Here is a 257,080-nt window from a genome sequence, read left to right as displayed (position 1 = left end):
TTTTGGCTGGATTTTACCCTTTGAATATTCGTTAATGACATCTTGAATCTCTCCAACATACTCTGCTTCTGGTATTATTTTTCAGCTGCATTAGAATACATTTATATGAAAAGGATTGTGCAATGCGCCATTAATTGAATTAAATTAAACATGTTTCATTGTCTTATTAGATCTCAAAAGGATTGGTCAGTAAGTTTTACCAACCTATGAGTGACCTTTCCCGGAAAACAGAATATACACTTATACATTAGCAATACTCACATGAGTACACATTAAAATAAGAGATACATAAAGATTAGAGACATATTTCATCATAGTTTGTGCTATATTTAGCTTGACTAAGTATAAATCATAAATTCAATCAAATGTATACATTTATCACGTGAATGCCTTCTTATTCAGCGAATATAACAATGTAATATTTCTGCGTATTACAGATGTGTAATATCTTATTATAACGTCACTTTAGATAATAAAATGACATCACAAATTCACAGATTGCGTTGTGACATCAAAATAGAAATCGTAGATATAGAGCCAAAATGATTTCGTTTGTCATGAAAATACTATATTGTTTGCCTAATGTGCAATGAATTTCGTTTCCATTTAATATTTGTGATTTATGAAACTCGTAACAATAGACATTATGAAAGCCTTTCAAGTGTTAAATCCTACTTCTAAAAATATCGCTGACGATACATCCGCTTGTTACTTACTTCAACGAAACTTATGTGTTCCATAACTTGAGCCCAATGCATATATGTATATATATATCAAGAAAAAAACCAAAATGGTTTATGTAGCATAATATGAGTATTTTTTAATCATTACATAAGACATTTGTGATAAATTATGGAAAACGCGTTGTTGAGGATCCGCTCCTTAACGAAGAAAATTTATCACCTAAAAAGTCAAAAGACTTAAATTTCATGCTCGAAAGAAATACCGTTTCAAAGAACACGAGCGATATTAAACAATTTACTTATATTTTAACGATAGACTTTTTGTATAAGAATTAAAAACCTAATTTGGGCCCCGTTATAAACATACTTCATTACTATCTGAAATAGCGCTATTATATTCTGGTTTATTATTTTTCATATTTCATATAAAAAATCTCAAACGACTGTGACTTATGTATGTATGTGTGTATTTGAGATTTATAAAAAAAAGAGTGTAAATTACAACGGTCTGTCAATCATTCTGATCTCCCAGAGTTACTGTCCTTTATCTCACACTGCGACAAGCTTGACCTCAGGAACCTGGTTCGAATTCCTAACCCACGGCCCATATATAATGTATTTCCACTGATTTAGAAAAATATAGTCCATGTATTATGTCACTATAATACATGGACAGTGCAGGTTGGCAATTCTGCCTAGACTATGTAAACTAATGGCGACCGAGAATGACTGTTCGGGAGGTCAATCTTTTGTACGATGTAGATAGCATATTAAAGAACTATCATTATAGATAACGTATTTATACCGCAACTCTCCCTGCAATAATGGCGAAAGGGGTATTATAATACGAATTGGTCATACTACTCACGTAAAAGAACTAGAATAGAGATGAAAATTGCGAAGAAAATAAGTTAATAAAGATATCTTACTTCAGATTTCTAAAGTAAGTACTTGTTACAATTCAGAAACACCTCTAGAATGACAGGGAATCATTTCAAAATGGTGTTTGTCTATGATTAAATAAAACACGTTCACGAAATACATATTGAACGTGCAAATCATTTATAGACGAATTCGTCATCAAAGATGCAGAATATAAATCTACACGGGCAGTATAAAAGCTTTTCCCATAGGCTGATTTAATGCAAGTTGGCTTACATTCATAATATTTCAATAAATGGGGAAAGTGTGGGAAACGATGAAACAACACAACTAGTTAAATAGGTAGTCCAATCACGAACTTAAAGATCACATATCTAAGTTCATGGTACTATTCTTTTCAAGAAATTTCTCGGCATAAATGCTATGTATTTCTTATGCGTACTTCAAGTAATGATAATTCACAATGTTAGAAATATATATGATATGGTCCATGCGATAAGCTTTTTCACTCGTTTACAATTAAGATTTAGATTAATCGAACGACAATTTAATATCTTGTTCTTCATATCTACATTTACCACGATAAAACTGAGATAACAATAGCGTGACATGCACTCCTCTTTCCCGATATCTACGATAAAAATACCAGAAAATGCCGTCAAAATTTCTTTTTCTTAGGAGTCCACGATCAGATCAATCGCATGTATTCCCGCGTTCTGTCATTCACACACACACACACACACACACACAACACACACACACACAAACAAACACAAAAATATTCATAAGCTTACATGCGTTTTTCATAATTTACTTTTCTTCACGAATGTTGGATATTATTTTCCGATGGTCCATCCACGTGTTCAGCACATAACGGTGTGTGTTGAACGACTAATCACATGTGAGCATCTGATCGATCTCGTGCGATCAATCTATCAGCAACAAATGAGACTTTGACGTTTCACCGCATGGGTGATCTGACTCCGCCCCTTTTCGGCCCCACAGCTGTATAGAGAAAATTTAGTTTCGAGATCCCCAAGACAAGAAATAATATTAAAACAAAAAAATAAACATCATGTGTTGGTAGAAAAATGACAAATTTATTGAGAATAAAATATGCTGCATTTCTTCATTCAATTTCTTGATTGAAAGTATGAAATAAAAGGTATTCTTAGCAGAGGTAATTTGCATATGGTGATCTCGAAACTTCTTCGCCATAACGGAAATGGAGCACTGGGAAAGTAAACGCAGTTGTGCAGTGCAGTAACATCGATAGCAGACGTGGCGCAGGAGATCGAGAGAACACGGTGAAACACCCCCAATATTCAGCTGGAACCATTTCTCTCTGATGGGGGATTACGGAATAGCTGTATCCGCCAATATTGGAGGTTTAACGTCTTTGAATAGCAAACATATTTTACAGAGCAAAGGTATATTTACATCCGATACATCGCCAACTCGTACCATGCAAGATGACATTTTACTCGAAAAATCGACCAGTAAACAGACGCAGCAACTCCAAGTGAATTCTGAAAATGGAACTGATCAAAATGGCGAGAACTTTGCTAAGAACGGGAAAATTGACACTAATGCGCAGTTGGATGATAGACGGCCTGATTTACTCGGAAATGTGAGTACAAGTTCCATGAATGCTGGCGAGGTCACTAACGGTACGACAACAGCTGTCATCTCAATGTCGTCTGCCGCTCCGGCATTTTGGTCAAACGCAGCAACAGATGACAGTTTCGTCCAAGGATTCCCTTCTGTTAATGGTACTGTTGCATTCCAACAGTTTCCTCCTACAGCAAATAACATGTTTAATGCTGCACTGGCATCCCATATGGGGATGAACGTTCCCCCTCAGCAACAGCCACCCCCACGAAGGGCGATAACAGCACATCACAACTTTCCACAACGACAGGGTATGATGATGAATAACAATTCTAAATCCTATCCTAACTGGAGTAACGCCCCCCAGCCAGCATCATGGTCACAACAAACACAATCGTTCTCTACGGGATGGGCAAATGTACCACAGCAAAGAAGATCTATGCCCAGTATGAATCCAGTTTTAAAGAAACCCAGTATTAACAACCAGTACCATCGTGTTGGTCAGTCTACACCATTGATATCACCGTCCAAGTTTCGTCGAAGTACATCTTTCCCAGGACAGATGCACCAGACTGCCCTGCTTAAACCAAATCTCGACTTACATAGCCTTGATGACTCCCAAAGAGATGCAGTTCTAACCTATCAGGTATGTAACCCATGTTAATATTTATGGATCTTGAATTTGACAGCAATTGCACATGTATATTCATTCGTTATGCAGCTGTATAAATTTGTTCCATATGCAGAGATGCAGTGGTAACCTTATGAACATTCCAAGCATGCCATCGTTCTGGTTAGGTCCAACCGCATCAATAGATACATATCATGGCTGTGCCTATACACTATTAGAGTATATTACTACATACAGTGAAAATGCTTGTTCTTATCCATTTAAAAATGGTGTTATTAATTGAACAATAAAAATTATAAACTTTTCCAGTAACATTACCTTCATAGATAGAAATTAGTTTTCATTTAACCAGAATTTCTGACATATTCCCTTGGGGTTTTGATTTTGAATAGGAGTGTCATGATCACTTCCATATGGAAATCGTCAGAACAAGGTAGTGAATCGAATAATATTTTGCTCTATTTTTGTTATCCTTTAATGTATGTCATTATCGGGTTAGCTTTTCATTGGGGCAATGGAAACAAAGGTCATTGTCCGGTAGAGGCTAGTATCACAACAATGACCAGTCTCTCTCAATACAACCAAATCAATAATTCATGTGGGTCCACAGATGCAACTGACACAGGGATTTCTGATACAGGAGTGTGATTGCCACCTACACAAGCTGTTGTAGGTTAAATTGATTATGTGACAGATGCAATTGTAATCAACATAGTCCATGAAAATAAAGGATGGCGAGATACATACAAGTACCAATCCATATCAAAGCTAGGAAATTACTGATGTATGGAATTAAAAGTGCAGGTACATGTTCTGATACTGACATGGCTAATAATACTACACATGGCTTAAAACAGGGTAATCATTGTTACACCTTCAGTTTTTATAGGAAAAATCCAATTCCTTCTATTAATATAAGTATAAAATTTGATAATATTGACCAGTGTTATGGGTAATCTTTAGCAAATATATATTTCCACCCCGTCTCATCTTTTAAAATTTTGTTTGTTGCAAACTGGCAACTACATGTAGCAGTGTTTAGAGTCTGGAGTTGAAACAATAAATGTTTCTAGCCCTGAAAAGTTACCCCAGAGCATAAAACAATAACATACAAGGGTTATTTTACTTTGGACTTGGACATAAAATACATTTGACATCTTTAAACGGATTGAAACATGGCTTATATTCGGTTATAACCAAATTTTATCCATGATACACTTCTAATGAACTGGTTCATTTAAGCATTTTATAAGTGTATAGTTGTTTTGATTAGAATTATCATGGCAAGACTAAAGGGATATGCTGGGTAAAACACAGCCACAGGGTTATGTGTCATGAACTTCCATCATGATACGATATGCCTAGTTTGCGTAAGTTTCTTCTAGCAATTTGCAGATCAGCCATTTTGAATTGCTCTGCCTCTGATTGGGAGTCAAGTAGTGTTGAGAATCGGTTGATACATCATGTTTGGTTAAATAAAATTTCTTACAAAACCAGAATCAATTTATCGTAGATCACCTTGATAATGCAAATGATTTGTTTATATACCTTAGATATTCATTTGGATTGACTAAGATTTACGTGGTGGGTGTCATAAATGACAGCGGAAAATGCTTACTCTTCTGGAGCACCTGGTCTTGTTCTCCTTTCCTTGTATATTTTCAGAACATTCAGTGTAGATCTTTTTTTTTCATCTTGTTTTATTGAATTTGGATTGTGATTATATGTGTTGAAATTGGTACTGTCTTGTTGTTTGGTTTTTTTTCAACTGATTTCTTTAAAGCTTGTCTTCAATGAACAAGTACAACATGATAGTTCAGTGCTAGGAATGATTTTCAAGATATTGAATAGATTATATCTAATGATTCCACCACATGACAAATGTTTGGCTTACTGTCACACAGACTAATTTAGTAATGATTCTAAAATGTAATGTCTGTTTATTCATGTTTTCTTATTACTATTCATTAATATTTGACAGATCATATCAATGTTTTCATCTTTTTTTTTTGTCAAAAAAGTATATTGGAATAAGTTAGATGTTTGACCACAAAAGAATTTGTTGAAAGCTTTAAGGGTAACTCTGATAAAACAATATGGAAGACTTTTCAGGAAAACATATAAAGTTGATGAAAAATTTCAAAATCTGTAATTAGTATTTTGAAAATTTCATTATTGATTGTGAACTCTTTTTTCACATTTGATGAGTTGTCAACTATAATCAATCACTGGGTTGGCCCAACTTGAGTACAGTGAATTTACACTTTTGTTGTATAGTTGAAATACAAAGCACTTTACTTACCAGGAAAACATTGCACATTTGATTTTATACCTACACTAGTACCATAAGTTGGATTTCCAATGACAGATAACCAGTCTGTATCTCCATACGTAGGGTATGAAATTAGTAGCTGATCATTATGAAAACCAATATACTAATATATTGTGACACTACTTGTCTGAAGAATTTAATCAAACTTTCTGTAAAAAAGATTTTATTTCTTTTACTTGGCTCTTTTGTAGCATACTGTGGGTGAAAGAAGGAATGTTTTGTTGAGATTTGAATAAAAATTATTTGTTTATGAATTTGACAGTAACAAACTATATATATAAATAGACACTTCTGTAAATGTATTTAGTGTGAATGATAATTGTATAATGACATAATGTTAAACAAAATTGATACAGTTTTTGTTGTGGGCCAGAACCTTTGCCACATTCTTTGTCCTATTAGTCTACTGCCTGGGATACATATTCATATATCCTCAAGTTGAAACCTGCTTGTGTTCATTAATAACTAGCTTGTAGATTCTAACCAGATGCCAGAAGTAATGATACAATGCTATCCCATTAGTGCCGAAGTGGAGTTATGATTGATGCACTTAGAATCTTGAAAGCATTTAGTTTTACTAAAGATCGGAATAATAGACAAGTGTATACTTTCTTTGGATATAATTTATCTCCATTTAATGTGTAGTATACCTGCCTAGTATATCATCTGGACAATTTTATTATGAAATGTTGTAGCTGCTTGGTGTTTCAACATGCCATAGGTTACACAATTAAAGCAGGTCTGAAAACTTTTCAACATTTAGACTAACATAAATGATAAACTATCATTAATAACATGCATGCACAGATCAATTATAAAAGTTCCTTGTATTAAAAGTACATAAATTGTATTTGTGTGCATGTTTACATGCAAGATAAATTTGTAAATTTTTTTAATATTGCAAAGTGAGCTGAAAGATTACTTCTAATGGTGACAGCTTTTTTGCTCTAAATGATTTTTTAGCAAGGAGATGATAAAACATTTCACAACAACACATTCTTAATTGCAAACGACACAGCATTCTTAATCGTAAATGACACAGCATTCTTAATCGTAAACGACACAGCATTCTTAATTGTAAACAACACAGCATTCTTAATTGTAAACAACACAGCATTATTTGTTGTAAACGACACAGCATTCTTAATTGTAAATGATGCATACAATTTGTGGACATAATAAATATTTCCATATCTTGTTATGTCCTTTAGATGTTTTACAAGTTTACTTTTTTTCACTTTGAAATAAAATAGTATCTTGGTACTGTATTGTAAACTTCAAGTGAATGTTTATATGTGTACATATGGAGCTAGATGCATAACACTGATGACTATTTAACACACTTAGAAAAATTGGCAACAGGTTTCAACATATGTTACTTGTAAAAATAATAGATGTGAAGTAAATGTATAGTGAAGATGTAATTTAATGCATATTACAAGCAGCTCCGGATTCAAGTGTTTCCTTTTATTTGTGCACTGTGGGATGAAATTTTGTGTTGGCACAGAAACAAGTATGTTGTTTTGGAGGATTGGTGAACTAGAAATATATGGAAAACAGGAATTCCTTGTATACTAGGATTTCTTATCTGCACGGGACTGGTTGTGAAAGGCATAACAAGGTCTTTGTGGTGCTGCTTATTAAACTCCCAATATCAATTTGTGTTATCGGAAAGTGTATAATAATCATCCATTGTATTGACTAGGAATAAATTACCTGTGTGTTGTACATACCTGCTGAAATTAAATGGAACGTATACAGATTATTATACTGTTTAAATGATCTGGTAAGACATGCCATGTACAGTAAAGATAAAGTTTCCTTTATAGTATTTAAAGGTTTGTTTACAGTAATCGGACATGGATTCAAAAATAAACATGCAAACAAGACTAGTGTTAATAAGCAGTGGTATGAATTTATTACTTGTATATATACAAGTAAGGCAAGAGATCAGAACAGAAGTTTTAAATATGAAATTCTGTATACAATTGTATGAAGCAACAACTGAAAAACAAGAATTATCATTTTTTTCCCCATCATATGATCTGAATCCATGAACTGATAATCATGTTTTTCAGGATAGGGATATTCTGGATCACTCTGAGGTGAAATTTGTGGATTTTTACCCATGGTTTGCTGAAAATTTTAATTGAAATCTTGGAATGTGCATTATAATGAAGTAAATTCCTAATAACTTTTCCAAAATCTTGAAATCCTCTCATACTAAGGTCTCAGAACTATCCCAGAGGTATCATTATGAGATAACAACAAGAATTTACATGACCATGATTATGGTGTTTATCCTTTATCATGTGTTACTAATTCATTGTTTTCCAAAGAAATAAAAAAAAGAAGACATTTTCAGGAGTTGTACCTATAAATAGAAGTGAAATGAAGTGGAAAGTAAGTTATACTTGTATAAATGCATATATTAATGTGCAAATTTTCGAACTGCTGTTGAAATTTAAGGAGATTTCATCAGCACATGATCTAATATAGCTAAGTATGGCACACAGTTATCACTTAGCATTCCACACATAGAATCTTGGTTCCATCCCAGAAGTCATTTGTGGAATGGAATTTTCAGAGAGAGTGTTTTCTGTTGCACCAACACTTATAAGAAATCTGTGGGGGGAGTATTTTAAAAACATATCTAGGATGGGGAAAACTTAAAAAAAACTTCAACTTTGATTTAATAGCAATTTTGAATCAGGCATTGTTCAATTGCATCACAGTTAGGGTTGTAATTTCATCAGTAGAATATTATATTAAGATTATCTTATTTGATGTAACTTTAATTAGTTGATATATAATTCACAATTACAAAAGTAATTCGATGACTGAACAAATGCAGACATTAAATTTTAACAACAATCAAACTTGTTATTGATATGCAAAATGATGTAGATCAGGAACTTCCATGATTATGGGTAGGTTCAGTATTTAGTTTCCTTTATCATGATGAGAAGGAAGTAAGTGCTAAAATGCTGGATTTCACAGTAATGTTTAATCTACTTAAGGTTGGCAAAATATAAGATAAAAAGGAGAACAAGTCTGTTAAAATTGATTCTTTCAATTAGAATTAATTCATTCCTTTACTCCCACAAAACCTCGCACATTATTTGTTTGTGCATCGATAACATTAAATATGTGTACTTGATAGTTCAACTGATAACAGTTGATGGTAAAATGACCTGTGCATGTCTGTAAAATATATACACTATTATCTGTACAAAAATATAAAACATTATGATATATCACTAACTACAATTATTGTAAACTGTGTATATAATAATGTACTGTTACTTATTTAGGTCAATAGTATATTTTTTTTGCAACAATGTGTGCACAAATAATTTCATATACATATTAAACAATATATCCATTTTGTTAAAAGATATGAGAGTCAAAGAAACATGTAAGATGAACCACCTACATATCTATAACTTTAGAAATGTCACATTAAACAAATCTTTAGTTGAAGAAGATAAGTTGCTAATTAGTCTGATACAAAAATAGGCAAGCATTGAAAATACAAGCCAGATAATTAGTGAGAGCAACAGCTGTTACATGGTAAGGTCTTTCAAGTAAATGAAACATATACATACATGTACATGTTCCTTTGAGTTTTGGGGATCTTCAATGTAATAAAGCTGTTAACTACTCAGTAATGAAAATCAAGACTGGATATATTCCTATTCCAAATTAAACATTGATACAAGGATCAGACCATAAACATTTATTAATGCTATGCATACATTATTTATGGCAGATATGAAAGGATTTTTCCTTATATGCCTTGTACGTCATTATGATTTGCTATAATTGGGCACAGGAACACCGAATAATTCTAAAGGAAAACAATCTCCATTTAACTGTTCTAATTCTGGCTTCATATGTTTAACAGTGTCAAAACAAGATAACCAAAATAAAGAGATGGATGCTCACTATTGATCTGCATGCAGAGGTTGTGGAGCTGCAGAATTACAGCTATTATTTTCTTTGACTCTCCTTGAAATGACTTTCCCTTCATGATTCCAGGGTTCTAGTATTATCAGAGAATCCCAAGTGTCCTCTCATGTGCTATTGATTTTACTTATGTATTTTTTTTCTAGGATCGGAGTGGTTCTTATGATAGCATGAGATTTTCATCATTCGAGACCCAGCTACTAGATATCATGAGGTCTACTGGAGATCCTAATGAAACCCTCAAAGGTTTGTAAATTAAAGTTAATGTACCTGTAGTCTGAAAGCCTAATACTTCCTAGCTCTCATTAGACATACTGCCCATATCTTCTTGTCAATGTTATCTGTCACTTGGACGAGTCCCTATCCTTTAATTTGTAATTATTATCAGATGAAATATATAGATATCAAAGATTAAAATGCTAATGAGATGTTTAAAAGTACAATTACACATTTTACTTGATTTAAACACTTACAATAATGATTTGGTATTGGAAGAATTTGAACTTTGTATACATCTATACACCAAGTGAAATATGATTTAGTAGATACATTAGTTGTCTGCTTTTTTTTTTTAGGAAAACCTACTTTTGGATTTGGAGAAGGACTAGATGAGGACAGTTTAGACCAGTCTGGAGGGTCATTTCATGGGGGGTCCCAAGGCTCTCCTGGCTCCCAGGGAGAACGTATAGAGAGATTCTCAAGGAAAGTCTTTGTTGGGGGTCTACCACCTGACATTGATGAAGGTAAAGAATTTCTGATGAGTATACTTAGAGGCAGTAATATTACTTTTTAGAATAAACATAGAGTATTTTAAGCAAATGAAAAAAATAGAAAGCATTAAAGAAACTGTTGTATTATGCAACAGATCAATGAAAAAAAATCCAAACAAACAGAAATATATTTTGCTTGGAAGGACTTATAAAGGCAAATTTGCTTCTCTACTTCCCTATATTTACATCTTATGAAAAACTATTTGAAATTAGAGGAAACACACATACCTATCTTCTAGATCCTATGATTGAGTGAGGAACTGATTTCAAGCTAAGTGAAGTAGGGGAAAATATGCACAAACTTTAAATGTATTAAATGTGTGAAAGACTTCAACTGTACACATGTAAAACCGCTGTGATGTTATGTGTATACTATTGTAGCAAGTAATAATTGTGGGATTTATGTTGAAATAACTCACGTCCAACATGTTAACATATCATTATGACAAGGGTTATTAACTACAATAATACTAGGTTGAGTGTGAAGAACATACCCCAACAATTTCACTCTGGAGTGTCAATCATTTCTTACGAGGAAAATTTACTATACATAGTTATCGTTGTATTTCACACTAGGTCAAACTGCGAGGTTTATAGTCCTAGAAACATTGCATATTAAGCTTCCTTGTATGTTATGTTAATGTTTATTAGTAAAGTTAACCATGTATAGGCATTTGGAATCAGGAAATTCTACCCAAGGGTCAGGTACTTTGGTCTGAACTGAGGCTTTGTCACATTTCATACCCACATATGGTGGACTATTTTTCTTCTCTCTCTTCAATTTCTTCATAGCAAACAGGTGTATTAATATTTTGTTTATGAGATGGAGTTAGTTGTCGTTTCCAAGATCATCATGAGCAGGCATGCAATGTTTTGACAGGCTTTCCATTATGACATTGTAATGTTGTGTAATAGTAGTAAAGGTCACTAAGTGCACCCATGTTGGATAGAGTTATCCCACATGATGTTTTCACACAGGATGCCTAATCATTTGTGTTTATGTACATGTACATTATTTAAGTATTGTGTGCTTTGTCACTATCTCTGATCTCTGATTTTGGCCAAAAGTCAGTTTTATACTACATTAAATTGGTTTATTCAGCATAACTTGTGTTATACCCTAACATGTTATCCTGCCATAAGCCCATGGGACAACTGAATATTTTAGACTTGAAGTTGTGGGCATATTGCAGGGCAGTGAAGTTGTAATTCACTTCCCTCTTCTCAAAGTTTTAGTTAGGATTTTACTAATTTTGACCAGGATTTGTTTCAGAAATTTGAACCATTGTCTTTTCTTTCTGGACTAAAGCTATGAATGGTTGATCACATGAAGCTGAAAGTGATGAAAAGTGATAAAGTGAATTTTGTATAAGTAAATTTTGTGGAAAAAATGTATATTTCCAAAATGCTATAATGGACCTACAGTACAGCAATTATGTTTGTATATGAAATATAGACATGTATTGCTTAGTATATCACTCAAAGTTGTTTTTATATATGTATTTCAGAGGAAATAACTGCAGCTTTTAGAAGATTTGGTGCCCTGGTTGTTGACTGGCCCCATAAGGCAGAGAGCAAATCCTATTTTCCTCCAAAAGGTTAGTTGAAATACTTAGTCAGTAATACAGCGTCATTCATTAGGTCATACTGGACTGACCTTTGTCATGGAGTTAAATATCATGTTTATACCACAAATACCAGTTTGCTGGTGTTGGAATTAGTTGAAAATTATAATCAAATAAATCATGATAAGTTATTTAACTGTTTAGGATTAATATTGAGTAAATGTTATGAGTCAGGAATTCACATTTGTTTACCTTAAAACATATGTATCAATGGACAGAAATGAAATTATTCTTCAAAATAATTTTCTGCATATACAAGTAATTAAAGTTACTTAAAAATTAAACGAAATTGACAATATAAGGCAATTTGAGGACATCACGTATAGACCACTGTTATAATTATCTTCCATACTGTATTTTGTATAGATAATAGAAATTACTCCCTGTTAATGTCCATCAAGAGTTATTTATTTACAATGAAAACTCAATTGTCTTCATAAAAACATGAGAGAATAGTTTGAGAAATAGGTCCGTTGTTGTTATTTTAGGGAGAAAATTATCAAGAATCTGAAAACATGTTATTACCTTAAATCTGATTTGTAAGCAAAAAGGCGTCCGTAATATATCGCATTCAATGCAATATGAATTTTGATGTTTATCATTTGTATATGAGAATACATGAGATAGCTATGAAAAAAATTAGCTGCTCTGCTGACGACTGTAGAATAAAATTGGAATTAACCATGAAGGTCACTGGACGTAGCATTGGTTACGACTTAACAGTTATGTTGTGTGACATATACTAAAGCATATTTCACAAAGCACTGTATGTCCAATAAATGAAATTGGTATATAACAAGGGAAGTGTACTGTCACTGTCTGTATTTTATCACTGATTTTACTCTATTAAGATCTCTGTGGTTGTAATATTTTCAGAGACTTATTAAAGTTTGTTTATCTCATCTTCCACAACACCAAGGTGAAATAGTAGTAGCATGCATTTGAATTGTACACAAATGATGATACTCCGTTTGCTTGAATAAGTATGATGTAGTATTATTGGAGCATATTTGTGAAACTGTTTTGACAATGTTGAATTTTACTTTCACTGTGAAAGTCTCCTACTATAGGACTGTTTGGTGTTGAATTTGTTAATTCTAGTTATTGGAAAACTTCAGAAGTAAATTGGTATTGAAAATTTCCATCCATACAATGACAAAAAATATACTGTATCAGAAGGGATACAGCTGTGTGCAAAGTTACACTACTAGGTAAAACGGGCAGTAGATGTACCATGAATTATTGATGCACAATGTATGCATGTGGAGAATCACTATGTGAAGTACCATCTACAGATGTTACAACAGTACTGGAAAAATTTGGAAATTGATTTATCCAATGAGACCCTCTTTGAAAATATCTGTCAGTCTTTTTCCCTTAGTTAATGATTGAATTAATGATTTGATAATTACTGTCATATAATACATTGATTTAAAGGATTCAGTTTTATTAATTGCTGTGTGCTATTTGACTGGTGAGTTATGGAAGGGTATATGATTGGTAGCATCTGGTGAAATAGGAGCCTAGTGGTGGTTACCTCTGTGTGCTAGCTATATTGATTGTGGCCCTATTGATTGGTTCCTATTCACTCCTGGAGATCTAGAGACTACATCTGTACATGGAGATCTTGTGGCTTCAGCACCCCATAAATCCTGCAAGACAAGCAGCTTGGTCAGGTCCAAAGTACATAATCTTGGTCATGTACCTTCATCATAATACAAATTGTAATACCTCAGCTGATTACCAGGTGTAACATGTTTGAAATCGCTATCAAAAGGTCTTTTGAATCTAGTGAAGACTCATTCACAAAATCATTATACATGATATAGGTAACATAGAAAGTATCCACTTATGCAAATATTGTATGTTATTCCCTTGTTTCTCAACTAGCAACAAATATCTCAATATTTCACACAGTGATTTTTGAAGGTTTAGTGAGTCCAGAACACCCAATTCCAAAATACTTAGAGAAACAGTGTTTTCTTAAAATTCGAGTGAGTCCCACAATAAAAGCAGGAGTCCAGGACTCAAATATCTGAGTCCCAAAAATCACTGTTACATTTATTCTAATAACTCAAACTCCACTATTCAAAAGTCTTTTGAGCAAATGTAGACCTCAGATTTTTAAGGAGAGTCTAGTTCATGACCAGGCTTCTGCAACAAAATTTAATTCAACTCTGACATGGGGCGATTTTAAGCACTTATTTATGTGATACCCTAACAGTAATGTACACATGATTGAATATCCAGAACAGTTTGGAGATAAACACCCAGTAGCTAATTAAAGTCACAGGGAAATAAACTCTGTGTTATTATATTACTGAAGACAAGGTATGATTTTGAAAGTTGAAGAATGCACAAAGTGTGATTACTTGAATTTAAAATATGGATGAGATACAATACACATTTCTTTCTCTTACACAAAATGATAATGATTATTATATGATTTTTAACTGTTGCAGTTTGTTCCATTACTTCACTTATCAAAGATATATATAATATATATATTAGTTATGCTCAGGAAAAAGAAGGACGCAAAAAGTTGTTCTTATTTGGTCAAACTTAAATCAAATTGCAATATATTTGAAACCAGGTACATTCTTAAATGACTCTGGCTGTTATATGACTTAAAACTACAATAAGCAAACATGTGTCACAGTTCAGGCCTTGTAATAAGCCCACACATATATTTAAAGCTGTTGAGTAACACTAATGTTGTTAATGGTGTTTCATTGTCCTGTAATAAGCCCACTGGTGACTCGGAGTCAGAGCTAATTTTGTCCCCCTGGGTGTATATATTGCAGGATATATATGGTTTATTCATGATCATGTTCTCTAGTGACAGAAGAGTTCATTCTAGATGTATATATGTACAAATTTCTCCCTTGAAATTAATACCCTACAAAATTATTACTTACAAAAAAATATCTAAATATGTATGATTATATGTGTAGCTATATGCGTTAAACTGACAAAGTTCAAATTAATACAAGTATCTGATTCATTATTGATTATAGAATTTTCTGAAATAGCAGCACCACTAAATGGATTTATCCATCAATACAAATTTTATCAAGCATATCGAGAACAGGTATATCACGGTATCTGTTAAGTCATCATTTTAATTTCCCGAGGGAGCCATTTTACAGAGAATAACTGTTATGAATGGATATGATGCATACACAGTAATTATTATGTACCTGTAATGGATTGTAAGTTAGCGGAGGTTTCTGGCAGGAATGTGCCTAGAAGGACCTCCACCTCATTGATTGCCATTATCCTGTACATTGTGGTATTGATGAGAATTGCCTTTGGTGACTTTTGATGGCCTTATTATGTGTATGTAATGCCGCCATGGTGTGGACAATACTGGCCTTGATTACAAGCCCCACCAGTTTCCTTTATTCCTTGTAGGATAACATCTGTTTCCCTATGTAAAACTTATCTGGTGTTTGATGTAAAAATAGATTTTGAGCATCTAACAACATTCCTCTGCTTGCTTCAGGTTTATTTTTAGCACTGCTAATCCATACTCTCACTATCTAATGAAGCACTTCCTCCCTAGAACCAAATCTGAATGAGATTCTTAAGTAAATTGCTTTGTCAAACTTTAGAGATGGTGAATTTCCTGCCATTGTACCAAAGCTTTCTAATGAATGTGAATATAAGGGAAATATTTTGGACTTTATTTAAGTATATTCATGCATAATATATCTGCAGTGCTGTATATATGGTAACTTAGGTATTGTTCATTTTTAGGGTCTTCTCATATTCAGATAGTAAAATTATAAGATTTTGAAAGTAGAAGTGTATTAACTTTGTTGATAATCAGGTTTATCAGCTGTGTGGTCAGTGGAAATGTATCTCAATGAATAGCAGTGATGTATGTATATATGTACTATACTATACTCCCAGCTATGATAATACACCTTTAAGGACGTGTGATTCATAGAGATATCAACTCACTGTTTCACATATGACAGATCATGTATGATAAATGTTTCTATTTTACATGATTAACTGTGCTTCATCAGTGTAAATTAATAAGTTTATTGTCATTGCCGTGGGCTCAAATTCATTCATTAAAAAGGATCTGTATGTTACAAGCTATAGGCTTGCAATATCATGAATACTTCAATCACTCTCTTCCGTTTCAGTGACGTTAGTCATATTCAAAAAGATACAATTCCCAAATCAAGAACTAATGAATTTAATTATTCATCGACATAGTGGTGCCTAAAGATAGAAAAATGTCTGGCTTATTCTGTTCAGAAAATCTGTACTTCAATAATCTGACAGGCTTCCAATATATATATACTGTATATGATGCAATGTATTATAGTTTATTGATATTTTTGGCAATTGTAACACAATGTACTGTAGAACCTTTGATTATGTACGGCAGAGCCTGTATGTGATTATGTACAGGAACCTGTATGCAATTAGGTACAGCAGGACTTGTATATAATATGTACAGCAGAACCTGTATATGATTATGTACAGTAGATTCTGTGTGTGGTTATGTACAGCAGGACTTGTATATGATTATGTACAGGAACCTGTATGTGATTATGTACAGCAAAACATGTATATGATTATGTACAGGAACCTGTATATGATTATGTACAGCAGGACTTGTATATGATTATGCACAGCAGAACTTGTATATGATTATGCACAGCAGGACTTGTATATGATTATGTACAGCAGAACCTGTATATGATTATGTACAGCAGAACCTGTATATGATTATGTACAGCAGGACTTGTATATGATTATGTACAGGAACCTGTATATGATTATGTACAGCAGGACTTGTATATGATTATGTACAGCAGAACCTGTATATGATTATGTACAGCAGGACTTGTATATGATTATGTACAGCAGGACCTGTATATGATTATGTACAGGAACCTGTATATGATTATGTACGGCAGGACTTGTATATGATTATGTACAGCAGAACCTGTATATGATTATGTACAGCAGGACTTGTATATGATTATGTACAGCAGGACTTGTATATGATTATGTACAGCAGGACTTGCATATGATTATGTATAGCAGATTCTGTATGTGATTATGTACAGCAGAACCTGTATATGATTATGTACAGCAGGACTTGTATATGATTATGTACAGCAGGACTTGTATATGATTATGTACAGCAGAACTTGTATATGATTATGTACAGCAGAACCTGTATATGATTATGTACAACAGGACTTGTATATGATTATGTACATCAGAACCTGTATATGATAATGTACAGCAGGACTTGTATATGATTATGTACAGGAACTTGTATATGATTATGTACAGCAGAACCTGTATATGATTATGTACAGCAGGACTTGTATATGATTATGTACAGCAGAACCTGTATATGATTATGTACAGCAGAACCTGTATATGATTATATACAGCAGGACTTGTATATGATTATGTACAGGAACCTGTATATGATTATGTACAGCAGGACTTGTATATGATTATGTACAGCAGGACTTGTATATGATCATGTACAGGAACCTGTATATGATTATGTACAGCAGGACTTGTATATGATTATGTACAGGAACTTGTATATGATTATGTACAGCAGAACCTGTATATGATTATGTACAGCAGGACTTGTATATGATTATGTACAGCAGGACTTGTATATGATTATGTATAGCAGAACCTGTATATGATTATGTACAGCAGAACCTGTATATGATTATATACAGCAGAACTTGTATATGATTATGCACAGCAGGACTTGTATATGATTATGTACAGCAGGACTTGTATATGATTATGTACAGGAACCTGTATATGATTATGTACAGCAGGACTTGTATATGATTATGTACAGCAGAACTTGTATATGATTATGCACAGCAGGACTTGTATATGATTATATACAGCAGGACTTGTATATGATTATGTACAGCTGATTCTGTATATGATTATGTACAGCAGGACTTGTATATGATTATGTACAGGAACCTGTATATGATTATGTACAGCAAGACTTGTATATGATTATGTACAGCAGAACCTGTATATGATTATATACAGCAGGACTTGTATATGATTATGTACAGGAACCTGTATATGATTATGTACAGCAGGACTTGTATGCGATTATGTACAGCAGGACTTGTATATGATTATGTACAGCGGGACTTGCATATGATTATGTACAGCAGGACTTGCATATGATTATGTACAGCAGAACTTGTATATGATTATGTACAGCAGAACCTGTATATGATTATATACAGCAGGACTTGTATATGATTATGTACAGGAACCTGTATATGATTATGTACAGCAGGACATACATGTGGTTACATACAGCAGATTCTGTATGTGGTTATGTACTGTAGAACCTGTATGTGATTATGTACAATAGAACTTGTATGAGATTTTGTACAGTAGAACCTGTATATTATGATACATAGAAGATTTTACAGTGCCAATGTAAATAGAATTCATTAAATGAGTTCATTAATTTGATCTGTCACATGTATTTGAGTCAGGGACTCAATAAATTGTTTAACCAATTTAATAGATTCCTTATGTCAATGGTATGAGTCGTAAGATTTTATTAGGTCACCTGACCAGTGGTTATGGTGACCCTTAGCAATTGTTCTTCGTCTGTTATCTTACGTTGTGCATTAACCTTTTTGTTGTGAACACAGCAACTTGATAAAATATGTAGGCATTTTAATGAAACCTTATGTTAATAAGATCTTGTAATTGGACAAATTAGACATTGGGATCAATTCATTCAATATTTACAGAGGTAATGCCCTGTCCAGTTCTTTTTTCATTGGACATTGTGAACAAGATAACTTGAGTTAATATGAACAGATACTGATGAAACGTGTTATGCAGCCTGACATAATTAACATCTTGCTTGAGTTTGACAATGGTACTGATTTGATAATAATATACAGAGTATTGGTTCTTTTGAGTTTTAGTTAGAGTTTCATTGCCAATTTTGTGAACATGATAACCTGAGTAAATATAAACAGAAATTTTAAATGCAACTTGGTGTGCAGCCTTATATCAATACAATTTCAGAGGAGTCTGACAATGGGACAGATTTGATAATATTTTTTACAGAGTTATGACCCTTTTGAATTGTATTACCATTGGACATTGTGAACATGGTAATTTGAATAAATCAGGACAAATTTTGATGAAAACTTGGCATGCAGCCTTATATTAATAAGATGTGGAGTGAATGACTATAGAATTGATTTGATCACTGTTTGCAGAGTTATAAGACTTTCATAATTTTATTACCTTGGACCTTGTAGACATTATAGCATAGTAAATATTAACAAATTTCAATGAAACTTTGTTTACAACCTTACATTAATAAGATCTCAGATGGGATTCACAAAGGGACCAATTTGATTGTAACTTGCGAAGTTATGGCTCTTTGCATTTTAAGCTCACTAGTCAGGTGACACTGTTCAGACACCCATGGACTTTGTTCATCATGTAAACCATATTTAAAAAAGAAAAAGAAGAAGAAAATTCCGATATTAATTTCACTATAAGATCAACTTATTTCAATAAAAGCAGTTTGTTTTTCACTATTGAGACAATTATGTGATGTCATTAAGTTGTGACTTATTTATGACATCATACATGTGTTTTATGATATCAATGACATGACAGTATGACATATATTACACAATAGGCCAGTTAAATACATATGATCAATTAGAATCTGTACAAGATGATGTTGAATATAGCCATGGTGGATATATACTGTAGAATCTAATGTGGTTATGTCTGTCTGTAGTAAAACCTGTATGTAATTATGTACAGCAGAACGCCATTGGTGGATTTTATTTAGATTTTCTGCCTACTTTAAATACAATGTATTACAATGTCTATACTTTCAAATTCCTTGCATAGTAATTCTAATGAACCAAGATTGAATAATATTCAATGATTACAAAAGACGTCACACATTTAGGCACATACAACAAACTAGTTAAAACATGCGTTCTACATGAACTAATTGAGTGTCTACAATTTGCATATAATTAGTATCAATGAGATGTCATTATTGGAACCGTGAATGTGGCAGGCAATTATTTGGATGATCTTACTCTGTGTTATATGCATAAATTACCCCTCCATGTAATATTTAACATTTACAGTTTGTATAAAGCAATCTATTGTCTTATATATCATGGTACAGCATACCATTTGCCTGTATATACATGTGTATTATCTTTACACTCGGCTGTGTGTAGCCTCATACATTTGACTAAATGTATGTGTATTATTATGACGTGTGGCTGTAATCCAGAGTTTTCTCAGTATCAGTAACACAGTCAACCAGGGATATATATTCCTACATGTTACATGCATAATGGTTGAATTCCCTAGCCACTCCCCAATACTGAAGTGTTCACTGGCCAGCTGTTATGATGTGATCAATAACTTGTGTTTGTGTTGACGATTCACTTCAATTTGAACAAAGCTTCAGTGTGGACAGAGGAAGCAAGCATTGATTCTAGGCCCAAAGGATCAGGGCTTCAATATACAGCTAAACACTGCAATTTGGTAGATCAATATACTGTGATCCAGGAGTCATTTCACATTACATCTATACTGCCAGGTCAAGGTCATCTCTGAAGGACAGAGGCAGGATAAAGGTGCTATATATTGAATATCTGTAGGAAATAGATGATATAGGCATCCTGAGTTTAATGTTATAACTTTTGCTGGCCATATAGGGTCACTTTAGCATCCCCAAATTGACTATGTATTATGTATTTAATATCTTTGAATTGAATTATTAATCATCAGCTCATCTCTATCAAAGTTGTTATGAGATTACATGAGGCCTCAGTGTCTGTTTCGTTCATGACTCCTTTTTAAATTCCATAAAGCATATAAACCCTGTGTTTTATAGCAAATATTGATACCTAGCCTGCAGCTTATATGTGAATGAAGCAACTTTATGGGAGCTGGATGATCATTATATTCCAGTGCTGAATTTGATCTTCATTCAGTATGACGATCAGAGATATGTGATGCACAAGTGTACCAACATTGTCTGTAGACATCATGTTTCAGCACACACTTGGGTATATATATAAGTTTGCAGTTTCAGTGACAAACATTAGTTATTGACTTTGTTGGTTGAGAATAAATGTAGTTCCTGTTGTTCAAAATTATTTATGTGTAATGCTCTGCAGGTAGGGCATAAGAATGGTACCTACAGCCCCTCATTGTATAGTCTTAATTTTTCTCTTCTCTCTAAACGTTTTCCTGATACTGCCTTACCTTTGGCCTCTAGTTGAGCATAAGTCTCTTTGAGAAAGACACTGGGCTCTGTCCCCTGGGCAAGGCATACCAGAATCTTTCCAAATGGTGGTTACATTTCTCTTCCTAACACCCAGCATTAAGGATTTTAACAACTAGTTTTACTGTTATATGACAATATAATCAAGTGATTGTTTGGCATCTCCTGCTGGTTTTATTTGACACCCTAATTCTTTATTATGGTAGCATTATTAAGTTTGGCTTCAGTTCCACACTATCATAAGGAGGCTTTCACAAACGTGTTGTAGCCTCCCACAAGCATTCACACTAGTAACACATGCTCTCATCCCTCATAAGTTGGGCTGTTCTTTCATGGTCAAAGATGTTGATAGGAGGTAAAACCAAAACCAAACATTCCTTTATGTAATGTTGAGATTTTGTCCAGCGTTGTGCCTCGTGTGTTGTACATTGTAAACTTTTAACATTTTCAACATGCTGATATTAGGTCTGCAGCATGCTGGGATGAAAGGCTAACAACTTTGTTAAAATGAATGACTTTGAACCACTTTCAAGGTCACAAGGGCCAAACGTGTTGAAATAAGTTCTTGTCAATAACCGAAAGGCTCAGGGTGCTGATATTGTGCCTGTTGTATTCTGGCATGCAAGGCTACCAAGATGTTCATATTGTTGACCTTGACCCACTTTCAAGGTCACATGTATTGAATATGTCCAAATCTTAAACAATATTTTCTCAATAAGCAAAAGGCCCAGGGTCAAGATATTGGGCCAGTAGCCTGCTGGGATGAAGGGCTATCATGCTTGTTCAGATGAATTATCTTTACCCTCATTCAAGGTCACAGGGGTCAGTCAAATATGCTAAACTACAACAGAGAGTGTTATCAGTTCTGTTTCATTGAAAGTTCAGCCTTCACACTTAGAAACGATAAAAACTTTGTAAGTATGCATATATCAGTTATGTCCTGTCTACCCAAATGCTGGAACTGATGGACAGGTTCTAAAACTTTTCAAAGACCTGAAGACCTCAGGTCACTGTCAAGGCCCATGGACCTCCTGATTGAAATTATGTATTTTTATTGGAAATAGTTCAGACATGGTTAGAATTATATGTTTAAGATGATAATTTGATGAGATGCACATATTGACCTCAGCTGACCCTTGCGGGCTATTTGGCAGTATCAAAAATGGGTCAAATTGACTGAAATTTAAAGAAAATTCTTCTCAATACCCAGATAATGTAGAATCAAATACTCTTCATGGATGGAAGTGTCTTACCAAAATTGTAAATTTCATGATGCCAGGGTCTCGCATTTCCCCTTGGAGGAGGGTAGAATTTACTATAGTTTATATAAGAATGTAATATTTTTGAGTATAATTTATTTAATTCTTTCAGAAATAGTTCAAACTTAATTAGAACTATTAGTATAAGCTGACAATTTGATGAGATGCACATGATGACCTCAGCTGACTCTCCAGGGGCTGAGGTGTGGGGCCAAAAATGGGTTAAATTGACTGTAGTTTCAAAAATCTTTTTTCATTACCCAGATAAAGTAGAACCAAACAATCCTCATGAGTGGAAGTGTGTTATGGTGCTTTAGCAAAATGGTAAATTTCAAGACCCTAGGGTTTCACTTTTTTTCCCTGGGGAGGAGGTAAAATTTATAGGAAAATTACATTTTTTAGCATATTTTATTTATTTTCTTTTAGTTCAAACTTGGTTAGAATTATTAGTATAAGCTGACAGTGTGATGAGATACACATACTAACTATGACAGACCCCCAGGACTGATAAGCAGAGCCAAAAATGGGTCATATTGACTGAAATTTCAAAGATCTTTTATTGTTCCTTGATGGATTTTGTTATATATTTCTGTATATTTTCTGTAAATTCAAACTTGGTTAGAAGCCTTGGCATGGAACAGCAGTTAATGTTATGCACAATTTACATTTGGATTATGTGTACCATGTAGTTGAAGTTATCTTTTTTTTTTAACAAAATCATTTCTATGACATGCTACAAGAAGCATTGTGACTCAGGTGACCATTAAGGCCTTTGGGCCTCTCGTATTTAATTGCTGTACATGTAGATACCGTGAGGTGAAAGAAATTCCTTTGGGTGGGAGGAAGTAGAATAGGTAGGTCAGGGAAGCTGATGAAAGCTCCTGAAAGTTTAGTTCACATGTTGAACAACAGCTCAGAGGCCCTCAGTGAGAACCTGTGATAGTTTAGTGCATATTTACAACAAAAACTCAGAGGCCCTGAGTCAGAGCCCCAGGTAGGATTAGTTTACTCCTTTTGCAATATCATGTGAAATGAAGACAAAATCAAATTTCTGTTATTCAAAATTCATTAATTACAGGTTGAGTTATCTTTCACAATTTCTTATTTACACAATACTGCAGTGTTTTGTAGGGCAAATGATCAAAGAAAGGAAGAAGGATGCAAGCTAAAATATTGATAACATGTTACATAAATTATGTTACAAATAAATATTTGAAACAGTTTACGGTAGAAAATTGCTTCGCAATATAGCATTACTAAATTAAATATTTCAAGTATAGATATCGCATTTTAATCTTAACATATATTTTTGAAAGAAATGTCTCTGTTTTCACCCAGCGAAACAGATCAATTTTATGCTCTTTAACATAGATTTCTTTTGTGTATTTGCAGGTTACTGCTTTTTACTTTTTCAAGATGAGATGTCAGTCCAAGCTTTGATTGAATCCTGTATCGTGGATGATGACAAATTGTACTGGTGTGTTTCCAGTCCTACGATGAAAGATAAACCTGTAAGTACAATATGCAATCCACATTTTCTAAGGTCGTGACAAATTCTAAATCACCATTTTTAGTAAGAGTCATCTAGCCACAAATATGTCAGTTTTCAGGAAAGAATATGGATGTAGAAATGACTACCTGTCAAAATGGGTAAATGTCTGTCTCAAGCATTTTTGATAAAGTTTCAGTGTACCAGTCATGTTTGTTCTGCTTCTACTTCACTACTTTGCTTTGAATAAAATTCTTTCACCAGATTGAGATGGCAAAGAAATGTTTTGAGATATTGGACAGTAAGTCTTGGTAAAATGATATGGCTACAAAAGATGATGGAGGACTTGGACCTTACATCAATTTCTTTTGCTGGTACCAATAAAACATAAGTAACAGATCTAGAGAATGAAAAAAAAAAGAAAAAAAGGACATCCAGCATTGGGCTGATACCGTATTTTCCGGGTTATAAGTAGCACCGGTATATAAGCCACAGAGCCAATTTAAAAAAAAAAATTCGATTTGATCCACATATTAGCTACACAGGAATATAAGTTTTTAAATTCTTGAACTTGTTTCACTTGGGAGCTTCCAAAGACTGTCTATGCACAGATGTAGGGCCTGATGTTACATACAGTTTACTTAACAATATCTCTATCAGTGTTTATACTGTTAAATATAAGTGAAGGCTCTTGTATGCTGACAAAATTCTTATAGTCCCACATCATTTCTTGTAAGTTACACAAAGCCATTCTTATCGTAAACAAGCACAGCAGTTGTTCTAGAATTTGACCTATAACCTGATGACCTATCAATCCCAGGATGCAACAGGCTATTTTAAATTTCTGCTATGGCTTCTGAAGCTACCACTAAAGTTCAGAAGATATTAAATCTAGCAAAGTCATGAAGATTTTGCCTTAATCTTGTTCCCTTTATTCAATATAAAGTCCTTTTCTCTTCCACAAAAATACAGCATCTCTATCAAGTTTTAATGTTTTATGCAGCATTATAAAATTATTTCGCTGTGATTTTGTAAATTAATAGTGATATGGATGTTGTTTTAGGATGTAAACTCAAACTTTGCCACTGTGTTGCAGGTTCAGATCCGGCCATGGAACTTAAGTGATTCTGACTTTGTGATGGATGGGTCCCAGCCACTTGACCCAAGAAAAACTATTTTTGTTGGAGGAGTTCCTAGACCTCTGAGAGCAGGTGTGTTAAAATGAAAAAAATATTTTTGTATTTCCTGATGATAAAACCTGAATAAAGGAAAGAATATCTTCCACAGGATGGAAGTATCATATTACCATTTGACAGGTATTGGTCAGTCTCGAGAATTGGAGAATTTTTCAGAACTTAATGTCATTATTCTATGAAATAATGTCAATGACAACAAAATTATCTTTTGGCTTAATGCCGATATTGAAAAAGGTTCAGTAAAAATGTGTTTTGATCAGTTTATTTTAGGATACAGTACAATTTCTCATTGCTTCAATCACAAGTAATACAGTTAACAATAAATGTACTATTGCTCATGTCAGTAATATCTGATTTCAAGACATTTCCATTACAGGTCATTGACTAATATTTTCATTCCTGTAATTTGATCCCAACTGGGAGTGGTTTGTATTTCTTAGGAAGCTGAGATCACAGACCTTCCTGTGTTATCAAAGCTGTGTCCATGGGCATGACACTTTACCCATCTGCTCTGGGATGGCATGTGACTGGCCTCCCATATGTTGTTCAGTGATGTTACCACCTATTACATGGAAACCCTGTATCAAAATGATTTAAGCTATTCACACATCAGTGAACCAAAATGAACTTTGTTGTAAGCAAAAAGCTTGTAAAAGCATGCAGTCTATTCAAATTGCTTGGAATTGCATGTTATGACATGAACTTCATAGTGTTTGTAGAATTAGCCTTGCCATACTCCCTTAATACAAAAGGATTGATCTGTTACAGTGGAGCTGGCTATGATAATGGATAGGTTATACGGCGGTGTATGCTATGCAGGGATTGACACCGACCCAGAATTGAAGTACCCAAAGGGGGCAGGAAGAGTGGCATTTTCCAATCAACAGAGCTACATTGCTGCTATCAGTGCAAGATTTGTCCAGCTACAGCATGGGGAAATAGATAAAAGGGTAAAAAGCAAAATGTTTTTCTTGTCAAAGTTGTGATATTGATCTTGTGTCTTTAGTTCCTATTAATGCCACCATGGATAGCACACTCTCTTTTCACCAGATAGTTGGGTTTAATTCCTTGATCAGAAGTGAAAAGATATGAAGCCAAGATATTGATTGTTTTTACCATACAAGACCCTCTGCTTCCTTTTAGGTCTAAAAGATTGATGTATATAAGATAATGATGTTCAGAATTAAAGCAAAATGTCCATTTGGTGGCACATATTCATTATATGTACACTGAAATGTCCAAAGAAAAATCAGTTTGACAAGTTACAAATTTTGGGTAAGCTTAAATTAGTATCTGTTGAAAGTCTGTTGTGTAACATTGGAGTCTTTCTACAGGTGGAGGTGAAACCCTATGTATTGGATGACCAAATGTGTGATGAGTGCCAAGGTGCCAGATGTGGAGGAAAGTTTGCACCATTCTTCTGTGCAAATGTCACTTGCTTGCAGTATTATTGTGAGCACTGTTGGGCCCAGATCCACTCTCGGCCAGGAAGAGAATTTCATAAGCCACTGGTAAAGGAAGGAGCTGATCGACCCAGAGCTGTACCATTTCGATGGTGTTAAGGCTTGGTCAGGAATGTGAAAAGCTGCCTCGTTCAGATATTCAGAGTCGCCTGGTGAAGCTAATTTATAATTTTTAAAGGAAAGAAGATGAGACAGATTAGATTTTGAAATGTGAAGTATTTATGAGATCATTTGATACAAACAACATTTATATATTTATCTGTAGATATTCTGTTATCCATATTTTTTATTTTAGTCAGAATTTAGAGTTAATATATTTATTACAAATATTGTATTGTGATTTCGTCAGTGCTGCACTGCCACAACATTATGTGGATATAGTTATTTGATATTTATGCAGTCTCCTTGCAAAACTGTGATTGTGTCTGGCAAATTGACAGGACCACAAGTATTTACTTGTAGTCACAGGGTGAGAAGCTTTGCCCTAATCTCCTAGCAGAGGTATGGTTATAGATGTTTAGTGCTCTCGTAATACTGTGTGTTGTCTGGTTCAGAACAGCAGTATTGCCAAAAGCTGTTCAGCTTATGTTCAGGACAACATCACAGCCTGTACAACTATGTTGTGAACTGTTTTCATCAGGTTTTAAGGTTTCTGTCAATCTTTACCATGGTTTATGGGATTTTGAACTATTTTATTTGCCTTGTAGCATATTTATTCAACAGTAGCTTATTTAGTAGAGTGTATTTTTATTTGAAAATTATATTCTGTCACTTTTTGAATTGTCAGTATAAAGAGCAAGTGCACACATCTATAAACATACTTTTGCAGGTGGTTGAAAACAGTCAGTTTCAACTGATATGCTATTAGATAGGTATGCTGTGGTTCAGATTTTTTGTATGTTTTTTGTGGATAACATATCCACACCAATATGGTTAGCACTATACTTACTAAATGACAACTTGTCTCGCACAGCCAGTCCAGACACACCTGGACATGGCCATCTGTACAGAGGAACATGTTCTAGGGCTGGAGACAATCTGTCAGAAAATCACAGCTTATGTGAAACATGCAGTCGTTCAGTCTGCACACTGTATAAGGGTTGGTTACTCTGTAGAGGGGATGCTTTTCATTATGGATGGGTTGACTTGCTCAAAGGGTTTAGTCTTCTTCTTACTTACAAAAAAGGTTTACCCTTTTTGTGCAAAGAGTTAAACTACTACTTCTAGCTGTATGTACTAAAAGATCTTTACTTTCCAAGATGGGATATGTTTACCCATACATTCAGGAGAGGACAAAACATTGGTGGAACGATCCACTGGATGACAGAAAGTATACCCATTATACAAGAGGGTTTAGCTCACTTTACACTGGAGATGTTGGCGTTCCAGTATTCAATATAGGTGTAACTACCTCTGCATTAAGGAGAAATTGAATTTACCCATAATACAAGAGGAAAGACCTGTCCTTTGCAGCATACCATAAGTGTAGAGATATGTTAGAGGAACTATCCTGTCCAAAATGTGGTTATTTTCAACTCTTACAATTATGAGGGGTTGTGTATCTTAACATGCAAGAACATTTCCCGCAGAGAGTTAATGAGTACTATCTAGTCATAATGAAGTGTTTCACTTTCGACAGTGGGCATACATTTTCTGGTCATTTTAATGTTTTTTTTACCGGATTGTACTACATAGAAATTGTGACTATGTAGAAATGTTGCAGGGAATTTTCTTATGATGGAACATGTTCTTGATAGATTTCAGCATTTTAAATTTTGTATTTAAAGGTTTATATAGGCATTTTTATACTTTTGTGCAAATTTAAGATTTTAAAAAGTTATTGCATGCAAAGTTATATGTTAATTAGTTTCCTAATTACTGTTTTACACATCTTTTGTCATGTTCAACAGATTTCTACTGTGATTTTGTCCAGTTTGTATGGTTCATTGTTTCATGTTCATTGTTTTTGCAGGCCAGTGTGTTTGTGTGTGTGAAGTAAATGCAAAGTGAAACAATCTTTGATATTTTTTCTCCACTTCATATTCAATAACATTTTATAACAAAAGATGATGAGGTTTTTAAACATGAATACACTTGATTAAGTGAGAGAGCTGCCAAATTCTCTGTAGATTCATAAATTATTTTATATTTGTGATAGATCAAGGTTTGTCATTGATGTCCTAACTTTAAGATACCTCATTCTGTCACATTGGTGATTCATGTTTCACACAGAGACTTTTGTATAATTCTGATTTATCATAAATTTGCTGATACTTTACGAGTACAAAATTTCTTCTGTCATTTACAACTCCAGTCCTTGAAACTTGATTTATGCAATACAGTAATCTAATTTTGATTAAACATTTTTGGTTTTTGTATTTGTTAATAATAGGAATTAGGAACATATTTGGAAGCTAATCCAGTGTATATACTAAATATTATTTATTTGATAAAGCATATAAGATTGACTTTAATTGACTAGCAGAGTACCGACTTGGATACTATATCTAGTTAACAATAGATTGTTGCTATAGGGAAAAAGCTCAAAAAGTATTTCAGATAGAAGCAAATTAGAAAAATTTGATACATATTTGATTATTAAGGAAATGAAAATCCAGAATGTGAATTTTATAGTTGAACTGTAGTGCTAGATTGTTTGTATATTTTGATCTTTTTATTATTGAAATGTGTGAGTGTAATTTATTAAATATTTAAATACCATCAGGGGGTGAGTATTTTTACTTCTCTTTATATGTTATGTGTGAAAGGAACTGTAAACGTCCTGTTAAAAAACTTGGGTTGTGGAAAACAGGAGATAACTTCATTTGTAGTGAATAGGTATTCATAGTTTTCATTTGCTCAAAAAATTTAATAGATTATGTAGTTTGTTACACCTTTCATAAGTTATCCCCCTTAGTCCAGATCCCATACCAGTATATTATAACCTATTTATAAACATTAAGATTTTTATTAAATGGTGTATTCCAGATATTTTCACATATCATACATTTTCTGCATGCTTAAAACATTATCCCTAAGTGATCATCCCTAGCTTTTTATGTGTGTAGAGGCAATCCCTTTAACTCGCATCTGTCTTGGAATGCCAAACACTTTAGTTTGGTGTAATGTAGATGTTGTTGTATACTGTGTAATTTGTCCAATGGATGGAATTGGGTTCATGAATTATAAATATCTGTATGGATAATGTTATATGTCACTTCCAGTTTGAAACACTATACCCGTCTGTAATTATGATGTTATCAATTATGATAAAAGAAGAAAGCCTTTTTATTTTTATTCTCAACATTTTTTATACGTAAACAAGTAATTATTTCATCTGTAATCTGCCAAATATAATTTCAGTAAATAAAGAATGAATCATATTTTTGTTACTATTGCATAAGGGAAATCATTTTAAAATCAAACTTGATGTTGTCCAATATTGTATATTAGCAGAAATAGCGAAAATTGTACACATATTTCATTGTTACAAGTGTTATAAAGCATGTATCTTTCTATTTCCACTTTGTAATATTCCAGGTTTTGTACTACACTTCATAAAAATGTGTAAATAGTGGATGCAAAATGATAAAAAAAAAATGTAAATGGTAGACTTATTTTTGTTTAAGGTGCTATTGTTTTGTATGAAGAAAAGGAAAGCTTAATTTATATTTTTTAATTTCTTTGTTGATATGTTATTGTATTTTGTACTTTTAAATTGATTAACCATCTGTCTATTATCTGTGTTGATACAAGCAATGTCGTACTCCTGTGATTCTCCACTGCCGGTTTATATGTGTGTAGATCTGTAGGGAAATGCTGTCTACAACTGCCATTATTCTCCGGTCAGATGTTTCTTTAGTTCAGTTAATTTATGTTTATCTAGTAATACAAAAATGGACAGATTATTTTTTTTTTTTATCAAAATTTTCGTGGAAAGAAGAGTAAAAGAAAGAATTATATTCTAGGTGTTTTTTTTTTTTTTAGCTCTATTCATGGAATTTGTTATACAAAAGAATATAAATCAATGTTCAAATATAGATTATTTAGTGGCTGTTGTTAATATGTAGAATTCCCCCACCTTGCATTCCAGAATGATTATACCAAACAAAATTGTAATGTACAGTAAAAATAAAGATACTAACATTTAACTTAATATATATTTAAGTCCTGAAGTAACTATCTTATTTTTGTTATTATTATTTTTTTTTATGCTTCATTTGATATTCAGTGTTTGTTAAAAAAAAAAAAAGAAGTAAATGCAGTCGCTTGATTAATAAAAAAAAGAAGCCTCTGGTAATTAAGTGTTTTGTAGAATATCATTACTAATTGACATTTCTACATGTATGATGTCCAACGGAGCCGAGATTGGCTGATATGTATACCTTATGGAAAGGGTGTTTTAGCATGTCTGTGATTAATGAAAACATGCGGTGTATTACTGACCACTTCTGATCAGTAACAGAAGAGCAGATTGGTGAGTTGGCTTTTAGGAGAACCATCTAAGTGTACCGCGGGACAAATGAAGTCAGTGACAGCTAATTTTGGAAGTATTTGAAATAATCTTTGTGTCACACAAGGCTCATTATTAGGTGTTAGTGCCTTTTGTTGATGAATGACAAGTAGATATTTATTTACTGATACCACAACTTGTAGTAAATTATGTATTTGTACAGTATATGTTTTTTATATTACTTTTGACAGTTTTGTTTCGCCTAATTTGCCTTTTTTATATGAAGTTTTCTTGGTTGTTTTCAAGACAGCGTCACTTAAATTTTGTGATAGAGAATGTCAGTTCTGATCCATTAAAGATTTTATTTTTTGTTGTGAACTATTGGAGATGTTCATTCAAAATGAAAGATTAAATTTCTTCGTCACTTACATAAGGTGATTCTAGATCTAATTTCAGTCTAAAAACAATTAACGGTATTGTTCAATATCATTAACCACCAAAACAGTTTAGGCGAGGATTACACTACCTCATATTGGAAAAATACTGGTTGAGTGTTAATTTATTATTATACCTCACACCTTTTGCCTTTTATAGGTTGGTACTCCCAAACTATATGGGATTCTCAAGGGGAAAAATCAGTACCTTATAAAAAATGTGATGAGCAAGATAACTTACCTAACCCTGATGAGTTCTACTAAAAGCCAACATGGTACATTTGTATATAGGTAAACCAATTAAAACTGGCTATTTTGAAATGGTCTCAACCAGGAAGTAGAACTGATGATATTTTGGTAGTTTAATTTTAGTTTAGAATGTTGAATTATCTAATATGTTTATCTACTTACAAGTACATAGTTATGTAGATAAAATGGTTAAAAGGTAAAATGGTTTAAATGGTAAATGTAGATCCTATTCCATAACGTAACTAAGTTCAATTAAGGAATATATATAGTACAAGCCTGTTAAGAAAAAAAATCAGTGTTTTTGATTTAATATTCAGATTGAACATTGTCTTCCGACATTTATAAATGATCTTAATTGGATATTCTAAATAATTTCATGAGGTAAGGTGTTGACATTTTTTGTTTGTTGGAATATATTTTTGGGAGAAGTTATGCAGATTGCAGGGATTACTGTAAAAAAAAAAAGTACTGCTACATGGTTTATATATATATATCTTGAAATGTAGGGCACTACTTGTAAATTGAATTTGTATTTTCCGTTTTGATATGAGTTGATTAATGTTTATTTATTAATTAGATTTATTTTTTCATACTTTTTATGTGGTTTCAATTTAACATGAACTTGCGATACCATGTAGTATAGTCTACAACAATTCCAGTACTATGATAAGGAAGGATTCAGAATCAATACATCATAGCCATGCAAGTTCTCCATGGGAAGTTATGAGAAATTACATTTCAATTTCTTTTTAATCTTCTGATTTCTTTTGTTATTGTTATCTACAAGTGGTGATGAGTTCCTCAGTGCAGGACTGTGTGTTGTGTGTATTACCTTGCCACTTTCAGGCATTACATTGTGACGTGTGACAGTAGAAAGGTGATGTTTAAACCTAGATGTTTATCTGGGATTGATTTTTTTAAAACAAATGATTAGAAGATTTTATTTTTCACTGATATTCATGTATGCACAAACATGTTTAAAAAAAAAAAAAAAAAAAAACTATTGCCTTGCATGCTAGGTTTTGATAACTCTACTTACTGCAACCGTTAGCAAATGGATTGATGAAAGTCAGATCTTTATACTTTTATATTTATAAATTTTACTAAAATGCAGAATAAAGAAGAAAAATTCTTTTGAACATGATGAGATAAAATTAATAGTCCAGATATTCATTCTATGTCCATTCAGCTACCCTATTGAACCTCAGTGAACTTCAGTGAGAAATATTAAACCGGGTTTATTGACTTTGCCTTGATGTTTTAGGGCAACATTGCTGATGGGTTTTACTTGGCCTCCTATGGGATTACTCTGAAACTTATGTAGAATTACTGTATGCTAACCTATAGAAAATCATTGGACCTCCTCAAGAAATGCTATGTATGATTTTTTCCCCAGATCTCCCAGAGAATTGCATACACTTGTCTATGAAGTTTTTACTGGACTTTCCAAGGAAATACTACATATATAATTTTCCTGGGCCTCTCAAAGAAATGCATGTACATGTATCTTGTACGGAATTTTCCTGGGCCTCCAGGACAAATTATACACAGGGGATTTTCCAAGACCTCATAGAGAAATACATGTATTATAAATAAAATGTTCCTGACCTGTCCCTTTATAGGTCTATGAATGGTACTGTATTTTGGTCAATAGTATTTCACTGAGCCTTCCAAAGCAATGTATGTTGGCCTATGGACACATAGAAGACAACTGTCTATTCATAATTTGGAAAGTGTTGTATGCTAACCTATAGGAGGCTTGTTAGTCTATAGATATCCCTGGGCTTCACAGAGAAAAAGATCAATTTTTTTATTATCAAACATGATTTGCCAAACAGTGTACAATTTTTTGTATGAATTTTGGATTATGTGCAACTTTGCCAAAGACATACTTGCCAGAATTTAGTCAAGCTGCAAAGGGACAAACTCTGTTTTATATCCAAGTTTGTCAAAGGAAACTTTGCTAGCTAATACCGTATATATATCTGCATCAGTCAACAAGCAACATATAGCCCAATGGATGTCAATGATGACACACCATTGTTAGTCACATGAAGAGCAGAATACCAGTGTTTGAAGTTGGCAATTTTTAAGGTTATTCTTTGTAAAACAGAGGACCAGTATAGGATTTGTAAGGTTTGGTGTTGTGTAGTATGAAGGTTTGTTGTCAGAGAGAATAGGGTCTCATGTTATGGGTGTGGTATCTGCTCTTCCTGTTCCCAACAGTGTTCGCACTAATGGGAACATTATCCACAAGTGCAATATCTACAGTTACACTTTATTTTCGTTATTGATTTGTTTTGTACATGTATCATGTTATATAGAGCTATGTATAGCAGTACACTTGCCTTCTTATTTTCTTTGTTTATGCTTAGTTTCATAGTTAAAGGAAATTATAAGAGTGACTATATATTTATTTTTAATTTATACAGCTTTTGTTATTTTAGAGCACAGAATTTTTTGATTTAGATTTTTTTATCATTACGTCATTTTAGTGATAATTATTTATTAAATCAGTACAAAAAGTTGTTTTATCTTTTGCAATACCTGTACTATTTTTAATACTTCAGTTTACAACACAAGAAGGTGTATATCATAGCTTCATCAACAACTGACATGCAGTATTATTGGTTAAACAATTTGCATAAAATTTTTAGTTCAAATATTGTATAAAAATGCCGCCTTCTGTAAAATACTGGTGGTTGTTGTTAATTATTTTTTTACCTTTATTTGTACAATGATATAGCCTTCCATAGAAAGCCTGTGGTGTAGTCATTCATACCATACCTATCATCATCTGGTGTCAGTTCACCTCCATGTTTTTTTTAATTCAATATATATATCTAGATATATATATATTTCGAGGGTATTGCATGCATCTGTATTCCTGACCAATTTCTCATGGATGTTGTGTTTGTATATGGGAAGTTTTCAAATTTATTTTTTTGTTGAATGCAGAGTTACAAAGTGTCCTGATGTTTCTATGTTTTTAATAAAGCTAAGTCATTCTTTTATAATCACAAAGCAAATCTGGTGTTGTTGAAAGCTTATTTCAATTACAATAGTTTTGTATTTAATTTTGATAAAACACACACACAAAAAATGTATCGCACCAGGCATTAATAGTGTTATCAGTTACATTTTATGGATTGGTCACATGGTTTTGCTGCCTTGATATTTGAAATACTTTTTTTTTCTGATTTTTAAAAATATCTTTCTAACACTTAACACTTTGTGTAAGAAATTCTTCAGCAAATAAAGACTTTCAGTAGTAATCCTTGTACTAATTATTTACTAATTATATGATCTTTATAAGATTCTGAACTAATTATTTGATTTGATGGTTTTCTTTTGGTTACGACAACACTGTCAAACAAATATGCCCATTACTGTATTTATGTGGCAATAAGTCCATGCTTGGTATTAAGCCCATCCACATCTATTGCTGTGTCAATTGAAAACAGATGATATACCATTGTCCAGTAATACGGCTGATCTTACTTTGAATCAGAAGTTGTTTGTTGGCCCTTGAACTTATTGCAGGTTAAATACAGTATACTTGGTAAGATGTAACAACAGGTCTCAAAAATACAGTAAACAAGGCAAGCCAACCTGAATAACTTCATCAACACTAATCAAGGGCCACAACTCTATACCATGGTGAGGCATACAAGTTCATTTCAATATGTATATCCCCAGTGATACTTAATCCATAAACAGTTATGAATTGTAGCTGATATGTACATTTTTGCTTCAAAAATGATGTGCAGGGAACCTAGTTGCAGATAATGTAGAGTAAGAAAAACTACCAAAGGTTTCTAACCTACACAACAGTAGTAGTGTTCTAACCTATACAACAATAGTAGTGTTCTAACCTATACAACAGTAGTAGTGTTCTAACCTATACATCAGTAGTAGTGTTCTAACCTATACAACAGTAGTAGTGTTCTAACCTATACAACAGTAGTAGTGTTCTAACCTATACAACAGTAGTAGTGTTCTAACCTATACAACAGTAGTAGTGTTCTAACCTATACAACAGTAGTAGTGTTCTAACCTATACAACAGTAGTAGTGTTCTAACCTATACAACAGTAGTAGTGTTCTAACCTATACAACAGTAGTAGTGTTCTAACCTATACAACAGTAAGAGTTCTAACCTATACAACAGTAGTAGTGTTCTAACCTATACAACAGTAGTAGTGTTCTAACCTATACAACAGTAGTAGTGTTCTAACCTATACATCAGTAGTAGTGTTCTAACCTATACAACAGTAGTAGTGTTCTAACCTATACAACAGTAGTAGTGTTCTAACCTATACAACAATAGTAGTGTTCTAACCTATACAACAGTAGTAGTGTTCTAACCTATACATCAGTAGTAGTGTTCTAACCTATACAACAGTAGTAGTGTTCTAACCTATACAACAATAGTAGTGTTCTAACCTATACAACAATAGTAGTGTTCTAACCTATACAACAGTAGTAGTGTTCTAACCTATACAACAGTAGTAGTGTTCTAACCTATACAACAATAGTAGTGTTCTAACCTACACAACAGTAGTAGTGTTCTAACCTATACAACAATAGTAGTGTTCTAACCTATACAACAGTAGCAGTGTTCTAACCTATACAACAATAGTAGTGTTCTAACCTATACAACAGTAGTAGTGTTCTAACCTATACAACAGTAGTAGTGTTCTAACCTACACAACAGTAGCAGTGTTCTAACCTATACAACAGTAGTAGTGTTCTAACCTATACAACAGTAGTAGTGTTCTAACCTATACATCAGTAGTAGTGTTCTAACCTATACAACAATAGTAGTGTTCTAACCTATACAACAGTAAGAGTTCTAACCTATACAACAGTAGTAGTGTTCTAACCTATACAACAGTAGCAGTGTTCTAACCTATACAACAGTAAGAGTTCTAACCTATACATCAGTAGTAGTGTTCTAACCTACACAACAGTAGTAGAGTTCTAACCTACACAACAGTAGTAGTGTTCTAACCTATACAACAGTAGCAGTGTTCTAACCTATACAACAGTAGTAGTGTTCTAACCTATACAACAGTAAGAGTTCTAACCTATACAACAGTAGTAGTGTTCTAACCTATACAACAGTAGTAGTGTTCTAACCTATACAACAGTAGCAGTGTTCTAACCTATACAACAGTAGCAGTGTTCTAACCTATACATCAGTAGTAGTGTTCTAACCTATACAACAGTAGTAGTGTTCTAACCTATACAACAGTAGTAGTGTTCTAACCTACACAACAGTAAGAGTTCTAACCTATACAACAGTAGTAGTGTTCTAACCTATACAACAGTAGCAGTGTTCTAACCTATACAACAGTAGTAGTGTTCTAACCTATACATCAGTAGTAGTGTTCTAACCTATACAACAGTAGTAGTGTTCTAACCTATACAACAATAGTAGTGTTCTAACCTACACAACAGTAGTAGTGTTCTAACCTATACAACAATAGTAGTGTTCTAACCTACACAACAGTAGTAGAGTTCTAACCTACACAACAATAGTAGTGTTCTAACCTACACAACAGTAGTAGAGTTCTAACCTATACATCAGTAGTAGTGTTCTAACCTATACAACAATAGTAGTGTTCTAACCCATACAACAGTAGTAGTGTTCTAACCTATACATCAGTAGTAGTGTTCTAACCTACACAACAGTAGTAGAGTTCTAACCTATACAACAGTAGTAGTGTTCTAACCTATACAACAGTAGCAGTGTTCTAACCTACACAACAGTAGCAGTGTTCTAACCTATACAACAGTAGCAGTGTTCTAACCTACACAACAGTAGCAGTGTTCTAACCTATACAACAGTAGCAGTGTTCTAACCTACACAACAGTAGCAGTGTTCTAACCTATACAACAGTAGTAGTGTTCTAACCTATACAACAGTAGCAGTGTTCTAACCTACACAACAGTAGCAGTGTTCTAACCTACACAACAGTAGTAGTGTTCTAACCTATACAACAGTAGCAGTGTTCTAACCTACACAACAGTAGCAGTGTTTAACCTATACAACAGTAGCAGTGTTCTAACCTACACAACAGTAGCAGTGTTCTAACCTATACAACAGTAGTAGTGTTCTAACCTATACAACAGTAGTAGTGTTCTAACCTATACATCAGTAGTAGTGTTCTAACCTATACAACAGTAGTAGTGTTCTAACCTATACAACAGTAGTAGTGTTCTAACCTATACATCAGTAAGAGTTCTAACCTATACAACAGTAGTAGTGTTCTAACCTATACAACAGTAGTAGTGTTCTAACCTATACAACAGTAGTAGTGTTCTAACCTATACAACAGTAGTAGAGTTCTAACCTATACAACAGTAGTAGTGTTCTAACCTATACAACAGTAGTAGTGTTCTAACCTATACATCAGTAGTAGTGTTCTAACCTATACAACAGTAGTAGTGTTCTAACCTATACAACAGTAGTAGTGTTCTAACCTATACAACAGTAGTAGTGTTCTAACCTATACATCAGTAGTAGTGTTCTAACCTATACATCAGTAAGAGTTCTAACCTATATAACAGTAGTAGTGTTCTAACCTATACAACAGTAGTAGTGTTCTAACCTATACAACAGTAAGAGTTCTAACCTATACAACAGTATTAGTGTTCTAACCTATACAACAGTAGTAGAGTTCTAACCTATACAACAGTAGTAGAGTTCTAACCTATACAACAGTAGTAGAGTTCTAACCTATACATCAGTAGTAGTGTTCTAACCTATACAACAGTAGTAGTGTTCTAACCTATACAACAGTAGTAGTGTTCTAACCTATACAACAGTAGTAGTGTTCTAACCTATACAACAGTAGTAGTGTTCTAACCTATACATCAGTAGTAGTGTTCTAACCTATACAACAGTAGTAGTGTTCTAACCTATACAACAGTAGTAGTGTTCTAACCTATACATCAGTAGTAGTGTTCTAACCTATACAACAGTAGTAGTGTTCTAACCTATACAACAGTAGTAGTGTTCTAACCTATACAACAGTAGTAGTGTTCTAACCTATACATCAGTAGTAGTGTTCTAACCTATACAACAGTAAGAGTTCTAACCTATACAACAGTAGTAGTGTTCTAACCTATACATCAGTAGTAGTGTTCTAACCTATACAACAGTAGTAGTGTTCTAACCTATACAACAGTAGTAGTGTTCTAACCTATACAACAGTAGTAGTGTTCTAACCTATACAACAGTAGTAGTGTTCTAACCTATACAACAGTAAGAGTTCTAACCTATACAACAGTAGTAGTGTTCTAACCTATACAACAGTAAGAGTTCTAACCTATACAACAGTATTAGTGTTCTAACCTATACAACAGTAGTAGAGTTCTAACCTATACAACAGTAAGAGTTCTAACCTATACAACAGTATTAGTGTTCTAACCTATACAACAGTAGTAGAGTTCTAACCTATACAACAGTAGTAGAGTTCTAACCTATACAACAGTAGCAGTGTTCTAACCTATACAACAGTAAGAGTTCTAACCTATACAACAGTAGTAGTGTTCTAACCTATACAACAGTAGTAGAGTTCTAACCTATACAACAGTAGTAGAGTTCTAACCTATACAACAGTAGCAGTGTTCTAACCTATACAACAGTAAGAGTTCTAACCTATACAACAGTAGTAGTGTTCTAACCTATACAACAGTAGTAGTGTTCTAACCTATACAACAGTAGTAGTGTTCTAACCTATACATCAGTAGTAGTGTTCTAACCTATACAACAGTAAGAGTTCTAACCTATACAACAGTAGTAGAGTTCTAACCTATACAACAGTAGCAGTGTTCTAACCTATACAACAGTAAGAGTTCTAACCTATACAACAGTAGTAGTGTTCTAACCTATACATCAGTAGTAGTGTTCTAACCTATACAACAGTAAGAGTTCTAACCTATACAACAGTAGTAGTGTTCTAACCTATACAACAGTAGTAGTGTTCTAACCTATACAACAGTAGTAGAGTTCTAACCTATACATCAGTAGTAGTGTTCTAACCTATACAACAGTAAGAGTTCTAACCTATACAACAGTAGTAGTGTTCTAACCTATACAACAGTAGCAGTGTTCTAACCTATACAACAGTAAGAGTTCTAACCTATACAACAGTAGTAGAGTTCCCACCTACACATATTGACAGCAGTAGAGTTCCCACCTACACATATTGACAGCAGTAGAGTTCCCACCTACACATATTGACAGCAGTAGAGTTCCCACCTACACACATTGACAGTAGTAGAGTTCTAACCTACACATATTGACAGCAGTAGAGTTCTAACCTACACATATTGACAGCAGTAGAGTTCCCACCTACACACATTGACAGTAGTAGAGTTCTAACCTACACATATTGACAGCAGTAGAGTTCCCACCTACACATATTGACAGCAGTAGAGTTCCCACCTACACACATTGACAGCAGTAGAGTTCCCACCTACACACATTGACAGTAGTAGAGTTCTAACCTAGTAGAGTTCTAACCTACACATATTGACAGTAGTAGAGTTCTAACCTACACATATTGACAGTAGTAGAGTTCTAACCTACACATATTGACAGCAGTAGAGTTCCCACCTACACATATTGACAGCAGTAGAGTTCCCACCTACACATATTGACAGCAGTAGAGTTCTAACCTACACATATTGACAGCAGTAGAGTTCCCACCTACACATATTGACAGCAGTAGAGTTCCCACCTACACATATTGACAGCAGTAGAGTTCCCACCTACACATATTGACAGCAGTAGAGTTCCCACCTACACACATTGACAGTAGTAGAGTTCTAACCTACACATATTGACAGCAGTAGAGTTCCCACCTACACATATTGACAGCAGTAGAGTTCCCACCTACACACATTGACAGTAGTAGAGTTCTAACCTACACATATTGACAGCAGTAGAGTTCCCACCTACACACATTGACAGCAGTAGAGTTCCCACCAACACATATTGACAGTAGTAGAGTTCTAACCTACACATATTGAGAGTAGTAGAGTTCTAACCTACACATATTGACAGTAGTAGAGTTATATCCTACACACATTGACAGCAGTAGAGTTCTAACCTACACACATTGACAGCAGTAGAGTTCCCACCTACACATATTGACAGCAGTAGAGTTCCCACCTACACATATTGACAGTAGTAGAGTTCCCACCTACACACATTGACAGTAGTAGAGTTCTAACCTACACATGTTGACAGTAGTAGAGTTCCCACCTACACATATTGACAGTAGTAGAGTTCCCACCTACACATATTGACAGTAGTAGAGTTCCCACCTACACACATTGACAGCAGTAGAGTTCCCACCTACACATATTGACAGCAGTAGAGTTCCCACCTACACATATTGACAGTAGTAGAGTTCCCACCTACACACATTGACAGTAGTAGAGTTCTAACCTACACATATTGACAGACAGCAGTAGAGTTCCCACCTACACATATTGACAGTAGTAGAGTTCCCACCTACACATATTGACAGCAGTAGAGTTCCCACCTACACACATTGACAGCAGTAGAGTTCCCACCTACATATATTGAGAGTAGTAGAGTTCCCACCTACACATATTGACAGTAGTAGAGTTCCCACCTACACATATTGACAGCAGTAGAGTTCCCACCTACACATATTGACAGCAGTAGAGTTCCCACCTACACACATTGACAGTAGTAGAGTTCTAACCTACACATATTGACAGCAGTAGAGTTCCCACCTACACACATTGACAGCAGTAGAGTTCCCACCTACACATATTGACAGTAGTAGAGTTCTAACCTACACATGTTGACAGTAGTAGAGTTCTAACCTACACACATTGACAGCAGTAGAGTTCCCACCTACACATATTGACAGCAGTAGAGTTCCCACCTACACACATTGACAGTAGTAGAGTTCTAACCTACACATATTGACAGCAGTAGAGTTCCCACCTACACACATTGACAGCAGTAGAGTTCCCACCTACACATATTGATTGACAGCAGTAGAGTTCTAACCTACACACATTGACAGCAGTAGAGTTCTAACCTACACACATTGACAGCAGTAGAGTTCCCACCTACATATATTGAGAGTAGTAGAGTTCCCACCTACACATATTGACAGTAGTAGAGTTCCCACCTACACATATTGACAGCAGTAGAGTTCCCACCTACACATATTGACAGTAGTAGAGTTCTAACCTACACATGTTGACAGTAGTAGAGTTCTAACCTACACACATTGACAGCAGTAGAGTTCTAACCTACACATATTGACAGCAGTAGAGTTCTAACCTACACATTGACAGCAGTAGAGTTCTAACCTACACACATTGACATTAGTAGAATTCTAACCTACACATATTGACAGTAGTAGAATTCTAACCTACACACATTGACAGTAGTAGAGTTCTAACCTACACATATTGACAGCAGTAGAGTTCCCACCTACACATATTGACAGTAGTAGAATTCTAACCTACACACATTGACAGTAGTAGAGTTCTAACCAACACATATTGACAGTAGTAGAATTCTAACCTACACACATTGACAGTAGTAGAGTTCTAACCTACACATATTGACAGTAGTAGAATTCTAACCTACACATGTTGAGAGTAGTAGAGTTCCCACCTACACATATTGACAGTAGTGGTGTTCTAACCTACACACATTGACAGCAGTAGAATTCTAACCTACACATATTGACAGTAGTAGAGTTCCCACCTACACATATTGACAGCAGTAGAGTTCTAACCTACACACATTGACAGTAGTAGAGTTCTAACCTACACATTGACAGCAGTAGAGTTCTAACCTACACATGTTGAGAGTAGTAGAGTTCTAACCTACACACATTGACATTAGTAGAATTCTAACCTACACATATTGACAGTAGTAGAATTCTAACCTACACACATTGACAGTAGTAGAGTTCTAACCTACACATATTGACAGCAGTAGAGTTCCCACCTACACATATTGACAGTAGTAGAATTCTAACCTACACACATTGACAGTAGTAGAGTTCTAACCAACACATATTGACAGTAGTAGAATTCTAACCTACACACATTGACAGCAGTAGAGTTCCCACCTACACATATTGACAGCAGTAGAGTTCCCACCTACACATATTGACAGTAGTAGAGTTCTAACCTACACATATTGACAGTAGTAGAATTCTAACCTACACATGTTGAGAGTAGTAGAGTTCTAACCTACACATATTGACAGCAGTAGAGTTCTAACCTACACACATTGACATTAGTAGAATTCTAACCTACACATATTGACATTGACAGTAGTAGAGTTCTAACCTACACATATTGACAGCAGTAGAGTTCTAACCTACACACATTGACATTAGTAGAATTCTAACCTACACATATTGACAGTAGTAGAATTCTAACCTACACATATTGACAGTAGTAGAATTCTAACCTACACACATTGACAGTAGTAGAATTCTAACCTACACACATTGACAGCAGTAGAGTTCCCACCTACACATATTGACAGTAGTAGTGTTCTAACCTATTGACAGGAGTAGATAAAATGACAGATCATCGGACAGAACAGTGGAAACATATTCATGACCATGTGGTACAAGCATGCTGGGTCCTCCAGGAGTTTGCTAACTATTGCTCTGCACCTCTAGGAGAATTCATGGCATAAGTGAAAGCACATGCCAAGTAATTTGATTGGTCTAAAGCAGATTTCAGAAGAAAAACACCTGACCAAGCACAGGCTGATAAACTACTTTGAAGATCACAAAGGAGTGACGCTCTGCTTCAAAGCCATTACATAATACATCCATTATGCGACCCTGAGATTTGTTTGATCTACATCAAAGGATCAAACTAGTCTTCTCATCTTGTCCACAAGATGTCACACACAGAACCTTCAATTTTGACATTAAATGTTCAAGGGGTGCACTGAGCAAATGTAATCGAAACCCCTGGAGTATCAAGGATTGTGGTACAAGTAGTGTTATTGATGGAAATAAGAGTACATAGCATTTTGTATTAATACTACTAGGTAAGTTGTCATGGATGATTCTTTCCTTTCAAGGACACAGAGCGGAAGTATCCATTAGCCTGTCAATGCAATTTGTTTATGTGTTGTTTTCCATCTGAAAGAAGGATAATGTCTTGGAACCTGATATATGAGCATTATGTAGGCATGACCTTGAACTTTGTTACAAAAGTCTAATGTAACACTTCAATATTCTTTAACTCACAAATTCCTGAAGCCTGTATTAGTGATATTTTTGTCAAGGTAACATTTGGTGATTTTGATTAGATGGCAAAAGCTAATTTTTGCAGTTATACAATCATAAATCTGGTGGCCTGATATGATGGTTACAGACTGGTCTCAAAATCAGACAATGCACAACATGGAAACAACAGGAAGTCATGATGTATCCATTATTTCTCAAAAAACAGCAATAACAAATACTGTCAAAATCCCCCTGCTGGTTATTTTGTTTTTTCAAACCAGTTCCGAAATTGCCCAATGCATAACAAGGAACCAACATATGATATGGAGATTCCTCCAGTACTCCCAAGAAATAGCAATAACAAGAATTGATGAAGGACAGATGCATGGACAATGGACCACAAATGAAGGGTGATTTAAATAGATAGTGGGCTTAAAATATATTTGAGCACACTGAAATGCCTTGTATCAATTCTTCACTAAAGATTGATAATAATCAATGGTTGACTGATGATCCAGTGTTGTTTACTCAAACCTGTAGCGAGACTGCTGACTCCTCCCATTCTATTAACAGGAGAGCTAAAAAAATCACCAAAATAGTTTGAAAGAGTTTGAAGAGATTGTTTGAAAACTGTGAAAATTCCAGGGGGTGTAACTTGGGGGGAAAAATGTTTAAAAAAAATGCTATTCAAGAAAATACAACTTAGCCATTTTGATTAAAACTATTAGAATAACTTCTGGAATAACAAATTAGTACCAAGTAAGTTCTGTGAAAAAATTTGGCAGGTATATAAAAATACAATAGAATGTTGAAGCAGATATATACATGTACATAAAACCAGTCAGAGAGTTGGCAGTTCTTTCGATTAAAAATGAATAGCATGAGTCTGGGACACATACGGGGGTTCAAATTAAAATTGTTAATCCATTCAAAATTTGAATTGTTTTCACTCTAATGATTCAAATGTAAGAAAGACCAGCAATTAAACTTGGAAAGTAAATAAAGGTCAAGTAATGTTGAATCTTCAAACACTCTCTTATGGAGATGTATACTGTAGTGTGTGGAATCGGGTTACCTAATCAAGTAGTAAATGTACTAGTTTTTCAGTCTTACTTCGTGTTCAAAACAAAAACACATTTAGCCCTGTTGTTTTACTTAAAACATTACCTTCTCATCGGAGCAAGTTAGCAATCAAGTTAGATTTCATGAAGCTTATACATTTTCTACTCATATTACACAGAAGATGTTTTGAATATAATTGCAAAATGATAACAAGAGGCCCAAAGGGCCTTAACGGTCACCTGAGGAATATATGTTAATAATCTGGGGATTTTAAAATGTTGCAAAAATGTAACAACACTTGTGCAGGACCGTGTGTAAAACATCTGTACCAAGTTTGAACATGATCCACCCAGTGGTTCTTGAGAGGAAGTCCCAAAATGTCTTAGCCAAACAGAGGCCAGGGTTGCACATTTATATAAAGCAAATCATGTTTTCATTTACAAGTTGAAATATAGCTTAGTAGATACATGTATAGCTAAAGTATACAAAAAATCAGATCAATTTCAAGTCTATACACAATCTTTTCCTTGCCTTATACAATAAGGCATCCAACTAAAAAAACTCACATAAAACAATGTGAAAAAATCTTGTGGTACTTCTGAGACAGGAATATATATGTATCAAGGCTGAGAAATGTAGTGTTACCACATGTATTGAACCATATTATACATGTAGCTCAGAACATAGAAGGTTCAGCGAGTAATAAGATCCGGGTTTGATGAAAGATCTGACTACACATTTGTTCTCGCCTATATGGTTGTCATAAACACACAACATGTCTTTATTAAAGATTAATATGTAACAAATATCAGAAGGGCTAATTTTTGACCAGATATTTTTAGTCTCACAAACTTTGCAGTCCTTTCCCTAAAGATCATCTATATGAAGTTACACTTTTGGTTCAGGACAACAAGATTTGCTAAGATTTAACAAATTCTACCCCTTTCTGCCCCTTAAATATGCCCCCATTGAGGCCACACCTTTTTCTATTGTAAACTTAAAGAAGCTTACTTTACCTAATTTTACTCCTTTTTTATCCCCACCTGGGGCCCCTATTGCAGCCATTACTTTTTTTCCTCCCAAACTAAATGTGTCTTATTACACAGATGCTTTGTGCTTAGTGTGGTTGTAACCCAAAAACATGGTCAATGCCATTAGAACCCATTTAAAAAAAAATATATAATTGACCCCTTTCTGCCCCCCATGAGGCCCCAGAACCCCTCAGACACTTTTTTTCAACTCAAAGTCACATGTTCTTCACTAGGGGACCCTATATACTAAATTTGGTTGAAATCCATCAACTTTGAATTTTGACCCCTTTTTAGTGCCCCCTGGAGGGCCTGTTTATGACCCAATTCGCAAACTTTGTAGACCTTGCTCTAAGAATCATTAAGTTTGAATTTTAGGAAGATCTTATACTTGGTTCATAAGAAGATTTTTAAAGATTTACCTAATTTTACCTCTTTTTGCCCCCTCCTGTAGCCCCTATTGGAGCCACACCCTTTTCTTTTGCAAACTTGATGCATTTTACTATAGGGATACTTTGTGCCAAGTTTGGTTGAAATCCATCCAGTGGTTCTTGAGAAGAAGTCGAAAATGTGAAAAGTTAACGACGCATGACGACAGACAAATCATGATGGCAATAGGTCACCATGAGCCTTTGGCTCAGGTGACCTAAAAAGTTAATGATGCACAACGCAGGAACTTAATCTGACTGTTGGTTTATGCAAAGAAGATTTTTAAACATTTACCTTATTTTACCTCTTTTCCCCCCTCCTTGGGCCCCTATTGGGGCTATGCCCTTTTTCTTCGCAAACTTGAAGCAGCTTCCCATGGGGATGCTTTGCGCCAAGTTTGGTCAAAATCCATTCAGTGGTTCTTGAGAAGAAGTCAAATATGTGAAAAGTTAACAATGCATGACGGACGACGACAGACAAATCATGATGGAAATAGGTCACCATGAGCCTGCTCAGGTGACCTAAAAAACATTTCTCATTGATAAATGCAACATTATTTCTGACCCTGTATTTTTTGCTTGTTAATTAGTATGACCCATAAAAGTCTAGAAATTACAAAATAATGCAGTTTTGTGACAGAAAAATGCCATCTCTATTAATACATGCCTTCATGAGAGACAACTTACATTTGTAAGAACACTACATGTACATTTTAATGTAAATACAAATGAAGGCTAGATGATTACAAGAATATTATTCTTTATTTATTATAGCAAAGTACATAACACAGAACTCGTTACAAAATATTTACATGTTGGTGATTATAAAAAATAGTAATCAAGTGTAATTGATATATAACTACCAAACGAACATATCACAGAAATACTGAGAATGGAATGCAACACATGTAGTACCAGGTTTTAATATAGTTACACAACACAAACGTAATGAAAGTGATGTGACAGGTTCCAATTACCACCACTGCTATCTAAAAGGATGCGATATAATGAGGAAATACAGATATCTTAAAAAAATCATGAAAACTATAATTTATGCCACGGCTTCTATGCAAAACAAATATTTGCTTAAGTGTTTGGTGGAACCATGAAAATTTTAACCATTGAAAAAAAATAAACACAACCTTTACAGTTAACCCTCCTAACTAAGAGGGAGACTTAATTTATGACCCAAATATTTTTATATCATAGATTACAAATCCAATTTGTCCACTACAAAAGACAAATGAAGCATGTTGTTCTAAGTTGTAAAAGTCTGCTTTCAGAAGTTCTTTTATGAAGTTCATAGAATTTCAAAAGTTGGCAAGTATGCATATATCAATATCAATCATTAAGATTGGATCAGTTTCAAAATACATAGGGAAACTATCCTCAAAATATCATTTATTAATATTCAAATGAAATGTTCGCACAAAGTGTTGTTTCCTTAACATTTTGGTTAAAGTAAGACTGGAATTCACACACTGATCATATGCACACATTTAATCAAAATCACTTGATAAATGGCTCACAGGTGACTTTCACTACGACAGCGATAACTCTTGCTTGTGATATGGTTTGTTTCAGATTTTGTTACATTGATAAAATATGAAATCAACACCAGTACAAAGACATCTTATCACAGACATGTAAACTTTATTAGGAGTAAGATGTATTTTCACTCCTGAAGTTAATGGTCCCTTTGACAAATACAGTATATAATAGCAATTTGTCAAAAGAAAAAACATAATTTCTCTGTCAAGGAGAAATTCCTATGTAATTGTACAGATCATCAAACTTAACGGCAAAATTGATCCCTAGTTCTAGATAATAATACAATTTCAAATTGGTATCTACTTAAAACTGATCAGAAGTTATATTTTGGTTTCAATAATTGATGAAATGACATCCCTTACAAATACCTCTAATCTCTAACATAGATTACAGCTATTATGAACTAATAACACCATTTCTGACCTCCCCCTCCTCCTTTCTACTCTCACATAATCTTATAGAGTGAAAACAAGGGAAGTAACCCTGGTAGATCCGCTTATAACATAACCGGAAGAAACACTTCTCATTGTTTAGATCTCCAGATATTGAGCACCTTTAAATAAATACTTTAGGACTGTTCTGTAACATACATCATACATTTACATTGTTGCTTCAATTGATAAAAGTCAACATTACAAATAAAAACGAGTATTTGATCACAATTTCTGAGAATATAGGACACACTATGACATCTATTTAAAAATCACAATAAGTTAGATTTCGATTATATCATCAATATTTTAGCATAAGAAACAAACACTGTAAGATGACTCACTGGTATATAGGTGTTATAACTACAATTTTACGAAAATTTTGTTCAATAAAATAAACGATCTATAACACTTCCAAATATTGATGAAATACCTACTAAGAATGTCACCTCTAATAAAATATGTCTCCTTAAAAAGTCCTCACTACTTAAAATATAACATCTAAACTCTTCTATAAGAAAGGTCATCTTGGTTACTGAAATTTTCACTTTCAACAAAAACATATTTACAAAGCATTTGAAATGTCGCATCAAAAATCAACAACAGAATCTCAAGAGAAATCTTACATGATACAAAATTGTCATTGAATCAATTTCTAGTACCACATTTATAAATAACTAAATGATACCTACACAAATATAAATAGTTATCACAAACCCTGTTCATTATAACACAAAGGACCTTTGCCAAGTTTCCATTTCATAGCAAATAAAGGTAACATTTTCAAGATTTTTTTTCATTTTAATGAGCTTCTTGCAAGGAAAAGGGAAAAACTTTGTGAGGAGTTTCAGAAATTTCATGAAATGATAACAAATGTATATTTCCATTTACTACATACATGTAGATAAACTTACATGCGTTCTGAAAACATTGTCTTTTCAGCAGTTATAAAACCTAAATTTGGAATAATCTCGCTCATATACCTCCTTTGGTTGATGTCATCCCTCTTTTGAATGAAGTCAGCATGCTTTTGAATGAAGTCAGCATGTATCCAGTGTAAGATTCCTTTAAGTTATGACATCACATTTGAAAAAATAAGAGTCTTCAAATAATTACAGCTCAACAGACATATGCTGTGATACTTTCCAAAAAGTATAAACTTAAACTAAGGTTTTATTATTAAACAAATAGCATTGGTAAAAAGGAGGGAGCATCAACACCACGGATTCCGTAGTTGTTTGAATTGATTTATGTTGACATGGCTATCCGTCATCAGAACAAAGTAAAACCTAATGGTCTATGGAGCTGTATTAGGATACCTCAGTATCCACCTTGGGTTCCTCTACTTATACATGTACCAACCATACCCATTGGACATCGGACCACTCCACCTTTTTTGTATTTTTTCCATTAGTGTTATAGAACAACTTCCACATTGATCTAGTTTTGATAATCAGATCGAGCAACTACTAACTAACTAACAATACAACAGAATAGAAATTCACAGACAAATGATGTTATGAAAATATTTCATGAATAACCTTCAGGAATCATTTTCTCTGGAGTTGTGTATTATGGATGTCGTAGATCAAAAACCTTGAATTGTAACCAACACCTCCTTTGGATTTCCTAATACACAGATGGACAGTTAGACAATAATGGTTTATTCTATAGAAAACTCTTATTCTGACCAAATATATTATGACTGCTGTAAATTATTCATGATCCAAATCAAGGTTCCAGTTGCACAAAGCTTAGTTAAAGTTAATCAGTGATTAAAGAAAATTTTCAAATATGAATGAAACAAAATTGCAAAATTTCTTTGTCATTTCACAACTGTTGATTTGTAGAGACCAGTTACAGTGACATTTTTTTTGAGTGTCAGTTTGCCTTCTAAAGTCCAAGTTTTCTCACTAACTACTGGTTAACTCTAACCATGCTTTAAGCAAGTCAAGACAGCAATCCTGTTCTTAATCAAAATGTCACAGATATAGTATTATCTTTTGGCTGTTTAGCTTTTATACAAAATTATTACATGTATTACCATACATGTAGATCATCTATCTAAAACTATGTGTACATCAAATATAAATATCACATTTTTGCATTTGAAAATTATCTTAAGACAAGAATTTTATCCTAAATTTTCAAACACAAGCTTCATCAAAGGAACAAAGACCATATAGATTTAGAAGACTGGTTGATTTTACTATATTACAGATATTTCATAATGTGCTGAATTTATGTTCCTTTCAAGGAAAACCTTAGAGTAGTATCTATCTGGATGGCTATAAAGTATATATTAGTATGTATATATATGTATATTAACACCTTGAGCAAATTACCTGTTTCCCTAAAACAATACTGATTGTATCGCTGGAGGTTGGCTGATGGTGATAAGAGCTTTGTCTTTTTGTCTTTCTAAATGTCAAGGAATCATTGCAATAAACACAACAAAACCCATAAACAATGTAAACAGGATGACAGGTGTGAAGAAACTCCAAACAGGCCACAAGCCGACTGTAACGCTGAAATATAATCAATACAATGAGATAATAAAATCAGTAACCATTATCTTAACATTACACCAATGAAACACCACATTTACATGGAATACAATTGCAGAGGTAAACCTAGTTTCTGATAAATCTTCCATTCATCAGAAAATTTTATCTAAATGGCTCATTGCAGAAAACAAATCACTCATTATAAGTGTCTCTTGCTATGGTGCCATGTATACAAGATGAAGGATATCACTTACCACAAACCATCTATTATAAGTACTGCCTATTGCTATGGATACAAGATGAAAGATATTACTTACCACATACCACCCATTATAAAAGCTCCTGTTGCTATTGGTATAAGAGTTGGATAGAGTTTTTCCCAGTCGTCCACATCAATCTTCTTTATGGCAGATAGGTACACAATGAAAAAAAGTGCTATACACACATTGATCACAATGAGGATAGCTCCAATATTGAACCAATTTCTGCAAGGAAAGATCAACTTTTTGAACCGTTTCATTAATTGTTTCCTTTTTGTACAAGAGACACAAATTCTAGGAATATATTCACCTGACAATGTTTGGCTGTAAATGCCTTTTCCAATTCATTATTCAAATAATTCAAATAAAGAGTTGGAATAAACAAACCAAGAAATTCAGTGTTTAATACATTAAGATTTTAATAAAAAACATGGTATAATACTCCTTGATCTTGGATTAACCCCAAAGTAGTGAAGTTTGCAATGATTCTTTGTGGATTAAGAAGCTTTACAAAAACCTTAACTAACAAGAGTATCTGTGAAACTGATGAATACAGCTTTGATGGAAACAAATTTTAACAAAGTGCAATAATTCTCTTAGTATGGAACTGCAAGACACGACTTTTCAGTATCCTAGTTTAAATGCAAGTAAAGTTTTGCTCTGGGCATCCTAATAAATGGCAATAACTCTGTAATCAAAAGGTTGTGGGCCCTGGGGTTCATTATCATAGTTTAAATGCAAGTAAAGTTATGATCTTGACACGAAAATAATTAAAAAAGGGCAATAACACTGTAACTAAGAGGTTTTGGTCCCTGACTTTGGTACTTTGCAAATTGTCTTAGTATGACCAATGTGTACACAAAGTTTTATCATCCTAATATAAATGTAAGCAATTCAGTGCTATGCTCCAGACACAAAAAGCTGCATGGAAAGATGGATGGACAAAGCAGTTACTTAACATTCAACAAAAAATTTTCAAAAAGCATAAAACATTCCTTCATGATGAGTTTCAATACCAAAAGGTTGAGCTCTAAAGATTGCATTTTTTAAATGCATAAAATACATATGTACATATCAATAACAGAAAGGCTTCTGGATATGTACTTTATTTTCAAGTTTTGAGGTGGGACACGTAACATATCTGTACACAGGTGGACTGATATTAATGTACCTGTTGACTCTTGGATCATATCTACAGGCAATGTAAAAGTCAGTGTAGTAGAATATTGCTATCGATCCTATAAACCACAAGACATTCTGTAGGTTGTACTTGGACCCTTTCTTTTTCCTGTATTTCCCAAACCTTTCCTCAAACTCCTGTCTGGTCTCTTCATCAAAATGTGTACTGAGTTTGGAATGATCTGGAACTTCTTTTTCACTCTCAGGTATCATTGCATCTGTCAGAAGTAAGAAAAAAAAATCATATAGAATAAGGGGCAGCTATTCTCAGTAAAGATTTTGATAGTCAATTTTTCTTTATTTATTTACCCTGGTATTTATTTTTTTAATGAAAGTATCTACGTTAACAGTACCATAGTATGTCATAGGTGTGTCACAGGAATAAGTGAAATATTTCTATATAAAGCATACTACTATTGCGTAACACATACATACTGAAGACTTCTCATATGAATCTATGACACTAAATGTAAAATGAGCTCTGAACACACATAACAGAGAGCACGGTCAGCTATCTGTGCACTCATGAAACAGCTACTGACTCTAATTTTAATCCTAGCACTTCATGTTACTCTTGATAATCTAAGCACAAAAAGCTATTCTATTGCTAAACTTAGCACAAAAAGCTACTCTGTTACTAATCTTAGCACATAAAGCTACTCTGTTGCTAATCTTAGCAAATAAACCTATTCTGTTGCTAATCTTAGCACATAAAGCTACTCTGTTGCTAACCTTAGCACATAAAGCTACTTCATTGCTAATCTTAGCACATAAAGCACTCTACTTTGTTAAAGGGGAGGAAATTTTGTAAACAGCATGCTGTTTAAACTATCTTGACATTGCAGACAATACTGGACATGGATAAAATGTAAGATGGTGTGGTCATATGTTTACATGATAATGTAATCATACTTGCAATAAACACGTCCTACTTCTGACCAATCATTTAAAGTGTGCAAGTTTAGAAATCCAATAGAATAAATAACAGTCCTGGGGTTTAAACATGATTACATTTTAACCTGTTCAATGTTTTCACTTTATGTTGAAGTTGCCCCTAAAACTTATCTTTCTGTTTTAACATCAAACTTGGCCTATCATGTTTTAGAAAAAAGGGAAACAATTAAACAGCTGCAAAAATCTCCCAGTATACATTATGAAATATTCAGTGAGAGTATCACAATTACACCAGCATCAGAGTAGGTTTCTAAATTTATTCAGTCACTGATGATCAGTTTTGCTGTTACCGAGCTTCTTCAAGACAACTAACTTGATTTTCCACATCTGAAGTACACATAGATCTTTTTTTAAACTCAAAGAAATGTGTGTCTTTTTCAATGATGACAAGATGGTATTTTCTGAGGTATCAGAGTAAATGACAGACAATTTTTTCATCAGATAGAAAAAAAATAATGACAACTATCTTATTATAACATTACACTACTCATTACTATGTTTATATGTATATCACTCCTCAGAAAACATTGTATGGAAGATGTATGAATGTAATCACACAATCCATTGTTTATACATTATGTGCATAAAATTGTCCGAGTCCATCATCAATACTATACTGCAGTCTGGCTCCATGATTATATATATATTTTACTGATCTTTTTTCAGTATATCAAATTTTGTTTTGATTGGGTTTCCATTTTCTTTTATCATCGACAATTCAGCGTTTAGCATTTGCATTTTCCATTTATCATTGATCGTTTTGTGCATGCATTTATAATCATTTGTGTTTTTCCAATCATTTTCTGTTTCATTTGTGTTTGAGTGAGAATGTTAAACAGTCGAAGGTCTGTAATTGGGCATAGGAAAACATATCAACCAATCCAGTGAACAGATACCTGTATACAGCTCATGACTGATGGCACGGAAGTAAATCAAACACAAAGCCTGTCATTTAATTTTTAACACAACCACAAATCTTTCAATAAAACTTAAGTGAAAAATTCATGAAATTCGTGAAATTTTCATGTGAATTCAGTACATATTTTAACATTTAACAAGGATTTGGTAATTGACAGATAATGTCCATCAATTACATTTTGAATCCAATCATAGAAGTTGTTAACTTAAAGGCATGAAAAGGTAAGGCAAGTATCAATACTTGAATCATTGAAATTGAAATATAAAAATATATATTACAATACATATATTTTCACCTGTATTTTTGCATATACAAATGATACACAGATTTACATTAAGACTTAGGCAACCACATCATGTGGTCCACATGATATGCATGTACAGTATGTATTAATGCTGTATCACCTTTAAGCACAGCCAAATGTGATATATCAATTTAACTCAGCACAGATTGTTGAAAATTTTAGCGTTATTTATCATATTTGGATATATCTGGGTAGTTTCAGGTAAGTTTTGTGTATTTTAGGGTAAGTTTTGAGGATATTTTGGTGGTTTATGGGTAATTTTGGGTATTTTGCCACACTGGCTGTGATATAGTGACAGATAACTTTCATTTTTTTATCTCATCCCAAGTCACAAGCTGAACTCCTAGAGGTTTAATATGATATAATACATAACCTGCATTTCCGAAAAGTATCGAATGATAATAACAAAATTACAAAAGATACTTGGTGTGACCAATTATTTCTCTAAAACGGTTAAAGCATCCAAATTTTGGAGCGTACGATTTTATGTACTTTGAGTTACACATGAAACTTAACAATGATAGGTCTACAAAACAGTAAATATATTGTACATGAATACGCCTATCCATATATGTCTGATGCATACGTACATCAGTTATAAGATATAATCCTATTAAATTCTTACTTCTGTAAATACCATTAGAAATCACGACACTGGCAATACTAGGACATTGATCCGTCAAAACGTGATTCGACACATCCGATCCAAACCGATAAAATACAGAAATACATATTTAAGTCAATCAAAAACCTGTTTAAAATCAAGTTACCAGGATCCAAAACTTCAAGGTATTTCTCTGCGATCTTGTGTTGAACTCGGCGGCGGATTTTTTCCATTTCCTCTTCGCTAGAAATAAGAAGTGGCTCATTTTCGTGTTCGGATGCCATCATTGTTGACGATTGTTTCTACATCTCTCGAGCGTTTGGCACAAACGTCATTAAAAAATGGTAAATATCAACGTCGATTACAATTTCACTTTACACACGCTTACCAACAAATCTAAGCGAACCAAATGTCAAAGAAACAACATGTACATTTTAAAAGGGTTTGGCCACGATTTTTCATGTCACATTATTTCAACCTAAAATGGTGCAATAATATTTATAGTCCGCGATATCCCGTCTCGCGTGCTTCGTCCCCATTTTCTGGTGGATATGCATGAATTACAGACTTTCCAGTTCCCCTCCCCAACTGTTATTCACTACGCCTATTTTCAAAACTATTTCGGGTTAAAATGGCAAAAATGTCATCCAAAATTTCCATATCGAAAAAAAAACAACAACAAAAAACATAGCCCCAACAGGGACGTCTCTGGCCCCAAACGCCATATCGCCCGGAACCACTTCGCCTGAAAAGTTATAACGCCTCAAAAACTTACTCGCCCGAAAAGATAAAAATAAGAATTTTATGGTGCACACTTGTAAGCTCATTTAATTCAATGATGGCATATCCAGTTCGTTTTAATAATTATGGCAATGAGTACATGGACTACGCAATGATTCCGTATTAAATAAGCCTTCATATGATAACAAAAGACACAGGGGAGGTAACTCTTCCATATTTGTTGCAAGAGTTCTCGTTTTCATCAAGATTCAACTGGCACTTTGATTTCGTTAGATTTGAAAATTTCATTTTGGATTTCCTAATTTGTTTGACTAAAGAGATAGAATTTTTGGTCGTAATATAATGAAGACTGATACTCGGTTCGTCTCCACACTGTCAAATCAACATTAGCTTGATGTGCACAAGTAGATCAAACTGAAGCTACTTCAAAGTTCTATCCGCTAACATGACAAAATAAAAATAAATAAACAAATAAATAAACTAATAAACACAGAAGAGCTATATAGTTAAGAAATCACCTATCCGTTAGGTTACGACCTCCCGAGTTACCAGGGCCATGCCCAGAATTGGTATCAAAGACCAAAAAGAAAATTTAAAACATGAAGCTATAGTAAAACCAAGTAAAAATGTAAAACATGTAGGCAATGTTAAAGTAAAAAGATAATGTAAAAAGAAGAGAGATGATGAGTAAAAACAAGAAAATCATGTAAAAAAGAAGAAGATGAAAAAAAGAAGAAAATGTTAAGTAGAAAGAAGAAATGAAAAAAAAAAAAAAAAAAACCAGGAAAATAGAGTACAAAGAATTGAATGTAAATTAAAGATGATGTTAAAACAAGAAAAAAAATATAAATTTATAAAAGCTGAGGATAAAAAAGAAGAGGATAAAAAAGGAGATAATAAAAAATAAGAATATAAAATAAAGATGAAGGAAATGAAAACAAAACAAGTGGAAAATATAGAGCAAGAAGATAACGTTAAAGGAGAGACGAATTCGGATAAATCATTTTGAGTTGTACAAATAATACTACTATCGAAACGAAATATCTTTAATGATGTGTCGTGTTTTTTTTTTTTTTTTTTTTTGTTTTGTTTTACATATCCTCTTGAGCAATATGCACCCGAAACATCTTTCTCCGCCTCAAATGCATTTTTGACACACAGCGCACGAATGTGCGATTCTGTCGTGGTTCATATAAATTCAGGAATGACTTATGAATAAGTGTGGGATAGGATTTATTTTCAAATATACTATATCACGGATCCGTAACAATAACTGAAAATTGTGTTTCCCGGTCCAAACTTACACTCTGTTGTAAAACATTTGATTCTGAATTATTAAATGTACATTTGAACATTTCTGAGATAAATAGTGTTATATCTGGATCACTACCTACAATGCATCTTTATACCTTTCCACATTGTTAATATTCCTGCGAGAATATTTCTATTATTTGTCATCTTGTGTTGTCTTATATTTCTTATCTCAATTTCAGTGATTTGGGATCGGTCTTTCTCGCCATATCTTTCTAAACAACGTCAAACTTTTATGATAGATTACAAGTATATTGCACCTGATAGGTAAATTGACAGATAGTAAAATACAAAATGCTAAAATATAAGGACTCTGGGGAGTTTTGCTTTCTTATATTGAAGTAATTAGAACTGAAGAGCGTAGGCTTGCCCAAAGTAGGATATAAGTATACCACGGTCTTGAATCTGTCCATGTCGCAAATTCAATGTTTCTTGTTTCGAGTCAAATGTTTTATTTGCTTTCAAATATTATGCTAAAACATTCAAACATCAAATTTTCGCTGAGATGGATGATGTTTATTGATCATATACCCATTCTAGTAATACACACCCAACGAACAATTATTTATTATCATCCAGTACTAATATTAGACCATGCTGTCGATATTACTTACTAGATTTTATATATATATATGTCCCAGTTGCTTTCGTATCATATTTATGAATTGCAAGTAGTAAGATGACAACGGAATGTAATTAAATTGATGTGAAGGTTTTGGAATATAAACTCGGGGTACTTTATGTGTTATGTTGATCAAAGCATCGACCAGTTTACAGACAGTTACTGTACTCTCTTAAGTTATGTATTTCTAAACCCGTGATTCTTATAATCACCTTCAGATTAATAAAAACAATATCAACTATAATAAAATAAAAACTATAAAGATTGCATTTAAACTTTTAAAACATGAATAAAATATATATAATTTCAGGTAATGCTAAATTTCATTTTCATTATCATTCTGTATATACACTGTATAATGAAAAACACAACTTTCTCAGAAATAGATCAACACTTCCAATGTCAATGAATTGCAATTCAGATATTGTAGTCCGTGTATTACCTGTTGGTGATCTTCGTGTTCCGATAGGTGAACCTTTTGCCTGGAGTCGTCGACGATGTGTGGCACCAGTAGCTGTTGTACTTACGTGTTGTGTCCTGATCTGGTAACTAAAGTTTTTTAGTTCCTACGCTATTTAATTTTTAAATCTTTATGTATGTGGAAATCGATGATTTTTTTAAAGATCTATTTATGTCCGTAATTACAGTATCTGTTTAGACACGTGGTTAAAACAGATATCAAGTAAGATGGGATGATTTTATTATGAACTGGGATAAATGAGAGGGTATTTAAAAGACAAATATTATTTCATGTACACGTTGATATTTTGGACATTGTAATACAATTAACGAAGGAGACAATTTTTTACTTTTTCGTAATTGTACCCAAGTATTATGTTATATTAAAATGCACGTTTATCTACTGCTCAAATGTCGGTAAGCGGCTGGTTTTTCTTAACGGGTAATATTCATATCATATGAAGAAGATAACGTTAAAGCAGATACGTTCGTGACGTTTGAAGTGTTATTGTATGTTACCGCTGTATAAGACCTAAATTTGACCAACAATGTATAATAATTTCTCTACTTCGACTAATTCGGATAAATCATTTTGAGTTGTACAAATAATACTACTATCGAAACGAAATATCTTTAATGATGTGTCGTGTTTTTTGTTTTTGTTTTTTGTTTTGTTTTAAATATCGTCTTGAGCAATATGCACTCGAAACATCTTTCTCCGCTTCAAATGCATTCTTGACACACAGCGCACGAATGTGCGATTCTGTCGTGGTTCATATAAATTCAGGAATGACTTATGAATAAGTGTGGGATAGGATTTATTTTCAAATATACTATATCACGGATCCGTAACAATAACTGAAAATTGTGTTTCCCGGTCCAAACTTACACTCTGTTGTAAAACATTTGATTCTGAATTATTAAATGTACATTTGAACATTTCTGAGATAAATAGTGTTATATCTGGATCACTACCTACAATGCATCTTTATACCTTTCCACATTGTTAATATTCCTGCGAGAATATTTCTATTATTTGTCATCTTGTGTTGTCTTATATTTCTTATCTCAATTTCAGTGATTTGGGATCGGTCTTTCTCGCCATATCTTTCTAAACAACGTCAAACTTTTATGATAGATTACAAGTATATTGCACCTGATAGGTAAATTGACAGATAGTAAAATACAAAATGCTAAAATATAAGGACTCTGGGGAGTTTTGCTTTCTTATATTGAAGTAATTAGAACTGAAGAGCGTAGGCTTGCCCAAAGTAGGATATAAGTATACCACGGTCTTGAATCTGTCCATGTCGCAAATTCAATGTTTCTTGTTTCGAGTCAAATGTTTTATTTGCTTTCAAATATTATGCTAAAACATTCAAACATCAAATTTTCGCTGAGATGGATGATGTTTATTGATCATATACCCATTCTAGTAATACACACCCAACGAACAATTATTTATTATCATCCAGTACTAATATTAGACCATGCTGTCGATATTACTTACTAGATTATATATATATATGTCCCAGTTGCTTTCGTATCATATTTATGAATTGCAAGTAGTAAGATGACAACGGAATGTAATTAAATTGATGTGAAGGTTTTGGAATATAAACTCGGGGTACTTTATGTGTTATGTTGATCAAAGCATCGACCAGTTTACAGACAGTTACTGTACTCTCTTAAGTTATGTATTTCTAAACCCGTGATTCTTATAATCACCTTCAGATTAATAAAAACAATATCAACTATAAAGATTGCATTTAAACTTTTAAAACATGAATAAAATATATATAATTTCAGGTAATGCTAAATTTCATTGTATTACAATTAACGAAGGAGACCATTTTTGACTCGTGCCTTGTCCGGGCCTCGAACCCGAGATAATGTTGGTGTTGTTGGAGTATGAATTAACACAATGTATCATATATAGTTTTGTTGTTGGTCCGAAGGTTCCAGATTTGAATTACCTGTTGTAATTGTACCCTAGTTTTATACGTATATGAAAATGTACGTTTAATACTGTTCAAATGTCGGAAAGCGTCTGATTTTCTTAATGAGTAATATTCATATAATATTCTCGGTTTTTACGAACCGAATATGATGCATACAAGTGTGTTATACCAATCTCTCACATTGAACAGACACCGAAGGGCATGGAATGATGACATAATGTCAAAGAACAACTTTATACTTTCGAAACTGACGAGCCGAAATTATGGAAAGTCTTGAACTATATTCTATGTTATATACAGAAATGATAAAGAAACAAAACCTTACCTAATCCAGGAAAAGATATCAAAAAACCGTTATCCGTGAAAAAAAAGAAGAAATTCCGGTGCGCATAATATACCAATATACCGTAACTAGAAATGCAAGCGTTTTTTACCATTCCAACTAGTGTCAACAGATGTGGATTTATCCTATGGAAACGTTTGATTACTCAATACAAACGTTGATTTACCCAATACAAACGTTGATTTACCCAATACAAACGTTGAATTACCCAATATAACCGTTGAATTACCCAATACAACCGTTGAATTACCCAATACAACCGTTGAGTTACCCAATACAGCCTTTGAGTTACCCAATACAACCGTTGATTTACCCAATACAACCGTTGAATTACCCAATACAACCGTTGAGTTACCCAATACAACCGTTGAATTACCCAATACAACCGTTGATTTACCCAATACAACCGTTGAATTACCCAATACAGCCTTTGAGTTACCCAATACAACCGTTGAATTACCCAATACAGCCTTTGAGTTACCCAATATAACCGTTGAATTACCCAATACAGCCTTTGAGTTACCCAATATAACCGTTGAATTACAATTGTCAGTACAACCGTTGAATTACACAATACAGCCTTTCATATTTACTGCATACCAGCCAAGATAACCGTTATTTAAACAATACAAGTAATGATGATGTAACTATCATACAGAAGCATGTACAGTATTTTTTTACTTTAACAAAATATAATATATTGTTATTTCACTAATGACCCAATACAACCGTTGAATTACCCAATTCAAATTATAATTTATTGAATAAGTGTCTGTTTCTAATTACCCATAAGCCTTTTTCTAGTCTACCATTTTCAATATAACCGTTGAATTACCCAATACAACCGTTGAATTACCCAATACAGCCTTTGAGTTACCCAATATAACCGTTGAATTACCCAATACAACCGTTGAATTACCCAATACAACCGTTGAATTACCCAATACAGCCTTTGAGTTACCCAATACAACCGTTGAATTACCCAATACAGCCTTTGAGTTACCCAATACAACCGTTGAATTACCCAATACAGCCTTTGAGTTACCCAATATAACCGTTGAATTACCCAATACAACCGTTGAATTACCCAATACAGCCTTTGAGTTACCCAATATAACCGTTGAATTACCCAATACAACCGTTGAATTACCCAATACAGCCTTTGAGTTACCCAATATAACCGTTGAATTACCCAATACAACCGTTGAATTACCCAATACAACCGTTGAATTACCCAATACAACCGTTGAATTACCCAATACAGCCTTTGAGTTACCCAATATAACCGTTGAATTACCCAATACAACCGTTGAATTACCCAATACAGCCTTTGAGTTACCCAATATAACCGTTGAATTACCCAATACAATATAACCGTTGAATTACCCAATACAGCCTTTGAGTTACCCAATATAACCGTCGATGCAATCAGTACAATTGTCAGTTTACAAAATATTAACGAATACTACACAATACAAGTATCATATTTACTGCATACCAGCCAAGATAGAGTCTATTTAAACAATACAAGTAATGATGATGTAACTATCATACAGAAGCATGTACAGTATTTTTTTCTTTAACAAAATATAATATATTGTTATTTCACTAATGACCCACGCAGAAAATGTACCCGTATACATCTTAACGAATTAATTCAAATTATAATTTATTGAAATAAGTGTCTGTTTCTAATGTCTTGTCATAAGTGTCTTTTTCTAATGTCTTGTCATTGCATTTTCAGAATTAAATTAACCATTTGGATGAAAATAACCCTTTATTGTTTCCACATGTTTCTTTCCCAAAAAAAAAAAAAAAAAAAATACCCCTATTTTCCTAGACTAACTCTCAATAACTTGAGTGAATATTATTTATATTAAGAACTACCTATAATTTATAACTGAAATATATAATTACTAAGATGCTAATTGTCAATAAAGCTCTAAGTAGATAATATTAATATCTATGTGTATATGTAAAAAAATGTTTGTTTAAAGGTTAGGTGTCTACCAGATATATAAAATTACTAAGATGTAATTGTCATCATCCCAAGGTCTAGGTGTCCAGATTCATAGATATCTACTGTAAGTATAACATCCCAATGTTAGGTGTCCAGATTCATCAGATATCTACTGTAAGTATAACATCCCAAGGTTAGGTGTCCAGATTCATCAGATATCTACTGTAAGTATGACATCCCAAGGTTAGGTGTCCAGATTCATCAGATATCTACTGTAAGTATAACATCCCAAGGTTAGGTGTCCAGATTCATTAGATATCTACCAGTAAGTATAACATCCCAAGGTTAGGTGTCCAGATTCATTAGATATCTACCAGTAAGTGTAACATCCCAAGGTTAGGTGTCCAGATTCATTAGATATCTACTGTAAGTGTAACATCCCAAGGTTAGGTGTCCAGATTCATCAGATATCTACTGTAAGTGTAACATCCCAAGGTTAGGTGTCCAGATTCATCAGATATCTACTGTAAGTGTAACATCCCAAGGTTAGGTGTCCAGATTCATTAGATATCTACTGTAAGTGTAACATCCCAAGGTTAGGTGTCCAGATTCATTAGATATCTACTGTAAGTATAACATCCCAAGGTTAGGTGTCCAGATTCATTAGATATCTACAGTAAGTATAACATCCCAAGGTTAGGTGTCCAGATTCATCAGATATCTACTGTAAGTATAACATCCCAATGTTAGGTGTCCAGATTCATTAGATATCTACCAGTAAGTGTAACATCCCAAGGTTAGGTGTCCATTAACATCCCAAGGTTAGGTGTCCAGATTCATCAGATATCTACTGTAAGTGTAACATCCCAAGGTTAGGTGTCCAGATTCATTAGATATCTACTGTAAGTGTAACATCCCAAGGTTAGGTGTCCAGATTCATCAGATATCTATCAGTAAGTATAACATCCCAAGGTTAGGTGTCCAGATTCATTAGATATCTACCAGTAAGTGTAACATCCCAAGGTTAGGTGTCCAGATTCATTAGATATCTACCAGTAAGTGTAACATCCCAAGGTTAGGTGTCCAGATTCATTAGATATCTACTGTAAGTGTAACATCCCAAGGTCAGGTGTCCAGATTCATTAGAAATCTACCAGTAAGTGTAACATCCCAAGGTTAGGTGTCCAGATTCATTAGATATCTACTGTAAGTGTAACATCCCAAGGTTAGGTGTCCAGATTCATTAGATATCTACTGTAAGTAACATCCCAAGTTAGGTGTCCAGATTCATTAGATATCATCCCAGGTGTCCAGATTCATCAGATATCTACTGTAAGTGTAACATCCCAAGGTTAGGTGTCCAGATTCATTAGATATCTATCAGTAAGTATAACATCCCAATGTTAGGTGTCCAGATTCATTAGATATCTACTGTAAGTGTAACATCCCATGGTTTGGTGTCCAGATTCATTAGATATCTACTGTAAGTGTAACGTCCCATGGTTAGGTGTCCAGATTCATCAGATATCATTAGATATCTAAGTGTAACATCCCAAGGTTAGGTGTCCAGATTCATTAGTAAGTATAACATCCCAAGGTTAGGTGTCCAGATTCATTAGATATCTACTGTAAGTGTAACATCCCAAGGTTAGGTGTCCAGATTCATTAGATATCTACCAGTAAGTATAACATCCCAAGGTTAGGTGTCCAGATTCATTAGATATCTATCAGTAAGTATAACATCCCAAGGTTAGGTGTCCAGATTCATTAGATATCTATCAGTAAGTATAACATCCCAAGGTTAGGTGTCCAGATTCATTAGATATCTATCAGTAAGTATAACATCCCAAGGTTAGGTGTCCAGATTCATTAGATATCTATCAGTAAGTATAACATCCCAAGGTTAGGTGTCCAGATTCATTAGATATCTACAGTAAGTATAACATCCCAAGGTTAGGTGTCCAGATTCATTAGATATCTATCAGTAAGTATAACATCCCAAGGTTAGGTGTCCAGATTCATTAGATATCTACTGTAAGTGTAACATCCCAAGGTTAGGTGTCCAGATTCATTAGATATCTACTGTAAGTGTAACATCCCAAGGTTAGGTGTCCAGATTCATTAGATAACTACTGTAAGTGTAACATCCCAAGGTTAGGTGTCCAGATTCATTAGATATCTATCAGTAAGTATAACATCCCAAGGTTAGGTGTCCAGATTCATTAGATATCTACTGTAAGTATAACATCCCAAGGTTAGGTGTCCAGATTCATTAGATATCTATCAGTAAGTATAACATCCCAAGGTTAGGTGTCCAGATTCATCAGATATCTACTGTAAGTATGACATCCCAAGGTTAGGTGTCCAGATTCATCAGATATCTACTTTAAGTGTAACATCCCAAGGTTAGGTGTCCAGATTCATTAGATATCTATCAGTAAGTGTAACATCCCAAGGTTAGGTGTCCAGATTCATTAGATATCTAAGGTTAGGTGTCCAGATTCATTAGTAAGTAAGTAACATCCCAAGGTTAGGTGTCCAGATTCATTAGATATCTATCAGTAAGTATAACATCCCAAGGTTAGGTGTCCAGATTCATTAGATATCTATCAGTAAGTATAACATCCCAAGGTTAGGTGTCCAGATTCAATAGAGATTGGTGGGATAATTCTACTGTACAGCAATAGAGATTGGTGGGATAATTCTACTGTACAGCAATAGAGATTGGTGGGATTGGTAGAGGGTGGATAATTCTACTGTACAGCAATAGAGATTGGTGGGATAATTCTACTGTACAGGATAATTCTACTGTACAGCAATAGAGATTGGTGGGATAATTGAAAATAGATAATGGTGGGATAATTCTACTGTACAGCAATAGATAATGGTGGGATAATTCTACTGAACAGCAATAGAGATTGGTGGGATAATTCTACTGTACAGCGATAGATATTGGTGGGATAATTGTACTGTACAGCAATAGAGATTGGTGTAATAATTCTACTGTACAGCGATAGAGATTGGTGGGATAATTCTACTGTACAGCAATAGATATTGGTGGAATAATTCTACTGTACAGCAATAGAGACAGATTGGTGGAATAGAATATTGGTGGAATAATTCTACTGCAATAGAGATTGGTGGAATAATTCTACTGTACAGCAATAGAGATTGGTGGAATAATTCTACTGTACAGAGATAGAGATTGGTGGGATAATTCTACTGTACAGCAATAGAGATTGGTGGAATAATTCTACTGTACAGCAATAGAGATTGGTGGACAGCAATAATTGGTACTGTACAGCAATAGAGATTGGTGGGAATAGATTGGTGGGATAATTCTACTGTACAGCAATAGATATTGGTGGGATAATTCTACTGTACAGCAATAGAGATTGGTGGGATAATTCTACTGTACAGCAATAGAGATTGGTGGGATAATTCTACTGTACAGCAATAGATATTGGTGGGATAATTCTACTGTACAGCAATAGAGATTGGTGGGATAATTCTACTGTACAGCAATAGAGATTGGTGGGATAATTCTACTGTACAGCAATAGAGATTGGTGGAATAATTCTACTGTACAGCAATAGAGATTGGTGGGATAATTCTACTGTACAGCAATAGAGATTGGTGGGATAATTCTACTGTACAGCAATAAAGATTGGTGTAATAATTCTACTGTACAGCAAATAGAGATTGGTGGGATAATTCTACTGTACAGCAAATAGATATTGGTGGAATTCTACTGAACAGCAATAGAGATTGGTGGAATTCTACTGAACAGCAATAGGGATTGGTGGAATAATTCTACTGTACAGCAAATAGATATTGGTGGGATAATTCTACTGTACAGCAATAGAGATTGGTGGGATAATTCTACTGTACAGCAATAGAGATTGGTGGGATAATTCTACTGTACAGCAATAGAGATTGGTGGGATAATTCTACTGTACAGCAATACAGTCTGGTGGGATAATTCTACTGTACAGCAATAAAGATTGGTGGGATAATCCTACTGTACAGCAATAAAGATTGGTGGAATAATTCTACTGTACAGAGATAGAGATTGGTGGGATAATTCTACTGTACAGCAATAGAGATTGGTGGAATAATTCTACTGTACAGCAATAGAGATTGGTGGGATAATTCTACTGTACAGCAATAGAGATTGGTGGGATAATTCTACTGTACAGCAATAGAGATTGGTGGAATAATTCTACTGTACAGAGATAGAGATTGGTGGAATAATTCTACTGTACAGAGATAGAGATTGGTGGAATAATTCTACTGTACAGCAAATAGATATTGGTGAGATAATTCTACTGTACAGCAATAGATAATGGTGGGATAATTCTACTGTACAGCAATAGAGATTGGTGGGATAATTCTACTGTACAGCAATAGAGATTGGTGGAATAATTCAGCGATAGATATTGGTGGGATAATTCTACTGTACAGCAATAGAGATTGGTGGAATAATTCTACTGTACAGCAATAGAGATTGGTGGAATAATTCTACTGTACAGAAATAGAGATTGGTGGAATAATTCTACTGTACAGAGATAGAGATTGGTGGAATAATTCTACTGTACAGAGATAGAGATTGGTGGGATAATTCTACTGTACAGAAATAGAGATTGGTGGAATAATTCTACTGTACAGAGATAGAGATTGGTGGAATAATTCTACTGTACAGAGATAGAGATTGGTGGAATAATTCTACTGTACAGAGATAGAGATTGGTGGGATAATTCTACTGTACAGCAATAGAGATTGGTGTAACAATTCTACTGTACAGCAAATAGATATTGGTGGAATTCTACTGAACAGCAATAAAGATTGGTGGAATAATTCTTCTGTACAGCAAATAGATATTGGTGTAATAATTCTACTGTACTGCGATAGATATTGGTGGGATAATTGTACTGTACAGCAATAGATAATGGTGGGATTATTCTACTGTACAGCGATAGATATTGGTGGGATAATTCTACTGTACAGCAATAAATATTGGTGGAATAATTCTACTGTACAGCAATAGAGATTGGTGGAATAATTCTACTGTACAGCAATAGATATTGGTGGGATAATTCTACTGTACAGCAATAGATATTGGTGGAATAATTCTACTGTACAGCAATAGATATTGGTGGGATAATTCTACTGTACAGCAATAGAGATTGGTGGGATAATTCTACTGTACAGCAATAGAGATTGGTGGGATAATTCTACTGTACAGCAATAGAGATTGGTGGGATAATTCTACTGTACAGCAATAAAGTCTGGTGGAATAATTCTACTGTACAGCAAATAGAGATTGGTGGGATAATTCTACTGTACAGCAATAGAGATTGGTGGAATAATTCTACTGTACAGCAAATAGATATTGGTGGGATAATTCTACTGTACAGCAATAGAGATTGGTGGGATAATTCTACTGTACAGCAATAGAGATTGGTGGAATAATTCTACTGTACAGCAATAGATTGGTGGGATAATTCTATTGGTTGGTGAATAATTCTACTGTACAGCAATAGATTGGATTGGTGGGATAATTCTACTGTAGATATTGGTGGGAATAATTCTACTGTACAGCAATAGAGATTGGTGGGATAATTCTACTGTACAGCAATAGAGATTGGTGGGATAATTCTACTGTACAGCAATAGAGATTGGTGGGATAATTCTACTGTACAGCAATAGAGATTGAGCAATAGATTATATTGGTGGGATTATTTTATGTACAGTGGGATAATTGGCTACTGACTAAAACTGTACAGCGATAGATATTGGTGGGATAATTCTACTGTACAGCAATAAATATTGGTGGAATAATTCTACTGTACAGCAAATAGATAATGGTGGGATAATTCTACTGTACAGCAATAGATAATGGTGGGATAATTCTACTGAACAGCAATAGAGATTGGTGGGATAATTCTACTGTACAGCAAATAGAGATTGGTGGGATAATTCTACTGTACAGCAATAGAGATTGGTGGGATAATTCTACTGTACAGCAATACAGTCTGGTGGGATAATTCTACTGTACAGCAATAGAGATTGGTGGGATAATTCTACTGTACAGCAATAGAGATTGGTGGGATAATTCTACTGACAGCAATAATTGTGAGCAATAGAGATCTGGTGGAATAATTCTAATGACTAGTAGGTATTTGTAGGTAATACTGACAGACCACAGATGGATGACTGGTGACAGACAAATGATGCCAAAGCAGACCAGGTAAGCTAAAATTTAGGACGGATGGATAGATTGATGACATACTAAATAAGTACTATCATAATTTGGTGAATTTTCAGAATATACAAAAATCATTGCAGAAGGATCTTGGTGCTATCATTGTTTGGTCTTTATTTGTTAATCAAAAGTTGGATCTTTTTTCTTATTTTTTCTTCTTTCCACTGTTTTTGCTCTTCATGGCAAGGAATGTGAAAAACTCCTCTCAAGAAATAGCAAAAATAATTTTTAACTGTTGCCTGTCAGTCTTTGTGTTTTTCTGATCAGTCCCAATATCATATAGGCACAACAAGGGAGAAAGAGTAACCCTACATATGAAATTGGAGAAAAATCTTCCCTGCTTTTCTCAAGAAATAGCGATAACAAACTATCAATGTAAAAGTTCAAGATGGCTGCCTGTCAGCCATTTTGTTTTTCTGATAAGTACCTAAATCAAAAAGGCACAACATGATTTATAAGACTAACTTATAATACCTGGCAAGTCGCTGCTTTTGATTCTCAACATCCTTGTGAATGATTTGTCTATCTTCCTCCTTGTCTTGCTCAAAGCCTAGTGTTTCCAACTCCTTAGGAATGAGAAAATGACCATAAAAACTTCATGTTTATATAGAAATAAATAGAAAGTCCTGTTACAAATACATTTACATCATATTTTAATTACAATAACATATATTATATATCAATTTATTACATTTTACTTTTTTTGTTATACAATGTAACATCTTGTATGTATATTGTATTTATCATGTTTCATTACTTAAACACTATGATGTTTTATTCTGCGTCTGAACAAAAGAAATACAAAGAATAGATATTTATTAAAGAAATATGCAAATTGTGTTTTGGAATCATATTTGTCAAGTTGATCACTGTTTCACTTTTGCAATAAGCCATAATTAAAACTACAACATTTCCATCCATGGTTAGCATTTCATTGAATATTTATAAATTGTGAACACAGAGAGATAATTACAGGAAATGTGGGAAGTCAAGGGATCAACAGGCTTTGTTTAGAAATGAAAATCACAATACTAGTACATAATAAATAAAGGGTGATCCAACATTCCTTGTGTGGAACTTAGTGTCCTTGGGTGGATCTAGTACATTTATTATTGGTTAATTCACATATTTTCACTAGATATTTAACACTAATACATTTGTAACACTGTGACTTGAAAAAACGAAATTGATTGAAATGTTTATGTACATTAAAGCATCACATCATCCTTATGTTATCTCATTTTATTTGAAAACTAAAAAAAGACAAAATGAACACCTCAATCTTTTTTCGAAGTTTGTTAACTTTTCCTCTGGCCTCAACATTTATGTCTTCAAGCACCTCTTTCGTATCAGCACATTCCCTGATGTCCTGTAACAGATAAACTACACACCTTGAGTTTTCACTAGCTCAAATCATTATACAACACATAATTACAAAGTTCTACTATTGTAAGGTAATTGGTATACTAAACATTGCGTGTGAAATTAATAATGGAATAGTGAACTGATCAGAAAATTAGGAAAAGAAGCCAATCTAGAATTGATCACAAGCATCAATATTTCTGCAGTGATAAATCTACACACAAGTCCTGCGTCCTGTATTCGTAGAAGTTGTAGGGGACTCATAGAATTTCTGGAAAGACTTGAATTTCATATTGTGGGACCCATTGATTTTAGCAATAAAGGTGAAAAGGTGAAAATAAATGGTAGGTTTATCTCTATTTCTGGTGTGATTTTTTAAAATTTTCATATACAGAACCATACCTAGATGCTATTTAAAGGATTATATGATGGTAAGCAAATGATTTTTCAGGGTCAGGGTTCCTCCTAAATAATGTTCCTGTATAGAATCCTGGTGATGGGTGTCAGATACAAAAAAAAGAACAGCATTACAATAATTATCACAATATATGACAAGGCCTATGTCAATGCACTATCATTTTTAAACAGTACAGTATCCCTTGGCCATTTATGTGTAGCAAGATTTGGCTCAGTGATAACCAGTGACATAAACTACAGCTGATTTGGTTAGAGAATCCAGAATTTGCAGGTCATGAGGTTAAATTCCCAGTCTGGTACTTCTGCTTTCCGTCTCAGCCTTTGACTGACCATTCATTGTTGATGAGGAAGTTTAAAGAACATGTCGTCTTACATGACTTGGCTAGTAGAAATATCCTTTCAGTCAAGCAATAAAGTGTTCATCTAGAGAGCAAAGGTCGCTAGTTCAAACCCAATCAGTGGCAAGGTAATTTTCGTAACTCCTTCCTAACAGAAATTTGGTGCTGTATACCACACCAAGGTTAGAAGTTATAGGATAATGAGACGCTATCTTGGAGAGATCAAATCATTCAAGACAGTTGCAAAATGCAAAAACCTGTCTCAACTCTCGAAGGGAGTTGAATGTCTGATAAATTGTCAAAGGGAAAAACTCAATTATTTACTTGAGTATGTAGGCCAACACATTTTTTCAAAACCAAAAAGGCTGGGGAAAACATTAAAATGGAACAAAAGTATATTCTCCTTCAAAACAGTATATGATATGACTGAACATGATCTGCTATCAGAGAAAAGAAGGAAATCACTGGCATATGTATTTAAAATGTACCCGAATAACAAAATTTGTCCGTTATATATTTTTACTTGGGTACATCCAGATACATTGTACATGCGCCTGAGAGAAAATCAGCAGGGCACCTATTCTTAGTTATCTCTAACATAACTTTGATTTGTCCATCAGACATCTCACATTAGTAATTCACTTTACTGGAGTAGTACTAGTGTGAAAGTCTGATATGACAAAAACACTTTTGCAAAACTATTATTACCGAGGTAGATGGAAATCTATTCACTAGCGACATATTACCTGAATCAGTGCCTTAACTTCAAGGTCTAACCTAACGATTTCCTGTAAACACAATCGCACGTGGATGTCTTCTGCAGCCATGTCACTTTTGCAACATCAAAATGAAAATGAAACCGGAAGTGAAGTTCCGGAACTCGAATTCATCACCTATTAGCATATTAGATATCAATATTGTCTTTCCGGTGAAGAACGATTCCGATGGATTCCGCCTTGAATTCCGTAATTATTTAAATTAACGCTATATGTATACTGCTATTATCATTGCGTGGCATGTCAAAATCATCTTACTGATACAGGGCATTCGAGCAGAGACGTATAACCCATGTTTTTTTGTTTATCTACTCTATGTTTGCCTTCCTTCACAAAGTCTTTGACCACAAAAATGACTATAAAACCCATGGCTGCAGTAACTAAGTATGCAGACACAGGTTACAAGCTAAGAGGACTTTAAACTCAGCCTAGAAAAGACTCACTTCTCTCTATAAGCATATACCTGGTATAAAGTATAGTTGTTCACTGAATGGCAAAGTTTCCTCTTAGCAGTGGTTTTGTATCTATTTAGTAGATAACTTAGCTTATTGTGATTCATTGCTGTGATGTCTTTCTTTCATGATGATCATTATTATAATTTATTTTTATGACACCATAGGCACACCAACAAGGCAGGAAGGCTGACATGATGCTAAAGTCAGGGAAACCAGAGGAAGCAATCTTCTGTCACAGGAGAGCTGCAGGTAATTATAACATAAGAAGTATTAATAAATGGTTTAGATTAGGCATGCAGCTTGAACAAGTATGATTGATGAAAAGGAAGAAACTAGTGTATGTTAGAAAAATCATTCATTACTAGTTTTTATTCTAAATAAATGATTTTGCAAATGCACTCTTTACAAAGAAGAATGACAAAATACAATAGCACCTCAGTTGAAATTGATAATTACAAATATATAACAATTAATCAGTGTTTTAATATAGATTAGTAAAAGTGTTTGCTTTTGTTTTAAATCTCTTCAGAAATATTGAAATAGCAGAAGTAGATTGATAATATGGAGTTAGGTTATATGAGCTGTCTACAACTTTGAAGTCACAGTGCACTGCCATCCATATTTCTTCTCTAATTACACTCACGTACAAAATTTTGTAGATTTTTTTTTATCATTATTGTTATGATACAGACCCATTTATAAATCAATTTAGACACAAGAGTATCAACCTAGAGACAATAATACAGAAACTGAAATGCAGAAATTAATTCCATTAAACATCACAAATTTTGGTATACAGCAATTTTTTTCTGAGGCATTGACAACACATACTTAAAGGATGAGGAATTTCAATTGTCAAAATCTAAAACTGAACGTTCATTAATTACTGTTAACATGAAATGAGTACTGGGTATGTAGGTTGTTACACAAAGTCTTACAAAGTATATATCATCTTATCTTTTGTTTATACACCAGTCTGGAAATGTGTACATGTGATCATGGCTGTTTTGTAATAATTTTATAGAGTATCTTCTACAAGCAATGCAGTTATCCACTTGTATGAAAGCCAAAGATTCTATATCTCTCCAACATCAATTCCATCTCCGGCAGCAGGATCTTCTTCAGGAACGCCTTGGCAAGTTACAATCACTACAGGTATGTATCTGGAGTCTTCTCTCCAAGAAAACAAGGCTTGAAACATAGTAGTTATTAATACAGCCTTATAAATCCAATCTGCTTCTTGTCAAATTAAACTTTTTTGACCACAAAATGTAATTGTTTAAGATGAAAAATTAATCATATCATACAGTAAGTAAAGTCATAGCTCTTCAATAATTTTGAAATGGTACATTAAACAAAGTTGCCTCCCTTCCCATATGTGTCACTAATGGTATACCTTATGGTCCTTAAACCTGAAAGAGTAATCCAGTGAGAAATAGCCTTGTTCATTGCACCTCAGTGCCTTTTGGCCCCCTCCCACAAGGGTCTCACATTTTGCCATAGGGAGTGGGGGTGGGGGGTTGGGGGTTGGTGGGGCGTTAAGTTTACTATAGTTCATATAGGCAATGTAGATTTTTGAGCAGAATATGTTTAATTTCCATCGTAAATATTTCCAACTTGGTTAGAATTATGAGTGAAGAATGATAGCTTAATGGTATGCCCATATTGATTCTGGCTGACCCCAACAGGGTTGATGGGCAGGCTCAGAAAGGGTCAAATTCTCTTAAATTTCAAATTTCTTCTTCTCAACACCCAGGAGTGGTAGAATTAAATGCTTGGTATGAATGGAAGCTTGGAAGGTGCTTTAATTACCAAAATGGGTCTCACATTTCTTCCTGGGAAGGATGTTTTTATGCCCCCGCCATTTATGGCCTGGGGCATATAGCGTTGCCCATGTCCGTCCGTCCCGTCCCGTTGCTCCCGTCCCGTCCCGTCCCGTCCCAAATCAGTATATACCACCTAACAACTTCATTCGGACCTTTCACTATTATTTCACATGGGGGGGGGGGGGGGGGGGGGGGGGTCTTACAGATATTTTCTAGTTTTTTTTAATTTTACTGTAGTTTTCGTAGAAAAATTGCATTTTGAGCATAATGTTGGTTATTTCCCAATTAGGTATTATTAGTATAGGATGACAGTTTTGATGATTTACTTGTAATGACACTGGCTTACGATATTCATTGATACTATTTCTTTTTCATCACACTTGAAAGCTACCTTTTAACCTTTATATTCAATATTGCTTACCTCAGGTGACTGTCAAGGTTTCTGTTACCATTGAAACATAGCCAAAAAACACAAAATTAATGGTAACTTTTCTCTGTCTACAACTTCAAAAACCATTCCACTCAACTCCACAAAACTTTCTGTATATATTTGGATAGTGCCCTAGTTGTGCCTTTTTTTATTGCAGATATTTATTATTTATCTTTTTTTCTGTTACATCAGATTTTTTTTATTTCTTGTGACTTCTTGTATTACTCCAGAGTTTATAGGGTGTTTAATAAATTTGTTAATTGACAATATCAAGCTCTATTCAAATATCCCAGAGGCTTTTTCAATGACAGGTCAGAGGTCAAATCTTAGAATATTATTTGCACCTGAAGAGTCTTATACACTTCTCTATATTGATGAGATGTTGATATTTTGCATTCCAACTTTGTAACTGACAAAATCAATGCTGTGATATAAAATTAGAAGATAATTTTTTTCTTTCCAATCGTGACATGCAAGTTTTCTTTCAGAGTGGGAAAAGGGAAATAATGACTCACAAACGTATTACTAGTTGAATCTTGGTCTGTATAATCTAGTATTTATGGATTTGATGTCAGTTTCACAAAATTTTACTTGTAACAGGCAAAGAAATCTAACAGGAAAGATTTAACACAAAGTCAAGGAACACAGACAGACCTTTTAAACCTTGATGGTTCACTGAACAGTGTTGATGCTGCATCACAAGCCCTGTCTGACACAGACTCTGTACTGGAATACCTCATCAACCGAGAGAAACAGGAACGAGGGCCTTTATCACCTCAACAGCTTCCAGAAAAGCACAAAATAGTACAGAAAGTTCCACGAGATGATAAATCAATTATTGAAGAATTGACTATTCAAAATGCTGAGCTACGGAAACATGTACATATACTTATAAAGGACTTGGATGAATGTAAGGGAGATAATGAGTTCCTACTTCAAAGAGTACTGACTGCTGACAGGCCTGATCGAGGCTCTGATAATAAAGACTTATTTGGTCGGGTAATTGAAGATGAGAAATCACCAAACTTTGAGTTACCTCCTCTAGAACAGCCTCATTTCGACTTTGACTCAATTGGCATTCCAGTAGAAGCCTTAGACAATAGTGTTGAGGAAAAAAGTATTTTTTTCAGTGATTAATATCCGGAAAATAATTGTAATTATTGATGGAAGTTACCATTTTTATGACAATTTGTTTTGTATATTATGTTGGGCTGTCACCTATGATATTACATTTCATCTTCAAGTGCTAACCTTTTGGTATCAGGGAGTTTTGCACAACATGCTTACCAGGGATATAAACAGAAATATCCATAGTGGAATTAGGTAGAGTACTATTATCATTATTTGAAGCTTTGTTGATTGTTGTTAAATCTATCATCCAAATGCTCCCCTTTTTCTAAGGCAAATTGGTGATTCTATGGTGTAGCAGGCTGGCAGTCAGCAATATTTTGTCAGGAGCCTAGCTACCCTTGTCAATAAGTTAATTGCAAATGGACTAGGTCCAGAGTCCTTCTACCTACATGTACATAAGTTACAGCTTTTTGTTCATATTTGATTCCTAAGCAGAGTGAACCTACCTTTATGAGATCTCATACCTAACAATACATAATCATAACACATTATTTAAGTAATTTACATTTACTTGCTCTCGTATTGGTGGGGCTGCAATTTGTGTTTCTCAGGAGATATTAAACAGTCCTATACTGTTGTGATGATAAAGCATCTTTTCATGCAACATTTTTACTGGCCTTCACATGATGTTCAGTGAGAAAGACACCAGTTACTACAAAGAAGCCCAGCCTGAAAATGACCTATCTGGGGGTGGTTAATGGGGTGATAATCTCAGCCATCAATTACTACCAGGACGTCTAGCCTGAAAATGACCTATCTAGGGGTGGTTAATGGGGTGATAATCTCAGCCATCAATTACTACCAGGACGTCTAGCCTGAAAATGACCTATCTGGGGGTGGTTAATGGGACGATAATCTCAGCCATCAATTACTACCAGGACGTCTAGCCTGAAAATGACCTATCTGGGGGTGGTTAATGGGACGATAATCTCAGCCATCAATTACTACCAGGACGTCTAGCCTGAAAATGACCTATCTGGGGGTGGTTAATGGGGCGATAATCCCAGCCATCAATTACTACCAGGACGTCTAGCCTGAAAATTGAACCATCTAGGGGAATGGGGCGATAATCCTAGCACATATCTACCTTGTATATCTCTATATTCAGTTCTGCTATTGCTCAATTTATGTATTTATCTGTGAAACAAGTTATAAACTGTGCTAATCTTGGAAGTAAAGTTCATGTATTTTCCCCACTTTCACCAAAACTAAATATTTATCTTTAAGTCAATATTTCCTTTCTTTTCACATGGCATGAAATACAAAGACTTTGTCAGGAACATCTATTGTATACAATATTACTAGAAGAGTGTGTACATATAATTTGAATGTTGTTATATATTATAAGGTGTCTTGGGAACTACAGTATGAATCCTGTGCTGGTAATTTGGAATTAACATGTTGGGAACTGCCTCAAAAGATTGTTTTTATTTTTGTGATACTTCCTTTCGTATTTCTGGAATTAGAGTTCCCAATAAAAAACACAATTTAGGAATTCATTATTTTGATATTCACATTACATTTTTTTGTCAGTATCAACAAAATTTTTTTGGTTGAGTTTTAAAATGATTTTTATTGTTTTTGAACATTTGAACTTTTTAAGAATGAAGTTATAAAAATGAAACCTGCTTAAATAACACTTTTTTATAGCAACCAAATTTTTTTAATTCCAAAATTTTCAACATTCTGAGTTTTTAACCTTTTTAACATAAACAAATAAATATTTGGGACTATACACACTTTCATTTGTCATTGTTATGAGGAGGGACCAATATTTTTACAAGTCTTATATTTTATTATATCATAAATGCTCAATAGAATTGTAATGCCACGAGTACAGGTGTACTAATCGTGATGTTGTGATTTATATGTTTACAAATTATTGATGATAACAAGTTAATGATGGAGCAGATAAATAATTATATGAAGAATATTAAATCTTTTATTTCAGTCTATGGCAATGAAATGGTGTGCAGGGTTTTTAATTTATTTTCTAATAAATTCTTATTTTGAAAACTCGCTTCAAGTGTTTTATTTGAAATTGTTGAAAGGAGTACCGAAAACAATGACCTGCTTCTACTGGGATTTGAATAAGGGATCTCTAACTTCCAATGCTACAATCCTTGTGGTTTCAAATAGTCTTTGCCACCAAAGACAACCGCAACACAGACCCTTAAGCTACAACTCCATTGAAGCCTCCTCATACAACACAGGCCCTTAAGCTACAACTCCATTGAAGCCTCCTTATACAACACAGACCCTTAAGCTACAACTCCATTGAAGACTCCTCATACAACACAGACCCTTAAGCTACAACTCCATTGAAGCCTCCTCATACAACACAGATCCTTAAGCTACAACTCCATTGAAGCCTCTCAAACAACACAGACCCTTAAGCTAAAACTCTATTGAAGTTCTTCCTCTCAAACAACACAGACCCTTAAGCTACAACTCCATTGAAGACTCCTTATACAACACAGACCCTTAAGCTACAACTCCATTGAAGCCTCCTCATACAACACAGACCCTTAAGCTACAATTCCATTGAAGCCTCTCAAACAACACAGACCCTTAAGCTACAACTCCATTGAAGCCTCCTCATACAACACAGACCCTTAAGCCACAATTCCATTGAAGCCTCTCAAACAACACAGACCCTTAAGCTACAACTCCATTGAAGCCTCCTTATACAACACAGACTCTTAAGCTACAACTCCATTTAAGCCTCCTTATACAATACACACCCTTAAGCTACAACTCCATTGAAGCCTCCTCATACAACACAGACCCTTAAGCCACAATTCTATTGAAGCCTCCTTATACAACACAGACCCTTAAGCTACAACTCCATTGAAGCCTCCCTATACAACACAGACCCTTAAGCCACAATTCCATTGAAGCCTCCTTATACAACACAGACCCTTAAGCTACAACTCCTTTGAAGCCTCCTCATACAACACAGACCCTTAAGCTACAACTCCATTGAAGCCTCCTCATACAACACAGACCCTTAAGCTACAACTCCATTGAAGCCTCCTCATACAACACACACCCTTAAGCCACAATTCCATTGAAGCCTCTCAAACAACACAGACCCTTAAGCTACAACTCCATTTAAGCCTCCTTATACAACACAGACCCTTAAGCTACAACTCTATTGAAGCTTCCTTATACAACACAGATCCTTAAGCTACAACTCCATTGAAGCCTCTCAAACAACACAGATTCTTCATAAACCTCCTCTCACATGCACATATGTAGATCACATTTGTGCATTGTTATATTAATTGATTAGATCAGTATTGCAAAATGGACAGTAAACAGCCATCTTGAACGTGGAAAATGAAAGATTGTTTTCAATATTTCTAAATCTATTGCACTTTAAAGAATTGTTTAAGACAAGCAAACCACAAATGAAAGGTGATTATAACAGTCCAACATGTAGTGATAGTTTGCTAATATTGTTGTCTCACCTGCCCAAAGAGCAAATGACCTTATGCCATAGTGCTATGTCTGTCTAGCATCAACAAAAACTTCCCTTCAGCTGAGTTCTTAATAACCAAAAGGGCATTGATGTTGAGCCTGAAACATGTTGGGATGAAGGTCTAACAAGTTTGTTCAAGTGAATGGCCTTGGCCAAGGATGATAAGACCAGGTGTTCAGGAAGGGTGTTCAGGTGGTTTGATTCCTGGATCAGACATCAAAAGGTACGGGGTCACCTGCCAAACCATGTGGGTTTTCCTTGATTACTCCGGTTTCCTTCCACAGTAAGATCCCTCCCAAGCTTACATCTTGGCAAACAAGAGTGATTAATAGAAGTTGAAATAACTTATTTTGTAATTTTTGTAAAATAAACGAAATTTATATTCTTGTTATATGGTAAGAGTCTTTGTTTTCATTGACCTACATCTCTTGAAGCCCTGTGTTGTGAGTTTGACTGTCAGTTGCTGACACTTTGCATGAAAAATGTTGTGATATTGGCAACAAGTCATTGAATATTGAATCAACTGTGACATGTAAACATCACAGGTTGAGGATGCAGTAATAATGTTATCCTGAAATGGAAAATTCACACTTGAGAAATTAAAGCCATCATCCTAATTGTAGACCTTGTTGGAAAACTTCCTTCTGAGAATGAGGTAAGTCCCAATGTTAAAGAGTCTGCTGTGTCCTTGATTTCCAATTCAGGTGGGTATATATATGATGGAAATGGTCAATAAATTTCTTGTCATTTAAAGACAAGATGTCATCAATATAAATGTGAAATTGAAGGAGTTCACAAGGTCTTTGTCATGTTTTGATAAGCTCTTCCCTAAATTCAGCCTTGTATAAAAACATAAACAAGTAATCCAATAAAGGGGCATAGTTTGTTCCAATAGGTATACCAACAACCTTTTGGACAATTTTTCTACATCATACAAATTCTTCCCAATTTAACCCTGGATGAGGGCATCTTGTCGCTACTGTAAACGGTAATTGGCAGTGACACGAGGAACACTTACTGGCCTGTATTTTTCTTTCATTTTGTCATTGGTGTGTTTTCGATGTAAAGAACGACAACTATGGTTGAGGTTGATATTAGGTATGTATAAACTATTTCAATAGAAATAGACTTCCAATTTTTCAAAATTGAGATATTACCCGATTGATCTGAAATTTGTATAACAGTCTTCATATAGGGAATGGCAAATACATTTTTTCCATTAATCTACTGTTGGAATTTCAATCTTTTGAGGGAGAAATGAAAACGGTTATCAGTCATCCCTCCTGATGACAATTCTAGTTCATGACTGTAGGCCACCTTCATACCAATCCAATCTGTCTATAAAGACCAATCCTTTGGTTCCCTATGTAATGCAATTCATAGTAATTGAACATCTATATAAAGGCCATCTGTGTACAAAGGCCACATTTCCCCATTCCAAGTGAGTCACCTTTATCGACAGGTTTGACTCTTGTTGCCAATAACAGTACTGCTATTTCAGTACTTTAGTCTTTGAAGTCAGAAAACGGAATGGCTCCAGGTTCATAATTGAAACTGCATACTCATGTTCCAACTAACAGTTAGGCAAAAAATTGACAAATTTTTTGCTTGCAATTTTCTTATTAATACTCCGAATACAAACATGAGGCACATAGGTCCTGTATCTCTCACCTGGCAAGATTGATTACTCTTCACCCAAACCAAATTTGGTGATAATCTAATCATTCCTACAGGAGTAGGATTTTAAAGAATTTGCTCATTTACGTCTATTGGGCCCAGCCCCCCTGCCCCTGGAGGCTAAGACCTATCATTCATACATAATGCTTCAGATCAAATCTGGGCAATAATTTTTATATGAGGATAGAATTTTCATGGATTTGCTCTGTTTCCCCTTTCAGGCCCTCCATCTCCAATCCCAATGAGCTGAGACCCACTGTTATACAACACTGATTCCCCTTTACATAACAAGAGGGTCATGGCCCATAACAGTCATCTGTCAATTGAGGAATGGATGGACAAACCACAGAATTTGCTGATGGTGGTCTGACAAATCTGATGAATTCAAATTTTGAACATTCCTTGAAAGTATCAGAAACTGACAAATGGTAGGTTCCTTGCAAGAAAAACAGTTGCACAATCATGTTACAAAATAACTACTGTGGTTACCATGTTGAAATTTTGATCGGACTAAAAAGTAACAACAAATCAGCTCTCCTTTTCTTCAAAAACATTGAACTCCAATATTTTTCTTCTTGGTGTGAATAAAACATGAGAAGACGTCCAGACTATTTATTTTTTCTATGAGTTGTGTTGGATTTTGGACCAAAGCATAAAAACAAGATTTGGTCAGGACAATCTCAGGATCATTTTCTTCATATTTGATATCATTGTCACTCCCTGATAATGTTCCAAGCCAATTTGGTTGAAATCTATGAAGGCATAATGAAGGAAGAGCGCTCTGAAGCAAAAAAATTGTCCAACTTCCCCTTTGGAGCCCCACCCCTACGTTCCTAGGGGTTGAATCTACTTGCTGAATTTAAGATATGATTCTCCACCCACAATGATCTTTTTTATCACATTTGGTTTAAATCCATTAAAGCCTTCAGGAAGAGAAGGGTTTTGAAGCAAAATTATTGGTTGATTTTCCCATTTGGTCCCTAGGGGTCGAATCAACTTTCTGAATTGAAGAAATGATTCTCCACCCACAATGATCTTTTTTATCACATTTGGTTTAAATCCATTAAAGTTTTCAGGAAGAGTAGCATTTTGAAGCAAAATTATTAACTAATTTTTCCATTTGGTCCCTAGGGGACAAATCAGTTTTCTGAATTTAAGAAATGATTCCCCACTCTCAATGATGTTTCAGACCAAATTTTGTTGATATCCATTCAAGCAATAATAAAGATTAGATTAATAAATATTAGCATTTCGAAGCAAAATATTGTCTAATTCCCCCTTTTGGGGCCTTGCCCTCAAGTCCCTACAGGTCAAATCAAATTTCTGAATTATTTGCAAACCCCTTCTGATGTTACAGACAAAATTTGAATGAAATCCATTCAAGCATTAAGGAAGAGTAGCATTTTGAAGCAAATTATTGTCTTACTACCCTTTTTGAGCCCCATTCCACTGTCACTAGGGGTCAAAATTAAAATTTCTTAATTTCAAGAAAATGATCCTCTACCCTCAATGATGTTTTAGACCAAATTCAGTTGAAGTCCACCTAAGCAGGAGTATTGTTTTACAGCGAACGGGGCACAACAACGGACGATGCAAAATAGTAATAGATCATCTTGATCCTATGGGTCAGATGACTTTGTAAATGCTTCAGATCAAATCTGGGCAAATTCCAATAACTTCTACAGGAGTAGGATTTTAAAGAATTTTCTCTTCTTCCCTTATTATACCCCACCCCTCTTGGGGCCAAGACCAAAGGTTTATATAAAAATTGTTCCTCTTCCCTCAAGGATGCTTCTGACAAAATTTGGTTATTATCAGCTTTGTTGTTCTTGACTAGCAGCAATTTGTAGAAAAAGTTGACAGATGGACAAACAGACAACGGATGCTGCAGTATGCCAATAGCTCTATTTCCCCTAGGAGGTAAAAACACATTATTTATACAAAATTGATCCCCTTTCACCTAAGAATGCTTCAGACCAAATATGGGCAAAATCCAATCATTCTGACAGGAGTGGGATTTTAAAATTTGCTCTTTTGGGCCCCACCCCTGAGGCCTCAGTGGGAAAAACCAACCATTTAAACAAAATTTGTTCAACTTACCTAAGGGATGCATCTGACCAAATTTGGTCAAAACCACATTTGTTGTTTACGATTTGTCACATTTTTTAGGAGAAAGGTTTGCAGGCAGACAGAAGGATTGACAGACACTGGACGACATGGTAAGCCATGAGCTCATTTGGCCCAACCACTTGTATTAAAAATATTCCAAACTTTTTCAGATTTTCATTTGCCCCAAGTCAGACAGCCTGTTAAAATTTTTTTATCATTTTGATATATGCATATATATATACACACACACTGTATATCAATGTGGTCTATGTACTTCGTGGATGAAGCTAAATTCGCTTTCAAAAAGAAAATCTATCTCTCAGTTAAATATGCAACTGATGGTTTTTTCGAAAGCTTTTTTCAGATCAAAGATAAGTTCATCAAGTGTAATAAAACAGCAAAAATTGGATTTCCTTAAATAACTTTTTTTTTCCTGAAACATGGTGTAATTTATTGTATGATTAATAGAACCCATATCAATAAAGCTTGGGAAATAATTACCAGCCCTTCTGTCAAGAAGTCATAAAGAACACCATTGTTTATCATGTAAGTGAAGTGTTGATATGTGTCCATGCCTTTAGAGGAATTCAAGACATTTATTGAACTAACATTGCCATATACCAGTAACCTTGATTATCTTCAACATGAATTCATAAAAGGTTATATGCTTTACAAGATCTCAGGAAAATACTCCTTTAATAGAAATCCTTTCCGTAACAGTGAATGTTGAATTTGCATAAGGACGTCTATTCACACTCTATATCTGCTCAGAAGACAACAGGTGGGTTTTACAATACATAACTACCAACAATGAACTATTGCAACACATTTATTAACGGAAAAAGCATGTGTATGTTAGTAAAACCATATTAAATATATTTCATGGCATGTTCTACATGTAAAATTCAGATATAACATGGATTTATAAAATGATATCCAAACAAAGTAAACATTTATAAATAAATGAGTGAAAAATAATGAATGAAATATTAAACAAAAACACAAGCATAATCAACAAGCAGTTACATCAAGCTGTGTGATATTACACTGTTTATACACAATACAATGTATCAACTTAAGTATGGCCACCAAGCTGTGTGATAATACACTGTTTATACACAATACAATGTATCAACTTAAGTATGGCCACCAAGCTGTGTGATAATACACTGTTTATACACAATACAATGTATCAACTTAAGTATGGCCACCAAGCTGTGTGATAATACACTGTTTATACACAATACAATGTATCAACTTAAGTATGGCCACCAAGCTGTGTGATAATACACTGTTTATACACAGTACAATGTATCAACTTAAGTATGGCCACCAAGCTGTGTGATAATACACTGTTTATACACAATACAATGTATCAACTTAAGTATGGCCACCAAGCTGTGTGATAATACACTGTTTATACACAATACAATTATGGAATTCTTCATCAGTTTTCAAGGTCAATGATGACTTTGCCATGCATTCATCCCCTTCCAAATATGCAAGTTAAACACAAAATTCCATTGATAATAGCACTTAAGTACAAACTATGACAACTAAATTTTTTTTTTTTACAAAAAGTATGCATTTTTAATTTTTTGGACTCATATCTATAGATATTCAGAATTTGTTTATTAAAATCAAATGTCAATTTTGGGAACATGAAATTTGAGATCAGGCATAAATGATTATTGCTCAGGTTGAATGTTAACAGTTTTCATTACATCACTTAAAATACTAAAAATATGATAATTTAAGATAATCTTTCTCTTTCAATAGGACTGAAAAAAAACAAGCCATTAAATTGTGAAATCCCTTACACAAATGTCAGATCTAAGAAGTAAATGATATACTGAAACATTTGATACTTTTTAATATTATTAATGATTTTCACATCCTGAACAGGTACAATACATAACATTATTTCAAATGTCTGGTCCGTTTCCTCATTTTGGTTTCATTACAGAATGGAAGAGTCATTGTAAATTTGATTAAATTGTTTGTCTGTTGGGTATCATCACCCCATAAAACAACCAAAGTCATCTCCTTGAAGTAGCTGCTACCTCACTGAGTAACTTATTGGAGGCTTGCTGTATGCCCTCCTGAGCAATTGCAGTAAAGTGTCTTGTCCATGGACACAAGCAAGACTGCACAAACCAGTCGGCTTCTCAGCTTCCTGAGAAACAAACCTGCTACATGTACTGAAGGAAGTGTCAAACCATGCATCTTTGATATACACCTGATGTTGCTTTGAGCAATGCTCTACCAACTGAACTATCGTAGCCTCCTTCAAATTGAAATAACTGAATTTGACTTACAATGACAAAATCTCAAAGCCTTAACATACAAGTGGATATGACTGGAATCTAAAAAATATTCCATTACAAAAAACAACCTGTGAATTTTGAAGTTTTGATTAAACTTATAATTAACTAATACAGTGAAAAAATGTCTTTGCAAAACAAAACAAAAAAAACCCACTGTTTTATATGGTCCCTCCTTCATGTACAAGTATAAAAGTATATACAGAATAAACCACTAAAGGATTATGATGGTTATACAAACAAAACCAACGTCTATTTAAATGAAGAAAAGCACTGTCAAATTTCACCATGATCAATACTTGCCACAACCAACCAAATCTGTAAGCTTCACATCTTAGTTCAAATAATGCCCCATGGGCCTGAATACCTATCCTGGTATTCAATGCTTTTCAAAGATACATTAACATTTCATCTCTTTTCTTGATTGAAGTCAATTGAAATTTTAACAAATCTGACCCATGTAATCTTGATAACAGGTCAGTCATTTTCAGGAAACTACCAGCCAAAATAGCATCATTAAGCAGAAGAAGTTGCTTGACGTTTTCTTAGCATGTATAAATATACAAATATTTGTCACCTCTCCCTTGGTAGTTTAAGTGTATATGTACGGTAGGATATTTCATATTGATATACAAATATGTTCATAATTTACACATTGTGCATGTGTACACAATATATTTGATATCATGATAACAATGTACATCTGTGTACACAATACTTTTATATCATGATTACAATGTACATCTGTGTACACAATACTTTTATATCATGATTACAATGCACATCTGTGTACACAATACTTTTATATCATGATTACAATGTACATCTGTGTACACAATACTTTTATATCATGATTACAATGTACATCTGTGTACACAATACTTTTATATCATGATTACAATGTACATCTGTGTACACAATACTTTTATATCATGATTACAATGTACATCTGTGTACACAATACTTTTGGTACATCTGTGTGAACCTATCTCTGTTTTGAATACTTTCTTGATCATAATTGCTATGACACTTTTTAAAATTTTTTAACCATTTTTGACAATAAAAATCTGTGGAAGAGAGTAAGTTTTAATGTAACTATTGATTAAATTGAAAGATAATCAATGATAATCATATTATAAAAAGTAATCATTTTTCAACCTATATGTATGTGTGTGGAATGATTTAAGATGACATATCCAGCAAGTTATAAAGTAAGATACCATATTCGTAGTAAAAGAATTATTATTGTCCAATCTCTCTACCCTGTATATACAGCTACTTCAGATAACTGTTGTAGGGACAAGGATTCTGTGTATTGAATAGTATAACAATCCTGTTATATCTAGCTACTTCAGATAACTGTTGTAGGGACAAGGATTCTATGTATTGAATAGTATAACAATCCTGTTATATCTAGCTACTTCAGATAACTGTTGTAGGGACAAGGATTCTATGTATTGAATAGTATAACAATCCTGTTATATCTAGCTACTTCAGATAACTGTTGTAGGGAGAAGGATTTTATGTACTGAATATGTGCAACCAAACAAAAATATCTGTACCAATTACTGGCTATAATAGAGAGATTTCTTCATTTTCTATTTCAAACCAAGTCAGGCACAGCAAGAAACCATAGAGTGATTTCATTATTCATCATTGAATAATCTGTAATACCTGTAGATTTTCATCACTTTGATTTTTCTCTTATTTTCTCTTCTTTCCAATAGGTCTCAAAGATGGCCATCTGTCAGCTATCTTGATATTCCAATCTATCCCAAAGTGGACTATGCACAACTAGGGACCAAAGTGTTAATTTACATCATATATTGTAGAACGATCCATCCCATGCTTTCCAAGAATTAGCCTTAACAATAGCTGTTTACTGACTGACTGACCACTGATGAAGTGAGAAAGAAAAGGTACCAACCTTATTTGAATGCCTTTTATGGCCCAAGACTGAACCATCAGGCATAAAACTCTATGGCCCGATATTGCACATCACAATGTCAAACTTCAGCATTTTTTCCCCACTCAATTTAGAGGTAAATGTGACACCTGACCCTTTCTCCTTAACCACTGATTATAAGAATCTGATCAAATATACATAGCTGGATGTTATGATATATGATGAAAGTGATGTCTGACAAAAATGTCTATCAATGTTTAAAGTTTGTTTGGTTGGTTACAGGTTTTCCGTCTAAGTGTTATCTCAATGACAAACATCAGTGTTCTTGCAACGTTACACAAGCATTTGTAACTTCTAATAACATCTAAGTACAGGTATATATGGGTAAATAGGAAGAAGATATCATATACAAAGCTTGCTTATGATGGATGTCGCACGACATGCATGAATGAATACACAAAACTAATCTCTTCCCTATATCTAGTAATGGCATATCTAAGTCTTTCCATCCCAGGCGAGATAAAATTACTCCCTCATAGTTTTCTGATTCTGATAACTTATATGAATTTGACAACAAGTTTGTATCATACATGACATTTTCAGAGGGACAAGGAATCAAGGTTGTATTGATGTAAATAGCAGAGTATTTTCTGAGAAATAATACTGAGAAGTCTTAATCTAAACATTAATTTCATGTATTCCATCAGTCCCAAATGACATCTGTTTATCAAAGAGCAACTTACACAAGTATTATTAGAGAAAGATTACACTAGTACTTTTTTGAGAAATACGATTAGCATGACTGTAAGACCTAGTAATGGTAGGATCAAACAGTCAATTATCATTCAAAGCATTCACCTACATAATTTCAGTTCCCAACCCCCACCAGGCTTCTTGTGTTTTAGTTTTTCAAAATCAATGCTTGAAGGTTTGAACATCATATTTCATAACAACTTTACATATTTCTTCAATAAAACATAATGAGATTTTGAAAATTTACTTGAAGTCATTTAGAAAAATAGATGTGTCAACTCTTGTTTCTATTCTTGGTGAAGATGAACTGACTGCGTCTGTATGTAAGATGGCCCGCGACAAATTGGACAGGATTGGTTATCTTTATAAAGCCAAGTAAGGATACAGTTATGGTGGAAACAATGACCACAGGGAAGCCCACACAGTACTGCATCTGCCACATATTCTTCAATACAGATGCCACATTGAATTTCTACCAGCATCCCTTCAGGAGCCCCACACAGCATCCCATTTAGCTTCATGTCATCATCACAGATAGGCTTTGGATTTGAGTTTACTACTAGCTCTGAGTTAGCATCTTTAGCATTATCAGACCTTTGCATGGATTTCTCATCACTTGTCTCCATATCATCTTCTTTCTTATTAATCTGCATATCAGACTTTGATTGTGGTATCTCCTCCCTGCCATCTACAGAACAAGTACTGTTACTCTGTTTTTCATTTTGGTTAACTTGACAATCTGTTGAGATGACTTTATTTTCACTGATGTCTGAATCACCGTGGGCTGACATCCTCCGAGAACTTCCATTCCTATAGCTGATAATAGGAAGTGGTCTGTGATTCCAAACAGGAAGATTGCGGATGTATTCCATCGAAAAGGTAGATGAAGCTTCATCATCAGCACCATTTTCATAATGAACAAATCTGCTTCTCTCAGATGCCAACAGACGTGTAGTTGGAAAAAACAAATGTTGCAATGTTTGAAATTCAGAAAAGTTCCACTCATTTGGATTAAGTTGCTCAGTTTCGTGATCTTTGAATCTGTAAGCCAAAAATCCCACAATGGAAGCATACATCACAAATGAAAACCCGCCAAAATATTTATGAGCGGTGTAAAAACAATAAGCTTGTCTTATGTATGAACCAAGTTCTGAAAGTCCAAGAATCCGTATGCATTTCAATCCATATTCTATCATAAATGAGATTGTATGGAGTTGGAAAACTGTCAACAATATTATCCAAGTCAACAAAAGAACAATGTTATTTTTTAAGATACAACAAATAAACTTAAAAAATCTTTTTAACACTGATCCTTGCACAAGAAATGGTTCAAAAAGACTTGTCAAATTACAAAGTGCTAAACTCAAAACAAAAATATCATTCAAACTTGGGTATAGAGTCTTCAAAAAAAAATCCATGGATTTGTATGTTTTGTTTTCTATTGGTTTATTACCATATACAGCCACTTTTTCTACTGTAACAATGATGTATTTAGGTGGAATACCCCAGTCAAACTCTTTCAATATGTCTTTCTTAAGCAGGGATTTATTGTTCATAAGACCAAACTTCACTCTCCCAGGAAATTTGATGCTTACCGCTGAGAAAAACAGCGGTGGACTCATGATATCGGAAATCATAACCATCCGAATCTCAGCAGTTGAATCAGTGTCATTAAATTTTAACCATTCACTCTTTAGTTCTTCATATGAGCGGATCTGAAAGACCTTTTTAGACATTGTCTCTTTTATCCAATTGAATATATTCTGTTGACGATACTGGCCATCATAACTGTACAACTTAACAACTGCTTTCGTTTTGAATTCTTGAGGAAGACCAAGAATGAGGTGAGAATCATGCCACTTTTTCTTGGAGCAAAATCTGAAATTATTGAAAAGAATTATAGTAAAGGGAAATTTAAAAAGAACATTTATGCAATCCCAATACCTGGGTATACAAAAATTCACAACAGGTAGTAATTTACACATAAATTTATAATGAGAAATGAAACAAAATCTTTATAAAGCAATCAGCAGGCCCTGGTTGTTCAAAGGCAGGTAAGAGATAACCAATGGATAGTAAAAAATATAATTATGAACAAGAGATCCCAGAGGGATCTTGGCGCCCACCATTTGAGGATCTGTTTTCAGTTCTTGAAGATTTGTTTATTTTTTTTTGTTTGTTACAGGTGTTGTAAATGTTCATGAACTGGTCTTCATTGAATGCACTCAATGATGGCACAAGATATTTTTATTAAGCACCTATTAGCAAATATCATTTGAAAAAGATCCCAAAGTATTATTAGATAGCAGTCAGTTACAGGTGGATAATGGACAATATGCTTGTGCTGTATTACTGTCGACATCCAAGATGGCTGCCTGTGGGCCACCTTGATTTCAAATCAGTCCAAAAAAGGTACAATGCACAACTAGGGACCAAGGGAAACCAATATCTATGAAATATCAGAAGGATCCAACCAGTACTTCCTCAAATATAGCAGTAACAAGATTTTACTCTCAAAATCCAAGATGGCTACCTGTCAGCCATCTTGATTTCGGATCAGTCCAAAAAGGTATAATGCACAACTTGGAACCAAAGGGAACCTGCATATGAAATTTGAGAAAGATCCATCCAGTTCTTTCCAGAAATAGCAGTAACAAACTCTTACAATCAAACTCCAAGATGGCCACCTGTCTGCCATCTTGAATGCGAATCAGTTCAAGAAAGGTACAATGCACAACTAGGGACCAAGGGGAAACGGCGTATAAAATTTGAGAAAGATCCATCCAGTACTTTTCCAGAAATAGCGGTAACAAACTTTTACTTCCAAAATACAAGATGGCCACCTGTCGCCCATCTTGAATGCAAATCAGTTCAAAAAAGGTACAATGCACAACTAGGGGCCAAGGGGAACCTGCATATGAAATTTGAGAAAGATCCATCCAGTACTTTTCCAGAAATAGCGGTAACAAGAATTGTTTACGGACGGACGACGGACCACGGATTCAGGGTGATTTGAATAACCCACCATCTATTAGATGGTGGGCTAATAAATAAAAAAACTGGGGGCACTATTTATGGCTTCAAAGCTGTAGATTTGTTGAAACAGGTCTGATTAATCTACTTTATATGTTAAATCTGCTTTCAACATTCTTGTATTTTCAATGGCAACAATTTGAATTTTTCACTAATCACTTGCTACCAAATTGGGTGAAAACCAAACAAAAGTGCAACTTTGTACTTGTAGCCAGTGTAGTGGGCAAACCAAAAGAACGTTGGAATACTTTACCATACCATGACACGGATGAACTGTTTTTTACTCATATTTACTTTTCATCATCAACATTTATTGACACTGCCATCCCAATGACGGCTAGCCTAGCTGGTCACAACACATTGATGATACCTTTAGAACTTCCAATTTACATTTGAAAACCGAACATTTCAATTACTTTATAAACAGCATTGTTGTACCACTTTTGTATCTCATATAATCTATAGCAAACATTACAACAAGTTTAATTTCTATTTCTTATCTTAAATTGTTCCATACAAAGTGTTGAAATGGAGAACTTCTACAAGAGTATTAGCTTGATACCTGTATAAAGTTTTGATTACCGGGTAGTTACCTTGAATGGTTTAAGAGAACTAGTCTGAAAAACCTGAACTTTGTGATTTGGCCTTTTTCCATTGTAACAGAGAAAATATTTAAATAGAGAACTTCACCATGGAAAAAAATACTACTAGCTTAATAAGAGTAAAAAGTTTTGAGCAATTATCTTGAATAATTTCAGAGCACTGGTCCAGGAAAAGTGAAATTTGTGTTGAGGGTTATCCGTTTCCATGGTAACAGAAACAATTTTTTAACTAGGGCACCAACCTAATATTTTTTTAAAGTTTTGTGGAGTTGAGTGGAATGGTTTGGAATTGTAGTTCCAATAGGAAAGTTAACACCAATTTTTAAAGGCTTGACTAGGGCACTAACCTAATTATTATGCTGTAAATAAATACAGCAAGATTTGTGAAGTTGAGTTGAAAGGTTTTTGAAGTTACCTGGTATAGCCTGGAAAAGCCTTGGACAGATGGACACATGCATGGACAGACAGAGCCCAAATTAATATCCCCTGCAAATGTGTTTCACCGGGGATAATAAGACAATTTAAAGGAATGGTTTGCAAAGTAGCTTAGCAGTTTAAACACTAACAACCCACGAATTATGACCAGCAAGTGACTGGCCTCTTCTGTGATGGGAATTGACCAGAATGTGTATTTCAGTCTATTTTATTCTTAACAGAAGATAAAACTTACCTTTTATCTAAACGACAGTCAAACATTCCTACATTGACTCCAAATCTCGACATCTTTTTTCGAAATTCTAGCCAGTTTGTATCAGAGATAGCACTGATTTGGCGACCTTTGTTGAGAACTTCCACCAGCCACACACTGTCTTTTGAGTCTTCTACTTGTTCCAAGAAATGGGCTTCCCCTGTGAAGTTGGTCACACTGGTATTTTCCTCTAGGACTGCCTCTGAGTTTGTTTCTTCCATGACAGTACCTGAGAAACATATAAACATCATACAGTTATAAAACTCCCTTAAATTCAAAGCAAGTATGCATCTGCTTCACAGCATTTTTTTCTGCAGGATTGAGCAAAACAAGACAGAAATAAAACAATAAATTATGATTAACTTTTCAAAATGATGATCAACATTTCACAATTTGAGATCTTTTCACACTCTCTTCCCAAATTCGAAGTCATGGGCTTCATTCCCAAAGCAGTGAAAAAAGTCCGGGTTTTTAAACATCCATCATGACGATTCTTATGACACTTGAGAATGCACTCAACACTCAAAATTCTCTGAAATTTGCATCTGAATCTTAATGCATGTACAATCAGACTGCTATCTGATGGTAATATTAAAGAAGTTAGAAACATTTACTGAAAAAAAAATCAAAATATTCCTAGAAGCATTATTTTCCCAAATAAGCTGCAGTAAATTTTACTGCCTCTCCAGAAGGAAACAGGGACCCTTTCCTTCATGGACTATAGGAGTTTCTGATTCTACAGTATTGAGGAGAATTTTGAAATATAAGCAAATTTGATTCAATCCTTTGTGATCTGCTTTCAGGACCATGGAGCAGAATCCATTATTCATATTATGAACTGCGATCTGATCAATATAATTCCTAACAAAATTGGGAAAACTTAATTATTTCTCTATGAAAATGACAAAAATATACCCAAAAGTGTTATTTTCACTATATATAAACCATGGTAAAATTTATCCCCTTCCTAGCAAGAAAATGGGGTCACAGGGCCATACATAAAGTTTCTATCCATGAAGAGTTTTTGATTCTCTATTATCTCAGTTTGGATTAAAGGATTTTTTCAATATAAGCAATTTTCTCCCCTCCAGCCCTACCCTTTTGGCCCCAGTGGCAAGATCCGCATCATTTTTCATTGTATTACATTAAAATTGAACCTACTCCCTAAAGGAAAACCAGGAACCTGGAGGTTATGAAATTTACAATTTTGACAAAACATCTTCTGCCCTTTGATTTCTATCCACAGCATGTGTTTTTGATTTTACATGATCTAGATCTGGAGAAGATTTCTATTATCTCATAATAGGCAAACTTTACCCATTCTTCAGGCCCCTGCAGAGTTGGAATTATACAATTTAAAATAATTTTAATTCGTTAGTGCTTTAACCTTGAAACTTTTTCGCAAACATTGATTGAAATTAATGAAGCAGTTTTCCAGAAATGGGAACAAAGTAACAGACAATGGATAACGAGCGATCAGAAAAAGACCATTATGAGATTTGATATGTCAACAAAATCTAATTCACACTCAAATTTGATAAAATGAGTAAAGCACAAACCAAAGAAATATTCATGTGGAGAGCCTTGAAAAATTACAAATAGTATAAGACTTAAGCCAGGTAATACTGAACATTTTCGTCAGGTTGGAAAGTAAGTATTATGTAAAGATTCTTTATACACAACCAGGAATTTTAATATGTGACGTTTCGGTGACCAGTACGATCCGTACGCTGTCACCTTCCTCAGACAAATGACCAGTAAAGCATGTACACAAGGTGTGATATGTGTTTTAATGCTTTACTGGTCATTTGTCTGAGGAAGGTGACAGCGTACGGATCGTACTGGTCACCGAAACGTCACATATTAAAATTCCTGGTTGTGTATAAAGAATCTTTACATAATACTTAAGCCAGGTGTTCTAGAAAGGTGTCTCTTCCTTAGCTGATGCCAACCACCATGAACATCTTGCTTAATCCATGTAAGTGAAGTCACATTCTCAAATGAGAACAAGGATATTAATGACAATGGCACCACTAGGCTTAATTTACCAGTATGCTGACAAAAGCTTCTCTTACACTTAGTCAGAATATTGGATTTTCTCTACAATATACAGAGGAAAGTGTGTAACATAACAAGATGAAGCATGTTTTAATCTTAAATAGGAATATGGTTGCCTCTATGTTAGTATAGAGGACCAATAAGCCTGTAGTAATAGGTTTGATCCTTAGTGGAAGCACATTACTCATATGCTGACCATTAAAGCCATGAAAGCAAGAAGAAACAGAGGAGCTTGATTGGAATAGATAATCTGGGTTGATGTGGTGTTTGGGGCAACATTAGAATGGGGAAGTAGCTTTGAAGGTTTTAAACCTGGTCCGGATTGACCTTTTAGTTTGTGGCAACAGGCCAGGACAATGTTTGAAAAGTACAAGAAATGGTACAATGTATGTGTCTTTGCTGACTGAAGCAAAGACTTTCATTTCAGAACATTGTTGATTGGTTATGCAGCTGCCTAACATTAAGAGAACACTGAATTGGCGGGTGGTGACTTCCAAGACAAGCAATTACAATCAGTAATCTAGGTAGGTAATCAGCACAAATATAAATCTATTGCAATATATTCCGAATCTACTGCAAATAAAACAATACTTATGTACTGTGTGATTTGTATGGATGGTTTTTCCTTTGTTTTCTTATCATAAATTGCACATCATACAAGAGGCATGCCCATTTTATGTCCAGAGAAAAGTAAAAATTGAGATGTTTTGTCGATGGTAAGTATATTTTCACTAATTCAAACTGGCATACACATACTTACATCAAAAATGTATTATATGTTCCAGCTTACAATAAATAAAAAATCAGAAAAAAACATGGTTTTAAAATTATGATAATCCTCAGCTCTACAAACTAAGCTATACAAGATAACACAGAATGTAACATTATCCCGTGCCCCAATGTTTAAAAGACACACAAATCATATACATATATTTCTGATTTGACTCATCTATTTCCATGAAAATAGAAAAAGCATTTAAAAGGAGAACTTCCCCATAGCAACATAGCAAAAAGCACTATTATAGTACTAGCTTAATGACTGTAAAAAGTTTTGAGTAATTATCTTGAATGGTTTTAAATGAACCACATTTCTTGGCAAAATTCGTTTTTACAACACAAGCAATTCAAATCAAATTAATTTTTCATCTGTCAGTCTACAGTTTGCTAGTTCATTGAAATCAGAAATGGGTTATCAAAAGTGATTATTCAAAAATCACTTTTCCAATAAAAGACTTGCATGTTTGGACTTTCGTAGTCAAAAAACTGCAAGAATGCATGGCTTATTATTCCTGATTGATTTGAATTCACTTGACAGACAACAAAACATTGGCATCCAAGGATAGATTGATTATTTCATCATATCTGGGAGGATGTAAAAATGTGGATTAAGAAAAAATACAAATTTGCCAACGAAAAATTTACTTAGAATATGTTATGGTGAATGATTTTCATAATTATTTCTTATTCTTTCTAAAAACATGACATGTTACATGTATGGCAACCAAAATTATCAGGGTGCATGGTCATGTAGTTCAATAGGGCCGATATGCTTAAAGATGGACATTCAAATATGACACGAGTATGAAGATCTTCAACATTCAATCCTTAAACTGTGATCAGTTTTACCTACACTACATTAAGTTTACAGCTTATAATCCTCCCATTTTCATGATAGGACCATTGTTTTTTCACATTGTCGTAATAGTGAAACTGACCTGTGGACTCTACAAGGTCGGATAGCTCCCTTTTTTCCACTGCACCCTCATAACTAATTCCCCTATGCTCGAGCAGAGCCTTCAACTGAAGTACTGACATCGCCATTGGATCCAAAAGTCGACGGGATATGTTACCAGACTCTATCCAGGTCACAGTCTCGAGGATACGAGCCAGAAAGAACAAAACCATCACATAAATGATTACAAGCACGAGCTTTAGCCACATTGCTGTTGTTTTGGTTGAAGGCTAAATGAAATGTCTTGAGCACTGTTTGAACAATGAAAAAATGTGCTACTACGGTAAGCCGTGTTCTTTACAATGCATGCGTCGTGTTGTGAACTCCATTAGAAAAAACTATCTGGTCTTGCCGGTTGCATCTGACGTGTCAACATGAATGGGCGCGCCAACTGTCAAACATAAAATGTCCGAAAGTGCACATTTGAAATCAAACTGCGCGATACAACCGATAGTTTCCGCCAGAAATAACACATTTAACACACATTTTACTGATGTAGACCCATGTCCTTTCCTAATAATGACATTCTGATGTAATTTCCCTCCGGACCGTCAACTTTGGTTCTAAATATGGCGACTGTCAAAACAGATCACGTGATTCCATTCCTGCACGATTTTAAACTCGATCGACGGAAAAATATTCCGGAATTTCAAATTGGATAAATGAAAGTATAGTAAACCAAGTTGTCATTTATTTGTGGGTCAATGTTGATCCAGTACTTATCCAAATATTATTAATTAAATGATACAATATATATGAATTACTTAATTAGAATATACTGAAGTAGATATCTGCGGATTTACTAAATTAGATAGATATATTTTCATTATCTCTAAATTATGAATCTTATAAATTAAAAAATAAATGCTTTTCTAATTAAACAAATTTATTCAGTTCGGTACTTTTTAGTATGGATCAAAATACAGATAAGCATTATTACGCCTATTAAAAGGGCGGTAAATGATTGGAACTCTCTATCAGAAGATATAGTACAGGCGCCAACTTTTAACTCATTTGAAAACAGGCTTGATAAATATTGGAAAAGTGTGTATAGAACATATAATATCTTTATTCCAACCAGAAGTGACAATGAATTGGGTCAAGGTTTCGGATCTGAACATAGAGGCATAAGGCCTACGTTCAGTAACTACTAAGCTATACTAAGCTAAGCTATAACGTAACTTAGTAATGATCACGTGTATTCTGTCAAAGACGTATATGTCTCTGATTATGTAAATTAGATATTTTAAAGAAAAAACTGAATTGCATTATTCAATTAATTTAATATATCGTTTCGTAAATTACGTTTTGGTCAAATTATTGACGTATATCATTCAGTTGTATACGTCTCTGGTCAACTACTGGATCAACTTTGCTCTGTCAATAAACAGAATCTTGGCAACAAACTGGTATACTGAAACAATCTAGGTGTTGTCGAAGAGTCCACCGGTCTAATGAAATCTGCTGTTTTGTTTGTCCGACAGACGACAGAGCCTGTGATTGGAGACCAAGAAATTGAAATACGGCATACCATGAGAATCACAGTCTGACGCCCATCAACATTAGTGGCGGCAGTGTTACTGTTTGGGGTTGCTTTTAAAGGGATGTCCATCCATAAGTACCGTGATCAGATCCTTTAGTTCTTACACATCGGGATGTCCATCCATAAGTACCGTGATCAGATCCTTTAGTGATCTCCTTTAGTTCCATCCATAACACATCGGGATGTCCACATAAGTACCGTGATCAGATCCTTTACTTACACATCGGGATGTCCATCCATAAGTACCGTGATCAGATCCTTTAGTTCTTACACATCGGGATGTCCATCCATAAGTACCGTGATCAGATCCTTTAGTTCTTACACATCGGGATGTCCATCCATAAGTACCGTGATCAGATCCTTTAGTTCTTACACATCGGGATGTCCATCCATAAGTACCGTGATCAGATCCTTTAGTTCTTACACATCGGGATGTCCATCCATAAGTACCGTGATCAGATCCTTTAGTTCTTACACATCGGGATGTCCATCCATAAGTACCGTGATCAGATCCTTTAGTTCTTACACATCGGGATGTCCATGCATAAGTACCGTGATCAGATCCTTTAGTTCTTACACATCGGGATGTCCATCCATAAGTACCGTGATCAGATCCTTTAGTTCTTACACATCGGGATGTCCATCCATAAGTACCGTGATCAGATCCTTTAGTTCTTACACATCGGGATGTCCATCCATAAGTACCGTGATCAGATCCTTTAGTTCTTACACATCGGGATGTCCATCCATAAGTACCGTGATCAGATCCTTTAGTTCTTACACATCGGGATGTCCATCCGTGATCAGATCCTTTAGTTCTTACACATCGGGATGTCCATCCATAAGTACCGTGATCAGATCCTTTAGTTCTTACACATCGGGATGTCCATCCATAAGTACCGTGATCAGATCCTTTAACTTTAGTTCTTACACATCGGGATGTCCATCCATAAGTACCGTGATCAGATCCTTTAGTTCTTACACATCGGGATGTCCATCCATAAGTACCGTGATCAGATCCTTTAGTTCTTACACATCGGGATGTCCATCCATAAGTACCGTGATCAGATCCTTTAGTTCTTACACATCGGGATGTCCATCCATAAGTACCGTGATCAGATCCTTTAGTTCTTACACATCGGGATGTCCATCCATAAGTACCGTGATCAGATCCTTTAGTTCTTACACATCGGGATGTCCATCCATAAGTACCGTGATCAGATCCTTTAGTTCTTACACATCGGGATGTCCATCCATAAGTACCGTGATCAGATCCTTTAGTTCTTACACATCGGGATGTCCATCCATAAGTACCGTGATCAGATCCTTTAGTTCTTACACATCGGGATGTCCATCCATAAGTACCGTGATCAGATCCTTTAGTTCTTACACATCCTTTAGTTCAGATTACACACATCGGGATGTCCATCCATAAGTACCGTGATCAGATCCTTTAGTTCTTACACATCGGGATGTCCATCCATAAGTACCGTGATCAGATCCTTTAACTTTAGTTCTTACACATCGGGATGTCCATCCATAAGTACCGTGATCAGATCCTTTAGTTCTTACACATCGGGATGTCCATCCATAAGTACCGTGATCAGATCCTTTAGTTCTTACACGTCCATCCATTGGCAGATCGACCAATGCTAATGGTTGACAGATTCTTCCATGACCCGCAATGTCACCACAAATGAACCTAATTGAACACGTCTGGGACAAAAAGTCAATCACTGTGGGACTCAAAATGCCAAATAATTGGAGAATTACATTGATTCGGGAGTGGCAGAGGTTTCCACGGAACAAGCTTCGCCTTCTGGTAAACGAACTCAATGATTAGTTGAGTCGAGTAACATGTTTGGGTGATTTGATGACGTATCTCTTCATGAGAGAAGTTAAAGTCAAACTCTTTTTAAAGTTATATAGTACTTCCGGTTCTGTAAATGTCTTTTCCTATCAACTGCGTAATGTTTGATATCTAAAAACATTCATTTTTTACCTGTTTTGTTGTCATTCAATAATGTTTTTAAACACAGCGAACAAATTTAACTAACTTATGGCAAAGTGATTATATGAAACAGGAATAAAGTGGTCAGCGTGGTACATCAATATTTATAGTTAATCATCCTATCCATATACCACATTAACATGTGGATGTGACAACAGTCTTCGATACAAACGGTATCTCTTTCTCTCAATTTGTTTTAAATGATTCACGGAAATCATCTTTAAATGAAAGGTGCCACTCATTTGTGTACATTTTGATATCGCCACGGTATTCGTGTTATTGTCAACCCTATCTTCGATTTGATTACGGATGTCACCAACCTATACCTCGATAGATTTTGTCATGTGTTTACATTCTGAGGAATTCCACTCTTAGATAAACTTGATTTATTTTACAATTGCTAAAGAAGCTATCACCTGATATCAATTACTCTTGTTGCTTCTAATGTAATAACGTCACGGTAAAACCGTACATTGACTGGATCACGATAGATGGCGTAAGAAACCCACCAAAACCAGTTAAATCCTGTGTCATAACTACAAAAGCGTATATAACACAAAAACTTATCTTAACTATGAGAAATTACCATGAAATATGACGATTGCTGTGCCAACACATGTAAAAATATCCAGGCTTCAGAAATTTCCTGATATTTGTACTGTCATGCTTTTGTTGTATTGAATTTTAATACTTGTCGATTCAATTACTTGAAGCACTTTTGTCACTAGGCAAAGATGAAAGGGTTACAATGTCTCGGATCATATCAATATATCGTCGTCTGTAAGGCACCTCCTTCTGTGGAGAAGCTCTCTGTCAGGATATTTTACATGATTAAGAGTTTCCGATGTTTCAATCACTTCCCCAGATGAAATGAAAGGCCATGTTCGACATCAGACAGTTAATAATCACTTGTTTATTGAATGTCTGCCTAAAAACCGCGCTCGCTCGACCTGAACTTGGTAAAACATTGTAGATAACGTAATTTGTCGTTATCAAGGACTTATCTCCCTTGGACCGTTTTTCTTCCCTTAACTTCACCCTGTCGACATTAACTGATATCTTTCAATCTACTTTCGATTCATACCTTATTTTACCACATCAACAAAGTGACGTTTGAAATGGAATCTCAGAGAAAAAATATGGTGAGTGAATAAATTAGACCATTGATAACGATTTGGCATCTGCCACAGTCAGTCAAGAAGAAAGTTCACTTTTCGTCATTCCCATGTTTGAAAAAAAATATATATCGAAGACATTTATTTAACAGGCCATAGGTCACACTTCAGGATTTGTGAGGACCATCTGGCAAAATTTAAGACTTCATGTGTGACCTTGTGGACAAGACGAAAAGACCAATTTGATCAAACGAATCTCAAGGACGTACAACAGTATATTGTAATGGTTTTGAAGTTGAATATCGCTCCTTTGTAATTTTCAAAGGGAGCGGCGTATCAGCCTGCGCCTAGTCAGATTTTTCCTCCTGGATCAATCAAATACCTTCTCTTGTGCCTTCAATTTTAAAGTGACATGTTCCAGGGATGCCCCTGGAGTATCGAGCATGCTCCCTTCTAGATTTTGACTTTTCTTTCGATCACTTTGGATTTTACTTAGTCACCTCACAGGCTTCACTAGTTAGGCCCTTAGTATCACTGACGAGTCCTAGGAGGACGAAACAGCTATATGATGTAGTATCACTGACGAGTCCTAGGAGGACGAAACAGCTATATGATGTAGTATCACTGACGAGTCCTAGGAGGACGAAACAGCTATATGATGTAGTATCACTGACGAGTCCTAGAAGAACGAAACAGCTGTATGATGTACTATCACTGACGAGTCTTTGAATGACGAAACAGCTGTATGATCTAATATCACTGACGAGTCTTTGAATGACGAAACAGCTGTATGATGTAACATCACTGACGAGTCCTAGAAGGACGAAACAGCTGTATGATCTAGTATCACTGACGAGTCTTTGAATGACATAACAGCTGTATGATATAGCATCACTGACGAGTCTTTGAAGGACGATACAGCTGTATGATGTAGCATCACTGACGAGTCCTAGAAGAACGAAACAGCTGTATGATGTAGTATCACTGACGAGTCTTTGAATGACGAAGCAGCTGTATGATGTAGTATCACTGATGAGTCTTTGAAAGACGAAACAGCTGTATGATGTAGTTTGATCCATTGATTTCATTGTATCTTATCTAAATTTATATGAAAAGGTACTTATCACTCGTGTGTCTTTTGGACAATATAGTTACCTGTTTAGCGATATGTTTATCTTTATCTCAGTTAGGTCATTAAACACATGTCGATATTTCCATGGCATTCCGGCACCACGTTAATGACTGTCTTCTATTATGATACTTCATACTATTGAGGAACTTCTTTTATTGTTTTCTGGATCTGTAACCAAGGTATCCTTTAAATAGATAATAAATGCAATAACCAATCAAAGGGTTGAAAGCAATATGAAACCCATAACATAACAAAAAACAACCTTTTACAAATAAGCACAATTGTTGATCTCGGGGTTTTTGAAATATTTCATATGCCTACTAATTAACGATGTGTAAACACTTTTGTTGATATATTAGACTGAGTGAAGTGAACTTGTCTCCATCATTTACCTTTATGAACTAATCGATTTATGAATTTTTGCGCATGCCTAATGACGCGTGTAGCGTGTTACCCGGAGACAGGCGCCACTCCAGCCTTATATCATGGAGCGTAGATACAATGTCACGTTTTCACTTTCGGGACTGTAAGTAACTTGCAGAACTATGCCAGCAGTAGGATATGGTACCGAGTTGTTAGGGATACTCATTTACGGTAAGTGGATTTTAAACGCATTTTTATCAGATATTTTTTAATGAATTTTATAATAATTTGGTAAAATAGATTTTTCCGTGTGCAGTATAAAATGACATCACTTGGCTTCCGTTTAAGTGAATGTGCAGCATGACATCATCACTTAGCGCTCAGTTTAAGTGGATGTGCAGTATAAATGTTGTTCAGTTTTTTTTAAAGAAAATGACCGATAACGTCAATATTTCCTTTTTTTTATATATATATTTTCTCTTATTTTCTTATATGTGAAGCCTTCGATTTGTAAACTGAACACCGATACTACAGTTCCACTTTTCTATTTTGACAAAAGCTTGATACCGAATGGATAGATTTTTCACGGAAGTCTTGGAACAGTTTTACTCAAGGTTTATTGCCTTTTATAATTTTATTCTTTGAAAACAGTAATTAAAAAAAAATAGACCACAACAACTGTTACGGCAGACAAAGGGCTCCAGATTCGACAAACACTGCTGTAATGGGGAATAAGTTGAATTTTTTTATGTTTCCCAGTATAAAAGAAGTTTTTCGTTAAAATCCTACCGCGTACTACAAATGGAAGTTACTGTTACCTTCTCAAAGCATACGTATTGATATGGTCAATTCTTTGATCGGTAGAGATGAGGAAATTGAAATTCCTATTTCACATAAATATCAACCCAATGTTTCAACGTGAAAGTAATCCTGTTGAAGATATTGTTCCTTACGACATTGTCATTGACTGTAAAGTCTTCTTACACACGTACTAAACATTTCTTATTCGGAACAGTGAATGACCTTATTGTTTATACAAATAGTTATACTGATTTGGATTGTCAATGTCAGGATGTTAAGAGTAACAAGCGGATGACAGAATCCGTCAATGTCATGATGTTAAGAGTATCAAGCGGATGACAGAATCCGTCAATGTCATGATGTTAAGAGTATCAAGCGGATGACAGAATCCGTCAATGTCATGATGTTAAGAGTATCAAGCGGATGACAGAATCCGTCAATGTCATGATGTTAAGAGTATCAAGCGGATGACAGAATCCCCTAATGTCATGATGTTAAGAGTAACAAGCGGATGACAGGATCCGTCAATGTCAGGTTGATAAAAGTAACAAGCGGATGACAGGATCCGTCAATGTCAGGTTGATAAAAGTAACAAGCGGATGACAGGATCCGTCAATGAAACAGTGCCAAAGTTAGTAGTGCATTTCAATCCCTTTCTTGGATGGACGAAAATTTGTACCACAAGTGTCGTTGATGGAGAAGATAACCATTTTGAACACCTCTGAGATGTTCAATTCGGAAAATTTTCCACTAGCCGAAGGGCTAATGAACCATCTTTTTTCTACAAGAAGCGGACTTTATCAATAGTTCGTAACCTGATAACTACCATCTGTGTAAACTAAATATAGATCATCTTCTCAAAATATCATTTATGTCACCTACGTTATACGTACGGAATGAACTTGGTGATGATGTAAAATCTCATGACCTCATCGTCTGCATTTAAAACAAAGATATCGTCAGTACCTCCCGTTTTGCATAGATACTTGAAAACTGTTAAATGTTACCTTTCAGACCTTATAAGGCCAATAAGACATAATTGTACTGGCCCCACTTGTATAAAATATCTCAATTTCAGATTTCCTCAAGCCCAGATTTTCCTCAGCTAATATCTCCTTGAAAATATTTGTATGAAAATTCCTCAAGGAATTTCAGGACATCCTAGCCGGGGACTTCCTCCTGTTTCTTGAGAAAATTTTATACAAGCCGTTTTTGAGGAGATGTCAGCAGAGGAAAATCTCGACTTGAGGAAATATCAAGTTGAGATGTTTTATACAAGTGGGGCCAGGTCTTTAAAGTGATTTAAGTATGTAAGTACTTGTCTGTTAACCATCTGGCAATGTGATGAAGGTAATAAAGATCCCTAATATTATTAATTTTTTTTTTGCTCACAATATGTCAATTGAGAAACGTGTTATCCAATGCTCCTGTGAATATAGGTCTTTCGCCGGAGATTTATCTCGATTTTATGGGGAGATGGGGAACATTTGAAACCAATATCACATCATACAGTCTAAAGCCGTTTCATAAAAACAACTTCAAGGTTTGAATTTAATTATCTACTGCTACCAGAACATCCCCTCCACTGCCTATCAGTACTTCTCTAGCCTCTTATTTCATCCTGTTTCCCCACCAGTATCTGCTTTTGATTCTGACGTCTGTCATTACGTGTTGTCTGTAGTATTATATATTGTATTTTCCAGAGAAGGCCTAGAAAGTTGTAAGAATTTGTGTCCAATCCAATTGATACAATGAAATATATTCTAATGAAAAGCATAAAACTGCAGTTCTAAATGCATGGCATTCATGTATTTTATATTTTTAACAAAAGTTCTGTTTAGTTTCATCAGCAGCTGGTAGCGAACAAAATGTAAAGAAGAAATAATTTGACTTAGTAACAACACTGCTATGTGTCTCGGGAGTTACCAGTAATAATGTTGTCAGTTTTGTGTCAGGGGAATAGTAATTATAAAATCTATATATACATAGAAGGGTAATCAGCGGCATGAACAAAATGTGCATACTTAATAATGATAATAGGACTAATGAAAAAGTACTGTTACATGTTTTTTTGTAAACTATGGTGTCTTTCTAATGATATCAATGTTTTCATTAACCTCAATATCTGGTCAATTTATATTCAAGCAGTTAACATAATTATCCGTTTAAGTTTTCTCCAAGGAAATCAATATTCATAGCTTAAGACCTCATGCAAAATAGAGCGACTTCTACTTGCACCAGAAGACATGACGATTGATTAAAAATATATTATTGAAACCATAATACCGTTGTGATTGAAACTTCAGCAATGAACCGTCACCCGTTGACAGGGCATTGTCGATATGCTATAAATTGTATTTATATCGAATAATAACATCTGGTGAAAGTTCAATACTATCTACATTCTTATGTAATTTTCGAAATCTGAATCAAAGATTGCGTTTAAACTTCCAACTTAACCAAATACAGATATCAGCAATTTCAAATCCATTTCATCTCAGTCATTTCTGTTAAGCGTATTCAAAACACTACATATTGTCTTCGATTTGTGCCTTAAGTTTTCTCACAGACGAGGTTTTCAGTGTACTGATAAACCCACACCTTAAATTCCCACCCGGTGTCAGATGCTCTGCAATGACGCTACTATAGCTGATTTGATTCGCAAGTTGCCGTCTCTAGATGTATTCTTTACCAAGTATGGGAAACTCGTCATCAACATCATCTCCTATGTCATTTTGCTTACACTGCCAAACATTGATTGCTATGGCCTTTGTTTGAGGTAGCGCGTATAACATTTTCCACATTTAATACCTTTTTTCCCTGATGTATTGATATTCCCAGCAGCCAGTTTGTGCTGGTGCCAATTATCCCGAGATTAAATATGCATGTGGTACGAGCTGTGAACCATTGAAGTATATCCGGTATGCACCAACGACCTATGAACAGCTACCACGCGTATAGTTAAGGTGAAAACAGATCAGTAGTAGATTGAATATCAAATATACATGTAAGTGGTCTTTCTGAAAATGGTATAATTATCATACCTATACATGCTTTATAAAAAATATCTGTTTGAGACAAGATCTCAACCTATAGCAAACCTTCAGAGGATGGTTACTTCTGTAAAATGCATATTTGTGAGTTATTACTGCTGCACAACTTAATATTAATAACTTATTACTTAGAGTAAGTATGATTAAAAATAGAAATTGTATTGGTATTTACAGTAAAATATAATGTAAAAAAATCTTCATAATTATGGAATATTGTGCAGGTTTGGCTAAAAAGGATTTTACCGGTTTTGATATTACATAAAAATAATGCTGTAGACATCATATAATATAGAATATATGTAACGAGTATAAAACATAGACTGTAATTGCAACTATACATTATGAAATAAAGTTGATATGTTGGGTATATATATTCTAATTAAAAGTATCGCTAAGCTTACCTCATGTATGCCTCTATGACATATTTAGTATCAAAATAACACTTATGTTATACACTGTTATATTTCATTTTCAAAATTACATTCCTCCGTGGCAATTATCTGTGATTTTGTAAGGACATCCCCGTCACCCAATGTTATGTTAGGAGGTCTATTACTAACATCAGTAGTAATAATGACTTATCATTTATGCAGTTTGGGTTTATTTTTTATATATCTTTGTCGAAAGTATCTGGAAATGGGGGCCAAATATTGACACCACTTTTAACTTATCTTTCTATCTACTTATATATTTATTTATTTATTGCATACAAGTGTAAACGTATCGCAAAATTACTTACAGTTTTTTGCTTTTTGTTAATTTAAGCCGTTTATTACGAATTAACACCTTAATACAGAAGTGATTCGGCGCATGCGTGTCGTGAACACTCCGGTCAATGAGTAATTACAAGAACATTATATTTTAATATGTTCCACATGTGGATTTTCAGATCGGCGTTTAATAGACGACGTTTACAAACTTTGTAATCTGGTATGTTATGACGCTGTTTTTGACAATATATTTGTTCTGTGATCATCTCATTAAGCTGCTTTATGTTTTATTTGTGAAAACCTTAGACTGAAGTCTTACAACTTCGGTGATGGACAGTTTCTTTTTGTTTCCCTGTGTTCCTGCACAGTTCAAATGACTGTAAATTGTATGTAACACAAAATGTTAACATAATTTAATATCCCAACACAAAATAGAATCACTTAACAACGCTGATTTACACCCTGTCTCCTATTACTTCATACCGTACTAATATGTCTTATGTTTATTCGATATTATTTACGAATGAGTACTGTCATACCTTTATTTGATTAACTACGGACTCCAGGAAACGGTTTATATCAAGTCAATGACTTGTTTCCAAATCCTATTCCAGTATGATATGACTTTTATTTATTGCCTTGTATATATCACATGATGGAATGAAATAAAGTTAATTATAATGATTTACCTAGTACGTGATAACGGTTTCTGTATGGACAGCCTTACAAAGTTGAAGATCATTATCAACTTGATGAAATTTTCCTTCCAAAACTCAATTTGAAGAGATGCCATCTGTAGTTTTACGTAGAATGAACATAAACCGTTTTTGTGATAGTATGTCACATTGATTGTATATCAGAGCAAATATCGTTTTGAAATATGTTTTATTGAAACTTTCAAAAATGTTAGTAGTGTAGGAAATAAAACAGGGGAGCTGGAATAGACTTGGGATAACAGGTAGAAATATATTGGTTTGGTATTGTAATTATGATAGATGTAGAAGTTGTCACTAAATTTGATTTTCTATGTACGTTTAATTGTAACGTAAAATCAGGTCGACTGAACAACTTCTAGCTGTAAAGGGAACGAAACTTAGTTAAAATAATAAATCTATCACTTTAGCACTAAACAGTATGTTCAGTATTTGGTACTTCTATAGGTAGATTGTTCGGGTATACAAGTGAAATATGGAGATTTCGTAGAATGTGAGGGATTGAAAGAAGTACATACACATTTTTGTAAATGGATGTGAAGATAAAACCTGTGATGACCTTGTATATAACAAACTGATGTTAAATGATATGTTGACAGTGTTTACATATAGCACTAGAAAATATTAGGTAATGACGATCGGATTATTAAATATACAATCAGATATGGAAAAATCGCCACAAGGAATATGTATATAAGTAAATAGAACAAAAACATAAAACATGATGATTATGCAAGAGATATTTTCTGATAAGCAGAACTCCTTTAAAGGAAATGTTTTCGAAAATATTTGGAAAAAATTCTCAGTGCTATCAAAAGCTATAAGCTTAACGTTGACTGTTAATAAACCAGAATATTGCTAGAACAAATAGACCTTGTACATTATGCGATACTCATGATATCATGGTTGGATTTTATTTCCTCTTTAAGTGTCCATTTTATACTAATTCACGGGTTATATATAATAAACTATTTGATTTTCGTCACACAGGTCAAGTTACTTTGGGTAACTAATGTATAACAGCTGTGTAATCTTCGTTAATACCTCTGATTCCGTATGCAGGAAACAGACTTGAAGAAGCGTTTCCGTTCTTTACAGTGATATATGTTACGTTGTATTTTGCATAAGCCGTAAAGGGCACAAAAGCAAATTGAGTTGAAGTTGTAAAGTAACAATAAATCAATTATAAGAAGCGAGAGTGTAACAAAGAAGGTGCTATCAATTGTTTACGTATGTGATCAACTAAACATTAGCCCTGGTAAGTAAACAATACGAATAAAGACTTGACTATATGTAAATCGACTGTCCACGTGTTTCGTGCTTTGTCGTAAGGAAGATTATGTACGAGTGAAAAAGGCAAAAATCATTATAATTGATTTTGTTATGCTCATATAGAACGTAACTAAATGTGAAAGACTCACGCCTCACATTTAACATGTACTTATTTGATAATATAATCTTTACCGGACACTAGTGCTTAAAATTGAACCATGAAAACATCAAAATGTAATTAAAAAATTGATATATATATAGCAAAGACCTATGTAGGATTTTACGAAGTCACACAAGTAACTAACATTTAACGTCAGAATAAGATTCAGTTGATCCTAATCATGAAGCAAACTGCGCTATTCAGCTGTTTCGGTCTTCAAAGAATTCGTCAGTGATGTTACATCACAAAGCTGTTTCGGCCTTCGAGGATTCTTCGGTGATGCTAGGGGCCTAAAGTGTTAAAACTAGGGGTTGGATAGAAAAAAATACCAAACAAACAAAACAAAACAAGAAGGGGAAAAAAAAAAAAACCCAAAAAACAAGAAAATACCAACATGTCAACATAATCATAATTCAAACTAAAATTCAATAAAACTAGGGCAAAATATGAACAAATGAAAAAATTGCACGGAAACTCCTGCAAACGTAAAAGGAGACTAAGACCAGGTGTTCCAGAAGAGTTAGAGTGGTATTTGCATTGTAGATTATGTTATGAAATAGTAATGGAATAATTCAATACAGTAATATTGTACATTGTTTTTTCCACAATTCTGGCGCTGTTGTAATTTCTTTATAGAAATAACAATCATGCTTCACCGTTACACAGTGTTTACATGTCGCAGTCAATAGTGCCATTCCAATGAGAAGATGCCAAAAACTGATAGATCAGTTTTGTTGTTGCTGTCACGATATCTCAATTGAGGTTTATTTTTTATTCCCATGAAGGTGAGTTCGATGCTCACGTGGTGGTTTTTGGGAATGCAATTTTATTTACTTTGATCGGCAAATATCTACAGGGCGGTCATCGCCGATGAAGCAGAAAATGCTTACTCTTACGGAATATCTGATCTTCAAGGGTTTCCAACTTAATGTCTTTTGTCTAATTTTGCTCTCAGATAGGGACTTGTAAACAGTCATAATTCCAAGCGACAGATCTCCACTATAAGACCGGATCATCAGGATCTCTTCAAGAACACCCGATGTTCATGAAAGGTTTCTGTCTTCTCTTTCGTCAAAGATATTTATCCGGTAAATCTAGGTCAGTCCAAGTGATATCGTACATGAGATGAGTAAGGCGACTCTGAAGTAATAAGATATAAAAACTGAGCAAGACTAAATGTCATCAATATAGAAGAGATGAAAATTTAGCCTTTTTTAAGAAGAAATTACCTGTGTTATTCCCTGTGATTTGGTCCACTATGGTGATAATTTTGTTTACCATGATGTGGTTTTCTTTCATGAATGGTTTTTAGCATAACTATTCGAAGAGTAGAGAAGTAATGTCGGTGTCGGTGGTGATGTTGGCTATCAAATAGTGAAAGGCTTGATATGCACTATTATCAATACGCCGAACCATTTTTCTGATGTGGAGTCAAAAACGGGATTAGAATTCGGTAAAATTTCAGTCCAACGTTTTATGTAATTATTCATTATCAAAGTTAGGAGTTCTTTGATTATTACAACAGTTAAGCTTTAATATGAACTATTGGTTATGTAGGAAACGATATTTCGCATATTCATTGGGCAAAAAGGGGTTAATTGATCCTAGTTAATTTCAACATATTCATCATTCTCGGTACAAAATTTCTCTATCATAAAGTTAGTTTTTATTGTTGTTCATATTGTTGTAAATTCAAATAGGTAAGCAGGACTTACTAAAACTATAACTGAAATTCACTATTATCAACAATATTTCTATTGAGTTTTACCATTGTATTTATTGACTTGTGAACAAAGGTAAAAAAAATAATGATTTAGCACAGTGCAGTGTAGCAGTGTGCAGTTTTTGTTGTTTTTTTTCATGAAGTATGTACTTTTGTACAATAGTTCTTGTCAATCAATTTTGATCAATTATTAAACATTTTCAGTGTTAAGCACAATGTGTCATTTCTACGTCAAACACTGCACACATGATGTACCGAATCATCGCAAATAGGACCGTAAAATATCAGTATTACTTTGCAGTTAAAGCACACTACAGGTGGAAAGCAGTTCATAACAATCAATGCTAAAGATATCGAACCAGTATGAGAGTATTTACTCTATTTTCGATGATCTGTTAACGTAACAATATTTTGACATGAAAACAATTCTACCGTTGTTTTTTTTATCCATGGTACTCAAAAGTCATATTTGAAGAAATAAAGTAATCGAAGAACCATGGTCTAGTAGCAATCTACTGGATAATCGCCGAATTATCTATGCAGACAGGGGCGTGGTTTGAATTGTTGGTACCGGTTACTTCATAAAATACCAATCGATCACATTTGTCGTTGCCTGCTTCAGACACACTTAGGAACAACTTGTATCTGACTGGTAACTAAGGATTGATTCTGTAAGGGGAGAAAACCTCAGATACCCGATTTACTAACACAAGTAATGGTGTTATCTCTCAGACGTTAATATTTGCTCCAGTATAAATAAACATGTATACTGCACTTTTTTTCACCGTTATTGATTATCATGGAGCATAAAAAGAACATACTGACAACAGAATCTGAATTTTAACTCTATTTCGATGAAATTATGGCAAAATAGCAATATAAGACTTCCTGCAAAAATACGAAGACAGTACGACCATATTTTCATACTTAATGCTGTGATTCTCAAGAACACGTTAAATTTATAAAATTTTCCTGTTTCTTGAAGTCATAAATATGGTCGCAAAAATTATACACCGTTAGACAAAGTTCATTAATAACAAACAACAACAGCACGAAGCCAGTGAAATTCATATTGAAGTTCCTGGGATAATAGGGTCGTGATTTCCGAAACTCCTAAAACATTTCTTCTCTAAATAAAACCATTTGCTATTTCCTCTCTGTTCACCAACATACCCATTCTAAACTGAGCAATGCCTTCGTTCTCTTGTTAGAGAGCTTTTTATTTCCAAGAAAGGTACGCGGCTTTACAAATATATGGATGTGAACTATACTGAAGTCTATAACATAAAAATACGTCCTAATGGAAGAAGAAATATACAAAAGACGAAGTCATAAAAAATATTGCGTTTCTGGTTTATAAGATGTTTGCCGAGTTTTGCAGAATAATCTTCCAACAGACAGACCATTGGCATACATATGGGAAATGATAATTCCTCTCTGTTGTCAGAGTTGTTTTGGTTTTCATATGAGGCTTACCAAAACAGGTCACAAATACCATGCGCTCCTTCCATTTCACTTTCAGGTACATTTACGATGTCTTGAGATTGATTGAATATTGCACAAAAGACACACAAGTGATTAACACTGTTTAAATGAATTAAAACGTGACATACACGTTATGGCAAACCGCAGGGACTAATAATTCACCAGCACTCAGTGACACAACCAAATGTTTCCGGATAAGGCTTCTCGATTGAACTCTCCACTGTTTAAACGATGTTTATAAGTTTTTTTCTGGAAACATTTTATAAATATCTGTTATCGAATAGATTTTTTGTTTCATTTCTTTATTAAAAAAATTGTCTTTATGTGCAAAGAATGTATTTACCACAATGTAATATAAGAAAATAATGGACAATAACTATCATGGATTCATCAAGGATCCAACTTGAAAGTATACCATTTTCTACTAATTCAACCGATAGTTTCATCAGCCCGTGTTACATTACAAAGCGTGTCAGCGGATACTGCAAGCTTGATAGGTAAACTTTTAGAAGCATCTAATCTTACTATATATCCATATATCATGTTCATAGGTGGTCGGGAGGCACAGTGGTAACGCACTTGCCTTTCACCTAGCCGTCCGGGGTTCGATTCCCGGAATGGATGTGAAAAGGTATGGAGTCACCTGCCCGACCACACGGGTTTTCCCCGGTACTCGACATCGACCTTGTTATCAGACTATATATAGGGAGACATCGACCTTGTTATCAGACTATATATATAGAGACATCGACTTTGTTATCAGACTATATATAGGGAGACATCGACCTTGTTATCAGACTATATATATGGAGACATCGACCTTGTTATCAGACTATATATAGGGAGACATCGACCTTGTTATAAGACTATATATAGGGAGACATCGACCTTGTTATCAGACTATATATATGGAGACATCGACCTTGTTATCAGACTATATATATGGAGACATCGACCTTGTTATCAGACTATATATAGGGAGACATCGACCTTGTTATCAGACTATATATATAGAGACATCGACTTTGTTATCAGACTATAGATAGGGAGACATCGACCTTGTTATCAGACTATATATATGGAGACATCGACCTTGTTATCAGACTATATATATAGAGACATCGACTTTGTTATCAGACTATAGATAGGGAGACATCGACCTTGTTATCTGACTTGATATAAGGAGACATCGACTTTGATATCAGACTTTAGATAGGGAGACATCGACCTTGTTATCAGACTATATGTAGGGAGACATCGACCTTGTTATCAGACTATATATATGGAGACATCGACCTTGTTATAAGACTATATATAGGGAGACATCGACCTTGTTATCAGACTATATATAGGGAGACATCGACCTTGTTATCAGACTATATATAGGGAGACATCGACCTTGTTATCAGACTATATATAGGGAGACATCGACCTTGTTATCAGAGTATATATAGGGAGACATCGACCTTGTTATAAAACTATATATAGAGAGACATCGACGTTGTTATCAGATTATATATAGGGAGACATCGACCTTGTTATCAGACTATATATATGGAGACATCGACCTTGTTATCAGACTATATATATGGAGACATCAATCTTGTTATCAGACTATATATATGGAGACATCGACCTTGTTATCAGACTATATATAGGGAGACATCGACCTTGTTATCAGACTATATATATAGAGACATCGACCTTGTTATCAGATTATATATATGGAGACATCGACCTTGTTATCAGACTATATATATGGAGACATCGACCTTGTTATCAGACTATATATAGGGAGACATCGACCTTGTTATCAGACTTGATATAAGGAGACATCGACCTTGTTATCAGACTATATGTAGGGAGACATCGACCTTGTTATCAGACTATATATATGGAGACATCGACCTTGTTATAAGACTATATATAGGGAGACATCGACCTTGTTATCAGACTATATATAGGGAGACATCGACCTTGTTATCAGACTATATATAGGGAGACATCGACCTTGTTATCAGACTATATATAGGGAGACATCGACCTTGTTATCAGAGTATATATAGGGAGACATCGACCTTGTTATAAAACTATATATAGAGAGACATCGACGTTGTTATCAGATTATATATAGGGAGACATCGACCTTGTTATCAGACTATATATATGGAGACATCGACCTTGTTATCAGACTATATATATGGAGACATCAATCTTGTTATCAGACTATATATATGGAGACATCGACCTTGTTATCAGACTATATATAGGGAGACATCGACCTTGTTATCAGACTATATATATAGAGACATCGACCTTGTTATCAGATTATATATATGGAGACATCGACCTTGTTATCAGACTATATATATGGAGACATCGACCTTGTTATCAGACTATATATAGGGAGACATCGACCTTGTTATCAGACTATATATAGGGAGACATCGACCTTGTTATCAGACTATATATATGGAGACATCGACCTTGTTATCAGACTATATATAGGGAGACATCGACCTTGTTATCAGACTATATATAGGGAGACATCGACCTTGTTATCAGACTATATATAGGGAGACATCGACCTTGTTATCAGACTATATATATGGAGACATCGACCTTGTTATCAGACTATATATATGGAGACATCGACCTTGTTATCAGACTATATATATGGAGACATCGACCTTGTTATCAGACTATATATATGGAGACATCAATCTTGTTATCAGACTATATATAGGGAGACATCGACCTTGTTATCAGACTATATATATGGAGACATCGACCTTGTTATCAGACTATATATAGGGAGACATCGACCTTGTTATCAGACTATATATATGGAGACATCGACCTTGTTATCAGACTATATATAGGGAGACATCAACCTTTTGAGTAGATAACCTGAGATTACATATATATGCTTAAACACTGCTAATGGATAGTAATTATGTTTGTGTTTAAATCTTTAATACAAATGGACGATACATACAGTAGGAGACATTTTAAATGAAACGAAAAGTAGAGGGTCATGACCCTTAACAGTCATCTGACAATCCATGAATCGATGGACAAACCACAGAATGTGCAGGTGTTGGTCTGATAAATGTAATGAATCCAAATTCTGAACATTCCTTCAAAGTATCAGAAATCCATTAATCATGTAACAAAATGGCTACTATGACTGAAATTGAATTCTTTTTCTTTTCCTTAGCAAAAAGATTTTTGTCAATAGTGTGAATGAAACTAGTACAAACTATTTGATCAAGATGAAATATGTTGAATTTTGAACCAAAGCGAAAATGTAAGATTTGATATCCGTAATAATGTTTCAGGACAAATTTGGTTGAAATCTACCCAGGCATTAAGAAGGAGTAAGTTTCTGATGCAAAATATTGACTGTCTTTCCCATTTGGGGCCCCGATCGCCCCTAGGTCCCTAGATGTCGAATAAACTTACTGGGTTTAAGAAAGGAATATCCACTCTTAATGATATTTCAGACCAAAGCTTGTTGAAATCCACCGAGGCAGAAAGGAGGAGTAGAGTTCCAACTTTCTATATATAAGAAATGATAACCCACTTGCAATAATGTTTCAGGCCCAGTTTGGTTAAAATCTACACTGTCATTAAGAATGAGTAGCTTTTTGAAGCAAAAAATAATTTCCCCTTCGGGTCAGATGACATAACAATAATAAATCGTTTTGTCTTGCCTTAACGAAACGATAGTTAACGATACAATAAAGCTTCGAAGAAGGACAACAGAGAAAAAAAACCTTTAAACGATAAAGGAATGACATCTGATAACATCCTAGATAATTAAGTTTATGTAAATGTTCGCTTAAGTCAATGGTAAACGTGTCGGACGTAGTGTCTCACAATGCTAGTCATAGTTACATATCAATTCATGGGAAACAAAATAACAGTGTTGAAACTGTATTCCTGATGTGGGTATGTAAGCTGATAAACATAAGGACTCCGTTGTAAGTAAACAATTTTTGCGGTATTGATCATCTCCTTACAACCTTTCGGTCCAAATGCAACCGAATGTGTGATAAATCAACGACATCAACAGATGCTGTTGTCGCGACACCAAAATAATTCCCCGTTTTACGTTATTTTATATAAAAAAAACGTTTCGACTAAAAGACTTTTTTTTATCACGTTCGTACAATTTAATTATAAGTTCCGACGATTTTTGAACTCATTCGTACAACCTTTCTTTTGTTTCTGCGACTTTTTATCTATTTAGCATAATCTTAATTACATTCATTTTTTCGGTCGACAAACAAGCTTGCGGTGTTGATAAAATAAAATAATTTCTACTATAAAAATATCTTTATTCATGAATTTAAGCTGCTAAAATAATCTGTAAAGCTAGACTCAATCCTCGGCACCAAACTATACCACCGTCTGGACATTAAGGCAATACAAATTCAAACACCGTATATTACCATACTTATTTTTATCTATAAAACCTTGTCTTGAATTAGAATAATTGAAAAACATACTATGTAACTGATGAAGTTTTTACTACAGAAAGACAGTGATATTAATTATCAGGTTGACTAGGTTTTTTTTAAAATATCTATTTCCTGATGTTGATATCCTCGTCGATAGAATGTAAGTTGAATTAGCTGGATGTATCGATGTTTGGTGATACCTTTTGTCTACGCTGCGGTAGCGTTAGTTAGTTACGTTTTACCAGCGTATTGATTATTCGACGCGAGAAAGGGTAATTCAAACAGTAATATATACAATGGAAAGCAATAAAGAGTTCAGCTAACACAAAATGTCATGTATATTTCATGCCTTGATTGATTGTTATTGGTTACATAATATTTAGGGTATCAACTTATGATTCTAACATCCTGCTCTTCTTTACTGTACTGTACACTGTACGGGTCATACGTTAAAGTTTAATTAAACTGAAGTTTTAAAATTACAACTGGTTCCCATCTATAGATTAAACTCTTTCCGCCATTTCCCCTGTGTGTGTTAGTATGCATATATCGACCTTTTATCGGAAATTCTAACATCGGGGTCGACCTGGACATTGGAATATATACTACTCACAATTTGATAGGGATCACTGTTTTATTTAATGTGTAACGGTATCTATTTTAAGAATATATTCTATAGTTCAATTTATACATATTTCGGCATATTAAGATGAAGATTTAACAACACCAAGCAAAGAATAACAGTATTAATTTGCTTCAATGCTCATTGTACACAGATACCCCGAAAATCGCAAATTACAACAAAAGGGGCGAAAAATTAAGTCCTGCGAAACAGTGTCGTTCAGCGAAAAATACAGTGTTAGCATCGAGTATAACGTCCTCGAGCATGAATTACGCTCTGATCAAGTCTCGAATCCGGTTTTGGGGAATACTTGTCCATTCAGCGACGAGAGCTGCTTGAAGTTCCTGAAGCGTTCTAGGTTGGATGTTTCTCGCCGAAACAGCGTTCTGAAGCATGTCCCACACGTGTTCTATAGGATTGAGATCTGGAGATCGGGCTGTCCAGTCCATCCTCTCCATTGTTTCCCTTTCCAGATACTGTTCAGTCACACGAGCTCAGTGTGGTCTCGCATTATTGTCCATAAGAATGAATTCCGGACCTATAGCACCAGCATAAGGCCTGACGTACACGTCCAGGACTTCGTCACAGTACCTCTGTGCAGTCAAACTGCCATTAAGGAACACATGCCACCCCAAACCATAACAGATCCACCACCGTATCGGTCATGTTGGGAAACGTTAGCGGCATGGAACCTCTCATTTGGTAGTCGCCACACCCTGGCACGTCGGCCAGTGAAATCTAAGCAAAGTCTAGATTCGTCTGTAAAAAGTACGGGGGACCAGTCATGGAGACTCCAATTCACATGATCACGAACCCAAGCTTGCGGTGTTGATAAAATAAAATAATTTCTACTATAAAAATATCTTTATTCATGAATTTAAGCTGCTAAAATAATCTGTAAAGCTAGACTCAATCCTCGGCACCAAACTATACCACCGTCTGGACATTAAGGCAATACAAATTCAAACACCGTATATTACCATACTTATTTTTATCTATAAAACCTTGTCTTGAATTAGAATAATTGAAAAACATACTATGTAACTGATGAAGTTTTTACTACAGAAAGACAGTGATATTAATTATCAGGTTGACTAGGTTTTTTTAAAATATCTATTTCCTGATGTTGATATCCTCGTCGATAGAATGTAAGTTGAATTAGCTGGATGTATCGATGTTTGGTGATACCTTTTGTCTACGCTGCGGTAGCGTTAGTTAGTTACGTTTTACCAGCGTATTGATTATTCGACGCGAGAAAGGGTAATTCAAACAGTAATATATACAATGGAAAGCAATAAAGAGTTCAGCTAACACAAAATGTCATGTATATTTCATGCCTTGATTGATTGTTATTGGTTACATAATATTTAGGGTATCAACTTATGATTCTAACATCCTGCTCTTCTTTACTGTACTGTACACTGTACGGGTCATACGTTAAAGTTTAATTAAACTGAAGTTTTAAAATTACAACTGGTTCCCATCTATAGATTAAACTCTTTCCGCCATTTCCCCTGTGTGTGTTAGTATGCATATATCGACCTTTTATCGGAAATTCTAACATCGGGGTCGACCTGGACATTGGAATATATACTACTCACAATTTGATAGGGATCACTGTTTTATTTAATGTGTAACGGTATCTATTTTAAGAATATATTCTATAGTTCAATTTATACGTATTTCGGCATATTAAGATGAAGATTTAACAACACCAAGCAAAGAATAACAGTATTAATTTGCTTCAATGCTCATTGTACACAGATACCCCGAAAATCGCAAATTACAACAAAAGGGGCGAAAAATTAAGTCCTGCGAAACAGTGTCGTTCAGCGAAAAATACAGTGTTAGTATCGAGTATAACGTCCTCGAGCATGAATTACGCTCTGATCAAGTCTCGAATCCGGTTTTGGGGAATACTTGTCCATTCAGCGACGAGAGCTGCTTGAAGTTCCTGAAGCGTTCTAGGTTGGATGTTTCTCGCCGAAACAGCGTTCTGAAGCATGTCCCACACGTGTTCTATAGGATTGAGATCTGGAGATCGGGCTGTCCAGTCCATCCTCTCAATTGTTTCCCTTTCCAGATACTGTTCAGTCACACGAGCTCAGTGTGGTCTCGCATTATTGTCCATAAGAATGAATTCCGGACCTATAGCACCAGCATAAGGCCTGACGTACACGTCCAGGACTTCGTCACAGTACCTCTGTGCAGTCAAACTGCCATTAAGGAACACATGCCACCCCAAACCATAACAGATCCACCACCGTATCGGTCATGTTGGGAAATGTTAGCGGCATGGAACCTCTCATTTGGTAGTCGCCACACCCTGGCACGTCGGCCAGTGAAATCTAAGCAAAGTCTAGATTCGTCTGTAAAAAGTACGGGGGACCAGTCATGGAGACTCCAATTCACATGATCACGAACCCAAGCAAGTCTAGCTTGAACATTTCGTAACGTCAAAGGAATTCTCACAGCAGGTCTGCGCGACCTTAAACCAGCATCATGTAGTCTATTTCTCACAGTTTGTGTGGAGATACGAGTTCCGGTGGCATTCTGGAAGTCATTACGTAGTGACGTAGCGTTGATGAACCTTTGACGTCGAGCTGTAATAAGATAGCGGTATTGACGCTGCGAGGTAAGTCGTTCCCGACCCCCACCATGTCTTATGGAGAAAGTTCTATAATTTTGGTAACGATTCCACATACGGGACACAACACTCTGGAACACACCAAGGTCATTGGCCACCTCCCTTTGTGACCTAGCAGACTTGATCATACCAATGCCCCTGTCCATATCTGAAGTGCTTAGATGTCTTCTAGCCTGCTGTCGGGGCATTTTGAAACCATTAAAATTCAAAATGTAAAACAAAAAAGCGAGATATTCTGCCACAAACGTATTGATGACAATCTGCACGTAGGAGGCTCGTGCGTGTACACGTGAAGTGTAGGCGTTACGGGTGACTGACCACATAAACACCCGATACACATAGACCTCGGTACAGATATAAACCAACAAACATAAGGAATACGTATTATTTTAAATGAAAAGTTTGCTAATTATTAGGTGTGATCCCTATCAAATTGTGAGTAGTATAAGCAGTACGTTTAAAATTCTCTTATAAGTTATTAACCTGCAGACCTTTACTCAGTTTCAACACATAATATTACGGCTATTATATGAAAACGAAGTAAGACTTATTATTTATCAGATCATTTTTGCAGACATTGTGGAAATAGAATTTTTAACTGTCAATTATAAAATTATCTTAATCGGTTTAATTTATCTTTTTAAAGCAATCTGAGACGTTTTTTTAAACTATTTTTCCGGACTACTCAACACGAAGTATTATTTATACGCTCCTCCTTCAGGAACAGACGGTCTTATTCTCCTACTTTTTCATGAGTCTTTGTGTATGAATTTTTCAAATTTTACCCTAGTTTCATTGAATTCGAGTTTGAATTACAATTATGTTTACATGTTTATTTTGTTGTTGTTTTATATGCTAGCTATAGTATGATTACACTAAATGATTAAATACCAAAGCAAGTATATGATAAAACAATACAGGTATCCATATGGTATATTGGAATATTTTCTTCATTTTGGTAATATTAATAAAATAGAATCTTTTATCACACAGCCAGTACGATGTAGATGTACACAACATTGGATATGGGTGTAAGACATGGCAGAAAAGGCCGTTTAGTTTATGAATATCAATATCGTTTACACATTCTCGATTTTTCAACATTTTCGGCTACATTTCTGATTCTTAAACATATTACAGAACATCCGAAGTTTTTCACGTTAGTCAAACATCCTCTCAAACCGTTTCCATGTCTCCAAAAATAGCTTGATATTAAAATTTAATGGGAAAGTTATGATATTAAGTGAGATCCAAATGTTAGAGGTTAAATTGTACTTTGAGTTTTTCATTCAATCAAATGTATGTGTAGGTCCTTGCTGTAATCAATTTTGGAATATGAACCAAAGCGGACTTGTGATAATACCCAGTCTGTCGGATGGGAATTTAAATCTAAGAATGTTTCACACATAAAGATCTCTCTGTGAAATAACTAAGAGGATTAAGCGGGTAATCCTCACCATAGAGACCAGGCTAGATCTAGGATATGTTAGAAAAAAAAGGTTCATTTAACTATATTTGTGTTGAAAGCTCTAAAGCTGCTCTGGTCTGAACAGTTATACCTGTTACTAGATCTTCGGGTCTTCTATATTATCAGGCCTTTGGCAGCTCTGATCCATCACTGGTACTCGTTATAACAGGATATATACCTAATCACCAAGACACCATTCAATTATTGTTGGATGTAAAACTAATGCCAAATTGACGAAAGTCATTAATAATTTGTTTAGTTTTCCATTACATAGTTCTCTTTGAAGGTAAGGGTTTCTGACATATCACGATATGTGAATAATATGTCAGTGACACCTCCCTTGGGAAATAACACTTTGACTAATTGCAGTAAAGCATTAGTGCTACTTATCATGGCTTAGTATACGGGATCTAGTAGACTGCTTAAAGTCGTGATGACTTGAGGCGTTTAGTGTGTGCCATTATATAACAACATAGAATAGTATCCATGGTCCTTTTTTCGTCCTGTCTTTCATGGGGAAAAACTCGCAACAGATGAAGTATAGCCTATACAGGTGTATAACTAAGTTTGATTTTCCGTCACGATATTTTCTACCTAGGATGATAGTACAACCACAAAAGTTGATCGTTTCCTTACCATAATGTCACACTATTTTCGATCTTAATGACATAAAATTACAGTAAACTCAAAAGCGTTGGTCGATTCCTTACCATCTCGTACACTACGTACGTCAGTGCTAGTACACTCCACACTGGTCATTTGTCTGATGAAGGTGATTGTGAAGTCATCGATAAATCACACTCAAATATGCTACTGGTTGTGCTATTCTTCTACTCTATAAATCGAGGTAACATTATTTAGAACATGACAACACGGATCATAAGACTAAAGCAAATCTTCTTCACAGGTTACAGTCTTAAAAAGAAGAATCATCTGAACTGACGTTTTACCGAGTTAGTAAGAATCGCCTGATGGTGATGATTTTCCATCACTGGTTTGTGCACAGTCTACATATTTTCCAAGTTAGTATTGGTCGATCTTTTCCTACAACGAAACAAACATAGACAACATTCCACCAAGCTGTATAATAAGAGTGATGATTCCAATTTCCCTGTTGTGGATTTTCCATTTCTGGATAGCAATATTCCTGCATCTCCAACATGTCGGAAATGATTCGATATTCAAGGGCCAGTCCCATTATCACGATTTCGTAAAAAAGTCGTAATTTGACAGACAAACTCGTAACATAGGGTTTCAAATGATGCAGGTTGATGAAAATTATGAGGAATTTTATGGTCGCCGTAATGATCCTGTTGAGAAATATTCTTTTTCTTTCTGCGATATAAATCTGGACGTGCTTGATACTCATTGGTTTGCATGTTGATTCTGTTGTATGTGACATTACTTATTTGAATTGACCAAGGTTTACATGACCGATGTCGTCGATGAAGTAGAAGACGCTTACTCTTCCGGAATACCTGGTCCCATTCCCCTTGTACATTTTCAGGAGTCTACGTGTAATTTTTACTTTTGCTCGGGTTTTGCCATGGTTTTGCGGAATTTAAGTTTGGATCGTATTTAGGTTGACATGTTTTTTCTTGATGTTTTTTAAAGACGGTTGTCCTGACCGGGATTCATCTTCTAAACCTACTCTGCAACTGTTTTATATTCATTCACCCATCGTTTATATCAGCTGAAAAAGAAAGGGCAGTCACTTGTTCTTCAATCCGTTTGATAGCTCGATCTTCCAGTACTAGAAACTTTATCACCACTTCGTATTCATTTTTGTCCATTTGACCATGGGGTAATGTCTCCAACAAAGTTACAATTGTATCCAGCTATACGATCTTTCAGTAAGTCAACAGTCAATAATGTATCAGACGTGGGTGCATTTAAACATCCTGCAGAATTGTGAGACTCAAAAGGTTTTGAAACTCCCTCGTAAATAACTGTCATTACAGTACTCCATTGGCTGTATATAACTTACAGTAATCAACTTTCAGTTGTCAATGTATTTTTCATGAATATTTCAGTTGCTGTGGTTTCCTGTATAAATCAGCCGACAAAAATTAGCAACTGGATGCCAATTGCTGCTTACACGAATCCGGAGGTATCGTACAACCATGGTCTCGGGGAGATTCCCATCAAAGTTGATGTTCAAGTCCGCGTCAAGGACACAACACAAAACAAGGATATTATCTTCAACGCAATCAACTCGGGTCATCGAGGAAACGAGGACGCTTCAGAATATGGAGGAGTGATATATGTATATAATGAAAACGAAGTGAAAATGTTTGCCCCTGGAGATACTACAGGAAGTGGAAACGGAAAGCTGGTACATCTAGGTAAATTTCACTCAATGGATATCGTTCTCAAAAATATTTGTTGCTCATCTGATCAAGCTGTTAAATATGAAAGTAAATTATGTCTTGCTTTATCATTACGAAAGATATTTCATACTTAAATATCATTGTCGTTTTTAATGTTTTTACTCAATACAAAAAACACAGCTTATTCCGTAAAACGATACCTCCCGTAGGGCTGTTTTCTGGTCATAGTTCAAACCTTCTCGTAGTTTAAACCTATGACATCATTTCAAAGGCAAAAATATCATGGATACCACATAGCTATAAATAAAAGTTCTACCAATAAAGTTTTTACCTTTTATATTATGCAGTAAAAGTACATGTAATACAAAAGGACATTGTCATTCCAAGTAAGTCCTGTCCCAACAACATAACCAACAGAAATAATACATAAAGAGGGCTGCTATACGCCATTCAAATCAAACACCAAAGACTGTACATAAGACACTCAAGAAAATAGCACATTTAAAAAGAATATACGGAGGACGAAATCATTCCAATGATCGCGTTTCCGGTTGTCAACATTCTTCGTCGAGCTTGTTGAAAAGATCTGCTAATAGACTATTACCATACTGATGGGAATTAACTGTGCCCCTCTGTTGGCTGACTAGTTTTTGTTTTTATTTGGTGTAGAAGCATTGCATGAAGTCGTCAATTAACGGACAAATTTATTGCACAGGATTTCAAAAGATGCAGGTTGATGAAAATTATGGGACTTTTATGGTCACCACAGTGATCTCATTGTGAGATATTCTTTTTCGTTCTTCGATATGAAATTCTGGACGCGTTTGATGCTCGTTAGTTTGCCAGTGATTCCATTGTTGTATACCTTGTTCTCATTTGAGAACATGGTTTACATGCGGGCGTCGTCGATGAAACTCTCTCTCCCGAAACACCTGGTCTTAGTATCTTTTTCAGAAGTTTCCATGTTAATCTTTCTTCTGTTCATAGTTTGCCATAGTTTTATGGAATTTTGAGTTTTTATTATGATAATATTGACATGTGGATATTCAAAAAAATTTTTTTATCCCGTCATCACAATTATACTGGTTCCTGTTATTTGCATGGTCGTAATTAGGAACTGTTGATTGGCTTGTTAATGTTTTCTGTAACACATTTTTAATTGGATTTTTTTTTCAATATGTAGAAATCAAAGTCACTGAACTGGTCGTAAATCAAGAGTTGTTGCTCGGGAAAATATTCACGGTTTTTAAATGTTTATAATTGAATGGACGTTAAGTCGATAACTATTATTGAAAATCATTTATGGTTTTAAATATACAATTAGTGTTATCATGACGCAGCTTTATTTTAGGATTTTGTGTGGAATAAAATATGGATAAACTTAATTTATACTTCTCTACATTTTAAAACAGGTGGGTCAAAGTACGAAGGACCGACAGTTACCGGCGACTTCTCTTCGGGGGACGTTCGAGTTCGACTTTGGAAACAATGCGACTTTGCAAGACCAACGTTTGTATCTGAACTAGTAACACTAACCAATAGTAAGTACGATATTTTGGGTCCAGTATCAATGATCCCATAACTACAACTTTAGTATATTTTGAGGACATGTTACAAACGACACACAAGTGAATAATATAATTTTAGAATCAAATACAGTTGAGTCAAATAATGAGTTAAACTTAAAGTGCAGCTCTTTCATCTTGAACAACACAGGTCCCTGGGCCTCTTGTTTAAGAATGTTATGCGGTTCGTTAGTTATATATGCGAAGTTGTATTTAAGTAAATAAGAACCTGTATGTTATTAAGTTTATCTAAAGAGAATGACATTTTATTATCTATATCAGAATTAGAGCTAGTTTAACAGCACCATACAGCAATGGTATTTGCTACATGATTTAGTGTTCGAGACCAATTTAGATATTATTAACTCTTGTGATTGACTTCAATATCTTAACTATTAACAATAACGCAGAAGTTCGAAGATTGTCACACCAAAATTGAATGACACCTGTACTATTTTACAACGTGGTACAGTGTAAATCCAAATAGGGACTCGTCAGTGATGGTAAGGACTGAAATCTAAGATACTTAGCAGGTCAAGGTCGGTGGTGCAAAAACCTATACCACTGTTAAGATCTGGAGGTCGATACCAAATAATAAACGTGTTCATCGAGGTAAGTTTAATATGATTTGATTACATCCCGGTAACCTCGTTGTTCTTGGTTTTGTAGCTGAAGCCGATGCGTTCCAGGAAGTATTCCATTCCGTCGGTAGAAAGCCTGACCTTGTGATCGTCCAAATCTTCCTCGACAATAATTGGGTGACGGATGCCCAAGGTAAGATTACATATTTCCTATATTGTCAAGCAAAATTTACCCAAAAAGGGTAATCTATTCATATATTACGTCATTGGTGTGCTTGGTAAAGTTGGTAATTATAAAGACTTTTTCAAAATCTCCAATATACAAAATATAATATCTCCCTGAACGAGTTTATACAATAGATTCACAACGGAAAATATTGGCGACAATGGATACAACCTGGAAACAGTAGATACAATTAGTATAGACAATATATTCACTTTGCCAGTTTTAATCTAAACTGATTTACACTTTTGTAAAAATTAACCGGACATGGACTATTAGGTCTTTGAGGAGAGTCCATTGATCTGATGAAACTTACTCTCTCCTACTTTTTACTTAGTCGGACAGACGCAAGGTGCGTTTTGGAGACCAAGATATATAACATGCCATCAGAATCACATTTTGGACACAAGGTAATTTGATGGTGGAGATGTTACTGTTTACGAATGCTTTTCTGTTAAATGTAAGCTTTGCTTGTATGTCCCTTCGGTTCTGGTCAATGGTATGAGACAACGGACACCAGGTTTAACCAGAGGTGTGATGGCTTTACCCGAAATTGACAGTTTCGTATCCAACAGAACTCGTTGAGAAGCTAGTAGCAAGTTGCTGGTGATTTGATGACGTATCTGTTCCTAAGAGGCAGTAAAAGTCAAACTTTTTTTAAAATTAAAGTGCCTTTTTTACCATGTCTTTTTCCAAACAATACGAAATGTGCGGGTCTGTTATTTTCATATCCTATCTATTGTGTATAATTTTCCTATATGCCAACGAGTATTTTTTGATACAGCGATCAAAATGAGATCTAAGATAAAGACCGTCTCTATCTTATGATCAAGTTATATTACTGCTATATACATAAACTTTACCTCAAATAAAAACGCCATTCCATATCATTGTTTGATTCACGTCCTGAAGGATATCATAGCGAACGAAATTGTGAATACTTCATTATTTCACCTCTAATACGTCTTAATTCAAGGCAAGAAATATCTTCTTGTAGCTGTTTTCCTCATCGTGTGTTTATATTGCAGTCAATGCTGACAGACCCCTTTTGATATAGAAATCGTAAGACCTTATGATTTCACTTTTTTTCTTGAAATTTAAAATTTAGTTGTAACGCCGGCTTTTGTCTGGTGCATATTATCGAATTATAATAATGTTTTTGTTTTTGTGTGCTTTAAGGTATATCCTTTTACTCCCAGCAAGCGAATTCCTTTGGAGGTGTAGTGTTTGCATTTGGGAAATACAGTATTCGGATATGGACCCCAAGGAAAGGATCAGGATCCGTTTCAAACGGTATTAGTGCATATTTAACCCATGTTCTTATATCAGAATTGTTTTGTACTTATACTTATCTATTGCTAATAGGTAAACTGGTACTGGAAATAGATTCACGGACTTTCCTTACACTCATTCGCATACCTGTGTAGACACAGCTTTCCAGTAAAATTTTAGTTCATTTACATGTGATCTAATTATTGTGTTTGATTAGAATTCTATAAAATACATTGTAATATAAGAGCATAGAATTCATCTAATTATTGCATTTGATTAGAATTCTATAAAATACATTGCAATATAAGAGCCTAGAATTCTTCTTATTACTGTGTTTTATCCTGTTATATAGAGTAATAGTATGTCCAACTGGGATTCCTTCTTCTACACGATTGCGTCAAAAGAAATATTAACAAAGACTGAAAATCGATGCTATTTTGTACGTAAACGGTTTATAATACTGCCGTACTGTGGTGCTTCTTTCGAAATTTCTATATAAATATTGGTGTCATTATGTTTGAATTACGAATTTGTTTTTTCTCTTTAAATTTTTTTTATTGATTCTCCTTTGTTTAACAAAGTTACATTTCAATTTTATAAAGAATAAAGGCTTCAAAATTAAAATTAGTTATTAATGTATTAATCGATGTATGTTTTATACAAAATATTTGAAAGAAACTAGAATCCATTGCACATATTCACAATGGATATACATATATGCATATATATTGGACGTTGTAACACAATTGTTGAGCGCAATGTAAGGATATTCTTGTCTGAATAATTAAGTTATAAAAATGAATTGGTATAAAAGCAAGTTTCCTGGAGATACCAGTAAGTCAGACTTGTCCTGACTACACTTAAAATTAATAGTTTGTTGGATCAACGGATAACAAAGTTCGCAATTACCTTGTCGACAACGTACGTTTCCTTCTCGCACTTCGGACAAATAAGTTCGATTAATCCAACGGATTATCCTTTTTAAAACTGAATTATTACATGAGAAATTCAGTTTATTTAAAGACCTGATTTATGATAATTTTGATTAAGAAACAAAATGCATGTTTAGGATTTGGTTTCATGATTACATAATTTAGTTGAAGCCACTGACTATATTTACGGTGGGCGGTCGAGTGCCACAGTGGTAGCTCACTCGCCTTTTTACCTAGGAGTCCTGTGTTCGATTCCCGGAATGGACGTGAGAAGATAAGATGTCACCTGGCCAACAACGTGGGTTTTCTCCAGGTACTCTGGTTTCCTCCCACATTAAGACCCCTCGCACTCTTACATCTGGACCAACAAGAGTGTTTAACATGACTTGAAAAATCATGATACGCAATTGTTGTAAGATAGATAAATTGTGTAGTTTATATTTAAGGTGTTATTTTCAACGCGATTGATGGCTGGGGCAACGATGGGCAATTCATGTATGATGATTCAGCTGCTGTAAGGGTATGGGCTTGGGACTTTGGAAACCTGGAAAATGACCCTTCCAAAATAGTGTCCTACTTGAGAAATATGCCAGCTGATGGCACCGTGACACAATCGGTGGATATTATAGACGATGGATTTTTAACAGTAAAGGTAAGCCCGTACAATATTTAATCCTGTCTTATTCTTTGTTATGTTAATTTTTTTGCTAAGTATATTAGGCACCAATTTTACGAAAAAAAAAATACCTCCATGATTATAAAGAAAATCATTGGATAAATAGAATCGACACATCGCCATCATTGATGCAAGAGTAACATTTCTCTAAAATACAGTTTTTGACATTTGCCTACTTTTGTAAAATCTTTTCGAATTTTATTTTTTTTTATAAATCGCACACTAACACCAATAGATGAAACCAAGATCGTTTATAATATTTTGTCATTGTCTCGCACTTACAGGTACAGGTTGATTTCGGTGTTAACGAAGGATATGATTTCTATACCACCGGTACGGCACCAACAACAGATAGTCTGGGACCGTCGGTGTTTTACGCCGGTGTAGTTTATGGAGTAATGGAAAATACCATTATGATGTGGCATCCGACTGAAACTGAGGCACAAGGCTGTCTGGCGATGGTGTATGGACAATGGGGGGACGGTAGTGTGGAGCAATGTGTTAAAGAAAGTGACGCACAGATCGTAATACAACTGGCCTACGCTGACGTTGATGGTATATCACACGAAGTCGTATCAGGCTCTCATAGATATCATTTCTGAACTTATTTCTAATGAAAATGAAAGAATTTATAATCGCATGAAAAATAGATATGATTATATAAAGACAGTGAAACGTCTATAAATGGAACTTCGGTGATTAGAATTTCTTGATGTTTCGAAATTTTTGTCCGGACTCGAATTTTATTCCGATATATACCACTGACTTACCCCTTTATGAACCAAAGTTTTGTAAATCGAGCTTTTTGATGTATATCTAAACTAGTTTTCCAAGGTTTTTTTCTGTCCTGTGGTAAATCACTTTTATCCGCTGTAAATCTATCAGCTCAAAAGTTAATGTTAATACTGGAATTATTGTCATCAATCAACGATAATTTCCAAACCCACTTTTCTTTTTTTGATTATATTGAACATAACGAAAAATTGATCTGTGTTAGGTAAATGTATCTCAGTCCACAAATTAATGCAGGTGTTTTGGAGCATTTTTTTTCGAGAACGCAAATCATAAAATCATGATGGACTATCGATACCAGCCATCGTATCACCGTTAGGGCTCTTGTTATATGTTTACAAATTTACATTTATTTAAAAAAAAACTACTCCACGTAAATGGTAATTATAATGTCTGTATCACCAGAGGGTATTTCTTGTTCTAGTTCCTTAAAGGCGTTTCGTTTAACCGTTTTTCATATATAAAATTAGTATTATGAAATGTATATATTAATCTAGCCCTTTCTCTCCCACAATGAATATCTCCGCCATTATCATGTTTTCAGAACCACCTTGTGAAGAGAAGGATTGCAACCCCTCTGACATAGGACCGATGTGTGTTTGTGCTGGATCCGGATACGAGGGTCAATATTGCGATTCGCGTAAGAAATGTTTTTATTATTCGTTTTACATTGCCGTTATCTCTTTTTGCGATGTTAAATTACTCATTAGTATGTCTAATGTTTCAGTTGTTACATTGTTCTAAATTTTAAATGACGGGTGTTTTCTATAAGGCAGAAATCTCTAACCCTTGCATAAAACCTGGTTATATACTCCATGCATTTCCCTTAAGAGTTTCTGTGTAAATCGCTTGTTCTCGTTATTCCCTTGTCATCTATTTGAGTTAGAGTCAATATTTAGTAAACACATAGCTGATTCCTTGTTTTTTTAATTTTAGTTATTTTCATTGCAAGATAACGACTGAAAGTAATTCTATGAAATTGTAACAACCTTTATTTTCAGTTGTGCAATGTTCACCTCCAGCTGGTCAAGTAAATGCCTATTACACCCCGTCTCAGTTAAAGTATGATTTTAACACCAGTATTACATTTGCCTGTAACAATGGTTATGAATACGGTTCTGGAGATCAGACTGCTATATGCAATGCTTCTAAAGTGTGGGAAGGAACTCCTTACCAATGCAATCGTAAGTATCAGGATTTAAAACTGGGGAAAATCTAGTCTTAACGACTGTTATAACACATGTAGCCATAAGTATTGTTACAGCTATAACACAAGTGGTCTTAAATATTGTTACAGATATAACACAAGTAGTCTGAGCTAACTTTAAAGTAATGCCTGTAAATCATATACGATTTCTAAATTGACATCAAAATATTTATAATGTTATAAAAATCCATCTTTTTTGACAAGTTTAAATCACAAATATTTCCTTATAGCTGATAACATAATACTTTTTTTTCGTAATTTCATCGCTCTGTAACCTTGTATTTGAATATCAGCCAAGTCGTGTGGACAACCAGAAGATGGTATCAACTGTACTAAGACAGTGGAAGGAGTAACTTTTTCTGATAAAGTCACTTACGAATGTGCTGATAAATATGATATTGAAAGCGGAGACGAAATAAGGACATGCCAGGCAAATCAGCAATGGAGTGGTCAAGCGCCCGTATGTGCACGTAAGTGTTATAAATAATGCACGTTTTTATTAGAAAACTATTTCGTACTATACATGTAACAATCAAACTTTATTGGCATGTATTATGATTCGAGAAGCAAACATTTCTTGATTTTACTATTTATTGCATTTAATTGCAATGTAGCATCCTTCTATGCAGATGTAAAACTGGTAATATTTCTGTTTGACAACAGCATCGTCGTGTTTGGTGGTACAGGCTATTAGCACCCCTATGGGATTTAACCTCTCTTTTGGCTCACTTGTTCTTGTTTTCATTCGAGTCCGAATTTACCAAAGAGCTGATCAAAATAGGTCATGAAGCCTATTCAAGTCCTTCGCTTTCACATTTAGTTAAATTGTTAATGTCCTCTTTAGATATCAAGAAATATATTGACCATGTCCATCTTGTCATTTTTATATCCAACAAAAATGGAAATCAAGGAAACGACAGACTCTTCTACTTCAACCGCTTATCTCGATCTTTCTCTAAGACGAATGCAACAAGGGCAACACGAAACTGTATTATAAGCATGATGATTTTGATTTTGCTCTTAGCTGTGACTTTTCTGTTTCTAGATAGCAGCATCTCTGATCTATAAACCTATGTTGTTAACTTCATGTAGGAAATGCTTCATTTTTCAAATTTTTCTTCCAATTTAATGGAAACCCTACATTTACAGCTGATAGACAAACTCGCGGGTTTCCGAGCTGCAGGTTGATGAATGTTAGGGGAAAGTTGTAGGGTCGATCCGTTCCTTGTGTGTAGTTGGACATCTTACAAACTTGCTAGTTTGCCTGTTGAGTTCCGTTGTTGTATCCTTTGTTCTAATTTGAGAACATGACATTATTGACTTGGATTAATTTGACTGACTCTTCCGGAACACCTGATATTAATCTCCTTGTACTTTCTTTTAATATTTTCCTCTAGTTTTATCGAATTTGTGTTTGGATTATGATAATGTTGATATGTTGGTATGTTGGGGTCAGATGTATTGGTTTGACAGGTTAAATCTCCTTATAAATATTGTCCTTGATTTTGATTTCCTGTTACAAAACGACAAACAAAATTGGCAATATTAACAAAGACATGTGACCACTCAGGACCTAGCCCTGTTGTTCATGATAACGTTCGCAAAAGGCACAGGACACTACGAAGTTACAATATTGATTTTTTTTCAGAAACCTGATATCTAAGATGTATTTCTGCGTATCCTTAAAGCCTAAATAATTGATTTCAACATCGATAAGATAAAAATTATCAGTATTATAATATTGTTGATATATCAAAATAATACATATAGATAAAAACATGATGATGATGATGATGATGATGATGATGAAAAGGGTCCATTCAATTGAAAATTATATAATACTTGTTGCTTGAAAAATTTAAGGCTGACAACAACATGAATTCGATAGGTTGTCAATCGTTAAATGTAGTTGATTATTTTGGTTTCGAATTATTTACAATTTCAGGTAGTTGCGGTGATCCAAGTGAAAACTCTACAACAGTTGTACGAACAAACGAGGGTTTGACAATTGGGGTGATTGCTACGTTCGACTGTATTTCCGGGTATGAGCCGGAGAGTGGAAATTTCAGTAGACAATGTGAGCTAGATGCTAGATGGAGTGGTGTAGTCCCCGTGTGTGAAAGTAAGTGTCTGTCATCGGATGTTTGAATTATACACTGTGACGGAGACACTCGTAAGAAACTAATTAAGGAAATCCGACGTTACCATTTTTAAATAGTAAATTAAGTTTCTAAACGTGATTAATTCATTACAGTGTTTCTAGGTTAAGTCACGAAAGGGCTGCTTTTTGTAACAGGATCAGCGTTCTATTTTAATTATATTTTTAACAATATTACATATGTTTTTTTTATTACTTACGCAAATTTATGGGATTTAACTTCGTTTTTTTTTTTTTTATACTTTTGGAGAAACGGAAACAGGTCATAACTCATTTCCCTGGTTTCGCTGTTTCATTTACAAATGAATAAACACAGGAATATGTTTGTTATATGGCAATCAACTCCAGACATTTCAGTTATCATCTATAAATATGTGATCTGAATATTTTTCACCAGCGCTGATACACGTTCTCGCATAAAGTTCTTAAGTAAATGGAGAGTATTGTGTTACGATAACATCTGATCTTCGTCTTGTATACCAACTGATTGACTGGCTATTAGGGAAGATATTGTAGGGTTATATTTCAAAATGAAGAAAATGGTAAACTTTTACATACAGTTAAATATGTGAATTGTGCAGGTTATATACATACGTTAACTATGTGTTATGGTGTGTTTGGTGTCTCGTTGGAAAACTTGACATTTCTGATTAGCATTTATATAGCATGTGCTGTCGATGGCACAGAATTTTTTCTCTTCACTTTTTCAAGTGCCTCGGTGTTCAGTTTTGCTCCTATTCCGTTATTTTTATCCGTTATGATTCCTATGACAATATTTTCATATTTCCTAAAGTATGTTACTTTTTTTTAAAGGAGTGCAGTGTGGCATACCACAAACCGCCAATGGTACAAACAGCCAACTGTCCTACAATAGCACAGATTTTGAATCTAGTGCAACATACACATGTGACGTTGGTTACCACAGCGGGAATAAGACGTCGTTCCAAACGACATGTCAAGCGTCGCGAAATTGGACAGCAATTGATTCTTGTCAAAGTAGGTAGAATATTTCAATGGCAACCTTACTATGATCAAAATATTTTTAACTATCCTTGTCAACTTGTACAATGTATCAATTGTATTTTTGCAATTTACGAAAATGTGTACATTTGGAATTCTATATCCAACTCTATTTTCTTTCCTAACTGATATACATTAAACATTTACGTGGTTTTAAAACAATCACAAATAAGCACTTTCCTTCGTAACAGATAACCATTTTCTACAGGCGACGCATATATAATTCTAACTACATCCTCTTGTCTACAAAATCGTAAAATATGTCAAACATCCTGCTGCTGGTAATGGAATTATCGTGGTGACATAAATATTTACACGTTTTAAGTCGGCCTAGTACAAATGAAATAAAAAAGGAATATTTGAACAGTACACAACATGTTCATCATAATTACAGCCTAGTATGTATTTCTCTAGACACATCTAAATGCTAACGAGGCGTTCATATCTAGTCAATAGTTACAGTACACAAAGAGTTCGTGTGAATTTGTCTGCCAAAATGCAGGGTCTATATTCACATCGTAGGTTTTGATGTGTTTGGGTTTTTTTACGTAAAATCATTGAGAAGTTTGAAACAAATTAAAGAGAAGAAACTTGCTAAGTACTGTACACGTTGTTTTCCTCAGTGATGAAAAGACAAACGGAAATGCCATTTTAAGATTTTCCAATTTTTATATGTTCTAACATGCTCTAGACACGATAACAAGGTGTAAATAAAAATCACCAAAGCTAAAGAATGACTTCAAGTTACAAAATTGGGTGAGAATTTTAATCGGGTTATTATTCAAATTATTTTTCTGTTGGATGTCGTTGATGAATTAGAAGACACTTTCCCTACAATAACGCCTGGGCGTTGTTGTTCTGGTACAATCTCAAGGTTGTCCGTTACATAATTTGTTTACATGTGACCCTCGTTCCATTTACCTTGAATTTTATTGTAATTAGTGACTTGCCGGTATTCTCTTGTAGGTACTACTGTTTTTAATGTTGGTGCTTTATCACAAAATTAATAACCTTTACTTTTACTTTTAAGAGGTGATATGCCCATCCTATCCAATGGGAGTGAAGGCAGATATTACGTCACATCAAGGGATGGAGTATGGAAACGTTATCGAGTACAAGTGTCAGCACGGAACATTATTATCGTCAGGAACACTTCGGAGATCATGTCAGTCAAACACTTCCTGGAGCGGAGAATCTCCAGTTTGTGAAGGTGAACTTCAAAGATATCAGAAATCGAGAGCATATTCATACAATTAGAAAAAGTCTGGTATTCTGTGTCCTGTTTTCATAGCCATCTTGCTTTTATCGACTCCAGACTGATGTAAAAAGTCGATAGAATGTTTGAATATTCAGGCAAACCTGATTACAGTTGAAACTTGTTGTCTCAAAATCGCTTGAGTCGAAATTCCGTTTGAGTCGAAATAATGTTCAAGTCCCGATTTTTTACGTTCTCTATCTTTGTAATTTCAGTTTGGATGACTCGAATTTCCTTAAGTCGGAATTTCGTTTGAGTAGAAGCGATTTTCAGTCCCTTCAATTGTAAAGCAAGGGACAAGTTACTCGTTGTCTCGAAATCAATTTTTGTCAAAACATCGGCACGACTTCTGACGAAATCATTCCATCCATTCACAGAGTAGAAAGTCACCTGTGCGTGACACAAGGCTAATTACGGCGTATCAGTGTTCAGTCGTGCACACAACACTTGGTCTCTTAATTTATTACAAGTTTAATTATCCTATGAAAGTTTGGCTTCTTAATAAGTGTCACCATCCTGTTCCAGTGACTAACCAGTATGTCAAAAAACTATCGCGTTTACACAAAACATAAAAACATTCACCATGATCGCATACACCTTCAGAAACGATAAAAACGAAACCACCAAACCAGTACGGACCAATTTAAAGCGTGTTTGCTAAAGGATTGTAATCAAGAACTTTTGTATATTTCGTGTTTGGACAATGAAGGGCTGATAGTATTTTTCATGGATAGAGTCTATATCTGTGCGTGATTTGTTAAGTCTTGTGCTTGTACAGTGTTTTCTGTCACAGGTAAAAACTTTCCCGCGCCGAGATTTCATATGTTTATTTTTTCGTAATAAAGTTATATTGATATGACCTGTAGCTTTACACAACTTTTTTTAGTTTTACATATTAAAATGCAAGTTTAACAGCTTTACAAAACAATACAATTGCAATATTCATAATAAAGAAATGTATAAAAGAGAACTTCTCTCCCTTTACCAAAAGAATGTGTTTGGGGCATTTTCAACTGCGTTCTGTCTTCGAAATTAACATGCGTCTTTACGACGCCAATACCTTCTCCGTCACTTGCTTAAAAACAGTAGATCAAATGGGTACATTTCCTAGTCACACGATGTTTTAAACATAAGCCCGTGATGAAAAGACCTTTCTGATTATCTCCTATTCCAACAGGTGCTTAATGAAGCACCAGTTCCGATGTGACGTATGCACTTAAATGCCGTGTTTCATTGTAGACATCGTCTGTCCTGATCCCGGCGAAGTAGCTAATGGAACAATATATCACCTCAATACAAATTACAATGGTGTGGTGATTGTCGGATGTGACCCTGGCTTTGCTGTAGAGTTTGGAGACGCATCGAGGACATGTGGCGATACTGGACAGTGGTCTGGCACAAAACCGCACTGTGGAGGTAAATTTAACACCTACATGTCTCACCTGATAAAAGTAGTATTTCATATACAAGTAATTCTTCAAGTACATCGTTTGAGTGACAAGAAAAATGTACTAAATTACGAGTTAACAAATATTTAGACCATGAATTCGTATTGTCAACCAAACTGTAATGTACTCGAGAATTCAATAACCTATTTGATGATTACGATAAAAGGCAATTACATTTTCTCCGTGGTATGTTATGCAATACTCGAAACAAACCTTATACTGCCGGATACTTAATAGCTGTCTGAACGATATTTACTCAAAACAGAAGATTTTATTCTTTTATTGCGTTTTTTGTTACAGAGGTTTATCAAGTGTTTTTAAATCCCGTTAATGGTACTCCACCATATCTCCCGTTCCTCGGTCTTGGAGGTTCACCTAACAACAATCCATTAGTAACAATAGACGACATTCAGCAACTCCGGATCCCGCTCAAGTCAACTGATCGTTACAAACGAACGTTGTACAGTGTCCCTGATGATCGTTGGTTGTCCAAACTTATCGGATATTCCTGGATTCTTCTCGTTTCCCTTCCACTCGTTTTCTGTGTAGCAGTTGATACGTTGGATTACGTCATGCGAAAATCAGCTACACCTCGGACAAATAAAGTGAGCGGAAGCGGAAGTGGAAGCGGGAGCGGAAAGGGAAACGGAAGTGGAAGCGGAAGTGGAAATAGTGGACCCAAGGCCAAGAACACTGCACCAAAGCGAAACAATACACCAAAGTCGAACATGACAGACGAACACGATGAATGTCCTATTTAGATATACGAATTGATCATTGTTTCAGAGACGTGTCGTTGATTATGTGACTATTTCCGCTTGAGGAACTAAATAAATAGGTATATCATAAAACGTAAAATGTAGACAATCGTCTGGCGTATGTTGTGTCACCTGTAATACAGCAGCCATGGCGATACATTGCAGTAGGAAGGGTATGACGTTTGTGAGGATATGGTGGATATATGATATACCACTGAGTCAAAACAAGGCATATTAGGAACAAAACAATGATCAAACATTTTGTTATTTATATCCGAGTTACGGGACGTTAGTTTGAACAATTGACCACGGTATCCCTGAGGTGTTTGTTTCTTTATTGATTTATCAAATGGTTGTTCAAACTGTCAGCACTTATCGATACGAAATCAGTAATAGGTACTGTGTTATTTTGTAGGACTTTTCTAAGATGCTTCAGATCGAAGTTTAGACAAAGAGAGTAAGGAATATCGCAAAAACGGCACGTTAGGAACATAAGTATCTTCTTTATCTGTGCCAATATTGTTGAGAGTTAAGGCAAGGCATGAAGGATTCACCGGTAGAGCTTACTGCTTGATGATCTCAAATGAATGAATGACACCCAACAAAATTATGCACTGCTAGACAGTTAAATACTGTAGTTTTATTCATTATTTCACTCTAATGTATCTAACTCTAAATTTGTATGAAAAGGCGCTATTCACTTGTGTCTGGTACAATTTCAGTAATTAAAAACATTTTTGTGGTTTTTTTTGCTAAATCTAATATTTCTATACGGTACAGTAGAATGCTTTAAGATGTACGATGCCAATCCACATTTACCTGTGGAGACCGAATGCGTTCTTCCACAAGCTACAGGTCAGGTATTATATCGTTTAGCTGATGATTGTTGCGGGCAAAATATTCTCGATTTTCTTTTAAAACTATTGAATTACACTTTAACGAATAAAAATTTCGCGCTCTGGACGTAAAATGACATCTCATATACACGTGTCTCATTATTTCTAATGTACCTCGAAATGGCGAAAAATATCATCCCCGAAAAATAACCGGTTATACGGTATTCTGTTTAATGTCAGGGAGACAGACTTATGTGATCGATATTTATCATCTCTTTTATGATAACAAATGATAACTACTATTGATTTTTTATGATAAATATTTATTACTACTTTCAAATCTTAATCCTTACTTCTTTACTCACTTTTTTCAAAATTTCAGGTAATGATATTTTATAGAAATGTTCCATATTTCCCGATCATCATGTGACATGTGTCATTATATCGGGTCAAAGTAAACTCGGCGTGACTCTGGTCATCATTTGTTCCTCATGGCCGAGAAAGGAAATGTATACGATAAACTAATAATTAAATCATTTGGTACCATATGTATTCTGATACCTTTAACCTAGTTTAGGAAGACATTTAACAGTTTTTCCCCCATTGCCTGCCCATCCGACGTGTAACTATAAACGTATACACACGGACGTTAGTATAATCGAGTACATCGCAACAAGACGAAAGAAGACGCCTCCCTACAAGCGAAGCTTTCAATTGAGGCGACATACCTGCGAATAAGTTGCACTTGTCTTCGTACACATGTATTTGACGTCCATCCCAATAATGAATTCGTACTAAATCTATTGAATTATAAGGCGAGTACACCTATCTCTCGCCATCTTACCAAGGGCGTAGCTCCCATAGAAAGAAAAAGCCCGGGCTTAAACATAAAAAAATCCGTGCATAGAGTATGTTGGACAAAATTACAAAACTAAGGTTGAAAATAGATATCAGGGGTTGAAGTTTGTTGTTAAATAAATAAAAAAACTGTCTCTGTCTCAGAAAACGATTCTAAACATCTTTGAAATCATCAAATTCAGACCCCTCGCCTGGGCTTACACATTTCTGCTTGGCTAGCTACGCTACTGTTGCTTTTAACCAGTTTTTAATTTCCCAACTAGCCTTCTTGATTTCCTATCTCTAACGAGTCCTAGCAGGACGAAAAACTTCATTGTTGTATACAGTCATCAATGTCTGTATCTAGTTTTAATTTCTGCTTTTGATACAACTGACTTGTTCAAATTTACTTCTTGTAAATATTCTATATAGCCTTGTACGTGTTGTAGGAATTCTCATCGCGTTATGCAAATACAAGTTGTATTTAATAAACGGTCAGGTGTAACAGAACAGGTCACCGATATTGATTAGAAAAAAAAACATCGTCATTACATATTTACGGATCAAACGAGATCACAGGGAGCAAATCTGCATTCTGAATTAACCTTGAAGTGTCTGATACAAAGCGTCGATTCCCAACTCTTTCGCATTAGGTAAAGAGATCAGGTTATTTCAGCCACACAGTGAAATGCTAATGTAAAAAAAGGACAGCAGATAACCAATGGAAGGTCTTTAGTTTGGGTTTTTTTATAATTGGAACATTAAAATATCACATTGTTGATTAAACAGGGGCTATATTGGAACTTCAGTTTATACACGATTGACACACAGATGACTATGGACAAGATGTAATGGATAAATTTGATTATCACGATATTATGTCAAATTCTACAGCTGATATCTAGTGGCACGGTTCAAATATAGACATATACTTGGCGCTGTTATAAAATTACCCGATATCTATGAGAATTAAGAAATTTATTTAATTATGGGGCTGCTGCACCTTTCCGTCTAGATGACGTATCCGGTCATCTGGAATCGATTCCTTAATCGAGAAATGGCATTCTGTGACACATTGAAGTGTACAACCACTGTTCATTGTTATTGTCAGGCTTGCAGTATCCCGACTGCTCTGCCAGTTTCCGCAGTTGTCATGTGACATCTCACGTTAACAAATATTCAAAAGAGGATACAAAATAACAGGGCATTCAGCAGAAACACAAAAGGTGTTGATCGATTTATCGGTCCTCGCAGACTGTTAATAAAACCTTAATTGACAGTTTGATTAAAACCCTGTGTTACCTAATGTCTTCTCGCACGTTCATGTAGGTTGGACGGGCAAATTGTTACCAAAAAATATTGTGATTGGTGATAAATCAGCGGTAAAGGATTATTAAGCTTAATTTATCTTAATGGCGGAAAGAATTACATATATTGTGCTGATTCATCTCCCTGTCTAGATTTTGACTTTTCTTTCGATCACTTTGGATTCTCCTTAGTCGGCTCCCAGGCTTCAAAATCTAGGCCCTTAGCATCACTGTCGAGTCATAGAAGAACGAAATAGCTGCATGATGCAGTTTATTACATCGTTTGGCTCTCACTCTAAAATATGTAAATGTGTTATTAACTTGGTGTCTTTTGTACAATCTACATAATCCGGGACGTTCATACTTAATATAACTGAACAGGTTTTAACTGGAATCAATGAATTCCAACACGAAATATTCTAACATATATGTCTATATTCTTTTTAATGACTGAGTGCATAGCAATAGTGTAAGGTCACGTGTATAAACAGTTGCAGAGCAATTAAAAAATATATGAAAATAAAAAATAAAATTGTTTAATTAAGATTTTTTCTCCTTTATTGTTTATTGGTGTGTAAACTGCATTTTTAAAAACACGTTTTGTTTAATTAAGATTTTTTCTATTTTATTGTTTGCTGGTGTGTAAACTGCATCTTTAAAAACATGATTTATTTTTAGTTCAGAAATATTTTTTCTCATTGGATGTTTTAGTTGTGTGAAATCCACATTTTAAAACACATAATTTGTTTTAAGTTCAGAAATAGTTTTTCTCTTTTGTTGTTTACTGGTGTATAAACTGCATGTTTTAAAACATATTTTTACGGTAAAGGTTGTCAGACTTCAATTTGTTGGTCAGAGAATTCACGCTAAAAATGTAAATATAATAATGAAATTCTACAAGAAAGAATTGCGATGTAGAATTTGGAGCACATATTTGACTCAACTGCCATTCAGACAGGATTTAAAATTACACCTGATGCCTCCATTGATTCTAAAAGGTGACTGAACACGTGGTCTTTTAATTTTCTCTCCTCTCTTAAAGTTTTTCTTCTTCCTAATACTGCCTTTGCCACTATCATTTTTGACCTTCAGCTGAGCATTCACCCTTGTGAGGTGGCTTTGGTCTCTGTTGCCTAATCGAGACAAACCAGTGTGTTTTTTTTAACTGTAGTTCCTATATATACGTAACTATGTAGTTCCTGTGTAACTTTCAGCGTTTCATCCTTGTGAGGTGGCTTTGGTCTCTGTTGCCTGGTCGAGTTCCTATATATACGTAACAATGTAGTTCCTGTTTAACTTTTAGCGTTTCATCCTTGTGAGGTGGCTTTGGTCTCTGTTGCCTAGTCGAGACAAACCAGTGTGTTTTTTTAACTGTAGTTCCTATATATACGTTACTATGTAGTTCCTGTTTAACTTTCAGCGTTTCAACCTTGTGAGGAGACTTTGGTCTCTGTTGCCTGGTCGAGTTCCTATATATACGTTACTATGTAGTTCCTGTTTAACTAGTGTTGTGGTCAGCAGCGTAATGTACTGGTCACAGCTGATTTTAGAAATATACATCTTATTTCTGTTTGAATGCTTAGCTATATTTTATTACCTCATACATTATATACAACAACCGAACATATTTTATTTTATTTTGGTTTCGAGAGTATGCTTTTATCAACCCAGTAGAATTAGATTTCTTATTTCTGTTTGATTGCTCAACTAAATATCGTTAATTCATACATGGCTTTCTATGGTGTTATTGTGATGTATATACACAAATATATAGAGGAACTCATAACGATGGTGTGGTGAGGTTAGTATTTATTGTGCTTTAAATTGTACATACATTATAACAGACTTCTGTGTAATGAACAGTGTCAAAGTTTGAAGGTGATATATCAAAACCAAAAAGATCACGGAAAAAAATATAAAATTTTGAAAAAACCCTGTATGTTATTCTGAATATCTGTTTGAGTGCTCAAGTGGAAGTAAAACAATGTTGAGCTGTTCATGAAATGGATATTCATGGTAGGCTAGACTTTTTATCTATTCAAAGTAGGCCTACTCAAAGATTCCACAATGGAACATCTTATTAGTTACATTTCATTGCTGAAAATACTCGTGAAAGATTAAGAGAGTTTAGGAACATAAAAAAAGAGCTCTCTGATGTGCAAGTATAAAAAGGCACCCAAATAACGCCTGTTGTTAAAGAAATCAAAGTGAGACAAACCGTCTCTTGCCTTGAGAAATGTAGCGTATTCTCATGAATGTCTGTTTAGATGATATTTACAGTACATGATATGTATAGCTTTATGTTTGTGTATGAATTGATGATTTCTGACATGCTACCTTTTAAAGGATAGCTGAACGAAGCTATGTATAGAGTTGTAATATTAAAATGATGTAATTGTTATTGACATTGTTTTTCTGTGTATAACATTGCTTGATGTTTATTAGACCTTACTGACAAGATGATATTTGTTATTTCTATGTTTATTACATTATAATCATATGTTGATGAGATTTATTGTATGATTTTAAAGAACAGAGGTTCATTTATTACCTATTTGACGGTGAAATATCACAATTGACCAATTTGTTTAAAAAAACCTCTTATTATCACTGATGATATTATGATCTTATACGAGAAATCTCATACAAACTAATTGAGGAGTTTGGTCAACCAGTTCAGTAACTATAATTCACTGCACTCCTCGAACATGCCATGGCAAAATTGAAGGCACAAGTGAAATGATTTGGTTGGTCTAAAGGGGGTTGCAGGAGAAAAAAAAGACCAATCAAAACTGACCAATCACAGGTTAATTCGCTCCTTTGAAGACATACATCAAAAGATCAAACTAGTCTTCTGGTCTGTTCCACAAGGTGTCGCACATGGAACCATCGATATTTGTTCCTGGGGTGCAGAGAATGATAGTGAGTGTAAGGTGTTAAATATCGAGGATGAATAAGAATATATAAAATCAGACATTTTATTACAGATGTGTACATATTTCTGCTGGAGAAAACAAATGACAAAGAGAATCAACATTTACATCTCAGAATGTAGATCAACTTTAATACGGTAAAGTAAAAAAGTACATGCTTGTCTTCATTTTGATGCATGACTTAATTTAGAAGATTCTAAACAAAATACAGTATCAAAATTGTCATATAGCACCTAAACAAATAATATATACGGCTTGTATAGCTCACCTGTTTCATTCAATACCCGAGTGACACCATCCAATTTATAAAGTCTTACCGAAACTTGAAAAACAAGAATATCAGTGAAACTGATGAATGCTCAAAAAAGAAACCAAAAAACTATTAGAAAATTTCAACAAATGGCAACAATTCTCTGATTAAAGAGATTTTGGGCCCTGATTTTGGTACACTATATGTCCTCTTGATAAAGACTTCTTTCGACAAATGCATACATCAATGCATACACTCCAAAAATTTTCTTGGGAGCATAAAAATGTCTTGTGTACAAGTCATCTGTAGCTGAAGCATATAAGTTGGGTTTCAAATCAGATGGAAATACCATTGACAATATACAGTAAAACCATGTCAACCACACAGCCTAAAACAGTCAGATCACGAATGATCTTCAATCTTAATATCTAATTTAAATTATCAAAGATTTTACAGAAAAAATGGGATATCGTACTATTTTTTTGAAATGCTGTGTTTCAATTTCTGGTAAAAGATACATGTATACATACGATTTCAGTTTTGTTCTTAAGGGGACAATTCTCAGATATAAAGCACGGACTTCTTAATTCTCTAATGATTCATAAAAAAATCTATTAATCGAACTGAAAAAAAGATTTTTAAGCATTGATTTTTATCCCTCATTTTGGCACTATCCTCTGCATACAGGAAGGCATTATCTATAATAATGAAGAACACCATTCTCTTGACCTTAAATCCTCAATTATCAATCCAAATGGTTAAAATATGTTCAACAGCTTTGGAAAAGTAGACTTTTATAAGGAAATGTTGATAGAAGACGGATACTGCATCATAGCATGAGCTCCCTAACTCAGTGGGCTAGGTGAGCAAACATTGGAATAATTATGAATTTGAAGATAAAATAAATAAAACAAAAACATTTTTTTTTCAATTAGTTGAGTAAAAGTGACCATAAAACAACCTTTCCATCAATGCTGGTCAGGTACTGAAGAGTAAAATCAGTTTCTCAACTTCCTTTGATATTATAAATAAAACACATTTACTGGCCATATATTTAAATAATGTTCCAATAACTCAATATTTACTGGAATATGACAATGCACAATCCTACTATCATAACAAGGCTAAAGTGAGTCTCTTATGTAGACTGTTTAATCATCAGACTATAAACTTAACAGATTTTCTTTTTAAGGAAGCTAGAGACATGCATGCAGATATAAAAAAAATCATTTTTTATTATCTAGAACTAGTTTTGCAAGAAGACCTTTTAAGAGATATTTTTGTAAGTGTTTTTCTGTTCTAAAGCCATTAAACACAATGTAGACTGGTTACAGAAAACCAGTGGTTAGTGAACAATTTTCAAAAATGAATTTTAAAAAAATTTGAAACCTTCCTCATTTCACAGCTGTAGGTTTGTTGAGACAGGTCAGACATATATAGTTTGAGTGTTAATTTTGCATCTGATACTCGTTTGTTCAGTGGCAGCAATTTGAATTTTCACTAAACACTGGTCAAAAGCAACGGGTCAGATCTATTTTCATGGTGGCTTGGGTGGTGGAAATGGAAATGCTAATAATCTGTTATTTTGCAAGATATGATACTAATTCAGAATGGAACAGGACGGACAAAACTTCGCGAGACAGGAGAGGGTATGGGACAAAACATTATAATGACACCACAGTAGATTGTTACAGAACACAATGACACCACAGTAGATTGTTACAGAACACAATGACACCACAGTAGGTTGTTACAGAACACATTACAATGACACCACAGTAGGTTGTTACAGAACACAATGACACCACAGTAGGTTGTTACAGAACACATTACAATGACACCACTGTAGGTTGTTACAGAACACAATGACACCACAGTAGATTGTTACAGAACACATTATAATGGCACCACAGTAGGTTGTTACAGAACACATTACAATGACACCACAGTAGGTTGTTACAGAACACATTATAATGGCACCACAGTAGATTGTTACAGAACACATTATAATGGCACCACAGTAGAATGTTACAGAACACATTATAATGACACCACAGTAGGTTGTTACAGAACACATTATAATGGCACCACAGTAGAATGTTACAGAACACATTATAATGACACCACAGTAGATTGTTACAGAACCTATTATAATGGCACCACAGTAGAATGTTACAGAACACATTATAATGACACCACAGTAGATTGTTACAGAACACATTATAATGACACCACTGTAGAATGTTACAGAACACATTATAATGACACCACAGTAGATTGTTACAGAACACAATGACACCACAGTAGATTGTTACAGAACACAATGACACCACAGTAGATTGTTACAGAACACAATGACACCACAGTAGATTGTTACAGAACACATTATAATGACACCACAGTAGAATGTTACAGAACACATTATAATTACACCACAGTAGAATGTTACAGAACACATTATAATGACACCACAGTAGATTGTTACAGAACACAATGACACCACAGTAGGTTGTTACAGAACACATTAAAATGACACCACAGTAGATTGTTACAGAACACAATGACACCACAGTAGGTTGTTACAGAACACATTATAATGACACCACAGTAGATTGTTACAGAACACAATGACACCACAGTAGATTGTTACAGAACACAATGACACCACAGTAGGTTGTTACAGGACACATTATAATGACACCACAGTAGATTGTTACAGAACACATTATAATTACACCACAGTAGAATGTTACAGAACATATTATAATGACACCACAGTAGATTGTTACAGAACACAATGACACCACAGTAGGTTGTTACAGAACACATTAAAATGACACCACAGTAGATTGTTACAGAACACAATGACACCACAGTAGGTTGTTACAGAGCACATTATAATGAAACCACAGTAGATTGTTACAGAACACAATGACACCACAGTAGATTGTTACAGAACACAATGACACCACAGTAGGTTGTTACAGAACACATTATAATTACACCACAGTAGGTTGTTACAGAACACATTTCAATGACACCACAGTAGATCGTTACAGAACACATTATAATGACACCACAGTAGGTTGTTACATAACACATTTCAATGACACCACAGTAGGATGCTTGCATACTGGTCCATCACATACCATCATTATACAATGTAACTTTTATTATGCTACTTTGAAAATCCTGTGAACAGTTTCAAATTTTCTTTCTTAATCTAAAAAGAAACAAATAAATACTATTTTTAAAAAAAATCTTTGGGAAGTCTTTAAAACAAAAGGTACTAGGGTATACCCCTGTTTTACAAAATATGATCCTGTGTAGTTCAAATGTCCTAATCATCAACTGACAATAATGTCATCTACTTTATCCTATTTTTTATTTTGTTGAAAACTATCCTTCAGTCGACATTAAATTGTAAGTATGATCACAGTTCTTGAACCTCCTCAAAGTTGTCTACCCTGGGTCATGAAGGAGAGTGTCTTTATAGAATTTCCTAAAGTCGGCCAAAAGATGGACAAGATGAGTTCCTATCACAGTCAGTTCATTGTACTCTCCAGTATTTTCTACCCATTTATTGGGCTCCTTCTTCAGACTCTTGGCATACAAAGTCTTCAACTGCTCCTGGTCTGATTTTCTGTGAAGTTAAAAAAAGGATAACATAAGAAAAAGAGGATATCTTAACTTAGATACAAACATTTGTAGGCATTGCCACAATCTTCACACAATTAACACACCATATAGCTAGTAATTTCCATGGGTCAAAATTTTCAGGATTTTTTCTAAAAATGATGGAAAAATATTGTAACAAATCAAAATTTAGCAATCTGTGTGCAAAAAGACATCTAATATATATATGTCTTATTACTTCATGAATAAGAATTTCTTATCACATTATGTACCACGAAATAGCAAAAATAACATCCCTTCAAATAAAGCAGTTATGTATAAACAATTTAATACTTAAAATGTATAATGTCAATATCAACGGAAAATGTTTTAATGGCTAAAATTAAACACAGGACAGTAAAAAGGTTTTAATGGCTAAAATTAAACACATATAATATTTGACTCTTTTCTATAATTGCCTGATTAAAAATGTGAGAAAAGGATCTTAATTTTTTCCTTTTTTCCTTTTGCCTGACAAAGGCTTGTTGAAATTAAAAATTCTTCTGACTTGTTCATAAATCACATACCAAATGAAAACTGATCCTATTTATCATGGCCTATTTCATTTTGCCCTTTCCTACATTTATGGTAGAAAGGACACATTGTGATGGTTAGCAATATGTAAAATGGTAGAATTACCTGCGTTTGAGGGAGGTGTAACACTTGACCAGCTGTAGAAGAGCGAACTGAAGACGAGAGTCCAGTATTTCCATCAGACTGAGAGCTTCCCACTTATGTTTATCATCAGTATCTCCCTCTCCAACTGCATTTAACATAGCCGTCAACACATTCTCACACTCAAGGAGAAATGCAACACCACTGGTCAATGTCTTAAGGCGTAACTTCATATTGGTTAAACCTGGAATAAATAAATTTAAAACATGCACTATATGGATAGAGAAGAATTTTGAATCAACTACATTACTACATTAAAACATCTTAGCGTCATATTTGCAAACATGTTTCAACTATTTAGAAACATCACCACTGTATGCTTTATACTGCCACTCTATACTGTCACTTTACAGAAATTTACTGAACACTAGACCTATAAATAACTTACTAAATAATTATATCTGTTTTCTACATGATCTTTAAAAAAAACTTCCTTCATTTGAACAAAATTGGTAGCAATGTTACCTAGTATATACTACTGTATACAATTTCAGCAGTAATTTTGATCTAAATTAGCCCTTTCAACACTGAAAATATTGCGCTAAAATATAACTGCACTAATTGTCTCTTCTAGATGTTAATTGTTGAATATATAGCCATTACTTCTGATCCTTGAGTTTATCATCGTGCTAATTTGCAAAAACAGGATAATGCACTAAAATTCATTTACACTAAATTTACAATGTTTAAATATAAGCCAACATGATAAACTCAGGGCCCCTTAAAGAAACTTAGATCAATTTGCTAAAAGTTCTTTACACATTTGCCCCTGTGACTAAGGGTGAAGGTCAATCCAATCAGTCAAAACTTGACAGCCATTCACATCAAAAGGCTGCATGCCACAAAACAATACTCCAGAATGCCTTTTCTTGGTAACTAAGAATTGGCTGTTCAAAATACTTATAACCTTGAAAGTTTAAGTTAAAAAAATCAACTTGATCACCTTATATACTAGCAACTGAACATTATTACCCCATAGTCGAGTCCTGATCATTCTTCAGATGTTAATGCTGGATTGACATCAGATGATATAAAGCCACCAGCATTTCATGTTGAGTAATCTTATAAATTTTCAAACAAAACTAAACAAATGCAAAAGGAAGACATTTGCATTCCCTACCTGACATGATGAACTCAAGCAGAGCAAAGTGTTCTAGTCTGGTGCGAAGGAGTTCAACATGGCAGTCGACTGCAGAAAAGAAATGAGCAGCTTTGTTGTAGTGGGTCTCTGCCAAGTGTCGCAGGTACTTCTTCTTCTGGTCACTTACCTAAACACAATGTATCAGTAAGTAATTTACTGGTGAGGAATAAGATTGCAGTGATAAAATGCTAGACTGTAGGAATCAGCATGAGATACGGCACTACAAACGAATGCTTATCACCCAATGTTGATGTCCATAGATGACAAAATAGTAATGATCTTGTGGTCAAGTGTTCTATGACATTTGACTGGGATCAGGCTAAAAAATACCAGACATTGACACTTTATGCTCTTTATAGTTAGAGTGACCTATACCTTTAACCTTGAATCCAAAACCCAAAATAAGCAATGTATGGAGTGTGAATGAATCTGACCCCCAAAAAAGCTCAAGACATTGAACTGAAATCAATTTCCATTCACAGTAACAATGACCTTGACATTTGAACCTGAAATACAATGATGTATATCGTATATGGTAATACACATTTTTTTAAGGATACATGTTAAACAGATTTAAAATACAACAATGGGAAAATTATTCCATAATTATATTAAGTACCTCTGTACGTATGGACTTGTGGTAAAGAGATGCCAGGCGATGGTTAACAGATCCCGATCTGTATTGGTACATAGCCTGCCGCGCAGAGGTGTTGGCCATGTCACAATACTTCAATGCCTTACTCATCAGATCAGCAACCTCTTTCTCCACCTGAATGGAAAAATGTTTTCATGATAGGTTCATCAAATTTATTTTGCCAGACAAATTTATCATTTTTAGATTTGTTTGGCTGATAACAAATTCCTCATTTTTTTTTCTTGTACTGAGTAGATTAGATCCATATATAAATCTATTTATTTGACAATTTCATGGCTCAGTTTTGCAGGTAAAGGAGCCAAGGATGAGTTCTACCTTCTGTCGAGGTTCAGTAGAGAGCGGAGTGCAGTCCTGTAGAAGGACAGCCATGTTGTAATAAGTGGTGGACAACTCCCAACAGACAGATTCCCAGATATCGGGATAACGGGTGGGTGACTTCAACAAGGTCAGCGCTACACGGTAACAGTCCATTGCCTGTTAAAAAAACACTTCAAATATGACAAATCCAGCAATAAACCAGATACGATTTTATGATGCTGAAATAAAGAAAAAGATGTTGAAACTCAACTTTGATGAAAGTGAATTATTTCCCTTAGGGAAGAGAATCTCAAAGGTTTTTATAGACCTTATCTAAACAATCTTCAGTTTAATTTCTTATTTTTTAAAATTTTGTGTAAAAAATTTGAGTAAAATTGACTTTATCTTTACAGTTTTATGTAACTATTAAGAAATACATTTCTCTAGATATATCTGTGCTATGGTCATTGTTTAAACCTCTCCCAGTCAGAAAAATGAAAGTGGAGTGCTAGAAATCTCTTCAATGAGTCAGTAAAAGTATGCTTAATGTTATCAAGGTAATTATTGAAAATTTATATCCAAAAGCAAGATAATATCAAATCATACCTTTTGGGAAAAGTATATACAGTACCTACTGAAGATTTCTTAAAGTAATTATAAACATATTTACCTCCTTAAACAAGAACTTAGGGACTCTGAATCTCATAATATCAATAGTGGATCCTTATACAAACACCGCGGTTCATAATTGATAATTTTTACAAAAAGGTTAAACACCAAAAGAGGGAGGTGTCAATGCATGATAAGTAATAACAAACCTTGCAGTAGAATGTCCTCTCCTCCTGACTAAACTCTGGCCGTTCTCCCTGTAAGGTAACCTGGGTGTGAGCCTGAGCACGCAGCCTCATCAGTCGTCCCATATTGGAGTGAAGCAACGCCTGGTTAGCAGCATCAGAGACGCGTTCAAAGCTGCGGATACCCTCAGTTAGACAGTTCTCGCTTTTCTCACAAAGGCTATCCATGTCATGACACGGAGATGTGAAGTCTGTAAAACAGAAATCAGTGTCAGGAGGGATAAATTGATCTTCAGTCCTGTACATCCTCAAATTATATACACTTACTAGGTAACTTTCCCTAAACCAAAATCATATCATCATTTTGCAGTGAATTAGGGAATAGTGTTTTAAGTTTGGGCTGTTGACCCTGAAATGCATGCTTCATCTTTTTTTTTTATTCGTTGAAGCAAAATGATGCTAGTACAGTGATATCAACACTGTTTATGATACTCTACCTTCATGTATTAATGATAAGTTAAGATGATCTTGATCTTTATACAGATCAGTCAAAAAGAAAGGATGAGATTTGATATACAGTTTATCACCTATGGACAATAACAGGAAGTTTTATATTGAAGAACATAATGGACTAGTATTAACATTAAGATGTTCTACAATTAATTCAATGTGAACCAAATAAAAAGCACAGGCAAATTATGGAAATTCAAGCATGTTGTTTATGTGACAAAGTGTGGTGTGTAATTCTTGACAAGCAAAAAACGCAACCTCAAACAAAACGTTTTTATGAAAACCAGAGAAATGAGTAGATAGCATATTCATTGATCATTATATTGATTTGTCCCGAACCTGATCTCAGATAGACTTGGTGTATGTAGGTTCAATGGAGTATAACCCTACAACAATTACTTATGATATTTTCCTCTGCACTAGGAACTTATCAGAACATCACCTAAGTGGTTTTTCTTTACATATTGTAATATTACATCTTTTAGCAATGTAAAACCATGGTCCTTAGTCAAAGTTTTTTTCATGTAAACAATCAACCATCTGTCTACAGATCTCCAATGTTACAGTAAGCTTTGACTTTCTAAAGGCACAGATTACCCAAAAATGTATTACCTGATTTCTGCAAGAAGATTTGAGCTTGACCCATGAAAAACACTCCCATTTCATTCTTGACGTTTCCATATCGTTTTCGTAATGTGACAATAAATGCTTGAGAATCTGGTGACATCTGACTTGTAGCAAGGTCAAGGGCATTCTTGTAACAGGCAGAGCATTGCTGAAGGAGTTTCTCCTTCTCTCCCCGTAGGTCACACGCCCAGCTGTGTTCTGTTAATCAGTGAAAAAAAAAAACAAGTTTGATCAAATAATGTATAAAAATATTGTAGAACAGAATCATAGAATTTATAGAGGATCTTTCTTGAGATTCCATTCTTATTAGAATCAGGAAATCAGTATGAATTTTTTTTATTTCAGAGAGTCATCAAATCTTTTACAAAATGGAAAACTAATTCTGTTTATCACCTACTGTAAAATCACATATTTTCATAAATCTCAAATTTCATGGTTGTCCAAAAACAACCTTTTTGTTAGCACTTAATATTGTGAATAAATCTTGAAATTCACTATTACTATATTCCATGTTAATCTTTATCTGCTTCTGCATTTGTGGACATATAAATGCATGGATATTGTGTTCCCCTAAATTCAACAAAAATATATCCCCCCGCAAAAATTAATTATTTTACACCACCTTAAAGACATCTTTGCAATAATTCCTGTAAAAAATATGTTTTATTTGACACCAAAAAAATGTATGATAGGCAAGTATTAGACTGATGACAAGTAGTTACGTGATAAATATTGATAATGCATTCCTCATACAATTACCAGCCTCAGGTATCAAAAATGAAGTTTGTAATCATTTAATTACTGCAGACACTAATACATTTCCTGACTAATACATCAGATTCATACCGAAGGTGTCCAGTTCCCGCTCTACGCTATCCAGGATGCCCATTTCTTCCTCTGTGTAGTCAATAAGGTTTACATTGATATCTTCATATGTCTGGCCATCATGGATGAATGTTAGTATGATATCACCAACCAATCCCAGCATGCTCATCAGTAACTCCTTGTTCTCCTCAAACTTCTGTGGCAAAAGGACTCGTACTCCAGCTAGAAAAGATAAAACAGACTTCTATACTCACTGAGTGTTTTTTTATTCTTTCTTCATCAAAATGTCTACAAGATTCTCCTCACTAATGAAGTAAACTATATTCTTGCTACAGCAGCTGGCTTTGTGTCATCGACATCTGCCATAGTATTTGTTCCTACAGTGGGTTGAAGTATTTGTTACAATAACCTTGCATGCATTTGGTTGCCATTTCTGAGTTGATATTGCATTTGGAAAAGCTTAAGTCTTTTTTGACAAATCAAAAGATGTTAAACATGTATCACAATCACAAAGAATCACATAGTTTCAACTAACTTGTGCCAAACTTACCGAAGCAGCGCAGGGATGATTTGATGTATCGCATGGCACATCCAGCTTTATTTGAAGACAGAGAGAACTTCGCCAAGGAGTAGAATGCCATGGCAGCCTTTCTTAGTAGCAGGACTTTAGACAAGCGGTGCCAGGAGCAGGATGACTCAGTCTCAGCCAGTTGTAGGTGATCAAGGTCATGGAGAGGGGATTCTGACTCATTATGGGGTGGGGCAGACTTCTGGAGGGGTTCATAATGGAGAGGTATTGCCTGATTACTGTCACACCAGACTTGCTCCTCCACTATATTCTTACTCTTGCGTATTTGCTCAGTGAAATCTCGATCAAGACATTGTAGGCCCTGTTCAATAGAAATATGTAATGTATGATACTGTAGATCTGGTACAAACAGTTTATATATGCAAGTTCTCTGCAACAGTGATATTTCTCTTGGAATTAATCATTTAGTCAATTTCAATATCAGTCATCATAAAAATATTTCCTATCAGGAACATTACATTTTGTGGTATGAAAAATTCCTGGTAATGATGCTTTTTACATTACAAATATAGGATGTTTAATAGCGTCTTCAGTAGTAACAAATATATTTCACAAATGTCTAATATTTTAGTATCTTTCACCAGCGCACAGCACAAGTGAAAGATACAAAAAATATTTGACACACAAGTGAAATATTACTGTTATTTGTTATTACTTAAGACACTATCAAATATTCTATTGACTATATTTTCACAAGCAAAATAGCCCAATTCCTGGCATATATAGAACAGATATAAAACAGAGAAGCTGACTAGGCATTTCATGGACACTACTCACTCATTATAACTTTACAGTATATGATCAAATATAGTCTTTTTTTCCCCTTTTAATCATTAAGATATGTGAATAAAACTATAAATTTCACTATAAATATATTTTCATGTTCACATAGAAAACGTTACTTAATCATGTCACTAAGAGACAAAATTTGCTGTAAAAAAATCAAAGAGAGTTTAACCTGTGACAAGTTACCACGCGTTGTTAACAATAGGATTTGTTTTCAGTGAGATATTTCTCTATATTTCACTGGCAAAATTGTGATCAGTTAATTATCACATGTATAATGAAAATAATAAGTAGTGTTAGATAATATGTGGTCTTTGTATAAGCCCAACATGTCCTGTAATAACATGTTTATGAATGCTTTTTCAAATGCTCAGACTGAAATGTTACAGTATTTCATTGACTGGAATGATTTTTGATGGGCTACTTTAGACCTACCTTGTGTATGTTATGGAGAGCTTCCCCACACTTTTCTGTTACACCTCCAACTATTGGTGCAATTTGATTTTTAGATACCTTGTGTATGTTATGGAGAGCTTCCCCACACTTTTCTGTTACACCTCCAACTATTGGTGCAATTTGATGGGCTACTTTAGACCTACCTTGTGTATGTTATGGAGAGCTTCCCCACACTTTTCTGTTACACCTCCAACTATTGGTGCAATTTGATGGGCTACTTTAGACCTACCTTGTGTATGTTATGGAGAGCTTCCCCACACTTTTCTGTTACACCTCCAACTATTGGTCGCACTTTAGTGATGTCCTGATCATTCCGTTTCCTGTTTTCTTGGTTTCTGTTGGATAAGTTCTTGACATCCAAGGACTGTGTAGAGTTTTCTGGTTCTTCCTTCTCCTCCTTAAACCCAATACATACCATGATAAATAAGTACACTTGGTTTTGTCTAGGTCCATCTTTTCTTATAACTATCCTTAATTTGCACCTTCCCTAATACTGAATTCCTTACAATTAGGGTTTTCAGAGGGAACAGTTCATTATTGGAATATTAACCTGAATAAGTGGCTCAATGCTAGACATATAGTTAAATCTGCCTATGAAGGTCACTCAATGGAGCAGAGGTTCAATTACTATAAAATTTATTATTTAGAGACCCAAAACCAGCAGCATGTTAGACAGATATACAAGAGGCCCAAAGGGTCTGTATCGCTCACCTGTATCTTTATGACCAACTGTACAATATCTGTGCATATGTTCCACAGTAGATGCTTAAAGCAATATGACAAATTACTCCATATGGGTTCTGTCCCTTAGTAGTCCAAAATAAGTCATTTGTATATAAGCCTTTAATGGCCAAATATGATGGGTTATTGGTTAAGCAGAAGAAGTTGATTAACTATTTTACCAAATCTAACCCCAATGACCTTAAATATCATTATGGGTCAAGCTATTTTTTAACACACTATGTGGGCACCATGAAGGGAACCATTTGGACAAATATTATGATCCTAACACATTTGACTGTTGTGACCTTGAATATGGATTAAGGTCATTTCTGTTCTCAAATATTACCGGGCATCATTGAGAACCTATTTTGGAATAATATCACTATCTCAGATGTTTTGGATAATCAGAAAATGTAATTTAAAGGTTTAACACATTTGACCCCTGTGACCTTGACTATCGGGCAAGGTTTTTTGCAAATTTTCTTGGACTTAATAAAAGGAACATACTGGCCAAATAAAATGATTCTAGGCTTTTCTATATTTCACAAGAAATTGTTTAAATGTTTTAACACATTTGACCCCTGTGACCTTGAAGATTGGTCAAGGTAATTTCTTTTAACAAAATTTTGTAGGACAGCATAAGAGGAACATAGTAGCCTAATATAATGATTCTAGGCCTTCCGGTATTTGGGGAGAAGTTGTTTAAAGGTTTTAACACATTTGACCTGTGACCTTGAATATGGGTAAAGGTAATTTCTTTTTGCAAACTTAGTTGGGCTTCATCAAAGGAACCTTCCAGCCAAATATAATGATTCTACGCCTTTCGGTATTTTGGAAGAAGTCGTTTATATGAAAAGTTGACGGACGCAGGACGGACGGACGCCGGACAACGGATGGACGACAGACGTCGCGATATGGCATAAGCTCACTTGGCCCTTTGGGCCAGGTGAGCTAATAAAACTAATGGTAGAATGTATCGCATGGCCCTTGTGGTACCAGGAAACATAAAATTTGTGTGTAATTTTAAAATCAGCTTTTCTTTTTCTACCATGTCTTGTATAAGTATTCTACTAACCTGCCACAAGTTTTATCTTAAAAACATGACTTACCTGACATGACTCGTTATCATACATCTCCTCATCCAATTCTCCAACGTCAGAGTTCTCCCACTCATTGTCCTTCACAACACTGTCAGGTACATACAGGTCAGATAACAAATAGTACGCCGAGGTGCACACCTGTAAAATGTTCATAATGTCTATCACAATACAGTCAGGTACATACAGGTCAGATAACAAATAGTAAGCCGAGGTGCACACCTGTAAAATGTTCATAATGTCTGTCACAATACAGTCAGGTACATACAGGTCAGATAACAAATAGTAGGCCGAGGTGCACACCTGTAAAATGCTCATAATGTCTATCACAACACTGTCAGGTACATACAGGTCAGATAACAAATAGTAGGTTAAGGTACACAGCAGTAAATGTTGAGAATCATAACATGTATTAACACTTGTTGAGAGGTTCTGAAGATATGATATTGTATCAGAACATTAAGGGAAGGGAAGTGATAGAGAGATGTACATGTGTAACAATACATGCTATCTCTCTATAAATCAATACAGATCTCTTAAAGATCATTACAAATTTCTAGCTTACAGACAATAACTAATCTTTTTATTAACTTTTTATCAAACATTTTATACCAGTAACAAAATTACACTAAAAACACTTTTCTTTTCATACACACCCATTTGCTTTCATGAGAAATAAAACTGTAAACAGCAATCATGATTTTGGGTGTGATCATAGCACGATCTTAATCATTGACATTAATTTGTATTAACCTGTGAATGCTTGTCATCCATCAAAAGAAGTAGACAATTTTCTAAAAGAGTCCTGACTGTTGGAGCTTTTTTCCTCTGATGTTGCTGTCGCAGGTTGCGTGCTACTCGATACAGCAACATGCCCAGTGGTACTGTAAATGGATTTGATCCTTCCATGTTGTCACCACATAGGGCTGTCAGGTCATACAACTTCACCACGTCATCATCATTACCTATCAAATAGAAAGGGTGTGATCTTGTTAAGCTAATGAAGCAATTATTGACAGATTTAGGCTGGGGAGAGAGATATTAGTGACAGAATGAGGATTTCTCTATCAACAATTCTATATGGTTCAGCTATAGTCAGTAATTATTGACAGATGTAGGCTGGGGAGAGAGATATTAGTGACAGAATGAGGATTTCTCTATCAACAATTCTATATGGTTCAGCTATAGTCAGTAATTATTGACAGATGTAGGCTGGGGAGAGAGATATTAGTGACAGAATGAGGATTTCTCTATCAACAATTCTATATGGTTCAGCTATAGTCAGTAATTATTGACAGATGTAGGCTGGGGAGAGAGATATCAGTGACAGAATGAAGATCTCACTATCAACAATACCATATGGTTCAGCTACTGACAGTAATTATTGACAGATTTAGGCTGGGGAGAGAGATTTTAGAGACAGAATGAGGATTTCTCTATCAACAATTCTATATGGTTCAGTTACTGACAGTAATTATTGACAGATGTAGGCTGGGGAGAGAGATATCAGTGACAGAATGAGGATTTCTCTATCAACAATTCTATATGGTTCAGCTATAGTCAGTAATTATTGACAGATTTAGGCTGGGGAGAGAGATATTAGAGACAGAATGAGGATTTCTCTATCAACAATTCTATATGGTTCAGCTACTGACAGTAATTATTGACAGATGTAGGCTGGGGAGAAAGATATCAGTGACAGAATGAGGATTTCTCTATCAACAATTCTATATGGTTCAGCTACTGACAGTAATTATTGACAGATGTAGGCTGGGGAGAAAGATATCAGTGACAGAATGAGGATTTCTCTATCAACAATTCTATATGGTTCAGCTATAGTCAGTAATTATTGACAGATGTAGGCTGGGGAGAGAGATATCAGTGACAGAATGAGGATTTCTCTATCAACAATTCTATATGGTTCAGCTATAGTCAGTAATTATTGACAGATGTAGGCTGGGGAGAGAGATATCAGTGACAGAATGAGGATTTCTCTATCAACAATTCTATATGGTTCAGCTATAGTCAGTAATTATTGACAGATGTAGGCTGGGGAGAGAGATATCAGTGACAGAATGAGGATCTCACTTTCAACAATTCTATATGGTTCAGCTATAGTCAGTAATTATTGACAGATGTAGGCTGGGGAGAGAGATATCAGAGACAGAATGAGGATCTCACTTTCAACAATACCATATGGTTCAGTTACTGACAGTAATTATTGACAGATTTAGGCTGGGGAGAGAGATATCAGTGACAGAATGAGGATTTCTCTATCAACAATTCTATATGGTTCAGCTACTGACAGTAATTATTGACAGATGTAGGCTGGGGAGAGAGATATCAGTGACAGAATGAGGATTTCTCTATCAACAATTCTATATGGTTCAGCTACTGACAGTAATTATTGACAGATTTAGGCTGGGGAGAGAGATATTAGAGACAGAATGAGGATTTCTCTATCAACAATTCTATATGGTTCAGCTACTGACAGTAATTATTGACAGATTTAGGCTGGGGAGAGAGATATTAGAGACAGAATGAGGATTTCTCTATCAACAATTCTATATGGTTCAGCTACTGACAGTAATTATTGACAGATGTAGGCTGGGGAGAGAGATATCAGTGACAGAATGAGGATTTCTCTATCAACAATTCTATATGGTTCAGCAACTGACAGTAATTATTGACAGATATAGGCTGGGGAGAGAGATATCAGTGACAGAATGAAGATCTCACTATCAACAATACCATGTGGTTCAGTTACTGACAGTAATTATTGACAGATTTAGGCTGGGGAGAGAGATATCAGTGACAGAATGAGGATTTCTCTATCAACAATTCTATATGGTTCAGTTACTGACAGTAATTATTGACAGATGTAGGCTGGAGAGAGAGATATCAGTGACAGAATGAGGATTTCTCTATCAACAATTCTATATGGTTCAGCTACTGACAGTAATTATTGACAGATTTAGGCTGGAGAGAGAGATATCAGTGACAGAATGACTATCTCCCTTCCATCAATTCCATATGATTCAGTTGCAGATAGTAGTTTTGGTATAGTGGCCATTTTATATGAAACTTATATGACCACGCAATTCAAGTATTACAGGTACACCCAATCTCAAATTATATGACAATGTCTTTTTAAGTTAGAAATCTACTTCCACAAATTCTGGTTATAAACAACATACACAATAACTAAATAAGTTCTGTGAATGGCTTTCCATGGTCTTTTCTTAAATTAAAGATATTTTCCCCTTGAGACTGATCATAAATAAAGGAGATAACAGAGATGAGGAGATGGTTTATGATTTCTTTTATATATCGTTAAAACTAATTAGATAAACATTCTGTTATATAATATGCCACCTCTATACAAATCTTAGCTGTAACTTAAGAAAATACCTTTGTAAAGCCAGTAGGTGTGGCCTTCTTTGGTGGCATTGGCCTTCAGGAATGATAGAATGTTTCGGGCAATTTCTGTCACCTCCTGAGGATTAAATCGAGAATCCTCCATATTTGGAATATCCTCTGTTTTGATAAGCTCATATCTCTGAAATTTAAGAATTCTTAGTTTATGAAATGTACTTGTTTGAGAATTTTTTTTTTGGTTCAACATTTTATGATGGATTATCACAAAACATGTGAGAATATTTCATGGTTTTGTAATTTGTTGGAATGATACCTGTCAGCCAAGTAAAATTGCTGATCAGTTTTCAAATTATAAGGGCACAACTAGGAACCAAGGGGAACCTGCATGTGAAGTTTGAGGAATATCCTTAAAGTAAGACAGATGTAGAGCATAAATAGCCTACCATCTGATGATGTTTGATAATGACAGACAACAGACAAATGACAGACCACTTGTTAGATTTTAACCAAAGAAGGGAGAAATTATCACAGACAGGTGCATATGAGAATATACAATCCACTAACTGCTGGCTGACTCCTCCTCATGGATGAGGAGGAGGGCACCAAGGAGACTTTAGGTGTTTGTCAGCATTTTCCCAAGTATACTTTCAGTATATTCAAGCTCCATTTGCTCAAAGCTTGATTAGATTTAAGCAATGGTTAGTGAAAAATTCTAGGTACAAATCAAACAAAAATGACAAGATTGTTTCATATTGCACTGCTGTAGGATTGTTAATATAAGTCAGATTAATATTTCTAAGCTGTCAATTTTGCTTTGAAGGCAAATGATTTTTCAGTGACAACAATTTTCCACTAAATCATTGATAAACTCTGACCAGCCTTTGAGAAACTGGGACATGATCTCTACTTTCCATTTTAAAAAAGTCATGAAATGAAAGGTTCTTACCTGCACAATTCCATTAAGATGGAAGCACATGGCCACCTCTGGAACATTACACATCAGATTATCAAGCCAGTAGTCCAGACCAGTTAACACATTGATTGGTGTCCTCATGTCCCTGGTCAGCAAAATAACAAAGTAGGTCATAGCAAATTCACAATGATATATCAGTGACATAGCCACAAATTTAATGTTTTCAAACTGATCAAAGCAATAAACAAACAAATTTAGATCTATCTTCTAAACCGTTTTCAACAATAAGAAACTTACATATTCAAAGCCAAGTAAAATGATCTGTATTTACCTAAAGCATATTGCTCACCGGAGTTTCTCTGACAACATATCACAAAGACTTCCCAATCTTGGATCTAACTTTCAGTATTGCTAGGAAAAGCATAATTTTTTTAGACATATAGTATTTTATTGCCTAGTTCTAAAATTCATTCACTGCATATTGAGTTGAAACTGAACTTTTATATCTGATCTGTACATTCCCTCTCTGGCCTCACTTCTCTGCCTTCAGGCGAAACTCTCCATTCATATTGAGTCCCCTTCATCCATACAACTTCAGACGAATTTGATAAAATTCTATCTACTTTATTAGAAGTAAAAAGACATTAAAGATTTAATTGATTCCACTGATCGCTATGGCCAGGAGACAAGAACTACCATGAATACAGAGCCCTTGAATTCTAAAAAATTTTAAGATTTACCCTTAATTTCCTTTATTTTCTCTTTAGGTCCCTCAGCATCTCAGTGGTGTTAGACCATCCATTATAAATGCAAAATTGAGTCATAAACAAAGCCTCTGACTATGCAAGACCAACTTCCTTCATTAACACAACAGAAACATGATGGATTTCAAACATTTATCTCTATTTCCCCAATATCAGGTCCCCACTAGCCTTTCCAACCTTCACTTATATCAAATTTAGTGGTCTTCATGTACAGATTCTTAAAACCAATTTAGATGGAAGGCAACTCAAGCATTCTGGAGATACCAGTTATAACATGGGAAACATACATGTGAAGTGGGAGAAAGATCCATCCAATACTTCTCAAGAAATAGCGATAACAAACTTCCATCGTCATAATCCAAAATGACCTCTTGTAGTTATTTTGTCTCTCTGGTCAGTCCCAAATTCCAACATGCACAACTAGAGACCAAGGGGGACCTATATATGTGAAAAAGATACATCCAGTTACCCAGTGTTACCCATTGCCCTGTGAAACAATGCACCCCTTATAATGTATATATACAGGAGAGTGTTTGACAACTGGGTGTAAAAGTCTTGAACTTCAACAGGTTGGGTAATTTTGTACCCTCGTTTGGAGGTATAAGGAACACCCATAACCACAGTACCTTCTTTGCCTTAGATTAAATAATACATGAGGTAATTCTGATTCAGATGTCATACCTGAGTTTCAGACTTATGCAGGGGTAGTTGTTACCACAAAATATAGGAAGGTCTGTTCCAATAAGCATTCTGATATCCTCAAACATCCACAAGACTTCCTTGTGAAAGTCAGCACTGGGATTCTGCAACACAAATGTCACACATTTCAGAGTAACAAACTTCAAAACTGAAGGTTTTAAAGGATATAGAAAAAGTTAGTAAAAAAAATCTCAATGATGGTAGGATATTGTTTTGCATCCCCCTTCCCGTTTGAATACTAAATCTTGCTAACATAGTTTTTTTTCAATAAAAATTTTGATTTAACAGCAATAAAACAATTGTAATTTACAGATGAACAAGATCATTGTTTGCCTTGTGAATTTGATATATAAAATAAAAATACCTCAGATGGGTTTTCATGTATCAGCTTCAGTTCTTTCTCTTCCAATTTCTCAAAGACCTGTGTAACAGGAAATTCTCTCTCAATGTTCTCGCCTGGATTGGCATCAGCAATACTAAAACAGAAAATAATAGCTAAAATAATGTTGTGTTATACAATATTTAATAATTTGTTAGTATAATATGTTTATAATAGAGGCTCATTTAGATATACCCCCACACTCCACACCACCATTCCTTTATCTTTTTATCTTAATTAAATATGCTTAGTGCATTTATTTTAAATGAGGTCAAGTGTGACCTTTGACTTTTAACCTTGACCAACAACCAACTATTCTTATCAGCACATAGCAATAACACTGAGGTTCAATGGTGAGACAATACCCAGACACGAGAGGAGTCACAGAGACGGAAAACCTGTCAACCAACCAACCAATTCTTATTAGGTGTACAACTTGATAATGTACATGTGATTTTATGATGTGAAGACAGATTAAATCCATCCAGGTGACCATGAGATATCTTGAACACAACCTTTAGACATAGGAATACACAAAGTAAATGTTATATACCCCTCACCTTGCTAAAATCAAGATCTCTCTCCTATAAAAACCGTACATGATTATTTGTTAAAATATATCCTTTTGTCTCTCTACCTACCCTATTTTTTTTCAAACATGTTATAGGAAACACAGAACACATAAATTTTTGCTTGGCCTAAGTAACACAAAAAATATTGATCAACTCTCAATAATTCTCTGATATTGGTATGACATACAGGTACTGGGTAATGACTTATATTTAGGTTAAGGACAGCCTATCTCAGCACTGCATACTGCTAACATTTTCATTAATTCCTTTCCAATATGACATGTTGTATTCTTGTAAAGATATGATAATTTGTTAATTGTCTACTGTTGGATACAGAACAATGCTTTACTGTACTTTGCTTCATCTGTCTTCACCTAATGCATTTGATGTGATGTAATGTCATTTGAAAACAATACATATTATTGTACCTGTGGTAGAGAAACTTGGAATACATATTCCTTGTCTGTTGTTTGTGGCGACTTTTATCTTTCCTCGGAACACATTTCATCTGAAAATGTAATAGAAATAAATTGTCCAACACTACTCATTCTCTTACAAATATGTAACCATGACATAACTATATTTAATAAGGAAACAATTCACATGCAATCTGTCGTCACGATGAAAGAACACTCGTATCTAATGAACTGATTATTTCAGAACACTTTAGAAAATATTGTTTTAATAACTACCCTGTATTTATATCTCGCATACATTTAAGTTGGTCTAATCGCTTATAAGCAAATTCATTCACAGGAAAAAATGGAAAACACACAGAAAGCCACATGGAAATGACTTCCTGCTACAAGTATTAGCCTTTACAATTACCAACAGGCATCAAGACATTTTGCTCACTTGCATATCTCTGGCAACACAATCATAGTAGAACTCTCGTAGCCATTTCCAGTCATCCTGTGTAAATAAACAATATAAATATAAGCTTCTTTGGTTCATTGTTTTAACCACAATTCTTAAAATATCCTATATTAGGGTAAAACAAGTTTACTTTGAAGCAGGGCCATATCAATTTATCACATATCCTGCACTATACAAGAAATTGTTTAAACAAACGTTTAACAAACACCAAATTCACTAATGAATCCTAACTGTGATGTTTCCTGTTTGGTATAAAAAACATACACCACTGAACCATAAAAATGATGATTTCTGGTCACAATCAGCATACTTTACAATGCACTTTATACTGTATTTATTGTATTAAACATGGATTTTTGTTGGGAACTTCCATTTGGGGTTGGGGAAGTGCAGACTTTATTTGATTATGAATGATTTCATTACATCAGGTTAAGATTATATCTATAATTACCTGTTGTTGACGAAGCAAGTGTTTGTGTATATCAAACTCATCAAGCAGCAGTGACTTCCCAATCCTGTGCACCATCATACTAATGTGTGAGCGACTAAAGGGAATCTTTAGCAGTTTCTTAATGTTCTAAAATGTAAAAAATATTTGTTATCTTTGTTTTCTCTATGAAAACAAACTACAATAAATGTATAACAAATTCATAAATGTAAACTCATTTTTGAAAGTGATTTAAAATAATTATAGATTTTTGGACTTGGCTAATATGCATGAATGTACATGTTATGATAAAGGCATAAAGGAAATAAACAGCAATCTTCAACAAAGCCACATCTCTGTTTAGACCATATGTTATTACAGTGTATATGTGCCAACTAACTAGTTTCCAACCAGTATGACCAGGATTCCAACAGAGCTTCTCCCACATGACAGAAATCAGAAATAGTTTCTGCTAAAGATCAACCCATTTCACATCTCCTACATTTATACATTTTACAAACATATCAGAGCATTTTTCTTCAGATTCGTAATGTTACTAGATAAAAGATCTTTTAAGACAACCAGGTATTTGTCTGATGAAGGTGACCGTGAAGTCACCAAAACATCTCATTTAAATCTTTTACTGGTTGTGTCGCAAGATATTTTATTCAATTTTACATATTTTTATATAAGTACCTGTGCATTTGTAATCACATCCACCTCCCCAGTCAAATCTAAGGAGTTGCCAGCCATCTCTATACTACTGAGGTACGATTTGCTACTTTGATGCTGAGTGAAGTCATGGATATTCTGCTCCACTACAGAGGTTTGTCTTAACCAATTTGATGGTGGTACATTCAGATTTGTGTTTCTCTGTAGCAGGGAGAAATTGGGAGAAAAATGGACAGTAGCATTTTTCAAAATGGCCATAGATTTCACTTCCTTAGAATCTTTCTCTTTCTGCACTGCATGGTGTGACACCTGAAATGTATACAAAAAGGTAATGAAAGTTTTACTCTGTCTTTCACAGTCTTCGCCTTGAAAATAAAAAAAAGTATTCCAATCTCCTCATATTTAGTGGTGACTGGTCAGTGGTAAAGAAAATTGCTTATGAAATTACGTAGGCAGGAGATGTAAGAGCTAGTCATGGTGGAGGCCAGGGCAAATCCCCCTTTGAAGTTTTCGGCATGTATTCTAAAACTAAAACAACACTAGAAATTATTCAATAATTTAAATTTGATGTTGTGAATCCGTACTAACAAAATACAGTAATTACTTAATTGAATAATAATTTACAATCAAATACTAGTCTTAACAGTCAGTACAGACTCAAATACACAGATACTGTATTGTACAGGTGAAAGGCATTTACAGGAAGAAACCGAGGACCGTTAGTTAGTCCAGTGTATATTAATATGGCTTTATTTAGCTAACTTATAGTAACATAGTAAAACAAAATGAGGAAAGAATATCTATGAGCGAAAAATACAGTGCATGCTTCAGCTTGATACGCCATTTCTGGTAACAAATGGCAGATCAGTGAAATCAGTATAGCGAAGGTGTTGAAACGTAAATAAGAATCCGTCGATCTGCTAGATTTGTATCATTTGTTTATCGAATGACATACCGTTTGTGACATTTCCGTGAGTCTGCTGGTAGCCATGATCTTAGCAATTTTCAAATAATTGAATTAACGTTTTGTTTCGGAGATGATACTTTCTTCCCTTTAAACATTTTCCTGTCATAATGTTCCAGTTTGTTCCAGAAGAAAACCCAGCAACAATTACTTTGATTACAAACGCTTTCAAGATGTCGCGTTTATGTGATCTAAAATTAGTAGTTCACTAGAACTCAAAATCCGGAACAAAAGGAAGGCTTTAAAAAAAACCACGCTCTTCTCGAGAAATAGTCGAGACAGTTCTCTATAGCCTGGTCTAATTGAAAGTGATTTATTTCGAGGACTAAACCTGGTATTTCACTGTTTTGTAGACATGACTAGACAGTCGACGAGGCGTACTTTTCAAGAAGGGGATTTCATATAGATTTATTTATTTACGCGTTGTAAACTAATTAAATGTTTGAAGACAATAAAAAGATGTATAACTATTTTCACTGAAAAATCTTGACCCGTATTTGTTATCACAGTTCTTTAATGTATAAGTACAACACGTGTATTGTATATCCATCGTACAACTGTATGTTTATATATACATGAATGTGACGTATGTATATACATTACGAAGCACGACAACGTATATATGTAATATGCTCATATACATGTATGGCACATAGTTTTGTTTTTGTTCTCATTTGATGTTGAAACAATACAGAACCCTACACCGAAATGTCATGGCCTCCAACTGCGTGCTTGCTTTTATAAAATATTCTCAACTGGTAAAAATTGAAACCAGGTTACGTATTATTTATGAAGACTTTAAAATGGTTAAAATGAAATTCAAAGAATGTATCGTTTCATTTTCGCAAAGAAAAAAAAGCAGAAATCCTAGAGAGCCCTTGACGCCCAACATTGTTTGTTTTTTTTTAATTCTGATTATTGAAAAATAAGATAGTGTCCCTTCCTTTATCTCATTTCCTCTGTGTTTGCTTTTAATTGTAAGACATTGAAAAATTCCTCGCAAGAAATAGCGATAATAATAATAACTGCCAAATCCAAGGAGGCCTTTCAACATTTCATTTTTCCGACTAGTCCCAAAATCAAACGGACACGATTAGGGTCCTAGAGGAATCTACATATAAGATTTGAGGAAGACCCGTCCAGTATTTTTTCTTGAGAAATAGCGATAGCAAAAAATGGTCATCAACCTGCATCTTTTGAAACTTAGCGTTATGAGTTTGTCCGTCGCTTGACGACATCTTGTACGAAAATCTTGATAATGGGAGCAGATCCTCGAATATCGATCGAATCAACTGTGACGTTGGGGACGCAGGTATAGTGATATCCAGAAATAGAAAATTCGCATTGGGGAAATTGAATCATAGAGCTAGGTGGAAAGCTGTCCATGTTGGTTTCATTGTAGGAACTGATCGCAATAAACTGCTGGCGTAGAAGAATCTGTCGTGTCCTTGATTTCCAAATTTGGTGGGTATATATGAAGGTTGTGTCAATAAATTTCTTGTTATTTAAAGACAAGACGTCATCAATATATCTGAAAGTGAATACGCAGCTATTTCTATGGGATATCATGGGTTACGCCCACTTAGCGTTTATCAAGTGGTAGACACGTAGATGCAGAGGTAGAATTTCTCATTGTCTGACTCTATGTCCTGAATGATTACACATATTAGTTTAGTCAATATACGAAGAAATCATGATTTGGTCAGGGGCTTATGATAAAGACACCTCTGGATTTGGTTAAAATAAATAAAACTACAATTAAGGAGACTTAGAGTTTGAAAATACATTTGAACAGAACAATTGATTATTACTGTATCATTTTAAATTTGAAAATTAACAACTGAAAACTCTTGATCAAGGAATCGGATCAGAAGGGATCTACAACACCTACAGTTAACTTTATTTTAAAGTAACCCAGTGCACTAAAGGAAAGAATGACAATGATTAGAAATTGATTGACCATAGCATTTTTTAAAAGACATTTTTCTCTACTGTGGCCATGATTCTATTCAGTATCAATACATAGTACAGAGCAAATCTCGAATTCATTGAACTCGTACATTTTATTGCTCAATAAGATTTATGACTTACATTTATAAATAGCAATCAATAAGTCAATTATGCGTTCATATTTTTATTTACAAAATGATAGAAAAATGAGAGTAATACAGAAGAAATGAAAGATTTCCTTTCTGACTGTATGAGATTTTAGATGGTTCATTGCGGGGACAGACTGTTTACATATATAATGTATTTGATCACGTGCGACACTATGGAAATGATAAACTTAGCTGTACTCTTATGTATTTAGAAAATAAATAAAGTCTATCCCACATGTGTCTATGTCATTAAAAAATGTATATCGGCTATCATAGAATCGCACATATGTGCGGTAGAACATGTGCGATAGTTTATTTCGTATAACGTTGTGCGATCCCACAACTGTATGTTAAGGAAAATATTTGTCGCCAATACGGAGAAATAAATAACATATTACGACATTTGATGCTGAACGGATGTCTACATGGCTAAAATCCGCTAATTTGCCGAGTAGTGGAGTGATATGGGTCTGTTTAAATAAAAACATAATAGACGTTTTGATGAAGCTTGACATTATTGTAGTTCTCAACATCATTTACAATCTCAGGTGAGTGTAGCATCTGGGGAAATTCTAGTTAGTAATTGAATTATGTAAAGCCCTCTCCCGCATTATCACAAACAAAGTTACAACTGATCAGATAGCAAACTCTGACGTTTTAGTGAATGGAGACGATGTAAGAGATTTAATTGTTTCATATTTAAATGTTTCCTTTCGAAACAATGTAGAAAATATCGTGTGATCTCCCTTATATAGATGATGATGATGATGATGAAGAAGAAGAAGAAGAATTGAAATGTCAATGTTTCTGTCTAAAAAGAAAATTAAACACTGTCTGTCTCTTAAACTTTTTATTATGCTTATAGAATTTACACTGGAAGTTTAACTCAAGAGACAATCGTCCAGTGTCTTTCGATTTGCAATAGTCACCTCTAGTAGGATTTAATTCATTACTTGGCTTTACTGTATCTAACTCTTTTGTTTTTTACTGAAGAAGGTAGTAACGTTTGAGGCTTCCTTCTGGGGCAGAGACACACCCACCGTCCTTATTTTTTTTTTATTATTTATTAACGGGTTTTACGTCCACTATTACGACCTTTCTGTCTTTCAGCGGTACATAACATGTCGGACTCATTTCGTATTTGAATCCGTGATAGCATCAATATCCATGTTCAAAACCACAAACAAAAAATAACCACCTTCAATGATGATTATTAAAATCAGAATGTTACAATTCATTTCAACGATAGCTTATGAATAAAAATTCACCTTTTATTATATGTGTGCATATGGTCAGTTATTTCGAAGGACGCGCCTGTAAAATACCAACTGAGAACCCCTGTGGTTTACCTGGACATGTGTGAACTAACTGGGGCAGTTTGTGCGCACCTTTGACCCTAAGAGCTTTGCCGGCGGGAGTACATAATGCTCCTGGTAGGGCCACCCATGTCGGACAGGTCGAGGGGTAGGGGGTTGGGCAGAGGGCTAATAACCCTCTCCTTAAAAAATAAACTTATTACAGAAACCGAAAGCAGAACAAATCCATAAAATCCAGGGAATGCTACGGCCTTGCCTCCGATCAGAGGAGACTCCATGATGCAAGAGGGCGAAAGCCAAGAGGAAACCCTCTAGCACCACCAGGCCATTAGTACACCCAAAATCTACAATGAAGATCTGCAACTGGAACGTACGTACACTTTACCAAAGTGGCAATGTAGCACAGGTTGCCAGAGAAATGACAAGAAGAGATACAGATATCATTAGTGAAACTCATTGGACCGGACGAGGGAAAATCCAGATAGCAGAAGGAGAGACAATCATCTACTCCGGAAGGGACGATAACATCCACAGAGAATGTGTTGCCATACTTATGTCAAAGAAAGCATCAAGTGCGCTGATAGATTGGACACCAGTAAACGAAAGGATCATCCTAGCAAGGTTTTTCTCAAAGCAAATCAAGCTGACGCTTGTGCACATATACACACCTACAGAAGATGCAGAAGATCAAGTGAAAGATGAGTTTTATGCAAGACTACAAGAGGTACTGGAAAGAAGAAACCGGCATGACATGTTGATATGAATGCCAAAGTGGGAAGCGACAACAAGCACTACGAAAGAATCATAGGGAGACATGGGCTCGGGGTGAGGAACGACAATGGTGAAAGGCTGTGTGAAATGTGCGACCTCAACGAATTAGTTATTACAGGAACCTTATTCCCACATAAAAACATCCACAAAGAAACATGGATCTCACCAAATGGAACCACCAGGAATCAGATAGATCATGTGTCAGTCAACAGGCGTTTTAGGAATTCAGTTAAGGATACTAGAGTATTCAGATCGGCAGACATCGGGAGGGATCATCTGCTTGTGTGCACAACAGTCAAATTGAGGCTAAGGAAGCAGTGTAAAGAGAAAAGGTGTGAGAGGGTAAAGTACGACATAGAGAAGTTGAAGGATGCGGATACAGTGAGAAGGTTTAACATTGCAGTAAGAAATAGGTTTCATGTATTGGATAACGAGGACTTTGATAGAAAGAGGACGAGGTATAGAGAAAGTTCAGTGTAATCCAGAAGACATACACAGAGACAGCAAAAGAGCTATTGAGTAGACCTAGGAAGAAGAAGAAACCATGGATCAGTGAAACCTCATGGAAACTAGCAGATGAAAGAGGAGAAATAAACAAGAAAAAATTGTGTACACACTCAGAGAGGGTTAAAGGACAGTTAAAAGAGCAGCACAAGGTTAAAGACAGAGAAGTCAAAAGAAGTCTGATAACAAACAAGAAGAAATGGATAGACACCATCGTGAGTGACGCTGAAGAGGCAGCAAGGAGTCAGCACATGAAACATTTGTATAGTCTTACAAAGACACTCTGCAATGAAAGACCTAGGATAGTACAGCGGTATTGGACAAGAACGGCAACCTCATTAGTGGCAAAGCAGAGGCGTTATCAAGATGGACAGAACACTGGAAACCACAGGATCCCATTACAGAAGATGATGAAGTAGAATTAGATGATATATTTGAAGAAATTTCAGTCGACATGCCATCAATAGAAGAAGTGCAGAGGGCTATCAAGAAGTTGAGGAATGGAGAGTCACCAGGAATAGATTCAATCACGGCAGAGTTGATAAAGGCAGATACAAACTTTTCAAGTACAAAAATCCATGAGCTAATGGAAGCAATATGGAGAGAAGAACAAATTCCAGATAGCTGGAAGAAAGGGCTCATCATGAAGTTACCAATAAAGGGAAACCTAAAGGAATGCAAGAACTCAAGAGGAATCACTTTGCTGTCAGTAGTAGGAAAATTGCTTGGAAGGATCATAATCGATCGCATAAGAGAAGGAATCGATATCAGGCTAAGGAAAGAACAGGCAGGATATAGAAAGGGAAGGAGCACGACGCAGCAGGTCTTTATACTTAGGAACATCATAGAGCAAGTGAACGAGTGGCAGGCTACATTATATTTGAACTTTATAGATTTTGAAAAAGCTTTTGACTCCATCCATCGTGAAAGCCGGTGGACCATCATGAGGAAATATAGGGTATCAGACAAGATCGTAAGCATAGTACGGTTATTTTATGAAGATTTCCAGTGTGCAGTGGAAAACCAAGGAGAGACAGGAGAATGGTTTAACATCAAGACAGGAGTAAAACAACAGTGCAATATGTCCGGATTTATCTTCTTGGTAATTATGGACTGGGTGATAAGGAAAGCAGTTGGAAACGGCGAGAACGGCATTAGATGGAGCTTGACAACAAAAATGGAGGATTTAGATTTCACAGATGATATCTCCTTATTCTCCTGAACTAGACAACAGATACAAGACAAAACCACAAGACTTGATGAAGAAGCAAGCAGAGTCGGACTTAAGATCAACAAAGATAAAACTAAAGTGATGAAAATCAATGCACGAACGAAAGTACCATCAAACTAAGAGGTATGGACATCAAGGATGTAGAGCAGTTCACATACCTAGGAGCAACAGTGTGCAAAGAAGGTGGTGGAATAAAAGACATTAAGAACAGACTTTCAAAAGCCAGGGGAGCATTTAGCCGGCTCAAGCATGTATGGAACTTAAGCAACATCTCAAGGAAAACAAAATTGAAACTGTACAAGGCATTAGTAATACCTGTCCTACTATATGGATGTGAAACGTGGAAAATGAATAAGGGTGATGATCGGATGGTAGATGTTTTCCACAACAAGTGCCTCAGGAGAATTCTCAAAACACAATGGCAAGAACACACAAAGACGGAAGAAATATTGGAAAGAGCGAGAATGAGGCCAATTAGCCAGGAGATAAAATGGCGCAGATGGAAAATGATTGGACACATATTGAGACAGGACAGAAACAACGACTGCAATGTTGCCTTAACCTGGGCCCCAGAAGGGAAATGGAAAAGAGGAAGACCGAAGATGACGTGGAGAAGAACAGTGGAAAGAGAGAGAGAAGAAGCAGGCTGGAAATCCTGGAACGAGGTGCAGACAGTGGCAACAGACCAGCAGAGATGGAAGCGTCTGTGAAGGCCTTATGTGCCACGAGGCACGAAGTGGATAGGTAACATTCATCTACTACGTTGCCACAGTTTTTGACAGCAGCATCACTGATGTATCGTAGAACAAAATGTCTGTATGTAAACATAGGATTTTAAAATGCAGGTGGAAATTTGAAGTGAACTAACATGCATAGCCTTTGCCAATGTGTTACATCTGTGTGGAAAAGGATAAAATACAAAACAAGATGTTCAATGGACCTGAATCACTAGCCTGTTCTATCTGTGGCTTCAAGAAGAGACTTCATAGGTGAAATCAACTTATGCAAACCTGAGAGCCCACTTCCCAAGCATGATACTATATTATAATATGATCCAAGGCCTATTGCTCATTGAAAAGAAGTCATTCAAATATTTCAAAACATTAGATCCTGTGACTTTCAAAGAGGGTGAAGATACCTAATTTGAGTAAACTTGGTATCCTTTCAACCCTATATGCTACAGTCTCAATATCCTGACCCTGGGCCTTTTGGATATTGAGAAGTTGTTTCAAGTTAGAAGTAGACACCAGATGCAAACCATGACATAGGCTCACTTGTCCTTGCAGAATCCTCAGATATCCTCAGTCAAACATCTGGTCATCAAACCATACATCATTACAATAAACACCAGCACAAAAACACAGAACATTTACATATTTTCATTTAATAATAAATTAAGGTGATAATTGACAGTGTCAAATCATATAGAAAAAGTCCTTCATAAGTCATGCAGTCATATAATATATAACTTTTTAAACAGCCATAGTTCATTTGTGTCATAAAAATAAATAAACAGTTATCAACACTCACACAATTCAAACAAGACCCGTAGTAATGAAGCACTTTGAGGGAATTCCTTTAGCATTTCTGAAGAGAATTCCTTCAACCTCTCCTAAACAAATTTGCTTAACCCCTCTTGAGGGAATTCTATTGATTTCTCCAGACACAATCCCATAACCCTCTCTGGAGCAATTTCCTTTGATTTCTTCGGAAGGAATTACAATACCTTCTCTGAAGGAATTTCCTTCCTATCAACAAACTTTGTAGCCCTACATCCTGGCATGCTGGGGTTTTGGCTTTTGAAAAGAGTTGTTGAAACATTTCAACATATTTGACCCCTGTGGCCTCGGAAGTGGATCAAGGTCATTCATATTTACAAACTTGGTAGCCCTTCATCCCATCATGCTACAGGCCCTATATCAGTACCCTGGGCCCTTTGGTTATAGAGAGGAAGTTGTTTAAAGATTTTAACATATTTGACCTCTGTGACCTTGAAAGTGGATCAAGGATACTCAGACGATGGATGAAACACGATGGCTATAGGTCATCCTGACCATTTGGGTCAGATTACCTAAAATGAGGCAATTTAAACATGATTCTCTATAATCCTTGTCTTATTATTTGACCTCATTTGAACAGAAGAACTCCACAATAAATATCAATATATGTAACATGACAACTAAATTTTCAACACAAGCAGTTTTGTATGAATACTTATATTTTTATGACTTCAGCACATGTTCATTACTACTGGGTACAAATGTATTGGGAGGGGGAGAAACGACTGTAAATGTACCACAGTTTTGAGGCTAAGAGTCTTGGTTTAAAATTGTCTTTAATTCTATTCTAGAAGTCAATAAAACTTTGAACATAGGTCACAGACTTCAAGATTTGAACAGCTTAACAGGAACTTTAATACACCTGCATTAAATGGCAAAGCTTTTAAAAGAGGCACTTTGTAAAAGAAATGCATATTGTGTGTCTGGCTTGTAATATCATTTATAAACTAATATCTTGTGTTAGATATATATGTTTATAATAAATAAATGTGAGCATTAAGAACAAAATGTTTTCTTAGTACAAGAGACCCATAGGGTTGACATATTGCTAACATGGCTATGTTTGACTGAAATAAATTGCTTTATCCAAACTGAAAAAATTGGGTGCTGGTTTTTAAAGGTTAATATCTATTATCTATTGGGTCCCACTCCTCTGTCCCCTGGTTGGTCAGCCAAAACCATTTGATCAAAAGTCTTTTTCACCAATGATTGCTTCTGACCAAATTGAGCCTGACTCCTGGCATTTCTACAGAAGAAGAAGGATTTTAAAGAACTTGCTCTAATTTCCCTATTGGGCACAGCCCCTCCTACCCCAACGTGTAAGACCCATTATTGATGCAAAATTGATTTCCCATCCCCTTGTGATGCCTCAGACAAAACTAGGACAGAATCCAGGCATTCCCACACAAGCAGATAGATTTTAAAGATTTTGCTGTAATTCCTCTATTGGGCCCGATCTCTCCTGTCCCATAGGTTTGAGAACCAGTGTTATACAAAATTGATTTCCCTTCACCCACGGATGTTTCAGGCAAAACTAGGACAGAATCCATGCACAAATGATTTTAAAGAATCTTGTCCTATTTGACCCTGTCTCTTCTGCCCCAAAAAATCTGCTAAGTCATTCATAACTAGTCATGTTTTAGTAAATTGTAGATTGACAACAGACAGATGCCATGGTACAGCAAAAGCTCAGATCAATGTGAGCTAAAAAATTACCCTAGTATTATTTTTGATCCCCTGTACACATCTCATATACTGCTGTCGTTGGATTTAACACAACTCTTCATTAGATATAAGGCACATGTGATACCCTGACACAAAGACAACCTTTTTTTTAATGCCATTATGGATATGCTGACTCAATGCTTCCATAATTTTTCTAAAATCTGCTGATACAATAAATTCATTTGGCCAGTTACAAAATGTATTGATTTTAAACACAAGAAAATTTGTGATGGACAGAACTCTTATCTATCTCACAAATGATTTTAAATTGCAAAAGAGCAACATCACTGGAATAAAATGTAGCACATCCTGTCATGTCCACTTCAACTGTTTCTAATTCTTAAAACATTTCCTTTGTATGTTTGACTGAGAGTCAAATCACAGTTTCTCCCAGAAATTACTATACTGACATTACTTATGTAAAAATGTATAGAAATCAATGTAACACCTGTCATTATTTTTAGACTGAAAACAACATATAAATTATTTCAGTAAATTTAGTGATTCTCTATCTAAACTTTTGGTCCCAAACAGATTTTTAAAAATTTGCTGCTGAAATACATGCACTGAGTTCTATTCTGAAACTGTGTTGATAAAATTTACAGTTCATAAAATTGTAATAATAAACATAATCAAAATAAAGTCGCACAACCTACAATCTTCTGTTTACTAAAGACCAGCATTCAAAATGGAGATCTTAAGTTTTCCAATATTGATCCCTTGGCATGTATTCTACTTCAGTACACACATAATTCTGTTTACAAAAAAGAAAAACAAACACCTTCAGATATGAAATGAATTAAAATGCCTACAGTAAATTTTTAAAGTACAAAATCTGAAAATACCCCTCCTCAGTAAAAACCAAATTTAGGATACAAAAATCACAAATCATTAAATTCTTCTAAGGCAAATGAGATTTTCACAAACAGTAAATTTACAGTACATAAGGTTAGAAAATTAAATTATGGGCTGAGTAACACTTAGAATTCCACTCCATAGTATGAACATCACATGTGTTTGTACAGTTTGATTTTCTGTACCACAGCAGTTTCAATTCAGCTGAGAAATCCTTATCAGATTTCGGTAGATTTGCAATGTTCCAAAGTACATTAAAAATGACCTAGGTTATACAACACTACATAAAATAGACATCATCTCCATGTGTTTTTACTTGCTTTGTTAGCACTTGTACTGCGAGACTTTGGTCGCTGGAATTCTGTGTATCCAGCTTTTTTGTCCTGTTTGTCTAGAAGTTTGGCAATGTATTGGTCTTGTTTACGCTGAATTTCAGCATCACTTAGTTTCTTTTTATAATTAAATTGTTGTTGTTTTAATTTCTTTTCTAACTGCTGAATTTCTTCTTCTTTGGAATTTAATTCTTCATCCTTCTTCTGTACTTCTTCACTGATTTCTAACAACAACAAAAAATAGCTTGTGAAAGATGTCATGTTAAATTTCTGATGGGTCCATCATATTGTTAATGGAGATGGTGCAAAATTAATTAATTTGCATTATAATCCAGATTTGCTAAATATAAACAACTATGTTCCGAGAGAGAGGGAGAATGAGAGAGAGAGAGCCCTTTCTTGGCACAATTTACACTTGCAAGTACCCAAGTACATTGCAATGACTAATCCGTGGAAAATTTCAATCCCTTTTAATCTTGTAACAGTATCAGTCCCATAAAAATAGGAATTGTTTATAATCCTTTGTATGATACTTTGGCAGATACAAGTCAGCCATCAAATCTCACCTGAACACTTGTCTGTCAGCATGGCAGTCTTTGATGTTTCCTCCACAGCCTTTTTTTGGAGAGAACCAAATCTGTATAAGAGGCAGACAATATCATTAAGCTGCAGCATCACCCTGCTATCACATTATAGAACATACAGTTCCACATTTATCTAGCAATAAGCTAATAGTTTGTATTAAAGACCTTCCATATATGTTACTGATGAGTTAAATTACCAACAAACGCTTACTCAATGCTTTGTGATAAACCCATTCCTTAACTTTGAGCCAGAACTTAAAAGCAAATTAAAGACTCCTCTATCAGTTTCGTAAGCGCTCAATTTTGTATCATCAACATCTGCTAATCCTGTATTATCAACCTCTTTTAATTCTGATAAGCAGAGGTTGATAACACAGAATTACTAGAGGTTGATAAAACAAGATTGACAGAGGTTGCAAATCAGGATTAGCAGAAGTTGATAATACAGGATTAGCAGAGGTCGATTATACAGGATTAGCAGAGGTTGATAGTCAGGATTAGCAAAGGTTGATAGTCAGGATTAGCAGAGGTTGATAGTCGGGATTAGCACATGCTGATTATACAGGATTAGCAGAGGCTGATAATATAGGATTAGCAGAGGTTGATAGTCAGGATTAGCACATGCTGATTATACAGGATTAGCAAAAGCTGATAATATAGTATTAGCAGAGGTTGATAGTCAGGATTAGCAACATTTGCAAATCCTGTATTATCAACCTCTGCTAATTCAGTCAGGAAAGAATTAATGCTGCAAAAGGTTTACTGAGAGTATTACCAAACTAATGCCAACATACCTATGCAGTGTTATAAACCACTCTAATTACATGTATATCATATTTTCCCTGTAATAAGCTTACTTGCCTAGCTAGAGTCTATGTAATAGTTTCCTTTGATTTATTGCAGGATAAGCTAGTAATATACTCACGCTTTCTCAAATGCTGCCTTCTCTCTTTGAAGTTGCTTAGTAAGAACCTCTACTTCACCCAAGGCAAACTCTAACTTGTCTTTGACTTCATGTAGCTCTCCTTGTACCTTTAAATGACTCAGCTTCTGTTGCTGTTAAGTGAAGAATAAACATACTTTGAAATTAAAAAGAAAAATACACATCAACAGTTAAAAAAAGGTTTTCAACATTTCAATTATTATCTCTCATTTCAAAAAATATTTTTAGAACATATGAGTGATTTTAAATAGAAATACATGCTACACGTCTGAGTTATCATTATCAATTTCTTTACTTTTCAACAATCTCATTTCATCCTTGCAGTATTCCAAATAGTATTTTATAACCCAATGAATATCATACAATGTCAAACATTTTACTGGTAAGTATAAGATATGTACTGTAAGTGCTTGACACAAAGACCATAAAATTATGCCCAAAGACAAAACCAGAATGTGACATTATAATTGGAATCATACATATATGTATGGACTTGAAACAAAAACTATACAAATCCACAAGGGAAACTGAATAAAGTAAGAAAAGAAATACTAGTGATGTATCAAATTGTTGCACTCTTCCTGGATAAATACAATGTGGTATTCAGTTGAGGTCCCCACAATGTGGTATTCAGTAGCGGTCTCCACAATGTGGTATTCAGTAGAGGTCTCCACAATGTGGAATTCAGTAGAGGTCCCCACAATGTGGTATTCAGTAGAGGTCCCCACAGTGTGGTATTCAGTAGAGGTTGGCACAATGTGGTATTCATTAGAGGTCTCCACAATGTGGTATTCAGTAGAGGTCCCCACAATGTGGTATTCATTAGAGGTCTCCACAATGTGGTACTCAGTAGAGGTCCCCACAATGTGGTTTTCAGTTGAGGTCAACACAGTGTGGTATTCAGTAGAGGTCTCCACAATGTGGTATTCAGTAGAGGTCTCCACAATGTGGAATTCAGTAGAGGTCCCCACAATGTGGTATTCAGTAGAGGTCCCCACAGTGTGGTATTCAGTAGAGGTTGGCACAATGTGGTACTCAGTAGAGGTCCCCACAATGTGGTTTTCAGTAGAGGTCCCCACAATGTGGTATTCAGTAGAGGTCTCCACAATGTTGTATTCAGTAGAGGTCCCCACAATGTGGTATTCAGTAGAGGTCCCCACAATGTGGTATTCAGTAGATTAAGAAAACCAATACTTGTGATATATCAAATGGGCTCACTTCAGACTGGTCTTTGTTGGAATGATTGCATCCTTGAGAAAGACACTTTACCCTTACTGCTCTGGACAGCATACAGGTCCAATGTCCAATATGATGTTAATTGAGGTAGCCACCAATAACTACACAGAGACACTGACTCAAATTGACCCAGCTGACTGTTCACAGGCTGATAAACCTAACAAACAAACAAGTACATGTAGAAAATATATGTAGTTACCTCTAATTCAGTTTGAAGTTTTTCATACTTCTCCCTTGGAATGTAATCTTCTTGTATTGTTTTCTGAAAAGTATAATAACAATAGTTTAATTGACTTTACACAAGCATCAACAGTCGGAAATACTCTTAATAACTGATCAACAACATTCAGATTATTAAATCAGTAAAATAAATCTTCATTAAGATATCCATACCTAGTAAAATGTGGATCAATATGAAGAGCAAATGACAAGGTGTTTATACACAGAAAGAAAACAATGTGTCTATACACAGAGAAAATGACAATGTATCTATACACATAGAGAAACTGACGATATATCTATACACATGGAGAAAATGACGATATATCTATTCACACAGAGAAAATGACAATGTATCTATACACACAGAGAAAATGACAATGTATCTATACACATAGAGAAACTGAATGTCCACATATGATATTAATACATGAAAATGACAATGTATCCACACAGAGAAAATACAATGTATCTACACACAGAGAAACACTGACTACAACAGAGAAAATGACAATGTATCTATACACACAGAGAAAATGACATTGTATCTATACACACTGAATAAATGACAATGTATCTATACTCACAGAGAAAATGACAATGTTTCTATACACACAGAGAAAATGACAGTATCTATACACACAGAAAAATGTTTTTACATACTTCTCACACAGGAGAAAATGTAATCTTCTTACACACAGTAAACTGTTTTCACACAGAAAAGTACAATAACACACAGAGAAACTAGTTTAATTGACTGTTACACACAGAGAAAATGACAATCAACACACAGAGAAATACTCTTACACACACTGATCAACAACATTCAGATTATTAAACACAGTAAAATGACAATGTATCATACACACAGAGAAAATCCATACACACAGAGAAAATGACAATGTATCTATACACACAGAGAAAATGACAATGTATCTATACACACAGAGAAAATGACAATGTATCTATACACACAGAGAAAATGACAATGTATCTATACACACAGAGAAAATGACAATGTATCTATACACACAGAGAAACTGACGATGTATCTATACACACAGAGAAACTGATGATGTATCTATACACATAGAGAAAATGACAATGTATCTATACACATAGAGAAAATGACAATGTATCTATACACATAGAGAAACTGACGATGTATCTATACACATAGAGAAAATGACAATGTATCTATACATAGAGAAAATGACAATGTATCTATACACACAGAGAAAATGACAATGTATCTATACACATAGAGAAACTGATGATGTATCTATACACATAGAGAAAATGACAATGTATCTATACATGCAGAGAAAATGACAATGTATCTATATACAGAGCAAGGAACAATATTTTTAATGTGTCTACACACAAAGTGACAAGGGGTTTACACACTCAACACAAAAAGGCAAGGAACAAAGGTGTCTATAAACAAAATCAGGATAAATGTGCCAACATACAGGGCAAAGACCATTTAATGTTTACACACAGCTAGCATGAATACCAATCTGTCTTATGCACAGAGGCAAGAACATTGTGTCTAAACATAAAGTTTTCATCTAAGGTGATATAAGAATTGCTTGCTTGACATACTTCAAATCTTGTAAAATATTTGAAGAACATTAAAGTATGCAAATGTACCTCAAGCTGTTTCAGTTCAGTATCATATACTTCTCTTGGCAGGAAACTTTCTTGTAGAGTGGATTCCTGTAAAGTTATCTGGAATAAAATATAAATTGTACATCAATATAAAAGTGAAAATTCAACTTTCTGCTACACAACTAATACTAATAAAATTCATAACTTAATCATATACATATATTCTGTGAAATCATAATTTATATGAATAAATGCATGAACCATGTGCATGAAGCATAAACATACCCATCATATTTCTAAATTTTACCAGAGACGTATATAACACATGTGTTATATACGTATTTGATTTTACTGAGCAAACTAGGAATTTAGGTTTAAGTTTAATGATAGGGTTCATTGAACTAGACACAATGACACATATTTGTAATGAATATTTAAACACAGAGTAATGTCTTGACCAGATATAACTTACTTTGTATTATTTTGTAGCATGATTAAAATTTATATCTGAATGTATTAAGAAAACAATGAGACTTGAAATGTACATACAACACTTCACATTGTGTTGTTTACTCTAAAACATTGAACTTGATAATGATGCCATCCATATTTGTGTACCCAAACCTTATGACATCATAATATCAAATGGGATAAGTTCAGATTTCCCAACATTACTGACCATTCCTTGATAATGTAATTATATTTTGCTTAATGAGCGGGCACAATGTTATCTAAAGAAAAACAGACAGTTGAAAGTATCTGCAATGAAATGCCCAACGATCCTTACTTAGGCATGAGGAATTAGTGGATGGTCATATTCTAATATAGAATAAAAACCCAGTTTTTTCCATTTATTTGTATATTTTTTCTTTCGTTTTGAAACATGGACATGAATTCGTGAACTTAAGTGTCAGGACTCAAAAGATAAGAAAAAAGTAAAATGAAAGCATAGACATCTAAATATCAAACCATCTTATTCTTCTTAAATAATGCATAGGCATAAATAGCTATGACCGGTCCGTGGTAACAATATCAGTTGGAGAGATGCTAGGCCTGGTATAACTGTCAGCACACAGCAGCTAGACAGGCATCAACAAGTTCTGCAGAAAACATATAAAGAAATAGTATAGTCTAATTTCTTTTTGCTTGTTTATTTTTGATCGCTTACCTCATGTTGAAGTTTGCTGATCGTCAGTTCTTGTAATATAATAACATCTTTCATTTGATTTTGAACAAGAACATCTGACGGAACGGGGTTGTCTTCCAGACTACTACCAGCATCTCTTTCCGCCATGTTTTGTATATTTTGTATAAAGTTCCGAGTTTTTGTTGACAAGGTCAAGGTTAAATAATGTGTAAGTAACGCAATCACCAAATCTGAGGTGCACCGAATGCTTACAACGGGAAAGGTTTACGGGTCCGGACATTAAGGGAACATGACAAGCGCAGAGAAATGGACAGACGGTGTAGATGGTGTTTTATTGGACATGACAGGAGTTTTGTGCGAAAGCGGACAATCCAACGCCATCAAAGGTTCTGTCGATGCAGTCAAGCGGCAAGTTTTCATTACTTTTTTAAACATGAAAACCAGTTACCCTGACCGTATATTAAATCAATATTTCTACTTTCATTTTCATTTGTTCTACGCTAGATCCCAAGTGAAATTATCCATAAAGCTGAATGATATATTTTTAAAAAGACAGTTAAGACTGGACAGTGGCCGCCATTTCATGTCAAGAGTATTGAGCAATGAAAACATTTAGAGGTCAAAACTTGACGGACTACATACAGTAGTACTGTACCAACGCTAGTACTGTGTTGGTCTTCGAGAAAATGTATAAAATCAGGGACGTAGATAGCTGTTATCTACGTCCCTGATAAAATTAACTGCTGATTTAATCGATTTCACTGTGTCCCTCTATATATGTATCTTAATGATGAATAAGACATTTATCATATGAATGTATCAAGTAATGTGAAGAGTTGCGACAATCTGTGATTTTAATTTTGTCTAGGTCGGATTGACTTAGATATACAGTAGATATATCTAAGTTTGTGATGTGACCAAGACAGACTAATGAAAATCAATGACAGGTAGTCAGAACCATTTGGGAAAGACTCTGCAATGTAGTAATGTATTTCACCTTTGTCCTTTCCTTTGGCATAAATTGAGACTGTTGTTGATGTGCCCACTTATAATTTGTGCTCCTACTTAGTTCTGATCATAACAGTGATCACAATCAATTTTCCTTTGGGTTTGGTGTAAAAGTGTTCTTTTTTCCCCTTAAACATTTGCTCAGTGGAACAAATTCCACCAGATACTGTCTCTTGCTCCACCGAAGATTGTTTTAAAACTGCCATTCATAGCATTATTCCAGTCCAAACTAAACATAAATAATGTGAACCCTATGTCTCTTTTCTCCTCCACTGAAATTGTCTTCAGCAAGTTGAAGTTGGTCAGAACCTTTTAGATGTCAAAAATAGAAAGAAAAAATACAATATGCATGGTATCCTACCATGTCTTCTTTCCAACTGACACTGTCCTTTATAATAGCAACATCACCTGTCATGTCATCTTAACTTCATGTTGTATATCCCTACCAAGAGACTTTATGTATGATCCACTCGGTTCCCTTTCCATCATTAGATGTAGATGTGAACATCATTCTGGCAAATTGAACACAGGATATGAATGAATAGAACATCAACATTACCTTGTTTTGCACTCTGGCCATTGTGCAGACTACCACCTACTACAATTATAAAGGCTACAACTCAGTCTGTTTTTTTTTTAATGTTTTCATTTATATTGTCAATCTGCCAACATATTTACTGGTTTGGTGCTTGAATTGTTTGTTTAATCCAAAGCTTAAAATAAGCTTGCTGAAACTATTTCATTATATTTTCATACTGGACCTAGAATGATCCTTATCTGTATATGATAAAAGGTTGAAATAACCTCACACCTTTGTTTGATACAAGGTAAAGAATCTTCACACCTGTGTATGTATATGATACAAGGTAGAGACCAGTGGTTTTTGGGACTCAGATACTGGTATATGGAGCCAGGAGTCATACACTTGCTTCAAATTTTGAGATCCCACTATGTCTATTTTGACTAATCAAAATTTTGGAATACATGCTCTGGACACACATTAGGAAATCCTATAAAATTACTAAGCACTTCATCTTGGTAGATTCTCACAGCAGTATATTATGAGGTAGAGATGTCCTCACACCTGTATATCATACATAATAAAGACAACTTCACATCTGTTTATGGTACATAGTAGAGATAACTCACACCTGTATATGATACATGATAGAGATATCCTCACACCTGTATATAATACATGATAGAGATATCCTCACACCTGTATATTATACATAATAAAGACAACTTCACACCTGTTTATGGTACATAGAAGAGATAACTCACACCTGTATATAAATACATGATAGAGATAACTCACACCTGTATATAATACATGATAGATATATCCTCACACCTGTATATAATACATGATAGAAATAACTCACACCTGTATATAATACATGATAGAGATATCCTCACACCTGTATATAATACATGATAGAGATATCCTCACACCTGTATATAATACATGATAGAGATATCCTCACACCTGTATATAATACATGATAGAGATAACTCACACCTGTATATAATACATGATAGAGATATCCTCACACCTGTATATAATACATGATAGAGATATCCTCACACCTGTATATAATACATGATAGAGATATCCTCACACCTGTATATAATACATGATAGAGATAACTCACACCTGTATATAATACATGATAGAAATAACTCACACCTGTATATAATACATGATAGAGATAACTCACACCTGTATATAATACATGACAGAGATAACAGATATATCCTCACACCTGTATATAATACATGATAGATATAATACATGATAACTCACACCTGTATATAATACATGATATAATACATGATAGAGATATCCTCACACCTGTATATAATACATGATAGAGATATCCTCACACCTGTATATAATACTTGATAGAGTTAACTCACACCTGTATATAATACATGATAGAGATATCCTCACACCTGTATATAATACATGATAGAAATAACTCACACCTGTATATAATACATGATAGAGATATCCTCACACCTGTATATAATACATGATAGAGATATCCTCACACCTGTATATAATACATGATAGAGATATCCTCACACCTGTATATAATACATGATAGAGATAACTCACACCTGTATATAATACATGATAGAGATATCCTCACACCTGTATATAATACATGATAGAGATATCCTCACACCTGTATATAATACATGATAGAGATATCCTCACACCTGTATATAATACATGATAGAGATAACTGTATATAATACATGATAGAGATATACACTCATCATAGAGATACACCTGTATATAATACATGATAGAGATAACTCACACCTGTATATAATACATGATAGAAATAACTCACACCTGTATATAATACATGATAGAGATAACTCACACCTGTATATAATACATGATAGAGATATCCTCACACCTGTATATAATACATGATAGAGATATCCTCACACCTGTATATAATACATGATAGATATAACTCACACCTGTATATAATACATGATAGAGATATCCTCACACCTGTATATAATACATGATAGAGATATCCTCACACCTGTATATAATACATGATAGAGATATCCTCACACCTGTATATAATACATGATAGAGATATCCTCACACCTGTATATAATACATGATAGAGATAACTCACACCTGTATATAATACATGATAGAGATAACTCACACCTGTATATAATACATGATAGAGATAACTCACACCTGTATATAATACATGATAGAAATAACTCACACCTGTATATAATACATGATAGAGATAACTCACACCTGTATATAATACATGATAGAAATAACTCACACCTGTATATAATACATGATAGAGATAACTCACATCTGTATATAATACATGATAGATATATCCTCACACCTGTATATAATACATGATAGAGATAACTCACACCTGTATATAATACATGATAGAGATATCCTCACACCTGTATATAATACATGATAGATATATCCTCACACCTGTATATAATACATGATAGAGATATCCTCACACCTGTATATAATACATGATAGAGATAACTCACACCTGTATATAATACATGATAGAGATAACTCACATCTGTATATAATACATGATAGATATATCCTCACACCTGTATATAATACATGATAGAGATATCCTCACACCTGTATATAATACATGATAGAGATATCCTCACACCTGATATCATGATAGAGATATCCTCACACCTGTATATAATACATGATAGAGATAACTCACATCTGTATATAATACATGATAGAGATAACTCACACCTGTATATAATACATGATAGAGATATCCTCACACCTGTATATAATACATGATAGAGATAACTCACATCTGTATATAATACATGATAGAGATAACTCACACCTGTATATAATACATGATAGAGATAACTCACACCTGTATATAATACATGATAGAGATAACTCACATCTGTATATTATGAATGGAGGTAGAGATATTCTTACACCTGTATATAATACATTAAAAGTAGAGGTATCCTCACACCTGTATATGATACACAGTAAAACAGATTGTACGTAACATCAAAGTATTATGTATATTAAAAACAATTTAAAAGTCACTCTTGAGATATATCCTCTGTATTTAGAACCAACAGGGACAGCATATTGTGCTTGTTTGAGATTTAACGTGTGTGTTGATCTTTTATAGAAACATATTTTTAACAGACTTAAAGAGGCTGGGCTGCCAGTTCGGTTTTGTACCAATGAGACAACCTACACCAGTCAAGCATTAGTAGAGAAAATGAAAGGCTTTGGGTTTGACATTAAACCAGAAGAAGTGTTTTCACCAATTCCAGCCATGTGTCAGGTTCTGAAGGAAAGAGAGCTCCATCCACATCTTCTTGTACATCCTAGTGAGTACTGGTACTAATGGTGTTCACAAGGTATCATGAAAATAGCTTTACCATTGGTCAAAGTTTGAGGTCAAATTGATTAATATGTTATAAGCAAAAATAGTTGAAATAAATGAGGAGATGCTTGACTGAAGGTCAAGGCCATCAGGTTATATATGAAACATCTTTTATTATATTTCACAGGCAAATGTGTATGTCTCTTATGCAATTAGCAAAATTCAATATCAGTGTAACACTCAGGTCTAGAGTCTGAAACAAGGTATGGCCCTTCCAGAGGTGTTTCAGTACTCTTGTTTTTTGAATTGTAATGAATTCAACATCTTTACAGATTTCAAACTTATTTGATATTTTCCGTACCATTTCCCCTTTTTTAAATCAACAGATATATTGTCTGTAAGGGGTCAACCCCACCTCCTGCCACTTTTAAACACAACAGGATAGGAAGTGGACCTCTCACCTAAACCTGAGAAAGTCCAATAGTTTACAATTTTAGAAGACCCTGGAGTGTGCTGCTTTCGGGTATCACATGAAACCAGGGTATTAAGTTACAGCTATACAATATCATTGCTGTAGAAACCTGTGCTGCTTTGTCAGAGTGAAACATTATACACGGTGATAAAACTGTATTGTCAGATTGTTATGTTTATTTACTGAATTGTTACATTAAATTTAGTTACAGACATAACTTTTTACTTTCTTGTTTTTTGAAAATTAACACCAAACAATTACATTTTTATAATCATAATGATGTAAAAGCTTGCGTTGGCTCATCAGGGATGCATATTGCTTTAGCAATACTCAGTTATATGATGTTTTTTTTTATAGCTACACATATCATTTTTAGCTACCGGGTAAAACTGTTTTTTTTTTTTTTTTTTATTTATTGTTGATATTGATTACAAACTGAAATTTGTTAACAGATGCACTTGCAGACTTTAGTGATGTGAGTACTGAGAACCCTAACTGTGTGGTGCTGGGCGATGCCGTAGACGAGTACTCCTACGATAATCTGAATAAGGCATTTCAGGTCCTGATCTCTCTCAACAAGCCATCTCTTTTCTCCCTTGGCAAAGGGTATGTTCAGTTATAGTGTATAAACTGTCTTGACAATGTGTTGTAATCTTTGTGTGACTGTGTTTTCATTTATACATGTATTTACATTTGTAAATTTTTAAAAATAAAAAATCTTAGCCTAAAAATGAACAATATTCATCTCAGTTTTACATTCTGACTTTATATTAAAGTTTCATGACCAGCAGATATATTAGTTGTCTCAATTTTTATTTTTATAATGGTGGGCTATTCAAATAGCTCTGCATCCGTGGTCTGTCCATCGGTAAACAATTTTTTTTATCATTATTTCTTGAAAAATACTGGATGGATCTTTGTCATATTGCATATGTAGATTCCCCTTGGTCTCTATTTGTGCCTGTTTGATTTTGGGACTGGTAAAAAGAACAAAATGGCCGAAAGACGGCCCATCTTGGATTTGATTTTGAAAGTTTGTTATCTCTTTTTCTTGAGAAGTACATGATGGTTCTCTCTCATTTCCAAAAGAGCTATAATTAAGCAAATCACTTTTACAATATATACACTATGTAACATTGTGTTATAACAAGTAAAATTTGTTTTTTGACAGGAGGTACTATAAAGATGGAGAGGATTTAGTGCTAGATGTAGGGTCATTCTGTAGTGCTTTAGAGGTAAGACTGAAATACATTATTCATGTTGGAATTTAACATACTGTTACATTTACTCAACATATTTTAAACAAATTTAATGAGACATACTTGTATCTTTATTGTTGAATATGGTACTGCATCAGTGTTGAATTCATCATCATGTAAAAGATTTTCACTTTCAATAAGGTATCCAGTGTGGTACCCTGGCTTACTATACTCTATGCTTACTTTGTAAGAAGATGAAGAAGAATTCTCAATAACTAAGTCAGTTAAGGAAGCTCTGGTTGTCAACAAAAGGATTTTTCTATACTTTGTTAACTAGGCAAATATCACATGCTGTGATGTTACACACCAGTCTAAAAGTACTGAATATTCTCCCTTGTATAACCATCTGAGAAAGCAGTCATCATATGTTTGTTTGGTTCAGAGTTTCTTTCTGTCATCAGATTTGCAGTATTATTTTTAAAATGTACTCTGCATTAGAAAAGCTTGAGATGTATGTTTTCTTTTGTATTAAAAGATGAAATGTTAAAAATATAGCTTAGTACAATGTGTTTCTAAGATGTAACTTGTTTTGATTGAATTCCTCAAGGACAAAAACTTTAAAGACCAGGGGTCTGATACTATTTTCTTGGAAGTTTAAATTTTCTAAAAACACAATACATTTTTAAGAAAGAAGAAGAAAGAAGATAAGAAAGTAAAATTTGTCCATTGTTGTTAAATCAGGCGGTCGTATATTAGCGTCATCTTCGTCCGTCCGTCTGTATGTCCGTCCATTTCTTGTGAACGCAACTCCTCCTAAACTAATCATCAGATTTTCATGAAACTTGCTCAGTGTCACTACTACAATGGGTAGATGTGCATGAAGGGGCAATTTTTTGGTTCGTTGATTTTTGTAAGATTTATGCCATTTTAAACGTTGTATCTGTAGCTTTCTCATAGTTGAGCCTTGTGAACGCAACTCCTGAAATAATCATCAGACTTTCACGAAACTTGCTCAGTGTCACTACTACAATGTTTCGATGTGCATGAAGGGGAGATTTTACGATTCATTGATTTTTGTAAGATTTATGCCATTTTATCTTGATCTTTATATTTTGTGGTGGTGTATATTGTGTCCACTGCACTCTTGTTTTATTTTATAGTATGCCTGTGATATTAAAGCTGAAGTAGTAGGGAAACCATCTGCTATCTTTTTTAACACTGCTGTGAAGGACATGGGCCTCAGTGCTGACAAGGTGAGATCAGAAGATGGACTAATGAGCCAAACAGGATATGTTTATTTGTTTGGAGTTAGTGTTCCACTTTAGGAATTATCAATAACATTATAAATATAGATAAATAATTCTGGGTGCTCTTTGTTGCTTTATTGTTTATTTATTCATTTTTAGCGGTTACAATATATATACCATTTCTTGTGTGTTTATTCTTTCAGGATTATTCTTAATGTGTATTCTTGAATATTTCAAATTGAAAAGTGTAGTGACAGTAACATAAAGCTTTCATGGAATTGAATAATTATAATCATTATAGAAGTCAGAACAACATTAATATATAACAAACAATATTGCTGGAATCAGAGAAAGTGATTTTTGGTAATTTATGAATTAATGTATACTCAACATAAAAAGAAATTTACAAAGTTCCCCCTAACAGTACACCTTCGCTGTAAGGAAATAATGGAATATTTGGTAAGGTTTTACATCAAGAATGACCTCCCTTCTCAACAATCTACCCTAAAAGCAGTCAAGGGTGACAGTATCATTGTCTGACTTTGTGAGCTTCTTTAGCCAAATCATGTGGCGTGATCAAGCCAAGACTGATTTTTTAATAATAATAATTCCAAGTTCAACCCCATTAATTTTCCATGTTGGCATTTTGATTTCGCCATTGACTGAGATGCCAAACTTAATGCAATTTCAGAGGGGTGGAGCAATTGCGACCTTGATAGATGGTCATAGCCAAACTGCTGTCGCATGTCATTTTGGCATTGCCTTGTGAACAATTAACCGTCTCTATACACGTTTCCATGCTACTGGGTTAGTTTCTGATTGTCTTAGGAGCAGTAGTCTGCATGTAACCTCCTCAAAACAAGACAGGTTGATTTGAGTGTCACACTTGTGCAACAGATTCAAGACTGCAGTAGAGACTGTGTCGCATAATTAGGTACTTATTGCAGACCTATTAGTGCTCAAACTGCCAGAAACTGCTTGCGTACTGAGAGAATCGTTGCGTGCCGACCTTATATCAGGCCACTACGGAGCAGCAAGTGCCTCTTGACTGGATGCAAAGACATGGCCCAGAAAGGTTAAGGATGCGTTGGTGTTCAGTGACAAGTCTAGATTATGTCTGTATTGTCAAATAGAAAAAAAGGGTATATCGCAGAAGCGGTGAGCATTTCACCGACATATGCATGGTTGAAAGCGATAGATTTGATGGGTCTGTTGTAACGGTTTGGGGAGGCATCTCCCATAGTGGTCCTGGATCCAAACCTCAATGCTGTTCAATACAGAGACCAGATCCTCCAACCACATGTCCTTCTACGTCTTGGACGTCATAACCCAAATTTTCAGCAAGACAATGCTCGACCACATGTTTCTAGAGCCTGTTGTGACTTTCTTATGGCAAACATAATTCAGCCTCTGGAATGGCCCCCATATAGCCCCAACATGTCTCCCATTGAGCACCTGTGGGATAAGGTGGACAGGTGTAGAAAGTAAAAATCCCCAACTTACCGAGCCCAGTTGATCCCAGCATTAACACAAGAATGGAACAACATTCCTTTAAGACAAATTAATGTTCTCATGAATTCAATGCATAGGAGAATCAGTGCAGGGATAGGTGCAAGAGGTGCCCACACAAGGTACTGTAGTGTCATTTTGTTTTTCGCAGGTACCCCACTTTGAGTAACTATTGACAACACGAGTGACATCACACAGACTTTTCCTCTACAATATTGTAAAGAGTAGACTTGTCTGCATAATTTAATTGTTTGTTTCTATTTTTGTTGAGTATATTTTGTAAATCATCATTGATCCTCTAAATTATGTTACTTTCAGTTCTACCTTGGATGAAGATAAATACCTCCATTTTAAATTTTATTTTAAAACAATTGCAAACAAGTTATCCAATTTATACTTCTCATTGTTTTTGGCCTGGGTGGAAGTGTGCGAGGGGTCTTACTGTTGGATGAAACCAAAGTATCCAAGGAGAGCCTACATGGTCAGGCAGGTGGCTCCATACCTTTACACGTCCATTCTGAAAATTTAACCCATCTTGGTGAAAGGGAGTGTGTTACCATCACCCAAGTACCTACATTTTAAAATCCATACTTCTGTTGGCAGAATATTATGTAATATCTTACTTGAATGTTATGCTGATGATGTAGGTTCAGAATCCTTTGTACTCTGACAGTATTTTGTGTTTCAAAGGCATGAACAGTTGTACATGTACTGTATATAGAAAGTTATGCGTAGGAGAAATTTACTTAAAATACTCGGGAAGTCATTTTGCAACCCACCCCCAAATATAACAGTATATGGTTAATTAATATTTATATATTAATAATGTGTTGACACAGGACAGGAGAACAAAGTATCAGCATGTAGTTCTACTCAAAAATAATCAAACAATATAAAATCTTTTACCAGGTTGTGATGGTGGGAGATGACATTGTGAGTGACGTAGGAGGGGCGCTGTCAACAGGGATGAAAGGGGTGCTTGTACGTTCAGGGAAATACAGGTGAGTTAGTAGAGACAGACAAAGGTAGGAGGGATGAGAGGGGTACTAGTATATACTTAGGTTCAAAGATACAGGTGAGTTAGTGGAGACAGACAAAGGTAGGAGGGATGAGAGGGGTACTAGTATATACTTAGGTTCAAAGATACAGGTGAGTTAATGGAGACAGACAAAGGTAGGAGGGATGAGAGGTGTACTAGTATATACTTTGGTTCAAAGATACAGGTGAGTTCGTGGAGAAGATAGTGGAGACACCAAGATAGGATGGATGAGAGGGGTAGGAGTATGTACAGACAAATACAAGTGAGTTAGAGGAGACGGACCAATTAATGATGGGATGGGAAAGGTGCTTGTAAGTACAGACAAATATAGGTTAGAGGAGACAACAAGATAGGAGAAATGTTTGGGACTACGTACCGATAAGTAGTTGTGTGGTATAAAGGAAACTTTACTCTTTTATTTTGCTTTGTGTTATTGGTATTCTGTCTCAATTCTATCATCTGCAAAATAAAATTGTTTTTTTATGAAGAAGAATTGAGTTAACTGGAGTCTTTTATTCGCTGTTGTCGTTTAATTCAAATTATTTTATTGATGTTCTGGTAACAGTGTGTAAGTGTTTATGACGTAATTTGTTTTGTAATTGCATATAATTTGCTTGTCCCTGCCTTTAGTAAAGTAAAACTTACAGTCCTTTAAAAAACCAACAGCTGGTTTTGTGAAAACTTTTGTGTCTACTTTTCAGAACCACTGATGAAAATCACCCAAAAGTCAAACCATCAGCCATTGTCAATGATCTATCAGAAGCAGTGGACATTTTGTTAAAATCCAGAAAACCAAACTGGGATGGTCTTGCAGAACTTGCATAGCTACTAATTTTCAATTTGTCTTCCGACAATTTCCCTGCTGTTATACCCTACGTCATCCAGGATTTATGTCCATTACAATCCATCAGAACCTGAACTCATCCATCCTGATTATGTAATGTCATCAGCATTCATTGTGACATTGAGTGTGCAGCTAGAGTGGCTTCAACTGGACAATTTTGTAACAAATTTATGTCTAAACGGTTTACCTTTTTAATTGATGTTAATTAATAGTATACTAATTGTTTTTGTTTCGTTTTGTTATATAATTACCTGTGTTAGGAAATTATAAAATATTTTATTGAAAGGATTTATTATGGTTTACAGTACATTTTACAATTTAAGTTATGGTTTTTTATGGTCTATTGTGTCAAGACGAGGAGAAATAGACTGGTCATTTCAATAACACAAATTTTCTCAGTTATCAGCCCACTCACAACACTTGAAGGAGTCATCCAAGCTCTACTATATTCATTTGTATTTGTAAATATAACCATAAATATAGGTCAGTCAAAATGATCTGCCATGTTTACATTGGTTACAGGTGAATCAAAATTCAGTGTACATTAAATTTCACATGGTTGGTTGGATGGGGCAGTGGTATTATTTTGTAAAACACACTTGCCTTTACCTTGGTGTTCCTAGTTTGTTCGTTGATTGGACATGACAAGTATTTAGCAATCTACCCAACCATTTGGATATTCTCCTGATACTCTGGTTTCTGCCGAAAACCATCCAGGCCAACAGGAATGAATGATATAAGTTTACAGCTATTTTAAGGGATTAGTGTTAAGTAAAGTTTATGATAAACTAAGTCTCAACATCCATGGGCATTTACTGTACTGTTAATACAACGGGCCGAAAGAAATACTGGTTGCCTTTCCAGGAAGTGCAATAAAAGATAAATATGGAGTGAAAAAGATTTCAGGTTTAATTTATGAGAAAGTTTTCTACAATATTTGCTTACATAATTAATCATGTGATAAAAAGGCCTGATGAAAAGTCTAAAACTGTTTCAGAAATGTCATTGAAATGAAAACTCCTGTAAGATCCTTTGTCGATTACATGCCTCTTGATCTGATATGTATTTAAATCATGGAAGTCAATTGCCATTGACATGTATTCTCAAAAGTCATAAAGATCTGATTTGTTTTATGTTATGTTTATTATATTTATTTGATCGTGAAATATAATTTTAATTGAGATTTATTGTCATCATTGTTGAATACAAATACAGTGTAACCCACTTAATATCATGTTCCTTTTGTCAGGAGAAGTGGGATAATCAGACAAATGTGACATTGACACGTTGGCACATTTTTGGATGTCTAAACCTGTTATGTCATTTGCAATTTGATTTAGTTTAAAAAAAATAGACAAAAAAAAAAAAAAAAAAGACCACCCAAATTTATGAGATGCACCGTTTATCAGTAGTCATATAACTTTGATATCTATATTTATACCAAGCATTTTCACTTCTCAGTTAGTACACAGTAACTATAAAACACAATGAAACCATTTTATTCAGAACACAGAAATGCTTTCATTTTTAATAGGAAGATGACTAAATCATAACAAGATTTTTTTTATGTATAGAATGTCGTGCCAGTAATATAAACTGATAACTTAGGTTGTTATACTAATTAACAGTTAAATGTAACTGTATGCCAATAACTGAATAATGTGTTGTACTGTACCACAGCACTTGATGTACTGAACATAGTATTCAACTATTTTAAAACCAGATCTGTACTTTTATTTGCATTGATGTTGTAATTAATGATTGTTTGCTTGGTTTATCACCCCATGAAAAGATTGCATAATTTTGAAATGGGGTCTTCTTGGAGTAGCTGGTGGCTTCTTCACTGAACAACATACAGAAGGCCCATCACATTTCATTCAGAGCAATTATGGTAAACTGTTTTGCCTAACAACGCAATTATGACAGGACAGACTTCTCAGCATCTGGCATGAGCTTCACCCAAAGTTAGATAAGCAAACACTCTGCGACTGAGCCATATTTGCCTCAATTCCCATAGAACGGATGACCTCTGCAGATAGATTCGTGTAGATCTGAGAATGGTGTAAGCATGAACCATATTTTAGGGCCAATGTGTTATATTGTGATAAGTTGACAGATTTGGTATTATTGACCTCCAAACCTTGGCTGATGACCACAAACTATAGTTTGCCCATTGTCCACACCCTGCCATCCATCTGTAATCATGACAGTCATAAACAATCTGGAGATATATTTCTCAGATTTGATGTGTATGTTCCTAATGGTGCCTAGTTGTGTAGTGATCAGTGAAACAAACCTACTAACAAGCAGCCATCGTTAATGTAGACTAGAAGTTTGTTATTGCTATCTCTTGTGACATAGAGGGATATTCTCAAACTCAATACATTTGTCTGTATGTTCCCCTCTATCCCAGGTTCCACCCATTTAACTTTTCGACTGATCAGTAAATCAAGGATTTTTAAGTTTTGTTATCACTGTTTCTTGAGAATTACTAAATTAACATTTTGCAGACTAAGTAGGTAGGTTCCCCTCGATCTCAAGTTGTGCCCAATTTATTGTCAGGCTGATCTAGAAACAAAATGGCTCACAAACAGTCATCTTGGATTTTGACAGTTGAAGATTATGACCTTTTCTTGAGAAATACAGAAACTTATATGTTGGTTTCCCATAGTTGGCAGTTATGCTCACCAAAATTTTAATCTGATTAGAAAAAGATTTGTTTTTTTATATAAGTGAATTCCTTTTATTGCTATTTCTTAAAGTACTGGAAAGATATTTCTCACACTTTATACATGTACAATGTTCCTTTGGTTCATAGATTTACTTGTTCAGTCTAATTGAAAAAAAAATACTGATGAAGTCCTCTTGGATTTGACAAAATGAAGGTTATTTTTCAAACTTTATTCCCATCAATCTGTAGTTGTGGATGACAGATCAATATTTAAATGGATCAGGCAACAAAATTGATGAGAGATGGCAATTTGAAGTTAAAAACTGTTATCAAGATGATGCATTGTTCCTGTTGGAATCTAGTGAAAGGGATTGGAAAGAAGGGAAATTATCCAGTCTATAAAAAAGATACAGGTCAAACATGGTTAACAAGCGAAAACTCTTGTTCTGAAGATGAAAAATTTCAACCACTTTGAATCATCTAACAAGAAAGTGGGTCAAGATAATTTATTTGAACAAGCATGATGGCTCTTGAGGAAAGGTCATTGGAAAAAAAGTTGCTCGACAGACCCTCTACCACAAGATCAGCTCACTTGCCTTTCCAGCAGGTGAGTCAAGCAATACTTCCTTTAGTCAAGGGATACTCCCCAACATGAGCATCACCACAACACTGACTTTACTTGATGTCAGCTGATCAGGATACAGTTACCTCATACTTAAATCTATTCCAGAAATATAGGATTGGGAGATGTGTTGAGTCACTAATAACAAAATAATAAATGGTGATGATGATGACATCAGTAGATGAGGATTAGGAAAATAATCTTGGAAAATGAGGGTTGTGAAAAAGTGCCTCTTCCCCATATCCATCAATTCATTTCGGAGAGCCCTTATATAGATGGTTTTAATGCAAAACAGTAATTAACACAACTTCGATATCAAAATTCCATTTATTATATACAATGTATGCCTGCAGCACAAATCACATTTGTACATGACGTATGCACCAAAAATGAATTCCAAAATAGGATTCAATGAATATGCATGTACGCAAATAATAAATAATCAAAAAAAGATGAGAACGAAAAACTGTTTCTTCCTTTTTGTATACACATAACTATCTTATTCTTGGTAAACTGTTCCCTAAAGTCCTAATTATATGTGACGGTTCATCTCCATATCTGATATCTTCATTTCATAAACTGTAAAAGACTCAGTATAATACATTAATTATTTTTGAATAAATATCAGATTCCGTTCTAGTGCCACAATAATATTCCGACATTGGCAAAGGTAGGTGTAAAGATCATGAAGAATAAGCAAATAAACTTTTCAACCTTAAATGAGCTAAATGGTTGCGAAGAATTTTGCCAAAGTAGACATGGTGTACAAAATATTTAAAAGAAAGAATTTTCCCTTCTAATTTGTTGCAGTATCTTTTTGCAGTAAATTTCTTTATCAACATGGATAAAGATGATTAAATCTAATATATTATGTCTTGACATCACAGGGCCCAAAACATGGCAATGGCTTTAGTGATTCCAACATCATTGTAGTTAAAATGCATCATGCCTGCAAAGCCCATGATCATAACAGCATACCAGAAGTAGTGGATAGGTGGGAAGAATTTCTCAATGTAATCAACAAGCACTCCATGAACGCCCCTGAAAATAAAACAAGGAAAAATTTTAAGAACAAATGACTCTTGGATCTTATCATCTGAGTATAAATGACCTATAAATGACTTAACAGCAGTAGTGTTAGTATGAACAATTATGAAATAGTTAAAACAACTTTCAATATTTTAGAAGTTAAGGTAAGGAACCAGAAAAAAATGTTTTTTAAACAGATGATATCCATAGTGGCCTTATTGGATTTTGGACTCACCGCCAAAAAAGTTAAAATAGTGTTTTTCAAAATGGCAGCCATCTTAGACCCTGGATCTGAATTAAAAACTCTTGGTCAGCACCTTCTCAGGATCATTCATGATAAGTTTTAGATTAACCACACTAGTCTAGTGGAACTGGAGAAGAAGTTTAAAATAGGAGTTGTTCAAGAAAATCATGATTGTGTAAGAATTTCCAGCTTTTTCTGGCTCTCTAAAAGTAAAAGTTGGGGCCTCAAATGGATTATCCATATGAATAAGCGAGCATGTAAATGTGACGTGTATTAGGTATACATGTAAGCCACCTACATGTTGTCCAGGTGTGGACCCAAAAAAACATAAACTTAGTGATTGATAATCTGCTATAGTTTATGGGCAAGTCTATAGTAAAATGTGGTCATCATTGTTTAATCCACTAAATCAAAATAATGTTCTTTTGTTTGTGTCCCTTTTGGATCCCTGCTTTCTGTCATTCAGGACAACAAGGATCATGTAGGTTTATAGCAACTAATTTATTGTTGTCACTATTGACGATAATATTGTGACATCTCATGACCTTGATGACAACAGAGTTATCACCTCAAACTACGAAACTGTGTTTAAGCTTTACATAAATTTTTGTAATCAAGAGAAAATGACCCAATAGAATTCTAAGACGTTCTGCATTTGATTTGTGTTTCATAAAGATAAAAACAAAAACAAAAACCATCTTAAAAGCATTTAAATCCTTGCACTCATAGAGTATATGTCATATTTGTTTCAGTAATATGTCAAGTCATAGTATATTTTGAAACAAAACTTTATTTCCAACCATTTTTTCAGAAACGTTGCCTATTCAATGTGTTCTCTATCATTACCAAGGCTGTCAGTTAATGTCAACTGAATCCATTTGTTTAAATTTGACATTTTGCTGAATGATTGATTCATTGATCAGTGCAAAAAACAATGTGTGATGATTTTCATGAGATCTACAGTTTGTGTTGGGTAGATTTATCTAATGAATGTGTAATGGTTTTAAATAGAAACCTACCAGTGCCCATGAGCTAAAACAGTAGTAGTTAGGATGAAATCAGAGGCTGGGCCTCCATAGTAGATACAAGCAGGCAGAACAGGTATCATAGAGATTGCCACCACTCTCTCTATCTTCCAATGGGTTGAAGCCAACATGGAGTGTCCCTTCTGCTTCTCCTCTGTAGAAAGAAGGGGGAATTAGCTTTCAATGTGTTTTCCTGAACAGTTTGGAATTTTTCAGCATTAGCTTACACTTGTTGTTGGACATACTTTGTTGAATAGGAATATTTGATGTGACAATTATAAAAGCTATTAAAACATTAAGAAACAAGAGGCCAAATGGGCCTGCATTGCTCACATGGTATTCAATACACAATGTATATGCACATCTCAAATAAACAGCATATCACACTGCTGTTTTAAATTAACTTCAAAATACGATATACAGGCTTCTATAAACTTTTCAGCAAAATATTCCGATTTTAGGTCTTTGAGGTTCATCAGTCATTTAAATAGTCATTTAAAGGTTTTATGAAAGTAGACCCCTGTGACCTTGGATATGGATCAATGTCATTTCTTTAAAAAAAAAAGAAAAAAAAGTCTGGCTTCATCTTTTGAATCTGTGAGCCATATATGCTTATACAGACATTTTGATAAATCAGAATAAGTTGATAAAATGTTTTAACAAATTTGATCATTGTGGCCTTTATATGGGTCAATATCATTACTTTTTGCAAACTTTGTTGGGCTTTATCTTAGTAACGTATCAACCAAGTTGCATGCTTCTGGCCTTTTGGTTAGATAGTAGAAATTCTTTAAAAGTTTTAACAAATCTGACCCCTGTGACCTTGAATATGAGTCAAGGTAATTTCTTGTCACAGTTTTTGTCAGGCTTCATTCCAGCAATGCACTTACCAACTACCATGACATAAAGCCTCTTGGTTATTGAGAAAAAGTCACTAACATGGATAAGTTGATGCCAGATGAACAGTCATCTCACTATGGCATAAGCGAATTCACTATATTTTGGTCTGTGCAACGCATAAAACTTCAAAATTCCACAAAAAATCAGCATTTTAGATATTGAAAATTTCATTTAAAAAATATCAACCAATACCTGTTTTGATTTTATTTTTTCAAAATCCTTCAATATTCAAATATAAAATCTATTTTCAGTTTTTACACTGAATTGTACCTATTCTGACTTTAATTTGGGCTTTTTCGTCTATAGTTTCAAATACTTTATATCATTCAAATGTCATGGAGGCTGGTATTAGAGGTTTCAGTTACTTATACCTAAAGCTCAAAAAACTTCAACATCATACATTGTTTCAGAGACCTAAATTTATATTTTGTAATTTTGACTGCAATTTTTCTGTCTCTAAAATGATTTAATAAATAATTCAATCAAATTTATGTCAAGTTTTCATTAAAATGGTAGAAACGCATCCACCACGGATGCAGGGAATTAAACAATCATTTTAGCAATGTACCCTAAAATTATGAGTTAATTTGCCCTCAATAACCTTTTGAGATGTCATAGTTTGCTATTTTTAAGCTGTTACAGTTGCGTTTTTTTCTCTCCACCTCGATAATGAATGTAATATAAATTTTCTGATTGACAAAAACTAAAGTAGGCAGCAATATACCACTATATTTTCGATAGACCAATATCAAACACCTGATCATCATGAGGACTTTCCTAGGCAAAATCCAATACTTACCTGGTGTAAATGGACCTCTTCTTGCACGGAAATATTCTAGACTTGAAGATGAAGATGATGTTGAAAATACTTTAGCTGACATGTCTTTCTGAATCTCACAAGATAATGCTTTTTGTAATGCATTAGGTCGAAAGAACAATTGTCTCGCTCCTGAAAGCAAATGCAACAGTTAATAACATAACGTATCGTAGATATTTTCATTATTCATCTCAGCTGCATCTGATTGTAAGTTCAACGTTTCTAACTGATGCTTATTTAAATGCCCAGTGATTAATCGACAATTTAATCCAATGAAGCCTTCTTCTGATTGAAAAAGCAGGTTTACAAATCAGAACAATTTATGGCAATCAAAATTTGGAAGCAAACTTTTTTTTAGATAAAAACGGGATTTTCGGAGCATGACCTTGACACGACACATAATATGTATCCAATATATCGATAACTTAGCATAACATTTCACAACAATTCGCGTTAGACAAAATTTCAATATTAAAATTCAAAATCATGTAATATTATGACTGTTTTAAAAACGTAAAATTGTCAAAACATCAATTTATCTACCTCCGCAAGCACGAAGCAGTGAGCTAGTCGCCATATTGAGAGTGCTTTTAGGAGAGATAACTCTCAGTCACACACGAAAAAGGTGGTAATCCACTAATATTTGCAGGTTTTAATTTTGTATAAGGTTTCAAACGCTAAAAACTATTGGTTCATGCAAACGTAATGCTATATATCTTTCTAATGATGGGAAAGTGATACATGAGAAGTACGTCTTTAATTCAAGAACTGAGAGGGAAACCCTAATGGATAGAGTCATATCGGTCTGGACTCAATGAAGTTGTTCCGAACCGATAAAAAAGTCAACTAGGTCTTCAGGTACGTGAAGATCTTACATATCTACCAGTTCAATTCCATCAATAGTAAGTATCACCCTTTTGTTAGATTATCTGGTCATCATGTTGATCTATAACAATCGTATTTCCGCCGTCGTGCGCTGTACTTAAACTTTACATTTTAAATTCTTCTCTAGTTCCACCAGTTGAAACTTACCTGAAACGATTCTGAGATTGTCCTGACCAACCCTGGTTATTTTTCAGATCGATCCGAAATCAAATATGGCTGCGATGACCGCCATCTTGAAAAAATACAAACTTCTTTTTAAGATCGGCAGGTGCCATTCCATTGAGCTGATAGTTGGTGGGAATATTACAAGAAGGGAAGTCGCAAAAGTTGTCATTTTCGGCTTCGTTAAAAGTTAATCACTGTGGCCATTTTGTATATGGGAGACAAAACCAACAAAAAGGTAAATCCGGCAGAAACTAGGGCAACTGCATTATCCATATAATTGACTAGAGATATAATAATTATACCAAATATTATACAGACGGATAAAAAAATCCACAAACGAACAGAATAGGATCAGGTATTTATCCAGGAGAAAACAACATCGCATTATCACTCAGATTAACCGATCAGTGCTGCGTTTATAGGGCCTAATAATGCCTTATTCTAACTCTTACAGTTTAAACATGTCCTGAAGCTGAAAGGAAGAATTGGGGGCCTACTTAGATTTGGTGTGCGTTACGGTCATTTTTAAGTCCGTCGAAAATGCCTTTCAATAATTGTATAGTATACATTATCCCGAAACCCCTGGACCGGCCTAATCACGCTTACTCGTTTTTCGAAAAGCCACAGAGGGACCTCAGCGTGTAAGAGCGGATATTCCTCACACGGACCACTGTTTAAAGTAGTCCCATCCACCGAACTATGGTTAGAAAATAGTGCTTGGATCAGTACATTTGTAATTGTAATAAACATTTTTTTTGTTTGAAAGTTGGCGGGGATATTAAAATGGGTTTCGTCCGCCCGTCCTTCCATACGTCCGGATGCTGCTTTTCGCATAATATCTTTTGAAGGTCAGATCGGATTGTGATGAAACTTGGTTGGTACACTTGTTATACACTTGTTACCTTAATTCCGTCCCCAAGTTCGATTAGGAGAGCGAATTCAATATTAATGAGGCTGCCGAGACCCGTTTGGCTGATTTCGTTAATCACTCTTTGAGAAATCTTTCTGCACATTATCTTATGAACTAATGATAAGATTTTAAAGAAAATTGTTTGGTAGACTTGTTACCTCAAGCCCTTGTTCAAGTTCGATTATCGGGAAATTCTGTTCATATTTAATGAAGCTGCTGTGACCTGATTAACTGATATCTTTCAGCACCCTTACTGAATGCTTTCCGCATGTTATCTTTTGAAGTAACAAAGGAATTTTGTTGAGACAAATATTCTGTCATTATCACTTGATAAAAGAAGGAAATATAAATGTATGATAAGCTGATTTTAATATTCACAGTATTATACTACTAAATTGTTATTATATTGATCACTTGCAATGGAACTTCAAGCTGTACATTGATTATAAATGGTTTCAATACTTCAGTTCTCTATGTTGCTCACTTTAAATGTCATCTATATTCTACAAATGAACCTGGGTGAGGGATCTTAAAGACTATGTCCTTGTTATATATGTGATTTGTGTGAACGTGCTGATTTAGAGAGGGTTATGAGAGGTAACGGCAAGATAGGTTACTTTGAAGTGAACGATGGTATGATAGGAAGGGATTATCTAGGATAGATTTGAGTTTTTGAACGAGTGAGAATCAGTTTGTCCTACATGCATTTAGAGATTACATATGCCATTGGCCAAGTCAGACTCAAATCCGACTGTATGATCAGTTTGGTTCCATTGAACCAAGTGGACTCAACTAAATTTGATTTATGCCGAACATAGTGGTGGATACAATCTGGGGCATATTTATGTTGACGAAAATAGGTATAATTAAATCATAATATTAATGATAAAAAACGATTTTAATGTGAAAGTATGGATGAGATGACTTCAATTTTTACACAAAATCAACACATATTATTAAATCGTTATTTTACAATGACGTCATCAATGGCAACGGCCACCATTGTTTACCGCTCCGGTAAGCCAGAGCGTTTTTAGTCATATTACCATAGTTTACGATAGCAGACAACTGTGATAAGTGTCAATGAGTAAGTTTAGGGTAAGCGCCACAAAAGTTGGCGCTGCTTGTACCTACTTTTCCGCTGGGATTACAGCAACGACCGTTTTTCCTCGTCATGCCTACCGGAAATGGCCAAGGTAGCAACGTTAACAAAGCCAACAAAACGATCGATATCGAACCAATGACCTCTCGTTTTCGGGGACGTACAGGGAGTTCAACCAAGCAGTCAAACCCTTTCTTGACTGAACTACGGACCTGTGAGATGTGTAACAAGAACGATGGGAACCCCAACACCAAGATAATAGAGTGCGACCGGTGTCAGAAACACTTCTGCATCGCTTGTCTCGGAAAGGGAGAGAAGGAATACGAGTTCCTGAAACGATGCGACTCTATGTGGTTCTGCGCCCCGTGTAAAGTTTCCGTTGAGAAGAACTTCCAAACGGAAAAATAGTGGAGAAGAAATGCGCGGAGATCATGGCAGGCTATGAAGAGAGGATCAGGAATTTAGAAACCAGTTTAGCGGAACTGAAAGCAAAATATAGCGCGGACGATGTGAGGCATATTGTACAGGAGGAACTGGCAAGCTTTAACCCTGCCGTACAGACTCATGCTCATAGCAACCAAGAAATAACCGCTGCTGTATTACAGGAAATACAGGACAAAAAGAGGAGAGAAAATAACATAATAGTTTTTGGCGAGGAGGAAAATAATGGTAATTCCGAGGAGAGATATAAAAAGGACAACGAGGCTATAACTGAAATGCTTAAAACATGCAAGGCAACCAACAAAGCACTAACTAGAATAGCGAAAATTGTCAGACTTGGTAAACCACAGAACGATAAAAATAGGCCAATACTAGTTTCTTTTGGAAGTCTGGAAGACAAGAAGCATTCATTCAAAATTATCTCGAATATCCAGAGCAACAAAAGGTTTGAGAATGTCAGAATTAACAATGATCTCACAAAATTTCGAGAGACTAGAAGAAGCCTCTTTACGAGAAGAAGCCAAGAAACGTAATAATGAAGAATCGGGGGGGGGGGGGTTTCTTGCATCGAATAAAAGGTCCACTGTGGAACAGGAAAATTGTGAGGATCAAAATGAAAACTCCGGAAAACAAGCAAGCGAAAATTTAAACTGCTTTTATACAAACGCTGATAGTCTCTTTAACAAACTTGATGAATTGAAAACGAGGATCCGTGATGGAACGAAAAGCTTAGATACCGATCTAATAGGAATCACTGAATTCTACCCTAAGAACTTCCGTTATTTACATAACAAAGCTGAATTTCAAATACCGGGATATCAACTTTTTGTAAACGAAAATTATCCTAATCGTCATCGAGGTGTAGGTATTTATATAAAAGAGGATCTCTGTCCTGTTGAAGTAAGTATAGAAACTAATTTTAAGGAGAGTATATGGGCTACAATTAACTCAGATGGAAGCGATAAAACTTAGATCGGCTGTGTATACAGGAGTCCAAATTCCGATAAGGAGAATAACGAAGAAATGTTTAAACTCATTAACAGCATCACGTCGAACAAAAAATATTCTCATTTGCTTATATTTGGAGACTTTAACTTCCCAAAAATTAACTGGAATACCTGTATATCCAATGGCGACACCCAATGTGATTGTTTCATTGAACTTCTCAGAGATAATTACTCATATGAACATGTCACAGAAAACACGCGATTGAGAGCAGGAAACGAGTCGAATATTCTAGACTTAATTCTGAGTAATGAAGAGGAGATGGTAACGGATATTGAGTACAACAGCCCTATCGGAAACAGCGACCGTGTAGTTATAACTTTTAAATACGCATTCCGGAGCAAACATTACGTCAAAATCAACAGAGGTTATAACTATCATAAAGGGAAATATCCGGACATGGAAAAGGAATTAGGAAAGATTAATTGGAACATTCTTCTGGATAAGGAAATCGAGGAATCGTATAACACTTTTACGAATATTTTTAAAACAACAGTTAAATTTATACCGAAAAAAGGAAATCATTTTCGAGAAAAAAGAAAAGTTCCACTAAGTAAAGATGTTATAAAGAAAATTAATAAGAAACATAGGGCGTGGACACGATTTTTGGAAACAAAATCACTACAAATGTATCAGGAATATTCTAGATATAGAAATCAAGTTAAATGGGAAATTAGGAAAGTTGGAAAATGTATTGAAAAAGATATCGCAAAAAACATCAAACAGCAACCAAAACGTTTTTGGAAGTACATAAACGAGAAACGTACAAACACGAATAGCTACAAGCGATGAAGAAAAAGCGGAAGTCCTGGTAAATTTCTTCACGAGTGTTTTTACTGAGGAACCGCCAGGCGAAAAACCTATATTCCCAGATATAGTAGTTCATTGGCCTTCTGAGGAAACAAATTTTAACGAAGAGAAAGTTAAGAAGTATATATCAGAGCTAGATGTTAATAAATCGTGCGGGCCTAATGATATGCACCCCAAAGCACTCAAAGAACTTCGTAATGTCCTGAGTTAACCACTAACGCTACTTTTCAATAAATCTCTGAATGAAGGCAGATTGTCACAAATTTGGAAGGAAGCTAATATTACAGCTATATACAAAAAGGGAGCTAATTGTGAGCCTGGGAATTATCGCCCTGTAAGTTTAACGAGTATCGTTGTCAAAATAATGGAAAAAACTTATTCGCGATAAAATTGTAAATCATATGCAAGTAAACGGCTTATTTAGCGACAAGCAATTCGGTTTTCTGCCAGGTAGATCTACAACTCTTCAGATGCTGCTAGTTCTGGATGAATGGACAAGTATATCGGATAAAGGGGAGCAGGTGGATGTTATTTATATGGACTTTATGAAAGCGTTTGATAAAGTACCACAACGCCGACTCATTCACAAACTTTATAAATATGGAATTGGATTTAAAACAGTAAAATGGATCGAAAATTTCTTAAGCAACAGACACCAAAGAGTAGTAATAAATGGTTCATCGTCGAAATCCCATGATGTACTAAGTGGAATTCCTCAAGGTAGCGTACTAGGACCAATTCTATTTGTTATATACATAAATGATATGCCGGATAATACCATTTCACCCTGTCCACATTTTGCTGATGACACAAAATTGTATCGCAATATCAAAAGTCAAGAAGATACAAGTATTCTGCAAGCAGATCTCGATAGTCTCCAAAAGTGGTCAGAAGACTGGTTGCTGAAATTCCACCCGAACAAATGTAAGGCACTGTATATCAGAAGAACAGGACTAGAGGAACGGAATTATTACCCACAGAGTTCTAATGGCAGCTTAATTACTCTTGAGAAAACGGAAATTGAAAAAGATCTGGGATTATCAGTTGATCATAAATTGGATTTTCGGCCACACATGCAGAACTCGATAAACAAAGCTAACTCGATTTTAGGTATCATCACAAGATCGTTTACTTATATGGACGAATCTTCAAACAACTATTCACAGCATTAGTAAGACCACATTTAGAGTATGGAGCTTGCGCATGGAACCCCTACAAATTTAAAGATGTTCAAATGATTGAAAACGTCCAACGAAGAGCCATCAAGCTCCTTCCAGGAATGAAGAACCTTCCATATAACGAAAGACTCCGGAGATTGAAACTTCCTACATTAAAGTATCGCAAGATGAGAGGAGATTTAATTAGTATATTCAAAATAGCTCACAATATATTTGATGGAAGAGTCGCATCAAAGTTATTCACTTTTGATAATAATGAGAGAACTCGCGGGCATAATTTCAAAAATTTTAAATGTTGTAACACGGAACTTAGGAGAAACTATTTTACCTTTAGAGTTGTAGACACTTGGAATAATCTTCCCGTTCATATTGTTAATGCAAATTCAGTTAGACACTTTGAACAACTTTTGGATGAACACTTTCAAGATATATTTTATGATTATTGATAACTATCATATGCGTTAACTTTTCAAGATAGTGACGTCACATTATTGTTGAGAACGCGCAAGGAGCGCGTGTAGCATGTCTCAAACCTAGGGTGAGATAGAAAAATCTCACACCGGTGAAAACTGTGGATATCCATGTCCGGAGTAAGAGAAAAGTTCTTCAATTCTAACTTGGTCTAAATTGCGTTCGACGAGAAGCTGGTTTGCTATATGGTTGTATGGTGTTTTAATATGTTATTTTAGTTTATCTCTATATTTAAAGTTCTACTATAACATTATTTCCAATATTTCAGTTATCATCTAATAATAAGGAAACAACTCTGATCAGTTCTTTATATTGGTCTGAATATTATTTTTATTTAGAATAATAATCATTTGATATAAGAAAAATGTGTTTTATGTGTACTTGCTCCCTTACTGAAGTGGGAGAGGGCTAACTTTTATATCATGGACATTCTGTCCCAAACCCCTTTTATATGGGAGAGAAAGTACATGTAATGCACATTTAATATCATAAGACATAGTAAACTGAAAAGCTGGTGGATTGTTAATTATCTTCTTATAGTCATAGTCTTCCATAATTTAGAATTGATTAGTCTGTCAACACTAAATTTATGACTGACTGTATGTATGTAATGTAAGGCTTGTACGTGTGTAATGTATGTATGTATGTATGTATGTATGTATGTATGTATGTTTATAGTGTATCATGTTTATGTCTGACCATCATGTTGTCTTGAGAGAAGACTTATTTAGGCTCTAGCCTGCTGTTTAATTCTATAAATCAATAAAATATTCTGAAATGAAATGAATGTTCTACTGTAACATTAGGTGGAAATTCAGGTTCTAGAGCTTGAATTCTAGCTCAGTATTTTGTTATTGATTTCTCTCTCCTAAGATTTAATGGTATTTCACAGGTTTCCTCATGTAGACTTATGGTGGATGAGTTTTTTTTATTTGTTTTTTTTTTACATATGTTGAACAAGGTAGGAAATATCACGCGACCCTGTGGGATTCCATTCTCTAAGGTTAATTCATCTGATTCTTTATTGTTTATTCTAACTTGTATTTTCCTGTCTCTGTTTAGACTGAAGTTGGTTATGAATTTAAATATATACCCTGTCATTCCTACTTCTTTTGGTGAAAGTAGGAGACCCTCGTGCTAAACTAGGTCTTAAGTCTTTTCTACATCTATGAATACTGCCAAAGTGTGGTGAGTTTTACTTGAGGCATTTTTTTTATTTCTGGAGATAGCCTAACTAATGAATAAAGGGTGAATCTATTATTCCGGAAACCGCTTTTATTTTGAATTATTACGTTATGATAGTAAGGTAGTGTTTCAATCTGTTATTTATCATTGACGGTTTCTATGGTTTTACACAAGTGGGATGTTGGTCTATACGATACCAGATCTTCTTTATAATTACCCGGTTTTAGTATCGGAATAACAGTAGCCCTATTCCATGATTCTGGGTAATTTTTGGTCTACGAAATAACATCAATTAAGTCCAAAATAAGGTGGTTTATATTGTTAGGACAATTTTTAAGTATGGTATATGATAGTTTGTATATACCGGGAGATGTACTTTTTTTAGCGCTCTAAAATATTCCCCTCGGCTGAATGAGATGTTAAGATCGGTGTCTTTTGATCCTGTGGCGATAAGCTTATTTCTGAGATGTTTTTGTTTATCTTCTGTGCTGTTGTTATTGTTATATGCATTTCGGAATTGTTTGACTAAAATCTTTGTTTTTTGTTTTTACTTCTGCATTTTTACTTAGAATGGAAATATCTTTCAGGTGAATGCCTTATATGGCTTTGATCTTATCCCAAACTGTAGTAGTGCCGGTTTTATCGTGTATGAAATCTCAGAATTCTAACCAATGTTTCTATTTATGCTTTTTACATGCTTTATTATACTTGTTTTTGGCAGCTTTGTAGTTTTTTACATTTCGTTCCAAGTTTAAAAAAATTTTTTTTTTCATATATCTTCCCATCTACGTTCGATTCTTTTGGTTACTGAAAATTCCACTGTCCACCACGGGTTATGTTTTCTATTTTGAGGTTTCCTGAAGATTGTGGAATGCATTGTGTTGTTATATCTTTTACTAGGCTTGTAAATGTTGTTATATATGTATCTACATTATCATGTTTGATGGTGTGATTATTTGTTTTAGCACATATTTTTTTTAATTTGTTCCAATCAGCCTTATCGAAAATCCATTTAGGAGTGAATACTATTCTGTTTCTGATTGGTTTTAAGTTAAATTTGGCGAATGTAGGGTAGTGATCTGATCCTTGTGTGCATTGAGTGTGGTAGCCATTGCCGGTGACGCTAATGTGAGCTTTGATGTTTTTCCAGTTATTATTTCGATCCTTGATGCCAATTCAGGGTCGTTACGCATAATGATGTCGTTATCAGATATCCAATTATCTATAAGATCTCCTCTTTTATTTGTTTTTTTTTCTACCCCATAAGGTGCTTGATGTGTTAAAGTCTATAGATATTATTAAATTATGATATTCATTAATGATTTCTGATATTTTCTCTTTGTTTGTTTTCTCCGTTGTGATACTGGAGTGTATGTAGATATTAAATAATGCAGTAACTTTGTGATCACCGTGAATTTCAGCACCTAAAAGTTCTATTTTGGGGGGTAATTCTAGTATTTTTATTGTTCTATATGCAATGTTTTTTTTATGTATATTGCTAAACCTGATATTTTAAATTCCTTTGGTCTTAAAAATGTAATATCGGAACCTACTCGTGTAGGTATGACTAGATCAAGTTTACTTGATCCTCTTCTTCTAAGTGATTCTGTATTCTGTATAGAATCTTTTGTTATAAATATAGATAGGTCAGTTAGTGATCATGAAGGTTGTACTGTTAGCGTTAAACTCCTTAGTTCTTTTAAATCTGTCTATACACGCAAAGTCTGGTTATATAAGAGAGCAGATTACAATAAGCTCAATGAGCTTATGTCAATATGATTGGAATGAAACTTTTTCAAATTGTGCATCAGTAGATATTGCTTGTGAAACTTTTACTAATGTTTTTTTTTATTAAATTTGTGGAACTTTGTATACCTACAATAGTTGTAACCATACGACCAAATGATAAGCCATGGATGACTTCTGAGCTAAGGAAACATATACGACTTCGTGATAGGTTACACAAAGCAGTTAGAAAATCGAAATCTTCTTCGGCTATCCAAAAGTTTAAAACACAACGTAACAAAGTCAATCATATGAAAAAGTACTGCAGGCTACAGTTTTATGAGCATGTCCATGACTTTATTAATAATTACTTATCTACTGATCCCAAAGCTTACTGGAGATTAATCAAACGGTTAATAAATTCTTGTGGTACATCTAATGACATACCAATTCTGGTAGACCCTTTTACTGATACTGTAATTATTAGTGATGTAGATAAAGTGATCTACTTAATGACTATTTTTGCAGTATAACTAGTATTGATGATTGTGACGCCCAAGTTCCAGATATTGCTCCAAAAATCAGTAAAACTTTTAATTTTATTAGAGTAAATTATATGGAAATAAAAGATGTGTTGCAAATACTGAAACTTGGAAAGGCCTCGGGCCAGGATGAAATTAGTCATTATATGCTAAAAAATGTTTGTAATACTGTTTGTAAACCACTTGAGTTACTATTTAATATGTCACTCTCTGTTGGTGTTTATCCCAAAGTATGGAAATTAGCTAAAGTTATGCCGTTGTTTAAAAAGGATGATAGACACTCTCCTTCTAACTACAGGCCAATATCTCTACTGTCAACTGTTGGCAAAGTTTTCGAACGTGTAGTTTTTAATCATATCTATAATTATTTCATAGAAAATTCGTTGTTTTATCAATATCAGTCTGGTTTCTTGCCCGGACATTCTACTTTATATCAACTGATTGAAATGTATCATAATATATGTCTAGCACTCGAAGAAAAAAAACATACATGTATCGTCTTTTGTGACATCTCAAAAGCTTTTGATAGAGTTTGGCATAAAGGTTTGTTTATTAAGTTAAAATCCTATGGAATAGACGGAGAGCTATTGGCTTGGTTGAAGGACTATTTACATCAGAGACATCAAAAAGTATGTGTTAATGGGTCTTTTTCTAAATTAGGTTTTATAGATGCTGGGGTTCCACAGGGTTCTATTCTTGGCCCTCTTTTATTTCTGATTTATATTAATGATATAGCAGATCATATTGAAGTGATTTTTCTCATCTGTTATGAAAAAAATAAATTTGTATTAAAACGGGATGCGCTTTTAAGAATTTATCATACTTTTATATTACCCATTCTAGAATACGCTTGCGAATTGTGGGATGGTTGTTCAAATTTGGAATCTGAAAAATTAGAAAAAGCCCAACGTGAAGCAGCTAGAATTATTACAGGCCTTCCTTCTTATGCTAGTATTCATGCTTTGAATTTTGAAACGGGTTTAGAAACTTTGTCTTCTAGAAGGAAAAGAAGAAAACTTAAACTCTTCTACAAAATGTATACTAACCAAACACCTGAATACCTTTCCTCGTTACTTTCCTCTACTGTACAAGATCAAGCTCAATATTATTTGAGAAATAGTAATAATTATAGAATTCCCTTTTTCCGTCTTTCTACAACTAATTCTTCTTTCTTGCCGTCTACTATGCGTTGTTGGAATAATCTGGATAACTCAATCAAGTCGTCATCCTCATTAAGTGTTTTTAAAAAGTCTCTAAAACCTATCGATCACATTTCTCCACCTTCTCATTTTGGGATAGGTGACTGTAAATTAAATATCATAGTAACGAAACTTAGACACCAATGCAGTTCTTTAAATTATGATTTATTCAGGATAAACCTTGTGGATACCCCCAGTTGTTCTTGTGGACATTTGTGTGAAAATTCTTATCGTTTTTTTCTTTATGTGTTGTCATTATAATTTACAAAGAAATGTTCTTTTTCAACATTTAGATGATTTAAATTTACCCATACATTGTGATTTAGATTTGATATTGTATGGTAATAACGATCTTTCTTTTGAAACAAACTCGAAATTTTTTTTGAATGTCCAAAACTTTATTAAATCGAGTAATAGGTTCACTTGACGTCATCCGCCTAAACTACCCCCTCAATCCTCTCTCTCCTAAAATATGTAGTTAGTGTATTTGTTGCCATATGGCTATTGCGTTGTCTAACCATATTTTGTTATATATTGGGGAAAGGGTGTTTCATAAGTTGTAATAACTTGTACCTAATCCTGTTGTAATAATTTTTGCAATAAAATATCTTTAATTCAATACCTGTAACTTTATAACCTAATGTAAAGGGTCAATAATGACATTGTATTATAGACATTATCCTACCTTGTACATGTTTGGTTTCCTGTATTTTAAATACACAATGGCTGTGTAATGTGTTAATAGGTCTTTCAAGTATGTATGATTGGGTTTTAAACCGCGAGGTTGCACCTGGAACAGACAAAAACTTCACGTTCAAGTTGCCCCTTGCCCACCTACTGACATCCGGGTTTGATCTCATTCTCTGACATAGGTATAAACGTGTATATTGTGCCTCTTGCCGTGACAGCACGTGTTACAAGTGTGTTTAGATTTATTTATCTATACATACATTTCACACCTAAGCAGACTAAAGGAGTGAACCGAGATGATTTAATTTCTTAAAGAATTAATCAACTTTGAAGATATTTTAAAAATACTGACACATTTCTGTATCTTTGGACCGAAGTGGTACCACGGTATATAACATTGTGATATAGACTTCTGGCACGAAATACGTACGACAAATTCCTCATCAGTGCTCAGAAATTGTATACAATACTACCAGGCTTCGTTAACCTTGAGTCGACTAGTTTGGTTCCAATTAAACTCATTAGTAAATCTAAATAATATTTTGTGTATTTTTTGTGAAAAGTATGTCACTACCATGACAGTAATGTTTTCCATGTATAAATGTTTCTAATTGGTGCTTCATGCCTTGTTCTAAGGTTGACAATAAAGATATTTAAACAATAACAGAAATTCTGACAGTTTTCATATCGTTGTTTACCGTCTACATAATGTCATCGTCAGAATTATACTAAATTAATTTATATTTTCACTCAGGGTACACTTTGAAGGAATTACTCGTCATGTGCCCTTGATATACACATAATTGCATCAGGCAAGTAATTAGCGACATGCTTAGTGACAGACGCCGCTTCTACAATGTGTAAATATAATCTCATTGTGATTTAAAAAACATTTCAGTCATAAATAGTTGGGACTGGACGCATTCCAGACGACACGGTCGGTCGATAGAAGAATAAACGGACGCATAATCAAACATACAAGGTGAGTAAGATACGAACATTATCTTGTAGAAGTACCTGGTACAGGTACTGTCCATTACACAGGGACTTGTACCACCCTCTGTCTATGTCAACTGTAAGAAAACACGGCGAGAGGCCGTGTAATGCGTGTACATGGAATTTGACACGAATTCCCGACCCACGGTCCATATTTAAGTATTGTAGGTCACTATAATCAGAGACGTAAATATCGCATGATATATACGTCTCTGCTATAATACATACCTAAGGACCGTGGGTTGGGAATTCGTGCGATCCCTATGTTAGGAAGCGGATACTTCAGGAAATTATCAGGCAGAATGAAATAAATCCGGAAAACCTACATGTCTGTTTCCGTAAATTGCTTTGCATATTTGTTCGACTGTGAATGTTGAATTTCAGTTTCCAATCAAGCATGATATAAAGCTCAAAATGTGCAGTTTCAGAGTTTTCCGGCAAGCAGAAAACAATTAACTAAAATTAAGATATTATCCATTCAACTCATATTTAGTAGTACAAGGCTTCCGGTAAATGTGTGTGTGTGTGCACCCACCCTACTTTACGCTGACATTCTTATATTCAACAAGTTAGTTCGGTTAGTTACGACTGGACCACTCAATCTGCACGTGCCAAATATTCCGAAGTCCAGACTCAGTCTCGATCTGTACGTGGCGTTTTTCTTGCATGTTTTAACCGCTCTCTTCGTTTCAACAGCTGACGGGAAAGCGACCTTATGTTGCATAAAAATCCGGAAAGTCTTCAAGTTTATTTCCGTAAATTGGTTTTATTTTTAGTACAACTGGGAACGCTTGTTGTACATACCTGTCAGACCATGTGACATTTCATTCGAACAGTTTCCGATTGTGTCCTTCACCAACTCCTGGTCTTTCTGTAATGATAAGATGATCACGTAAGTTGCTAATGAAATCAAAATGTTACATTAGTGTTTTGCTGTTTTCATTGGAATATTTCTCAATGACTCTTGTGAACTAAGCATTAGACATGTTATGGACGTATTCAGTTATGTTACTGTTGTTTTTGAGTAAATTATCAGCCGTTTAGGTAAACGACGCCGGTGTGTGATGATGAGTGGATGTCGACGGAATTCGGAATCCATGCTCGACATGCTATCGGTGGTGATCGAACAGCCCATCAAATATGTACATTGTTGTTGTGGTGCCGTTTTATATACTGATAGAATATTATTAAGATTTAAACCCATAAAAAAAAAAAAACAGAAAAAAACTATTTTCTGGAAAGAAAATGTTGCAAAATAATACGTGATAGATGCCCGAAATCATGGATCAGCACATGCGTTTTACGTTTATTTTAGAGTAAGCATAGAAGTGAAGTATGCAAATGTTTCAGTAACCAGTATTTATTTGAGTTGTCGCTGGATTCAGATTACCATGGTAGTTAAGAGAGCTTTTCTTATCAGAGTTTGAAAAGTGTCATTACATTCCATAATTATAATACATTACAAGTGACCAAATTGGTTGTTTTGTGGAATGAGAACCAAAAATGTATCGAGCTTTCAAGCGCTGGTCCCTTTCGAGCACTGGTCAGTCAAAATGCTAACTGGATTGAGAGGTAGCAAAAAGTATTTTAACCAATAAAGAACACTAATTCAGAACTCATTCTGATTATGAGTTACTTCTCATCATTTCATTCTATTATATTGATATTTCAAAAGACAAAGTTTACAAGAGAGTAGCATTATACATAATGTAATTATCAAAACCGAGGAATTGAGCTTAAACAAGGAAAGATACCTTACAATCTAAAGTGTTTAAATCGGATTGTGATACAGTATAAGGAACCAGCCTGAAAAGAATAAACACCTGTATGCATATCAGGGGCCATGCATTTGGCAATAGGGTTGTTCATACTTGGAACAGCCTTCAAATCCATGTTGAGACTTTTCTTCCAAAAACCAATTCTTTTAAGTCCAGACTTAATAAACAATTGCAAGGAGTAGACTACAAGTTCACACCTAAATGTAACAATTATCAATTAATGTACTCTTAATCTGTACAACTGGATGTGACTATGTATATATCCGAAGACACATCAACAGAAACAAGGAGATCAGTACAACAAGTAAACCATGTGCACAATGAACTATGTCCATAAACTACAATCAGGCAGGGGGAAAAATCACAAATTTGTGTATGATATGCAAATTAGCCTTTTATATGCCAATTGGGATATGGATTTATTGCTCAATGGCTGAAATCACATTTAAACTAAGCTTTTTCAAATTTTTTTGGCTAAGTCACGTTTATCTAGTCATCTACAGCTGCAAAAGTAAAATTGATTTGCTTGATGGAAAGCGCTGAAAAAATAGGTGCAGTATTTCAGACCTATATGCCATTACTACAGTACAGTTACTACAGTGCTGAATGCTACATCAAGTCTCTTAGTAGCCATCACTCTTAGTAGGGGTAAATGTCTTTTAGTTAAAAATGACCTCTCTTGTCATGAATTCATGCAACATTAAGTAACATATCACAAAAGTTCCCAGAACCTTTCGTTTAGGATGAGAATCTATGTCAGTTATTAGTCACTGGTATCTTTGTTAAGGATGAGAACATGTGGTAGATATTAGTCACTAGTTTCTCTGTTAAGGATGAGAATATGTGGTAGATATTAGTCACTAGTATCTTTGTTAAAGTTGAGAACATGTGGTAGATATTAGTCACTGGTATCTTTGTTAACAATGAGAACATGTGGTAGATATTAGTCACTAGTATCTTTGTTAAGGATGAGAACATGTGGTAGATATTAGTCACTGGTATCTTTGTTAACAATGAGAACATGTGGTAGATATTAGTCACTAGTTTCTCTGTTAGGGTTAGTTTCTCTGTTAAGGATGAGAACATGTGGTAGATATTAGTCACTAGTATCTTTGTTAAGGATGAGAACATGTGGTAGGTATTATTCACTAGTTTCTCTGTTAAGGATGAGAACATGTGGTAGATATTATTCACTAGTTTCTCTGTTAAGGATGAGAACATGTGGTAGATATTATTCACTAGTTTCTCTGTTAAGGATGAGAACATGTGGTAGATATTATTCACTAGTTTCTCTGTTAAGGATGAGAACATGTGGTAGATATTAGTCACTAGTATCTTTGTTAAGGATGAGAACATGTGGTAGATATTAGTCACTAGTTTCTCTGTTAGGGATGAGAACATGTGGTAGATATTAGTCACTAGTTTCTCTGTTAAGGATGAGAACATGTGGTAGATATTATTCACTAGTTTCTCTGTTAAGGATGAGAACATGTGGTAGATATTAGTCACTAGTATCTTTGTTAAGGATGAGAACATGTGGTAGGTATTATTCACTAGTATCTTTGTTAAGGATGAGAACATGTGGTAGATATTAGTGAGAACATGTGGTAGATATTAGTCACTGATATCTTTGTTAAGGATGAGAACATGTGTTAGATATTATTCACTAGTTTCTCTGTTAAGGATGAGGACATGTGGTAGATATTAGTCACTAGTACCTTTGTTAAGGATGAGAACATGTGGTAGATATTATTCACTAGTTTCTCTGTTAAGGATGAGAACATGTGGTAGATATTATTCATTAGTTTCTCTGTTAAGGATGAGAACATGTGGTAGATATTAGTCACTGGTATCTTTGTTTAGGATAAGAACATGTGGTAGATATTATTCACTAGTTTCTCTGTTAAGGATGAGAACATGTGGTAGATATTATTCACTAGTTTCTCTGTTAAGGATGAGAACATGTGGTAGATATTAGTCACTGGTATCTTTGTTTAGGATAAGAACTTTTAGAAGATGTTAATAGCAATTATTTTTGTCATGATTCATTAGGTTTTACCTGCAGTGTCAGCTACCTTTCAGTGTTTGTTTTAACAAATTTATTTTGCCCATTTAGAAAAGAGAGGAGATGTATTTTTGAATACTGGATGAGCAATGTTGTAACTATTGTCATTGTTTTTATAATCCAAAACTAATTAAATGGATCTGATTTAATATAAGTCTGTAATAAAGTTGTTTTCTTCATACTTCTCATCTTTAATGGTACTTTTGTAGATTTTGATGGATAATCCAAGTGCGTTGGTGATTGGCACAATGCGGATCACATATAATGTTGGTTTCAAACCTAAAGGTAAGTACTTTATATTAGATATAAGCTTCAAGCAGGTAAGCTTGATTATGGTGTATGTGTGGTGGATATATGGTACTATGACCTCTGTGACCCACTTTTTAAGGTCATGCTTGCAGTTTAAGGTCACTCCTTGAAGAGATTTAGAATGTATTATATGCCCTGCTCTCCATGGCCAACATTCAAGGTCACTGGACTCAAAAGTGTGAAAGTATTCAAATGACTTCTTTTGAGAAAGTAAGAAGCTCAGTATCATGATATTTTCCTATTGTCAAACTAGAATGGAAAACTATCAAACATTTTTAGCCTACCATCATCAGATGGTTTGTCCATCTGTAAACAGTTTTTGTTATCACTATTTCTTAAGAAGTACAGGATGGATCTCTCTCAAATTTCCTATGTAGGTTCCGCTTTGTCCCTAGTTGTGTCCATTTAATTTTGGAACTGATCGTAAAAATAAAAAGGTAAATTGGTGGCCTTCTTGGATTTTTTCAATGAAGTTTATCGCTATTTCTTCAGAAGTACTGGACAGATCTCTCTAAAATTTTATATGTAGGTTCCCCTTGGTCCCTAGTTGTACCCATTTGATTTTTGGACTGATCAGAAAAACAAAATAGCAGTCAGACAGCCATATTAGATTTGGACTTCAATTTTGACTTCGAAAGTTTGTTATCACTGAAAACATAACACTGTTGTTATTGAAAGTAAAAGATGTATGAAATTTCAATAGAAAAAGTGAATGATTAAATTTGACAATTTACCATTACATTTTGTATAAAAACAACAATTTATTATATTGGATGATTAACATTATGTAACACAAAGCCTACATGTATAGGCTCAAGGCTGAAATTAATTTTTGTCTGGAAAAGTGACTCAACACAAAGAAAAAAAGTACCTAATAGTTTTGTAGGTTATGAACACTTATGCCAGTAATAATAATAAATATCAAGACTTGCACATATTGTAACAGCCAGTGAAAAGGGAGTCATTTACATGATTTCGTTATATAATTCAAATTTTGGAAGTTATAGTTAGGTTTTTTAAAATAGTACTCCAAGCTATATGGTTTATTGTGAACATGACACAAGATAGTTCACTTTTAATTGATATATAGACAAGAATGATAAATTATTGGTGAAGAATATTGCAGCCTTAGTAAAGATGAATACTGTTATAATTTATTGTGATGAAAATGAAGTAGTCCCATACTTAAGTTTTGTTGAGAAAATGTTGTTCCTTAATGGATAGAACTTATCAAGCATATATAATACACTGTCAACTTTTACACAAATGAAATAGTGATATTTTTCCAACTTTGTGCAGTCAAATACTAGGTCATTGTACCTATAAGTAGACACTAACAAAATTTTTACATGTCAATGCTTGAAAGTCTCTGTTGCATCTCTCTGATTCGATCCAAACTTCACAAATGTGTTCACAAAGATCACCTTAAGGTGTTTCCCAGTTCAAGTTATATGGTTGAAAAACTATGTTAATTTACTATAAATAGAAATTGGCTGAATTCGAATGTCACTCCTCTACAGACTGCTATTTGACTTCCAAGAGTCTTCAGTTGTGATATTAATAAAACACTTAATACTTTGTCATCCATTAAAACATGTACCAGCAGCATATCAAGTCACCTTCTCATCTGGTAGTTTATTAGACCATATCTACACCAGAGACATTCAGGTCATTCGAATGGTCATGATCTTCCAGTATTACACAGATCACACTGCCATTTATGCAGCATTTGAATAAAATGTACACAATTTTACTCTTATTGTACCTGTAACCTACATTTGGACTGTAGAAGGTACAGATTTAAACTCTTACAAGGGGTGACGGTTTTGATCATGAGTAGGGATCCATTTACTCTAGCCATGTCATACAAATTTGATGGTATTAGTATCCTGTGTGATGACTTAGTTTGTATGTGATAAATTAGCACCGGAAAATTATTGCTAATAATTATTTGATAAATTAATCAAGCACATATCTACAAAATCAAAATATAGTTTTTGATATTTATATTTTACAAAAAGTGTCATTAAGTTTCAAAATAGAAAATTAAAGATGCAAGTACAGAGTACCAACAAGGAAGTTTTACAGGAATATTTACTTGCTTGAACTGACACTGCTTTAAAGAAAAAAAGACTATATCAAAATAAATTGCCTTGTAAGGAAAAATGTAGACGTTCAGTGACACTCCACTGAGATGAAAGCTTTATTAATGAGTGTATATTGTTGCATTTAAGGTTTGCTTTAATTGTTCATGTTTGCTCATTATCTTACAGGGGACAGTTAATTAAATATTTATATACATTTTCAGTTTTCCTGGTTGTCCTGGTGGTTTTGGTTTTAGTGACTATCTCAAGGTGGAAAAGTTGCATCAATCTATACTTGGAGGATAGGAATCATTTGGAAAGAACTCATTTTGTTTGCATGCCATTACAAGGCAGACTAGCCAATCAGATGTTTCAGTATGCATTTATTTATGCGTTTTCCAAGGAGAAGGAGCTGGTTATGACCTTATTAGAAACGGAAACAGAAAACATCCTTTTACCAACATTTAACATGCGTGCAAACCCTTTTCCAAAGTTTAAATATTGCTCATGCCTTAGCAGATATGAAGATGACTGGGACTGTGCTTATGACATCAAATTTGAAAAAATGGAGAAAAGGCAAGATGTTTTTTTGCATGGGTATTTTCAGTCTTGGAAATACTGGAAATGTTATGAAAATGAAATAAGGGAAAAATTCCAATTTCAAAAGCATGTCAGGACAACTGCTGCAGTAATTTTACAAAGTATCATAAAGAAAAGTGAAACTAGAATAGCTCGAGGCGATATTCTGGTGGGCATTCATATCCGTCGTGGAGACTATACAAAACCAGGAATTTTTACAGAATTTGGATACACAACTGCAACTGAAGAATATTTACAAAAGGCAACAAATTATTTTCGTGATCACTACAGGAACCCAACCTTTATTGTTTGCTCAAACGATATTACTTGGTCACGTAAAGCACTTGGGAGATATAGTGATGTGTATTTTGCGGAGGGAAACACACCTGAGACCGACATGGCATTACTTACCATGACAAACCACACCATTATGACTGTTGGCACCTTTGGTTGGTGGTCAGCTTTTCTTACTAATGGTACGACATTGTACTACAAACATCCATTTGTACCAGACTCAGCCTTTAGTAAACAGTTTAATGGTGATATCTCGGAACATTTTTATCCAGGCTGGATTGGTATGGACTAAAAAGGGGTATAATTGTGTATCTTGTCCAACACAACTACTAATTAGATTTTTAAAAATAATTTATGTATATAGATTCAGGTTTTTTGCAAACATTACTACCAGGTAATTCTTAAAATCAGAGATTTTTTTAATTAGGATTTTCTCCCTTGGGTAGATGGAAACTGGAAATCTGCATCATTCCAAATAAATATTAGATAAAGAAATCTAACAGAAAAAATTTAAGTCCTCACCAAATGGAAGAGTCCAGTACTAAGAATTCTTTTTTGGATTAGAAACACACCTGCATTTGATAATTTATCAGTAAGTGAATGTTTAGCAATAATTAACATAAAATTGTAATTTCATCATCATGCAATTTTGTATGTCTCCTGATCATAGTGAAAACTCTAGATTTTGTCATACCATAAATGATATATGAAGTATTAGACAGCCTGACTTAGAAACATCTAAACAGATACATGTACAACACTTGGTTCTATTATGACTAAGAAGTGACCCCTATTGAATCAGAAAATATACTTTTTACTTAAGAATTTCTACCTTTCATTTTAAATCAGGGAAAATAGCTTCTATCTTAGATTATCAGGGAATGCATCCTTGATACTCCAAGAGTTATGATCACTTCTGCTCTCTCCACCCCCAAAACATTTCATGACAAAATTGAAAGTTAAATTACTTTGCTTAATTGTGCCCTCAATTTTGCCTTAAATTTTGCCATGCCATGTTCCAGTGATGCAGAGAGCGATACTGAGTGCAACTCCGGAGGTATCAGTGATGGTTCCAGGGGTAGAGAGAACGATAGTGAGCTTACCCCTGGAGTATCAAGAATGGTTCCAATAGTACATAGAGCAATATGAAGCGTAACCCCTGGGGTATCAAGAATGGTTCCAATAGTACATAGAGCAATACGAAGCGTAACCCCTGGGGTATCAAGAATGGTTCCAATAGTACATAGAGCAATACTAAACGTAACCCCTGGGGTATCAAGAATGCAGGATACATAGTTTCTAGTTTACATTTCTACACAAATGAATCTGATATGTCAAAAAGTCTAGAAGCCTGCATGCAGCATATTTGTCAATAATTGAGGAATAACACTAATGTGTGAAATTTGTAGTGTACTATCATGATTTTACTCAAGTCAGGAATTACAATAGGTAGCAGATAAGAAACATGGGCAATAGCATACATGGGCGATAGCATATTCAAAATCTACTGTTACCCCTATTCTAATTCATGTATATTTAAACAAGTAGAAACGCAATAATTGAGTGCCATTTTTCATGCATAATTTCTATTTGAATTCTGGGATTTTTTTCCTGAGGGTTGATAATGCCTTATAGGGTAATATTCACAATCAGATGACCATTTGAGGTCATGCTTCTGTTCCTGACCTCATTTTCAAGCTAGTTCAATCGAGGTCATTCATGTCATTTAGGATTAATATGCAAATGAGAAATTGGAGGACAGTATATATGGTGATTACTGTGGCAAATTATTTTTACTGACCAATCAAGATGTTGTGTTAGAACACAAGAGGATAAGAATATGTTGTGTGTGTTTTTGTTACTGTACTTTGATTCCAAAGGTTACCAAAGATTTACATATCACAGTCAGATGTCATTATTTTTGAGATGACTATTATACTTGTTGTTTAATAGTATGTATTGTTATATTGTGACCCACTGTGATATATAGCTGCTCAGATGTTACGCGTACCATATCTTATTGTAAAAATCTGTGTATGTGTTAGTGTTGTATGAACTGGTAAGTATCATGTCCATAAAGATTCAATGTTTTATACATTTTTTTCCTTGAAAAGCTTCCAAAAACAGCAAAATCTATCCTTACAGCCTTATGAGGTTGAAATATGTGTTTCTGTTACATGTTTAAAAAACATTAGGTACAGGTCAATAAGCTTTATTCAATTATATCTTTTCCTATCGTTTAACAGAAGGGTGATGATGACTTAATATATAGCTTCCTTGAAGATTGCAGACAGGTTAGGCAACAAATCCAAGTCAGTAGCTAACAAGAGAAATATATTTTTTTGAGACTTAACTAAAGATTTTTGAGGCCTTACTGAAGGACTGTCATTTTGGTATCATCATACCGTGATTATCATTATCATAGTATCTGTGTTGTATGTTATACCTTTGCCTTCACCAATGGTCAGATATTTTGTCACAGTACTGGTTAACACATGATATTTGATTATAAGAGTTCAGCTTTACAAACAAAATAGAAATATTTTGTGAGAAAGCAAGTTAAGTACATTATGTAAAATGATATTAGGGTCAGGTAACCAATTAGCATGTTGTGCATCATTTGTCATCAATCACAGAAAAATAACAATTTGTTTACAAGGTCTTTTTATGTGTTACAAGAACAATAGCATTAAAAGAACTTGGGTTACTTTAGAGGCCCTTGGGTGGCTTTTCCACTTCATGATGTAGTATTGATATCTAGGCCTAAACTAGAGAGGGAGTATACCCAAATATGGGCCCAAACCATGAAAACAAGTCTTAATACCTTGTATAATTGTGTTGAACAAAACCATAATGTAGCAGAAGTTTTTTTATTAAATTCCGCTATAGTCCTCTGCTGTACCTGCCTAACCCACCATAACATTCTACAAGCTAGAACAACTTATAGATCTACAAATGTGATAATGAGCAATGCCTAGTGAATCTAGATATAGGAATATTTAAATAAAGGCAGCTGAAACCATGCCTTTATTTCTAATGAATGATCATTTTCAGAAATTTGGCTGTTTTCTATAATGAAATGCTCCTGTATATTGGTATTTGAAGTGTATAACATACACATCATTCAATTTGAACTATAAATCAGCACTCTACTCTCTACTACAGTGGTTTGTTGTCATTTTTATATGTTAAACAGATTTTGTTGTTTTTCAGTATCAGAATATACTTTTTTTTATTGATATTGAGTTTAAACATATATATTTCATATCCAAAATTGATGGGAGTATACTTAGTATTAGTCGTAACCTTGATATTAGATAGCATCAATTTTTCATGATGGTTCAGTGAAGTTACTGCCTCAATTTTCTTTTGAAGATAACATTTTATTAACTAAGACATAAAAACAAAAACATATCCTTGCAGGGGATTGCTCTTATTCACCAAACATGTCATTCATACTGTTTCAGGATATATACTTGTGAACTGTAAGAAAACACATTCAAACTTTATATATTTATTCTTTATTCTAATTCATGCCTTATTCATTATTTTTAAGTACAAACATTTTAATGACAGAGACACATAAAATGATATTACATTTTGTGAGTTAGAAATCAAAACAATTTTACTCTCTAACACAGGAACCCAGTTTTTCATAATATTTCATATTTAGATTAGATTATTTTACTGTGTACCTACCTCCCATTATAGATAATGACCTAAAAATTACATGGCATATGAAATATTTTCAGGAATTTGTGGAACATATATGTGTTGAATGACAGTTTTCTTAAATGTAGAAACAGCACAAATACGTCCAATTAATCTGTTACTATTTTTATAACATCAATGATAAACAAAAATGTGTTAAATGGAATTGTCATGTTGTATGTTTGTACATATATATAATGAATAATTGTAATTTCCTGCCTCTATATATGCATATCAATTATGTAATATTGTTTAAGTGCCATTAAGTACAAGTAATACAGATATGATGTCTGTTGATCCATTTAGCACAGGGATACAGATATGATGTCTGTTGTTCCATTTAGTACAGGGATACAGATATGATGTCTGTTGTTCTATTTAGTATAGGGATACAGATATGATGTCTGTTGTTCTATTTAGTACAGGGAATACACATATGATGTCTGTTGTTCCATTTAGTACAGGGAATACAGATATGATGTCTGTTGTTCCATTTAGTACAGGACATACAGATATGATGTCTGTTGTTCTATTTAGTACAGGGAATACAAATATGATATCAGGTGTTCCTTTTACAACCTCTTACACACTACTTGCAAATGAATTGTCCCCATAGCACTTTTATGTTCACACCGTATTTTTTGTGATGACATAACAAAAGTAATAATCATACTCATGTCCACTCTGCAATGTGTACCTCATGTCAAAAAGATATTATTACAAAATTAGATTGGAAGAGAAGGTTTTTATTTACCCCTTACAGACAATTTTTAGGGACTAAAATGTCCTTAAATTCCATAGGTACATATGTTAATGTTCCTTACTCTCTCAATGATGTACCTGTGTAACAAATAGTGTATATGCTCTATCAAAACATGCCACTATTTAGTGAGTTCATTTGTTAATTTGTCAGTTGGTCTCACCTCTTCATGTAAGGCTTCATTAAGACAATATGGTTAATTGATTCAACCCGTGAAGTACAAAAAATTGGCTCTCCTTTACATTATGTTCTCATTGGTAAACATGACAACTGTCAGGGAGACAACATGAACTTAACAGCAATGTGCAAACATTGAACATGAGACCTGGTATGTTACAAATCAATGTCTATTTCATCACTAAGCATACCTTTTGGTATAAATACTTAGTGCACAGCACCAAAGTTGTTAACCCATTCAACTCAAACTGGTGTTGGCTCGATTTTAGTTGTTGAATAGTGAATTGTGATTTTTTGTTTTGAACTAATTCACAAGACTTTGAGTGCCTTTATGGTGTTAAAGGCATTTATACAACTGATGGTAGTATATTTGTGTGTATCTTTGGTTTGGATTTTTTTTTACTAATATTAAGCTTAATGTACCATAGAGGTGACCTGTACACTGGGTAACTGTGATATAATGTATTTATAATTGCAGTTAATGGAGCATACTTCAATGTAATGATTTTTTTTAGTCATTAATCTTAAACTATCTGAGATCACCTTGGTCAGTCTCTATCTAAGTCTTTGAAACTTTTTTTAAATTTTAGGATATGTCATTTTATTTTCTGGATCATGAGGAGATGTATTTTGATAGACCTTTTTGAAAATTAAGAGTTCTTGCCCTTTCTTGTTTTCAGAGCTTTAATCTTGTTTAATTGCCAGTTATTACATGGATTTTAATTTTAATACAGTAATTGCCACTTTTGTTAATACATGTATGTGGTTCAGGTCTTTCATGCTTGCACTTGTTCTTGAGAGTAAATTAGGGGAGATCTACTGATAAAGTTTGGAATTGAATTCAGTGTAAACTGTTTGCCAAAGAACTTTGAATTTCTTAAATCTATTTTATATTTTGTTAATGATGTTGATATTACCACAAGAGCTATGTAGATATTCCAGACTTTGATTTACATTCCATATTTTATGTTGTCATCATACAATACCTAATTCAGGTATTGTACAAGCAACAGCAGTTATCATTGGAAGTTATTATTAGTTAGTTACCTATATCTTTAGTTATGTAAACCATATAAAGTTGTGTGATCAATTTTTGGAGAACACAGACTTCCACGTTTCAAGGTAAGTAGTGTACATACCAGCCCCTGAAAAATGTTTACCTTTGGCTATGTTTTTTAACTAGTGACATGCCAAATTTAATTTTGACTTAAAAGAAAGGGATATTTTCCAGATGTATTGTCTTGAAAGCTGTATTGTCTGAATAGTAACTTCAGTCCTCTGTGAATTTTTTTTTGTGATGCTGAAAGGCTAAAATAATGATGATGAGAAACACTTTCTAGTACTTTCTTCATGTTTCTTGGACTGTTCTTTAGGACAAAAAGAAAACTAATATATAGAAAATGTCATCACTACAGTAACATCTTTATAATTCAGTATTTCATCAAATGGGAAATAATTCTAATTGCTACATAAGGTGAGGGGGTTAATCATCCTTATATGGCTTATGTTGTCTAAAATTGAATAAAAGGTACAATTGTAACGCAATAATTTATGATTAGATTCTCAACCTTGTGCCTTATTGTCCTTTTCACTGATATATTGCCTACATATTAAAGTTAGTGTGTTTTTATCAACACAGACTTGAAGCTGTTTTGAAATGTTTCAGAACCTGTTTGTCACTTTGTTTACCTCAATTTGATATAAATGTTAACTTAAAAAAATTTAGATTTTATTTCAGTTTCAAAAATTTGATTTTCTCATGGGTTCACGAGTACAAGGGATATATGGATAAACAACATATATGTACTACCTAGTAGGCAGCCATCTTGTTCCATTGTTATTTCGGAGAGGAACACATTCAAAGAAGGTCGTTTATCCCATGTTTAGCAATTTTTTATTAGCCCAGTTGATAAATTCCATAAGGTTCACAAATTTTGTTGAAATATTCACAGTAATAGTGCTGATGCTTTTGTCACTACCATTTCAGATGGCCACTTTGTTCCGATTAAATTGGTGAAATATTATTAGAAGCAGTAACTGATGGCCCTTGTTTTTATACTTAAGCATACACTTGCAAATTATTAACCAAATGTTTCAGAATCAGATTAACATGCATCATTTAGTGAACAATTAGTGAGTGTTTGGAAAAAATAAAGTGAAGATTTTACTGTATGTGTTTGAGTTTTATATGTAATGTATTCAACCTTATACTGTGTACACATGTCATGCATTCAACCCTATACTGTGTACACATGTCATGCATTCAACCCTATAGGGTATTCAACCCTATACTGTGTACACATGTCATGCATTCAACCCTATACTGTGTATATATGTATATATATACTGTGTACATATGTAATATATATACTGTGTAACCTATACTGTGTATATATGTAATATATTCAACCCTATACTGTGTACATATGTAATGCATTCAACCCTTTACTGTGTACATATGTAATATATTCAACCCTATACTGTGTACATATGTAATGTATTCAACCCTATACTGTGTACATATGTTATATATTCAACCCAATACTGTGTACATATGTAATATATTCAACCCTATACTGTGTACATATGTTATATATTCAACCCTATACTGTGTACATATGTAATGTATTCAACCCTATACTGTGTACATATGTAATGTATTCAACCCTATACTGTGTACATATGTTATATATTCAACCCTATACTGTGTACATATGTTATATATTCAACCCTATACTGTGTACATATGACATGTATTCAACCATATACTGTGTACATATGTAATATATTCAACCCTATACTGTGTACATATGTTATATATTCAACCCTATACTGTGTACATATGTTATATATTCAACCCTTTACTGTGTACATATGTAATGTATTCAACCCTTTACTGTGTACATATGTAATGTATTCAACCATTTACTGTGTACATATGTAATGTATTCAACCCTTTACTGTGTACATATGTAATGTATTCAACCATTTACTGTGTACATATGTAATGTATTCAACCCTTTACTGTGTACATATGTAATGTATTCAACCATTTACTGTGTACATATGTAATGTATTCAACCCTTTACTGTGTACATATGTAATGTATTCAACCCTATACTGTGTACATATGTAATGTATTCAACCATTTACTGTGTACATATGTAATGTATTCAACCCTTTACTGTGTACATATGTAATGTATTCAACCCTATACTGTGTACATATGTAATGTATTCAACCCTATACTGTGTACATGTATTCAACCCTACTTTGTGTACATTTATGAAATCGCTTACGGTTAGTGAATTTTAGAATGACTCATTTTAGAAAGTAAATGTCCAATACCTGACACTTTTACTTTCTTCAACTGACTATATAAATGTAGGGATAATCATTGAAGTCTGATTTACATTGTGAAGAAGACACATTTCGGGAACATTCCTATTGTATTAAAGATTTTATGATAGGAAGCTTAAACATCACATTTGCTACTGTAGAAAATGGCAAATTTTCGAGTGGGAGTAAATGGTTTATGAACCCGAGAATTAGGTAACTTAACTTGACTCTTCTGTGTATTAAGCTGAAACGATCCTTATCTCTCTTATCTGAAATTACTCTACCTCTGATATCGGTATCATAATTGGTCATTTGTAAAAACAGAATCGTTCTGAAAATCTGATGGGTGATTTGAAAGGATTTTGAATTTTGTAAGGTATTGTCGTTTGCGTCTCTAAATTTTGCAAATTGATATAAGTTAAATTAAACTTCATCCGACATACTTTACCGATCGGTTCCTTTTGACAACATATGTTATTGATTTCCATGTAGAGATGTCCAGTGTACGATACAAGGACATGATGTCAATAGCGTCATTCTGAATACTACCTCGTCACTCTTGTTATACATCTTTTTCTGCTTTAAATCCATGGTGTTTTTCACTTTTTGTACAATGCATATTTCTCACACATTTAAACTTCTCTGGTTTCATTTTCTTTGGTTAATATTAAAAATCGTTGGCGTGGTGTATTTTGGGTCCACACTAAAGACAAAAAAGAAATTAATGAATAAAAAAAACAACCTAATAAATCGCATGCTGCGATATATTCAAATTACATATATACTTGCCAGTAAATTTTACCTTTACTTCTGTGATATATGTTTGTGTGTTGTTTATAAGTTTGCCTGTAAATATACATTGTACGATGGTCAACAACCAAATCCTCCTGTATCTCGTACTCCCCATGTTTATTACTCTCTGTTCTGCACGAGACGTACAGAATAAAAAAAAGCATAACATACAGAATACAGAGTCATGCTGATAGTAAACAATAAGGAAAGCATGGCATGATATATCATTAATGGCAATAGAAAGAATAAAATTTGTTAGCTTATTGATGACCAGTACTCATCGGCAGAGTATACGTGCGGATACACAGAAAACAATTCTTTGTATACAAACTTTTAATAGGCATCTGATATGATAAGACCAGTATAAGGCCACCTTCATAAAAACCTGTTTTTTTAATTATAGTTACGTCGTCACGTTATTTCTCAAAATATACCGATGGTAACTATTGTACCACAGGAGTTGACTTCATCAAAAACAACATACCGGTTCTGTACTTTATATATATTGGAAAGACATTGATACAGAGACACAGAGATAGGTTATGATGTATCTGGATACATACAGTTGATGTCTGATAATCTATCTAAATCATTGGTTTCGCAAATTTCCTTTATCCTTTCGTATTAAGAGTTTGAGTTTTCAAAAGTTTTATAATACCACTGGACAACATACTATCACTGCTGAAATAATCAAACTTTCATACTTTTAGAGACCTCGGCTGGCAGATATGCTTTAGCAGAAATGACGTAACATATTTTGGTTATCGGAGATTCCCAAACGCGACCGGAAAAGGCCGAAGCGTAGAGTAGTAATGAAACACAACTGTGCTTGGCTACATTGATTCAGGGTACCACTCAGGTGATAAATATTGAGACCTGCAAACTATTTTGCCTGTGACCTTTGAGAAAAAGGTCATCGCGTTAAGTCAGGAATGAACTTAATTACTCCATGCAAGACAAGAATTTAAAGTTATCATGATGATTATTGTTACCTAATTACATAATGATCTGTATTCAGAAATTTATTTGACGATGTATCAACAAGTTAAGGGGATTTCACACCGAGGGTATATAAAGCAAACGGTAATGGTGGTGGTACACACTTTCTCGGTGTGGCCGAGATTATGTTCATGAGATTACCCCATTGTAAAGGTTTCAAGTTTTTCGAAATTATATTTTAACATTGGGCAGTCTCGAATCTGTGTCTACATACCAAACACTAGCTTTGCAGGTGAAATTTCCATAGTGTTTACATGTGTTCATGTTTCACATGTCAGAAATCAGAGGAAATGTTTGAGTTACATTTTTTTTATATCTCTACTATCAGTGTAATTGTTATGTAATTTATAAATATATATACATGTAATGATGTATTTTTCAGAACCAAAGTGCTATACCTGTATATCTCAAACATAACCTATATTAAGAAAAAATGCAAATTAACTGTTTCCTGCTACCGTTTGCAAGAGAAGAGGGTTACCAGGACTGTTCACCATTATGTGGTCAACCGCTAGTGGCTTCACACAATGCTTAATAGGGCTTATAATGACTTTGAATATGAATTGAATTCAATGCTTTTTTATTTGTATTACACGGTATTGTAAGTTTCCATTGTCCTTTTGGAACATTTCAGTGATGCGGTAACCAAAAGTTGCAGAATGAAATGAAAGTCGGACCAAACAAATATAAAAGTATATAATGGGAGGTCTCATAATCCAATCAGTTTGGTGAAACCTTGGATATAGGAATATAAGAAATATTTTACTAATTTGTCGAAAGGTGATAATACCCGTTTACCGTTAGTGTATTTGTATTCTCTTGACTACATCCACAAATATTTGACAGTAGAAAGCCAAATTTTCAATGAGAAATATTATTACTTCATGAAATTGTATGAGACATCAAATCCCTTTAATGCAATATATTATATTATATATTTTATAATGTATCTTATGTAGTATACAATTTATTTGATATACACGTGTATCAGATATATGAAATTCACGTTTATAATATACATGAAATCAAGCAAATAGGTCTGAAATCAAACAAAAAGGTCTGAAATCAAACAAAAAGGTCTGAAATAAAAAAAAGGTCTGAAATCAAACAAAAAGGTCTGAAATCAAACAAAAAGGTCGGAAATAAAAAAAGGTCTGAAATCAAGCAAATAGGTCTGAAATCAAGCAAATAGGTCTGAAATCAAACAAATAGGTCTGAAATGAAAACAAAGGTCTGAAATCAAGCAAATAGGTCTGAAATCAAGCAAAAAGGTCTGAAATCAAACAAATAGGTCTGAAATCAAGCAAATAGGTCTGAAATCAAGCAAATAGGTCTGAAATCAAACAAAAAGGTCTGAAATCAAGCAAATATTTCTAAGGTCTGAAATCAAACAAATAGGTCTGAAATAAAGCAAATAGGTCTGAAATCAAGCAAAAAGGTCTGAAAACAAACAAATAGGTCTGAAATAAAAAAAGGTCTGAAATCAAACAAAAAGTCTGAAATAAAAAAAAAAGGTCTGAAATCAAACAAAAAGGCCTGAAATCAAGCAAATAGGTCTGAAATCAAACAAATAGGTCTGAAATCAAACAAAAAGGTCTGAAATCAAACAAATAGGTCTGAAATCAAGCAAAAAGGTCTGAAAACAAACAAATAGGTCTGAAATAAAATTTAAAAAAAAGGTCTGAAATCAAGCAAAAAGGTCTGAAATCAAACAAAAAGGTCTGAAATCAAATAAAAAGGTCTGAAATCAAACAAATAGGTCTGAAATCAAGCAAATAGGTCTGAAATCAAGCAAAAAGGTCTGAAATCAAACAAATAGGTCTGAAATCAAGCAAAAAGGTCTGAAAACAAACAAATAGGTCTGAAATAAAATAAAAAAAGGTCTGAAATCAAGCAAAAAGGTCTGAAATCAAACAAAAAGGTCTGAAATCAAATAAAAAGGTCTGAAATCAAACAAATAGGTCTGAAATCAAGCAAATAGGTATGAAATCAAATAAAAAGGTCTGAAATCAAACAAAAAGGTCTGAAATCAAACAAAAAGGTCTGAAATCAAATAAAAAGGTCTGAAATCAAATAAATAGGTCTGAAATCAAGCAAATAGGTCTGAAATCAAGCAAAAAGGTCTGAAATGAAAGCAAATAGGTCTGAAATCAAGCAAATAGGTCTGAAATCAAACAAATAGGTCTGAAATCAAGCAAATAGGTCTGAAATAAAAAAAGGTCTGAAATCAAATAAATAAATCTTAAATCAAACTTTGATAAGTTCTACATATCCATCCAATCAATTGTGTATATCTATCCATTTATTTATAATTTTCTTTGTATATTTATCTAATGTTTGATTTTCTTGTACCATTCTCTTCCTCTAAAGAAAATAACCTATTCACATATTGGTAGAAGTTGGTAGAAATGATACTCACATGGTATCCATTAATTAAAGAGATAGTCATAATCCAGGCTCGTATTCACGAAACCGTTCTCAAGCTCAAACTCAAGGCTTTGTACTCAAAATTAAGATTTTGTGCTCACCTATTTTATTCTCGTGCTCAAGTCGTATTCACGAAAAATTCTGTGCTCAACTTTTGAGCACGTTCTCAAGTTTGCTTGAGCATAGGCAGGACCATGCTCAGGATATTCTCATCACGGCGGCAGTACGTTTCGTGCAGAGAGAAATCTCACTGGAGCACAGACTTGATCATGTTTACGTTACCTTTATGTTCCTTTCGAAAAACGCGACAAATAATTTAATCATATATATAAAACATCTGAAGTTCCATGTATGGAGCCCATGCGTAAATGATATCGTAATATTAATGTCCAGTAAGAACAATGAAATCGCTAAATACAACGTGCAACCAGCAGTTTATTATTTTCTTCTATACTTAAATTGTACCCTCGCACCCCTATACAGTACTCTATACATTAAAAGCAAATAGGTCTGAAATCAAGCAAAAAGGTCTGAAATCAAACAAATAGGTCTGAAATCAAGCAAAAAGGTCTGAAAACAAACAAATAGGTCTGAAATAAAATAAAAAAAGGTCTGAAATCAAGCAAAAAGGTCTGAAATCAAACAAAAAGGTCTGAAATCAAATAAAAAGGTCTGAAATCAAACAAATAGGTCTGAAATCAAGCAAATAGGTATGAAATCAAATAAAAAGGTCTGAAATCAAACAAAAAGGTCTGAAATCAAACAAAAAGGTCTGAAATCAAATAAAAAGGTCTGAAATCAAATAAATAGGTCTGAAATCAAGCAAATAGGTCTGAAATCAAGCAAAAAGGTCTGAAATGAAAGCAAATAGGTCTGAAATCAAGCAAATAGGTCTGAAATCAAACAAATAGGTCTGAAATCAAGCAAATAGGTCTGAAATAAAAAAAGGTCTGAAATCAAATAAATAAATCTTAAATCAAACTTTGATAAGTTCTACATATCCATCCAATCAATTGTGTATATCTATCCATTTATTTATAATTTTCTTTGTATATTTATCTAATGTTTGATTTTCTTGTACCATTCTCTTCCTCTAAAGAAAATAACCTATTCACATATTGGTAGAAGTTGGTAGAAATGATACTCACATGGTATCCATTAATTAAAGAGATAGTCATAATCCAGGCTCGTATTCACGAAACCGTTCTCAAGCTCAAACTCAAGGCTTTGTACTCAAAATTAAGATTTTGTGCTCACCTATTTTATTCTCGTGCTCAAGTCGTATTCACGAAAAATTCTGTGCTCAACTTTTGAGCACGTTCTCAAGTTTGCTTGAGCATAGGCAGGACCATGCTCAGGATATTCTCATCACGGCGGCAGTACGTTTCGTGCAGAGAGAAATCTCACTGGAGCACAGACTTGATCATGTTTACGTTACCTTTATGTTCCTTTCGAAAAACGCGACAAATAATTTAATCATATATATAAAACATCTGAAGTTCCATGTATGGAGCCCATGCGTAAATGATATCGTAATATTAATGTCCAGTAAGAACAATGAAATCGCTAAATACAACGTGCAACCAGCAGTTTATTATTTTCTTCTATACTTAAATTGTACCCTCGCACCCCTATACAGTACTCTATACATTAAAAGCAAATAGGTCTGAAATCAAGCAAAAAGGTCTGAAATCAAACAAATAGGTCTGAAATCAAGCAAAAAGGTCTGAAAACAAACAAATAGGTCTGAAATAAAATAAAAAAAGGTCTGAAATCAAGCAAAAAGGTCTGAAATCAAACAAAAAGGTCTGAAATCAAATAAAAAGGTCTGAAATCAAACAAATAGGTCTGAAATCAAGCAAATAGGTATGAAATCAAATAAAAAGGTCTGAAATCAAACAAAAAGGTCTGAAATCAAACAAAAAGGTCTGAAATCAAATAAAAAGGTCTGAAATCAAATAAATAGGTCTGAAATCAAGCAAATAGGTCTGAAATCAAGCAAAAAGGTCTGAAATGAAAGCAAATAGGTCTGAAATCAAGCAAATAGGTCTGAAATCAAACAAATAGGTCTGAAATCAAGCAAATAGGTCTGAAATAAAAAAAGGTCTGAAATCAAATAAATAAATCTTAAATCAAACTTTGATAAGTTCTACATATCCATCCAATCAATTGTGTATATCTATCCATTTATTTATAATTTTCTTTGTATATTTATCTAATGTTTGATTTTCTTGTACCATTCTCTTCCTCTAAAGAAAATAACCTATTCACATATTGGTAGAAGTTGGTAGAAATGATACTCACATGGTATCCATTAATTAAAGAGATAGTCATAATCCAGGCTCGTATTCACGAAACCGTTCTCAAGCTCAAACTCAAGGCTTTGTACTCAAAATTAAGATTTTGTGCTCACCTATTTTATTCTCGTGCTCAAGTCGTATTCACGAAAAATTCTGTGCTCAACTTTTGAGCACGTTCTCAAGTTTGCTTGAGCATAGGCAGGACCATGCTCAGGATATTCTCATCACGGCGGCAGTACGTTTCGTGCAGAGAGAAATCTCACTGGAGCACAGACTTGATCATGTTTACGTTACCTTTATGTTCCTTTCGAAAAACGCGACAAATAATTTAATCATATATATAAAACATCTGAAGTTCCATGTATGGAGCCCATGCGTAAATGATATCGTAATATTAATGTCCAGTAAGAACAATGAAATCGCTAAATACAACGTGCAACCAGCAGTTTATTATTTTCTTCTATACTTAAATTGTACCCTCGCACCCCTATACAGTACTCTATACATTAAAAGCTCGCACTTTCACATTTGAAACCATAATGTTAGGAAGGTTTGACATCCCGGAACACTCTAGTCACAGGGTAATAAAGAGAAATCATGAAAATAAACTATTTCTATTGAAAAACGCAATTCACTTGTACATCTTTTGTACAAACTTGATACCCAAAATGTGAATTACAAGCTGTTAAAACTGTGTAAACCATATTGCTTGATTACTTCCCTCTCCACAATAATATTGCTGAACCACAACTTTGCATCAAATGCATCGTTGTGTATATTTTTCTTATCTATTTGTTAACAACAATGTTTAATGATTTAGTGACATTTTCTATGTTTTAGTACTGCGGTATGTGTCGACACAAACATTACATTCTGATTTTCTAGAGACACTGCTCTTCGTTGCACTGTGTCAGTACAGGCTTGACAGCTGGTAGGGGCCGATAATAAAACATTCATACATCAATGAAAAGATGTTCATGGCTTCATGAATTTTACATCTTGGTTGTCTGCATATATTGATATGTATTGATGTCATTTATGTGAACAGCTGTTAGATGTTTGTATCAAAAACTCTAGTAAAAGAATGTATAGATTAAAAAAATGTGTTGCACAATGACAGCTAGAAATAATCATAACGACTTATCATTTTGCAAAAGATAAACAAATAAAATAAAAACAACACTTCAGGGATTAGAATGAGACGAATTTTTCATTCTCCTTATATTGTGCCCATCGGGAAATCAGGACCTGGTTGCTTGTCCAATCGGAGAATAAAGACCTGGTTGCTTGTCCAATCACGAAATCAAGACCTGGTTGCTTGTCCAATCGGTGAATTAAGACCTGGTTGCTTGTCCAACCGGTGAATCGAAGACACAAGATACTGTAGTTACAATGTTACAAACTATGGAGCACCTACTACACAATATACTGGTGTTACAATATTACAATCCATGGAACACCTACTACACAATATACTAGTGTTACAATATTACAATCCGTGGAACACCTACTACATAACACTGTAGTTCAATATTACAATCCGTGGAACACCTACTACATAACACTGTAGTTCAATATTACAATCCGTGGAACACCTACTACACAATATACTGTTGTTACAATATTACAATCCGTGGAACACCTACTACACAATATACTGTTGTTACAATATTACAATCCGTGGAACACCTACTACACAATATACTAGTGTTACAATATTACAATCCGTGGAACACCTACTACACAATACTGTAGTTACAATATTACAATCCACAGAACACCTACTACACAATACTGTAGTTACAATATTACAATCCACAGAACACCTACTACACAATATACTAGTGTTACAATATTACAATCCGTGGAACACCTACTACATAACACTGTAGTTCAATATTACAATCCGTGGAACACCTACTACACAATATACTGTTGTTACAATATTACAATCCGTGGAACACCTACTACACAATATACTAGTGTTACAATATTACAATCCGTGGAACACCTACTACATAACACTGTAGTTCAATATTACAATCCGTGGAACACCTACTACACAATATACTGTTGTTACAATATTACAATCCGTGGAACACCTACTACACAATATACTAGTGTTACAATATTACAATCCGTGGAACACCTACTACACAATATACTTTTGTTACAATATTACAATCCGTGGAACACCTACTACACAATATACTTTTGTTACAATATTACAATCCGTGGAACACCTACTACACAATATACTAGTGTTACAATATTACAATCCGTGGAACACCTACTACACAATACTGTAGTTACAATATTACAATCCGTGGAACACCTACTACACAATATACTGTTGTTACAATATTACAATCCGTGGAACACCTACTACACAATATACTTTTGTTACAATATTACAATCCGTGGAACACCTACTACACAATATACTAGTGTTACAATATTACAATCCGTGGAACACCTACTACACAATACTGTAGTTACAATATTACAATCCGTGGAACACCTACTACACAATATACTGTTGTTACAATATTACAATCCGTGGAACACCTACTACACAATATACTTTTGTTACAATATTACAATATTACACAATCCAATATTACAACACCTACTACACAATATACTTTTGTTACAATATTACAATCCGTGGAACACCTACTACACAATATACTGTTGTTACAATATTACAATCCGTGGAACACCTACTACACAATATACTTTTGTGTACAATATTACAATCCGTGGAACACCTACTACACAATATACTGTGTTACAATATTACAATCCGTGGAACACCTACTACACAATATACTGTTGTTACAATATTACAATCCGTGGAACACCTACTACACAATATACTAGTGTTACAATATTACAATCCGTGGAGCACCTACTACACAATATACTAGTGTTACAATATTACAATCCGTGGAACACCTACTACATAACACTGTAGTTCAATATTACAATCCGTGGAACACCTACTACACAATATACTGTTGTTACAATATTACAATCCGTGGAACACCTACTACACAATATACTTTTGTTACAATATTACAATCCGTGGAACACCTACTACACAATATACTAGTGTTACAATATTACAATCCGTGGAACACCTACTACACAATATACTTTTGTTACAATATTACAATCCGTGGAACACCTACTACACAATATACTAGTGTTACAATATTACAATCCGTGGAACACCTACTACACAATATACTTTTGTTACAATATTACAATCCGTGGAACACCTACTACACAATACTGTAGTTACAATATTACAATCCATGGAACACCTACTACACAATATACTGGTGTTACAATATTACAATCCGTGGAACACCTACTACATAATACTGCAGTTACAATATTACAATCCACAGAACACCTACTACACAATATACTGGTGTTACAATATTACAATCCGTGGAACACCTACTACATAATACTGTAGTTACAATATTACAATCCACAGAACACCTACTACATAATACTGTAGTTACAATATTACAATCCACTGAACACCTACTACATAATATACTAGTGTTACAATATTACAATCCGTGGAACACCTACTACATAACACTGTAGTTCAATATTACAATCCGTGGAACACCTACTACACAATATACTAGTGTTACAATATTACAATCCACAGAACACCTACTACACAATATACTGTAGTTACAATATTACAATCCATGGAACACCTACTACACAATATACTGGTGTTACAATATTACAATCCATGGAACACCTACTACATAACACTGTAGTTCAATATTACAATCCGTGGAACACCTACTACACAATATACTAGTGTTACAATATTACAATCCACAGAACACCTACTACACAATATACTGTAGTTACAATATTACAGTCCATGGAACACCTACTACACAATATACTGGTGTTACAATATTACAATCCGTGGAACACCTACTACATAATACTGCAGTTACAATATTACAATCCGTGGAACACCTACTACATAATACTGCAGTTACAATATTACAATCCATAGAACACCTACTACACAATATACTGGTGTTACAATATTACAATCCATGGAACACCTACTACATAACACTGTAGTTCAATATTACAATCCATGGAACACCTACTACATAACACTGTAGTTCAATATTACAATCCGTGGAACACCTACTACACAATATACTGGTGTTACAATATTACAATCCGTGGAACACCTACTACATAATACTGCAGTTACAATATTACAATCCACAGAACACCTACTACATAATACTGTAGTTACAATATCACAATCCACGGAACACCTACTACACAATATACTGGTGTTACAATATTACAATCCGTGGAACACCTACTACATAATACTGCAGTTACAATATTACAATCCATAGAACACCTACTACACAATACTGTAATTACAATATCACAATCCACGGAACACCTTTTGCACAAAGTCAAAATATATTAGATTGCCAAAAACAAAATTCACAACTTGGTTTAAAAAACTATTATATATAAGAATTGAACGTATATTCCCAAAGCCATAAGCTGTCAATGGCTTATAAATACGAGAAAAATATAGGACTATTTCTTGTTATCAAAGATAGCTGCTGGATGAAGGAGTACTTTCATAGTTATTGATGAGCTCATTAAGTTCTGTCAAGGCATGGCCAGATAGGAGAAAAATACAACACTACTAAATATATAAAAAGTAACAAGCTCATACCCATAGCATATCAACGGACGTACTACATCTGATTATACGAACACTTATTTTCTTGTTATGATGTAACAGGCATAAATTAAGTAAATGACTTTTTGACGTGTGCTCATTTTTTAAAGCAAAACCAAATTCCAACAAAATATCAGAATTATCTTTTTCTTGCGAAAAAGACGAAACAACAATAGTAAATATCATTTGACACACTTAGTCTTCCGTACAAAGGCCAAGGACGCACAGATTTGGGGCGATAACGTACGTTCGATCTACAACAGCCATATCACCATGTCAGCTATACAGGAACAGACGCTACTAAGCGGGTATAAAATACCATGTGTAGGCCTGGGTACTTGGAAGGTAGGTGATTACAATAAACAGCGATAGAAATGAAAACTTACAAAGTACATTTTTTCTAAAGTGTATTTGACATCCGTGACTTCATCTGTTTGACTCTGGTTTAATCAATTTTACATATTACTCAACGGTTTAACAACAAATACTCTAAATGTATCATCGATTTATTACAAACTGACAAACCAGGGATATCTATATATATATATATTTCCTATGTTTTAGAATGTTTGTGCTTATCAAAATGTTTGAATTATTGGAACAATTTTGTAAACAGAAAAGTAGGTCAATTGTTATTATCATTAGAGTATGTTGAGCTATAAACGCAAATTGCTTTAATTCGTTACAATATTTCTCCTATTTTCCAGTAAATATAATTTGGTTCAGAAATCTTAATAACAACTAGGCAAATGTGGACGTTTGGCAACAAGAATTTAAGACTGATATATAATACTTGCTACAATTTAATAATGTTATATGACATGATCTCACATGGCAACTGGTGAATGAAACGTAATGTAAATTCATACACGAGTCTGGTCGTGTTATCAGCAGTATTAGGGGCTGTATGATAAGAACAGGTAAGTTTACTATTTATCGTATTTACCGCTACTTCTATGTTCAGAGAAGTTTATAGAAATGTGCTGTTTACATTACTGGTTTATTCACTATTTCAGTCAAAACCAGGAGAGGTAGGAGCCGCAGTGAAAACTGCCATTAGGCTGGGGTACCGCCATTTTGATTGTGCCCTTGCCTATGGAAACGAAAAGGAAATAGGAGTAGCGATTAAAGAAGCTATTGAAGGCGGAGTTGTCAAGCGTGAAGATTTGTTCATTACGACAAAGGTATTATCACCTTAATTTAGATTCATAAGGTATCAGAAATATTACCTATAGACGTCATCGTCTCTACGTGATGTCGGCATTTTCAGCAAAATTGATTAAAACTGCAATAACCGCAATACACAAGGCGACATTTAGTGGTAAATTTCACTATAGCGTATATGTAAGAATGCATATACACCATGTATATCATGGGCCGTGTACTGAAATAAGAAATATTGTTATTTTACTTTAAATCGCTAAATAAGATATGGAGAGTAAACTACACAGAAAAACCCTATTTTTATGTTTATTCTCGTTGTAACGAGATAAGTCATATATGTTATATATGTTGTATATTGATTGTAGTTAGAATGTCACTCATCTTTGTTTCTCCTTAATGTTAAACATCGATTCGCTAATCACTCTCATTTCATCTTTTTTATATAATATATGATAGGCCATAGTTTTTGTTTATCCTAAAAGAAAAGAAAAATATAGACCATATCCTTAGCGTAATAGGCGAGTGTGGCAGTTGAGAGATAGGAAGATTAGCATAAACAACTCAAGCTTTTACCAATTTTGAAATTTGATAACAATTTTGATAACAAAGGAAGAATAACCTTGACGTAAAATCTATAATTGACTTCTTTAATTTAATAAGGAAAACTAAATTTCAGCTATGGAACACGTACCACAGCAAAGGCCGGGTACCAGAGGGATGTAAGGAATCCCTAACCAGCCTCGGTCTAGAATACATAGATCTCTATATCATACACTGGCCTCTACCTATGAGGGTAAGAACATATTACTGAATTGGTGTCATCTTAATTTATTATTCTCTATGGTAATATGATATATTTGCTATCATCAATAATGATGTAAGCAAGGTTCGGATTTCTCACTAATTCAACTGTATGATGACATTTACGTGTTTTATAAAAAAAAAGTTTATTCAAATAATCAATATGACGTAAAGGTCAAATAAACACTTATGTAGAAAGATTTTTATCATCGAGGATCGAAAAGAAAGAAACCATTTAGAACTTTATCCAAAATATCATTTCAGGAAGGTGCCGATTTGTTTCCACTCACTCCAGATGGCAAGACTGATGTTATCGATATAGACTACACTGAAACATGGACAGTAAGTGTCTTTTATTATTATTTGTTGAAAAATTTAAGAATAAACGTGGATTTGTTAAAACATACGATGTAGAAATTACTGACAAATTCGACAATTTCACGTCAACGCTCTCTTTGTGACAGGCTATGCAGGATTTGGTTGACCAGGGTCTTTGCAGATCAATTGGTGTATCAAACTTTAATTCCAAACAAGTCCAGAGGATTTTAGATCTTGGTTTGAAACACCCAATGACCTGTAACCAGGTAAGAACGAATAAGATTTATAGTAATATAGACATACGAAAATTCGTGAAAAAAATCACATCCGTAAAATGTTCTTTGCTTCTGACGTTGTCAATAGGTTTTTGATTTAGCTCGTTTTCTATGCATTCAATTGCAAGGTTTACATGGCGGGTGTGAATCTTTCTTTTGTTTCTATATTGCTCCAGTTTTATGGAATTTGATAATCATATTGACATGTTGGTATTTTCTTGTATATTGTACTCCTTTTAGTTATTTGTTAACTGATGTTACATTACAGATTGAAATTTCTCCTTACAATGCCAACGATAAGTTACTACAGTTCTGTAAATCCAGAGGTATTGTTGTAGTGGCATATTCCCCACTTGGTTCTGGTGACCGGCCATGGTAAGTGTAAAGACTGTTACTTCTAATCAAAACAATCAAAAATTGTAACAGTATTATAATTACTATACAGCATCTTCATTTTAATTGTCATTTAGTACATCTATTGGATTATTTGGAAAATAGTGTCTTGATGACATAAGTTTTTATTCAAAGTGACAGTGGATCTTGAATTTCGAGCTAGTATGCCTGATTTTCGGTATGACTAACAGGGCAACACCCGAGGACCCAGTGCTACTGGAGGAGCCAGAAATAGTAAAGATCGCAACTCGATATAACAAATCACCAGGACAGGTCAGTATTATTGAGATTTTACTCTACCAAATCGGCCACATCATTTCATTCAAAATGTTTCACCGAAACTTAATGTAGATACTTGAAAACATCTAACAATTCAATATCTAGTTGATGGCAAGGCTAAGAATTCTATACCATGTAAGTGTAACAGGAGTGTAATCTCGTTAGTGTTGTTTTTCTCATGGTTTCCATGTCAACCCTGCCTGATTTGACGAGGTCAAGACTTCGTTACTCATCTAAACTAAACGTTTGTTCATGCACAAATGAAAGGGTGTGTAACGCGAGGACTCTATGAGATGGCAAATTTTCTGATGTTTAAATTAACAGTAAAAATGTTTTATACTAAGGTACTTCTACGATGGGGTGTACAAAGAGGGTATATAGTTATACCTAAGAGCGTTTTCGAGGCCAGACAGAAACAAAACCTCGAGGTATGCATTATTTATATTCCTTCTGTTCCAAAATGTAAGCAAATATTACTGTAATAATGCATTTAATGTGAAATAATATATTAAATATGATTAGATTTATTACTACTGAACAATAGTCGTGGATCCATCTACACATGACCTCACTCATTAAAACAATACTTTAAGTATACCATTGAATGATGTTCTGATGTAAAACAGGTCGATATAGCCTGAGTGTTAAAGGGTCGACATTTTGGGATGTTTTAGTAGATTGTAATACTTTAGTAGTTATAAACCGATTTCTGATTATTCTTCGGAATGTCCTTTGGTTACTGAAATTCTCATTTTCATTTGATTTCAACTTGAATGATTATGAGATATCAGTATTCTTGGGTCACATTGGAAATTACCATTTAGTCCTTCTCAACAAATAACACTCAGCTTTATCTATTCATCTGTGATTTAATTTTTCATTTTAGCTTTTTGACTTTGCATTGGATGAAGATGAAATGAATGTCATCAATGCGATGAACAGGAATTATCGTGTTTGTACCTGGAACAGAGCTGAGTATGATCTCTTATGTGTATTTAAATTACAGGGTAACATTTATCATTCACAATCTAATACAGCAGCGTGTAATTCTAGTAAGGCGTTTAATGCATCATTCACAATCTACACAGAAATGGATTCCTGTGTTCTAATGAATGGCCTCTTAATTGTTACATTACAATTATCATAACTTAATCATAACGTATTTAATGAGTGTATGATTTGTTTCAGTTCGTCTTTTAATCTTTATCTAAAACAACATTTTTTAAAAAGATTTTGCTCTGAAAGAAATGTTGCCATATTTATGAATATCATAAAAAAATCAGTATTATATATTATCATAATGTATTTCAATGTGGGATTTAACCCGTTGCAACAGACATTTAGTTTGTACAATTTAAGGATTTAATCCTTTATACAAAAGAACATGATGTAAAAGACACTCACATTTTGCGTTTCAGCAATGAGTTAATTTGTTTCTCTGAAAATGTTCCAATGTTAATTAATGGTTCCAATGGTTTACATGTCTTTTCTAATAATTAATGATCCCAGTGTATTTTTAGGTACTCTGACCCGAGGGGTCAAGATGACCTATTGCTATCATGCGTCGTCCGTCGTCGTGCGCCGTCCGCTCTGCATCGTCCGTAAACTTTTCATTTAAAACACACATCCTGCTTAACGCCTGAGCGGAGTTTCAGCCAAATTTGATCTGAAACATCATTTGGGATAGGGAATTATAATCAGAAAGTTGCTTTGACCCCTAGGGACCTGGGGACGGGGACCTAAAACGGTAGTTATACAATTCTTTGTTTCAAAATGCTAATGCCTGGCTAAATTTCATTCAAATTTGATATGAAACATTGTTGCAGGTGGTTTATCGTTTCTTTAAATCATAAAAAATGATATGACCCCTAGGAACCTGGGGTTGGGGCCCAAAATGGGGGAAGTTAATCAACATTTTGCTTCAAAAGACTTCTTTTCCTTCTTAAATTGATTTCATTAACATCTAGGCAACAAACGATGATTCAAATATAGCAATTTGTCGTATATGTTTCTTACTGATAAAGGAATCTTAATTCATTTATACGACTATTTTTACACATGTTGATATAATTTCATTTTATATAATTTTCATTTATGATATCTGAGACCCAGGAAGAGAGGAATTGTTAAGTGTGTAAAATCAGTAAAATCTTGAATCAATTAATTAAATCTCCATTCTGGTTTCATTTCAGTGCCACCCACAGTCCATACTACCCATTCCACGAGGAGTTTTAGAAGAGAATCAATAACAACAACAATCAGCAAACAATCATTAACGCATTTCTTGTCTACTTTCAATTCCCGTTAATTGGTAATGGCAATAATATATCCCCATGTTATTGTATTGTGTTTTACTATTCTACAAACAATAATAAAATTGTTTTTTTTAAATATCTGTATTCGATGATATCAGTGCAGTTCTGTTTTCATTTTGGTAGGACTGACACAGAGTCTGGACTTACCGAAAAAGTTAAACGTTTGTTCCGTTAGAAAATATATGCAAATTTCACGAATGAGAACGTTTCGGAAGTTCTTTATATAACACTACCAAGAAAATAAGTAACGTGTTACGTGCAGGATTCCAAACACTTGACGTGTTTGATGCGGTAGTTCAGACATGTGTAAGCAGGTTGACACGTTAAGGGGTTGGTTTCTCTGGGTGACTATTTCTATAAATGAAGAATGGTACGTAGAATGGTATCTTCTATCTAGAGCTTGCGCGGTCCACGTGCCTTTCGGGGACAAAATGTTTCAAAATCTTTAAACGACTTCTTCTCAATTTTCAGAAAGTGGAGGTGCTATATAAGGCCTGTAGAATGGTGAGATAAAGGACTACCAAATTAGTTCAAATAAATGACCTTCACTCACCAAATGGCGTCTTATTAGCCAAACGACTCGGGGTGCTCTTTATTTGGCTGGTAGCTTGCCGCGATGAAAGGCTATTTAGTTTGTTCAAATGAATGACATTGACCTACTTTCAATGTCACAGGGACGAGATGACTTAAAATGTTTTAAAAATGTCTCAAAAACTAAAAGAGCAAGGATAATGATATTAGGCCTGTAGCATGTTGGGATAAAGGACCGAAATCCAAGGTCATAGGGGCCAAATGTGTTAAAATCTTAAAACGACTTATCGATAACCAAAAGACTTTGGGTGCTGATATTTGGACTGTAGTATGCTAGAAGAAGAGCTACCAAATTTTTCAAATGAATGACCCTGACCTACTTTTAAAAGTCACAGGAATCAAATGTGTGAAAAATCTTTTTGATTTTTTTAATGACGTAAAGGTCCAGGCTATCAATATTTGTTCTATAACATAACTGGATAAAGGGCTAACAAATTTATACAAATATTTGTTCTTGATTCTCTTTCAATGTCGCTGTGTTTAGATATATCGAGAACTTAAAATATCCTCTGTAAACAAGCAATAGGCCCTTTGTCATGACATTTGTGTAGGTGCAGCCTTGAGGAATAAGGAAAATTGAGCTTTATGGACTGACAAAGTCTTCTTTGTAAGCTGTAGAAAAGGTGAGCAATCCAGACCTACTGGCTCCGTATCATACATTGGTCTCTATAGTCAGATGACCGTTAAGGCTCATAGGCCTCTAGTTATTGTCCGGACAATGAAGAATTGACTAATGAATGCAGATTTTGGCTCATGGTGTGCTGACGTGTTTACCTGAAACGAAGTTCTCAGTTCATCAATCCAAACTTTTACCAATTAATTCCGTAGCTCAGGATTCTTCAGCTGTATGTACTAAACATCTTGACCAGAACGTGTCACGACTTTCACTTACCGGGATCAAACACGCTTTATTGTTTTATACATGAATTTTCACACTACATGGCTTCATGACTTGTATACAAAATCATATTGCTAATTACTTACTAAATAATGTATGATAGTACATCCTTATTGAATAAAAACTTTTCATGAACAGCATGTTTTTGCTTGATGCACTTCGTGAAATATAACGCATATTAACAAATTTATATATTATTACATTATCTTACTTCATTTTAGCCAGTAAAACATTTTGAGATGTTCATAGCAATTCGTGACTTCCAAAACAACTGAGATGTACGTAAATATCTTGTGTCATATCATACTGACTACCGAATAATTACACTGAAAATACAGAAATGAAGATAACACTATTATGTACAGTAATAGTGGTATACACCGATCGACGTTACGTCTCTTGTTCACAACGTTATAAGCACTCATGCATCTACAAATGTGTACAATACAACTTCCACATGTTTTCTAATAAATTTATTCAGTACAAATGCGGCATGGATATTGTCTGTGTTTTAAATAATTTAAAATAAATTGAAGGCAATTAAAAGCATGTATCAGCTGTTTGTTCATATCTGATTGTCGATGTTGCTCAATCACTTTTTTAGATCTATTCCAGTTATCGATTTGTCAGTCTCAGACATCAAGGCTATAAGTTGATATATCTGAAGCTAGGAGAAAAATGAATAAAGATAAATTCAAAACGACAAAACATAACAAACTCACAAGATTAGATACTTTCTGTTGATATTTTATAGATTCTATTTTGTTATAATGTCATCCTTTGAGTGTTCTCCAGTTTGAAGGTAATCCTTGCAGAATCAAAGAGAACATGCTTAATTGTCAAATCCAATACCCCCATACCAAAGGTATTGGTATAAATAGGTATATATTTTTTTTAAAATCATTTAATTTTATCCACACGCAGATTGTTTGCTTCATAATTTGTCATAAAGTGCTAATTTTCTTTCAATATATACATAACAAATGACATCTTTTAATAGCAAGATATCCCAATCACTGAAATGAGTTGTACGCACAAAGACCAACATAGAATTGGTGAATAATTATCAAGACTCGGATATGTCTAAGTAAATTCATATCTTACTCTCTGTCGTTGATTATATTTACAGATAATAAACCCTCTCAGTATATAAAGTAACACAAAAAGATTAAATATTGGTGTCCTTAAGTTACAACACTGCACCATTTCACGAGATCAACAATTTATATGAAATAGAGATAATGTCTTTAACTTCATACAGACAGTTTTTCTCACTCCTTTTGAAATGAAACACATGGCTTTGAATTTCAGAAAAAATTGCATCAGAATCTGAAATAATCAAATTTAATCATAATAGATATTGTACGTTTTAATCGTTATGGATCTGAATGCAAAAATATGTTTCAATTAAATGATTTTCTCATTTTACCCAGTATAGTACTTTTCCGTTCTGTACAGGTGTTATCAAAGAAGGAAGATGTCTACAACACCAGGAGGAATTAACCTTTAATTGGAAACATTGATTGCTTCTCACTAATTGACTGCATGTCTGGTATTGACATGGAGTTTCATAAAATGTTACATTGACTTGAATTTATTGTCAGCGCTTAGGCCAGTTGAAATGTAAACATATCAATGAGGAAATAACATGATGTTAATATAAAATAAAAGTAAACAAATTTTAAAATCCATTCATTTATAAAGGAAAACTACAGATGCCTTTTATATTATACACTTATTGTTTCTATATAATTTCCCCACAGATATCTTTTCTTACATATAAATGACAAATATTAAGATTTTCATCTCCTGAAGCAAATATAGATAGCTGCAGCTCGAAATATGGAAATGAAAAGTTCCTATGAATAGGTATGGTCATTGTTGATGTATATGTTGTCCTAAAACAACACTTTCATTTTCATTTTATATCAAATATAATACTACCAAGTGTAAAAAATAATTAAGATATGATATTTTAAATATGGAGAAAGCGATTCTGCCTCCATATTACTCATTGTGATGTAAAGATGAAAGATGTAAGTCATATTTACCAAGACGCCTCATTTTTGTTTCTTTCAGATTCAGAGAGAGAAGTTCTGTACATGAAGACTAAAAATCTTAATACAAGTTTTTATCATCTCATTCTCAATCATAAAATATTGTGGAATAATTTATGGAATGGCTGGTTTTCACCAATGGTACAGATTCTTCCCCACTTGGGAATTACTTAATTTGGTCACGTTGACAGCAAATTATAGCTGAATATGGAGCTGATCCCAAGCGTTGTTACACTGGGACTGGACTAACATTAAACAGATATTTTACAATCATCTGATTCGTGATCAGTTCATTATTCTTGACAGCTTTTATTGAGTCCATCTCAGCATTGTTTATTGCAGATTTTGTACTTGAATAAAGTTAAACATCTTATATATGTTGAAGTATGTATGATTAAAACAATATTAGTTCATTTGTTCTTTTACATGTAATGGTCCTATGGCCTACTGTGGATTCATTTTATTTCGTGGGGGTCCAATTTTCGTTGTTTTCGTGGATGAGCAAATCCACGAATTTAAAAACACAACGAAATATGAACTACTTACTAAAGTAATTTTGAAATTTGACCAAGTAATCTTTGCCGACACCGGAAACGTCCACCGGTAGAAGCCCCGTAATTAGTCGGGAGTCGGGTATTGCACATGGATACGCTAAATTGGTGTCAACGATATATAATTATATATTATTAAACATAACAAAGGGTAATACCCAATGCTAAGTAATGTGACAGTCTTTCATAATTATTAATAATGTCTTGTTTACACACCTGTTTACACACATGCTCCAATCGATACGCGTGGTGTTTTCATAAACACCGACTATGTTTATCCACTGAAAACAATTGTTTCTGATAATTACCGATTGATTACACGCCAGGATATATACTGATTTGTGGTTTGATATTAATAACTGTTGTAAACAGCGTTATAAAAACACAGGACGCCATCTTTCTTTTATTCTTGTCATTAGTGTTAATTCCTTGAACATAGCCTTAATACAAACAGAAAAAATTTCGACTGGAAGCAAAAAGAGAAAATTCTAACGTTTTTATTTTTTTCCTACAGAATAAAAAATCCACGAATTTATGAGTCAACGAAAATTGAACCCAACGAAAATAAATGAATCCACACATTCCAATTTACCTTAGAAATTAAAACTTTCTTCAAATCAAAACACACTTCATAAATGTCTTAAATATTCTCCCTCTGATATAAACGTATATGTGAACTATTGCAGTGAATATGAATTGCAAATAATTATGTTCTTTATATTTATAAAAAGTATTGTTGATTTCTCCGAAAATCATCTGAATCGGATACGAAGTCGATTGAGAAGTAAAGGTTGCTTAAAAATAACTGCTGAATAACAGTCGACAAGAAATTTATTCATACGGATAATGTTATCGGTTTCTATATTCAATATAGTAGTGTTAAAGATATATACGGAGACAATAACTGTTATGGCGAACACCTGTTTATATTTTTTATAGAAAACAACCAATAACGTCCATTTTGATGAAAAAATCTAGTTTACAATGATAATTAAAAACACAATAAAGATATATATTACCTTTTAAATATTTTCAAAATTTGATACTACCATTTATCGTTACAAGAATATTAAAAAATATGTAAATAAAAGATAAAGCACTAAGTAACATATTGAACAATATCCGTTTTACGGACACAATAAAAACGTTTCTTGTTATTCCTATTTTGTTGTGATATATTCATACCGTTTATTGAAAATAGATGGGAATGGAGGGATGATCATAGAGCTGTTCTCGGTACATAACGAGAGAAACAAGTGATTTGGTCTGATTCATAAACCATATATAGTTGATTGACCTTGATTCCTAATTTCATATTAAAAAACGCAATGAATTGCTGTTTTGATTTGTGTGTGCCTAAAACCATATCACTATAAATGTATAAAAAACAAATAAGAAAACATTTTTTCTCAATTTCAATTCCATTTTATTGTCAAATGATAATGAAAGCGTGATTGAAATGTAATGACCGTTTGAACCCACCAATTTTTTTTTCTCACAATGGAAATTTCGCGAAAGAAAAAATCTGTCCGGGTCTCCATGGATTGCTTTCTGCCATACATAATGGCGTTATGGAATGTTTACTTCATCTCCATATTGAAAACGTAGAATCCTTCCCTCGTTTTTGAACACCTTTGGTCTTTGTTATATCTCACCAGACAATAATTTACTTTCAGCATGTTAGTTAAACGGCCGCCCTTGTAAGGATCCATCCTCAAGCCTTGATATACTAATAATTAGATCAATACTTATTGACGTCAATATTGATATGAAATGAAAGGTGAGTTGCTGTCAGTACGATGCGACCTGGTGTCCTGTTGCCATAAACAGGTTTTGATATTCAGCGGGTTGACACAATCAATTTTGAGCTAATTTACAAAGACAGTGGTAATTCGCTAAGATTTTATTGTGCCAAAGTTAGTACATTTAAAGTAGTTTTACATTTGTGAATACGATCTATAGACATTAGTGCGTGGTTATCTATTTTGAGATAATGTGTTGAAAAGTGGTCTTGTAAGCTAATGGCCATATGTCCTGCTGCACAGGTAAGAAACCAAACACGGTTATCTGTAATACAGAGTACCAACAACCTGTTATCTGTTTTGTGCTTCAGCTGATTTATATGTTTTTGTTACACGTTAGATATACATGACTCTGACAAACCACATTCTGATAACGTTAATTTTCAGGAAAAATAGGTTTAACCTCAATAATCAAACTGTATATACATGTAGTAATATCATTGAATTATGCTATAAGACACGAACCTGAACTTAAACTTATGGTAAAGGAAGATAATTGTTTACAAATGCCCTCATACGTGCATGAATATAATCAGGTTATGTACATCGTTGATAATTTCATGGTTTTCATTCAAAACCAGAAGAGGTCGGAGCTGCAGTGAAAACTGCCATTAGGCTGGGGTACCACCATTTTGATTGTGCCCTTACCTATGGGAACGAAAAGGAAATGGGAGTAGCAATTAAAGAAGCTATTGAAGGCGGATTTGTCAATCACCCTACAGACACACTTTGCGATGATATAAACACGATTTCACGTTTTTTTCTTTTATAACAGAAAGAAATTAAGATCACAAACTGACTAACTAAACAAACCGGTGTAAAGTCACGTTCTAGTTAGTTTTTAAAAACGACTCTGATTAGCCATATCAATGTTCTATAGGAGACAAAAATGTATAAACATAAGATGTCCGTCCTCTTTACATATTAAGTTATGATTATGCTGTAACTATTTTGTTAAATTGAACCTTGTTCTTACCTGGTCATAATTCCTTGATCATTTTAAGAAAGTTTTAAACATTGATTTCGCCATCAATATTGACGGAAGATTAATAACTTCCATTTAACCAAACTAACAAAAAATGGCAACCTTCTTTCCAGTGTAATAGCGTACGAGCGTTAATACAAATGTTTACAATTTTACTCGGTATCAAAAGGTCTTCGTATTTTAATGTGTCTTTGAAGTTTTACGAAAAGAATTTCACAGTTCAGGTATGGAAGAATACATACCACAGCAAAGGCCGGATACCAGAGGAATGTCAGGAATCCCTAACCAACCTCGGTCTAGAATACATAGATCTCTATATCATACACTGGCCTCTACCTATGAGGGTGAGAACATATTACTTAATTAGTGATAATTTCCTTTGGTACCATATATATTGGTATTGTTACAGGGTAATTCACAAATGTAGAAACAAATACGTGGTAAATGAGGAGTTCATTAACGAAGGTCGAATGCTGCCACGATTCAGAATAAACACATGTAATTGATGTTGTTTTTAAATTATCAGATTTATGAAAATTACAAAGAATTACTGAATGATGGGGCGAGTATACCTCCTCGTATAGATTTTGACATTTCTTTCGATCACTTTGAATTTTCTCAGTCGTCTCCTAGTTTAAAGTTTAGGCCCTTAGTATGACGAGTCCTAACGGGACGACGTTTAATACATTGTTCGACGCCACAATCTCTATTCTAAATTTATATTAAATGGTGTTATTCACATGTGTGTCTTTTGCACAATCTGTAACTCATTTTCAATGTACACGATATCCTTCTAAAATAACCTGACTGTTAAGATACTGATTAATATGTTATATAGTGTGTAATATATCCTGTGTAATATCACACTTGTGTTATCACCCGTGTTATATCACCCGTGCAATTTTATATAATACATGTAATACAACAGTCAATACCTCGTAAGTCTGTTTTTGACAATTTTACAGGAGACACAAATAAGCATCATGTAAGCATCAGTTCAACAAAACAATATCGCGTAATAGTCATGAATTGTCTGATAAATGCTTTCAACATCATGCCGCATAAACCAGAGCACACATCCAAACAAAACTAACTGACTGAATATCTATTGGATCACAAACAAAAAGTTGCTGTGCGGTAAGACATCGTAAAATCCATGGCAATTCCTTGTGATAACCTTTTTTGAGTCCCTGTAGGTGTCCGTATTTCCTGTCGTTTAATGTTAACTTTGTAGCTGATAAAATCAATCACGTACAGTTTCTGAGCATGATACAAGTCTTTTAAAAGATTTTTGAAAAACAAATCCTTAAAGACATTATTTGATGACCGGTGCTAGTTAGAAACTCCATATGACTCAAGTCAGAAGGAATAAAGATTTAGAGTAATAGAAACATAAAGAAATAAAGAATAAATCCCATCAATTCAAAATTGCTTCTTACTGGTGTTGTTTCGATTTCAGCCAATTTTATTAACTATAGGGTCATAGTACAGGCTATTACTATGTAATCCCTTTCAAAATTAAGTACATAAATGCAATACTTACCCTGTATAACATTACATTGATCAAATATGTTAAAACAGTCGAAGGGAGGTAACTCAAATTTGTTATTGAATTTATAGTACTTATGAAATTAATTTTGAAGCATGCTTTAAACATTTTATTATAATCTTGCAGTTAAATTCGATTTTCCTGTCCAATATTGTCTTTCGCAAAAACTACACATTGTATATCATCAAATATTCAGATATTAATTATCGCATTAATGTTCTAAACAGTCAACTTTTTATTACAGCTTTTTACTTTGCCTTGTGTGAAGAGGAAATTAGTGTCATTAAGGTTTGATCGAACGTTTGTATATAGTTAAAGTTACCTGTAACATTAAAATAGTTTGTGACGCTCAATACAGTGTTATTCATACGTGGTTTAACAGGTTACTGATACACTAAAAGAATTAATGATTTATCTTTTTCATTGCCATTATTTTCTAAACATTCTTGTTGGACTGTGATCCAAAATTTGCTGCATATAAAAACAAACTGGTAGCAGATTATGAAATCCTAAAAGTTATGTATATATATAATATATATTGATACAGTATACAGCCCCACCCTCCCCAGCCCAAAATATATATCTTTATCTATTTTTAAAAGGACTCGATTTTTTAGTCATGTTTGGAATCATCTGTAAATCCAGTGAGGAAAAGACCAAAGATGAATATGTACAAGTTAATAATGAATTAACAATTTATACATGTTATGGATATAACTATGTACAGATAAATAAACATTTAACAATTTATATACTTAGTATGACGTGAATATACCTATATACAGATCAATAAATAATTAACAATTTATATATGACGTGGATATAACTACATTGTATGTACAGACCAATAAACAATTAACAGTATATATATGACGTAATATAACGATGTACAGATCAATAAACAATTAACAGTATATATATGACGTGATATAACTATGTACAGATCAATAAACAATTAACAGTTTATATATGACGTGATATAACTATGTACAGATCAATAAAAATTGGTAATTTATATTTGCATTGTTATCACGATACTTACTAAATTGTCTTTTACTCCATTTCGATGACACCTACTGTAAAATAATTAATTTCGTTGGGGATTTATTTCCGCTGATTTCTTTGGTAATTTTATATGTCCACGAAATAATAATAGGTGAAGGATAACATTATCTAAGCACTACTTGATATCTTAAGTACTGTTTATCTACGGAATAGAATGTCAACTCATCTTACAGAAAACAGTTTTAATCCCTGAGATTTGTCCTAATGAATAAGTTTACTTCAATCCAATAGCAATAAGATTCAGAGTATAATAAACATGTACCATGTACTTGATGTTCCTTTGAACCCATCAGATATATGCGATTTAAAAAACTAGTTCCTTAGCACCAAAGACACGAAGGACGACACAAACGTATAAAATATTTTAATTCATCATTTCGTTTTGCTGTATCTTAATTCTTAATTTACATATGTGTTGAATGTTTTTTTTTTCTTGTGTGATTTTTTTTACAAAATATGTGAGATGTCAAAATTAGTAAAGATGGACTTTAATGAATCATTTTGGGGTTGGAATGATTTCTGATATAGCTAATACATCTTAAGAAACCGGAAAAAACATGGTTTCTGGTTCCAAAATACCACATATTGTTGCAACTGATATAGTATTCTACATCCGGATTTAATTTCTTTTTTTTTCAAATTGCTATTGAAAATGAATTAATCTCGTAAAGAACTCGGCACTGATGTTCTGTAACTTCGATGACAAAAAAGTGATGATCAGGAACAATTGTAAAATAGATCATCATAACGGCCTGTATTTCCACATATACACTTTTTTATATGAGATGTGAAAAATCACGAGCAATGGTAAATTTGTCATCTACGTCACTATTCGATGTAAATTTCTGATTGGAATGTTAATTCACATTTATATGAAAGTCAAACATTTATTTTACTT

General features: G+C 34.3%; 14 protein-coding genes across 15 annotated transcripts; 8 read left to right on the top strand and 6 right to left on the bottom strand.

The window, feature by feature from the left end:
* The first annotated feature begins 2,850 nt into the window (after positions 1-2,850).
* On the top strand, positions 2,851-35,652 carry LOC132545339 (cytoplasmic polyadenylation element-binding protein 2-like). Its single transcript, XM_060209015.1, has 8 exons — positions 2,851-3,822; positions 10,255-10,354; positions 10,684-10,851; positions 12,387-12,476; positions 24,486-24,604; positions 25,679-25,793; positions 26,547-26,728; positions 27,113-35,652. The coding sequence occupies exons 1-8, from the start codon at positions 2,914-2,916 to the stop codon at positions 27,338-27,340; spliced, it is 1,911 nt and encodes a 636-aa protein (XP_060064998.1). The 5' UTR covers positions 2,851-2,913; the 3' UTR covers positions 27,341-35,652.
* A 15,072-nt stretch (positions 35,653-50,724) lies between these two features.
* LOC132545338 (transmembrane protein 128-like) lies at positions 50,725-56,156 on the bottom strand. Its single transcript, XM_060209014.1, has 4 exons — positions 56,039-56,156; positions 53,084-53,309; positions 51,970-52,137; positions 50,725-51,673 (listed from the first exon to the last, which is right to left on the bottom strand). Exons 1-4 carry the CDS (start codon positions 56,154-56,156, stop codon positions 51,574-51,576), a joined length of 612 nt encoding a protein of 203 aa, XP_060064997.1. The 3' UTR covers positions 50,725-51,573.
* A 13,777-nt stretch (positions 56,157-69,933) lies between these two features.
* LOC132545320 (vesicle transport protein SEC20-like) lies at positions 69,934-72,481 on the bottom strand. Its single transcript, XM_060208998.1, has 4 exons — positions 72,398-72,481; positions 70,811-70,903; positions 70,009-70,100; positions 69,934-69,961 (listed from the first exon to the last, which is right to left on the bottom strand). Exons 1-4 carry the CDS (start codon positions 72,476-72,478, stop codon positions 69,934-69,936), a joined length of 294 nt encoding a protein of 97 aa, XP_060064981.1. The 5' UTR covers positions 72,479-72,481.
* Positions 72,482-72,779: 298 nt separating this feature from the next.
* On the top strand, positions 72,780-77,821 carry LOC132545318 (nuclear receptor-binding factor 2-like). Its single transcript, XM_060208997.1, has 4 exons — positions 72,780-72,803; positions 73,047-73,131; positions 73,907-74,037; positions 75,739-77,821. Exons 1-4 carry the CDS (start codon positions 72,780-72,782, stop codon positions 76,273-76,275), a joined length of 777 nt encoding a protein of 258 aa, XP_060064980.1. The 3' UTR covers positions 76,276-77,821.
* An 8,884-nt stretch (positions 77,822-86,705) lies between these two features.
* Positions 86,706-97,190, bottom strand: LOC132545333 (E3 ubiquitin-protein ligase RNF103-like). The gene is made up of 3 exons (XM_060209010.1): positions 96,619-97,190; positions 92,828-93,074; positions 86,706-90,400 (listed from the first exon to the last, which is right to left on the bottom strand). The coding sequence occupies exons 1-3, from the start codon at positions 96,842-96,844 to the stop codon at positions 88,810-88,812; spliced, it is 2,064 nt and encodes a 687-aa protein (XP_060064993.1). The 5' UTR covers positions 96,845-97,190; the 3' UTR covers positions 86,706-88,809.
* Positions 97,191-123,726: 26,536 nt separating this feature from the next.
* On the top strand, positions 123,727-138,139 carry LOC132545317 (uncharacterized). The gene is made up of 16 exons (XM_060208996.1): positions 123,727-123,772; positions 123,953-124,264; positions 125,662-125,790; positions 126,484-126,637; positions 126,956-127,028; positions 127,818-127,911; positions 129,269-129,474; positions 129,783-130,053; positions 130,835-130,930; positions 131,292-131,474; positions 131,791-131,967; positions 133,443-133,619; positions 134,469-134,651; positions 135,706-135,885; positions 137,170-137,346; positions 137,679-138,139. Exons 1-16 carry the CDS (start codon positions 123,727-123,729, stop codon positions 138,137-138,139), a joined length of 2,919 nt encoding a protein of 972 aa, XP_060064979.1.
* Positions 138,140-144,152: 6,013 nt separating this feature from the next.
* Positions 144,153-166,889, bottom strand: LOC132545305 (erythroid differentiation-related factor 1-like). Its single transcript, XM_060208985.1, has 21 exons — positions 166,785-166,889; positions 165,854-166,138; positions 165,182-165,307; positions 164,710-164,766; positions 164,283-164,362; positions 163,268-163,379; positions 162,886-163,007; positions 161,474-161,585; positions 160,561-160,708; positions 157,903-158,114; positions 157,162-157,290; positions 155,559-155,726; positions 154,049-154,388; positions 153,520-153,720; positions 152,659-152,871; positions 151,561-151,787; positions 150,761-150,919; positions 150,410-150,559; positions 149,770-149,917; positions 148,614-148,833; positions 144,153-147,942 (listed from the first exon to the last, which is right to left on the bottom strand). Exons 1-21 carry the CDS (start codon positions 166,818-166,820, stop codon positions 147,762-147,764), a joined length of 3,426 nt encoding a protein of 1,141 aa, XP_060064968.1. The 5' UTR covers positions 166,821-166,889; the 3' UTR covers positions 144,153-147,761.
* Positions 166,890-170,557: 3,668 nt separating this feature from the next.
* Positions 170,558-170,971, top strand: LOC132545316 (uncharacterized). Its single transcript, XM_060208995.1, has one exon. The coding sequence runs from the start codon at positions 170,558-170,560 to the stop codon at positions 170,969-170,971; it is 414 nt and encodes a 137-aa protein (XP_060064978.1).
* Positions 170,968-172,705, top strand: LOC132545315 (uncharacterized). Its single transcript, XM_060208994.1, has 2 exons — positions 170,968-171,360; positions 171,785-172,705. Exons 1-2 carry the CDS (start codon positions 170,968-170,970, stop codon positions 172,703-172,705), a joined length of 1,314 nt encoding a protein of 437 aa, XP_060064977.1.
* A 3,943-nt stretch (positions 172,706-176,648) lies between these two features.
* On the bottom strand, positions 176,649-183,072 carry LOC132545335 (spermatogenesis-associated protein 24-like). Its single transcript, XM_060209012.1, has 6 exons — positions 182,947-183,072; positions 181,821-181,898; positions 180,148-180,210; positions 178,695-178,825; positions 177,752-177,822; positions 176,649-177,409 (listed from the first exon to the last, which is right to left on the bottom strand). Exons 1-6 carry the CDS (start codon positions 183,070-183,072, stop codon positions 177,150-177,152), a joined length of 729 nt encoding a protein of 242 aa, XP_060064995.1. The 3' UTR covers positions 176,649-177,149.
* A 121-nt stretch (positions 183,073-183,193) lies between these two features.
* LOC132545292 (phospholysine phosphohistidine inorganic pyrophosphate phosphatase-like) lies at positions 183,194-194,716 on the top strand. Of its 2 annotated transcripts, none has more exons than XM_060208965.1 (7): positions 183,194-183,333; positions 187,655-187,842; positions 188,763-188,916; positions 189,482-189,545; positions 190,670-190,762; positions 193,175-193,266; positions 194,006-194,716. In XM_060208965.1, exons 1-7 carry the CDS (start codon positions 183,215-183,217, stop codon positions 194,127-194,129), a joined length of 834 nt encoding a protein of 277 aa, XP_060064948.1. In that variant the 5' UTR covers positions 183,194-183,214; the 3' UTR covers positions 194,130-194,716. The 2 variants fall into 2 exon arrangements, with proteins under 2 accessions (XP_060064948.1, XP_060064947.1); XM_060208964.1 differs by having other exon boundaries at positions 190,670-190,816.
* A 3,033-nt stretch (positions 194,717-197,749) lies between these two features.
* LOC132545314 (putative succinate dehydrogenase [ubiquinone] cytochrome b small subunit, mitochondrial) lies at positions 197,750-204,457 on the bottom strand. Its single transcript, XM_060208993.1, has 5 exons — positions 204,427-204,457; positions 202,000-202,059; positions 201,439-201,588; positions 199,734-199,893; positions 197,750-198,482 (listed from the first exon to the last, which is right to left on the bottom strand). Exons 1-5 carry the CDS (start codon positions 204,455-204,457, stop codon positions 198,323-198,325), a joined length of 561 nt encoding a protein of 186 aa, XP_060064976.1. The 3' UTR covers positions 197,750-198,322.
* An 11,165-nt stretch (positions 204,458-215,622) lies between these two features.
* On the top strand, positions 215,623-228,685 carry LOC132545334 (galactoside alpha-(1,2)-fucosyltransferase 2-like). Its single transcript, XM_060209011.1, has 3 exons — positions 215,623-215,652; positions 218,813-218,888; positions 221,221-228,685. Exons 2-3 carry the CDS (start codon positions 218,819-218,821, stop codon positions 222,159-222,161), a joined length of 1,011 nt encoding a protein of 336 aa, XP_060064994.1. The 5' UTR covers positions 215,623-215,652; positions 218,813-218,818; the 3' UTR covers positions 222,162-228,685.
* Positions 228,686-241,412: 12,727 nt separating this feature from the next.
* Positions 241,413-246,604, top strand: LOC132545337 (aldo-keto reductase family 1 member B1-like). The gene is made up of 10 exons (XM_060209013.1): positions 241,413-241,484; positions 242,156-242,323; positions 242,980-243,096; positions 243,369-243,446; positions 243,569-243,688; positions 243,966-244,072; positions 244,282-244,363; positions 244,714-244,797; positions 245,256-245,344; positions 246,562-246,604. Exons 1-10 carry the CDS (start codon positions 241,413-241,415, stop codon positions 246,602-246,604), a joined length of 960 nt encoding a protein of 319 aa, XP_060064996.1.
* The last annotated feature ends 10,476 nt before the right edge of the window (positions 246,605-257,080 follow it).

The sequence above is a fragment of the Ylistrum balloti genome, unplaced genomic scaffold, assembly GCF_031769215.1.
Source record: "Ylistrum balloti isolate Yb309-2 unplaced genomic scaffold, AGI_CSIRO_Ybal_v1 Utg369840, whole genome shotgun sequence".
NCBI classification, from domain to species: domain Eukaryota; kingdom Metazoa; phylum Mollusca; class Bivalvia; order Pectinida; family Pectinidae; genus Ylistrum; species Ylistrum balloti.
Note: the sequence above shows the minus strand (reverse complement) of the source record. Positions and strands in the feature narration are given on the sequence as shown.

Excerpts from the sequence above, each read along its gene's own strand:
- LOC132545339 (XM_060209015.1), top strand. The coding sequence starts at position 2,914 with ATGGGGGATTACGGAATAGCTGTATCCGCCAATATTGGAGGTTTAACG. Across the intron at positions 3,823-10,254 it reads ATGCAGTTCTAACCTATCAG|GATCGGAGTGGTTCTTATGA; the intron begins GTATGTAACCCA and ends TTTTTTTTCTAG. Across the intron at positions 10,355-10,683 it reads TCCTAATGAAACCCTCAAAG|GAAAACCTACTTTTGGATTT; the intron begins GTTTGTAAATTA and ends TTTTTTTTTTAG.
- LOC132545338 (XM_060209014.1), bottom strand. The coding sequence starts at position 56,156 with ATGGCATCCGAACACGAAAATGAGCCACTTCTTATTTCTAGCGAAGAG. Across the intron at positions 52,138-53,083 it reads TATGATCCAAGAGTCAACAG|AAATTGGTTCAATATTGGAG; the intron begins GTACATTAATAT and ends CTTTCCTTGCAG. Across the intron at positions 51,674-51,969 it reads TTTATAATGGGTGGTATGTG|CGTTACAGTCGGCTTGTGGC; the intron begins GTAAGTAATATC and ends ATTATATTTCAG.
- LOC132545320 (XM_060208998.1), bottom strand. The coding sequence starts at position 72,478 with ATGGCTGCAGAAGACATCCACGTGCGATTGTGTTTACAGGAAATCGTT. Across the intron at positions 70,904-72,397 it reads AAGTTAAGGCACTGATTCAG|GACATCAGGGAATGTGCTGA; the intron begins GTAATATGTCGC and ends TATCTGTTACAG. Across the intron at positions 70,101-70,810 it reads AACTTCGAAAAAAGATTGAG|GAGTTGGAAACACTAGGCTT; the intron begins GTGTTCATTTTG and ends CTCATTCCTAAG.
- LOC132545318 (XM_060208997.1), top strand. The coding sequence starts at position 72,780 with ATGACTATAAAACCCATGGCTGCA. Across the intron at positions 72,804-73,046 it reads CTATAAAACCCATGGCTGCA|GCACACCAACAAGGCAGGAA; the intron begins GTAACTAAGTAT and ends ATGACACCATAG. Across the intron at positions 73,132-73,906 it reads CTGTCACAGGAGAGCTGCAG|AGTATCTTCTACAAGCAATG; the intron begins GTAATTATAACA and ends ATAATTTTATAG.
- LOC132545333 (XM_060209010.1), bottom strand. The coding sequence starts at position 96,844 with ATGTGGCTAAAGCTCGTGCTTGTAATCATTTATGTGATGGTTTTGTTC. Across the intron at positions 93,075-96,618 it reads CGACCTTGTAGAGTCCACAG|GTACTGTCATGGAAGAAACA; the intron begins GTCAGTTTCACT and ends TATGTTTCTCAG. Across the intron at positions 90,401-92,827 it reads GACTGTCGTTTAGATAAAAG|ATTTTGCTCCAAGAAAAAGT; the intron begins GTAAGTTTTATC and ends CAATAATTTCAG.
- LOC132545317 (XM_060208996.1), top strand. The coding sequence starts at position 123,727 with ATGTCTCCAACAAAGTTACAATTGTATCCAGCTATACGATCTTTCA. Across the intron at positions 125,791-126,483 it reads ACTAGTAACACTAACCAATA|CTGAAGCCGATGCGTTCCAG; the intron begins GTAAGTACGATA and ends TTGGTTTTGTAG. Across the intron at positions 131,475-131,790 it reads AACTCCTTACCAATGCAATC|CCAAGTCGTGTGGACAACCA; the intron begins GTAAGTATCAGG and ends TTTGAATATCAG.
- LOC132545305 (XM_060208985.1), bottom strand. The coding sequence starts at position 166,820 with ATGGCTACCAGCAGACTCACGGAAATGTCACAAACG. Across the intron at positions 164,767-165,181 it reads ACTTGCTTCGTCAACAACAG|GATGACTGGAAATGGCTACG; the intron begins GTAATTATAGAT and ends TTATTTACACAG. Across the intron at positions 153,721-154,048 it reads ATCATCCCTGCGCTGCTTCG|CTGGAGTACGAGTCCTTTTG; the intron begins GTAAGTTTGGCA and ends TATCTTTTCTAG.
- LOC132545316 (XM_060208995.1), top strand. The coding sequence starts at position 170,558 with ATGAAGATCTGCAACTGGAACGTACGTACACTTTACCAAAGTGGCAAT.
- LOC132545315 (XM_060208994.1), top strand. The coding sequence starts at position 170,968 with ATGAATGCCAAAGTGGGAAGCGACAACAAGCACTACGAAAGAATCATA. Across the intron at positions 171,361-171,784 it reads AGTTGAAGGATGCGGATACA|GATAGTACAGCGGTATTGGA; the intron begins GTGAGAAGGTTT and ends TGAAAGACCTAG.
- LOC132545335 (XM_060209012.1), bottom strand. The coding sequence starts at position 183,072 with ATGGCGGAAAGAGATGCTGGTAGTAGTCTGGAAGACAACCCCGTTCCG. Across the intron at positions 181,899-182,946 it reads TCAGCAAACTTCAACATGAG|ATAACTTTACAGGAATCCAC; the intron begins GTAAGCGATCAA and ends ATTTTATTCCAG. Across the intron at positions 180,211-181,820 it reads CTGAACTGAAACAGCTTGAG|AAAACAATACAAGAAGATTA; the intron begins GTACATTTGCAT and ends TATACTTTTCAG.
- LOC132545292 (XM_060208964.1), top strand. The coding sequence starts at position 183,215 with ATGACAAGCGCAGAGAAATGGACAGACGGTGTAGATGGTGTTTTATTG. Across the intron at positions 187,843-188,762 it reads ACATCTTCTTGTACATCCTA|ATGCACTTGCAGACTTTAGT; the intron begins GTGAGTACTGGT and ends ATTTGTTAACAG. Across the intron at positions 189,546-190,669 it reads CATTCTGTAGTGCTTTAGAG|TATGCCTGTGATATTAAAGC; the intron begins GTAAGACTGAAA and ends TTTATTTTATAG.
- LOC132545314 (XM_060208993.1), bottom strand. The coding sequence starts at position 204,457 with ATGACTAAAAACGCTCTGGCTTACCGGAGCG. Across the intron at positions 201,589-201,999 it reads ACTGCTTCGTGCTTGCGGAG|GAGCGAGACAATTGTTCTTT; the intron begins GTAGATAAATTG and ends ATTTGCTTTCAG. Across the intron at positions 198,483-199,733 it reads GTTTTAGCTCATGGGCACTG|GGGCGTTCATGGAGTGCTTG; the intron begins GTAGGTTTCTAT and ends TTTTATTTTCAG.
- LOC132545334 (XM_060209011.1), top strand. The coding sequence starts at position 218,819 with ATGGATAATCCAAGTGCGTTGGTGATTGGCACAATGCGGATCACATAT. Across the intron at positions 218,889-221,220 it reads TGTTGGTTTCAAACCTAAAG|TTTTCCTGGTTGTCCTGGTG; the intron begins GTAAGTACTTTA and ends ATACATTTTCAG.
- LOC132545337 (XM_060209013.1), top strand. The coding sequence starts at position 241,413 with ATGTCAGCTATACAGGAACAGACGCTACTAAGCGGGTATAAAATACCA. Across the intron at positions 241,485-242,155 it reads TAGGCCTGGGTACTTGGAAG|TCAAAACCAGGAGAGGTAGG; the intron begins GTAGGTGATTAC and ends TCACTATTTCAG. Across the intron at positions 243,447-243,568 it reads ACTACACTGAAACATGGACA|GCTATGCAGGATTTGGTTGA; the intron begins GTAAGTGTCTTT and ends TCTTTGTGACAG.